This window comes from Carassius auratus, unplaced genomic scaffold, assembly GCF_003368295.1.
Source record: "Carassius auratus strain Wakin unplaced genomic scaffold, ASM336829v1 scaf_tig00215695, whole genome shotgun sequence".
NCBI lineage: Eukaryota > Metazoa > Chordata > Actinopteri > Cypriniformes > Cyprinidae > Carassius > Carassius auratus.
The window spans coordinates 157,935-402,390 of NW_020528200.1; the positions used below are offsets into that span (position 1 = coordinate 157,935).

A 244,456-nucleotide genomic window follows, 5' to 3' on the forward strand; every position below is an offset into this window, starting at 1 on the left:
TGACTTATAGTCCGGAAAATACGGTAGTCATTATTTAGTTTTTTGGCACACAAAAAGTATTCTTATTACACTAAGGTTGAATCACTGTAGTCACATAAACGGTTTTAAATATGTTTGTAGTACCTTTCTGGGCATTGAAAAAGAAAATGATCTTGCTAGCAATGCAGGCCTCATTGGGCCATCAGGTTTAATAAAAAAAAATATCTTAATGTGTGTTGTGAAGATGAACAAAGGTCTTAAGGGTGTGGAATGACGTGAGGATGAGTAATGACTGAATTTTCACTTTTGGGTGAACTGTTTTAATATGACCATATTGGTCATGTTTTGGTTAAAATGCCGTCTGTGTATTTCTTAGTGTCAATGTCCACGATGGGCAATATGTTTCAAGTAATTAAAAAAAAATACATACGGCAAAATGTCATGGCCATAAAAAATAAATAAATAAATAAATAAAAATAAACATAAACATTTTTTAAGAATTGCTGTATTTTTTACAGTGAACTACTTCAATGTGTGTATTTTCTATTTTAAAGGGAATGGTTCACTTTCAAATTAAATTTTGATAAGTTTTAGCTTACCTCAAGGGCATCCGAGATGTAGGTGTCTTTGTTTCTGCAGTAGTTCCCATTTTTATATTTTTAGGTCAAACTGTTCTTGTCTGTGACTCATATAATGGAGGTCTATGGTCACCACCTCAAAGAGCATGCACAGAGAAGTCGAAATTAAACAATTCCCCATCATAAGTACACATTGATGACCTAAGACACGAAGCGATGGAATAAGAATCCACTGTGGCAGCACGTCTTCAAGCCTCAGAGAGACAGAGATCTCTTCAAAATTGTTGGTGTTTTAGTAGCAAGTGTTGTGAGATGCCAACAGAAGTGGAGAGCATATGTTGTCACGAATGGAACAAGACGACAACGAGGACATTGACAGTATCGCATCACACACCTGCCTGACTGAAGTTCCTGAGTTTTCTCCGCTGTTGAGACGCAGCATTTTGCACGTTGTGTTTAGTTTGCCACGTATAAACTGGAGGCTAAAACATACCAAAATTTAATTTGAAAGTGAACTATCCTTTAAGATGTATGTTAAATGCCATCTACAATATATAAAAAATTCAGTATACAATATATTTTTTTATTATAGACCCTGCTGCCAGTATTTTACAGTAAACTGTCAGTCAGAAACACAAAAATGTGGAAGTTTCTTGATGGAAAAACCTGATGCATGTATTAATTCACCTTCCTCTTCTCATCTGTCATAATGCTTCTAATTTTAATCTTGTGAGAATTTGTGCACCACAGTTGTTAATTATCTCTTTCTCTTTTATGAACACTAAGGATTTGGACTGTTGGCTAAACGTCTGATGCATATAGGACACAAAAGGGGAAACAGTTCAGGAGTGTTGAAGTTGTCTTCGGATGTGTTGAATTCTACAAGATTTCCGCGAGACGTGTGTGTCGCATTCTTTAATGCTCTGTCCGTAAACAAAGATGCCGTGACACCAAACCCCTTTCACAAAAGAAGAAAACCTAGTGTTTATGTCACAAGGTGACGATCTTTAGGGGCGGAACCAAAATTCGGGAAGTGTTTCCGCCCGGACCGGAAGAACAGAACACAGGAACTTCCGGTAGCGCCGTAAGAGGGAAAATCATGGAATTCGATGCACCTGTGCCTAGTTAGGGACAGCGGTTGGTGATTGGAGGATACGCTGGACAAGGCAGTACTTAAGGCCAAGTTATTTCACAGTCTGGGAGCTCTTTCTGGTGTGTGTGAATCTCTCTCTCTCTCTCTCTCTCTCTCTCTCTCTCTCTCTCTCTCTCTCTCTCTCTCTCTCTCTCTCTCTCTCTCTCTCTCTCTCTCTCTCTCTCTCTCTCTCTCTGGAATTGTATGATTGTGAAGACATCGCGAACCTTAAAGGTTGAGAAGTGAACGGGTTATACGGCGAATTGAGACGACGTGAAAAAGGGGATTGGAAGCGGCATTGATGTGAGTACTAAGAGCAAGCCGAAAGTGCCCTGTATATTGACCTGGCGTTGTGTAGATCTCCCCAGGAGGAGGGTGGCCCTACCCCTAATATAGTGTGGTGGGAGAGCCGAAGGAATACTTATTGAAGTAGTCACAACGACGACATCACTAGCTAGGCCGCATATTCCATCGCCAGATCCGAACCAAGCGAAGTGAAGGAAGACGGGTGTCCTTTTCGTACACTGAGTGTGGTGGGTGAGTCTTTGTGCTGTGAAAACCTATAATTTTGACGTGGTGCTGTATATTTGCTGTGGGTTGCTGTGTATTGCCGTGTGTCCTGTCAGATAAACCCCCTCCTTCACGCACTCCGTCGCGGGAGGACAAGGAGACTGCTGGTTCTAGCCTAGTTCAGTACAGTATATGTTGTGAGCGTGCTTCAGATCTCCGGAGATAGCACGGTACGCTGTGTTCAGCCCAGAGGTGAGAGCCATTCAAAGCAAACTAACTGTGCTATTGTGCCCAAGTTGATACCTGTGGAGAGAAAAGGAGAGAGAGTGGGTAACACGAGGAGAGACCGAGGAAACCTGTACTTACGCCGCTGCCTGTGGAGAAAGAGAAAGCGAGTGAGCACCCAAGGAACGAACTGTGTGAACCAGTACTTACCGTGAGTTGTATTCAGCGAAGAGGAGGAAGAAGGAGGGCGCTATGGATACCTAAGACTCTGGCCGGGCCCCGAGTCCCACGCCCCGGATCCCCGTGGCCCCCTTGCTCCCTGACCTCTTCCCGGCCATAGCCCATCTGGAGGGCCGAGTCAGAGTTTAGTTTTAATTGCCCTTTCCCTATTCCCCAAGCTATTTTTAAATATTTAAATAAAGATTGTTTTATCACTTACTTGTTCTCGTGTTGTTTGGCCATTGGGTTGGCTTTGGGGACCTCCTCGAGGTGGAAGTTGAGAAGGGGTGTGGCTTAGTCAAAGCATAGCCGCCCCTGGGTGTGACATTTACAAAGATGAGCACTTCTCACGATCAACTAAATTGGCTGCCATGAATTCCAGAATTGCCAACAGTCTGAAGGTCTGGCCACACAAGTTGCCAATGTTTATTTATTTTCTGTCCCAAGTCGAGCATCATATTTTAAGTGTTCTTCACAGTATAAGGGTAATCCACATATACCAGTATTCCAAACGTAGAACATATCGGTCTGGAAGCAAATATTGGAGGTAGACCCTGGAGACTGTTCTTTGCAGTATTACACTGAACAATGATGGTAGAAGACACAGGGTCAAGGCAGAGAATATTTGGAGAAGTACTTAATCTTTAGTGATAGTCAGGAAGCCAACAGATACTAGTGCCTAGAATGCATCACCATCAGACCTGTATAAAACCAAATTAAAACTAAATCGGCAGGGAAATATGAATGATCAGTTTTCAGTGTTATCTGTCCTGCCTACACTGCCATGCCATTGAGTTAGTTCACCCAAACTTGAAATTAATGTTTTCATTTTCTCACTCATGACTTTTTGGAACATAAATAAAAACATATTCAGTGAAATCTGAGAAATTTCTGTCTTTTAACTGAATATCTATATTCCCAAAACTTTTTAAATGTTGATCATATAGCAATTTGCATTTGCATGTTATACAATAGAAAGAAAGAAAAGAAAGAAAGAAAGAACATTCTATACATACACTTGGTCGTAAAACCAATTCAAAAGCAGCATTTCTTCTGTTTTACAGTACTTAGTGTTTAACACAGCAAATAATAATTACTGCAAGACAACAAGCTGATTCAGTTTAAACCTAAAATATGTGATCAAGTAATTACTATGATTGTATTAAAATGTTGACAATAAAATTGTAAACTGAAAAATGACTTTAACTTAAAAAGTGACTGGAAATGAGTTCAGACGTTGGAAGGAAGAGGACAAGGGGTCGGCTTTACTGCTGACGTCTTTTATTAAATAAAACATAAAATAAAGACGGTGCCTCTCACACCCCAGCTAACAAATTTATGTTGTGAGAACGTTTTCCTAACGTTCCCTTTTGGTTGTGGAAACGTTATTTTGAATGTTGCAAATAACGTTGAAATGTCCAGTTTGTTTAATGTTCCAAGAACGTTTTTTTATGGTTAGTATAACGTTCCTACAACGTTCTTGAAACTTACATTTCATAAAAAATATAACGTTCTATGAACGTTTATTTAGAATGTTCCAAAAACGTTAAAATGTCCAGTTTGCTTAATGTTCCCAGAACGTTTTTTTATGGTTAGTATAACGTTCCTACAACGTTCTTGAAACTTACATTTCATAAAAAATATAACGTTCTATGAACGTTTATTTAGAATGTTCCAAAAACGTTGAAATGTCCAGTTTGCTTAATGTTCCCAGAACGTTTTTTATGGTTAGTATAACGTTCCTACAACGTTCTTGAAACTTACATTTCATAAAAAATATAACGTTCTATGAACGTTTATTTAGAATGTTCCAAAAACGTTGAAATGTCCAGTTTGCTTGATGTTCCCAGAATGTTTTTTTATGGTTAGTATAACGTTCCTACAACGTTCTTGAAACTTACATTTCATAAAAAATATAACGTTTTATGAACGTTTATTTAGAATGTTCCAAAAACGTTGAAATGTCCAGTTTGCTTAATGTTCCCAGAACGTTTTTTTATGGTTAGAATAACGTTCCTACAACGTTCTTGAAACTTACATTTCATAAAAAATATAACGTTCTATGAACGTTTATTTAGAATGTTCCAAAAACGTTGAAATGTCCAGTTTGCTTAATGTTCCCAGAACGTTTTTTTATGGTTAGTATAACGTTCCTACAACGTTCTTGAAACTTACATTTCATAAAAAATATAACGTTTTATGAACGTTTATTTAGAATGTTCCAAAAACGTTGAAATGTCCAGTTTGCTTAATGTTCCCAGAACGTTTTTTATGGTTAGTATAACGTTCCTACAACGTTCTTGAAACTTACATTTCTTAAAAAATATAACGTTCTATGAACATTTGTTTTGAACATTCCAATAACGTTAAAATGTCTAGTTTGCTTAACGTTGCTAGAACATTATTTTACAGTATGGTCAGCATAACGTTCCTGCAACCTAATTTTCATTTAAACACAATATTCTATTCACATTTATTTGGAAAATTCCAAGAACATTAAAATGTTGGAACTTCATTTTATGGTCAGCATAATGTGCCTACAATGTTCTTTCCACTTAAATTTTATTAAGAATAAAACATTGTATAAACTTTAATTTGAACATTACAAAGTGTAGCTTAATAAAATTTTATTTTCAGGTTAGCACTGTTGCAACATTCTCTTTCAGCATAATATTTATTAACACAACATCCCAGATCCAAGCAAGCATTCAATTACATGTGCATTTCAACAGGTATCTGAATTATTAAAGATAATCACTTTCACTTTCAACACATTGAACAGACTGGTGAAAATTTCATATCTTGTAAAAAAAAAAATGTAAGTCCCCTGTAGTCAAATATTTAATCTAATTTTTTTTGCTATAATTTGTCTTTAGCTTTGTGCTTGTGCGCTGGTATTGGCATGCTATAGGAAATTATTCTTAGATGTGATTGGTTATTGGATTGTGATGTAGCAATATTTAATGCCACAAAGACAAAAAAACAGCATAAAAACTTGATTTTCACTACAGAAGGACTTTAATATTTAGTTTAATATTTATGACAATAAACTATTGCTTCATAGCTAAATATAAACTATCATATGAACATTTTATTATTGAAAACTTCTATATGAATTTGTGTTTGGGGTGTGGGTGCTGAAAAACTGGCACTGTGGGAACTGTCCGGTCTCTCCGCGCTCCATCTGTAAAGTAAACAGATTAGCTGATGTTACAAACTGTGTTATTACAAAATTCCTATGAAATAATAAGTCTACTGCCTAGACTTTCAACGGAAAGACAAAAATGATGAAAGATTATAAAAAAATAAAAATAATTGTCTAAATGGGTGTGAACAACATGAGGGTGACACAGTTAAACTTTCTACTTGGACAATGCAGCCACACTGCTCAGTTTAAATATGCAGTAAAATCAGTGCTGTTAAATGTTATTACCGTACCAGCGTAATGTTATGCTAAACATATTTGATATTAGAATTAGGGATGGGTAACGATTTTTGAATATTCGATTAGTTGATTTAATGACCGATTATCGATTAGGCTGTGCGATTATTTTCTAAGGATGTGAACCGTGCCCGAGCCTCTCTTACCCCCAAAGCCTAGTTCGGGTGACTGTGATTGCTCTGTGCTGTGCTCGGACGCGGTTGGTTGGAAGAAGTGGGCCAGAACGCGGTTCATTTTAATTAGTGTGCTGTACACGTGCAGTGTGAGCAACCACGCCAGGGAACTACTGACACGTGCAGCATGATTAATTGAAAGGGGCAATTTTGGAGGGGCAAACGCCATAGAATTATAAAGCAATATGTTGTGAGAGGGTCTTCTGTCTCACCGCATCCCAAACGACTCAAAATAATGAAACACAAAGTTAACAGAATGATGCAGTCCACTAGTGTTCTCAAAAGACCCGGTACTTCGGTACCAAATCGGTACTAAACAATGTAAAAGTGACGGTACCAGGTTTCTTTAAGTACCCGTAGTCCCGAGGTCCCGTTCAAACCCGGTTCAGCGCTATGATTTCCGCGAAGCAGAAAACGAGGACGGAATCTCAAAATCCAGTCATGAAAATGAAACTTACATTTTAATATGGACAGTCATGGAATTTGTCGAAGTTAGCATAAATGAATCAAATCAAATCTCCATATGGACCAGTATCTGTAAATGTTAAAACGCAAATGTTGCTTGAAATATGAATCCGGGTTCTGCACGTCTCTGTGTGTATTAATGAATGGCAGAGACGTGCGGGTTTGTTTACTACATAGACTGAAGCGCATAATTTCAGCATCTGAGCTTCAGAGTTCTCTCTCCATCAAGAGATCTTTTCAGTTTCTCACACATGCAAAAGAGAGAGAGCGAGAGTCTTACCACGCTGAATCGACACGCTATATGTAAACTATTCTTTATTGTCTTTTCCTGTAAGTTAATAAAGAATTATTCATATTAATTTTTGAACAAGCAGAAGACATAACGGTTTCTCCAGTAGTGGGCGGAGCTAATGCGCAAATGGCAATTTCATTGGCTGGCACTGATCTAGTACCCTCCCCTGTTTTGATTTCAGCAAATCAGTTTGACCGAACGCAGACAACGTGATTAATATTCATGAACCCAGCAGCTCATCAAATCATAGTGCATTGTATATACATTAGTATGATAGTAGAATTACTACTAGTATTATCTTTTAATAATAATTAATATGATCTATTACTATTTTTTTTACAGAAACCATCAATGACCAAAAATATCATAAGCATCACCACCAGTCTTAAGTTCAGTTAAAATGAGAAATATGCATTCATTAGGCCTAAAAGTTAATTTTTACATAAAGGCATTGTGCTAGAAATATTACTATTATTTAGTAAAATGTATGTGATACTACTACTATTGTTGAAATAATTTATAAAACTATTTTTTTAAAGAAATAAATCACAATATTTCTTCCACGTTTTAATTTTACTAGAAAATCCCCTTTATTTACCAGAAATAAAATGGTAAATTAAAAGACAAATTAAATTTGGGTGAAACGTGTTTACTGTTTTTCATAATTATATAAATTGTAGAAAAACTTTAAACCAAATTGTAAATAAGTACAAAGAATGGCATTGGTTTTATTTTTAGTGCTAAAAAGTTTTTTTTTTTTTATTAGAATATTTTTGTGTTTTGCTTTGGTACCGATAACCATGGATTTTCACTGGTATCGGTACCGAATACTGAAATTTTGGTACCGTGACAACACTTCACTGTGCAGAGCGAGAAACTTCCTGTCTCCCACGTAATTCGTGATTACGAGCTAGCTGCATTAAAATGAATTGTTATTTGTTGAAGGACTAAAATGTAATATTCCACTGGTTAGATAACCATAAAATGTTTTTAAACCATTAAAAAATTTGACTCTTGTTATGTTGATTTTTACATATGAACATGTTATGTTTTTATGTTCACATAACACGTTACGTGACTATTCGCAAGTTTTTAATTATGGTAAGCTTGGAAATAATATGTAACGTTTCAATCTAGGCCTGTAGCTATCGAATATTTAAGTAATCGAGTATTCTACCAAAAATTCCATCGATTAATCGAGTAATCAGTTAAAATGCGTTTTTGCTTAATTAAAGTGCAATATTAATTATGCAAGAGAAAATACGACTCCTGGGCCTCTAAAATGAACAACTAAGTTTCCTTTTATAAAAAAAATATATTTTTATTTTTGAAATGCATAGAATGCAATGCATACATCAAAAATAAACATTTAATCACTACCCATTGTTTCTCTGTCTGTACTTGTCCTGTGAACAATGACAATAAAGTTATATATAAAGTTAAATTAAGTGCATTTAAGTGCCATTCAATTGGGGTTTTAAATAGATGCACATTAAACACATAAAACATTAATTTAATTAATCTTTTAATTATTGAAAATTAAGCAAACTTAACTTTTCAGTACTAACCCGCAATAACTTTAATAAACCAGACTTTTATTTTGACGGGTTGACATACCTTTACAGTTCTGTGTATGTGATGTGACGCTAGTTTTAATCAAATCAAATGGTCAAATGCTCATGAAGTGATTTTCAGTGCAGTTCTTGAGATGTTCTTCATGTGTTCACGTCCTTATTTAGAGAGACAGCAGACGCTGAAATCACCGCTAGCGTCATGCGCGCTTCCGTGTGTTTAATGAATGAAGACGCGCTTCTGCTCCATTCATTAACAGAGACACGCAGAACATGCAGGATTCATATTTAAATAGACTGTTCCGGCTTAATATTTACAGATACTAGTCCATATCATGATTTGATGTAAGTGCAATGACTTTTCGATTATTTCATTCAAAATTTGGCAAATTCCGTGCCATTCCGCGTTAAACTGTAAAATCTGTTTTTATGACTGGATTCCGTGATTCCCTCCATGTTTTCTGCATCGGGGAAATCATAGGGCTCTAGTTGTGGTATGCCAGCTCTATCTTGCAATGGACAAGCGCCACGACGTTCTCTTTACGTTTGCCCGTGCCCTCAAATCAAAACACTGCTGACTCCTTGTGTCTCCTTTCGCTTTGTGGGTGACGTAAATGCGTTGTGTCACATAAAAGAGGCTTCGAGGCAGAGGAATTTGCTTCGATCATTTTTTTAATCGAGTTACTCGAGGAATCGTTTCAGCCCTATTTTAATCGCAATAAGCTTTGAGCTTTGTTACTTTTTATTATAACACAAAGCCTCAGGCTTCTGTCAATTTTAAGATAAAATACAAACAATAAATGAATAACGTGAAGCATGAAAGGTGCCACATCCTTTTTTTAAATTACAGGTGTAATATATTCAATTTTACTTCATGCAATGTAACATGATTTCATTGTCGTAGTTTTGACTTAATTACTAAAATATTAATCTTTTTTTTTTATTTGAGAAGGATAAACTGATCAAAATTGCTCAACTCACGGTCTTGAGCTGGTCGCTTTGTAGGCTATTTAAAAAACAAACAAACTTGAATTTAACAAACATAAAATGTTCCAATCATATTTCTGAATTAAATTAATAAAGAATCGAAACGACCAGCCATGTAAGGCTCTATGTTAGTTCTCTTGTTTCAATTAAAAGCTCCCCCTCGGTTTGTCGGGCCCATATAAGTACTACCTACTTTTTTCATGGAAGGGGACAGAATCTGACAGGGTAACAGAGATGGACAGAGCAATGGCCCGGAGCGTGAAGCGCAGTCTACAGGCCAGCGGGAAAAGGGAGACATAATCAGAGGGTAGTGCTGCCAATAACTAGAACTGTGGACATGCTCATTTTTTTTTTATAAAAATATAAAATAGGTTATTGTTATAAATACATACATTACATTTAATATTCAAATCAGTGCCTTCATTCAGGCTGTTCACAACATGTTTTAACGCGTACCGTGTTTTATGATATTCTGTTTAACACGTAATGTGTTTTAAGCCTAATAATTATGTCTGAATTAATCTGTTCTAATCTTAATCTGTAAACTTCATTTAAAAATGCTATGAATGTTCATGCTCATTTTAAAAAACGAAATGTCATAGGCTCCTACAACCTTGTGAGCAATTGATAATAGACGGACTGTTATGTTATTAATTGCCATCATTCGGATTTATATTAATATGCTTTAGCAATCATACAACCATCAATTGGCTTGGGTTAGGATAGACCTTTCTCTAATATATTCAACAGTTTACCATCATATAGACTGAAAGCCTGAATAGTCTCTCTCCCTCTCTCTCTTTTTATGTGTGTGTGTTTATGCGTGTGGGGGGTGCATGCGCAGGAGGGAGGTGGGGGGTGCATGCGCAGGAGGGAGGGGGGGGGGGGGGCGATTATTGACCACTAATCGAATAATACAAAGCGATTATCGATTATTACTTTTTCTTGAAATTTACATTCCTAAAAGAATGCAAACTAAGTACATAATAAATATTATTTATTCAAATACATTGTGAATATGGAAACATTTTAATTTGTGTTGAATAAATACATTTAATTGAAATGATTTGTTGGGGAGTGAGAGGAACTAAAATAGCCTTTAGGCCTATTTCTGAATGAAATAATAAGTGACTTGTGTTTTTTTTCTCTCAAAAAATAAAAATAAAATAAAAATTATACGAGTAGCATATTTTAACTATGCAGCAAACCTTTTAAAATATTTGTATAAATTACTTTGTAATTTAATTTTGTCAAAATCCTTAACGGTTGGTTAACGGTTAACCAGTTAAAATGAACATCCCTAGATCAACTATTCAGTAATTTCTGCTGATTTCAGAAAAATGTTGCCAAGTAAATATTAAGTTGTCCTGAACTGTGTCCTACCTAGTGTGTCTTGAAAAGATCTGCTGAGTCTTCTTTTCAGGAAGTAGATCTGCCAGGATATCATAGCTTGAATGACTGATAATGTTCCTGAAGACAAAACATAAAATTAGAGAAATTTAACTCACAATTAAGTAACATTTATGGACAACTTATTTTTATAATCATGTGTTAAAACATGGCAATGTGTAATTACTTATATGAATTAAATGTATATTATCTATATATATTATATAAAATAAAAAGATATATATTGAATATTATAAAAAATTTGCCAATATCAAGATTTTTTCATATATCGCCAAGCCCTAATCTGAATCAAACATGACTGGTTCTTAGATGTCATGATGTCATTCTTGTTGGACTTTAGTTGGGGTTTGTTATTTTTCATCTGTGTATTAATGATTTGATTAATCTAATATGCAATTGGATTAGAAATATAGAACTTATAAAACAAAAGTATAGAATTGCTTCAGAAGACTTAACATTTGTGCTGCTGGTCATTTCTGGTCACCATTACATCTGCATTAATAGCAAATCATCAAAAAATAAAAACAAAACTACGATGTATTTAAATAACTGTTTTTAACGTGACAAATTTCATCTGGTACAACACTAAAGCCCATCAATTTGTTTAATGTGAATAGTACTTACCGGTACTTCATTTCAGACCCATATTATGCAGCCTTCCTGCTGCCAATACCACCACACCTTCACTCTCTGCCTTTGCACTGAAAACATTGATTTCAAAGTATGACAGCAATTTGTCAGTATGAATTTTAAATAAGACAACGTGAGGAGCAAATAACTGTAAAATGTTAACTAAGGTTAAACAACCATTATGAACGCTCTTCAGCCCCTTTGTTAAACATTCGGCGGATTTAGTAAACTTGATCAGCATCAGATGGGACATTCTAGATGAAACCTACAGATATTCAGTAACACTGAACACAAAGGATAAAGTGTTTTAATGCAGTGAATGTGTGTTCGCTTTACCTCGCTTCAGATCTGTGTAGGGAGTGACGGTTAGAGATCAGCGTCTCTCTAACGGTAACATTAGTTTGAAAATAACGTTACACTTTGCGGGACTCGTTTTACGCTGTGTTAATGTGATAAACCACAAAAATACTTCTTAATTTACCAATGACGAACTGTTGAGTATGACACTGCATATTTAACACTTAACACCGTTGATAACTTTGATATAACTTAATGGTGCGTTATCACCTTGCTCCTGTGCTAACCTTAGCTAGAGTTAAACACATTTTGATAATTAAGCTTGTTAATTTTCAGATAAAGTTGACTTTAGAGTGATTTAAATGGGATTAAAGAAGCTCGAAATGCTTAACGTTAACGTACCTGTATTTTTTACCATGACCGCGTCGTGTCTCGCGAATAACGTTAATCCTGCTGTGATCCCATCAGCGAGTGAGTGAGCCAGTGTGGATGAGCGGAGTGCACGTGACGTGACTGACTGAAAAATGCGCGCGGTTTTTGAAAAACACACGGATATTATTTTGTCGAGTAAAATAATTACTTTTTTGAAAACACGAATTATGTACATTATTCTTTTAAATATTTTGTGGTCAGCCATTTATACTTAAAAAGAATAGATTGTATGGTAGATTCAATAAATTAATATGTATTTTTTTAGCTTGAGTTCTGCTTAACCTAAATAGCTTTTGAGTTCAAATCACAAATTAAGATGAAATAATCTGTTACATTTTTGAGTTAAATTAATTAACTTCAATTGGCAAATTTCACTTTTACAGTGTATGCCATTCACGTAATACCCCGAAGTGACTTCAATAAATTCAAAAAGATGTATAATTAATAATTATAAATTACATTCAGGCGATTAGCCACCACATACTTTAAAAAGCATATTTAAAAGCAATCCAAAATCTTTTGTAGATAAATTGGTTTTTAGTGGGAATTGTCACGCACATGTTACGCGTCAGGTGAGCTCAGGTGTGTTAGTGGTTCCATTCGCAAGGTCCAATTGTATGACAAGAACAGTTTTAGTTAGATCGTCATCTGCTTGGAATAAATTGGACTTAAGAACAAGGTATATATCCAACATATGTAATTTTAAGAAGACTCTAAAACAGATTATTATTAATAGCATTACACCAGTTAATTTGTGACTTATATAGGTACTGACATTTTCAAATGTTGTATGTGTGTGAATGTGTATATGTGGATAAATGTATACATGTGGTTATGTTATATGTAAGTTATATGTATATTATATTTGTGTATTTTTAATTGTACACACGTTTCAGCACATTATGGGCCCCAGGAAGACTAGCAACCACATTGTGGAAGCTAATGGGGACCCAAATAAATAAACAAATAAACAAATACTCAAGGTTGTAGTTTCATATTTAAATACATTTATTTTTCTATCCTAATGTATTCCATTGTATTCTATTCATGTTTTATATAGCCTATAAGAAAGAAGTTTCTCTCAACATTATGATAACGTTCCTAATAACCTGAAAATATAAGGACATGCTGTTATCATAATATTTTAGGATAACACCATAACATTTAGCAATTAATTAATTTAGAAATTACATTAATAAAATTGAAAGCTCTAAGAATATTGTTCTAAAATTGTTTTCTCTCAACATTGAGAAAATTAATTGAGTACAAATAAAGTCTTAAAGATGTTCAGATATCATTGTGCTAAGAACATTATCTATCAACCTTACAAGTACAGATAACCTCCTAAAGACATTCAGAGAACGTTGTTATAAGAACGTTTTCTAGTGACCCTATAAGAATATTCATCAAGTACAGATAATGTCCTAAAGACGTTCCGAGAATGTTGTTCTAAGAATGTTTACTGTCAACCTTCTAAGAACATTCATCAAGTACAGATAACGTCCTAAAGACGTTCCGGGAACATTGGTCTAAGAACGTTTTCTAGAGACCTTATGAGAACATCCATCAAGTACAGATAACGTCCTAAAGACATTCCGAGAACATTGTTCTAAGCACGTTTTCTGTCAACCTTAGAAGAACATTCATCAAGGACAGATAACGTCCTAAAGACGTTCCAAGAATGTTGTTCTAAGAACGTTTTCTAGCGACCTTATAAGAACATTCATCAAGTACAAATAACGTCCTAAAGACGTTCCGAGAACGCTGTTCTAAGAACGTTTTCTGTCAACCTTAGAAGAACATTCGTCAAGGACAGATAACGTCCTAAAGACATTCCGAGAACGTTGTTCTAAGCACGTTTTCTGTCAACCTTAGAAGAACATTCATCAAGGACAGATAACGTCCTAAAGACGTTCCGGGAACATTGGTCTAAGAAAGTTTTCTGTCAACCTTAGAAGAACATCCATCAAGTACAGATAACGTCCAAAAGACGTTCCAAGAACGTTGTTCTAAGAACGTTTTCTAGCGACCTTATAAGAACATTCATCAAGTACAAATAACGTCCTAAAGACGTTCAGAGAACGTTGTTCTAAGAACGTTTTCTGTCAACCTTAGAAGAACATTCATCAAGTACAAATAACGTCCTAAAGACGTTACAAGAACGTTGTTCTAAGAACGTTTTCTAGCGACCTTATAAGAACATTCATCAAGTACAAATAACGTCCTAAAGACGTTCCGAGAACGCTGTTCTAAGAACGTTTTCTGTCAACCTTAGAAGAACATTCGTCAAGTACAGATAATGTCCTAAAGACGTTACGAGAACGTTGTTCTAAGAATGTTTACTGTCAACCTTCTAAGAACATTCATCAAGTACAGATAACGTCCTAAAGACGTTCCGGGAACATTGGTCTAAGAACGTTTTCTAGAGACCTTATGAGAACATCCATCAAGTACAGATAACGTCCTAAAGACATTCCGAGAACATTGTTCTAAGCACGTTTTCTGTCAACCTTAGAAGAACATTCATCAAGGACAGATAACGTCCTAAAGACGTTCCAAGAATGTTGTTCTAAGAACGTTTTCTAGCGACCTTATAAGAACATTCATCAAGTACAAATAACGTCCTAAAGACGTTCCGAGAACGCTGTTCTAAGAACGTTTTCTGTCAACCTTAGAAGAACATTCGTCAAGGACAGATAACGTCCTAAAGACATTCCGAGAACGTTGTTCTAAGCACGTTTTCTGTCAACCTTAGAAGAACATTCATCAAGGACAGATAACGTCCTAAAGACGTTCCGGGAACATTGGTCTAAGAAAGTTTTCTGTCAACCTTAGAAGAACATCCATCAAGTACAGATAACGTCCAAAAGACGTTCCAAGAACGTTGTTCTAAGAACGTTTTCTAGCGACCTTATAAGAACATTCATCAAGTACAAATAACGTCCTAAAGACGTTCAGAGAACGTTGTTCTAAGAACGTTTTCTGTCAACCTTAGAAGAACATTCATCAAGTACAAATAACGTCCTAAAGACGTTACAAGAACGTTGTTCTAAGAACGTTTTCTAGCGACCTTATAAGAACATTCATCAAGTACAAATAACGTCCTAAAGACGTTCTGAGAACGCTGTTCTAAGAACGTTTTCTGTCAACCTTAGAAGAACATTCGTCAAGGACAGATAACGTCCTAAAGACATTACGAGAACGTTGTTCTAAGCACGTTTTCTGTCAACCTTAGAAGAACATTCATCAAGGACAGATAACGTCCTAAAGACGTTCCGGGAACATTGGTCTAAGAACGTTTTCTGTCAACCTTAGAAGAACATTCATCAAGTACAGATAACATCCTAAAGACGTTACAAGAACGTTGTTCTAAGAACGTTTTCTAGCGACCTTATAAGAACATTCATCAAGTACAAATAACGTCCTAAAGACGTTCCGAGAACGCTATTCTAAGAACGTTTTCTGTCAACCTTAGAAGAACATTCGTCAAGGACAGATAACGTCCTAAAGACATTCCGAGAACGTTGTTCTAAGCACGTTTTCTGTCAACCTTAGAAGAACATTCATCAAGGACAGATAACGTCCTAAAGACGTTCCGGGAACATTGGTCTAAGAAAGTTTTCTGTCAACCTTAGAAGAACATCCATCAAGTACAGATAACGTCCAAAAGACGTTCCAAGAACGTTGTTCTAAGAACGTTTTCTAGCGACCTTAGAAGAACATTCATCAAGGACAGATAACGTCCTAAAGACGTTCCGGGAACATTGGTCTAAGAACGTTTTCTGTCAACCTTAGAAGAACATTCATCAAGTACAGATAACATCCTAAAGACGTTACAAGAACGTTGTTCTAAGAACGTTTTCTAGCGACCTTATAAGAACATCCATCAAGTACAAATAACGTCCTAAAGACGTTCCGGGAACATTGGTCTAAGAAAGTTTTCTGTCAACCTTAGAAGAACATCCATCAAGTACAGATAACGTCCAAAAGACGTTCCAAGAACGTTGTTCTAAGAACGTTTTCTAGCGACCTTATAAGAACATTCATCAAGTACAAATAACGTCCTAAAGACGTTCAGAGAACGTTGTTCTAAGAACGTTTTCTGTCAACCTTAGAAGAACATTCATCAAGTACAAATAACGTCCTAAAGACGTTACAAGAACGTTGTTCTAAGAACGTTTTCTAGCGACCTTATAAGAACATTCATCAAGTACAAATAACGTCCTAAAGACGTTCTGAGAACGCTGTTCTAAGAACGTTTTCTGTCAACCTTAGAAGAACATTCGTCAAGGACAGATAACGTCCTAAAGACATTACGAGAACGTTGTTCTAAGCACGTTTTCTGTCAACCTTAGAAGAACATTCATCAAGGACAGATAACGTCCTAAAGACGTTCCGGGAACATTGGTCTAAGAACGTTTTCTGTCAACCTTAGAAGAACATTCATCAAGTACAGATAACATCCTAAAGACGTTACAAGAACGTTGTTCTAAGAACGTTCTAGCGACCTTATAAGAACATTCATCAAGTACAAATAACGTCCTAAAGACGTTCCGAGAACGCTATTCTAAGAACGTTTTCTGTCAACCTTAGAAGAACATTCGTCAAGGACAGATAACGTCCTAAAGACATTCCGAGAACGTTGTTCTAAGCACGTTTTCTGTCAACCTTAGAAGAACATTCATCAAGGACAGATAACGTCCTAAAGACGTTCCGGGAACATTGGTCTAAGAAAGTTTTCTGTCAACCTTAGAAGAACATCCATCAAGTAGAGATAACGTCCAAAAGACGTTCCAAGAACGTTGTTCTAAGAACGTTTTCTAGCGACCTTAGAAGAACATTCATCAAGGACAGATAACGTCCTAAAGACGTTCCGGGAACATTGGTCTAAGAACGTTTTCTGTCAACCTTAGAAGAACATTCATCAAGTACAGATAACATCCTAAAGACGTTACAAGAACGTTGTTCTAAGAACGTTTTCTAGCGACCTTATAAGAACATCCATCAAGTACAAATAACGTCCTAAAGACGTTCCGAGAACACTGTTCTAAGAACGTTTTCTGTCAACCTTAGAAGAACATTCATCAAGGACAGATAACGTCCTAAAGACGTTCCGGGAACATTGGTCTAAGAACGTTTTCTGTCAACCTTAGAAGAACATTCATCAAGTACAGATAACGTCCCAAAGACGCTACAAGAACGTTGTTCTAAGAACGTTTTCTAGCGACCTTATAAGAACATTCATCAAGTACAAATAACATCCTAAAGACGTTCCGAGAACGCTGTTCTAAGAACGTTTTCTGTCAACCTTAGAAGAACATTCATCAAGTACAAATAACGTCCTAAAGATGTTCCAAGAACGTTGTTCTAAGAACGTTTTCTATTAACCTTACAAGAACATAACCAACGTTATAAGAATGTTCCAAAAACATTATTTTAATAACGTTTTGTACTAACATTTACACAACCTTTAAAGAACGTTAGTGAATGTTGTGGGAACGTTCCCTGTTAGCTGGGACACTAGACAGAAAATACAGTCCGGTAAGCAGAGCTTTGCGTTCACGCTCGTCAGCAGCGAGTCTCTCGTTCTACTCCTGATTCTCCTGGCATTAAATACTCTCTCCACGCCAATTACTGAAACATGAGACAGGTGGTGATTATTTCGTTCAGCTCACTCAGCGTTCATCTCCCAATTCTCTCTCCGGCTGCAGACTTCGCTAAACGGACCGAGCCATCCGGTTCTGGAACCGTAAAACCCGACAAGTTAACTTAACTCAAACTCTTTGAGTAAACAGATATCCTTAAGTTATGTAAACTCAAACTGTTTGAGGAAACCGATTGCCTTAAACCATTTAAGTTGAAAAAACTAACAGTTATGAATACTCTGAACTTAATTCAGTTGAGTTCACTGAAAGAAGATATACATTGCAATTAAGTGATTAAGTGATTAATTGAGTGATAACTGAGCTTTAGTGATGAACACCTGCTGTTAACAAACAGAATCACTGAAGAAAAGAGAGAAAGGAACTACAGCTGACTTCAGACACAGCCTCACTCAAACCTGACAAGTTTTGTTAAATCAAACCGTTTGAGGAAACCGATTGCCTTAAACCATTTAAGTTGAAAAAAAACGAACAGTTAAAAGTACTCTGAACTTAATTCAGTTGAGTTCACTGAAAGAAGATGTACATTGCAATTAAGTGATTAACTGAGTGATAATTGTTAATTATTGATGAACAGCTGCTGTTAACAAACAGAATCACTGAAGAAAAGAGAAACACAAGAACTACTACAACTGACTTCAGACACAGCCTTAGATGAAATCAACTGAAATAAAATACATGAAATCTCTCAAGATCTGATTAAACATCCCCACAAACAGCATCACCAGCTCCACTTATAAATAACCAGACTGACTTTATTTCTGTCAGACGTCTACAGAAGATCTTGTTGAGAATGAACTAAGGTTTAGATGTTGATTTATTGTTTCATTTGAAGTAACCATGTTAGAGATCAGTGTTTGTATTAGTCGTGCTCTTGACCCTTGATTTCAGTCTTAGTCTTTTCTCTGGCTGTGTTTCTAAAACACATTTGTTGTAACTCAAAAGCCCCCAAAAAATTCCATCAGGTGTTAACCTGTACCTAGGTGTAGATTGTTATACTTTATATTGGTGATTATATGTGTGGGGTTGTTTAATCAGATCTTGAGAGATTTCATGTATTTTATTTCAGTTGATTTCATCTAAGGCTGTGTCTGAAGTCAGTTGTAGTAGTTCTTGTGTTTCTCTTTTCTTCAGTGATTCTGTTTGTTAACAGCAGCTGTTCATCACTAATGTTCAATCAGCACTTATTTAATCACTTAATTACTTGAATGCAAAGTTTTAAAAACGTACATGGTTTAAATCAAGCCAATCTGTTTACTCAAACGGTTTGAGTTAAGTTAACTTGTCGGGTTTTACAGTGTATTGGGCTCGCCCAGTTGCTGTTGGACTCTTCTATTACCCCCATTTTAAGCAACGCGCCTAATTCAGCCTGAACTACCTCTTTCTTATACTCAGGCAAACAATATGGCCGGCTGCGAACTACCACCCCTGGCTCAGTCTCGACATGGTGCTGAATTATTTTTGTACGGCCGGGTAGGGGCGAAAACACGTCGGCAAATTCAGCCTGCAACCTTGTGATGTCAGTGAGCTGGGATGGCGAGAGTTGATCTCCCCCGGGGGCCAGGGTGAGGGATTGCGTTTTGATTGCTCCGTTCCTATCTGACCGTTTAACCTCATAATCGAGCTCTCTGACTTGTCGTGCGACCTCAAACGGCCCCTGCCACTTTGACATTACTTTGGAGCTTGACGTTGGGAGCCATAAAAGTACTTTCTCTCCCGGTGCAAATTCGTGGAGTTTAGCGCTCCTGTTGTACAGGCGGCTCTGACTGTCCTGGGATTGTAACAAATTCTCCCTTGATAGCCGCCCCAAAGTGTGGAGTTTAGTTCTCAAGTCCAGGACATACTGATTTTCGTTTTTTGCTTTTAGAGGGTCCCTCCTCCTAAGTTTCCCTCAGGACATCCAGCACCCCGCGGGGCTGTCGTCTGTAGAGAAGCTCGAAGGGGGAGAACCCCGTGGAGGCTTGTGGGACCTCTCGCACGAGGAACAACAAGGGCTCTAACCACTTATCCCAATTTTTGGCGTCTTCCCGGACGAACTTACGAATCATTGATTTAAGCATGCGATTAAAGCATTCGACCAGGCCGTCGGTCTGTGGGTGAGATATACGCTGGTCCAAATCGATTTAATGCCCAAAAATTCGTAAAGTTCACGTAACGTACGTAATCGAGCTCTCCTGGTCGGTCCAGGCGATGATGTCCGCAAGCGGCGTGGAGGATGGCCTTTGCATGGCGGCGGTCCTTCTTCCTTCCCGGGTTTGGCACCAGTGTAAATGAGTTCAGAGGTTGGAAGGAAGAGGACAAGGCAGAAAACATAGTCTGGTAAGCAGAACTTTGCATTCACGCTTGTCAGCAGCAGGTCTCTCTCGTTCTACTCCTGTTTCTCCTGGCGTAAAATACTCTCTCCACGCCAATTACTGAAACAAGAGACAGGTGGAGATTATTTCCGTTCAGCCCGCTCACTCACCGTTCGTTTCCCAATTCTCTCTCCGGCTGCAGACTTCGCTAAACCACGCCTCCGCCTCCACAGTGACCAAAACCTCACATTGTAATATAATTATAGAGGGAATTTTGCAAACTAGGAAGGAGAAGTTGCTAGCACATCACTTCCACAAGGGCGTCTTTACCATGCCTTTTCCTGACTACAAGCAGAGCCTGTCAGGAGGCTTCACCACTCCGGTAATGAAAATGGAGCATCTAATGGGCTATTTGTAACTCTCTTTATTTCCCTTATGTATGGATGATCTATTATCCATACATAATCTATCATCTTATTTCTCATATCCTTCCTTTCCTTCGTCAGGTTTTCTGAGCTATTAACTTTTGAAAATTATTTCTTGAACATTTCTCCTTTGTCTTTATTACTTACTATGGTTTCCTCCCCAATATTTAACACTGGATAATCATATTCTCTCCTAATTCCACTCATCTTTTTTTTTATCATATTCCATACATCCTCCACTGGAGTATTTTTCCCAATTTCATCACAAAACCTTCTCCAATACTCTTTCTTCACTTCCCTTATTATTTTCTAGTTTCTGCCTATGTTTTCTTATATATTATCATATTTTGCCAGTTGTGAGTTCTCTTCAGTTTTTTTAATGCCTTTCTTTTCCTTCTAACTGCTATTGAACTATTTTTCCCACTCTCTTTCCTTTACATTTTGGAATGCATTTACTTGCACGATTGTGAACTGCTGACAATATCTCTGTATATATCTTCACATTTCCTATTTCTTCATTGACCTTTATCAATTTTAATTGTGAATTTTTCCCAATCAGCTTTCACTTTCCTGTATTTCCTTCTTTAACATTTCTTACCTCATCATTTACAATAGAACTTGTAGGAAAATGATCACTCCCAATTTTACAATTCCTTAGAACCTACCAATAATTTTTTTCTCTCAGCAAATCTGAAACAAATGTTAAATCTATTGCAGATTCCCTACCAGTATTTACATCCCAATGCATGTAACTCCACTCATTTCTGCAGACCAAGTTTTTTTCTTTCTATCACCTCTTCAGTGATTGATCCATTTGTATCTGTTAATAATCCTCCACATAGAGTTTTATGAGCATTAAAATCACCACACCATATTACTCTTTCTCAACTTAGTCCTTTTATTTCTTCCATATTGTTTTGTACTATTCTTTTACATGGATTATAAAAGTTTATTAAAACAAAATTCTTTATTCCAGACCATATTTATACAACTATATACTTCATTTTCACCCCTTTCTTCACAACTCTAGTTGTAGAAATATGGTCTGGAATTAAGAATTTTGTAATAATAAACTCATCCCCGAGCCAATATGTTGACAAAACTTGTACCAGTATTTTTACAATGTGGCACAAAAATGCTGCCTAATAGGCTACTGAATGAAAACACAATTTTGGCCCAAAAACAAAAAAACAATATAAATTAATAAAAAACAAACAAACAAAAAAGTAATTGCTGCAAAAAATGAATTTGATGAATCTGACTTGCCATCTCCTCATTGGACGTGCTTTCAGATTGAAATGCATCTTTAAGATTACATAATGAAAGAGTTTTTGATTAAATTATTTTGTTTTAAAATAGTAATTTAAAACACAACAAGCATTCCATAGATATTCTATAGAAAATCATCATATAAATATATTTATCATGTCAGTGAACTGTTCCTGCTCAAGACCAAGAGGACAGAAAGCGCATCCTGTTTATTTTCCTTATTTTACAAAAGCATAAGGTTTTGTTGATATTGTGAGTGCACACAAATACAATTAAACCCTTTGCAATGATGTATACAAGGACGGGGGATATGGAAAAAATATATCACATATTTTTTTATTTTTTTTAGAAATATCATGATTCTCAAGTTTATCACAATTCTTTGTCATGTTGGTTTTACTATTTTGCAAGTTGTCTTAGCATTACAGCCAAACTAATTTCCCTATTATTAAAACAAAGCCTTTCAAGGTAACAAAATAGAAAATGAATGACAGATATTTAGGCTAAAGAGGACAAAGATTTTTATCTTCATTCTTATTTTTTTTAATAACAAAGATAAAAGAATGACAAAGATATACATTATAACTACACGTAATATACAAATAAAACAAACTTTATTTCCAGGTGCAATAGGTGTATTTAGCAGGTGCTTTCAATAAAATAAATGAACAAATATAAAAATAAAACACTATATAAACTCATTCCTAAAGCAACCATATTAAATTTATTTGTCTCTGTGTTTTGTTGTTTTATTCACAAGTAATTGTTCACTCAAAAATAAATACAATTCGGTCAGCTGTCTGTTAATTCTGTCATAGTGTTTTATTTTTATACCACCATTTACTCTCTCAAAATTGGTTTTAAAACGTAAATGTTTCTTTCTTATTCTGAACATAAATGCTATTTTGAGGAATGGGGAAAACCAAACAGTTGCTGGTTGACAGACACATCCAGAGTATTTTTTGCTACAATCAAATTCAATGTGGACCAGCTGTAACGGAGTCAGAGGCTTTTGGATCCATGTGCAGAAACTTTTTTTAAAGAAATGGTCATATAGGCAGAAATCAGGAACAGCAACAGGTATGTTAAGGCTGGTTCACACGGCAGGATAATTGGCCGATTTTAGCCCCGATTCAGCCCTTCCGACAATCTTAGGATGCTCCGATTATCGTAAAATAATCTGATCAAATATTCCTGCCGTGTGTGGTGTGTTAAGACAGCTCTCCTCTGCTCGGAAGAATGTCGGGACCGCTCCGATCTCAAATCGGGGATATCCAACATGCTGGATTTATTTGGCCCGATTTCTTCTCGTGTGTGGTGTCCCCCGAGGACAAACAATCACGCAGCCTGTGGACTGTGGCGTGTAGCCAATCAGAAAGCGAGGTGACGAGGCGGTGAGGAAGTACCAGGAAACAAAATCAAAACAGCCGGCGTATATAACAAATATAACAAATACAAATAAAGTCGATGGGCATAACTACATCCACAACTGCAGTCCACCAGAGTACATGGAAACGAATATATGAACGTTTATTTCAACGGTTATTAATCTGTGTAGTACGTAACAACATTTCTATGAGATAAAACAACAACTTATCTCCATTTCATGATATAGCAAGTATAGTCCATGCTCACGTTGTCTCCACCTCTTTGACCATTTCTTGTTTTTCTTATGTTTTTTTTCCGTTAAAAACAAAGCACAAACTATGGCCACTGCATCCTCTTCGTCCGCCATGATTGTTTACTCTAAAGTCACGTTTGATCTCGAGGGATTTTGCGAGATTTCCCGTCTGACCTGGGAATGCTCGGGAGTCAAATCGGTTCGTGTGTGATGTGTTGATATTGCCGTGTGGCTGCACACCACACACGGAACGACCAAAACTGTTTGACCCGTGATTTTTTTATCGCCGTGTGTGGGGTCTCTCAGGTTTGGAAAATCGGCCGACAATTTTAAAATCGTCCCGTGTGAACCAGGCCTTAGGGATATCAAGAATCATAAATGGTAACGAGCAGAGATCAGGGCAGGCAGGCAGCAGAGAATCAGAGTCAGTTTAAACAATCCAAGATCATACACAGGGAGAACAAACACTAGGGAAACCGCTAAACAAGACTTCACAGTAAGTGAGAGTGATTGTGCTGCTTTTATGTGTGTGTAAATGAGGTGCAGTTGTGGCAAGGAAATTGGCTGATGAATGAGGTGCAGGTGTGTCAAGGTAATTGTGATGCAGTGACTCATGGGGAATGTAGTTCGGGTGTGGTGCAACAGTATGAGGGGTGCTAATTAGGGCTGGGACAACGCGTTGAGGTCATCTGCATTGATCTTTTTTTTTTTGGCGGCTGTCAAAGCCTTATTTGATCGCTCTGCCTGACAGGGCGTGTACGAGAGAGAGCCCCGGCTGCGCGCGCACACTCACAGTCTTCAAACAACACGAGCGCTTCTTGCTTTCTCTCTCCCTTATGCATTTTAATGTAGTTTCATAACAAGGTTCGGGAGAAGCACGTCAGATACTTAACCTAATTAGCACAAGTGGAACCACTCAAGATAATCAACCTTAGGGTATAAATACAGCTGAATCAGCCTACCTGTCTCCATTGACGGTTTATCAGCATGCCGGTTCGCTTCGTCTGTCACCTTACCACGGACCCATTTTTCGTACCAACGAAGAGAGCTTCACCGGGGATTTATAAGACCTGCTGATTTTGCCGGACCCGTGAAAATTACTGTTGCCTTTTCAGGACCATAATATGAAAAACAGTTAAGTAAATATCTTTAGAAACCACTTAGAAGCGAATAGCACATAACTGCTATTAACCCATTTGCTTGCAAGCATCACCTACGGCCCCAGTTTATTATCGTTTCACTTCCACAGCACGTTAAACTTCACTCTGACTTGATATGGATAAACCGTGCATCAATTGAAAGTCTTAAGACTCTGGCTTCGATATTTGACCAATATATTTCAATAAAACATCTTTTCAGTGACAGTTATTTAGTAAATTATATCAGGAATACGATTCCTATTCCTGAACGGTAAAACGTCGAAGTGTCAGCTCGTGGACAAACGTTGATAATGTATCTAGTCAGAAAGAATCATGAGCAAAAACATCTTATTTTGGGTATGTAATTTCTGTCTCCATGCAAAATGGGGGGTGACTGTCCATACAACAACGTGAAAACAGCCTTCCAAACGTATCCGCCCTGGAGACCGCCTAAGAGCCCGGAGGCCAAATGAGAGGAAAAGATGCTTTTCCAACAGTAACTGAATAATGTGGAAAAGGCTGGAGGAATTGTCAAATCAGGCAACCAATTGCTAAGCTGGTAACACAGTAGGCTACCCATTCATTTTTTTGCTTGCCCCATCAAATGTTACTAACCCTTTTTACTCTTCCTGCAGCCAATATCTACAGCAGCCAAAAGCAAGTAGCCTTTCCTGTACCTCCTCACTGCCGCAGCAGTGTCTGCACCCGCAGGAGCCTTTCCCGTATCTCCCCACTGCCGCAGCAGTGTCTGCTCCCGCAGGAGCCTTTCCTGTACCTCCTCACTGCAGTATCTGCTCACGCAGGAGCTTTTTCCGTATCTCCCCACTGCCGCAGCAGTGTCTGCTCCCGCAGGAGCCTTTCCTGTACCTCCTCACTGCCGCAGCAGTGTCTGCTCCCGCAGGAGCCTTTCCTGTACCTCCTCACTGCCGCAGCAGTGTCTGCTCCCGCAGGAGCCTTTCCTGTACCTCCTCACTGCCGCAGCAGTGTCCACTCCCGCAGGAGCCTTTTCTGCATCTCCCCACTGCCACAGCAGCGCCTGCTCCCAGGAGAATAAATAAATAAATAAATAAAAAAAATAAACCCGCATTTGGTCTTGCAGCGAGAACTGTCCCAGTAGAGCTCTTACGTTTTCTCTTTTGTCCAGTGAGCATTTGGTCTCTCAGCGGACACAGTGTGAGAAATCTCCCGATCAAGCTTTCATTTCCCTCTTTCCCATTTTCTCTTTCTGTCCAGCAAGCATTTGGTCTCACAGCGGAGGCAGCGAGAACTTTCCCGGTAGAGCACTTACCTTTTCTCTTCTATCCAGTGAGTATTGGTTCTCAAAGCGGACGCAGTGTGAGAAAATCTCCCGGTCAAGCTCTCATTTTCTCTCTTTCCTGTTTTTTCTTTCTGTCCAGCGAGCATTTGGTCTCACAGCGGACGCAGCGAGAACTTTCCCGGTAGAGCACTTACGTTTTCTCTTTCGTCCAGCGAGCATTGGGTCTCACAACGGACGCAGTGTGAGAAAATCTCCCGGTCAAGCTCTCATTTTCTCTCTTTCCTGTTTTCTCTTTCTGTCCAGCGAGCATTTGGTCTCACAGCGGACACAGCGAGAACTTTCCCGGTAGAGCACTTACGTTTTCTCTTTCGTCCAGCGAGCATTGGGTCTCACAACGGACGCAGTGTGAGAAAATCTCCCGGTCAAGCTCTCATTTCCCTCTTTCCTGTTCTCTCTTTCTGTCCAGCGAGCATTTGGTCTCACAGCTGACGCAGCGAGAACTTTCCCGGTAGAGCACTTACCTTTTCTCTTCCGTCCAGTGAGCATTGGGTCTCACAGCGGACGCAGTGTGAGAAAATCTCTCATTTTCCTCTTTCCTGTTTTCTCTTTCTGTCCAGCGAGCAATGGTCTCACAGCGGAGAAAGGCACAAACTCGCCTGATCAGTCGCTCCAAATTACAATTGCTCCCCGTTGCAGGCCAGCAGGGCCCGTCAGTCCAGGTACAGTGAGCCGGGTGTTTTTGGGGGGTACTCTAGGTTCGGGCCATTCCCGAGCTCGGAGACCCTTCCCCGGACAGCACGCCAAATATGCTTTATAATATTTCAGTTAATTATATGTAAGTGTGAACTCGTGAAATCAAAATCATTACAGACGATATAAAAAGGGCGAAACACCAAAGTTTCACGCGCGCTCGCGCACATACAGTCTTCAAACTACACGAGCGCTGTCTTGCTCGATCTCTCTCTCTCTCCCTCCCTCGTGCATTTTAACCAAAAACATTAGACACGATAGAAGAAGGGCGGAACGCCAAAGTTTCACGTGGAGCATTCTGAGATATTTTTTTTTTCTCCATGACAGGCTGCTGGCTCCCACTGTTAATTTTTATTTATTATATTTTTTGGAAAAGCACTCTCTGTATTAGCTTAAAGCCCTCAAGTTTGCATTGGTTACTGTATTCTTTCTACAAACTCTAAACAAGTATTTTGGGTGACCTTTTTTATTGAATGCTAGACATCAAGTTGTTGTTATTTTCATCTGAAAGAAGAACTTTTTTTCAGTAAGCTAGGCCCTATGTGTTCAGTAAGCTTGTTTCAGTGAGCTATGTGTTTTCAAGGCTTCAAGGTTTTATTGAACGCTATCTCTATACAAGTGCAAAGTAATGCATTCTTAGTCTTTTATATTGTAATTTTAAGAGCAATAGACATATACTGCAATGTTAAGGAATTCATGTTTTTTTTCAACATGTATAAATTGTTAGTAGTCAATTAATGGGGAGATAATCTAAATTGAATCGGTCTGAAAAAATTAATCGTTAGAGTAATCGATGCATCAAAAAAATTATTGCTAGATTAATCGTTTAAAAAATAATTGTTTATCCCAGCCCTAGTGCTAATGTCCAAGTGACATCTGGTGGTTGATGGGTGGAATGGTCCTGAGTGGAATGTTCTCTACTGAAGTTCATGGGCACTCCATCTAATGATTGTGACACCAGCAACTGTTTGGTTACCCAAATTCTTCGAAATATATTTTTTATTAATACAAGTTTGGGACAATGTGACTGAGTAAATAATGATAGAAATGAATTTTTAGGGTGATCTATCCCTAAATGACAGTAGGCTGCATGTTTAATAGGCCTACTTTAAGACCTGCACACATCTAATATACAGGGACGAATAAAGTTTTTTCTCAACTGTTTACTTTCATTTTAGACATAACCAACTGAGTCTACGTGTAAACCTTCTGTGTTTTGACAGTATTAGCACAAAAAAGATAACTTAGTTAAATAATCAGGTGCTGTTTGACAGGCTTTAGCACGTGCGGTTCGGGTGTATGCAGCGCCCAGAAGCAAAACATTTTTTTAAATGATGACATATTTTTAAGTTTCCACTGTCATTAAAAAAAATGCATTCTGGCAGCTTCATGTCCTGCAAAGCGCTCATTCTCTGGACAAACGATTGGATATGTGCCTAACAGTGCTCATTTATCTAGGTTAAATATTTAAATCAATACTATGAAATGCATGAAGTGTCTGGTGTTCATTCGTTCCTTTAAAAAAAAACATAATTTACATAACAAAAAATGTTCCAAACATATTTCTAAATTAACTTAATAAAGAAACAAAAATAAATATTACAACGTTGCCATTAAAAACCCAAACTTTTTTATTAGCAGTGTAATGGGGAAGAGAGAGAGAGAAAAAAGTCACAGTATCTAGTCAGACTTGGGCCAAAAATTCGCAGAAGCTGTTGGAGAAAGGCTGGGACCATGCAGGGCTCTATTTGTTTCATTGTTTCAATTAAAAGTTTCTCCCAGCTCAACATGCCCCCAAACTGCTCGGGGCCCATGTGCACCTGCATATCCTGCACACCCAGACTCTATGCCACTGGGGAGAGAGATGTGTACTTTAGAAACTGTTATCATGGTCATTACCACCTTAAAGCCTTCCTTGGGGCAATATAGGACAAAGCCAAATGATTATTAATGTACTTATTTACATGTGCGCTTATTCACATGTATGTTATTCAGATGCAAAGTAAAAAAAAAAAAACTTTTTTTTGCTATGTGATGCCACGCTGCCGCACAGTTTGAGCACAGCTCCGACACGTGACCATGATGTCTTTGTGCTAACATGTCATATCTTACGTCTGATGCCTCAATACTATGGGATTTTGGTCAGACGGGTGGCGAGTTTATACATGTTTGTTCTCCTATCAGTTGGCTTAGCAAGTAGCAAAAGTGCATAAATAACACCGCATAAGCACACTGTAGTGCAGAGGAGCTGATGCTGATGTTGATGTCACAGCCAGATCTGGAGACAGACGTGATGACTGATGATTCATGAGTGATGGGTTTTTAGTTTTAAAATAACAGATCTTATTTTAAATGTGTAATCAGTGATCATAACGTCTAAATATAAGTTACATGGTAAAGAGTGGATGAATGTTCTAACTTGATCCTGTCTTTTATCTTTAAAGTAGTCCAGATTGATATATCCTTGAAAGCTGCTGGATTTTGAGCTTTTGGGCTGGAAATCGCCAATCCAATCTGGCAACAATGGCTGCTTTGTTTTTTGCATCATTAATATAAAGGTCCAGTTTGGCCTGTTTAAGACAGTTTGAGTCCATTTGAGTGTTCTCAGACTCATCTGGTTGGCTTCTGCAGCTGATAACATGTGGCTCAGTGTACAACACTCAAGCATAGCAGCACGGTTCTGCAGAGAGTTTTTAAGTGTGAACTTTATTCTTGTCAAAGGCCAGTGTGAAATTAATTCACTTCCTGTGTAGGCATAGAACTAGTCATTGTTCTTAAGAACAGCTTATCTATGAAGAAGAACTATCATCAGTGAATAATGGAATCAGGGGGAATTTATGAAAATGTTAAACACAGAGATGTTCAGAAAACAACTAAACCTCAGAGTCACAGCCAGGATGAAGGAAAGGATCTAAAACACAGTAAGAAAATAAATTACTTTAAAGCACAAATGGTGTTATTAATAGTGTCGATAATGTGGAAGTTAATGGTTAAATAGTCAAGTCAAGTCACCTTTATTTATATAGCGATTTAAACAAAATACATTGCGTCAAAGCAACTGAACAACATTCATTAGGAAAACAGTGTGTCAATAATGCAAAGTGACAGTTAAAGGCAGTACAACTACAACAAATACAACTTTAAGTATTTATTCTAAGAAAAACATGTGACCCTGGACCACAAAACCAGTCTTAAGTCGGTTGCACTTTATTTTACAGTACGTGTACTGACATGTACTTATAGTGTACTTACAGTGTATTTATCTAAGAAAGTTCTGGTAATACAAGGTAACTACATGGGGTAGGGTTAGGTTTAGGGGTAGGTTCAGGGTTAGTACCTAGTTATTACATAGTTATTGTAATTACTATAATAAGTACATAGTATGTACATGAGGAACAGGACTGTAAAATAAAGTGCTACTCTTAAGTCTCTGGGGTATATTTTTAGCAATAGCCAAAAAAACAACAACATTGTTTTGGTCAAAAAAAAAAAATGTATGCCAAAAAATCTTTAGGATATTAGGTAAACATCATGTTCCATGAAGATATTTTGTAAATTTCCTACTGTAAATATATAAAAACGTTTTTGATTAGTAATATGCATTTCTAAGAACTTCATTTGGACAACTTTATAGGTGATTTTCTCAGTATATCGATTTTTTGGCTCCCTCAGATTCCAGATTTTCAAATAGTTGTATCTCAGACAAATATTGTAAAATTAAAATTGAAACTTAAGACTGGATTTGTGGTCAACGTTCCCACATTTATTTTAAATATATCAAAATATAATTATTTTCTTGCTAATTTGTCTAATAATGTTCTTATTTGGATCTTTTACCTTAAACCAACATTGTTACTGTATATATCAGGGATCGACAACCATTTCGGCATGATGTGACATTTTTTTTTTTTTTTTCTGGTTAACCACTGTGCCAACACCCATAGCCCATAGCAAGTTAATTCTCACACTTTAATAGTATTTATAGCTCCTAACAGGCTGTGTGACTATGAGAAGTTAACTCATTTCCACGATTGTTGTAGGTTGCCAAGCCCTGCTGTATAGCAATGTTTGTCTTATAAAAGATAATAAAAACTCTACAACATTATTTAAAGATAAAGACTGATTATTAATGTCTAGTAATATGATGGGTATTCATTAATATTTGTGTGTTTTGGTCAGTAGGAAGTAGATGTTTGGTGTTGATCACAGTGAGTCTGGCGCTCATTTGTGTTCTTCTGCTGGTCTTCATCATACTGCAGCAGACCACCATCACAGCAGAGAGAGACCTGATAAAGAGTTACAAGAGCACAGTTGAAGAGTTCAATCAAACTATCAACAGATACAAAAATCTGTGTGGTCCAGTTTGTTATTTCATAGCCAATGAGTTGAAGAGCTGGTCTGACAGCAGGCAGTACTGCAGGGATCATGGTGCTGATCTGGTCATTATCAACACTGAAGAGAAGCAGGTGAGTTTGTTTGTGTGTCTGTCAGTGAATGAGTGCAATTACATTCATTATTTTTTTTCACACACAGAGGTTCATATCTTCATATATGAAAGATGTTGACAGAGCGTGGATTGGTTTATCTGACAGAGAGCAGGAGGGCAACATGACATGGGTGAATAATTCAACACTGAATCAAGGGTAAGAACTAAAACATTCACGAGAATTAATTGTGGGTTGATTTGTTGGCAGGAACTGTTTGCACCTCTTGTGTAGTACATTGTAATGTAATAGTAACAACATATTCAGTGTGTATGATCATATCTATTAAACATTGTCCTCCAACCAAAAATGACCCTGTAGCCTAGGTTGTAACGATGAGCCTTATAAGTCGAATTACATAAATTTAAAATGGGATCAGATCAAACTGTGTGAGGAATTAGAGTGTTTAAAAAGATACATCCTCAGTCCAGCTTTTGGTCAAAGACCAAATTTATTATGAATTCACCAATTCATATAAAGACATACACACATTAAAATGGTTAAGAGGAATAAAATGGCTGAGACATCATGAAAACCTATTAGAACTCAAATACATAATAAATAAAATAATTAAAATAAATTGAGCAGGTTAAAACATGTTCTGTGTGACAGTGTCACAACGTCTGTCAAGACTCTTTCTCGTCACCGTCTTCAGCTGGTGTGGCCGTCTTCTGTGAGTGTTGTGTTTGTTTGGTGCCATGTGCTTTGTCCTGTCTCTTTTCTTACGCTGCCCATCTGGTTACCTCATTAGTGTTTTAGTTGCTACACCTGTGTTTCTCCCTTGCTCCCGGACTCATTTACCTTCACTCCGCACACCTGTCTCTCAACCACACATAGCTGTTGCTCATTTCTCGTCTCACACACCACTCTGTCTGGCTGTATTAATTGTCATTTGTATATGTCCTGGTTATTCGTGTGTGCATTACAGCTTGTTCCCTGTGATTTGTTTCTGTTTTGTTTTTGCCGTGTTGGCCTTTTGGTTTTGTTCTAATTAAAAGATTCTTCCCTGCATTTAGACCCAGACCCTGTTCTTTCCACAGTGACGTTCCCTCCGCACCGTAATATTTCTTTTGTTTAATAACGAAACCAACAAAAGAACAGAAGTCCAGATATACAAGTGTTTCTCATTAGTCCTTACACACATCTTCCTAATACCCTGGGCTTCCTTTAAAGACACATACAAAATCTTCTGACACCGTCCACTTTTAAGAATTTGCTATAACATTTTATGTTACAGGTTTAACTGTATCAAAACATTACCATGAACATATATTTACTCTGTGCATTAGAACAAGACTGTGTTTTAAAGAATCAGCTTAAGCTCTCTTAAACAATCAAATGTTCCATGATTTACAGACTTAATATGCATGCTGACTCACTAGTCATAATGTTTCTTACACTTACTAACATTTACTTTCACTTTACTTTAATGACTAACCTTGATATTGAACACTGTGTTAACCACAATTTTTACACTACTTGTAAGACATAATGCATTACAAATTAAGTTTCTCAGCTGGTTTACTCACTCAACCAGACCTTGTTACCCTCCACCCTTCACAAGTCTGTATAGGCAGTGAGTCATTTGTTCAAAGGGTGTCCTGATCATGTAGGAGCACTCTGTTGCACTTTGTCTCAATACTGTTGCTGGAGTCCTCCACTGTTTTTTTTTTTTCTCACTCCACTTGATGCATGTGGGGTCATTCTGTTGCTTTGTAAAGCTTATACTGGGTCTTTTTGCCGTAGGATGGCTTTTGCTGACTGGACTGCACGTTCTGCATGTCCATTTCTTGAGGGGTGATGTGGGCTTGATGTTAAATACATAAAGTCAAACTCATGGCTAAATGAGTAGTTGTTTTGCTCCTGAATTGGCTGCCATTATCCAAAACGATTACTTCTGGCATGCTGAATTGTGCAAATGTTGCTTTGAGCTTGATGACAACTTGTTCAGCTGTGGTGTTCGATAAGTGTAGGACTTCCAAGAATCTGTAATAATAGTCAGAGAGTACAATGTAGTTTTTACCTTTGTTCACATAAATCTAACCCCATGGTCTATCAGGTAAGGGAGTTGGGCTCAGAGGTTCTTTTCTCTGTGTTTTCCTGTGTTCGCAGCAGAATTCACATTTTTAGTTCAGATAGTCCTGGCCACCGTATGGATGTCTGTGCTCTCTCCCTACATTTGGTCAAGCCCAGGTGTCCTTCATGTATTCGCTCAGTAATTTATCCTTGAAGAAATTATAGCCTCAGACATTTCACACTTGAATGCATGAAAGTCTCTTGCCGAGGGATGCTTCACTCTCTGCAATTTCTCATCTTTTTGCATTGCATCTCAAATTTAATTTAATTTTTTCCTTTTTAAGCAGGAAGGCTGTCAAAGGCTGATCTGTTGGCTTCGCAATAAGGTGTCTGCTACAAAAATAGTTTCACCTGGAGCATACTCAGCTGTCACATTGAATCTCACTAGTCTGAGCAAATGTCTTTGGCATCTGATCGGTACATTGTCCAAATCTTTACAGTATATCAAAGGAACCAGCGGCTTGTGTCATGTAATAAGTTTGAAATGCCCCATTCCACTCGGATATTTGCTTAAATGTTCACATGCCCAGACTCTTGCAAGACACTCTTTCTCTATCTGTGCATACTTACATTCAGCATTAGTGAGGGTTCATGAACAGTATGCAACAGGTTCCCAGCAGTCTCCATGTTGCTGGAGTAGAAAGTTCAGCCAAGTATGGTGACCCATACTCAGAATATGTGCTCTGCATTTATCCCATCTGAAGTGCGCACACACACAATGCAGTGAACACACACACACACTGTGAACACACACCCGGAGCAGTGGGCAGCCATTTATGCTGCGGCGCCCGGGAAGCAGTTGGGGGTTCGATGCCTTGCTCAAGGGCACCTAAGTCGTGGTATCGAAGGTGGAGAGAAAACTGTACATTCACATGCACTCCCCCCACCTCCAATTCCTGCCGGCCCGAGACTCAGCTCACAACCTTTCGATTGCGAGTCCGAGTTGCTAACCGTTAGGCCACGACTTCCCCTCAGCTAGCACTCCTCCCAAGCCATAACTGCTTGCATCACCAGAAACAGCTGTTGGCTTCTTTCCATCATAAGATGACAATACTGGCAATGTCATGAGAGCTTCCTTTAGTTGTTGAAATGCTTGGTCCTGGGCTGAGTCCCAAGTTCATGCTGTTTCAGTTCTTAAAATGTTGTATAGTGGGCCTTCCAGTGTTGCCAAGTGGAATATAAAGTACAGACCAAAAGGTTGGCACACCTTCTCATTCAAAGAGTTTTCTTTATTTTCATGACTATGAAAATTGTAGAAAATTGTAGATTTAGCTCACACCTAAACCATCTCGATTGGGTTCAGGTCCGGTGACTGTGAAGGCCAGGTCATCTGGCGCAGCACCCCATCACTCTCCTTCTTGGTCAAATAGCCCTTGATGCCTTCAGTGTGATGCTACAATTTTCATAGTCATGAAAATAAAGAAAACTCTTTGAATGAGAAGGTGTGTCCAAACTTTTGGTCTGTACTGTATATCTGCCCATGTAGTTAATTAGGGGTGGTGAAAAAAATCGATTATTGATTAATCGCGAGTATGTTATGGACGAGTATGAATCGATTATTAAATTTTCAAAAATCGATTTTTTTATATATTTTTTTGCATTATTTTATTTTGTGAAAAAATGTATACCGGGAGTTGAACGTCACAATTTCCAGTTAGCAAGCAGCCAGAGCAGGTGTGTAAAATGGAAAAACCAGGAGAGAGGTGATACTGAAAGTGAAAGTATAGCCCTACACCAAGCACAAACGGTGAATCCTTTGCCCAATGTAAATGGTCCTTTGCCAAATGTCAGAGGTGTGAACAATGTTTGCAGGGGTCGGAGTGTTCATTGCGAAATTAGCAGGCGTGTTATTGTTGCGGGGACAAGGCGGGAGATTTTTTCTGCTCTAGACATATTTGTCTTCTGACCGCACCTCTCCGCATTTCGCGGGGACAGTATTGTAGTGGAGACTTTGTCTAATGCCACTGGGTATGTTAGACGAGGTCAAAGTATTCATAGGACAGTTAGGAGGCAAGGTGGAGAGTAGCAATGACACTGACAGTAGTCCGAGCTGTGCACACTCGGCGCGTGCGCGAGGTAGATCTGGCCTCGCTGCTCATAGCAGAAGCAGAGGCGATGTGACCAGGCGGCAAGGAAGTCGACTGGAAGTTGAAGTCGGGTGGGGGCTGCCATCTTGTAGCAGAACTTCACTTGCGTTAGCATTCCCATTGACTCCCATTAATTTTGGCGTCACTTTGACAGTGAATAACTTTACATCTGAGGCATTTAAAGACTCCGTTTGTCCATTATCTATTTCTAAAGATACATGACAATGTATAAAGGGCTCCATTACCTTCTATGTTACATTATGGCCCCGATTAAACAGTTTTTGTAAAAAATAGGCTAACGATTGCGTCATAACCACTCGACTCTCTGTCGCATTACCGTACAGACAAGAGGAGAAGCTCGCAGACAATTAACTTAATATGGCGTACTGGCGTTACATTTTAAAATACTATACAAAATAATTAATCAGAATACTTACTCCTGCTCACTCACGCCAAAGAACTCCCCGCTCAAGCTCGCCGTCTCTGCAAGATTATCGATGGCAGTTTGCACGCACAGCCACTTAAAAGATTTACATCTGTCAGACAGGTTGCTGACGTCGTCAAGCTTCGTTTGAGTCTGCGCGTCAGAAACGGAAGTGCTAAAAAACGCTAAAAACAGGCTTCACTTGTCTCAATTGAGTTCCAATGGGGTCGCTGTGTCCATTTCTTTTACTGTCTATGGATGTGACACAGGGCATAGATTTTGAACTAAAAAGGTCTTGTCTACTTGTGTTTGTGTGTCATATGAATAATATATATGTGCCCCATACATGGAATCAGAGTGCCTGCTGCATGTAGTAAACTGAAAATCCCAACCGCTACATGTATTCTGTTTGTTTCTACCATTTATTAGTAATGATTTACACAGTTTGTTTACTACTTACTGTTGTGAAATGGAAAATCAATAATCGCTAATCGAGAATCGTTAATAATCGAAAATCGACTGTAATAGAATCGGGACTTCAATAATTGTAATCGAATCGAATCGGGAAATCAGACAGATTAACCACCCCTATAGTTAATCATCCCCAGAACTCTCTTAAACTCTTAAATTATTTGGGGCTTTCAGTTCAGTGATAGCTTTGACTTTCTCTAGGTCTGCTCGGACTCCATTCTCGTTAACTACCTGTCCCTGGAAATATAGCTCACTTTGTCAGATCTTACATTTGTCTTTGTTTAACCTCAGGCCAATGGGGTCTTCCATTGTTTCCGCTTCAGTCATTTGTAATTTTCTTGCATGGACGCTCCATATATGATGACATCATCCAAGTACACTTGGACTCCTTCCAAGCCATACAATAGCTCTTTCATTTTCTGCTGAAAGATATTAGTTGCAATGCTGAAGCCAAAAGGAAGTCTTTTAAATAAGTACCTGGCAAATGGCGAGATGAAAGTTGTTAACTGGCTGCTCTCAGGATGCAGTGGTATCTGCAAAAAACCACTTGCAGCATCTAGCGATCTAATTTCTTTTGCACCTGCTAGTTTTGCGAGAATTTCATCTGTTGTTGGCAGCGTGAATCGTTCTCTTTTGATGTTTCCATTCAGTCTTTTCAGGTCTACACATATACAAACCTGTCCACTGGGTTTGATAACAGGCACTATAGGTGCACATCACTGTGTTGGTTTGGTGACTCTTTCAATCACACCACTTGCTTCCATCCTTTCTAGTTCTTCTTTTACTTTCTGAAGCAGTGGCATTTTCTGCAAAATCACAGTTTTCTGACAACTCGTACAGTGAACTAATAAATGTCTTCAGCTTTTTTGAACTGTGAAACTGTGCCTTCTCGTGTATGACGTTGGTCTGCTGCATGGAATAGTCATCGTACTTCTTCAAAACGGTCTTAAAATCATCTTCTTTTGTTCTTTCATTGAAAACGAATGATTTGTAAATATTTTCTGCCTTGATTCCCATCACGTAAATCAATGTACTCACTTGGATGGTTCCATCCTCTTCTGTGAGTTTGGCAGCCGTTTTGTATCTAACTAAATGCAGCCACCATGATGGCCATTCTCCCCGCTTATCGAATGTAGAGTTGTATGGCAGTTTGAAAAGTGGCATTTTCGGTAAGGTAGTTATCTTTTTACATGGCCACTTCTGACACCATGTCAAGAAAGGAGGCAGATGATGATTCTTTCATTAGTTTAATAACTAAACCAACAAAAGAACAGAGGTCCAGAAAAAAAGTATTATTCATTAGTCCTTATGTTACATTACATGCCTCTTCCTCTTACCCAGGCTTCCCTTAAAGACACATACACACTCTTCTGACAAGGTTGTTTGTGCAAACACCTTATTATGGCCTATATTTACATTTTAAAGTTTAGCGAAAGGGTCTATAAGGCAGTGGAGTGGGTAGAGAAAGGGGATGTAATGAGAGAAAATATGAAGAGTGGAACAGGTAGAATAGGAGATGTGAGAAAAGAGGAGAGCAGAAGGAAAGGGAGAAGGGATGAGTAGAGAGAGGAAGTCATTGATGTAATGGAAAGAGCAAGAGCAGAAACTGTGAGAAGACATGGACATAGAGGAAATGTACAACAGGGTGGAAGAGGTGGAAGGAGCGGTAGAAGGTGCAGATGAATTTCAGTTTAAATCAGAGTTACCCAAACTGACCATCTAAGAAGTCATGGCCTCTCCTTTAGAAAAGCTGGGGGGAAATTGACTATGTCAATACACTTATAAAGGGTTAAACTATGACTGTTGATTATTTCGATTTTTAGTCCTTCTGGGACAACTTCTATTATTTATTGTAAATGTCCAAATATTTTTCAGAATTTAAGTTTGAGATCATTCAGGTGGACAATTAAGATTCTTTTTTAATGGAAAAGGAGCATTGTTGACATGGTATTCCAAAAAAAAACATCACCAGCCACAAAGAAAGAGGCCATGGAGATGTTTTTATTATTATTATTATTATTTTATTTTTTATTTTTTTGGCTGAACTTAAGCAGTTCTGCAAAATAGAGTGGGCAGAGTGGGCAAAAACAAAGCTGTACAAAACTGATCTCAGGTTATAAAAAGCATTGCTTTGCAGATTTTGTTGCTACCAGACCACAACCAGAGGTGATCAAAGGTCACATGACCGTACAATATTATCATTATAACAATAATAATACCAAAACAATGACATATCAACCAAGGGGAAAAACAAAGGAATAAATAAATAAACATATGAAGCAATTCTCAATGTATAATTAAATAACATTAATTAATATTGCCTACGTACATAAATTCAACTAATAACCACAAAACATGTCCTATATATAAATAGATATCTTGCGTTTAAAGAAATGTACGAATATCAAAGTTCTCATTTAATCCTCTAGGCCAGGGGTTCTCAAAGTCTACTTTTAAAGGTCCACATCTGAATTTTCATCAGTGTCAAAGGACCAAAACTTTTGGTTATCACAAAACTTGTTTTTAATAAGCATGCATAACATTCATTACTTATCAGCACAAGTGCCTTTTGCTTTCAGAATACATTGATAACAACTGCAAATGTAGCAAAAATTTTTATTTAAGAGTCAGCATTAAATGGAACAAAACACAACAAGAAGTTGGCCAAAAGTAACAATGGTGCAAAATACAATGCAGTCTAACGTGAGAAATGGCGCTGTCTGTCTTCCATCAGATGCTTTAACTTGTGTCATAAAAGGTGTGATTGCTAGAGTCACTGGCCTAAATGTTCGTTAGTCAAGCTGCTGCAGTATGAGTTCTTCACAACATTCATGGATGAGAATGCTCTCTGTAGGTTAGGGAACTTTCATTTGTTTTTGTTTTTTACATCGTCACAGTCCGCTTCCCGTAAAGACACGTTTTCCTGCAATTTAATTAGTTCAGTCTGCAGAGATGCCATGTTTGACCATGGGAAGTAGTTCTTGGTTTCTTTTTAAAAAAAATAAACATTCTTGACCAGGAATGGAGATTGAATGCAGAGCAGTACTTGTCTGCCAACATTGAAGCCCTCAAAGCGCTTCCTGAAATTTTCAGCTAGATTCTCCAAAAAGGAAAGTTGGTGAAGTGGAGTGGGTAGAGAAAGGGGATGTAATGAGAGAAAATATGAAGGGTGGAACAGGTAGAAAGAGATGAGCAAATAGGAGAATGTGAGAAAAGAGGAGAGCAGAAGGAAAGGGAGAAGAGATGAGTAGAGAGAGGAAGTCATTGATGTAATGGAAAGAGCAAGACATGGGCAACATTCTTGACCAGGAATGGAGATTGAATGCAGAACAGTACTTATCTGCCAACACTGAAGCCCTCAAAGCGCTTCCTGAAAATTTCAGCTAGATTCTCCAAAAAGGAAAGTTGGTGATGATGGTGATTGCCATTACTCTGCTGGAGAAGAGTTGGAAAGTGTATATGTGGCCCTTCATCCTTCTTGAAGATCGTTCCCGGTTACTTAACTGTAACCTTGTTCTTTGAGAAAGTGGAATGAGATGCTGCGCTGCTCATCGCATTGGGAAATGTCTTATCCGTGACCAGTTGTGAATAATGTGTGTAACACATCGATAGAATTGTCCCGGTGGAAATATAGCCTCGGTTGATGACATCATCGGGGCGCGCCCGCAACACTGGGCTATGAATAGATAAGCCACAGGTGCATCAGCAGGACATTTTGTCTGAAGAGCAGTCCTGGGACACATTCAGCACGGCAACGCAGCATCTCGTTAGCTATACACTCTTTAACTATCTCTGCATCAGAGTATGGCTTCTGGTTTTTGCCTGGTAAACTACCCAGGTCACCCTAAAAGATGATTCTGTAGCTTTTTCTTGCTGTGTCAGAACTCTTACAAGCAACTTGTTTGTTGATTCATTAAAATACTTGAGCTGTCGTAGGTTTGCTGTCCTCGCCTCTGTATTTTGTGTATTTTGCCTTTCAAAATGTCTTTGTCAAACAGAACGGTTTTGTGTTGGATTTGGGCAAAATGAATGCATACCTCTCTGCCCAATCATATTTGACAACTCTATTTTCTTTGTCAACTTTTCTTTTCCTCGTAATGGACATCCTCAAACCAAACACTCACTGCGGTCAAGGTAAAGTGTCGCCCAATTACATCAAACGTCATACGCTCAATGAATGCCATGACAACAATGTCATGCATAAAAACCTTTAATAACTTGTCTTCGCTATAATTTCAGACCATCTCCAAAAACATATTAAAAACTACATAAATGATTTTCAAGTTTTGCATGTATTTATCTACTGTAGCATTCCCAACTGAACAGATGCACTTTACTCTCAAGTACTGATGATTACAAAGGGTTTAATCTTCAAAAAACACCATAAGAGCAGAATAAAACAAACAATGCTCCATCCTAGGTCTGTATGGACAGCATAAGGTTCATTGTCTCCTCCTAAAATCACCTGTTTTGGTGCCAAAGCCTTTGGACAGCTGGAGCCTATCAGGAGACCAACCTCACAATCCTGCAGAGGTGGAATTTTATCCACTATTGTAGAGAGATGCTTCCAATGTCGTGTCGTGTCATGTCGTACTGTGTCACAAGTAAGTATATGAGTACAGTGCACTGGAATGGAGTCCTTTGTGTAGGCTGGGAGCAGGATGAGGTCAATGGAGGGGCTGTACCCTCTTACTTTGAGACCTGACAGCCTTTCACTCGGCATGACAACATCCTTTGTGGTCATAGTTGTCAACTTTAGTCTCACAGGAAAGGAGACAGCTTGTAACTTGATGCTCAGCTCTCTGTCGATGAACACAGTATCACTCTGGGTGTCAAGCAGAGCATAAACAAGTTTTTTCAGAGCCTGGTTCCTCTCAGTTGATACCCACACTGGCACGATCACTGAAGAATTGGTGGATGGCTCATTATTCTCTACTTTGTGAGACGTAGATGTAGTTGTCTCTGTGTCACCTTGGTTCGAAACCGATGCAGAGTTGACTTTCTTTGTATAATTTTCATCATGTAGACACATTGGATGTCTACCTCTACAGGTGTCACAGGACAGATGGTAACCATAGCAGAGTTTGTTATCCTTCACATATTTCCGTTTTTCTTCTAATGATTTTTCCACAAATTTAGGACAGTTGTGAATCTAATGCTTGCTGTCCTTGCAGAAGAAACAAATTTTGAAATTCCCTTTAGTTGGCCTTTATTAGTTTTTCTGTGGCTGTTTGAATCTGAGGTACAAGGAGCACTGAAGGATAGGATTACAAGTAATCTCTGCTTCCATTTTCATGAAGATCACAAAATCTATAAACTTTGGAAAGTCATGAGTCTAAGTCAGTATCTGCGTGACCTGACGGTTCCAATGTGCTTCTGCCCAATCTGGTAATTTGTGTACAAGTTTCTGATTTTCATCACAATAATTTAATAGTTCAAGCCCTTTGACATGAGGCATAGCTAGATGACATGCATTAAAGAAGTTAGATAATTCTCTGAAACCTTTAGCATCCCTTGGATGAATCTTAGGCCATTTGGCTAGTTTTTCCCTGAATGCCTTTTGTAGATCAAATGGCTGTCCTTACCGTTGGTTCAGCTTGTTCCACACATCATTATAAGCCTCATTATCATTCCTGTAGAAGATACCACTAAGACACTTACGAGCTGGACTGCCAATGTACCTTTTTAAATAGTGCATTTTGTCAGCAGAAGTAATGGCCCTTACATCAATGAGCGACACAAATGCAGCCTTCCACTCAATGAACTGGATAGGATCACCGTTGAACACAGTTGGTTCTGTTGTAGGCATCCTGTTCAGAGCTATGCTATTTTGGACAGCTTGAGCGAGATAAGATACATCAGATTTTAAAGGTGAGGATTTTGCTGTAATGTCAGTAGGATGCATTGCTGTGATGTTGGTAGGACACTGAATAGGAAATGGAACCACATTTAAATCTGAAGAATGAATGCTGTCTTCTTCTTCCCTTGTATCAAGAAGCGCTACCATTTTGCTCTCACCAAAGTCTGTTTTTAGCTCTTTCTTGTGTTGCGAGTCAGGACCTTCCATTGTTCTTACAGCTGAATGAATCTTTTGTCCTTTTTAAGGGCCTCACTTTCTTTATATACATGCATATTTTCCATGGGTTTCCATCAGAGTGGTGAAGCACGTCCTCTTCCATTCCATTCTAAGGGGCGTCCATGTGCTGATCTGGTTCTTTATTTTCAGAAGCATCCATTTTCTTTAAAGAAGTGCCAACGAATTAGATCATCACACAAAATCCTTTGGTCATTAAACACCTTTTAGATGTGTGGTGGGACTGATGAGGTGAAGCTGTTGTTTTTTTCTACGTAGGAAAAGCACTTACTCTCCAGAGTAAGAGCCAGCTCTCACTGTAGCATTCCCAGCTGAACAGATACACTTTACTCTTAGAAACTGATGTTTAATCTTCAAAAAACACTGTAGACATCTAAATTATAAATAAATGTCCAAAACAAATCTATACACAAACAGATACACAGTTGCAATCTGATTGGCCTACATCATAAATTGTGTGAAAGAATTTAGCAAGTGAAATGGACATCACTGATATTCGAAACTTGCATATATGCTAACAACCAGCTAAGCGTTAGTTAATAGCTTCCAAAGAGATTGCTAACATAAACACTTCAAAGTATTTCAAAGTTTACCAAACAGCATGAAATTAAAACGGTACCTTGTGCCCTTCATCAGCCAGGAGCTAAGAGATAGGGAGAAACCTTGTAAGCTTATACCTGTAGAGCATGCACCCAAAAGTTCATTCTTCTTTTCTGGTAACGTAAATCAGAATGACGCTTCACATACGAAAAAGTGCGCCAATGTACACACACCACACTACTTCAATTCCTTTTTTACACTTAAAAATATAAGCATGTGTCAAGAAACACTCTTGAAAATCAAACAGGAACACAATGTCCACATTAAGCACTATGCGAAAATCACCAGACAACCAATACATAACCAAATAAATAGACATTTGGCTCGACTTAATAATAAAGTGTTTTCTTGACTATTCCATGGCAACACCTCCATCTAAGGCTGGAAGTAAAGGTGTCGACTCACTTCAATGATTATCACTTTGATAAGCAAATATTATTTTGCTGAATAATTTTGACATTCTTCTTTGGTAATTAAATTGTTGAAACATTGCATCTCCAAAGAACCCTAACATGTCTACTAAGTAAAGAGTAACTGCTGGATTTGTTAAGTTTTAGAGGGGTTGTACTCATTTATGTTGTGCACTGTAAATCCAAAAGGCCTCACACTGTAAAATAAATTTGTTGATATCACCTCAACGTGGACACCTCGATGCCTATGTACTGAAGAGTAGAAACTGAGTGTCTTGAATCTGAAAAGTCCTGTGCTACCAGAATGTTTGGATCACAATGTCTAATTGCACATCAACGTTCAGAAATGCGAATTTTCAGAGGTCTGCTAGTCTTACCAATATAACATAAACCACAGGGCAATGGAACAGGTAAATTACATAAGCCATCTTACATGAAATAGTGCCTCAAATTTGTGATTTTACACATGTGAGGATGTGTAAAGTTTGATGTCATATATTTGAAAGTATGCTACTTTGTGTATTGTTGATTTATAAATTGCTTATTACACTCCTTTTTTTCTTTGTTTGATAATTGGGTCATGATTTGATTTGGGGTCCTGATACTAATTTGACGAATTTGTTCAGGTTTTGGATGGAAGGTGAGCCGAATAACCACGGTGGTGTAGATGAGGACTGTATAGAAATGAGACTTTCGAAAGACAAACTGAATAACTGGAACGATCTGCCATGCTCAATTCAAAGAAAAGGGATTTGTGAGAAATAGGGTCTTATGTTTTTACTTGTGTTATTTTATGGCATCAACCTTATTGTGATTGTATAATTCATTTTTAAGTTTCCTGTTTTTTATAACATGATGTGTTGTGAAACGCATCTGATGTGTTCATGTTATGCTAAATCACAAGCAGCTCTATATTAATATGATCTTATTCTAGTTGTTATCATGTCTCATTTGTTGATCTGAAGTGTTAAGGGGACAATGAAAATAAACTACATTACAAACTACTAACTACATATTGAGTGTCTGTAAAACTGCTTTTGAATTCAATTGCTTTTCTGTTTGAATACAATTTTCAATAACCATCACTAGGATAGTGAACTTGACAATGTGGCTTTCTTTATTTGGGTGCTTCTCAATAGTCAGACTGATGCTTCCTTGTTTCTTCGCTCCTCTGTCCTCGAGCTTGTGACCCAGAAACTGATCAAAGTTATCCATCTTGATGTACATCTCAATTCTCTAATTACACCACGAGGAAGTGAGGGAGGATGCAAAAAATATCTGATGCATATTAATTCACCTCCCCTTCTCATCTGTCAATTTATATTTTTATTTACCTTTGCAGTTTAAATAAAACATTCACGTCATAAATTCAACAGAGCATTTTACTTCATTAATATTTAACATGAATGTCTTTAATAACCAAACTTTAATATAAGGGCAGATCCCCTGAGTCCTGCTTCAAGAAAACCAAGAAACTCAAGAAAATCCCAGTGTACAGTTATATTTTTCTTCTATTCCTCCATCCTAATTTTCTTTCCTTGCTTCCTTCCCTCACATTCTAAGGGGGTGGAGCTAATAGACAAGGAAAATAAGCATGAAATGGAAATGAGGATGCATAAATAAGAAATCAGAAGCATCCTTGTTTGTATCTGCTGTTTTGTTTTATGGGGAGACTTCCTCCAGTCCAGCAGGGCACAGCCGAGAGCAGGTTTATCAGACTGAAGTATCAGAGAGGAAGAGAAACATGAGACCAATGCTGAATCTGAAAGCTCTAAAACGTTCCCTTCGGAGGCAGCATGCCAAGACAGGAAGGTATCAAGGCACGCCCGAATCCATATTCTGCTTTACTTCCCGTCTCCAGAGGTACCTTCTTCTGATCAAATTTTGAAGGCAGCATGGACTTTTGATGTTATTTCTAGCGAGAAATCAGTATTATAGTAATACAATTTTAGTATAGCTTTTATCAAAATCCGTTCTGTTTTGTTGTAGATCATTAAACCGTTATGTCTGAAATCACTTTTATGAGGTGCCCTGATGCAAAAACACTGCCTGCAAATTCATTGCCTTATATGGCAGCGCTGCAACAAGTCAGCTGCGTAGGCTTTTTGGTCACAGCCCAAGTGTCTTTCTGCAACCCCTCATACCCCCCCCCCCCCCAAAAAGGAAGAAACCACCCTGATAGCAAACCACCACTGAATCAATGTAAAAAATAAAAATAAAAAACTGTAAAGAAATTTCAACAAACCACCATTATTGTGACCAGTGTTTGCTTTAGTTGGGCTCTCGACTCTTTGTACTTTAATATTATATTTTCATTGTCTCTTATAACAATGTGTGTATTGCATTTGTTGACACAAGGAAACTAGGATACATTGGGATCAGGTGATGGTGATGGCAATCATTGTGAGGTTATTTAAATAATTGCTTCAAGTGTGTTGTGTAAATAATGTGTGATACTACAGTGTGAAATTTAAGCAGTAATACAGCTCATACTTCTATGAATTAACAGAAAGTACTAAAAATTACTTGTTAAATTGGTGAATCAATCAATGGGACTGTCCTCCCGTTTTTCCATATATTCCCGGAAAGAGGTGTGTTTCTCAAAACAACAACAACAACAATTATTTAAAAGTAAAAAAGGGTAACTATGTTAACAAATAATATGTTTTATGTCTTTATATATATGCTTGATATGTTTCATGTAATCAATGTTTTAATATAATCTTTTTAGCAGATAAAGCTATTAATATGTGTGTAAGATATGTGAAGTTAAGTGTTGAATAAAAGCTTGTTTTATTTGAAATATCTGGGTGTGAATGAAATGTGATTTTCAGTGTCATACGCATGATTAAGAAACTTTATAGATATATTAACAAAATCTGGCAAGTATGGTCCCCACGATAAATTGAAGCATCATGTTCATTTATGCAAAACGCTGATTGGGACAATAGCTTCTGGGATGGACCAGATCAGCTCGCTTCTGAAGCTCCTATGTCTCAAGGCAAACCTCCATTCACCACAAGACCTTTTACCAAAAGACGTCATCCAAATGACAGATCTGCAACCAATCAGGAACACGGTGATTCCTCTCTGCTGTAGACAAGCCAACAAGGAAAACCCCTCTCAACTCAAATGCAAGTAAACAAGGTCTCCTTACTAGCTGGATTTGAATTTGGTCCAGAATTGATTTTAAGCAGTTAATGTAAGCCAATCTCTGCTTTTGTGATTTTATGGTTGTTGGCCCAGATCCGGGCCACACAGTGACTTTTCCCTTGGCCCAAGTACCACAAAGAATGACGGCCCGGAAGTGGCCCAGGACTGGAATAAAGACTCAGGCCACACATGGGCCATAACTGGCCCGAATCTCAGCCAGTTAATCAGCCTTAGCTGGCCCTGATCTGGGCCAAAACAGATTTTATTATTGGGGCCAGTTCTCAGCCTTAAGTAAACCAGAATCCCCAAATCTGAGCCACACCTGAGCCTTATATAGCCCAGACCCAACCCAGACAGCAAGCAGTGTCGGCCCAGATCTGGTCCGAGTGGATTTCACACGGATCTGGGCCAACACTACATTGCTGTCTGGGAATTTTAATTTCATATTATTACCTTGTATATTACTATGATCACAATTATTCATTTTGTGACATGCTTTAATGTACACAAACTATGCCAATAAAGTACATTAAACTGAATAGAAAATCAGACTTAAAACCCACACATCATGTAACTGTGCAATAAAAAAACTTATTGCATTGGTTTTTCTATTTATTTTTATAAAGAACAAATCAACCAATAAAGAGTGAGTGTATAAAGTATACTGTCTATAAGAGAAACGTAACAGACTCATGTAACTTAATCATAATAATTTATTACAGATGTGACAGAGCAGTACCATAGTAGTCCAAATGAAGATGCATTGCAGTTAGGGTTGCCACCCATCCCTTAAAATACGGAAATCGTGACGTATTTGAAAATAAAATATATTTGAATCAATACGGGACGGGGTTTGTCCTGTATTTTCGGAGTTGTCTTAAATGCAGCATCTCATGCAAATCATCCCACCCGCATTCTATAATAAGACTCGTCCTATTCAGCCCCTGATTGATTAATACTCACTGCCATCGTTGGATTGATTGGTTTGTTTCAGGTTCACGGCCAATCAGAGCCAGAGGAGGGCGGGTCTCTTGGCAGAGAGTCAATTTGAAAGAATGGCGAAGGCTGCTCCAGATTCCACCTCCGTCCAGCACTGAAACGAAAGCGGTTGCAAAAGTACCGACGAGAGTGGGAGGAATCGAATATTTGGCTGGAAAGTGTCGGCGGAAATGAGTATCAAGCCAAATGCACAATTTATCGGCGAGTGTTCTCTGTTGCGCACGGTGGCTTGTTAGATATGCGACAGCATGCCTAGGGAAAACAACATTCATACACTTTACAATATGGTTAATTTATTAAACATCAGTGTATTAACTAACATGAACTAATGATGAGTAAGTTATACATTTGTTACAGTATTTATTAATCTTTGTTAATGTTAGTTAATAGAAATAAAGCTGTTCATTGTTTGTTCATGATAGTTCACAGCGCACTAACTAATATTAACAAGATTTTAATAAAGTATTATTAAATGTGGAAATGAACAAAGATGAACAATTGCTGTATAAATGCAGTTCATTATTGGTTAATGTTAATGAATATAGTCAACTAATGAACCTTATTTTCAAGTGTTACCAATTTGTTTATTACGGTTAAGGTGTACAGTAAGACACATACCTAAGCATTATTTTAATAAGAGACAAGATAGATATATTTAATAATAAAAAATACAGTGCCTATGTAAAGCAAATAAACAACTTAAATAATTTAAATGATTGCATTCTTCAATAGGCTACTGTAGAATTAACAATACACTATATAAAATAGATTACCAATAATAATAATAAAAAAATTGTGTGTTTTACATGAATTTAGAAATGTTTGTTGATCGATTATTTAATATGTGGTTTCACTGTTTGTATGGTGTCACTGTCCGCAAACAATGACAAATATTTTATATTTTATATTTTAAAATTATAATTAAGTGCAGTTTAATGAACTTGACTGATTTGCTTAATTTTTAAATGATAATGTTTCATTTTGTTTGACAATTTACTAAATTTTAACAATACTACACTTGTACATTAAAATGTTTGTGATCATTTAACCATTATCATGCAATATTGTATTTATCTTGTTTATCATGGGTCACATAATATGCTGCCAGATCTTAGCCTGATATGGGGCCACATATCACTGGACTTATCTGGGCCACACTCCTCCCACCAACAATCGACCCTCATGCTGTTTGCCAGATCCCCACCGTGCCGTCATTGCCACACATGGCCCAGCTCTGGCTGAAAGGGTACATGCCATTGCCGACAGAAGGCCAGCAGTGCCACTTTGAGGCCACACATGGGCCAAGTCCGTTGGCTATGTGGGAAGTACTAGAACTTTGGGACTTCCTAAGAATTTATACTCTCATCCTTTGAACTGTGTGTGTGTGTGTGTGTTTTCATTAGTTTTAGTTCCATGTAATATATATTAGCAAAAATTTACAACAGTGCAGTCTGTGCATTAGTGGTTCATTTAGAGCCCCAGTCTGCGCAGTGGTGCTTCATATGGAGCCTGAGTTTGTATAGTAGACACACACAAGTATAATGGCTGTATCATACACCTGGTGCAGTGCAATGCCAGACACAACACAAGTGCTTATTGCTTGTAGATTCAGCTCTATGCAGTTTCTTTTTCATGTCCAGTGCCATGTTGTTTAAATAGCAAATTCACTTGTGCCCATCTGTTCACCCATGCGCGTATTGGTCTGAAAACAAAGTGTGTTCAAACACATTGCAATTTTGAGGTAACTGAAAACGGTAGCACCATTGACTAACTAAAACCTGATCTAAAGTCAATGGTGCAGTATTTATATTTATTTATTTAATATTTAAAGGGTGTATTAGTAATATGTGCCTATAGGTGGGTCCACAAAGTGCATTCAGTACTGACCACTGTACTAAATACAGATAAATCTACTAACTTGAAGATCTAAATAACTAAATAATTGCTATGCTATGCTAAATAGATGCTATATTAGTCTATCCTGGTTAAAAGATAAAAGATGGTTTTATACTGCCAAGGGCATGGTAACTCGTACCAAGGGGCGTGTTGAGCTGGAAACTGCTTACGTCATCTGCCACCGCTTACGTCACTTGCCACCGCAAACATCTAATAGGAAAAATCACCTGCAGTAGCCACCGTTCAACCTGAAGAGGGCAGCACTCAGACGTTTTTACACCATATACTGTAGAATTAAAACACTTTATACTGAAATGTCAAAAAAGTTACTGGAATCAATGAACAGCACTAATAAACTCCATTCTTACAAATCCTTAACTAAAAAAAAGTGGGTTTAGGGGTTTAGTTACTCTTTAAGTAAATAAAAAATATAGGCTACCACAGACTGTATTTAAATGTATTGTGCCCAAGATTTAATGACTTTGTTTCAAGATATTTGAAAACATTTTAACATGCTGCTATGTACATGCGCATTCAGTTGATCAGCAATTTCTAGCCATGCAGCCTTTCTCTCTGGTTTTATGACAGCAAGACTTTATGGCTATTAGTAGAACAGTAAAACATTACAATATAAAATTGCTCTTTAAAGCATTAAAAACACTAACTTATAAGTTAAATCACTAAATTAATAATGAAAATAAATAATATGAAACAGACTATATTTTATATGATAAGAGGAATACACTTTTACACTTTATACTTTCACACTTTAAACTCATTTGAGCTAGTTATTAGGGCTGCATTAGCTAGCTTATATTTGATTTACAGTTACTGCAATCATAAAAATACACTTATATGTAGAATTAAAATTCTGCGTGTCACATTTAATGTCCAACAACAAATATGTTTTTAGTGGAATTCATATTTTATCCATAATTATTAGGCTTTATTCTATTGCGTTCCACCTGTGTAGCATGCAGTACTCGTTCACTCGCATAAGTCTTGCCCACTCCTGACAGAAAAATGTATATATTTGCATGACTTTCTAACATACCTGTGACATGTCAGTTATGCAATGAGGAAAACACAATGTCTCAAATGCATTAAAACGGCACAAATCTTTGCTGTTTGCCATGGTGGATCAATTGGATCCATGATCGACATTAAGGTGCACATCAAATTATCCTGACTCATTGAACCTGGATCGAATTAGTGAGATTGCGTGAACTTAAATTGTCGTTTATAAAACCGCTTTAGTCCCAACTGATTTGTTAGGTTATTTTAATCCCCGCTATTCTTAGCAACTTTTATGAAACAGCCCCCAGGCTTGTTTCAGCTAGTCTAACGTACTCTCAACTTTTTTTTTCTTCAAAATAAGTCAGACTTAATTAAATAAGCCTGGCTTATGAGAAACACTTGTTTTATGAAATAGGCCCCAGTTCAAATTCAACTCCAGTTATTTATTTACACCATCTCAGTTAGAATTGCACAACTGTGAAAATGAATATCCTGTCGACACCCATGTGTGTTTAATAACTGTAAACAGGACGTCGACGTCCCACAATCTGTATTTGCTATCATCATCCTCTCTGTCTCTTAATGACACAGTGGTGCAGATTAAAAACATAATTTATTCCTATAATAAGAAGTTCTGGTCACTTGTCATCAATACATAGTCTGCGTTAGGTATCTTTCAGGGTGTTTAAATCCATTTTTTATGGGCACAGGTTCCTCTTGTTGGAAATTGTGGCTGCTAACATGATCACAGGAATAACTCCACATTGTTTTGACAACATGGGGTTGAATATACCAATATATATATATATATATATATATATATATATATATATATATATATATATATATATATATATATATATTGGTACAGTTGGATGAGTCTACAGAGAGTTTTAGAAGGAGAATGAAAGTCTAGAATTTTCTGAGCCTGAACTAATGAAACCACTTCCTGTGTAGGGTTTGCACTATTTAAAAACACGCTACACATTATAAAGATCACACTCATCTGTGCACACATACTGTACTCTACTGTAAGTAAGAGAAAATAATGGAATCAGGGAACTTTTATGTATGCAGAAATGTTACAAACAGATCTAGCCCTCGAACACAGATTCAGTTTCAGGATGAAGGAAAATCGCGAAAGCAGAGTAAGCAGAAAGTTTCATTTGAAGTAAAGGCGGAATTTCAGATGGTTTAGCTAATGTTTGTTAATGTTTGAGGGGATGAGAAACACACACACACAAAATTTTTTTTTTAACTTGGAAACCATTATTTTTTCTGTTACATTTTCAGCATTTGTTTTTATTTATTTTTTAATTTTTTGGTTCTCATATTTTTAACATTTACAGTACTTTTTATGTTTACAAAGAGCATACTCTTCAATAAGGCTCATAATATATCTACCAACCAAGGTAGATTACATACAAAGGTTGATTTGAGATGTAACATCTAATAATATTGAGTAAATTACTATTAATTGATATTTGTGTGTTTTGGTCCTGTTCGTCAGTAGGAAGTAGATGTTTGGTGTTGATCACAGTGAGTCTGGCGCTCATTTGTGTTCTTCTGCTGGTCTTCACCATACTGCAGCAGACCACCATCACAGCAGAGAGAGACCTGATAAAGAGTTACAAGAGCACAGTTGAAGAGTTCAATCAAACTATCAGCAGCTTACAGGACAAATACACTGATGAAAAAGACCAACTGCAGAACAACTTCAACTCTTTGAATGTGAAGCTCGAGACCAGAGTCAATAATCTCACGACTGAGAAAAGCCGGTTGCTGATCAACTTGGACTCTTTGAAACGGGAGTTAGAAAGCAGAATCACATCTTTAAATGATGAGCTGGGGAAAGAACAATCTAAAAAGAGTCAGTAGAAATCTTGTTTCATTTCTTTACATCTCTTTGTCTTCATACTAAGAGTTTAAAAATATTCTTTTGGTTAGGAAATCTGTGTGGTCCAGTTTGTTATTTCATAGCCAATGAGTTGAAGAGCTGGTCTGACAGCAGGCAGTACTGCAGGGATCATGGTGCTGATCTGGTCATTATCAACACTGAAGAGAAGCAGGTGAGTTTGTGTGAGTGTATGAAACTGAATGAGAGGAATCACACTTATTCCTGTTCTTATTCACACACAGAGACTCATATCTTCATTAGTCAGTGAAAGAGTGTGGATCGGTTTGTCTGACATAGAGAACGAGGGCAACATGACATGGGTGGATAGTTCAACAGTGAATCAAACGTAAGTGCTAAAACACCTAAAGAAAACCACTGTGGATATGATTGTTTTTTTTATGATAGTTTTCAAAAATTAGAGAACCTCTAAAAAAATTAAGACATAACTCTCCCAGAAACACCACAATCATTAGATTTTTAGCAAAATAAAACCTTCGCTTTTGTTTGCCCTCACTTCTGCTGTAGCTACTGTACTAAGTTTATTTTGATATATGTTATTCAGATTTTGGTTTGATGGAGAGCCAAATAATGCAGGTGGAAATGAAGACTGTATTGAACTGATGCCTTCAGAGCCCACCCTGAACTGGAATGATCTGCCATGCTCAGCGAACAGAAAAGGGATTTGTGAGAAATAGGGTTCATCCCATACTGTTGTGTTTTTAACTGCATTGTTTTATGAAATCAATGACAGACTGTGATCGGCTATGTTTCTGACTGAGGTCTTTTAAAACAGTTCACTTATTTAAATTTATATAAAATGCTTTCATGTCATCAATTTCGTTTTTTTTGGTTTTCTTTAACATACAAGTTTAAAGTGTCTCAGATTACCCTAATTCATCCTATTATTCTGATACTGATGTCTGAATAAAATGGTCAATAACACATACCTTGTAGTTTTAAAATAAGCCTGAAGGACTTGATTTGGTGGACCAGGTATGTTTAATTTAGGTTGAATTGACTCAGGGCTGAGTTTGGCTGTGTTTACACTTGGCATCAACATGCAACCTGTATCCAGATGTTGTCCACATACACACTGAAAAACACAAGTGTTAACGCACTTCTGATCGCAATGTTATCCGATCTGTGTGTTGTGGTCCAGAGGTAGTCGAGGACGGATATCAGTGTAATGTAAATGCAATCCAACCATATGCATTCGTAGGTCAACATCACGCAAAACGCCACCCCCTCTCTTGTGAACTGTCAGAAAAGAAAAAAGATGGAGAACATCAGTGCTGAGACTAGTATACTTTTGTTTGATTTGTAAAATGTCCCGAGACTAAAAATACTTAAAAAAAAAAAAAAAAAAACACTTCAGGTTTACTTTGCATTGAACCATTCTCTGGAGACTTATCTAAATATTGTGCAGGTAAGACAGTTCCGATCGGTTATCCAGATAGAAAAGTCAGTTGATGTCTGCAAGTTCTTATTGTTCTTATTATTCCTGTTTCACAATGAACACCTTTAAAAATAATATAGCTAATTCAATTAATAAAGAATCACTGTTATTTTTAAAGGAAATCAGTTGAGCCAGTGTTTACACACAATTAGTAATTGATCGAAATGTACATACATTTCAGAATGTGCTGCATACTTGGGAATAATCACGTTGGATCTAAAATAAACTGCTCTCAAATGATGACACCCCCCCCCCCCCCCACAAAAAAAAAAGAAAAAGAAAAAGAAAGAATGAAAGAAAAAGATCTATTGGCTCAACTTACCCCCATTTATGAGTAAATTTGGTCTAGGGAGAGGGTAAGTTGGGGCCACAAGAAGATAAACTGTGCCACTGATTATGCTGAACATTTTCACTTCATGCTATATCAAAGGAAAATACAATAGAAATGATTTCTTTAAATCTATGTGTGAGCTATGTGATGGATTGATCATCTAAACAAGGAGTTTCCAAACCTGCGGCTGAAGATGCTGGGTTGGATTTCAACTCCCCTCAACCCTAATAAGAATTAACTAAAAAGGTTAGGATAATAGAATGGATGGATGACTTAAGAGTTGTATTTAAAGAGACAGTCCACAACACAACACTTATATTTTTTTAATTTAAAAATTCAGAACAAAAAATTGAACAATTAAAAAAGGGACTGCATTTAACCTCACAGAACCAGGCTTGTTGACTTATGTAATTGTGTAATTATATATGTTCTCTAATTGACTGTGATCTATTTTCATGAAGTGGGTGGAGTAATATACACAGGGGTGCAATCATTAATAAAATGGCCGCTGCTCTCTTGTGCAGGTGTGCAGGCTAAATGCCAGATAATGTCTGAGTTGTAAGTCTTTTAATCCTTTGTCATGTATTACCGTTTACCTAGCTCTAATTGAGATGGCAGCGCTAACAGGGCTATTGGTCAACATCCTAATTATAAATGTTCCAGGGAAATACAACTTCATTAAAACTTAAATGGCCAATTTACATAAACAAGGCCTATTTATTATTATTTTATTTTTTTTATAAAATCAAGTTTAAAACAATTAACAAAATGCAAAATTCTCATCTAAAATTAATTAAATATAACATAGAAAAATTTGATATTTCTGCAAGAGCAGACAGTGAGGTTCGGGTTTGTTCTGATCAGAGCTTGTGAGCGGAGAGCACATTTCTGAATATTCTGCTCCGCTCACTCATTCTGTGGCGTCGCTCGCTCAACCCAGAATGGCCTGCTGGTTCGATAATATGTGGAATAAGGGCAGTCTCCGATTAATTTTTTTCTAGTCGACTAGTAGTTGTGCATCAAGCCATTCGTGGAAAATCGTCCCTTTATATTAATTTAATTGCTTAAATAGGCTATAGCCTACAGGATATTAAGCGTTATGACCGCACACATTAAGCTTGTCACAAAGAACTGGTCAAATTAGCAAGGAGACATTTAATTGTTAAGTAATAAACTGGTGTTTTCTGTGCCACTGCAAAGATGAAGTTGACGATGCGGACTCGCCATGAACGCCAGAGAGAAATGCACATTTCATATGGATTTACATAATCAGAGAGTAGCCCATTTATTTTGGTTTAAAAATTTTCATTTAAAAGTAGACATTTCAAGTTTTCTTAATATATAGCCTATATTTCTCAAATCTGTGAGACACAAGCCGAGTTTCAGCGGCCTCCAGATCACATGCAATGCAAGTGATCGTGTCGGCTCCTTATTACATAGTCTGCTATATATTTGCTTCTTATTTATTGAATACGGGCAAATGATTGATAAAACATTGATCAAAATTAAGATACAATTTATACAAAACGAAAATCTTTTAAAAAGAGTTATCTATAAAACAAAACTTAATCAAGTCGTCAAAACCATGTTTTACCAAAAACAGCGCCGTTGCTCCCCAGTCTTCACCTTTTCTCTTGCCGCCTCCATCTACCTGCAGATTGAGCTTGTGCGTCATCTTCACGCCCGTTATTCAGCCAGTAAAGTGTATTTCAAAATTGTGTATAGGACTATATAAAATACAAAGGTTTAATTGGCATCTTTATTTCAAACGACCCGACTGACCACAACCTGAATATCCTTAAAAATATTTTTGGATGACTCGCAACCGCGGGTTACCACCCGCTCATTTTGGATCAACCTGTGCATCACTGATAGAAGCCAACATATGCGTGCTGAATATAAATTGCTGCATCAGTGGATGCTCATATCCAAACACATGAAAGAAAGAAACAAGACAGGATAGAACAAACACTCCCCAAACATGCAGATCTATTGCCAAAACATATGTGTTGCAGCTTCTTCAAAGAGCCATGATCACAGCATGTATTACTATCTTGCCTGGGTTATGGGGCACCATTTGTAAAGCGGCTCACGCTGAAAATAACAGCAACATTTTGTCACATTTAGCTTCAAACAAGGTTTAAAAAACTGGTATGAATTTTTGACGGTCAATTTTTTAGCACATTTACAACAATATTTGTCAACTTAGAGATATTTTAAATAGTTGAATATAAATATTAAATGTTGCACCTAAATGTTAAATCTAAATGCTAAATCTAAATGTAAAATCTAAATGTCAAATCTAAATCTAAATGTTAAATATAAATTTGAATCTAAATGTTAAATATAAATGTTAAATATAAATCTACATATAAATGTTAAATATAAATCTAAATGATAAATCTAAATGATAAATCTAAATGTTAAATATAAATCTAAATGTTGAATCTAAATGTTTCGGTTGAAACTAAATATTTAGCTAATATGCAAATTCAAAATGCCAATAACCAGAAGTGCCAAAATAAAAGCTTGATGAGGTCAGTGTGTGTTTAATGCATCGTGTCAAATAAGTAACAAATAAAAACCATCTCATCCGAGGAAATTGACTCTTGGACATGGATTATCGTGATAATGACTACCTAAATTAATAAACACGTTTGGAGAAACTGTATTTGAAGAGTAGGTTAGTGTCACTTAAACGCCAACAAGAGCCTATGCTCTCTGCTAACGCCGATTCGTTGGACATTTTGAATGACAGTAGCGTCAATAGTTACTGTACCCAGAGCCGGATTAACACAAAGGCAAACTAGGCACTTGCCTAGGGCCCGATTGGCGGGATGGGGCCCAGACAGAGGGACAAAATAAATAAATACAATTAAAATAAAATGTACAAATGTCCTATCTACAATTTATATCAATATTTATTAATTAACTAAAGATAGTGACGATGTTTATCTTAACCATAGACTGTTACATTACGTCACATTAACGCCAGCCCATGACTGTATTTATATATATAGAGTTAGTCCGAGGAGACGTCAGCAGCGGTCAGAGCGGGACAACAAAGCTAGCAGGAAGGTGTGTTTTGAGTAGGCTAACATTCAAGATGCTTTCGGGTGCGGCGAAACATAAAAAGAAAAAAAAATGAAGAGAAACAAAAGAAGAGACAGCGGGGGACAGAAGTTTCAGTCGGGCAGCCGTCCGACAGCTGTGAACCTGTTCGAGTCAGCAGAGCCAGAGGCCGAGCCAGGCCCGGAGACACGGCCCGAAAACGCGTTGGAAGATGCAATGCAATGCATTGTTCATAGAGCTCATTAATTGTAGCGGTGCCGGTAACGCGAAAGTACATCAATATAATGCACGAGCGCGAATCTCTCTGTTCGCACACAGATTTCCTTTTTCTCTGTCACAAAACCAGACATGCTTGCTCAGATACACTCTGCTATCGCCCGGAGAGAGTTCGCGCACTTAAAACATGTCTCCTCTCACTCAAACTGCGTCCTGTGCACTCACAACTCTATCTACGCTCGTGTGCTAGATATTAATTATTTTCGCACGTTTTTATTTCTAGCCTTTTACCGCTTGCAGTGTGAACGCTCTGATCCGTTAAAATGGGCTCGGAAAAAAGGCGCATCACAGACAATGTGTGAACCTGGAGTTAGGCATATGCCCAGTTCTGTTCTGTTTTGTTGCATTCTGATTTTATGATTTTATGAATATTTCTATTACACTGCAAAAAATTTACATACAAAAATAAGAAAATAAAACCTAAATTAAGAAAAAAACACTAAAATCAAGCAAAATTATCTGCCAATGGGGTGAGAAAATTCTACTTGATAAGACATCTTGAAACAAGACAAAAAAACTTGTGATAAAAAAGTTCTTAAAACAAGAAAAAAATTAAGTAAATTTAGATATTTTAACTTGATTCAAGCAGTACAAATATCTTGAAACCAATGCAAAAATAGTAAAATCTAGTATTTTTTTCATGTTTTATTTGTGGTTAGTTTTAAATACTCTTGGTAAAAATATCTTGATTTAAGAATACGCATAGACATTTTAAGAGTGTCAGGCTTATTTTGAGGGAAAGGTTTGGTTTAAAATATCTTGATTTAAGAATATATACACATTTTAAGAGTGTCAGGCTTATTTTGAGGGAAAGGTTTGGTTTAAAATATCTTGATTTAAGAATATATACACATTTTAAGAGTGTCAGGCTTATTTTGAGGGAAGGTTTGGTTTTAAATAAGTATTTAAAGTCTTAAAACAAGACTAACTAATGTGAACGTCCCCTCAATCTTGACTATTTCTAAAAATAAGCTATGAAATGGAGATACAATTAATAAATCTGGTACAACAAACATGCTCTTAATATTTCTTTATTAACTCCAACTGCAAAAGGAAAGCAAATGATTGTTCAAAAATTACAGCAATGCATCATATCACAGCAATTGGTAAGCCTATTAAAACAAAGCTTGGTAGCTTAGTCAAGGTTACACAGATACATCACTGAGAAAGTGAATATATATATATATATATATATATATATATATATATATATATATATATATATATATATATATATATATATATATATAAAATAAAAAAAGAGACCAAGAAAAACTGAATTTTTATTTTGTTTTAGACTTTAAGCAACTTCTGTCTATAAGAAGAACCTGATGAACACAACTGCTAATTAGTAAGACATACGTCTGACTTTTTCACTACTCGCCAATGAACTTTTTCCACTCCAAAGTGGCTTTTTTGTAGGAAGAAGTTGCATCACGCCCATGTATTGCATCTGAAATTACCTCTGTCTGAAGCACAGACAGTAAAGTTGCAACACACTTTGGGTACACAAGATGAAGTGCATAATAGTATGCCATTAGGTAGAGCACACCTTCGTGGAGGTCTTCTTGTGGAAAGATTGTCACAGGTGTAGTCCCAATGGCCAACATGCAGTTGTCCTCTGACACAATCAGGACAGGACTGAAGAGTGGTCTCCCCTTGAGGAAAGAATCTGGGTTTTCTGTTGGCTAGAAATACAAACACAAAAATGACCGAGCAGTACATCTTGATATAAATGAAGACACCTCTATTTCTCTTGGTCTTGTAGAAATATAAACAAGGTTGTATGTCTTACCTCAAGGATGTGTAGCATTGCTTCACTTGGATGTCCCATCTTTTTTGGTGGGGCTACAGGTGATGGGAACATCTCTGGAAGAGCCTTCATCAAGGCTATGGAGCGTTTCACTATTGAGGAGAACAAATAGTCTTTTATGATTTACTGTAATTAGTGAGTTGAGCATGCATTAAAGGGATAGTTCACCCAAAAAAACATTCTTCAAAGTATCTTCTTTTGTGTTCATCAGAAGAAATAAACTAATACGGGTTTGGAACAACTAGAGGGAGAGTAAATGATGTAGAATTTTTATTTTTTGGCGAACTATGCCTTTAAGACTTTCCTTTAACCTCCTGATCTTGATATAGTTTTATAACAATTGTGCATTAAAAAGGATAAAAACTTAAAAGTACTCAAAAGGATTATTAAACTTTAACTTATTTAATGAAGTTAAACTTTTCATATCAATCTGTTAATGATTTCAAATACACTACCAATTAAATGTTTTAGAAATGTGAGATTTTTTAAAATGTTTTCTTTTATAAGTATCTTCGTCTCACCAAGCTTGCATGTATTTGTTCCAAACTACAGCAAAAAAAGTGATATTGTGAAATATTATACTATGTGAATAGATAATAATAATCATCAGAAATGTTTGTTCATTATCAAATCATCATACTAGAATGATTTATAAAGGATCATGTGACACTGAAGACTGGAGTAATGATGATAAATTCAGCTTTGATCACAGGAATAAATTACACTTTACTATATAGTCACTTATAAAATGGCTGTAGTTTGGATTAAATAAATGCAGCCTTGGTGAACAGAAAGAGACATATTTTAAAATGTAAATGTTCTAAAACATTTGAATGGTAGTGTATGACACTGACAATCAAGTTAAACAACTATTGTTAGATTTTTCACATTTTAATTCAAGTAGTAAAGGCAGGTAGTTTACCTCCATCTAGAGTCATTGGTGGCTTCAAAACCTTTTTGTAAACCCCATAGAATTGAGCTTTGCTGCAGAAGCTCTCCCAACGGGCCTTTAGTTTTGGGATGAATCTGGGATTTCCTTTGTCAAGAATTCGGCCCAGTTCATCCATTACCTGGAATAATCCCACATATACACATTTGTAAAAATAATTGAAGTCACTAGGAACTGAAATATATTATCAGATTTATTACTTACATGTTGTAGTTCTCTGAAACAGGGGTACGCTTGCAGTATCTTTGAAGGTCTGTCCTGATCCTTGAAACAGTCTGAGTTGATGAAGGCTCTCCGAGCATCAAACTCAAGGTCAAGTAGTTGAGCAACTGCCTCTTTATTAGGCTTTGGTCTTTTATAGATCTCTTGGAGAGTATGGTAATGTCTGGCCTGGCTTTGTTGACTATCAGTGTCAGAATGGTCTTCATCTCTTCTATTGTCAGTCTGACTGAATGGTAAATCTTGGTCAGCTGTTCCTGAAAATAAACCAGTATAAACACAGCAAGCAATTTTGCATTTAAAAGACGTTTAATAGCCGCCCAAACACAACCCAGACGTCTAGGCTAAAACAAGGTAAGATTTGGGCTGTCAGTGAAAATTTAATAGACATCTACCCTAACAATAGCCCAAGAATAGAACAGTCATCTAGAACATAAACATGTCAAAGAATTGAAACCAAACACTTTTTTTAAGCACTTGTTGACTTTCCTTACATGATGGAATATCATGTTATTTTGGCTAATATAACATGTAATCAAATTCAGGGTACATTTTTTTTTAAGCATATTATGAATATGTGGTACACTTACCAGCAAGTGGTTTTGTGCTCACAGATGGTGGTGTGCTGCTTTCTCTTGTTTCCAACATTACAGCTGAAGCACTGCTGCTTTCTGCTGAATCTAATGTGCAAGAGCTTGAATCACCATCGTAGTCAAAATCCAAGCGCCTTTTCTTTTTTCTTTGTGGTGTTGGACCCTGTTTCTTTTTTGGAGTTCTTATGTTTTGGAGTCTCTTCATTAATTGCTTGAAGATGGAATCCTGTTTGACGATGTTACAGGTTGTAGACCCCGACAAATATAAAATGTTTTATTTCTCAATGCTTTTATTATCAGTTCTTAAGGACCTCCTAAATATAGACGGTTTCATCGGGCGCACGCACCTGGACCTAAGTTAACTTCCGGTCTGTGTTGTGTATATCGGTCTGGCTGCAGTGCCTTATACAGACACAGTTAAAGTCAAGGTGATGAGTAGACTGAAGGTGGGCTGAGGTGGTTGTGCTGTGGGATGTGTTTCCCATAAATGTATTAATTCTTGGAGAATCGCCACAATTTAAAAACTGATCGATTTTCAAAAAGGCTTCGTTGAATAAAAATGAGTAACGTTACGTACTACACGTTTAATAATAATAATTCCTTACATTTATATATTTAAATATCAAAGCGAGGCACAGGTGTTTTTATATCGCTGTATTTCTGAAGGAAGACTTGCATGTTATATGCCTGATAAAGCAGCGTGTGAGCGCAGCTCTGCTTTGTTTACAGCTGTTACTGGGGAAACCTCTATTTCTCGCACTTTATGTCTATGCTTTAAAACATCTCCTGCTGGCAAAGAATGAATTTGCATTTTCATTAAGTCTGCCTGATCCACGCAGCAAACATATTTTGTTTGTTATCAAAAAATATCTACTCTAGAGGGACTTGGATGTTGTTATTGATTCTATTTGGAAGACTACCGGAATTTAAGTTAGGTTCATAAAAGCGCGCATGCGCAATAACACTTGTTTATGTTGTTGCCGTTGAAACCGTCTATACAACCAAAACATTGCACAAATGTCCTCAAATGTAATTTTTGAATCCCAAGCCCTTAAACACTTACCCAAATATGTTTGCAGTTCACAGAGTCATCTCGAAGCATGGGATAATATTCAACCAGTCGCTTTGCCATTGCAAGCATGTCATTTTTTGATGGGTACATGAAGTCAGTGCTTGATGCTCTCATGATAGACACCATGTTGGTCACTGTGTTCCTCACAAGTCGACAACGAAGTTCTTTTGAAAGGTTGCAATCTCTTTCTTGCCCAACTCGCTGCAGATCAAAATACTCTTTTCTAACATGTTCTAGCTCACTGTCAGTGTAAACAACATATTCAGGGTTGGGCAACTTTAAGGTTCTTGGAGGATGACCACTTGGCTCAAAGATACTGTGCCTTGTAGTCACTGGGATTTCAGACAGAGTTTGAGTAGGAGTCAGACCAGTGTCTTCCTGCTCCTTGTTTTGATTGAGGCATCCTGCCTCCTGTCCCTGCTGAATTCAGATGAAAGCTATTACAATTTATATAAACAAACCTGTTAACAGAACACCCATGAATAATAATACTACAATAAACTCTTCTTAATCATAGCACTGCATTTCAGGTCACATGGCCCTTCAGTCGTGACTTATTCACAAAACAGCACAGCCTCTCGTACCTTATTGCTTACTTAAGATATTTAGTGTGACTGTTTGTGAATGACCTAAACATTGTTGTATGTAATAGAGCCCGACCGATATGGTTTTTTGGGGGCCGATGCCGATGCCGATATTAACTCGAAAAGAGCCGATTTATAAGCCGATATTTTGATTTTGAAAATAAACTGGATATTAGACCCATTTCCTATATACTGCACTTACACAACATTCAATAGCAAAATATCTGCCTGTTCTATGTATGTGGGCTGTATAAACCATTTTCCAGAAGAGATTATGTAAAAAAAAAAAAAAGCCTTAGATTATAGTCTCAATGACTAAACAATTGCACATCAAAAGTATATATTTTTTAATGATAAAAAAAACAGCCTGATTTTAAACATTTAACACTTTTACTTTCTTCCAGTTGAAGCTGGTTTTAACAGTCTGTGTGTGTTCTGTAAATAAATTATAATACTAAAGTTAAAGTATTTGCAGAAGTAGTCCCACACTTTGCTGCTACAGCATGCCCTTTTTCAGCCATCTGTAGGGCAGAAAGAGACAGAGAAAGAATAAGCATGTGTATTAATAATATCACCATGTATCATTACTCGTGTCATCATTAGAATTAGAATTATAATAAACAGGGATCTCCTACATAGGCAAAAATGAGAAATATATATATATATTATTTGTCAACCAATAGGTATTACCTATTACCTACTTCTATTTAACAATATTACAACATTTTCCTGTTATGTCTTTAAAGCTGCTTTGAAACAATCTGTAAAAAATAAAAATAAATAAAATAAAAAAAGCGCTTGTTCAGCTCACATTTATTTACATGTCCTATCTGGTTAATCATTTCTGACGCATCTAGTCGAAGTTGAATGGTTAACGTTAGTGTCATGAACACACCGCTGTCAATTTTGAGAAGAACCACCTTCAATCAAGTTAATAGCAAGCATTTAAGGGGCCTGCTAAAAAGGAAGCTATATTAGCGTTAGAATAACATAAGGCTGTAGCTATCGAATATTTTAGTAATCGAGTCTATGATAGGCTTTTGTACATTCTGCTGAACAACAGTCTTTAACTGGACTTTTATTTTGACGGGTTGGCGTACATTTACAGTTCTGTGTATGTGATGTGATGCTGCTTTTACTTAAATCAAACGGTCAAATGCTCATGAAGTGACTGTCAGAGCAGTTCTGGAGATGTTGTTCATGTGTTCACGTGATTATTTAGTGAGACAGCAGACGCTGAATTCACCGCGAGCTTAATGCGCTTACGTGTGTTTAATGAATGAAGAGGCGCTTCTGCGCCATTCATTAACAGAGACACGCAGAACATGCAGGATTCATATTTAAAAAGACTATTCCGGCTTAATACTTACAGATATTCATCCATATCGTGATTTGATGTAAGTGCAATGACCTATTTTTAATGAATTCATTCAATAACATAACAGCTGTTGTTTTTTCGAGGCACGCTGAACATAACTTCTAGTCATTGCCCCCCTGCCACAGTTACCCGGTCATTATGTGGGAAACACTGCAGATATATTTAGAATAAGTTAAACGATAACGTTATAGTTTGACCTCTTATTAACGTTCGCACTCTTCCACTGATAAACATGGTATTAGCTCTGTGGCTAATCTAATATAGCAATGCATTAAGCGGCTGTAAGTGATGTTACAGAATATTTATAAGTGATAATGATAGGACCGTTAGCTAGAACTACCACATCATTGTATATACAGTGTATGAACTAAATCATTTCACATGAAGAACGACAGAATCACCGTCAAAACAGAAAAAAAAATCTCCGTGGCTGGCTTGGCTGATCGCTTTCTTCGCTAGTGGATTTCTGGCGCTGTTGTCAACTCTGGAGCTGCAGAGCTCCCTCTGGTGGGTAAACTATGCAACACTCATAACATGAGTAAAGCATGAGACTGTTTCTCATCATTCATCGGCCGTTATAAACGCCGATGCCGATTTAAATGCAATAAGCTCATATCGGCCGATAATATCGGCCGGCCGATATATCGGTCGGGCTCTAGTATGTAACCTTTATTTTTTTCAGACACTAATATTTAATTAAAATGAATACTGTGGTTTGGAAAAATGGAGAAAAGTTCTACCTCTTTGTCTCTATGAAACGTCTCCCATATGGTTTTCCGTCGTAAAAAGTTTTCTGGTCCCGGGAAAAGATCACGAATGTCATCACGTGACAAAGTTGGTAATACTGCTGCGCTGATGTTTGCATCTAGGATGTTTTAAAAACATATTCAATAAGGATGATATAGATCAATTTTGTCCATATGCAGAGTAATGTAAAAAAATATATATTTAAGACAGTTCATTATATCATGCATCCATCTGTATTTTATGTCTGCAGGTAATGGCAGTTTAAGCACCTCAGTGGTAAACACTGTATAAACCAGAAAGTCTATCATTAAGATCTGGTTTCTCTCACAATTCACAGATGTGTGAATTACAGATGCTAAGTTATCTAAAGGTGTGAGCGACGTTTCTTTTATTTTAATGATTTTTGGACAAACACACTGTCTGTTGCTTTGACTAAATGACCATAAATAACGTTGAAAATATGTCCACATTTGAACTACTGTATTTTTTAACCTTATACGGAGGTTCCATGAACGTCTATATCGGGTGTGCAGAACAAGTAAAAAAAGACGTCATAAAAATTTTTCAATCTGGCTCCTCAGTGGACGTCTTTTGGACATACATTTGCTTAGTGGGTTACTATTTAATTAATAGCAAAATGACAGTTTGAATATATGAACATATTTGTGACTGGCACACTATAAAGCATTTTTAGTGAAGAATCTATAACATGCCTAATAATTCTTACATGTGCACTGAACTGAGCGAACATAGTAGTCTGAAGCAACATTATTAAAACCTAACATACCTTGTAAAGTTGACTGTGTCACTGAATCAAGCTGCTCCATAAATGTCACCTGAATGAAAATTAAAAAGTTCAAACGACTATTTGCTACCTTTAACGTTTACTTTACTTGGTTATGACATCAAATATGAAAGAGAAGCAAATTAATGTAACGTTATTTAACCAGTGTTCCTTTTCTATTTACCAATTTCAAACTCACTATTTGTACACGCTAAGTATCAGAACGTATATATTTCGTTCTTACATTCATACAAAACTAAATGATTTGATTAACAAATAAAAAAAATAAAAGAATGTTCTTACCTTCAAGCGTATATAATTTAGAAAACCGCGAAACTGGTTTAAGTGGTAACGGTCGTTCGGTCCAGTGACGTAATTTAAGGGCGGTTCCATTACGCTCGCTCCATCCGTAGGGTTTAAAAGTATAGGCATATAAAACCTGTTAAATTATAATCATTTTAACATTTCAAAATATTACATATTTAAATTGTGTGTTTTTTCTTCTTAATATACATTCCCTGAGTACAACATTTAAAAACTCTCAAGGAATAATGCTTTATGATTTCACCTATTTTATATCCAATGGAATATTCCGCTGCCTTGATTGGTTTAAAAGTTTGAATCGCTTCATTTCTCCTGATTGCTTTCGGCGGGACAGGAACATATGGGCATTGAGTAAAATATGATTTATTAAACTAAATGTTCAGATTTATCCACTTAAAATGATTTGGCGTTGTGTTATTTGCTGCCTCTTTGTGGCATTGTCGTTAAGAGCTCTGCTGAGTCACATAAACACCGTGCATAGTTCCAGCCCGGATTTCCACGTGATCTGTGGGATTGATGGTTGCGCTCAGGAATATCGAGTCTACAACTCATTTTACTATCATGTCAAACGGAGGCATTCTTCGCATTTTATCAGTCACAAATCGAGGTCAAGTGGAAGCCAAAATTCAGCTCAAGCTAAAGGGAACAATTGCCGTGCGTGTGCATCTGCAGATATTGGAATCCAAGTGGAAGAGAGACTTTTCGAGAATTTCGGTATCCCACTTCAGCCAGAATTTCTGCCAAATGAACATGTGTCAAGCATACCAGGAAATACCAACGACGAGGACAATTTTAACTTTACCGGTGGCCAAGCACCAGACATAGCCGATTCCGCCAGCTCTGTTGATGGCGCTGCGTCTACACCGTTGACTGAACCTGAACAAGAGGCAATGCACGTAAGTTGGCACAATTTTACACACAAAACCTGACATTCATGGGTAATGTGTATCAGCAATAGGGGTGTGCGGACGATTAAAATTTCTCCACGATCTTATGAAAAAAAAAATATCGTAGTATCGTACTATCAGTTGAAGTTCTGGCTACGTAACGTTAGTGACATTCACAGCACATTTTAACGCAGAGATGGTTACACCACCTTAAATATTTCATTCGCGTGCTGATGCACTGTTCTAACATTTGCTTTTGTCTGTCAAAGGCTGTCAAAAAGTTAGCTTTTACGTATTATTGTGTTATACAGTTGGTTATGTCTAAAATGAAAGCTAACATATGAGAAAATAGAATGCGTGTAATGCCTGTATATTAGATGCGATCAGGTCTTAAAGGGACAGTTGCCTAATAGTAAACTTTCTGCCGCTTGTTCTTAAAGGGATAACGTTTGTTCATCCAAAAATGAAAATGCTGTCCTTATTCACGTACTCTAATGTTGCTCCAAATCTGTTTTCATTTATCTCTTGTGCTGAACACACAAAAGATAATTTAAAGAAAGTGGCTAACCAAACATTTGATGGTCCCCAATGACTTTCATTGAAGGAAAAAATATATACTATGGAAGTCACTTGGGGACCAGCAACTGTTTAGCTCGCCACTTTCTTCGAAATAACTTATTTTCAGCAGAAGAAACTAACTTATTTGGGTTTAAAACACCTTTGAGAGTAAATTATGGCAATCTTCATTTTGGGATGAACTGTCCATTTAATTTTAAGATGACACAAAGAGAATATCACTCGCTTCTCTTGACCGAGAACTTTAATAGTAGCTTTAATAATAATCAATGTATAATTTAAGCATTGAAGTTGATGTAGGCTTTTTTGTTTGTTTTTTCATGTAATTTCTTTCATGAATGCTACTGTTCAATACACCTTATACAAATGAAATAAATGGTGCTTTATTTTTTTAGCATATATATGTGTGTGTGTGTGTGTGTGTGTGTGCGTGTGTATTGTAGGGATGGGTACCGAAACCCAGTATTAAACTGGCCCCGGGGCTAAATTATGAAAGACCGTAGTATCAGTAAGATCTGACGGTACCGGTTCTGCTTTCGGTACTGGAGGAAAAAAATAATGTACTATGTATTTTTGCTTAATGTTGTCGTGCACATTTAATCTCGCCAAACATTTCTAATGTGCGATGATGCGATCGTATTAAGACGTTTGTCTGTGAGATCTGCAAGAACTCGCATGCGCGCCGCGGAGGCTGTCTGTCACAGTCACACACACACACACACAAGAACGAGCGCGGTACACGCCTAACAGTACGAAAACTCCCGCTTAATACAAAGAGTGACGATGGCGGAGAGAGCAAAACATTCCAAAGTGTGGTTATACTTCACTAGAGTTAATGCTAACAACCCTCGTTGTCATAAGTGCAAAACAATATTTGCATGTAAGGGCGGAAACACAAGCAATCTGTCAAAGCATCTTTCAAAAGTGCATTATTTGTATCGACTGCCTAGCTAGCTCATCTCTGGTTGTTGCCCCATCTACGTCAGGTATGTATGCTAAAATCATGTTGAATCCTGTTCTTCACGTCATTTAAAATAAATGTAAAATCTCAGTGGTTTGCTAACCTTACGTAGAAATTCTGTTGATTTCTTTTGGGGAAAATGAGAATGAAATCAACATATCTTCTACTTGATTTTAAAATTCCAAATAGGGAAAAATGCACTTAACTTAAATGCACAGCACCTCAAGTTAGTTTACAAAATGGCCAATTGCCACATTTTGCAACCTTTTCATTATTTATATATATATATATATATATATATATATATATATATATATATATATATATATATATATATATATATATATATATATATATATAAATAAAAAATATTATTATTATTTTTTTTTTTTTAAGCTGCAACAAATATGAACCAACTCCTAACACCTCTGGTCCAAGACAAGCCCATTATTAATTTTACATAAAACAAATAAAGAAATGTTAATTCTGTTCTCAACTTGTTCTTAAAAAAACACACACACAACACAAAGTACCGATAAGATTACCGTTAAAGTACCGGACCGTTAAGCAGTATCGGTAAGAGTAGTAATACCGTTAAAACCTTAACGATACCCATCCCTAGTGTATTGTAAAGGTTTTTTTTTTTTTTTTATCTTCACCACTTTGGCCTAAATGTCTGCCATAAATATTTGTTGCATTGTAAGGCTTTGTTTTTAAAATAGGGACATTAGTTTAGCTGTAATGCTCAGTCACTTGAAAAAAAAAAGTAAAACCAACGTGAAAAAGAATCGTGATAAAATCATGAATCTATACTTTTATCGAGGGAAAAAAAAAAGTGATATTATATTTTTGCCCTATCGCCCACCCCTAATCATCATATGCACACACATAGCCAGCAATTGGACAGAAGCCTAATATAGTACAACTGTTTTGGTCCTGGGAGAAAATTTTTTTTTTTTTCCATATTAACGGACACATTGCTTTGTTTTTTGTTGTTATTTACGTTAGTTACATATATCTTAAGGTATGTTTATACGTCACTTTTTTTCTATTGAAATCAAAAAACTTTGTTTCAGTTATTGATGTTCATTTACAAGATAATGGCAAGCATTTGAAAACTGGTTTCTCAATTTATGAGTAAATTAAAGCCTGTTGATAAACATAACTTGTTGATAATTTGACTTTTTGTTCTACAGCATAAACTGCGCACACTCACATCCCAAACTTTACGATCAAGTTATTTTTTTTAAAACGTATCAACATGACCACTTTATTTTTTTTATATATATATATATATATATATATATATATATATATATATATATAAAAATAAAAAATGTGGGTACATGTAAAAAAAAAAACGTCAAGGTTCTCAAGTCATGTTTACCACAGGCTTATTTTTCTCTTATTAAAAAGCTCATAAGAAAATCTCGAGGGAACAAGGGGATGGCTTTTTGACACCATACTTGCAACCCTCTGTTCTGCATATTCAAAGAATCCAGGAATCACAAAAATACAAGCATATCTAATTTAACTTAATTGTCATTGGAGTTTAATGCTGTCTCTGTTTAATAATCTCCTCCTGGCTTGATGATTGATGGAGAAAAAATTTAATGGGCACTGTTGCACTTTATATTGCATTATTTTAGGTTATTTATAAATGCATATTAAATTAAAAAGTCTTTTAAATGTTTTTCATTTCCAGCATGAAGAAAGTGATGAGCCTGAAGTTGATAAACTGAGAAAGCATGCTTCTGCATTTGTACTGACTTCAAGAGTGAAACACTGCCTTTCCCAGGTAGGACACTGGAGTGAATTGTGAAATTACAGAAATAAACATGAGTTCTTACATTTTTTTTCTCAGCGAGCTGTCAGTGACATCATTTCCGGGGTGCAGCAGTATCAAGCCTCACTGTTGGACTGCCTTCGGAGCCAAATTACAGATGTTATTCACAGACAATCAGGAGTCACTGATCAATTGATGAGTGAAGTTCTGGACATTTTTAATAATTTTGAAGACCCTTTTGAAACAGTTTCCACCACATATATGCAAGATTCAAATATAAAAAAGCAGTTCAAGGTAGTTGAAGCCGAAGAAATTGAAATTTCCCAGACTGCATCCTTTAGGAGAAGAGGAGCCTCACAAGCTCTAACAATAAGAAAAATATGCTTTTACTATATTCCTTTGGTGCGAAGTTTGGAACAACTACTTTCACATCCAATGATTGTAGCAATGTTTGACAATGGACCAAACCAAATGGATTTGGATGGATTTGTCAATGACATTATTGATGGGGATATTTTGAAGTCCCATCCACTGTTCTCTGTGAGACCCAATGCTCTGCAGCTATCCTGTATACTGATGAGATAGAACTGTGCAATCCTCTGGGGTCGTATGCCTCAAAAAACAAACTGTTAATGGTGTACTACACTTTGGGCAATATAAATCCTAAACACAGGTCTAAGTTAGCAGCCATCCGTCTACTTGCCATTGCAAAATCAAGTGATATCTCTCAGTGTGGTGTAGATGTGATTTTGCAGAGAATACAAGAGGATTTGAATTTGTTGTATAATGGAGTGAACATCAAAACTGCCCACGGGGAGCGAACACTGTATGGTGCAGTAGTTTCTTTCTGTGGCGATACCCTAGCTCAGCATGAGCTAACGGGCTTTAAAGAGGGAGTTGGATTTGCATTCCGAAAATTCCGTTTTGAGGATATGCAAGTTCACTTTGATGCAGAAAACTTTGTCAAAAGGTCTTTAGATAGACATGTCAGACAGTGTAATGAAATTGAGAGGGCAGCCACAGACTTTCTGAGAAGCAGTTTGAAAACCACTTATGGAATTAATAGGAAAAGCAAACTAATTGATTTCCCAGCCTTTGATCTCATCAGGCAAACACCTCAGGATATTATGCATGTGATATTAGAAGGTGTGGCACCACTGGAAGTTAAAACTGTACTTAAACATCTTGTGCTATCAGGGCAGCTGGAACTGGACACATTTAACAGTGCTATTCTAGGATACCCATACTCCACTGATGTCCGAGATAAACCTTGCCCTATTACTGTCACAACATTATCATCGAATGAAAACGGACTAAAGCAATCAGCTGGGCAAATGCTTGTCTTATTGAAGATTCTGCCATTCGTGTTGGACAGCTGTGAAAGAAACGAGTACTTTCAAGTGATTATTGAGTTAATAGAGATTGTTCAGATCTTATTTGCACCAGTTATTGCGTTGACCACTGCAGAAAAGCTTAAGTTGCTTATTAAGCAACATTTGAGCAATGTTAAACGGTTATTTCCTGAGAACAATATAACACCAAAGCAACATTATTTGATACATATTCCTGAACAGATTAAAGATTTAGGTCCAATGGTCAGACACATGTGTATGCGATTTGAATCAAAACACTGTTTTTTCAAACAGTGGTCTTCCAAGTTAAATTTTAAGAATGTTTGCAAGTCCTTGGTTAAACACAATCAGATGTTTGAGAGTTGTCAAAATGTCAGTCGTGAGAATCACCCAATTTTTTCAAAAGACATTCTATTGGGTCCTGTATCTGAAGTGGAAAATATGAAGTATGTGCAGGATAAAATGAGAGCTTTTTTGGGTGTAGAAAACGTGCATCATGTGGTGTCTGCAAAATGGCTTGAGCTAAGTGGCAACCGGTATGTGCACCAGAAATCAGTGATTGTAATCAATGTTAATGAAGGCGTTCCTGTATTTGGGCTCATAAAGGACATGTACATTGTAAATTATTCCTTGTATTGCTTTGAATGTCAAGTTTATAATACAGTGGGTTTCAGTCGTGAGTTTGCTTCTTACGAAATTGAGGTCCCAAACCTTGCTCAAGCCACTGAGATAGTGGATTCAGATAAAATTGTAGATTATACATCATATTACGCACTCAGTTTTAAGAACCGTACTTACATTCCTCTGAAGTATTATCTCGGAGATGTGTGTGAGATTTACAAGTGCACCACTAACTGCTAATTTAATGGAAAACAAATAAAAGTAAAGGGAAAGCACAGTCAGTTTCCTCTCTCCTTGGTTTCTTTTTTTTTTCTTTACCTGACTGTACTGATCTAAAAGATAAGACATTTTGCTAAAAAAAATATATGTCCAGTACCTTGTGTGTACTTGGTTATTGTTAAAGGATTAGTTCACCCTGAAAATGAGAATTTCCTAAACCTTTACTCACCCAAATGCCATCGATTGTTTCTGTCTTCAGTGGAAAATCAATTAATTTTGAGGAAAACGTTTTAGGATTATTCTCCACACAATGAACTTGAATTGCAACCAAAATTTTGAAGTTCAAATCAATGCAGAATCAATCCATCGCTCATTTTCTTATATCTCCTGGGATTGAGGAAAGACATTTGGAGCACTTTAAAGTCCTTTAAAAACTGCATTGATGTGGACTTCAACATTTTGGTTACCATTAAAATCTATTGTGTAGAGAAAATCCTAAAACGTTTTCCTCAAACTTAATTTATTTTCCACTGAAGAAAGAAAGACATGAACATCTTGGATGTCATTGGGGTGAGTAAATTCAGGAAATTTTCATTTTGGGGTGAACTAATTTTTTAAAATGAAGTTACTGGATGCTGTTTGGTGTACAAGATGTTGTCTATAAATTGACAGTTGTCCGCACCAAATAAAATGGTATGTTTCTCTGATTTGCAACTTCTTGTTTATCATTTTGTTCAAACTAAATCTTTAATTCACTGAATTGGTTCTATTACTCTTTCTCCTCTCTCGTGTGTGTGTGTGTGGTGAGCGCACTGGCTTCGCATAATCTAAGTGAATGCTGCACACTGGTGGTGGTTGAGGAGCGATCCCCTGATATGATTGTAAAGCGCTTTGGGTGTACTGTAGTACATATGAAAGCGCTATATAAATTCCTCAATAAGGAATTTATCTAAAAATAAGAAACGTTGTGCTCTTAAAATAAGAAAGTATGGCTTGAAATTTCTGATTCTAGGATAGACTGTCAAAATATACCATGTACTTTAAAAAGATACTTAATTCATAAAAATAAATCCCTAGAATTGGCATTTTTTTCTAAGTAAGAAAATTGAAGTTAGATTTTCTCAAATCAAGCAAAATAATCTTTGGCTTTTAGTTCTAGGCTAGTTAATTTATCTTAGAAGAAAAAAAACAAGAATTCTAGTTTTATTTTAAGATTTTTTGACTTGGCAAGATTTCATTTTTTGCAGTGTAAGCACTGGAGAGGTTGCAAATATTTTCAATCAAGATACTATTACAGATATTTTACATATTTTCTTTTAAATAAAGGTGCTCTTGCTTTTATTTGAGGATGCTTAGCATCCCCTAAGGACCAGGCCTAGAGAGAGTTTTTTCTACTGCATGAGAAAAATGATGTGTGGTGTGAGAACAGTGCCAGTTGCACTGAGTTGCAATGAGTCTGAATGCGTGAGAGCTGACCACACTGTAGTTTCACTTCCTCCTGCTTCTGACAGTTGTTCTTATTTTCTTCTTTTCTTTTGTGTGTGTGTGTGTGCATTCATCAAGTTTTTGGCCACACAGAATTTGAGATGAGACAATTTGCCATTACATTTCTGTCCTATTTTAATGTCAGTAAATTACAATAACAAACTTGTTAAAACTACAAATGACTTTCTTCTTGCGTCAGAACAAGGCTGCATCTCATTGCTAGTTTTACTTGATCTTAGTGCTGCGTTTGACACCATAGATCATGACATACTCATAGATCCATTACAAAACTAAACAGGTATTCAAGGGCAGGATCTAAGATGTTTTAGATCCTACCTGTCTGATTGCTACCATTTTGTTTATTTAAATGGGGAGTCATCTCATTTATCACCAGTAAAATATGGAGTGCCACAAGGATCCGTCCTAGGTCCCCTTCTATTTTCAATATACATGTTGCCCCTTGGTAATATTATTAGAAAATTCAGGATTAGTTTCCACTGTTATGCTGATGATACTCAGCAATATATCTCAACGAGACCAGATGAAACCTCTAAATTATCTAAGCTAAGACAGAGATGTTAATTATTGGACCAAATACAGTACACAGAATCTAGTAGACTATAGTTTGCAACTAGACGAATATAGTGTTACTTCCTCTACAGTAAAAAATCTGGGTGTTATATTAGACAGCAACTTGTCTTTTGAAAACCACATTTCCCATGTTTCAAAAACTGCATTCTTCCATCTTAGAAACATTGCCAAACTACAAACATGATACCTGTTTCTGATGCAGAAAAGCTAGTTCGTGCATTCATGACCTCTATACTGGACTATTGTAATGCACTTCTAGGTGGTTGTCCTGCATCTTCAATAAACAAGCTACAGGTAGTCCAAAATGCAGCAGCTAGAGTCCTCACCAGGTCAAGAAAATATTATCATATTTCCCCAATTTTACAGTCTCTGCACTGGCTACCCATTAAGTTCCGTTTCAGTTACAAATTATAATTACTTACCTATAAGGGCCTAAATGGTTTAGCTCCTGTGTACCTAACTATTCTTCTATCATGTTGCAATACATCATGCTCCCCAAGGCCACTGTGACGATCGTGCACCAGAGAAACACAAGGAGAGGGAGAGATCCAATTGCAGGTACGTTTTATTAACAAAAAAGGGTAATCCAAAACAAACAGTCCAAGGAGACCAACAAAACAGAAGAGGGAACCGGAAGGAACGGAAAGGGAACTCGGAGGACGAGATAGCAAGGGTAAGTCTCGGGAGACGAGAACATTGGTAACACGAAGGATAAGGACTCCATACAAACAACAGGGAAAGACAGGTATTAATAAGGAGACTAATGACAATAGATTTCCTGCACCTGTGTGATTAACTGGAGTGCAATTACTGTGAAGACACGACCAGACTAGAGGAATTATAGTGCCTATGGTGAAGTGCCTAAGGAGAAGTGAGCTCACTAGTGGACACCCAGGAAAACAGAGACTGACAGCATGACATTACCCCCTCCTCCACGGAGCAGCTGCCAGATGCTCCACCTGAAACCAAGGGAAAACCAACAGATAAAGATGCTAGGAGGGAGATGGAGCGGCGGAGGACTAGGGGGAGGGACGGAGGGCCAGAAAACATAGTACACTGAGACAGGAGAACCAGGTAGAATGGGAAAACAGAGACAGGAGAACCAGGTAGAATGAAGAAACAGAGACAAAACAACCAGGTAAAATGGGGAAACAGAGACAAAACAACCAGGTAAAATGGGGAGACAGAGACAAGACAACCAGGTAAAATGGAAAGACAGAGACAAGAGAAGTGTAACACAAAACAAGGAGTCCAGGAGGGTGGTGGACCAGCAGAGGATCAGGGGGAAGGATTAGTGGTGGAAATTATGATTCTTTCTAGTGATTCGTTCATTTTCAGTTCGTTCACCAAAATGATTCGTTCAGAATCGTTCACTGATTCGTTCAGTGACCATTTCTTCGTATTACACAAAATAAGCCAGCAGATAGCAAAAAGTGTATTGTGTTGTTATGTCTTAAGTCAACGAACGTATTCACTTGTTACAAAAACTGATCTGGCTTTATTAAAATGTGTGTATAATCGCATTCAATATATAAAGTCTAATTAAGTTGTTCAAATGAACAAAGCACAAGGTTTTCTTGCCTAAATAGCATTTTAATTGTTTGGTCAGACAGTTTGTTTATTATATATTCACATTCATCAATCGTGGATTAAACGTGGAGTTGCTAAATATCAAAACAAGCGTATGTGCACAATACAGTACTTATAACTGCGCTTTGCATTTTTGCAAGATTGACATGCTAAATGGCAGACTGACCCGGTTTACTCTCATTTCGTTCACGAACGAGATAAGCTATGTACCAGTTCATTTCATTCACGAACGACATGTATCCATTCATTCAGCTCGTTCACGAATGACATGTGTGCCAGTTCAGTCATTTCATTCACGAACGAGATTTACTAAATCATTCAACTAATGCATGAACGACATGTGCTTTGCCGATTGAGAAACGTGATTGGTAAACTGTTTGCCAGAATATACCCTGACCATCAGGTCAGTCATTTCATTCACGAACGAGATGTATCATTCAACTCGTGCACGAACGACATGTGTGCCAGTTCAGTCATTTCATTCACGAACGCTATGTATCAGCTCATTCAACTCATTCACGAACGACATGGGTACCAGTTCAGTAATTTCGTTCACGAACGATAAGATCTCTAGATCTAGTTCAGACTCATATGAAACTTGTTCATTGAAGGGCGTATTCGTTCACTACATTCAACAAATCAAATACTCTGTCACATCTCATACTCGAAGGCTATTGGCTCGAGGTTGAGTAATTCTTTGACAGGATGAAACAGTTGTTACCCGGTGCACTGAGCTGGCAATGCGCTGCTTATAGCGCCGCGCTGCTGTGGAGGGAGGAACTTCACTGAATGAGAAATATGAGTCAGTGGATTACGTGAACGAGAACGATTCGTTCACCTAAAAGATTCGTTCAAAAAGAACGATTCGTTCACGAATGACACATCACTAGGAAGGATGGACGGCCAGGTCCAAAGAAGGAAACAGACAGAAAAACAAAAGAAAACAAAAACACAAAAACATAAGTCTGAAAAAAAAAACTGTTTTAAAAATGAATTTTGCATGTTATTATCCTCCTTGAACTTTGTAAAAAAAAAATTAAACAAACTGTATAAGCTATTTGTTATGCTGCTGAAATGTTTTTGATCCTGTAACACATATTTTATTTTGTGAACAATGCCTTATTTTTATTTATTTATTTTTTTCATTGTCAAATCTGCATTTTGTTGATGCCTTGCCCAGTTTTCTTATGCTGTTGTCTCCACAAGAGTTTGTAATACACACTATAAAATAAATAAATAAACACACAATGCCCTGAAGTATATGTGTGTTCATTCAAAGAAAGGTTATCCTATGAATTAATTAGAGAAGAGACCATTTTGCTGAGCACTGTGTGTCTTTCCTATGGAAAAGTGAATGCTAACTCTCAACATGCCTTTAGGTCGCAAAGGTTAATCTGATCTGCCTGAGGTGTCCTGGTTGCCATGATAACCAGGGGCTTGGTGTCATTCCAAGACATGCTGGCACCCAGTATTATATGTTAAAGGAACACTCCGACTTTTTGGGACTTTAGCTTATTCACAGTATCCCCCAGAGTTAGATAAGTCCATACATACCTTTTTTATTTCTGTGCGTTCTGTAAGTGTTATTCGACGCACCCACCGCTAGCCTAGCTTAGCACAAAGACTGGATGTAAATGGATAATGGTAGCATAGTAATCCCAATAATTGCAAAATAATGCAAACATTTTCCTATTTAAATGTTGTGATCTGTATAGTCACAGCGTGTACAAATAACAAGGCTATATAAGACAGAGACCATTTTTTATCGTATAAATACTGGGAACTATATTCTCACTAGGCGTAGGAGCACAGCTAACGTTACTTGGGTGGAGTGGCTACTTGGGCGGAGTGATTAGTGCAGCACACAAGACGCCTTGTTGATGGTTCCGTACACAAAACAAAAGTGACTAACTAGCTAGACGTGACTCGTGATCATGGCTGACTTTGAGGAATTGTCAGACTCAGAGGAATTTTACTGTGTATCAAACCAAGATCCAGAACCATATAGTTTTGAGCCAGCATACACAGGCGAGGAGTTACATACTTTGGAAGCTGTAAGACAAGATGTCGAAGCGATAATCAGAACGAACACAGACTGGTGCTGTAATTGTGGAACATGCCAACCTATGCCGACAGAAACCGAGTGCCTTTGTTGTAATGAATGGGACCGGGTATTGCCATCAATGTCAAGGCTTGATGACAATCAAAATATTTGCGTCACTACCACGGAAGATTTCTCTGCCCTAATACACCCGGCAGTTGTTGTTTTTTCCCATTGTGACAAGATCAACTGGAAGAAATGCCCCATGCCGAGTGAACCTAATGGTCATTTATCCACCAAGTAAGTGATTTTGTTATTATGATCACGAGCAGTGTTCATGACAACACAATAATAACAATAAAGGGGATACACGGAGCCCCTATTCACGTACTGTAATAGTGTCACTACTAAGGTTATATTACATTAGCATGGCACTGTTACAGTATGGCTAATGTTAGTCATCTCAAAACATAACGGAACACTTACCACAGCAACAGGTGATCCAATTTGTCCTGTCTTTATTATCGATGGGATGGCTGTATCCTTTAGCACATATTTCATGGTCCGTGTGGCAACTTGCATTTTTTCAAAATAGTCGTCTACAGTAAAATGTTCAGAGCAAACAAAATACTTTGTGATGGTGTTTACAGGTGCGTTTGGAACTATATCCAGGACAAGGAGCCATCGATTCATCAGGTCAGCGTTTTTGGTTGGAATTCTATGAAACATCATAGTATTACCTGGTCTCCCCTGTTTATTGTCACAGCTCTTTACAATACAGCGAACACCCATGATTGTACACCATAAATTTACTATCTAGTGATTGCTGACTCTTTTACTCCAACTCTGAGCGAACACTCTGCTCCTCACCACGGCGCTTCTTGTGTGCTTCGCTAATCACTCCGCCCAATTAGCCACTCCGCCCAAGTAACGTTAGCTGTGTTCCTACGCCTAGTGAGAATATAGTTCCCAGTATTTATACGATTAAAAATGGGCTCTGTCTCATATAGCCTTGTCATTTGTACACCCTGTGACTATACAGATCACAACATGTAAATAGGAAAATGTTTGCATTATTTTGTCACTTATTGGGATTACTATGCTAACAGTATCCATTTACATCCAGTCTTTGTGCTAAGCTAGGCTAGCGGTGGGTGCATCAAATAACACTTACAGAACGCACATAAATGAAAAAGGTATGTATGGACTTGTCTAACTCTGGCGGATGCTGTGAATAAGCTAAAGTTACAAAAAGTCGGAGTGTTTCTTTAATCTAATAAATAATTGATTTGTCAAATCAAATGAAAAAATATGTGTCTGATTGGTCCAGATGCTTTAACTCTTATACTGAGTTTGAAAAATCTACAGCAGAGCTATGGAGAACTGCCGAAGGTGAAGCTCTAACATGACTACATTACTTACTATTTTTTGTCTCTCTTCCACTGCTAAATTCCGATATCATCCATGTTCAGAGTGCTTTTCCTGTTGAAGTATGGGACTGGGTCAGATAAAGCCAAAGGTCACAAATGAATGAATGAATGAATGAATGAATTAATTAATATAAAATAAATAAAGTAATGAAACACAACACAGTCTTCATTTGAGGTTCTTTTGATACTTTAAATAGTATTGAAGTTTATCTACATTGTTTAATACTACAAAACATGCTGTAAAAAAACCTTTGACACTCAAAACTCAAATAAGCACTGGAGAGGTTGCAAATATTTTCAATCAAGATACTATTACAGATATTTTACATATTTTCTTTTAAATAAAGGTGCTCTTGCTTTTATTTGAGGATGCTTAGCATCCCCTAAGGACCAGGCCTAGAGAGAGTTTTTTCTACTGCATGAGAAAAATGATGTGTGGTGTGAGAACAGTGCCAGTTGCACTGAGTTGCAATGAGTCTGAATGCGTGAGAGCTGACCACACTGTAGTTTCACTTCCTCCTGCTTCTGACAGTTGTTCTTATTTTCTTCTTTTCTTTTGTGTGTGTGTGTGTGTGTGTGCATTCATCAAGTTTTTGGCCACACAGAATTTGAGATGAGACAACTTGCCATTACATTTCTGTCCTATTTTAATGTCAGTAAATTACAATAACAAACTTGTTAAAACTACAAATGACTTTCTTCTTGCGTCAGAACAAGGCTGCATCTCATTGCTAGTTTTACTTGATCTTAGTGCTGCGTTTGACACCATAGATCATGACATACTCATAGATCCATTACAAAACTAAACAGGTATTCAAGGGCAGGATCTAAGATGTTTTAGATCCTACCTGTCTGATTGCTACCATTTTGTTTATTTAAATGGGGAGTCATCTCATTTATCACCAGTAAAATATGGAGTGCCACAAGGATCCGTCCTAGGTCCCCTTCTATTTTCAATATACATGTTGCCCCTTGGTAATATTATTAGAAAATTCAGGATTAGTTTCCACTGTTATGCTGATGATACTCAGCAATATATCTCAACGAGACCAGATGAAACCTCTAAATTATCTAAGCTAAGACAGAGATGTTAATTATTGGACCAAATACAGTACACAGAATCTAGTAGACTATAGTTTGCAACTAGACGAATATAGTGTTACTTCCTCTACAGTAAAAAATCTGGGTGTTATATTAGACAGCAACTTGTCTTTTGAAAACCACATTTCCCATGTTTCAAAAACTGCATTCTTCCATCTTAGAAACATTGCCAAACTACAAACATGATACCTGTTTCTGATGCAGAAAAGCTAGTTCGTGCATTCATGACCTCTATACTGGACTATTGTAATGCACTTCTAGGTGGTTGTCCTGCATCTTCAATAAACAAGCTACAGGTAGTCCAAAATGCAGCAGCTAGAGTCCTTACCAGGTCAAGAAAATATGATCATATTTCCCCAATTTTACAGTCTCTGCACTGGCTACCCATTAAGTTCCGTTTCAGTTACAAATTATAATTACTTACCTATAAGGGCCTAAATGGTTTAGCTCCTGTGTACCTAACTATTCTTCTATCATGTTGCAATACATCATGCTCCCCAAGGCCACTGTGACGATCGTGCACCAGAGAAACACAAGGAGAGGGAGAGATCCAATTGCAGGTACGTTTTATTAACAAAAAAGGGTAATCCAAAACAAACAGTCCAAGGAGACCAACAAAACAGAAAGAGGGAACCGGAAGGAACGGAAAGGGAACTCGGAGGACGAGATAGCAAGGGTAAGTCTCGGGAGACGAGAACATTGGTAACACGAAGGATAAGGACTCCATACAAACAACAGGGAAAGACAGGTATTAATAAGGAGACTAATGACAATAGATTTCCTGCACCTGTGTGATTAACTGGAGTGCAATTACTGTGAAGACACGACCAGACTAGAGGAATTATAGTGCCTATGGTGAAGTGCCTAAGGAGAAGTGAGCTCACTAGTGGACACCCAGGAAAACAGAGACTGACAGCATGACATTACCCCCTCCTCCACGGAGCAGCTGCCAGATGCTCCACCTGAAACCAAGGGAAAACCAACAGATAAAGATGCTAGGAGGGAGATGGAGCGGCGGAGGACTAGGGGGAGGGACGGAGGGCCAGAAAACATAGTACACTGAGACAGGAGAACCAGGTAGAATGGGAAAACAGAGACAGGAGAACCAGGTAGAATGAAGAAACAGAGACAAAACAACCAGGTAAAATGGGGAAACAGAGACAAAACAACCAGGTAAAATGGGGAGACAGAGACAAGACAACCAGGTAAAATGGAAAGACAGAGACAAGAGAAGTGTAACACAAAACAAGGAGTCCAGGAGGGTGGTGGACCAGCAGAGGATCAGGGGGAAGGATTAGTGGTGGAAATTATGATTCTTTCTAGTGATTCGTTCATTTTCAGTTCGTTCACCAAAATGATTCGTTCAGAATCGTTCACTGATTCGTTCAGTGACCATTTCTTCGTATTACACAAAATAAGCCAGCAGATAGCAAAAAGTGTATTGTGTTGTTATGTCTTAAGTCAACGAACGTATTCACTTGTTACAAAAACTGATCTGGCTTTATTAAAATGTGTGTATAATCGCATTCAATATATAAAGTCTAATTAAGTTGTTCAAATGAACAAAGCACAAGGTTTTCTTGCCTAAATAGCATTTTAATTGTTTGGTCTGACAGTTTGTTTATTATATATTCACATTCATCAATCGTGGATTAAACGTGGAGTTCCTAAATATCAAAACAAGCGTATGTGCACAATACAGTACTTATAACTGCGCTTTGCATTTTTGCAAGATTGACATGCTAAATGGCAGACTGACCCGGTTTACTCTCATTCATTTCGTTCACGAACGAGATAAGCTATGTACCAGTTCATTTCATTCACGAACGACATGTATCCATTCATTCAGCTCGTTCACGAATGACATGTGTGCCAGTTCAGTCATTTCATTCACGAACGAGATTTACTAAATCATTCAACTAATGCACGAACGACATGTGCTTTGCCGATTGAGAAACGTGATTGGTAAACTGTTTGCCAGAATATACCCTGACCATCAGGTCAGTCATTTCATTCACGAACGAGATGTATCATTCAACTCGTGCACGAACGACATGTGTGCCAGTTCAGTCATTTCATTCACGAACGCTATGTATCAGCTCCTTCAACTCATTCACGAACGAAATGGGTACCAGTTCAGTAATTTCGTTCACGAACGATAAGATCTCTAGATCTAGTTCAGACTCATATGAAACTTGTTCATTGAAGGGCGTATTCGTTCACTACATTCAACAAATCAAATACTCTGTCACATCTCATACTCAAAGGCTATTGGCTCGAGGTTGAGTAATTCTTTGACAGGATGAAACAGTTGTTACCCGGTGCACTGAGCTGCGCATGCGCTGCTTATAGCGCCGCGCTGCTGTGGAGGGAGGAACTTCACTGAATGAGAAATATGAGTCAGTGGATTACGTGAACGAGAACGATTCGTTCACCTAAAAGATTCGTTCAAAAAGAACGATTCGTTCACGAACGACACATCACTAGGAAGGATGGACGGCCAGGTCCAAAGAAGGAAACAGACAGAAAAACAAAAGAAAACAAAAACACAAAAACATAAGTCTGAAAAAAAAAACTGTTTTAAAAATGAATTTTGTATGTTATTATCCTCCTTGAACCTTGTAAAAAAAATTTAAACAAACTGTAGAAGCTATTTGTTATGCTGCTGAAATGTTTTTGATCCTGTAACACATATTTTATTTTGTGAACAATGCCTTATTTTTATTTATTTATTTTTTTCATTGTCAAATCTGCATTTTGTTGATGCCTTGCCCAGTTTTCTTATGCTGTTGTCTCCACAAGAGTTTGTAATACACACTATAAAATAAATAAATAAACACACAATGCCCTGAAGTATATGTGTGTTCATTCAAAGAAAGGTTATCCTATGAATTAATTAGAGAAGAGACCATTTTGCTGAGCACTGTGTGTCTTTCCTATGGAAAAGTGAATGCTAACTCTCAACATGCCTTTAGGTCGCAAAGGTTAATCTGATCTGCCTGAGGTGTCCTGGTTGCCATGATAACCAGGGGCTTGGTGTCATTCCAAGACATGCTGGCACCCAGTATTATATGTTAAAGGAACACTCCGACTTTTTGGGACTTTAGCTTATTCACAGTATCCCCCAGAGTTAGATAAGTCCATACATACCTTTTTTATTTCTGTGCGTTCTGTAAGTGTTATTCGACGCACCCACCGCTAGCCTAGCTTAGCACAAAGACTGGATGTAAATGGATAATGGTAGCATAGTAATCCCAATAATTGCAAAATAATGCAAACATTTTCCTATTTAAATGTTGTGATCTGTATAGTCACAGCGTGTACAAATAACAAGGCTATATAAGACAGAGACCATTTTTTATCGTATAAATACTGGGAACTATATTCTCACTAGTCGTAGGAGCACAGCTAACGTTACTTGGGTGGAGTGGCTACTTGGGCGGAGTGATTAGTGCAGCACACAAGACGCCTTGTTGATGGTTCCGTACACAAAACAAAAGTGACTAACTAGCTAGACGTGACTCGTGATCATGGCTGACTTTGAGGAATTGTCAGACTCAGAGGAATTTTACTGTGTATCAAACCAAGATCCAGAACCATATAGTTTTGAGCCAGCATACACAGGCGAGGAGTTACATACTTTGGAAGCTGTAAGACAAGATGTCGAAGCGATAATCAGAACGAACACAGACTGGTGCTGTAATTGTGGAACATGCCAACCTATGCCGACAGAAACCGAGTGCCTTTGTTGTAATGAATGGGACCGGGTATTGCCATCAATGTCAAGGCTTGATGACAATCAAAATATTTGCGTCACTACCACGGAAGATTTCTCTGCCCTAATACACCCGGCAGTTGTTGTTTTTTCCCATTGTGACAAGATCAACTGGAAGAAATGCCCCATGCCGAGTGAACCTAATGGTCAGCTGTCCACCAAGTAAGTGATTTTGTTATTATGATGACGAGCAGTGTTCATGACAACACAATAATAACAATAAAGGGGATACACGGAGCCCCTATTCACGTACTGTAATAGTGTCACTACTAAGGTTATATTACATTAGCATGGCACTGTTACAGTATGGCTAATGTTAGTCATCTCAAAACATAACGGAACACTTACTGCAGCAACAGGTGATCCAATTTGTCCTGTCTTTATTATCGATGGGATGGCTGTATCCTTTAGCACATATTTCATGGTCCGTGTGGCAACTTGCATTTTTTCAAAATAGTCGTCTACAGTAAAATGTTCAGAGCAAACAAAATACTTTGTGATGGTGTTTACAGGTGTGTTTGGAACTATATCCAGGACAAGGAGCCATCGATTCATCAGGTCAGCGTTTTTGGTTGGAATTCTATAAAAACATCATAGTATTACCTGGTCTCCCCTGTTTATTGTCGCAGCTCTTTACAATACAGCGAACACCCATGATTGTACACCATAAATTTACTATCTAGTGATTGCTGACTCTTTTACTCCAACTCTGAGCGAACACTCTGCTCCTCACCACGGCGCTTCTCTTGTGCTGCGCTAATCACTCCGCCCAAGTAGCCACTCCGCCCAAGTAACGTTAGCTGTGCTCCTACGCCTAGTGAGAATATAGTTCCCAGTATTTATACGATTAAAAATGGGCTCTGTCTCATATAGCCTTGTCATTTGTACACCCTGTGACTATACAGATCACAACATGTAAATAGGAAAATGTTTCCATTATTTTGTCACTTATTGGGATTGCTATGCTAACAGTATCCATTTACATCCAGTCTTTGTGCTAAGCTAGGCTAGCGGTGGGTGCATCAAATAACACTTACAGAACGCACATAAATTAAAAAGGTATGTATGGACTTATCTAACTCTGGGGGATACTGTGAATAAGCTAAAGTCCCAAAAAGTCGGAGTGTTTCTTTAATATAATAAATAATTGATTTGTCAAATCAAATGAAAAAATATGTGTCTGATTGGTCCAGATGCTTTAACTCTTATACTGAGTTTGAAAAATCTACAGCAGAGCTATGGAGAACTGCCGAAAGTGGAGCTCTGACATGACTACATTACTTACTATTTTTTGTCTCTCTTCCACTGCTAAATTCCGATATCATCCATGTTCAGAGTGCTTTTCCTGTTGAAGTATGGGACTGGGTCAGATAAAGCCAAAGGTCACAAATGAATGAATGAATGAATTAATTAATTAATTAATATAAAATAAATAAAGTAATGAAACACAACACAGTCTTCATTTGAGGTTCTTTTGATACTTTAAATAGTATTGAAGTTTAGCTACATTGTTTAATACTACAAAACATGCTGTAAAAAAACCTTTGACACTCAAAACTCAAATAAGCACTGGAGAGGTTGCAAATATTTTCAATCAAGATACTATTATTACAGATATGTTACATATTTTCTTTTAAAAAAAGGTGCCCTTGCTTTTATTTGAGGATGCTTAGCATCCCCTAAGGACCAGGCCTAGAGAGAGTTTTTTCTACTGCATGAGAAAAAGGATGTGTGGTGTGAGAACAGTGCCAGTTGCACTGAGTTGCAATGAGTCTGAATGCGTGAGAGCTGACCACACTGTAGTTTCACTTCCTCCTGCTTCTGACAGTTGTGCTTATTTTCTTCTTTTCTTTTGTGTGTGTGTGTGCATTCATCAAGTTTTTGGCCACACAGAATTTGAGATGAGACAACTTGCCATTACATTTCCGTCCTATTTTTAATGTCAGTAAATTACAATAACAAACTTGTTAAAACTACAAATGACTTTCTTCTTGCGTCAGATCAAGGCTGCATCTCATTGCTAGTTTTACTTGATCTTAGTGCTGCGTTTGACACCATAGATCATGACATACTCATAGATCCATTACAAAACTAAACAGGTATTCAAGGGCAGGATCTAAGATGTTTTAGATCCTACCTGTCTGATTGCTACCATTTTGTTTATTTAAATGGGGATTCATCTCATTTATCACCAGTAACATATGGAGTGCCACAAGGATCCGTCCTAGGTCCCCTTCTATTTTCAATATACATGTTGCCCCTTGGTAATATTATTAGAAAATTCAGGATTAGTTTCCACTGTTATGCTGATGATACTCAGCAATATATCTCAATGAGACCAGATGAAACCTCTAAATTATCTAAGCTAAGACAGAGATGTTAATTATTGGACCAAATACAGTACACAGAATCTAGTAGACTACAGTTTGCAACTAGACGAATATAGTGTTACTTCCTCTACAGTAAAAAATCTGGGTGTTATATTAGACAGCAACTTGTCTTTTGAAAACCACATTTCCCATGTTTCAAAAACTGCATTCTTCCATCTTAGAAACATTGCCAAGCTACAAACATGATACCTGTTTCTGATGCAGAAAAGCTAGTTCATGCATTCATGACCTCTATACTGGATTATTGTAATGCACTTCTAGGTGGTTGTCCTGCATCTTCAATAAACAAGCTACAGGTAGTCCAAAATGCAGCAGCTAGAGTCCTTACCAGGTCAAGAAAATAAGATCATATTTCCCCAATTTTACAGTCTCTGCACTGGCTACCCATTAAGTTCCGTATCAGTTACAAATTATAATTACTTACATATAAGGCCCTAAATGGTTTAGCTCCGGTTTACCTAACTATTCTTCTATCATGTTGCAATCCATCATGCTCCCCAAGGCCACTGTGATGATCGTGCACCAGAGAAACACAAGGGGCCCTATTTTAACGATCTGAAACGCAAGTGTCAAAGCGCGAAGCGCAAGTAACTTTGTGGGCGGGTCTCGGCGCTGTTGCTATTTTCCTGGCGGGATAAATGGCTCTTGCGCCCGGCGCAAATCTAAAGTGGGTTGGTCTGAAGTAGCTTCATTATTCATAGGTGTGGTTTGGGCGTAACGTGAAATAAACCAATCAGAGCGTCATCCAACATTCCCTTTAAAAGCAGGTGCGCAAGTTCCATTATGGATTGCTATTATTATGGCGTATTTACCAGGCGCACGCCAGGAGCGGTTCACAGCCGAGGAGACTGATGTTCTTGTAAGAGCAGTGAAAGACAGAGAAGTTGTGTTGTATTGGGATGGGAGAAACCCACCCAAAATACACCACAATGATTTCCGTCATCTCATGTGTTAATATTTTTTTTAGTGTAACAATTTATGATTTGCAAAAATAACTGTTGCATCTGTGTAGATTACATGAGCAAAGTGTATGCGCGTTGTGCACGCTATACATTATGGTCAAGAATGCGCCCTTAAAATAGCATAATGAACAACGCGCAACACGCCACTGACTTTAGACTAGGTTTTTTCTGGTCAGTGGCGCAATTGTTTAATGGAACAGCAAAATAGCACCAGGGATTGTTTGCGCCGGAACACGCCTCCTTTTTTTGCGCTGAACCGCCCAGGGAGCGCAAGTTCATTCACTAGTTTAGCGACGTGCTTCTGTGGAGGGAAAAGCGCGCTTTGCGCGGGTGCAAAATAGGAATGACACATGCGTCGGTGTACAAAGTCAATTGCGCTGGGTGCAAGATAGGGCCCAAGGAGAGGGAGAGATCCAATTGCAGGTACGTTTTATTAACAAAAAAGGGTAATCCAAAACAAACAGTCCAAGGAGACCAAAAAAACAGAAGAGGGAACCGGAAGGAACGGAAAGGGAACTCGGAGGACGAGATAGCAAGGGTAAGTTTCGGGAGACGAGAACATTGGTAACACGAAGGATAAGGACTCCATACAAACAACAGGGAAAGACAGGTATTAATAAGAAGACTAATGACAATAGATTTCATGCACCTGTGCGATTAACTGGAGTGCAATTACTGTGAAGACACGACCAGACTAGAGGAATTATAGTGCCTATGGTGAAGTGCCTAAGGAGAAGTGAGCTCACTAGTGGACACCCAGGAAAACAGAGACTGACAGCATGACATTACCCCCTCCTCCACGGAGCAGCTGCCAGATGCTCCACCTGAAACCAAGGGAAAACCAACAGATAAAGATGCTAGGAGGGAGATGGAGCGGCGGAGGACTAGGGGGAGGGACGGAGGGCCAGAAAACATAGTACACTGAGACAGGAGAACCAGGTAGAATGGGAAAACAGAGACAGGAGAACCAGGTAGAATGGAGAAACAGAGACAAAACAACCAGGTAAAATGGGGAAAGGGAGACAAAACAACCAGGTAGAATGAAGAAACAGAGACAAAACAACCAGGTAAAATGGGGAAACATAGACAAAACAACCAGGTAAAATGGGGAGACAGAGACAAGACAACCAGGTAAAATGGAAAGACAGAGACAAGAGAAGTGTAACACAAAACAAGGAGTCCAGGAGGGTGGTGGACCAGCAGAGGATCAGGGGGAAGGATGGACGGCCAGGTCAATCAATCAATCAATCACCTTTATTTATATAGTGCTTTAAACAAAATACATTGCGCCAAAGCACTGAACAACATTCATTTGGAAAACAGTGTCTCAATAATGCAAAATGATAGTTAAAGGCAGTTCATCATTGAATTCATTGATGTCATCTCTGTTCAGTTGAAATAGTGTCTGTTTTAATTTGCAATCAAGTCAACGATATCGCTGTAGATGAAGTGAAGTGACCCCAACTAAGCAAGCCAGAGGCGACAGCGGCAAGGAACCGAAACTCCATCGGTGACAGAATGGAGAAAAAAACCTTGGGAGAAACCAGGCTCAGTTGGGGGGCCAGTTCTCCTCTGACCAGACGAAACCAGTAGTTCAATTCCAGGCTGCAGCAAAGTCAGATTGTGCAGAAGAATCATCTGTTTCCTGTGGTCTTGTCCTGGTGCTCCTCTGAGACAAGGTCTTTACAGGGGATCTGTATCTGGGGCTCTAGTTGTCCTGGTCTCCGCTGTCTTTCAGGTCAGTAGAGGTCCTTTCTAGGTGCTGATCCACCATCTGGTCTGGATACGTACTGGATCCGGGTGACTGCAGTGACCCTCTGATCTGGACACAGACTGGATCTGGTGGCCACGGTGACCTCGGAACAAGAGAGAAACAGACAAATATTAGCGTAGATGCCATTCTTCTAATGATGTAGAAAGTACGGTGTTATGTGAAGTGTTCCGGTTCCAGTTTACCTAATTAATGCAGCCTAAAAATCCTTTAACGGATTTGGATATTAAAAGCATATTAGTATGTTATGTGTATGCTAGGTTAAAGAGATGGGTCTTTAATCTAGATTTAAACTGCAAGAGTGTGTCTGCCTCCCGAACAATGTTAGGTAGGTTATTCCAGAGTTTAGGCGCCAAATAGGAAAAGGATCTGCCGCCCGCAGTTGATTTTGATATTCTAGGTATTATCAAATTGCCTGAGTTTTGAGAACGTAGCGGACGTAGAGGAGTATAATGTAAAAGGAGCTCATTCAAATACTGAGGTGCTAAACCGTTCAGGGCTTTATAAGTAATAAGCAATATTTTAAAATCTATACGATGTTTGATAGGGAGCCAGTGCAGTGTGGACAGGACCGGGCTAATATGGTCATACTTCCTGGTTCTAGTAAGAACTCTTGCTGCTGCATTTTGGACTAGCTGTAGTTTGTTTACCAAGCGTGCAGAACAACCACCCAATAAAGCATTACAGTAGTCTAACCTTGAAGTCATAAATGCATGGATTAATATTTCTGCATTTGACATTGAGAGCATAGGCCGTAATTTAGATATATTTTTGAGATGGAAAAATGCAGTTTTACAAATGCTAGAAACGTGGCTTTCTAAGGAAAGATTGCGATCAAGTAGCACACCTAGGTTCCTAACTGATGACGAAGAATTGACAGAGCAACCATCAAGTCTTAGACAGTGTTCTAGGTTATTACAAGTAGAGTTTTTAGGCCCTATGATTAACACCTCTGTTTTTTCTGAATTTAGCAGTAAGAAATTACTCGTCATCCAATTTTTTATATCGACTATGCATTCCATTAGTTTTTCAAATTGGTGTGTTTCACCGGGCTGCGAGGAAATATAGAGCTGCGTATCATCAGCATAACAGTGAAAGCTAACACCATGTTTCCTGATGATATCTCCCAAGGGTAACATATAAAGCGTGAAGAGTAGCGGCCCTAGAACTGAGCCTTGAGGTACTCCATACTGCACTTGTGATCGATATGATACATCTTCATTCTCTGCTACGGACTGATGGCGGTCATATAAGTACGATTTAAACCATGCTAATGCACTTCCACTGATGCCAACAAAGTGTTCAAGTCTATGCAAAAGAATGTTGTGGTCAATTGTGTCAAACGCAGCACTAAGATCCAATAAAACTAATAGAGAGATACACCCACGATCAGATGATAAGAGCAGATCATTTGTAACTCTAAGGAGAGCAGTTTCAGTACTATGATACGGTCTAAATCCTGACTGGAAATCCTCACATATACAATTTTTCTCTAAGAAGGAATATAATTGTGAGGATACCACCTTTTCTAGTATCTTGGACAGAAAAGGGAGATTCGAGATTGGTCTATAATTAACTAGTTCTCTGGGGTCAAGTTGTGGCTTTTTTATGAGAGGCTTAATAACAGCCAGTTTGAAGGTTTTGGGGACATGTCCTAATAACAATGAGGAATTAATAATAGTCAGAAGAGGACCTATGACTTCTGGAAGCACCTCTTTTAAGAGCTTAGATGGTATAGGGTCTAACATACATGTTGTAAGTTTAGATGATTTAACAAGTTTATACAATTCTTCCTCTCCTATAGTAGAGAATGAGTGGAACTGTTCCTCAGGGGGTCTATAGTGCACTGTCTGATGCGAAACTGTAGCTGACGGCTGAATGGTTGCAATTTTATCTCTAATAGTATCGATTTTAGAAGTAAAGTAGTTCATAAAGTCATTACTGCTGTGGTGTTGGGAAATGTCAACACTTGTTGAGGCTTTATTTTTCGTTAATTTAGCCACTGTATTGAATAAATACCTGGGGTTATGTTTGTTTTCTTCTAAAAGAGAAGAAAAGTAATCAGATCTAGCAGTTTTTAATGCTTTTCGGTAGGATATGCTACTTTCCCGCCAAGCAATACGAAATACCTCTAGTTTTGTTTTCCTCCAGCTGCGCTCCATTTTTCGGGCTGCTCTCTTTAGGGTGCGAGTATGCTCATTATACCATGGTGTCAAACTGTTTTCCTTAACCTTTCTTAAGCGTAAAGGAGCAACTGTATTTAAAGTGCTAGAAAAGAGAGAGTCCATAGTTTCTGTTACATCATCAAGTTGTTCTGAGGTTTTGGATATGCTAAGGAATTCGGATACATCAGGAAGATAACTTAAAAAGCTGTCTTTTGTGGTAGAAGTGATGGTTCTTCGATACTTGTAACAAGAAGTAGAATTTACAATTTTGGCTATATGAAGTTTACACAGAACTAAATAATGATCTGAGATATCATCACTTGGCTGAATAATTTCAACACTATCAACATCAATTCCATGTGACAGTATTAAATCTAGAGTATGATTTCGACAATGAGTAGGTTCTGAAACGTGTTGTCTAACACCAATAGAGTTCAGAATGTCTATAAATGCTGATCCCAATACATCTTTTTCATTATCGACATGGATATTAAAATCACCAACTATTAAGACTTTATCTGCAGCCAGAACTAACTCGGATGTAAAATCACCAAACTCTTTAATAAAGTCTGTATGGTGCCCTGGTGGCCTGTATACAGTAGCCAGTACAAACATAACAGGGGATTTATCATTAACATTGGTTTCTCTGGATAATGTTATATGAAGCACCATTACTTCAAACGAGTTATACTTGAAGCCTGCCCTCTGAGAAATCCTGAAAACGTTATTATAAATTGAAGCAACACCTCCCCCTTTGCCTTTTAGACGCGGCTCGTGTTTATAACAATAATCTTGGGGGGTGGACTCATTTAAAATAATGTAATCATCAGGTTTTAGCCAGGTTTCTGTCAAGCAGAGCACATCTATATTATGATCAGTTATCATATTATTTACAAAAAGTGTTTTCGTAGAAATGGATCTGATATTCAATAAGCCAATCTTTATCATTTGTTTATCCATATTGCATTTGTTTTTTATTTGTTGAACCTCAATTAAATTGTTAACCTTAACTTGGTTTGGACGTTTTTTGTATTTTCTAGTTCGTGGAACAGACACAGTCTCTATAGTGTGATATCTAGGTGAAAGAGTCTCTATGTGCTGAGAATTAACTGACCTCTGTGACGGGAGGCAGCTAGCAGACGGTCGGTTTAGCCAGTCTGTCTGCTTCCTGACCTGGGCCCCAGTTAGTCAAGTATAAACACTAAGACTATTTGCCATATTTCTAGACAGAAGAGTGGCGCCACCCCAGGAGGGATGAAGACCATCTCTTTTAAACAGGTCAGGTCTGCCCCAAAAGCTCGTCCAATTGTCTATATAACCTATGTTATTCTGTGGGCACCACTTAGACATCCAGCCATTGAGTGATGACAATCTGCTATGCATCTCATCACCACGGTAAGCAGGGAGGGGACCAGAGCATATTACAGTGTCTGACATCGTGCTTGCAAGTTCACACACCTCTTTAAAGTTATTTTTAGTGATCTCCGACTGGCGAAGTCGAACATCATTAGCGCCGGCATGAATAACAATCTTACTGTATTTACGTTTAGCATTAGCCAGCACTTTTAAATTTGCCAAGATGTCAGGCGCTCTGGCTCCCGGTAAACATTTGACTATGGTGGCTGGTGTCTCTATATTCACGTTCCGTACAATAGAATCGCCAATAACTAGAGCACTTTCATCAGGTTTCTCAGTGGGTGCATCACTGAGTGGGGAGAACCTGTTTAATGTTTTGATCGGAACAGAAGAGCGGTGTTTTGACCCACGACTACGCTGCCTCACCGTCACCCAGTTGCCCTGCTGCAGGGGCTCTGCTGGAACCGGACAATGTACAGGAATCCCTGAGCTAGACGCATCCAAAGCCATATCTAGAGCCCTAACATTCTTACTGTCCTCAATTAAAGTTTGGATGCGTGTCTCTAATTCTGAAATCTTCTCTGTCAGCCTAACTGTTTCCCTGCATTTATCACATGTGAATCCCTCATCAGCGACAGAGATAGATAAACTGTACATGTGGCAAGAGGTGCAAATAACAATTGTAGGAGAAGCCATTACTCACCGTGCTTGATGAAATATTCTTACTGCGGTTGTTTGATGAACTTGTGGAAAACTGCAGCGTGAGAGAGGAGAGGAGAGGAGAAAAGAAAACGCTAATGACAAGCTAACGAGTGCTAACGCTTTGCAGGTGTACTGCAGTCACGGAAGAGTGAACGATCAAAGTTAATCTGATAAGATTGATCGGTAATATCAGAAATATGGTGTGAATTAAGTTATATTTTACAATTAAAAAAACAAACAAACAGACAGTGATAGTAAGAAAGATTATAGAGAAAAAATATAAAATAAAAACAGCTACATGGAGCTATGATTAGCTACAGAAGGCCAACAGGAAGTAGAGAAAACACTGTCCAACCAACAGTGTTCCAAAGAAGGTCCAAAGAAGGAAACAAACAGAAAAACAAAAGAAAACAAAAACATAAGTCTGAAAAAAAAACTGTTTTAAAAATGAATTTTGTATGTTATTATCCTCCTTGAACCTTGTAAAAAAATGTAAACAAACTGTAAAAGCTATTTGTTGTGCTGCTGAAATGTTTTTGATCCTGTAACACATATTTTATTTTGTGAACAATGCCTTATTTTTTTTTATTTATTTTTTTCATTGTCAAATCTGCATTTTGTTGATGCCTTGCCCAGTTTTCTTATGCTGTTGTCTCCACGAGAGTTTGTAATACACACTATAAAATAAATAAATAAACACACAATGCCCTGAAGTATATGTGTGTTCATTCAAAGAAAGGTTATCCTATGAATTAATTAGAGAAGAGACCATTTTGCCGAGCACTGTGTGTCTTTCCTATGGAAAAGTGAATGCTAACTCTCAACATGCCTTTAGGTCGCAAAGGTTAATCTGATCTGCCTGAGGTGTCCTGGTTGCCATGATAACCAGGGGCTTGGTGTCATTCCAAGACATGCTGGCACCCAGTATTATATGTTAAAGGAACACTCCGACTTTTTGGGACTTTAGCTTATTCACAGTATCCCCCAGAGTTAGATAAGTCCATACATACCTTTTTTATTTCTGTGCGTTCTGTAAGTGTTATTCGACGCACCCACCGCTAGCCTAGCTTAGCACAAAGACTGGATGTAAATGGATAATGGTAGCATAGTAATCCCAATAATTGCAAAATAATGCAAACATTTTCCTATTTACATGTTGTGATCTGTATAGTCACAGCGTGTACAAATAACAAGGCTATATAAGACAGAGACCATTTTTTATCGTGTAAATACTGGGAACTATATTCTCACTAGGTGTAGGAGCACAGCTAACGTTACTTGGGCGGAGTGGCTACTTGGGCGGAGTGATTAGTGCAGCACACGAGACGCCTTGTTGATGGTTCCGTACACAAAACAAAAGTGACTAACTAGCTAGACGTGACTCGTGATCATGGCTGACTTTGAGGAATTGTCAGACTCAGAGGAATTTTACTGTGTATCAAACCAAGATCCAGAACCATATAGTTTTGAGCCAGCATACACAGACGAGGAGTTACATACTTTGGAAGCTGTAAGACAAGATGTCGAAGCGATAATCAGAACGAACACAGACTGGTGCTGTAATTGTGGAACATGCCAACCTATGCCGACAGAAACCGAGTGCCTTTGTTGTAATGAATGGGACCGGGTATTGCCATCAATGTCAAGGCTTGATGACAATCAAAATATTTGCGTCACTACCACGGAAGATTTCTCTGCCCTAATACACCCGGCAGTTGTTGTTTTTTCCCATTGTGACAAGATCAACTGGAAGAAATGCCCCATGCCGAGTGAACCTAATGGTCAGCTGTCCACCAAGTAAGTGATTTTGTTATTATGATCACGAGCAGTGTTCATGACAACACAATAATAACAATAAAGGGGATACACGGAGCCCCTATTCACATATTGTAATAGTGTCACTACTAAGGTTATATTACATTAGCATGGCACTGTTACAGTATGGCTAATGTTAGTCATCTCAAAACATAACGGAACACTTACTGCAGCAACAGGTGATCCAATTTTTCCTGTCTTTATTATCGATGGGATGGCTGTATCCTTTAGCACATATTTCATGGTCCGTGTGGCAACTTGCATTTTTTCAAAATAGTCGTCTACAGTAAAATGTTCAGAGCAAACAAAATACTTTGTGATGGTGTTTACAGGTGCGTTTGGAACTATATCCAGGACAAGGAGCCATCGATTCATCAGGTCAGCGTTTTTGGTTGGAATTCTATAAAAACATCATAGTAATACCTGGTCTCCCCTGTTTATTGTCGCAGCTCTTTACAATACAGCGAACACCCATGATTGTACACCATAAATTTACTATCTAGTGATTGCTGACTCTTTTACTCCAACTCTGAGCGAACACTCTGCTCCTCACCACGGCGCTTCTCTTGTGCTGCGCTAATCACTCCGCCCAAGTAGCCACTCCGCCCAAGTAACGTTAGCTGTGCTCCTACGCCTAGTGAGAATATAGTTCCCAGTATTTATAAGATTAAAAATGGGCTCTGTCTCATATAGCCTTGTCATTTGTACACCCTGTGACTATACAGATCACAACATGTAAATAGGAAAATGTTTGCATTATTTTGTCACTTATTGGAATTACTATGCTAACAGTATCCATTTACATCCAGTCTTTGTGCTAAGCTATGCTAGCGGTGGGTGCATCAAATAACACTTACAGAACGCACATAAATGAAAAAGGTATGTATGGACTTATCTAACTCTGGGGGATACTGTGAATAAGCTAAAGTCCCAAAAAGTCGGAGTGTTTCTTTAATATAATAAATAATTGATTTGTCAAATCAAATGAAAAAAATATGTGTCTGATTGGTCCAGATGCTTTAACTCTTATACTGAGTTTGAAAAATCTACAGCAGAGCTATGGAGAACTGCCGAAGGTGGAGCTCTAACATGACTACATTACTTACTATTTTTTGTCTCTCTTCCACTGCTAAATTCCGATATCATCCATGTTCAGAGTGCTTTTCCTGTTGAAGTATGGGACTGGGTCAGATAAAGCCAAAGGTCACAAATGAATGAATGAATGAATTAATTAATTAATATAAAATAAATAAAGTAATGAAACACAACACAGTCTTCATTTGAGGTTCCTTTGATACTTTAAATAGTATTGAAGTTTAGCTACATTGTTTAATACTACAAAACATGCTGTAAAAAAACCTTTGACACTCAAAACTCAAATAAGCACTGGAGAGGTTGCAAATATTTTCAATCAAGATACTATTATTACAGATATGTTACATATTTTCTTTTAAATAAAGGTGCTCTTGCTTTTATTTGAGGATGCTTAGCATCCCCTAAGAACCAGGCCTAGAGAGAGTTTTTTTCTACTGCATGAGAATAAGGATGTGTGGTTTGAGAACAGTGCCAGTTGCACTGAGTTGCAATGAGTCTGAATGCGTGAGAGCTGACCACACTAAAGTTTCGCTTCCTCCTGCCTCTGACAGTTGTGCTTATTTTATTTTATTTTGTGTGTGTGTGGATTCATCAAGTTTTTGGCCACACATAATTTGAGATGAGACAACTTGCCACTACATTTCCGTCCTATTTTTAATGTCAGTAAATTACAATAACAAACTTGTTAAAACTACAAATGACTTTCTTCTTGCGTCAGATCAAGGCTGCATCTCATTGCTAGTTTTACTTGATCTCAATACTGCGTTCGACACCATAGATCATGGCATACTCATAGATCGATTACAAAACTAAACAGGTATTCAAGGGCAGGATCTAATATGTTTTACATCCTACCTGTCTGATCGCTACCATTTTGTTTATTTAAATGGGGAGTCATCTCATTTATCACCAGTAAAATATGGAGTGCTACAAGGATCCGTCCTAGTTCCCCTTTCTATTTTCAATATACCTTTTGCCCCTTGGTAATATTATTAGACAATTCTGGATTAGTTTCCACTGTTATGCTGATGATACTCAGCAAATTATATCTCAAAGAGACCAGATGAAACCTCTAAATTATCTAAGCTAAGACAGAGACATTAATTATTGGACCAAATACAGTACACAGAATCTAGTAGACTACAGTTTGCAGCTAGACGGATATACTGTTACTTCCTCTACAGTAAAAAATCTGTGTGTTATATTAGACAGCAACTTGTCTTTTGAAAACCACATTTCCCATGTTACAAAAACTGCATTCTTCCATCTTAGAAACATTGCCAAGCTACGGAACATGATACCTGTTTCTGATGCAGAAAAGCTAGTTCATGCATTCATGACCTCTATACTGGACTATTGTAATGCACTTCTAGGTGGTTGTCCTGCATCTTCAATAAACAAGCTACAGGTAGTCCAAAATGCAGCAGCTAGAGTCCTTACCAGATCAAGAAAATATTATCATATTACCCCAATTTTACAGTCTCTGCACTGGCTACCTATTAAGTACCGTATCAGTTACAAATTATCATTACTTACCTATAAGGCCCTAAATGGTTTAGCTCCTGTGTACCTAACTATTCTTCTATCATGTTGCAATCCATCATGCTCCCCAAGGACACTTTGACGATCGTGCACCAGAGAAACACAAGGAGAGGGAGAGATCCAATTGCAGGTACGTTTTATTAACAAAAAAGGGTATTCCAAAACAAACAGTCCAAGGAGACCAACAAAACAGAAGAGGGAACCGAAAGGAACGGAACGGGAACTCGGAGGACGAGATAACAAGGGTAATTCTTGGGAGACGAGAACATAGGCAACACGAAGGGTAAGGACTCCATACAAACAACAGGGAAAGACAGGTATTAATAAGGAGACTAATGACAATAGATTACCTGAACCTGTGCGATTAACTGGAGTGCAATTACTGTGAAGACAGGACCAGACTAGAGGAATTATAGTGACTATAGCCCTATTCGGACGGGACTAGTTTTACAGGGGGTCGTTAGAGAAATCTGCGTTTCACAGACGTACTCGGTGATTTTAATCCCGTCCGAATCTGCCACGTCTGTGTTTTTCTCACACAACCTCTGTGATAATTCCAGAGCAAATTACCTACTGTTTTTCAGCAAACTCATTGATCCTCTGAGAAAACTAATCCCGTCCGAATGCGAATGTCTGTGATTGCCGGTGATATTTTATTTCACAACGCGTTTCCTTGTGTGTTTTGGCCAACGTGAATTACTGTAAATGCTGTTACCGCGCGGATGTTTGATATATTTGCTTAGCGGCAAATATATATTAATAAAAACAAATTATACAAATAATAAAATCAAGAGCAAGATCGCGTAAACTGTTAATACCGGCTATTGTAATATCAGCATCAGGTAAGATTACTCACGTTCATTTATGTACTCAGTTACATAATGTTTTAATTACATTTAATAAAAAAAGGAAAACACGTTAAACTAAAGGAACCACACATTAACATGGTTTTGCTATACTAGCCATTTAGTATTTATTGTGTAATAATACTAAGGCAATCATTCTGAATGAATGCAATGCACGCATACAGAGCGCGTGATCTCTGTGACGCCCAGATGCACAAATCAGACCCTCCCACCTCTGTAATAAACACGGAGATACTAGTCCCGTCCGAATTGGTACATGAAAATCACAGACGTCAGGTGGTAAGAATCGAAACTCAAACGTAGTTTAGAAAACTAGTCCCGTCCGAATAGTGCTTATGGTGAAGTGCCTAAGGAGAAGTGAGCTCACTAGTGGACACCCAGGAAAACAGAGACTGACAGCGTGACAGCCACAAAACGCTGGACTTTTGGTAGTTCCTAGGAAAGTAAAGTCTACTAAAGGAGGTAGAGCTTTTTCACATTTGGCTCCCAAACTCTGGAATAGCCTTCTTAATAATCTTCGGGGTTCAGACACACTCTCTTTGTTTAAATCTAGACTAAAAACACATCTCTTTCACCAAGCATTCGAATAATGCATATCATAAATTGTGAATCTAGTTGCATCTGATCAAATGCGCATTCTTATTCTTTAGCTTGGGTTAAACTAATTAATTTTACTTTGTTGGAACAGCAGCTATGCTAATGATGTCTCTATTTGTTTCTCTGTTTAGCTCCAGTCTGGATCCAGAACACCTGAGACGAGATGATGCTGACCCCCTCAGAGGAACCCAGATAATGCTAACCCTAAATAAACAAACATAACTAACAAATATTGCTACAGTGTGATTGCATCATATAATAATTGCTCTTAATAATTTTCATCGTCTGGCTGACTACGTCTTGTATTAATTTTTCTGAAAAATCCTGTCATATGCACATAAACTGGGAGTCACCACTGATAAGCTAATACTAAACATTGTAGAAAATTAATTTTTGTAAAGTTGCTTTGTAATGATTTGTATCGTAAAAAGCGCTATACAAATAAACTTGCATTGTGTGTCTTTCCTATGGAAAAGTGAATGAGAGGGCTAACTCTCAACATGCCTTTAGGTCGTAAAGGTTAATCTGATCTGCCTGAGGTGTCCTGGTCGCCATGGTAACCAGGGGCCTGGTGTCATTCCAAGACATGCTGGCACCCAGTATTATATGTTAATCTAATAAATAATTTATTTGTCAAATCAAATGAAAAATGATGTGTCTGATTGGTCCAGACGCTTTAACTGTTATACTAAGTTTGAACAATCTACAGCAGAGCTATGGAGAACTGCCATAGGTGGAGCTCTAACTTGACTTCATTACGTTCTTTTTTTTGTCTCTCTTCCACTGCTAAATTCAGATATCATCCATGTTCAGAGTGCTTGTCCTGTTGAAGTGTGGGACTGGGTCAAAGAAAGCCAAAAGGTCAAAAAGGAATTCATTAGTTAATATAAATAAAGTAACGCAACACAACACAGTCTTCATTTGAGGTTCTTTTGATACTTTAAATTGTATTGAAGTTTAGCTACATTGTTTAATACTACAAAACATGTTGTAAATAAAACCTTTGACACTCTCCTTAGCACAAACTCAAATAAGCACTGGAGAGGTTGCAAATATTTTCAATCAAGATACTATTATTACAGATATGTTACAGATTTTTTTTTTAAATGAAGGTGCTCTTGCTTTTATTTGAGGATGCTTAGCATCCCCTAAGAACCAGGCCTAGAGAGAGTTTTTTTTCTACTGCATGAGAAAAAGGATGTGTGGTGTGAGAACAGTGTCAGTTGCACTGAGTTGCAATGAGTCTTAATGCATGAGAGCTGACCACACTGTAGTTTCGCTTCCTCCTGCTTCTGACAGTTGTGCTTATTTTCTTCTTTTCTTTTGTGTGTGTGTGTGTGTGTGTGCATTCATCAAGTTTTTAGACACACAGAATTTGAGATGAGATGACTTGCCACTACTTTTCCTGCTTATTTTTAATGTCAGTTAATTAAAAAACTTTCTTCTTGTGTCAGATCAAGGCTGCATCTCATTGCTAGTTTTACTTGATCTTAGTGCTGCTTTTGACACCATAGATCATGACATACTCATAGATCCATTACAAAACTAAACAGGTATTCAAGGGCAGGATCTAAGATGTTTTAGATCCTACTTGTCTGATCACTACCATTTTGTTTATTTAAATGGGGAGTCATCTCATTTATCACCAGTAAAATATGGAGTGCCACAAGGATCAGTCCTAGGTCCCCTTCTATTTTCAATATACATGTTGCCCCTTGGTAATATTATTAGAAAATTCGGGATTAGTTTCCACTGTTATGCTGATGATACTCAGCAATATATCTCAACGAGACCAGATGAAACCTCTAAATTATCTAAGCTAACAGAGTGTGTTAAAAATTAAAAAGATTGGATGACCAATAATTTTCAATCTAGACAGGGATATTAATTATTGAACCGAAAAACAGTACACAGAATCTAGTAGACTACAGTTTGCAACTAGACGGATGTACTGTTACTTCCTCTACAGTCAAAAATCTGGGTGTTATATTAGACAGCAACTTGTCCTTAGAAAACCATATTTCCCATGTTACAAAAACTGCATTCTTCCATCTTAGAAACATTGCCAAGCTACGAAACATTATACCTGTTTCTGATGCAGAAAAGCTAGTTCATGCATTCGTGACCTCTATACTGGATTATTGTAATGCACTTCTAGGTGGTTGTCCTGCATCTTCAATAAACAAGCTACAGGTAGTCCAAATAGCAACAGCTATCCTTACCAGGTCAAGAAAATATGATCATATTACCCCAATTTTACAGTCTCTGCACTGGCTACCTATTAAGTTCCGTATCAGTTACAAATTATCATTACTTACCTATAAGGCCCTAAATGGTTTAGCTCCTGTGTGCCTAACTATTCTTCTATCATGTTGCAATCCATCATGCTCCCGAAGGCCACAAAACGATGGACTTTTGGTAGTTCCTAGGATAGCAAAGTCCACTAAAGGAGATAGTGTTTTTTCACATTTGGTTCCCAAACTCTGGAATAGCCTTCCTAATAATGTTCGGGGTTCAGACACACTCTCTTTGTTTAAATCTAGACTAAAAACACATCTCTTTCACCAAGCATTTGAATAATGCATATCATAAATTGTGAATGCAGTTGCATCTGATCAAATGCACATTCTTATTCTTTAGCTTGGGTTAAACTAATTAATTGTACTTGGTTGGAACAGCAGCTATGCTAATGATGTCTCTATTTGTTTCTCTGTTTAGCTCCAGTATGGATCCAGAACACCTGAGAAGAGATGATACTGACCCCCTCAGAGGAACCCAGATAATGCTAACCCTGAATAAACAAACAGAACTAACAAATATTGCTACAAGTGTGATTGCATCATATAATATTTGCTGTTAATAATTTTCATCATCTGGCTGACTACGTCTTGTAATAATTTTTTCGAAAAATCTTGTCATATGCACATAAACTGGGAGTCACCACTGATAAGGTACTACTAAACATTGTAGAAAAGTAATTTTCTGTAAAGTTGCTTTGTAATGATTTGTATCGTAAAAAGTGCTATACAAATAAACTTGAATTGAATTTAATTAATTATGTCTCTATTTGTTTCTAGGATTTACAAAAGCTCCAGTCTGGATCCAAAACACATGAGATGATGATAACCATAAAACAACATACAGTACAGAACTAACAAATGCACATAAACTAATAGTAACCATGTAGAAGCTACTACTAAATATTGTAGAAACTTAATTTTCTGTAAAGTTGCTTTGCAATGATTTGTATCATAAAGCACTATACAAAAAAACTTGAATTGAATTGAACAAACAATGGACAATGAGTAAAGTCTGAAATATCTTACAAGACATTTTCACAAGGCTGTTTCATAACTCGTTTTGAGTTCATACAATAAGTGAAACAAGAAATTACCCCACTGATTCTTGAGACATGGGACAGAACAGAATTGTAGCTGCTACAAGGTTTAAAAATAAAAATTTTAATTGTAAATATTATGAGGGATCAATAACAGAACATATTTAACACAGTTAACCTCTTCAATTTAGTTTTATCATTACTATATGAAATCTGACACTTATTGGCTTCTCACTACATCTAAAACAGTGTCTTCACAGAGAAGGGTTCAGTTATTCATATGCTTTTAATGGATACAAAGGTTTTTTTTTATATACGTATATAATAAAAAACAATATTTAATAATATCAAAGCTAGGTTGTTTTTTAATGACATATGTTTCATAAGATGGTCCCACTTTATATTAGGTGGCCTTAACTACTATGTACTTACATAAAGAAATTAGTACAATGTACTTATTGTGTTCATATTGTATTGTAAAACACTTTTGCTGCTATTGAGGTGAGATGGGGTAAGGTTAGGGAGAGGGTTGGAGGTATGGGTAAGTTTAAGGGTGGGTTAAGGTGTAAAGTATGGGTCAACAGTGTAATTATAAATTTAATTACAGAAATTAAATACAGATGTAATTACATGTCGTTTTTTTAAATATAAGTACAATGTTAAAACATGTATGTACACAATAAGTACATTGTACTAAATTATTAATTAAAATGTAAGTACATAGTAGTTAAGGCCACTTAATATTAAGTGGGTCCCATAAGATTTTAAAGTTGTGTCCCCATTTTTCATCAACACTGTCAGACTGTCACAATACATTGTTGAAGAACACTCACAAACAAAAAAATTAAGGTTAACAGTATTTTATAGATTCACACAATAGGTAAATTCCACACAAGGGTATATTCCACATAAAGAAAGGCTGGAGAAACACTTAACAATGAGGAGATCTTTAATTTTTAAATGTAAAAGGTTTTAAGCAAAACAAAAATTCTATGTGGTTGAGGCCAAAAATGAAATTACTGGTAAATAAACAGTTTATATGTATGTATGTAGGCTAAAACTATGGTTGAATTTATGGTTTATGACTAAGGTATCAATGTAAGTTATGTATATTTAATTTTTTTTTTAAATATTCAACCATAGTTTTAGCCTACGCTATCACTGCACAGATGAATGTTATATACCGGATATACATGAGATCAGTGAATGGATTTTGGTTAAAGAAGTAATGGTATCAAACACTGAGTATTAGAGTGAAGAGAGTTAACAGAAGAAACATTAAGCATACACATTAACCATTTCATAACCATCCACAAATTAATAACTCTTTATGCTACTTATCTCTACTGGCAGCAAATTTTGCTCCTCCTGCAGCAACAGCAGCACCTCCAATGATTAAAGCTGCAGGTAGTGCCACTCCACCAGTAGCAGTGGCCAGTGCTATACCTCCAACTGCTGCTCCTGCACCAAATACAGCTGTTCCCACTAAGGTTGCCTTCTTCATTTGTATATTTCTCTGAGCTTCCTTGTACATCTCGTTTGTGTAATGCATTCCTCCTTGCTTAATCACCATTTTGTCTATCTTCTTCAGCAGTTCAGCGAGCTGTGATTCATTATTTTCATCTTTGTTACTGAAAACATGATATCTATCTGCACATTTTCCGACTAGCTCCGTAATCGTGTCTGTGCCCATAATGTTCTTTATAGGGTTTTCAATCAGATCAGCTCTAGTAAAAAGAATGATGGTGTAATGAGCAGCTTCTTCTCCAAAGTTCTCTTGAATCCATTTCACTGCATTTCTCTGTTCCTTTGTGAATCTCTCGTCCAGTCTTATGACCAGCAGAAACACATGAGGACCAGGAGCAGATTTGTAGATACACTTCTCAATTTCATCCTTCAATTGTTTTTCACTGAGTGATGTATCAAACAGTCCTGGAGTGTCAACCACTAAGATTTTCCTGTCTTGCACATACAGCTCTTCTCTTTGGCATGTTTTTGTGACAGATTCAAAAGATTGTTTTTCTTCAAACACCTTTTTTCTCAGGATGGTGTTTCCTGTTGCGCTCTTTCCAGCTCCAGTTTTACCCAGCATCACAATCCTGAGATTTGAGATGACTAGAGAAATTAAAGATACATATAAACATGGTAAATAAAACAAATGATTATGCAAAACAACAGATTAAACTAAGTAGTAACTCTGTATGGACAATTCTACTGCTGCAACTCAGGTTGTATCTGTATACATTTTACATAAAGCGTAGCTCTACCACATGTGTATTTACTTGTGTTGGCACAGACACCAAAGCATACAGACTGATGTATTAAAAAGCCTCATATTTACATCAGGGGTCTCCACCCCTACTCCCTGCTCCTCTTGTGCAGAGTTCAGCTTCAACTCATTTCAAACAAAACTGCCTATAATTATCAAGTATCCCTGCACACTTTGATTAGCAAAACTGAAATTTGGCAATTAACACCATTAGTGTTGAAATTGAGGTAGTCTAATAGTAGTTATAAAAGTCTAATAATTGGTTTTAAGGTTGTGCTATTAAAAAGGTTGTGGATAAAAAGCTTTTAACTAAAAAAAAATCACACATCAGTAATACATTCTGGGTGCCACAATAGTACAAAACTCATACAAACTCCCAGTTTGCATTGTTGCAATAATAAATTGGCAGTGGCTATTTGCAATAAAGGCTATTTACACTAAGTGCAAATAACAATAGATGCTATTTACACTAAGTGAAAATAGCATATTTTCTTAGTGATAGATGCTATGTACACCAAGTGCAAATAGCTTTAGATTATTTAGAAATTTTACTACTTGTTGCAAATAGTGGCAACCTCAGTATTATAGTACATTGTAAAACAGTATGCAATATTAACTTATTGAGTGTAAATTTGAATTCAAATTAATGAATGGGTGCCACCTTATTGGGACAATAAAGCCCACTGTATGTCTATCCTTACCCTTCCCAATACTTTATTTTCGACTTTTTGATTATATTCTTAATTTTCAGTGTAAATAAATGCTTTTCTGATTTGATTTGAAATTTGGAAAGGGAAAAAAAAAAGTTTTCCAAAAGGCAGATTTGAACACCGATCAATCATGACAAAGTAAACACGTCACATGTTTTACGATCTTCACCACTGGAGCTGCTGGTTATGGTTGTCTTTTGTAGTGCTGACTAGCCAAATGACGTTGGTGGGTGGAGTTAACCTTATGAAAAATACGTTTATTCAAGTGTGCTATTAGTATACTTATTTTAAATAAAAATAGGAAAGTATGCCTTTAGTGTACTTTTTATGTACTTCAGAAATGGGCTTTAAGTACTCCTCAAAAATATACTTAAAATGACATTTAAGTATACTTGACTTATATTTACAAAAATTCTAAATATATTTGAGCTATACTCCTAGAATCTGTGTTTTCATTATTATAAGGTAGAGGGCGCTAGTACACATCTTCTGCACAGAATTTCCAAAAAAACACAAGTGAAAAAGAAAAAAGAAACAACAGATACTAACACATGTAATCTAACGCGATCATCTGACATGCAGCAGCATCAAAACTGTAACGTTATTGTCAAACGCGAAGAGAGAGGACTCAAACGCAGAGGATAAGTGAAACAGTTTATATGGTACAACCATGAATCCAAAAATAATCCAATGTGTGATGACACACACACGAACAACAGAGTGGAAAACAGGTAAGGAAACAGACACACAGTACTGTCACAAAGTCAACACGAAATCTACTGACAACAAGGGACAGACACAGCAGGGAATATAAGGGAAAATGGGAACAAGCGACAGGTGAGGGCAATCAGCTTGTGATCTGCACACACCAGCGCCAATGTATCAGCGCTGATTGCCCAGGTAACGAGCTGCAGACAATGACAGGACACAGATAACAGGGAAGCCGATGAAACACCCTGAACCGTCACAGTTATGGAATAAAATGTCAACCGATGAAGAATTAATAATTACATTAAATTACAGTGGTTTTGTGATGTTTAGTGACTCCATCTACATTTTGATTAACATTCTAAATCCAATTCATAGTCTTTTTTCACCTTTTTTGTTCAAAATGTTGTTTCTTTCTTTATTTTTAACTTATCCACACAAAAGTGTTTTAAAAAAAGAATCCATGAAGCTGGAATAAAATGTTTTTGTTTACAAGCAGATACCTTGTTCTTTCTTTGGATGTTTTGAATGTTCAGATATTCATACAACAAAACATATATGAATTGAAACCTAAATAGGGACATACTTAAAGTATTCTTTATTAAGTTCACTTAAAGAAGACTTAGGAGTATACCTGCAGTATAAAACTAGTAGTTTACTGAGACTATACTTTAAAGTGTACAAAGTATTTAATTAGTAAACTATCAGTATACCTATAAGTTCACTTTTACCATAATTGCAGTACAAACTACAAACATAGAGGTAAACTGGACCCACTTTATATTAAGTGGCCTTAACTACTATGTACTTACATTTTAATTAATAATTTAGTACAATGTACTTATTATGTACATACATGTTTTTACATTGTACTTATATTAAAAAAAAACTAGATGTAATTACATCTGTATTTAATTTCTGAAATTACATTTATAATTACACTGTTGACCCATACTTTACACCTTAACCCACCCTTAAACTTACCCATACCTCCAACCCTCTCCCTAACCTTACCCCTATCCCACCTCAATAGCAGCAAAAGTGTTTTACAATACAATATGAACACAATAAGTACATTGAACTTATTTTTTTTATGTAAGTACATAGTAGTAAAGGCCACCTAATATAAAGTGGGACCCAAAGTATACATAAATACACTTGGAGTATACTACTTTTTGGTAACCCATACTTGGAATTCGTGCTATGCATTTAACCCATCCAAGTGCACACAAACAGCAGTGAGAAGTGAACATACACACGGAGCAGTGGGCAGCTATATCCAGCGCCCGGGGAGTAAATGTGGATACAGTACCTTGCTCAAGGGCACTTCAGCCATGTTCATTCACTCCCCCCCACCTATAACTCCTGCCAGTACCAAGATTCAAAACGGCAATCTTCTGGTAACTAGTCCAACTCTCTAACCATAAGGCCACAGCTGCCCATGAGATTAAAAAACACACATTTTGTTTAAGAATCAAATATCACTTGTCTTTACTGCCTAGTTGAAAATTCTTGCAAAAACAGGGCTAGGTAAGTAATGTCTCAAACTTTAAATAAATCATAAAAGCTAATTTGGCTCTAAATAAAATTGTTACAGGATGAAGCACTGAGAGACCACTACCATAAATTACCCAGAGTGCCTGTGGTGTGTACTATTTTATTGGTTTGATGCTTCCTTTAAACTGTAAAATTAGAAAAAATTGGAGTTCAGGATTTGACTGTGTTCTCCTATTTGAGGGTATCTGGTGTAGATAAAGTGTCATATGTTTCATGACAGGTAGCAACAGAGCTAAAGGAATTCCTACAATTAATTTTATTGAAAATAGCGTGCTTTTACTTGAGACTAAAATTCACAAGAGATGTGTTTATGAAGTTTGAGTTAGGGAGACATGACTCGTGAAAGGGGCATTCACAAAATTGTCAGAAAATGTTATTTATTCCACTATATACCACTACACATTTCATTTTTATGTTCAGATACATTTATAACATAGAAGTCCACCAGATTTGTCTCTAAATTTAACACATTTTAGATAAATCATGGCAACAACAATACCTGTACAAGCAATTATGTGCTGGAACTTATATTTCAATTTATCATGACTTATATTTTGATTCATTTTAGGCTGTTAATTGAAATTCCGCCTAGTCCACCGCGGCTTCCTGTTTTAAGAGGAAGTAGGTCATATTAGTTTAGTTTAGTGTTCGATGCAAGGTGCTCCATGCCACAAAACATTACATTAAATATCTAAACATGCAACGCGATTGTGTGAGAAATGTTAACAGAATGAAACTGTAGAACGTGATTATTAATTGTAAGGGTTATGATGAAGAAAGAGAAGTGCTAAGAGAAGAAGTATGGAAGAATGAAGGAAAAAGAGTTCAAATTAAAGAATATATTAGACTCAGATATAGGAAATAGTATGTTAAATGTGTTGTTTCAGTTTCTGAATAACACAGGTTAAATGAAGAGAAGGTAGGGTAACCATATATAGTGAAGTAGAAGATGCGGGTAAGATACTGATATAGTGTGGGTAGAAGGGAAAGTATATCTTAAGGTTAAATAAGGATACAGCAGGATATTGGGAGTTAAAGGGAATTGAGGTGGAACCTGGACGAGCTGAACACAGAGCATTTTTTATAGGATGGTGGCGGGGTAGAAAATGTTAAGAGATATAATAAATGTTTCTGATCCAAGCTACCTGATGATGGCAGTAATGCACTATTAAGTTTGGTTGCCAATAAAATAAAAAAGAAAAGAAGAGAAGAAAGAAGGTGCTCCATGCAGTTCCTATCAATCAAGTAATCTTACCTTTCCCAGCCCATTAAGATGTAATGTATGCAAGTAATTGTTTTTATCATGATGTGAGGTTGTAATCTTTATTTTTATTTTAAATATAATTGTGTAAAATTTTGTTAGTGTAGTACCCAGTTGCTTTATACTTCAGCATGTTTGCCATTTTCTCCTCATGTCTTAGGTGTTTATTTGTGTTGATATGTAACTTTATCGCATTGTTGGTTATTTTTTTATCTTATGAATGCTTATATATTGGATGTTGATTTTCCTGTTTATTTTGTGAAATTTACATTTGTGTACTTTCTTTTCTTTGTAGTTTTATACTTAATTAAACTTCAGAAACTGACTCATCGTCTTTGTGGAGTTTACAGTGAAAGTGTTTAGCAGTTGGATAGCTGGTTAAAACATCCAGTGAGGCTAGTGACAGTAAAAAGACAACACAGTGAATTGGAAAAGATGGATGTTTTGGTTATGCTTTTCTATTGTCTGTATCATCCACACCACAAGGTTGTGCTGTTTCTACGTTTATTTAGCTTTGATACAGATGATACAAAAGAGCATAGGCAGCATTTGGTGATATGGAGAGACACGGAGGAGACTGTTGACAAAGGAATTTTTGAATAAAGTTGTTATTTTTGCTTTCTTGTTTACAAAAAGTGTTCCTGATGCTTAATATAACCCAGATTGCACGTCTGATGCTAGATGGAGTATTCTGACGATAACATACCTTTTATGGACCTTAACACTGTTATTTACTTGGCAGTCTATAGGACAGTCACAGGCCTCCCGGGTTTTATCCAAAATATCTTATATCTTGTGTTCCAATATCGAACAGAGCTTTTACGGGTTTGGAAGAACATGGGGGAAATTGATAAATGACAAAACTTTTATTTTAGGGTGGAGTAACCCTTTAAGACCTCCATACCCGAAAGTGGACACCCCAGCTTCTAACGCCCTCGTGAGAGGCAGCTTCATGTAAAAGAGTACTATGGCTCTAAAACTCAGTTTCAAGACCTCCTCTTGTTGAATGGCATGAATGATTTAGCAACAGAAAAGTTAGGGCAATCACTCTTCATTCGTACATTCAGAGATCATAAGCTTGCACTGTCAATGGATGATGATAGGCTTCTTCACTTAATGGACAAAGAGTTCTATTAGGATGAATGATGAATGATGTCATGCTTAAGGGACCAGACCTCAATAACAGCCTACTGGAAGTGCTGTTGAGATTTAGGGAGATGTAAGGAGCCTGTGGTTATTACTGCTGACATTCAACATATGTTTCACTGTTTTAATTAGAAAGAATCACAGATATTTCCTGCATTTTGTTAGGGAAACAGGTTAATTAAGCTCAAAGGGAATCATTTAAGATTTTAAAGGGAATTTGAACCGAATCACTGTTTCACGGCTGATCACTGAGGCACCCTGGGATTTACTGAACGAGCCATTTAACATCAAATCTGCACTGGATATTGATATCCAAACTACAGTGAAAACACTATTAATTAGCACAGTAACAAGATCGGCAGTTTAAGACATTAACTTGTAAGCACAAAACACAAGATACTTCTCTTTTCAATATGAATAAGGCTTTATTAGATAAATCTAAGACATATAAGCTAATCTAACACATAAGCACACGCACTCACACATTCACACAAGTTGCAGGAAGATAGAAAGTTAGGAAAGGACAGGAGTTTAAGAGAACGGAAATGTGGAATCCCAAGTTTACAGCAATACGTGAAATTGCATAGACATGAACAGCCCTCAATCACTTAATTAACCCTCACATTGAGTTCCTCAGTGAGGTTAAAATTATATTAGATACACCATTAAAGGTCAGAGTCTGGAGGTAAAGTTACTTGTGTCGCCTGTGTAACAGGGTTCCCTTTGTTGTTGTTGAAAGGGGGTTTCCCGATGTCGCTGATTGGCTGGAAGTTCAGTAGTCGCTGATGTGACGTCTTGGGAAGCCTTTTGTTGGGCGTTGGCTGATGATGCGGAATTGTGTGGACTGGTTGAAGTTGAACGAGCACTCGATGTCAGACTCGGAAACACGGTCTTACAAAACTTAACTCAGAACACGAAACTCTCAAATGTAAAAGAAAAGAAACTAAAGTTAAAGAACAGAAGTTTGACAAGACTCGGTGGTGTTTCTTCTCATCATGGCTAAGTAGCAGCAGGTGTGCAGGCCGTAGCATGCTGGAACCGCACTCAAAGAATGCTTACAGTGATAACTAGGAGCAAAAGCTAGGAAGCGAAGCTAGAAGCTAAAAGCTAAAATGCTAAAAGCAGGCATGACTAATAGCAAAAGCTAAGAAGCAAAGCTAAAAGCTAAGCGCATGATTTGATGGTGTCCTGAGTATTTAAACTGGCCTTTTGGCCACTCCTTAAATGTTGTCTTGACCAATTAGATATCGTCTTTGCTCGGGGTATCATAAATCATATGTTATCTTTTCAAGCATGTGGTCCGAATTTTCCTGTTCTTGCAGGGTCTAATTTTGATGATGAATGATTCCTATAACAAGAATATGATACATTTGACAAATAAATGATGGTCAGGACTGTTTCAAGCTAACAGATTCAAACACATGCATGCTAAACATGAATATGTATCCTTAAGCTATCCAATAGTTATTAAAAGACATACACAATAAGTACACAATTATAAACATGATAGTCAGATCTGCGGGTTACATATAAGTGAATATGGAGTTAAGCAATGGACTGATATTCATCTTTTCATTAAAAGACTGTTCTTGTGCCATTATCTGACAAAATATGTTCTGTGGGGACCAGAGGTTAAAAGGTCCCTTTAGAAATTTCAGTCTGGTTCTGTTAGGTGGGGGGGGGGGGGGGGTTCTGCAAAACCTAAAGATATGGCATACTTATTCATGTTTTCCTACTTCAAAGGTTCAGTCAAGGGAGCTGTGTGTATTTGCTTATGCATCTGTGAAAGCTGTATCAGCTGTAGCTTATCTGAGATCCACATCTAACAATGGTTAAACAGACCTTGGTTTTGTGTTTGGAAAGACAAAGTTGCCAGCACAGCCAGATCTTACTGTTTCAACATTGAAACTGTGCACAGCAGTGCTTGCAGTGAAGATTGCGGACATGGATGTAAAAGAAATAGGCCTGCAGTTCAAGAGCATCCAGTTCTTCGCTGATAGTAAGGTTGTTCTTAGATATATTCACATTCAAACAAGACACTTTTACATAGACGTGAATAACAGAGTTCCAACGTATTCTTCAGTCATTTACTCATTGTCAGTGGAATTATGCTTTATCAGATGCCAATACTGCAGACCATGGATCTAGATCTGTAGCAGTTGATCTTCTCAATAGCACGTTTGACTTTCAGTGCTAGACTTCCTTTTGAACTGTCCACTCTTACATTCCTTGTCAAGTCAAGTCAAGTCACCTTTATGCATATAGCGCTTCAAACAAAATACATTGATTCAAAGCAACTGAACAACATTCATTAGGAAAACAGTGTGTCAATAATGCAAAATGACAGTTAAAGGCAGTTCATCATTGAATTCAGTGATGTCATCTCTGTTCAGTTTAAATAGTGTCTGTGCATTCATTTGCAATCAAGTCAACGATATCGCTGTAAATGAAGTGACCCCAACTAAGCAAGCCAGAGGCGACAGCATCAAGGAACCAAAACTCCATCGGTGACAGAATGGAGAAAAAAACCTTGGGAGAAACCAGGCTCAGAAATCTTGTCTCAAGAAAACTATGACCTTGTTGATTCTGCATTAGTCAAGAGATACGTCCACAAGTGATTTCATGTCTAACAGCAATACCAAATCAATGCATGACTCCTAAATGCTTTGAAAGCTTTTCCAGCTTAAACAAGTTATCAGAGTGATTCTATGTTTAAGCCACATTTCAAAATCATTTTCCCATTCAACAAAAGAGCTAGGATGTAGAGGATGGCATATTTGCATTAAGAATCCCACAAATGAGGACTTAAAGATTTCTATCTTAAAGATTGTTTAAAATGCAGTGTATGGTGAAGAAATAAGTGTTATAAAAGCAGGATGCAATTTCACCTAAAGCCAGTATATGTAAACTTAATCCTATTCTCAATGACAAATGTCTTCTGCTTGTTGGAGGCCATATTACTCAGGCAGATCTTAAAGTGGAATAATGTATTCCTGTGATTATCCCAGGGAAACATCATGTAGCGACCTTACTTGTTTGACATTATCAACAAGCAGTCAAGCATCAAGGAAGACATTTTACAGAGGGAGCAATACGAACAGCCGGGTATTTGCTCATGGGTGGCAAAAATGCATTAGAAGTCTACTCATGGGTGGCAAAAATGCATTAGAAGTCTACTCATGGGTGGCAAAAATGCATTAGAAGTCTACTCAACAAGTGTGTGACATGTAGAAAGCTTCGTCTTCCTACAGAGTTCCAACAAATTGCAGACCTGTCTGCATAAAGATTTCAAGGGGCTCCACTTTTCACATATGTAGGAGTTGATGTGTTTGACAAGAGCAGTGCAGATTGAAGTCCTGGAGACGTTGAGTGCCAGTGGATTTATTATCACCTTGTGAAGGTTTTTTGCTATAAGGGGTCCTGCTAAGCAAATACACTCAGATTGTGAAACAAATTTCCTTGGAGCAGTACGGAGCTCAAGATAAACAATGTAACTACAAATCTAAATGTAGAGAAGTACCTACAGCAGCACAATTTCATGTGGGTGTTCAATCCTCATATGGGTGGTGCATGGGAGGGAATGGTGTGTATAGCTCATCGTATTCTTGATTACATGCTGCTTGAAAAAAAGACTTTCCATCTCACACAAGAAGTTCTTGTAACCCTAATGGCCGAAGTTTCCACAATCATGAATGCATGCCCCTCTAGTGCCAGTACCTCCAGATTTTGAAACTCTTTTAATACTTACCCCTGCTACTTACCCCAGTTTTCTGACCCAGAAAACTAGTTCCATTTCTCCTCCACCAGGCAAGTTTACACAAATATATCTTTTCAAGGCTGAGTGGAAGAGAGTTCAAAATCTTGCAGGAATATGTTGAACAAGGTGGCATCATGAATATCTTTCCACTCTTCAGAATAGGCAGACGTGACAAGACAAGAAGCCTTGTCTCAAGGAAGGAGACATTGTATTGATGATAGATAGCCAAGCAAAGTGAAATCAGTGGCCTATGGCTATTGTTGCTAAAATCATTACCTATCAAAGATAGCCTTGTAAGGAAAGGAGAAGTGAAGCTGTTTAGAGAAGGTGTGCAGTAAACCTTCTTTTGTCCAATTTCAGAAGTGGTTTTGCTTTAGGAAAGGACGTGTCCCATAGTCAGAATGTGTGCTTTGCATTTCACCCATTCAATTGCACACACTCAGCAGTAGTGAAAACCATAAACACACACACACACACACACACACACACACTGTGAACACACAGCTAAAGCAATAGCCAGCCTAATAAACAACATCCATATAGAATAAATCCAAAGAAACGAGTCTTTATGAGATCTGAGGTAACCTATTTGTTAGAGCATGGTTTTGCAACTCGCAGTCAGAGTCCATGGAGTTCACCATGTATTTTAGTGCCGAAGTCTGACTCTACATTCAGATTCTGCACTAACTTTTGTAAAGTTAATGCTGTGACCAAACCAGACTCTTTACCTCTTCCAAGGATGGAAGATTGTTTTGACAAAGTTGGTGCTGCTCATTATGTTACTAAGTTAGATCTTACTTGCAGGTTCCGTTAACTTGTTGTGCCTCTGAAATATCTGCATTTGTCACACCTGATTCATTCTTGCAATACTCTGTCATGGCTTTTGGTATGCGAAATGCACCAGCTACGTTCCAGAGGCTCATGAACAGAGTTTTCTCAGAAGTGACCAATGTTTAGGTATATTTGGATGATGTTGTGATCTACTCTAACACTTGGGAGGAACATCTTGCAAAGTTAAATGTTGTTTTTGAACGGTTGAGCAGGGCGTGTGTTGTGTGTTGGCCAAGGACAAGTAAGACCTGTAGCTGCCATTGTTGAGTTTCCCAAGCCCACTAACAAATGGGAGTTGCACTGCTTTTTGGGAATGAGTGGGTACTATCGAAGCTTCTGCAAGAATTTTGCTGCTATTGTTTCTCCTCTCACTGATCTTTTGTGTGGATCCAGGAAGTTTGTGTGGACTCCAGAGTGCATGGATGCATTCAATGCTGCAAAAGATCTCTGTACTGCACCTGTTCTCTCTGCTTCTAATTTTTCAGAGCCCTTCAAACTACAGGTTGATGCCAGTGCTGCAGTAGCCGGGGCAGTCTTGATACAGGAGGATGGAGCAGGAGTTGACCATCCTGTATCGTTTGTCTCAAAGAAATTCACTAAGTGTCAACTAAATTACAGTGTAATTGAGAAGGAAGCATTAGCTCACTAGCCCTTCAACATTTTCAGGTTTATCTGGGTGGATGTGATGTCCCCATTTTGGTTTATACAGACCATAAACCCATTGGTGTTTTAACTCTCATGTCTAACACTAATCAATGTTTAATGCGGTGGTCTTTAATTGTGCAGGAATACCATCTTGACATCTGGCACAAGAAAGGAGTTGACAACGTCATTGCTGATGCCTTGTCCAGAGCTCATTCCTTGGACAATTAAAAATGTTTTGATTAGTGCGTTGATCTATAACCAGTGGGTGGTTATAGTCTTTGGTGGTGGGGGTGTTATGTCCAGAGCCGTAAGTTTCTGTGTTCAAGCTGTTTGATTTCTCTCCCTTCCTGCCTCTTCATAGGAGAAATGGTTTCCACCTGGTTCAGCTAATCAATGCCCTGCTGTGATTGGATGCTGGGAGTATTTAAGCTGCAAACACCATCAGAGCCTTGTTGGTGGTGGCTTGACTATGCAGCAGCAGCAGCTTTGGGGTCCCATCTTCAACCCCAGACCAGATATTTTGTTGAAACCAGTGGATAACTGTGTATTTCTACCTTATATCATGTGCGCTACTTATTGAAGTAGTTCTTTCTTTTTAGTCTATTACACTTGGTGATTGAGATTAAAAAGGCAGAAGTGAGTGTTATCTCTAATAATTATTTGTTGTATGACTTAATTAATATGTTTTTCTCTTGGTTTATTTGAGGTTTGCTTGTTAAAGTTATTTCTTTATTTATGGGGTTAGTAGGAAGGTGGGTGCCATTTATTTTGAATTTGACCTTTTTCTCCTGTTTATGTTGGTAAGGGAGATAGTTTATCTTGCTGTACTTTTCTTTTTCTTTTCTTTTAGTGTAAGTAGTTTGGTTAATAAGGAGTAAGATTGATTATGTTTGTTGTTTTGGCAATGACCCCTTCTGATTTGGATACCCCTCTTTTTGCCTAAATTGTAAATAAACTATTTTCTTTAATGAGATAACTATGTGGTTATTATGAAACGACTCTGGGTCTGGAGACGGGGTGGCTTCATGCTGCTGCACATTCATTTCACCACCATCTATTTTTGCTGTTTCATTCCTCCCTGTGAAGATGAGATGACATGCTCAGAATTACATGAAACTCAAAACACATATCAGTATTAATGATAGATAGACACTGGCAAAAGCTCATAAAAGGGCATGGAGGATGCACTCTACAACGCGACCTTCTGTCAAAAGTGTGTGTGTGTGGGGGGGGGGGGTAGTTTTAGCCACAGACACCAAACTCGTTACATATTTTTTTTCTTATCAAGACAGACAACTGTCTAATTTACAGTCATAAGCTACGAACAACATAAAGTTGGCTATTTTGGTTTAAATGTGAATCTTTGGAAAAATCTGCCTGCAAATTAATTCATACTCCTCTAAGAAGAAATAAGTAGTTCACACCAAACTTTGTCAACATGATGCCAATATACTGAAGATGTTAAATTGTGAATGGGTTTAGGAAACCTTCAATGGTGTGGCCATAGCGATTTATTAAAATAACAAAAAAATACAACAGTTATTTTCCTATATCTTTGCAATTCTTTATTTTAATTCTTCATAATTTTGTAGTAAAAGTAATTCTTAGGAAACACAGCAAGTTTTATATCTTTATCATACTCAAGGGCCACCAGAAAATTAAAACTATCACAAACCTAACTAAAAGGTGTAGACTTTAATACCAATGATGACCATCTGATGGAGACATAAGATTACTAATTCTCTGTGTATGAAAGAATGGAAAACAATTCACAGAAATGCACTGTACTCTCAGTATTTTTTTATAATTATTGTAAAAATGTGTATATAGCATTTAAATCATTTATAAAAAAATAAAAAATAAACTTTTTAAAGAAAAATAATATGTATTTTAAAAAGTAAATATGAATTTTACTGGTAATATAGATTTATATAGTTATTTCACAAATATTTATTGATCAGTGAAAAGTGTTGGCAACAATTTTTAATGAGCTCTTTTTGGTTTACATTAGTCAAGGCATTAGCTAAAATGAAATAACAATGAACAATCTATTTTTCAGATCATTTATTAATATTTTTTTAATTAATGTTCATTGTAAATTACAGTACATAAAACTAATCTTAAAATAAAACTTTAAATATTTTATTAACAAGTAATGTATTCTAATATTTTCAACTAAGGTTTAATTAACATTTATAAATTCTATAAATTTATAATTCATGTTAACTAATATAGTTAAATAATGTAGTCTTTAACATTAGTTCAAGCGAAGTAGCTTCCGGCTTTGCTACCATTCGGACGTTCTAGCGTACTGCTCTGCGCTTTGCTTCTTATTTCTGTACTTTTCTCTGATTTTTCTAAGATTTTTACTTCAGCAGATCAGCACAGTGCTCAAACAACAGATTTTTGGCACAAACGCTACTAAACTAAAAACATTGGGACTGGAATAATACTACAAAAAGAAGACTTTGTCTCCCACTGCGAACAGCTTACATTCCGGAGACAGAAAACAACTGCCTACATTCAAACAGAAGAGAGAGAAAATGCCTCCTGTTGGATCTACTTGTTGCATAAACTGCTGCAAACTTCTACAAAGGATTGTGATTCTTCAAACAAAGTTACTTTCGGGACTTCCAAAACAGACGGAACACTTAGCAGACCGTCGTCATGGACCCCCTCAGCAAACAGCCGGTGAGTCCCATGAATCTTCTGAATCTCAACAGTTTATACCAAGTGTAGAGGAACAAGACGAAAATGATCGCCACACAAACAGGGAGCGAGACCCAAAGGAACACGAGATATCAGATTGTCACGACTTTCTCGTATTGCTGCCATAGCTTCCTCTACCCCAGATTTGACTATGACAAGGCTTGTGAATACTGGCATTCTACCACCCCCTATACATCTGGAGAACAGATTTGAAGCATTAATAAATGTGGGTGAGAAATCCCCAAATGTGATTAAACATGGATCTGATCAGCCAGCAGCTAACATTGCTACTAACAGCTGCTCAAGGTCGAGCAGACAGCGGCATTCAGCTCAGAGCACAGCCGAGTCCAGGACTCTGATAGTGGGTGACTCTGTTATCAGAAACATCCGTAGAAGGACTACAACAACATGCTGCCTTCCTCAAGCAACGGTCTCTGATGTGAACAAGGAACTTCAGAACATTCTGATGAAGCACAAGACTGCAAATCAAATCATTATCCATGTGGGGAAGAATGATATTCGGAAAGAGCAGTCAGAACTCCTTAAGAAGGACTTCATTGAACTCTTTGAAACACTTCAAAGACTCAAAGTTCAGTCGTTCATCAGTGGACCACTCCCAGCAAGAGGAACAAATAGGTTTTCACGGTTGCTTGGGCTGAACACATGGCTACAAAGATCTTGTAATATAAAAGGAGTAAATTTCATCGACAACTTCAATCTTTTCTGGGGCCATAGACAATTGTTTAAACCGGATGGCCTCCACCCAAACAATCTTGGTGCAAGATTTTTTAAGGACAATATCTACTTCTCCCTTCGTCATCCTTCAGCAGAGTGTGTCAATCCATTCAGCACACACACACACCGGGTCCGAGTCATCATGTGGTTGACATATCCCACAAGGACACTGATAACACCATGCAGCCAAAACAATCACTGCTGATAGACACTATCCCTGCTGAGCCCTGCCAACAGAGCTCCTCACAGACTGACTGTGATGTATCAAAACAGCTACAAGATTCACCACCTAAGTACGACTTTCTGGAAAACAGCCGGGGAAGCCAGGACAACACATCACAGCCACCGGAAACACCAGAGACACAGCCCATCTCACCAGACACATTATCCCTCTCTCCAGCATCTCCACTTCTGTGCTTCTCACAGAAAATGGAGGAATTGGTGTATGTTGGGACTAAACTCTCCCACTCATTCGCTGCTAGCCCGCAGATATCAACAAAAAAACGGCGGGTCCCCCAACCACCAAAGCCTGTGGTCCCTGTTCCTATGAGAGCTCTCTGACCGCTGCCACAACGCCAGGGTCCAAACCCTCTATCTGCTGAAGGTGAACCAAAAACAACTGATAGCAGCTCTCAGTGATATGTGTCGGGTCCCTGCTATAATAGCAGCAACATTCACAAATGCTTACTGAACAAGTGGAAACCCAGTGTGCCTGTAGCTTTCTCTATTTCAGTTTTATCACGTGATAGAAAGTCTAAGGCCTTTTCAAGCCGAAGGGCAAACTCATCTAATAAGCGGCCTATTTTCCACCAAACTAAGATTGATGTAAAGACACAAAGCACTGCCATCAAGTTATCACTTTTAAACATTTGCTCACTAAAAAATAAATCATTTCTAATCAATGACTTTATAACCACAAACAATCTGGAATTTATGTTTCTAAATGAAACATGGCTAGAAGACAGCTGCAGTGCAACAATCCTAAATGAAGCAGCCCCTCCTAACTTCACTTACATGAGTGTTTGCAGGACTGCTAGGAGAGGTGGGGGTGTAGCTGCTATATTTAAAGATGTCTATCAATGCAAGCAAGTGTCATTTGGTCAGTACTTGTCTTTCGAATAACTAGGGATTGTGCTGAAAGATGCCCCACGCATTCTGTTTATTATTATTTACAGGCCTCCAAAATACTCTCCAGCCTTTGTTGAAGAGGTCACAGAAATGTTATCAATAATTTCCTCAGAGTTTGACTGTTTTGCGATTGCAGGGGATTTTAATATTCACATAGATAATGCAGAAAACAAAACTACAAAAGAAATGATAATGGTTCTAAACACTTTTGACCTGATTCAGCATGTGCATGGACCCACACACAAAGGTGGACACACTCTGGATCTAATCATCAGTAGGGGTCTAAACATTTCATCCATTGTTATTAAGGACGTAGCACTATCTGATCACTTCTGTATTTTCGTTGATATATTGATCTCTGCTACCACTGAATCTAGATCTGTCTCTGTCAGAAGGAGATGCATAAACGAGAACACAAGTGTACTGTTTATGGAGGCTATATCTTTAACACCAAGCATTTCTGCAGACTTGATATTCTCCTTGATTCCTTCAACTCAAAAGTTAAGAATGTTATTGATGATATTGCACCAATAATAGTCAGTATGAAAACAATCAGACAGAAATCAGTTTGGAGAAGATCAACAGCAGTTCAAACTATGAAAATACAATGCTGTGGAAGTAAAATAATGACATATGTCTTTAAATTATCTGCTGAATTTTAACCACTGAATTTGTGGAAGCGAATTTGGAAAGTGAAATAAAATGGACCGAAATTTGCCTGTCAAATATTATACATCGTATTTTTAAACCGATTGAATATTTTGTAAGTGAATTCTGGAACGTGAATATGAATTATTGATTTTTTAATTATGAAAAGGTGTGTGAAATATTTTTAATAGAAATATTCACAGCTTAAACGAACAACTATGTTAAATTTCACGACCTAAAAATGCAAGCCCTGGAAATACAAGGCATTAAAATGCAAATACTGTTAATGCAATGCATATTCTTTTCAGTTAGTGCTATTCAGCATGCTTTTTTGTTTAAAAGACATTTGTCATTATTTTACTTCCATACAATGCAGAAAAGCAGAGCAGATGTGGAGGAAGACGAAACTTGAAATTCACTATATCATCTATTAAGACATCCTTCATGCTTTTAATGTGAAACTAGCCACAGCTAGACAGAACTTCTTCTCAAACCTTATAAACAGTAACTTAATTATCACTCGTACTCTTTTTGCCAATGCTGAGAGACTGACAAACCCCCAAAGTCAGATTCCCAGTGATATGCTATCAGACAGCAAATGCAATGAGTTTGCTTCTTTCTTTTCTGAGAAGATCATAAATATCAGGAAGGTGATTAGCACATCCTCAAGTAATGCAGAGGTCAGACAGATTCGGCCAAAATATCAAAAAGATACTATGTATATTTTTGAAACAATTGATAGCAAAATTCTGGAAGACATAGTGCAGCAACTAAAATCGTCAACCTGTTGTCTTGGCACACTTCCCACATCTTTTTTCAAAAGTGTGCTTGCCTGCTTAAAAGCAGATCTCTTAGAATTGGTGAATGCCTCACTTCTTTCTGGGACATTTCCAAACTTCCTAAAAACTGCAGTTGTAAAGCCCCTCCTGAAAAAGACCAATCTTGATAACACAATTTTGAGCAATTTTAGACCAATATCTAATCTTCCTTTTATAGGCAAAATTATAGAAAAGGTAGTGTTTAATCAGCTGAACAAATACTTACTCAAATGGATACCTGGACAATTTTCAATCTGGTTTCCGACCGCATCACAGCACAGAGACAGCACTCATTAAGATAATAAATGATATTCGCTTAAATTGTGACTCTGGCAAAATATCAGTGCTGGTATTGCTAGATCTCAGTGCTGCGTTTGACACTGTCGATCATAACATACTATCAGAGAGACTGGAAAACTGGGTCTGGCTTTCTGGGATGCTACTCAAATGGTTCAGATCATACTTAGAAGGGAGAGGCTATTATGTGAGTATAGGAGATCATAAGTCTAAGTGGACGTCCATGACATGCGCAGTCCCACAAGGGTCAAATCTTGCACCGCTCTTGTTTAGCCTGTATATGCTTCCACTAAGTCAAATAATGAGAAAGAACCAAATTGCCTATCACAGCTATGCTGATGATACCCAGATTTACCTAGCCTTATCTCCAAATGACTACAGCCACATTGACTCCCTCTGCCAATGCATTGATGAAATTAATAGTTGGATGTGCCAGAAATATCCTCAGTTAAACAAGGAAGAAACTGAAGTCATTGCATTTGGAAACAAAGATGAAGTGTTCAAGGTGAATGCTTAACTTGACTCTAGGGGCCAAACAACTAAAAATCAAGTCAGGAATCTTGGTTTGATTCTGGAGACAGACCTTAGTTTCAGTAGTCATGTCAAAGCAGTAACTAAATCAGCATACTATCATTTAAAAAAACATTGCAAGAATTAGATGTTTTGGTTCCAGTCAAGACTTTTGAGAAACTTGTTCATGCCTTTATCACCAGCAGGGTGGACTATTGTAATGGACTCCTTACTGGCTTTCCCCAAAAGACCATTAGACAGCTGCAGCTCATCCAAAACGCTGCTGCCAGGATTCTGACTAGAACCAGAAAATCTAAGCATATCACACCAGTCCTCAGGTCCTTACACTGGCTTCCAGTTACATTTAGGATTGATTTTAAAGTACTTTTACTCGTATATAAGTCACTAAATGACCTAGGACCGAAATATATTTCAGATATGTTCACTGAATATAAACCTAACAGAGCACTCAGATCACTAGGATCAAGTCAGTTAGAAATACCAAGGGTTCACACAAAACAAGGGGAGTCCGCCTTTAGTTACTATGCCGCCCACAGTTGGAATCAGCTTCCAGAAGAGATCAGATGTGCTAAAACACTAGTCACATTTAAATCTAAACTCAAAACGCATCTTTTTAGCTGTGCATTTATTGAATGAGCACTGTGCAATGTCCGAATTGATTGCACTATATTTTCACTGTTTTATTTTATTTTATTTTTTTATGTAAAATCATTTTCTAACTGTTTTTAAATGTTTTAATCATTTTAAAAGTTTTAAAATTGCTTGTTTTATTTTTGTCATTATTTTTCTTCATGATTATTTTACTTTCTTTTATGTAAAGCACTTTGAATTACCATTGTGTACGAAATGTGCTATATAAATAAACTTGCCTTGCCTTTCCTTGCCTTGCCTAAGTATGAACAACAACTCTAATCAGTCATACCTACCTTTAAACCGAGTTCAGACTGCATGATTTTCAAAGTAATCGGGTCACTGTTCTTTTCACACTGCATGACTATCTTGGCCAGCATTCAGTCACTGCTGTGTTCACACTGCACAATGGGTCGGCGACAGAAGGTTTCACACTGCATGACTTTACAATAGGAAGAATCGGCGACAGCTCTGTCTGGCAAGCAAACTGTGTTTCACAACCAAACACATGAGATGTGACAAGGAAACAACCCGATATCACACGTGCAAGACCGGAGTTTTTTACGTGAGACTAGGATAGCTCAGATGAAACGTCAAACAGACACGGTGCTCCGGCTAAATGTATACAAATTTATCTTCCATTTCATCGGTCCAAATAGACAGAGAAAAAACATTTTTCTGAAATGAAGCCATACTTGCTGATATTGTGGTCTACTCATCCCCAAACTACCCGCTGCTCTGTATCTTGCTCTCTCATTGGCTGTCGGTCATTGCCAATGTAGTTTTCAGTCAGAACACTTTTCAGACAGCATGATTTTGAATCGCCGACAGGTCCAGATATTTAGCATGCCAAACCGTCGGCGATTCTCTCAGATTGCGTCTTTGCTCATTCACACTGCATGATTGTCACTCGTGTGAACGAGCTCAGATTTGCCTGTGATTTCGGGTATTTGTCGGCGATTTCTCAAAACCTGTCGGCGAGCCAAAAACTGGGCTAAAATCGTGCAGTCTGAACGCGGCTTTAATTTTCAAGTGATCCTGAAGACCTCAATTAGTTGCTTCAGGTGTGTTTGATTAGGGTTGGAGCTAAACTTTGCAAGAAAGTCGATTGCCATTAACAGGGTTGCACACCCCTGTGCTAGAGGGCTACAGTTTTCCTGATGCCACCGGGGAGGTGTTTGCACTGGCAGCATGGGCCCACCATCGCTGCTTGCATCTATATTCTTTATTTATATTTTGAGTTTATCATAATTGTGTTCAGTTATATTAGTATAGTATGCAGTTGCTTTATGCTTCAGCATGTTTAGCATTTTCTCCTCATTTCTAAAGTGTTTAGCTATGTTGATATTGAAGTGTATTGCACTGTTGGTTATTTTTTGCCTTATGAATGCTTATTCATTTGTTGTTGATTTCCCAGTTTACTTTGTGAAATTTACATTTGTATACTTTATTTCCTTTGTAAAATGTACACTTTTCACGATTAAACCTCAGAAACTGAGCTTTCTTCTTTGTGGAGTTTATAGTGAAGGTGTTTAGTGGCTGGATAGCTGGATTAAAACATCAAGTGAGGCCAGTGACAAATACTTTATCACCTATACCATATTAAAGAATTTAAAAAGTATAGTATAATTACTATACTTAGTAATTCTATAATTACCTCTGGTGCTTATTTAAAATATGTTAAATGATATACCGCGAAAACAAATAAAAATAAATAAAAAATTGTCACTTACACAATGTGAATTTGTTAATGGTTTAAAATACAGATTTTACATTTTTGATTATGTGTAATTTTAATTATATTTGTAATGCATATAATATATTGTGCCTTAATCTTATGTACATCTGTCAAACTCTGGTCCTGGAAGGCCATCATCCTGGAGAATATAGCTTCTACTCCCATATGATTTGTTGACAGTCCTTCACATAGATGTCATTTGAATAAATTGTCACAATTCCTCAGTTTACATTTTTTGAAAATCTGGCCCACAGTCCAAGATCTCTGCAAATGGAGTATTTATTGAACTTGACTGAATTATTTCTTTTCAATTAATGAACTGCCATGGGTGTTAAATTATAATAGTGTTCCCTGTTACATAATCTTCTAAAAGCAAAAAGAGTGAAGTTATTAAGGAGCACAAACATTGAATCAAAGATGTATAACAACCATGTCTTCAAGCATCAAGGTAGCCTGTGTAGTTGATTTAAGTCTGTATATAATTTCATTTGGTGTCCTGGTGAACCTTAGCAAGCTTAAGAATCATGTTAAATATTTCATAATACCTAGTCATCACTTTGAAAAGTTACAAATCCTATTTTGTTAGCAACAAATGCTGGAAATGCTGTTGTCTTGATCTCAGCTCAGCTGTTGAAATGCGAGTAGAGCACGTCTAGAGAATATGAATTTCTTTTTAAAAAAAGTGCCACATTTTTAGAATGCTGTGTCACGTGCAAAACATTGCAAAAGATGGTCAAACACATCTGCCTAGCCTATCACTGAAAATTTTAAATAGAGCACAGCTGAATAGATAAATAAGTATATATCAAAAAATATAAATGTATATGCTCAATTCCACACCTTGTGGAGTTTAACAGGGTTAAATTTGATTATAATTACAAAGTTTCTTTTCACTTATATGCTGATGATGATACTGTGGGAACGGAAAAAGGCCAGTGATGTGAGTGTTAATAAATGTCACCTGCACGCTATGGTTTCAAGTCCCATGGAGAAGCTCCTCAAGGATGAAAGGAAGAGTAGTAACAATGCAAGATGAGAGAGAATCAAACCTGGAACAATTTAATTGTTTTTTTTTATGTTGTGTGCCAGTCATCTGTGAGAGGCTTTACTTTTTTAAATGTTTATTTTATCAATAAAATTATGTTTATCAATAAAATTACGCCGCTGACACCACATGTGAGCGCAAATGCATATGACCGTCACCTGTATTCCAGACTGGTCACATGTCTCACGGAGGTAAAGGCTCATCTCAGTTTTACCAGTAAACATCTTGATGATCCCCAAGACTTTTGGGAGAATACTCTGTGGACTGACGAGACAAAAGTTGAAATTTTTGTAAGGTGTTTATCCCATTATGTCTGGCGTAAAAGTAACACTGCATTTCAGTAAAATATGGTATAGGTGTGATGGTCTGGGGCAGTTTTGCTGCTTCAGGGCCTGGGAGACTTGCTGTGATAAATGGATCCATGAATTCTGCTGTTTACCAAAAAATTCTGATGGCTGAAGAAAAACTAAATGAAGACTTTGGAGTGGCCTAGTCAAAGTCCTGACCTGAATCCTGTTGAGATGCTGTGGAATGACCTTAAAAATGCGGTTCATGCTCGAAAACCCTCCAATGTGGCTGAATTACAACAATTCTGCATAGACAGCCAACCATATCACCCTGGAGCCCAAGACCGGTTGCCCACTGAAGCTAAGCAGGGCTGAGCCTGGTCAGTACCTTGATTGGAGACCTCCTGAGAAAACTAGGTTGCTGCTGGAAGAGGTGCTTGTGAGGCCAGCAGGGGGTGCTCACCCTGTGGTCTGTGTGGGTCCTAGCACCCCAGTGTAGTGATGGGGACACTATACTGTCAACAAGCACCGTCCTTCGGATGAGATGTTAAACCGAGGTCCTGACTCTCTGTGGTCATTAAAAATCCCAATGGCCCCCTAAATTCACCCACTGGCCTCTGACCATCATGGCCTCCTAACAGTCCCCATATCTGCTGATTGGCTTCATCACTCTGTCTCCTCTCCACCAGTGAGCTGGTGTGTGGTGGGCATTCTGGCGCACTATGGTTGCCGTCGCATCATCCAGGTGGATGCTGCACACTGGTGGTGGATGAGGAGATACCCCTGACTATGTAAGCGCTTTGAGTGCCTTGAAAAGCGCTATATAAATGTAATGAATTATTATTATTATTATTAATATTATAGATGAGTGGACCAAAATTCCTCCACAGCGCTGTAACAGACTCATTGCAAGTTATCGCAAATGCTTGATTGCAGTTGTGGCTGCTATGGGTGGCCCAACCAGTTATTATGTTTAGGGAACAAGTCCTTCTTCACACAGGACCGTGTAGTTTTGATTTTGTTTTTCCATAATGATAAAAACCTTCATTTAAAAACTGCATGTTGTGTTAACTTCTGTTATCTTTTACTAATATTTAAATTAGTTTGATGATCTGAAACATTAAAGTGTGACAAAAATGCAAAAAAAAAAAGAAAAGTAAAGAAATCAGCACAGCTGTACATATATATATATATATATATATATATATATATATATATATATATATATATATATATATATATATATATATATATATATATATATATATATATATATATATATATATATATATATATTGCTACAAGTACTGCATTAGGCTAATGTAGACTTATCACAGCATTTACATATTATTTATCTTTTGGTGGTTTGATTGCTATTGTGCACATTTAAGTCGGTTTGGATAAAAGTGTCTACTGAATGATTAAATGTGGACATTAGTTTACTTTAATATTTATAGAATTGCAGACATTTTTAGGCATATTGAGACATTTAATGTTGTACATAATCCCATGTATTAATAAAAAGGAAGTGTTTCAATAAAGCTATGAAGTAGGCTACTGTATTGTTTCTATCTTATTGCTAAATATATATTTTATATATATATATATTTTATATATATATATATATATATATATATATATATATATATATATATATATATATATATATATATATCAATATATGGCTATACATAGTCCATGTATATATTGCAGAATATTGAAAAATATAAGATATAACAAAATATATTTTTCTTCCAATATATTCACATGTATTTTTGTTTCACAAAGGCTAGCCAAGCAGCCTTTCTATTTTAATTTTATGACAGCTGTACCTTTCATGGTTATTAGTAGAACATTAAAACAGAACAATCTAAAGCATTTAAAAAATTTAAAAACACTAAATTAAAAGTTAAAATCACGGAATTAAAAATGAAAATAAATAATAGAAATCAGAAAAAAATTTGGCCAGTTTACATTTGATTTACAGTTACTGCTATCATAAAAACACGTGTATATAGGATTAAAATTCTAGATGTGTCACATTTAATGTCCAACCACAAATATTTTAGCAGAATGCATATTTTATATAAAATTATTGCACTATTATACAATTGGGTTCCATCAGCAGCACTTGTTAAATCGCGTAAGCCTTGTCCACTCCTGACAGCAAAATGGATAAATTTGCATGACTTTCTAACATTTACAGAAGAAAAATATACTGGTGACGTGTCAGTTATGCACTGTGGAAAACACAATGTCTCTAATGCATTAAACAGCACAAATACTTACTGTTTGCCATGGTGGATCAATTTGAATTTAAAATTAAGGGCTGCTGAAGAGTTAGCCTGCACATCAAATTATCTTGACTCATTGCACCTGAATCCAATTAATGTGACTGCTTGAGCTTAAATTGTCATTTATGAAACCACTTTAGTCCAGATTGATTTTTTAGGTTATTTCAAGTCAGGTTTTGGACTTTAATCCTCACTTTTCTTAGCGTCTTTTATGGAACAGCCCCCATGTCTTTGTAAAGAATCAACTCAAAAGAGAGATTCATTTTTGAATGGAGCACCGCTCATGCCACAGACAAAAAGAGATGGTGTGATTGGAATAAATTATGCGTTTCTTAACATGTAGGCTTGCATTAAAACAATGTGAGGAACATCGATCAGCATAACAAATAACAAGTAAATTTTTTTCTTTAGAAATATAGTTGAGTTAAAAGTAAAAATACCTACCTTAAAATGTACTCTTACGTACTTTTCGTAAAAAAAAAATAATAAAAAAAAATACTTAAGTAAATATAACAAAGTAAATGTACTGCATTACTACCCATCTCTGATTAGTATCTTTTTTTAACTTACCTTTATGAGCATCTGCCATTTTTTTTTTATAAAAAATTGCCCCTCAGACTGTCCCTCTTCTCTCTGTTTCCTCTTCCCTCTGTCTGAATGAAGTGAGTGAAAATGAAAGTGCTTTATATAGGAGTAGGCTTGATCACGAAGAGGAAGAAAAGGGCAATGAGAATTGGCATATGGCATTTGCAAGGTACTCCCCATCATACGGGTATAAAAGAGAGCAGCTTGAATACTCATTCATATTTGTTCTTCTGAGCCGAAAACACGTGTCTGTATTTCAAACTCCATTTATCTCTACCAAGAAGCTTCATTGGATTCTTATGGTGCATTTCAGTGGCTCTCTCTCCCATATATCTCCCATATATAAGTCGCTTTGGATAAAAGCGTCTGCTAAATGCATATAAACTTCTAAGAGAGAGAGTGCATGAAGAACAGCAAGAAACTCTTAGGGACAATTTTCATTAAAATGGCAAAAGCTCATCAAGGTGAGTAAAAAAGCTCTACTTTACCCACATATACATCTTACAAACAATACTAATAATAATAGTAATAATAATAATAATAATAATAATAATAATAATAATAATAATAATAATAATAATAATAATAATAATTTGACAGTAGGTACAGTACTGTCATTTAAATCTGTCAGATTAAGCAGAATAATTTCCTTTCAACATTTTATTAAAAGGAAATAATGCAAGACACATGATTCCAATCATCGTTAGATATGCAGAAAATTATTTAATCAAAGTGACAAAAAAATGCATTTACAATGTAGGTACTACTGAAGTTACTGAACATAAAAATGTTTTTAGAAAACAGATTTCAGTACTATAATTTGTTGCGCTTGAATCATTGAATCAGACAGACAGAACAACCGACCGACAGATAGATAGATAGATAGATAGATAGATAGATAGATAGATAGATAGATAGATAGATAGATAGATAGATAGATAGATAGATAGTGTCCTGATCAGGTTTTTGTGCCACTGAGTCCCTATCCAATACTTATGTTTTCCTAGTGATTGGTTGCACAGTTTCTAAGAGACGGGCTCAAATGTAAAATATGATATGTATAATATGTATAAAAAATAAAAATAACAATGACTAAAGGACCTATGGAAAGACTAAAAAAGAGAGAAAGACTTTGATCTAAATATGCTGTAAGAATGGTGGACAAGTATATGTGGTCACAAATATAATTATGGGATTACTAATACAAGCTTTCTGTATTTTATATATACAATAAGCAAAAAAAATTGCAATATAAAAAAAAATGGAGGTAAAGTTAGAAAGAATGAAGATCCCAAATGCCAGTATGTCAGTCAAGTGTGTCTGTCAGGCAAGATATCCCATAATGTATTATGACAAAGATGTCTCAGATAGTCTGACAGCAAATACAAGTAAATGGCAAATAAATGACCTTATTATGAAATTATTATTACTAAAGTGTTCATCAAATATGTTAAAAACTACTCAAAATTAGTAGATCCTTTATGTAGATAGCTCAAAACACTTTTTACAGTGTGTGTTTTTTATGCTTCTTAATGTGGCATGACAGATCACTGTATTAGCCTCAGATGAACACGGAAACTTGAATGTGTGTGTGACCTCATTGGTTCTTGTTTTGTCACGCACACACATTTGAGTGTCTTTTTTTCCTTGTAATGGGGATTGACAAACCTACTGAAAGGTAAATACCACCACCTACTGCATCAGAAAATGGCTGACCTAAAATGCTGATCAAGTTTAGAATATCCAATACTGATCAGTTAAAAAAAATAAAAATAAATGCTGGCTTGGCCCCAATCCCTGCCCTTGATATCGGCGCGGGTCATCCTAATTAATTTATTTATATGTAAGCTTATTTGATCATAGAGACCATTGGTTCCAATGGTCCTACGATCTACTTTTGGGAAATGCAGCCCAATGCTTGATTATGTAATGAATTAAAGGTCCAATGAAATGCCTTACTGAGGACCTATAATGAAAAAATCACCTTTTCAAGGTGTTTGAACACAGTTGTGTGGTCACAGTTGTGTGGCCGTTCCTAACTGATGACGAAGAATTGACAGAGCAGCCATCCAGTCTTAGACAGCGTTTTTAGGTTATTACATGCAGAGTTTTTAGGTCCTATAATTAACACCTCTGTTTACATGCTAATCATGTTATCAAGATGCTAGCGACATGCTAGCAACATGCTAATTATGCTAGAAACATACTAGCAACATGCTAGCAACATGATAATCATGCTAGCAACATGTTAATCATGCTTGAAACATGCTAGTAATATGCTAGTCGCATGCTAATAATGCTAGAAAAATGCTAGTGACATACTAGCAAACATGTTAATCATGCTAGAAACATGTTAGCAACATGCTAACAGAATGTTAATATGCTAGAAACATGCTAGCAACATGATAATCATGTTAGAAACATGGTAACAACATGTTAATCATTCTATCAACATATTAATCATGCTAGAAACATGCTAGCAACATGATAATTATGATAGCAACATGTTAACGAAATGGTAATCATGCTAGAAACATGCTAGCAAAATGTTAATCATGCTAGAAACATGCTAGCAACATGTTAACATGCAACATGCTAGTCACATGCTAGTCATGTTAGAAAAATGCTAGTGACATGTTAGCAACATGTTAATCGTGTTTGAACAGAGTTTTTAGGTCTTATAATTAACACTTCTGTTTACATGCTAATCATGTTATCAAGATGCTAGCGACATGCTAGCAACATGCTAATTATGCTAGAAACATACTAGCAACATGATAATCATGCTAGCAACATGTTAATCATGCTTGAAACATGCTAGCAACATGCTAGTCGCATGCTAATAATGCTAGAAAAATGCTAGTGACATACTAGCAAACATGCTAATAATGCTAGAAACATGCTAGTAAAATGCTAACATCATGATATTATGCTAGAAACTTGCTGGCAACATGATAATCATGTTAGAAACATGGTAACAACATGTTTATCATTCTATCAACATGTCAATCATGCTTGAAAAATGCCAGTAACATGCTAGTCACATGGTAATCATGCTAGAAACATGCTAGCAACATGATAATTATGATAGCAACATGCTAACGAAATGCTAATCATGCTAGAAACATGCTAGCAAAATGTTAATCATGTTAGAAACATGCTAGCAAAATGTTAATCTTGCTAGCAACATGCTAGTCACATGCTAATCATGTTTGAAACATGCTAGCGACATGCTAATCGTGTTTGAGCAGAGTTTTTAGGTCTTATAATTAACACTTCTGTTTACATGCTAATCATGTTATCAATATCAAAAATGCTGCTGGTGGCTGGCAATGATATATATATATATATATATATATATATATATATGTATATATATATATAGAGTTCTATTTTTCTCTATAGTTCTATTTTAATAAAATAATAAATAAATAAATAAAAAAAAAAAATATATATATATATATATATATATATATATATATATATATATATATATATATATATATATATATATATATATATATATATATATATATATATGTGTGTGTGTGTGTGTGTGTGTGTGTGTGTGTGTGTGTTTATCATCAAAATTTCTGCTGGTGGTTTGCAAGAAAATATATATATAGTTTTATTTTGTATGTTTACAAATGTTTAAATATGCCCTTTTATCATCTCCAGTCATGCCAGACCTCACGGACATCAGCAAAAAAGTAGAAGAAGCCGAGCATGTGGCTCCAGTCCAAGTTGGTGTGTAATTTTGTTTCTAGTCATTGCCATTAGGGCTGTTCCATTTAAGGAAAAAAATATGATTATGGAGTTTAATAGTGTTATGGCGTTTTAGGGCTTTGTCATACTTTTTTGTGTGTGCTTCATTCATTAAATAATTAATCAATGAAGGCCAAGTCCACTGCAGTAATTTGTGAAACGCGTTTGTTGAATCACCATTAGGTGGCGCAAAGGGGTGGTTGATACCATTGCTCTAACATCTGAAACTGAAACATTTTCACTTTTACATGAAGATAAAATGAAATAAATTACTTGGACTGAAAACAGTTCTGAGGTTTGTGTGTGTGTGTGTGTGTGTTTATTTTAAAAAGTGATATTTTGTATGTGCACATATTGATATAACAAAAGAAAAAAAAAAAAAATATATATATATATATATATATATATATATATATATATATATATATTATCATCAAAAATGCTGCTGGTGGCTGGCAAGAAAAAAAAAAAAAAAAAAAAAAAAAAAAAATATATATATATATATATATATATATATATATATATATATATATATATATATATATATATATATATATATATAGTCTTATTTTGCATGTTTACAAATGTTTAAATATGCCCTTTTATCATCTCCAGTCATGCCAGACCTCACGGACATCAGCAAAAAAGTAGAAGAAGCCGAGCATGTGGTTCCAGTCCAAGCAGGTGTGTCTTTTTGTTTCAAGTCATTGCCATTAGGGCTGTTCCAATTATGAAATTTGACTGACGATAAAATTTATGAATTGTCTAATGAAAAAATTATGATTATGGCGATTAATAGTATTATGGCGTTTTAGGGCTTTGTCATACTTTTTTGTATGTGCTTCATTCATTAAATAATTAATCAATGAAGGCCAAGTCCACTGCAGTAAATTGTGAAATGCGTTTGTGAAATCACCATTAGGTGGCGCAAAGGGGTGGTTGATACCATTGCTCTCACTTGTACATGAAGATAAAATGAAATAAATTACTACTAATAATAATGATAATATAGCATTATAATATTTAACTAATTATTAATAATATAAATGCATAACGTTCTAACTTTTTCTATTCAGTACAAGCCAATACTTTATATTATTAAACATTTAAAGATATGTGTATGTCATAAAACTGTGAATGAGAAAATTATGAGTGAATATGCCTAGTCGATTGCTTTTACATTTATTTTGTCACCATTGTGACCAGTGGCGCCATTATGGGGGGTGCAGAATATGCCTGTCTTATGGCCTTACAATGCTAGGGACTTAAGTGTTTTTCTTTTTTCTTTTTTACATAAAAGACAGTGTTAACTAATTATATTTTTGTAAAATACATTTAAAATTTGTGAATTATGTAAGGTGAGAAGCTCTGCATTTCAGACTGAGCCCAATGGGCCCTGACTTATTTTACCCCTAGGGCAGGGCTAGTGACCATCAACATGCTAGCAACATGTTAATCATGCTAGAAACATGCTAGCAACATGCTAGTCGCATGCTAATCATGCTAGAAACATGCTAGCAACTTGCTAGCAAAATGCTAATAATGCTAGAAACATGCTAGTGACATGCTAATCATATTATAAACATTCTATTGACCTGTTAATCATGCTAGAAACATGCTAGAATCATGCTAGCAAAATGCTAATCATGTTTGAAACATGCTAGCGACATGCTAGCAACATGTTAATCGTGTTTGAGCAGAGTTTTTAGGTCTTATAATTAACACTTCTGTTTACATGCTAATCATGTTATCAATATCAAAAATGCTGCTGGTGGCTGGCAATGATATATATATATATATATATATATATATATATATATATATAGAGTTCTATTTTTCTCTATAGTTCTATTTTAATAAAATAATAAATAAATAAATAAAAATATATATATATGTGTGTGTGTGTGTGTGTGTGTGTGTGTGTGTGTGTGTTTATCATCAAAATTTCTGCTGGTGGTTTGCAAGAAAATATATATATAGTTTTATTTTGTATGTTTACAAATGTTTAAATATGCCCTTTTATCATCTCCAGTCATGCCAGACCTCACGGACATCAGCAAAAAAGTAGAAGCAGCCGAGCATGTGGCTCCAGTCCAAGTTGGTGTGTAATTTTGTTTCTAGTCATTGCCATTAGGGCTGTTCCATTTAAGGAAAAAAATATGATTATGGAGTTTAATAGTGTTATGGCGTTTTAGGGCTTTGTCATACTTTTTTGTGTGTGCTTCATTCATTAAATAATTAATCAATGAAGGCCAAGTCCACTGCAGTAATTTGTGAAACGCGTTTGTTGAATCACCATTAGGTGGCGCAAAGGGGTGGTTGATACCATTGCTCTAACATCTGAAACTGAAACATTTTCACTTTTACATGAAGATAAAATGAAATAAATTACTTGGACTGAAAACAGTTCTGAGGTTTGTGTGTGTGTGTGTGTGTGTGCTTATTTTAAAAAGTGATATTTTGTATGTGCACATATTGATATAACAAAAGAAAAAAAAAAAAAAAAAAAAAATATATATATATATATATATATATATATATATATATATATATATATATATATATATATATATATATATATATTATCATCAAAAATGCTGCTGGTGGCTGGCAAGAAAAAAAAAAAAAAAAATATATATATATATATATATATATATATATATACATATATATATATATATATATATATATATATATAGTCTTATTTTGCATGTTTACAAATGTTTAAATATGCCCTTTTATCATCTCCAGTCATGCCAGACCTCACGGACATCAGCAAAAAAGTAGAAGAAGCCGAGCATGTGGTTCCAGTCCAAGCAGGTGTGTCTTTTTGTTTCAAGTCATTGCCATTAGGGCTGTTCCAATTATGAAATTTGACTGACGATAAAATTTATGAATTGTCTAATGAAAAAATTATGATTATGGCGATTAATAGTATTATGGCGTTTTAGGGCTTTGTCATACTTTTTTGTATGTGCTTCATTCATTAAATAATTAATCAATGAAGGCCAAGTCCACTGCAGTAAATTGTGAAATGCGTTTGTGAAATCACCATTAGGTGGCGCAAAGGGGTGGTTGATACCATTGCTCTCACTTGTACATGAAGATAAAATGAAATAAATTACTACTAATAATAATGATAATATAGCATTATAATATTTAACTAATTATTAATAATATAAATGCATAACGTTCTAACTTTTTCTATTCAGTACAAGCCAATACTTTATATTATTAAACATTTAAAGATATGTGTATGTCATAAAACTGTGAATGAGAAAATTATGAGTGAATATGCCTAGTCGATTGCTTTTACATTTATTTTGTCACCATTGTGACCAGTGGCGCCATTATGGGGGGTGCAGAATATGCCTGTCTTATGGCCTTACAATGCTAGGGACTTAAGTGTTTTTCTTTTTTCTTTTTTACATAAAAGACAGTGTTAACTAATTATATTTTTGTAAAATACATTTAAAATTTGTGAATTATGTAAGGTGAGAAGCTCTGCATTTCAGACTGAGCCCAATGGGCCCTGACTTATTTTACCCCTAGGGCAGGGCTAGTGACCATCAACATGCTAGCAACATGTTAATCATGCTAGAAACATGCTAGCAACATGCTAGTCGCATGCTAATCATGCTAGAAACATGCTAGCAACTTGCTAGCAAAATGCTAATAATGCTAGAAACATGCTAGTGACATGCTAATCATATTATAAACATTCTATTGACCTGTTAATCATGCTAGAAACATGCTAGAATCATGCTAGCAAAATGCTAATCATGTTATCAACATGCTATCGACATGCTAGCAACATTCTAATAATGTTAGCAACATGTTAACTATGTTAGAAACACTAGCAACATGCTAGCTACATGATAATCATGCTTGAAACAAGCTTCTAACTTCTATCTATCTATCTATCTATCTATCTATTATATATATATATAAAACTTTCTTACTAATCTATCTGTCACGGCATGGTAGGACGTGCAGAGGAAGAAACAGTTTTAGGGATTTGTCATATTTTTTTTTTGTGTGTGCTTAATTTATTAAACAATTAATCATAAAATAAATAAAACATTAGAAAAGGTTGTTTACAGTGAATGAGAAAATTATGAGTGATATGCCTAGTCTATTGCTGTGACCAGCAGCGCCATTATGGGGGGTGCAGAATATGCCTGCCATATGGGCTTACAATGCTAGAGCCTTAAGTGTTTTTGTTTTTGTTTTTTTCATAAAAGACAGTGTTAACTAATAATATTGTTGTAAAATACATTTAAAATGTGTGAATTATAGGAGGTAAGAAGCTCTGCATTTCAGCCCGAGTCCAATGGGCCCTGACTTATTTATACCCCTAGGGCTGGGTTAGCAACTATCAACATGCTAGCAACATGCTAATCATGCTAGAAACATGCTAGTAACATGCCAGTCGCATGCTAATTATGTTAGAAACATGCTAGCGACATGGTAAACATGATAGAAACATGCTAGTCGCATGTTAATCATGCTAGAAAAATGCTAGCGACATGCTAGCAACATGCTAATCATGTAATAAAAATGCTAGCGACATGCTAATCATGCTAGCTAATCCATCAATCTAACTTTTAACTTCTTTAAACTTCTTCAAACTTTCTGGTCAGGCTTTCTCAAGCCAACTTAAAGTTTGTCTCAACAAACTTTTTTTCTAGTTTACAGTAGTGATGTTTCAGACTGATTGTATGAATGCATTTGCTTACTGGATCATTGGACTGAAAACCTTTCTGAGGTTTGTGTGTGTGTTTATTTTAAAAAGTGATATTTTGTATTTTGTATGAGCACATATTGATACAACTTATATATATATATATATATATATATATATATATATATATATATATATATATATATATATATATATATATATATATAGTGGGCTCCAAGGGTGAAATTAGGTTTTAGTTGCCACTAAACAAAACCACAAGAAAGGCAGATGGAGAGTTAACCAAACAGAGGCGTTTATTCAGCCAAGAAATATTGAGGGTCCAAAAAGAAATCTAAATGGAAACTTAAGTTCTTCCCAGTCTGGGGTATCTTCGTTGTTGGTGTTCACTATGTCCGTTCCACACAGGGACACCTTAAAATGGGAGACAAAGCATAAAAAAGGCAGGTCAGTAAGCAACATGTGACAATTCACCCACTTTGCTCTTCAGCCAGTTGTCTTCGGTTACTCTTTCGCTTGTATAGACCATCCAGAGGCTTTAGCACCTTCTCCTTGGGCCACTCTCTCCAAACTGAGGCAGAGATCCTATCTTTATGATGACCTCCATTAGATAATCATTGACTGCAGCTGTGGGTCGTTCCATATCTGAAGGGTGAGCAGGTGGAAGTACTCATGATTGATGACTTTTCCTAGCCGGGGCCTGCTCCTCTGGTTTGGGGTTTCTCCTTCCCACATTGGCTTGCCACACATTCCCCCCCTCAGCTCCAGGCTATTACCAGGAGCGACCGACCAAAGACACTCCTCCCTCCGTGACAGGGCATCCACATTTCCTAGCAACTTTCCGCCCCGATGCTCGACTCTGAAGCAGAAGTCCTGTAGATCCAGGAACCAACGTGTGACACGAGCATTAGAGTCCCTTGCAGTAGACATCCATTTCAGAGGAGCATGGTCTGTAATAAGGGTGAATTCTCTACCCAGCAGGTAATATCTCAGCTTTTTGAGAGCCCACCTGATGGCCAAACATTCTTTCTCAACTGTGGAATAATTGCGTTCATGTTTGAGTAACTTACGGCTGATGAACGTAATGGGATGTTCCTCTCCATTTCTTTGCTGTGAAAGGACTGCTCCCAAGCCCGTCTCTGAGGCATCAGTTTGGACAATGAAAGGTTGTTGGAAGTCTGGAGTTATCAACACTGGGTTCTCACCTAGGGCCTGCTTAAGAGAGGAAAAGGCCTGTTCTACTTCAGTAGACCAGACGACATGGTGAGGTAGGTGGTTTTTGGTCAAGTCATGCAATGGAGCTGCCAGTGTTGCAAAGTTTGGGATAACCTGACGGTAATATCCAACCAGACCCAGGAATGTTTTTACCTGTTTCTTTGTTACCGGTTTTGGCCACTTGGAGATGGTGTCGGTCTTTTTCCTCTGCGGTCGAACATCACCACGTCCAATGGTGAACCCAAGATATTCTGCCTCTTCCAATCCTAATTTGCATTTGGTTGGGTTGGCCGTAAGGCCTGCCTCCCGGAGGGCGCTCAATACAGCTTGCAATCTGCTCAGGTCGGAAGACCAGTCAGCACTGTGAACAACAATGTCGTCTAGGTAGGCAGCAGCATACTCCTGATGGGGCCGAAGGATCTTATCCATCATTCTTTGGAAGGTTGGCGGTGCCCCGTGGACCCCAAACGGCAGAACCCGGTATTGAAATAACCCATCAGGAGTAGAAAATGCCGTTTTTTCCTTGGCCTGGTCAGTTAAGGGGACCTGCCAGTACCCCTTAGTCAGGTCCAGGGTGGATACAAAGCGGGCTGGCCCCAGGCGCTCAATGAGCTCATCCACTCTGGGCATTGGATAAGCATCAAATTGGGAAATTTCCTTCAATTTTCTAAAATCATTACAAAATCTTACAATGCCATCAGGCTTGGGGACTAAAACAATAAGGCTCGACCACTCAATGTTGGATTCTTCAATGATGTTCAGGGCCAGCATCTTCCTTACTTCCTCACGAATAGCCTCCCTCTGAGCTTCTGGGATGCGATAGGGCTTCAGTCTCACTTTCGTTCCAGGTTCTGTGGCTATGTCATGGTAGACCACTGTGGTTCGTCCTGGTAGTAGGGAGAATACATCTGAATATTGGCTTATTGAAGGTCTTGTTTCTGGGTTGGGCTCAGGTATGCTCCCATTTCCACTTCCACAGGTTCCTGGGAGCAAACTTGGGATGACAGTGTGGACAGCAAACATTGCTCTGGCTCATACCATTTCTTGAGTAAATTTATGTGATAAATCTGGTGGACCCGGCGCCGACCGAGCTGCCTAATTTTATAGTTCACCGGGCCCACCCATTCAACAACCTCATACGGCCCATGCCACTTGGCAAGAAACTTGCATTCCTGTGTAGGAAGCAACACAATCACCTTTTCTCCTGGTTGAAACTCTCTCAGCTGAGCCCCTCTGTTGTAGACTCGTGCCTGGGCCTCTTGTGCCTGTTTCATGTGCTCTCGAACAATTGGCCATACCGGAGTCATCCGTTGGTGCATCTCTTCCACATGTTCCACTACAGAGCGATGTGGCAACGGTTGATTCTCCCAGACCTCTTTGGCAATATCCATCATCCCTCTTGGCCTTCGCCAATAGAGGAGTTCGAATGGGGAAACATATACATACATATATATATACATATATACATATACATATACATACACATATATATATGCATATATACATATACATACATATATATATATATATATATATATATATATATATATATATATATATATATATATATATATATATATATATATATATATATATATGCCCTTTTATCATCTCCAGTCATGCCAGACCTCACGGACATCAACAAAAAAGTAGAAGAAGCCGAGCATGTGGCTCTAGTTCAAGCAGGTGTGTCTTTTTTTTTTCAAGTCATTGCCATTAGGGCTATTCCATTCATGAAATTTGACCGACAATTAATTTATGAATTGTCTAAGGAAAAACATTATGATTATGGAGATTAATAGTGTTATGGCGTTTTAGGGCTTTGTCATACTTTTTTGTGTGTGCTTCATTCATTAAATAATTAATCAATGAAGGCCAAGTCCCCTGCAGTAAATTGTGAAACGCGTTTGTGAAATCATCATTAAGTGGCGCAAAGGGGTGTTTGATACCATTGCTCTAACAGGTGAAACAGAAATATTTTCACTTGCACATGAAGATAAAATGAAATAAATTACTACTAATAATAATGATAATATGGCATTATAATTTTTAACTAATTATTAATAATATAAATGCATAATGTTCTTACTTGTTCTATTCAGTGTTCGGAGGACAATATCTGTCTGAGATACAACTATTAGAAAATGAGGGAGCAAAACATTTAAAGATGTGTATATGTCATAAAATAAATAAAACAGTAGAAAAGGTTGTTTACGGTGAATGAGAAAATTATGAGTGATATGCCTAGTCTATTGCTTTTACAAATATTTTGTCACCATTATGACGAGCGGCGCCATTATGGGGGGTGCAGAATATGCCTGCCTTAGGGGCTTACAATGCTACTGACTTAAGTGTTTTTTTTTTTTTTACATAAAAGACAGTGTTAAATAATAATATTGCTGTAAATTAAATTTATAATGTATGAATTATAGAAGGTGAGAAGCTCTGCATTTCAGCCTGAGCCCAATGGGCCCTGACTTATTTATACCCCTAGGGCTGGGCTTTGGGCCAATTTTCACGTCATAGCTCAGACGCGGGTAAGGCATCTAACCTGTTTTAGGCTACTCCTTAGTTTAAAATTTTAGACACCCATCAATTACGACAATGAAAAAGTTTTACCATGCTAGTGTTAAGAACATGAGACCATGCCACCGCGATTGTCAAGATTGGCTTGGATTGTTTAGTATCCTAGTCAGCGGCAGCAGTGAGCGTGTCTTCAGTGCAGCTGGAAGAATTTTGGTAAAAAGAGGAATGGCTACTTAAATTCTAAACCATAATGAGCCTTTAATATAACCTATTCCCTCTTCAAGCGCATGCAATAGGCTAATAAAGCTTGCTGTGAAGGCCCAAATATCCATGAATGTGTCAGGGGGAAATGGTAGGGAGATATTTGAACTATTAATTAATAATCTAGTGTTTTCTGAGTCAGTCATTTAGAGAGAAATTCATCTTTACGGATTACATAGCCTGAAAGAGTTATTGTTTTCAATTTTATTTAATTTTAAAGTAAGTATTCACTGCTAAGATCAAGATGGCTGCTCAGTCATTATTTTAACTTTAATTTAACCTATAACCACTTTGCCATTAAAAACAAAACTGAACTATTTCAATGGCTGCAACAGCTGCTGTGTAATGGGGAATCCGGGCATCCGGCCCCGATCCAGAAACACCCCTCCGTCAAGTCCACAGGCTCCTAAACAGTCAAGCCTGCTGGCCATTCCATTGTCACATCCGCCGGCCAATTCACTCCCAAGTCCTCAGCTGACAGCAGCAGTCTCCTTCACCATCACAGAGTCGGCTCCAGCCCCTGAGTCAAGTCAACTCACCTTTATTTATATAGTGTTTTTAACAATACAGATTGTCAAAGCAACTTTACAGTATCAAATAGGAAAATAGAGTGTAAATAATGCAAAAGGACAATAGTAAACACTAAATTTTCAGTTAAAGGCAGTTCATCATTGAATTCAGTGATGTCATCACAGCTCAGTTCAGTTTAAATAGTATCAGTGCAATTAAGTCAATGATATCGCTGTAAATTAAGTGTCCCAAGCTAAGCAAGCCAGAGGCGACAATAGCAAGGAACCAAAACTCTGTTAGTGACAGAATGTAGAAAAAACCACGGGCTCAGACAGGGTCCAGTAGGAAGATGGTAGGCCACCAAGTGTCATCAAATTTGATTTATTGACCCTCATTAAAATCTGTTCATGTACCCATATAAACAGACATCTGTTTATCCACCCCAGTGATCCAAAGGAATTTTTGAGGACTCCCTTATTGTTTGTGAAATTTGTTTGTGTGTTTGTGTGTGTGTGTGTGTGTGTGTGTGTGGGCCATTGAAAACAGTTCAAAAACTATGTGCTTTAAATTGTGAAATGGTTTATTGGTTGTTAAACGGGATCAATGGAAGTTTTTATTAAAGTTTTTTCACACACATTTGAAAGAAAACAGTAAAACAAGTCAAGCCAAACATTTAAGCACTGTTAAACAATTTTAGGTAAAGGTAGAGTTTGACAAAGTTAAATAAAAGGAAAAAGAGTTGAGCATCTTACCCTGATCTAAAAAAAAAAAAAAAAATCTGACTGTTAAGCAACAGCATACGGTCTTTGTCAAAATTTTATCATGGATGGTGGTTCATGAGATCCTCCCAGTCAGAGGTGCATAACTTGCTGATTAACCACCATAATATGTTGCAGTGTTTAAAAAAAAAAAAAAAAAACTAGCTAGTTACCACTGTTTCCCAAACACAGTCGCATCTCTGTAATATGAACCACATTAGTTCAACAACATAGGGCCATTGTTAATGATGTCACACGCATGTGGCGGAGGAATAACTTCTATTTAACCAATTAGGCAGCTCTAAGATTGTGCTGTATTTAACATGGCACCTGTTGACTAATTTATGATATTTTGTTCCCTGTCATATTGCTTTATTTGTGTAACGATAGATCACAGGAGACGAGAGATCCAATAGCAGTGTGTTTTAATGGGTAATCCAAAATCAATATCAAAAACAGGCCAGAGGTCGTAACCATTAAATCAGTCGAGAAACAAGGAAAACCAAGAAACAAGAAACAAGAAACACAAGGGAATGCGAGAAAACCAGGTACAGAAAACAAGGACTCCATGAAACAGAATGAAAACAGACCAGTATATATGGACAGCTGATGATGATGAAAGTGAAGACAGCTGAGTGCAATTAACCGTGATGAAGGGACAAGGCTTTGTGGGAAATGTAGTGCCTGCAGTGGGGCGCCTATGGGGAAGTGAGACCACTAGTGGACACCCAGGGAAACACAGACCAGACACCATGACAATTTGATGTTTGTCACTGTGGGTACCCTCTTATGTCATTCTCTTAGGTATTTGTGCACATGCTCACTCTTCAAAAACGGTGCTTTTAGAGGAAGCGCAAACATACATAGATGAAAATGCATTTATATTTAGAGAGAATGGGATGTACAGTATAGATTACACAGCATGTTAACTTGGCAATTGGACCCCAGAGCATATTTATTTAAGCCCGTATTCCTTTCTAACAAGAAACTATGCTTCTAACCACAGGTCTAGAGCTGTAGTTCCAACTATGTATGTTTCAGTGCTGTTTGCGAATGTTCATTTGAACTATGGTTTTCTTTGTTATTTAAAGACTGTGTTAGTATAGGCGGGTACGCAACGGGCGTACATGTTGATTATTAAACACAGGGATGCACAGCAGCACACAAACATGGCAAATATAAAAAAAATTAAGGATTTCAATGCATAAGAATGTTTTGTTGGCCAATTAAATATAACATCTATAACATCAAATATATAACATCAAATGGATATTAATATCCAAAGTATAGTGAAAACACTATTAATTGGCACAGTAACAAGATCGGCAGTATAAGACATTCACTTGTAAGCACAAAACACGTGATACTTTTCTTTTCAATATGAATAAAACTTTATTAGCCTCTTAACCTGCGCCCCTATTTTTGAGCATTTTCTGAAAAACGACATACCCAAATAAAAATGTCTGTAGCTCTTGAACCCTATGGTGTAAATTTATAAATCTGGTATTGTCTGAAACTAGACACTTAAACCTTTATTACTCTGAAGTCATAATAACTAAGAATTAGTATAGTAATAGAGTAAAACAAGGTAAAACGTACATGAAAGTGACTCACGATACGTTTGAATCAAATTCACTAAGGGAAAATGGATGGGACTTTGATGCCAAAGGCCTAAACATACCATAAAGATAAATCTGAATGTCTGACCATGTTTTGATACAAATTTGAAGATAATACTCCCAAAAAATTTAGTTTCTGTAAGCTTTTATTTGTAAGAAAGTCTAGGCGTCCTTTCAAAAAAGCTATTTGGGGACTCCAAATGGACACCTTATAATCAAAGCTGAAATAAAAAAAAAACATTTTTGTTAAAAACCTGCAGAAAGTACATTTTTATGTTATTTTATTTAAATATAAGCTTTGGAAAAGTAATTTAGATCTTTTATTTCAAGAAAAGTCTAAGAATCCTTTCAAAAAGGCTATTTAGAGACTCCATATGGCACTACATACTACAAACACTACATATGAATATCAGTTCAGAACTCATCTACACAGGAAACCACACACAAAAACAAAACTATTTCAGAACATTTGAACATTTTAATGTAACTCTTTATTTTGAATAATTATAATAATGAAAACAGATTTGATCAGTTATCATTTTAGAGCAAATAAACAAAACATGTAAAATACCAATTTATTTATTTTACATTTTGTAATAGTATTTTTTTTTTCTCTGCTAATTATTATGCATATCAAGTCACTGAAAAACTAAAAGCAACTATTTACAGTATTTACAGTGTAGGAAGACACTCAAGGCAGTCACCAAAAAGCTTTGTTCTCTGACCAACCGGATACGAAAGTCACTGAAACACAGGTAAGGGACAAAGAGTGTGTGATCTTCCCTCAAAACAGCCAGTAAAAGGTCGAACCCCACAATGTTACTAGGTCCCCGACCCGGGTTCAATTCGGTAATCAATCCTGGGATGTGGTTGTTTTCACACAGAAGGCGACCCGACAATGTTCCGGAAATATTGCGGGTCCGACGTGCAGTGTGAAAGGGGCTTCGCTGACAAACACCCGTGTGGTGCGCGACAGAGCGCTCTGTGTACTCCAAGTGCGTTTAGGCGAAAGTGCAGAAAACACAGTAAACATTTCAAGAGGGTCTGGCTGCAGACCAAGGGGCAAGGAACTCGACCGGAAGTTGAAGTCGGGTGGGGGCTTCCATCTTTTAGCAGAACTTCACTTGCGTTAGCACTCCCATTGACTCCCATTCATTTTGGCGTCACTTTGACAGCGAATAACTTTACATCTGAGGCGTTTAAAGACTCTGCTTGTCCATTATTTATTTCTAAAGATACACGACAATATATAAAGGGCTCCATTACCTTCTATGTTACATTATGGCCCCGTATAAACAGTTTTTGTAAAAAATAGGCTAACGATTGCGTCATAACCACTCGGCTCTCTGTCGCATTACCGTACAGACAGGAGGAGAAGCTCGCAGGCAATTAACTTAATATGGCATACTGGCGTTACATTTTAAAATACTATACAAAATAATTAATCAGAATACTTACTCCTGCTCACTCACGACAAAGAACTCCCCGCTCAAGCTCGCCGTCTCTGCAAGATTAACGATGACAGTTTTCACGCACAGCCACTAGAACATTTACATCTGTCAGACAGGTTGCTGACGTCGTCAAGCTTCGTTTGAGTCTGCGCGTCAGAAACGGAAGTGCTAAAAAACGCTAAAACTGGGCTTCATTCGTCTCAATTGAGTTCCAATGGGGTCGCTGTGTCCATTTCTTTTACTGTCTATGCTGCAGACATATGGGCGAGTGGAGCTCCACTCAAGAGCGGAAATACGTCACCTCCACTAGCGACGCCGCCGCCATGTTGGACCGGGCCATACTTTCCGTGGAATTACGTCGCCTCCACTAATGATGCGGCCGCCATGTTGGACCGGGCAACACTTTCCGTAGAATTACGTCACCTCCATGGCGGCGAGTGGAGCTCCATTCAAGAGCGAAAATACGTCAACTCCACCAAACTTTCGTTTTATATTATTACTTGTTATATACATGTATAAGGGGTGCTTTGCAAGTTATGTCACCTCTTTGTACGTAATGTTCATATGTTCTGTACTTTTATCGTTGTTACTTTTACCTAGTAGAAATAATAAAAATAATAATATACTAATCTTTCACGGTTTATGACACGACAGCAATTTTTTTTTTATTTCCCCTCAGCAATTTGCACTACCGACATCCACAATCCATATTTTTAGGGCTTCTGCCTTTTGTTCATGTTTGTTTTACCAATGTACAACTGACAATGTAACATTCCATACATTTTAGAAAGTTAACCCTATGTTTGTAATATTTAGCAGTGAAAAAATTATGAAATATTAAATAAATTATTAAAATAATACCTCAACCAGAATTTGTGTGTTGAATTTTGTATTTTAATCGAAATAATAACATATACAAAATAACCACAGTAACATAATGAAGAATAACTTCCACAATTTAGAAGTTTTAATGGTTTTTGAGTAATAATAATAATAATTAACACATCTTACACTACACTAAAAACAAATTAACTGCAAGTGACCATAATTGTTACAGTAAAAACACAATGTGTGCGCACGCACGCACACTTGACTCTTCAAGACCTCCATCGTCTGTGAAGCAATCCCAGCTACAGTAGCCAGGGTGATCATTTGAGGAGTAAAACCCCAAAAGCACTCCCTGTTGTCCATTTTCCTGGTGACCAGCCCCACAGTCTTTGTGAAGCTGGCTGCGCTGTAGGTGACTGCACCTAGAGATGATGTAAGGCTTTCTGTACTTTAGATAGTGATAGTGTTTCTTTAAATATCTTCACTGCACCGGTTAAGTACCATTTTCATGTTTCAGTCAAAAGTTTCATGTTAGGGAAATGGAAGAGAGTGAGATTACTTAGCCTAATTATTATAGCCACAAAAACAAGAGGGTCAACCACACTTACTGAAGTCACCATCAAGCCAGTTGAGTGTGGCTCCTGTTAAATATGCTCCTGACTGACAGTGTTGTTAAATCTCTGGCATGAACAATTACGTCAGATGGGTCAAGTTTAATTACAATACTGACATTTCATTATCATTAAAGTTAAAGCAATTTACTTGTTGCTGAAGGTGCCTGGTCCACCACAGTTGTGCTTTGTTGTTCTGATGCATCTGATTGCTGGGCTGGGGACACAAAGAAGACATGAGCACAGCAAAACTGGAACAAAACTATGTCTGTGTACTGACGTTTTGTAAATTCAACACAGAATAGTACTGCATCATTCTCCTATGACAGTCCCAAAGCAGACAAGGTGATGGTGCTCAGAAGTTCCAGTCTCTATTTGTGGAGGTGTTATCAAGGATGGATAACACTTGATATACATTTGATCTGAAACAAAAAAAAAGTCAAACAATAGAATAACAGAACAACAAAATAGAGAAAAATATGTACATGTTAATGTCACATGTAAAAAGACTTTGACTTCTAGGGTGGCAACATAAATTTAAAATGTAAAGAGTGCTGCATCTTCCATGCCAATCCTATCCCTGGAAGTGAATGAAAAATTAAATATGAAAACAACCACCTCATATGACCTTTTTAACATTATATAACAAATGCTAAAGGCATACACATACAAAACAATCGTGTCCTTTCATTATTTACTACATTATTTTACCACAAGCCACCAAAAACTAAGTTACACCTATGCTATCCATCATGTACTGAAGGTAAAAATTTAAAGAGCAAACAATTAACAAATAAGTTTTTCAGAAATGTATTATCCAAACTGTACTTCCCCAGTCAACTGAAAAGAAAGTATGTTCTTCAAGAATTTAGTGAAGAAGAGGCAAAGAAAATAAGGAAGTGTTATTTTACTTATCCAGTTTTCCTAAAGCCAAAGAAGTAACATTTAAAATCCTAAAGGACATTTATCCATCTAATAACTTCCTACAAGAAAGATTTAATTGGGAGAACAAGTCATGCAGGTTCTGTGAGAAAGATATTGAAACTGTAGATCATATGTTTTTCCAATGTGAATCTGTACAGACTTTTTGGCTGGAATTTCAAAACTGACTTCATTTCAAACAGATATCAATACACCCTTTGACTGTGATCTCAGTTAAGGTTGGAGTATTGTTGAAGGAAAAGATCCTAGACTTTTTGATAAATAACTTAATTACTTTGTGCAAATACTAGATTCGTAGATGTACATTTTTTAAAGGTTAAACCTCACTTCAGCGGATGGAAGAATGAACTAAAGATATTTGCATAGTCTCTTCATTACAGGATTGACATTGACATTGCTCGCGATATAAATCTATAAATCCATAGTGTTTATTAATCCTTTTGTGAGTAATTTCACGTAAGCCCTGTGCGTTTTTATTACACTGCACGTTACAACAGCGTCAGTTCACCATTTTAGCGATGTAGAGATAAAATTACCTGATTTTAAGTTTGAAGTACTCCCGGCGACGCCATCTTGATGTTTTCAAGTGGAGGTGACGTACTTCCGGTTTGAGAGTGGAGCTCCACTCGCCCATGGTCTGCAGCCAGACCCTTCTCAAACATTTGCGCACGCTTCTTCTTCTTCTTCTTCTTCTTCTTCTTCTAGTGTTTAATGGCGGTTTGGCAGACCAACATAAATGGTGCATTTCCGCCACCTACTGATCTGGAGTGTGGAGTGTACTTGGCTTTGGAAGGAAATATAAAAAATAAAAATAATAATAATAATAATAAAAAATTAAAAAAAAAAAAAAAATTAAATTCTTTTTACTATTCCTGTTTTATTTAGATATTTAAATAATAATTCATGAATTCTTGATTGTCTTGTCCCATTTCCTAGTAATACTTCAATAATACTTATTGAAATTGTATCAACTCCCATCCTTCCTAACTCTTGACTTAACTGTTGTCTCTCCCTTTCATATGCAGCACATTCTAAAAGAATATGCTGCACTGTTTCTAACTCCCCGCAATTATCACAGTTTCCTGTATCATGCTTCCCTATTTTATAAAGACTATAATTTAATGCAGTGTGACCAATTCTTAACCTTGTGATAATGACATCTTTTTTCCTATTTCCATATCTTTTCCTCTCATTTCCAACCCGTTCCTGAATTTGATAAAGATGACTTCCTTTAGAGTCATTATTTTGCCATTTTTTACTAATTTCAATTGCTATTAATCTCTTGATTTCTGATTTACTTAATGATACATTAATTTCTATTTGTGGATGCTTTAATGCTTTCTTTGCCAACTTGTCTACCTCCTCATTACCATCCACACCCACATGTGCTGGCACCCAGAGGAAGAACACCAATACCCCTAACTGCCTTGCTCTAAATAAACCTTGCAAAACTTCAAATATTAAATCTTGCCGAGATTCTAATTTTCCACTCATAAGACTAGTGAGGGCAGCCATTGAATCCGCACATCACAGTTCTTGATGGTTGAACTTCTTCAATCCACTGTAGTGCTAATATGATAGCTAGTAATTCAGTAGTAAATACTGACACATGATCCGATAATCTTTTTGCAATTTTTATATTAAATGTAGGAATGAATACTGCTGCTGCTGTTCTACAAGACTCTGGTTCCTTTGACCCATCTGTAAATACCTGTAATACTGAATAATATTCTCGATTTACATACGGTTTAACTACTAACTTAGTTGGTATGCTTATTTGATTATTTATTTCTTTATGTATTTGTAAGTCAATTAATGGCATAGGATACATCCAAGGGGGAATTGCTGGTATTGGAACAGAAGGGGCTATTAAATATTCTTTCAATCCCAAGCTATTTGCCTCCTTCCCTACTACCCAACCAAAGCTTGCTATTTCTTTGTATTCATACTCCCAACATTCCTTCAAAAGTATTTTTACTGGATGACTTTCCAGATGTCCACATACACCAGACCAGTATCTCATCTTCAATTAAAGTCTGTGTTGTTCCAACGATAATTCTCCTAATTCAACTTGTAATGATACTACCGGAGAAGATCTAAATGCTCCACAACAAATTCGCAATGCCTGACTTTGTATTACTTGTATTTTTTTAAGTAAAGTTTTATTCGCAGAACTGTATACCATACTTCCATAGTCTATATTTGATCTAATCACTTCATAATACATTCTTTTCAGTGACTGGCAACTTTCTCCCCAATCCGTACCTGATAAGCATCTTAAGACATTTATTCCTTTTTTACACTTTTCTATCATTTTCTGAATATGAACTCCAAAGTTTAATTTATAATCCATCCACATACCCAGGAATCTCATTACTTTGACTTGTTCCAGCTGATTACCATACATTTTAATATTTAACATAGGATTATTTTTCTTATTTGAAAAACAAATTACTTGTGTTTTACCACAGAAAATCGAAAACCCCAGCTATTTGCCCATTTCTCCACCTCCTTCACTGCTTTTTGCATTTTATTCTCTACAAATAGCCTATTACGCCCCCTTTTCCACAATGCCCCGTCGTCTGCATACAATGATCTTCCTATTCCAGTCTCAATATTACTAAATATATCATTAATCATTAAGTTGAAAAGAATAGGGCTGCTCACACTTCCCTGGGGAGTTCCATTCTCAATTGAGAGAATCCTAGAATATGCAGACCCTACTCTAACTTGAATCGTTCTTCCAAACAAAAAACTTGAAATCCAGTTATACATCTTTCCCTCAATTCCCAAACTTTCCAGTTTCATTAACAGCCCTTCTTTCCACAACATATCATAAGCCTTTTCAACATCGAAAAAGACTCCCACCAACATTTCTTTATTAACTTGAGCTTTTCGAATTTCCGCCTCCAAACTCAGAATTGAATCCATTGTATTTCGCCTTTTTCTAAATCCGCTTTGACATGCTGACAACATACTTTTACTCTCCATTTCATACGTCAACCTATTCATAACCATCCGTTCCACAAGTTTGCATAAATTGGATGTCAATGCAATTGGTCTATAACTAACTGGCTGGGAATGATCTTTTCCAGGTTTAGCGATTGGCACTATTACTCCATGTTTCCAACTCACAGGAATATTCCCTGAATCCCAAATTTTATTAAAAAGTCTTAAAATTATATTCAATGATCCATCTGACAATTGCTTAATCATCTCATAACAGATTTCATCCTTTCCTGGGGAAGTATGTTTAACCCCTACAAGTGCTCTCTTTAACTCATATAAAGTAAATGTTGAGTCTACGCTACTGCCTGACGGAATCTTCTTTTCATATATATGCTCATTCTCTTTCACTTTCTGTTCCCTATACTTCTTCATATTATCTGTAATATTATCATTACTATGCACCTTTACAAATGCTTCCACTAACATCTCTGCTTTATCACTATCTTTTATTGTATTTTCCCATTTCCTACTAAAATTGGAATATTAATATTTCTCTGGATCCCTCCCATCTTCCTAATCATGTTCCAAACCTCATTTATTTCAATGTCTTCCCCTATGCTATTGCAATATTCTCTCCAGAACATTATTTTTGCTATTCTTATTTCTCTCCTAACCATAGCCTGAGCTCTCTTAAAAATAATGTAATCAGTAAACAATACAGATTTTCTGGCTTTCTTCATTGCTTTATTTCTTTCCCTCACTACCTTACTACATTTTTCATTCCACCACGGGACTGCTTTTCTACTAGTTATAGTTTTCTTTTTTCCTATTACATCCTCTGCCGTATTTCTTAACACTTTAATTACTTTCATACTTAACTCTTCTATTTCTTCAATTTCTCCCATTTCGTTCATATTGTTATTACACAGTTCTTTAAAAAGCTCCCAATTAGCTCCCTTAAATTTCCATCTTGGCATTCTCTCCACCACAGTTAGTACAATATCCACACCAATTTGACACCATATTGGAAAATGATCACTTCCCATTGAACTTTGCTTGCTTACACTCCATTCACATTTTCTAGCTAGATCTTCTGAAACTAGAGTAATATCTAATGCTGAATTACACCCGTTACTCACATCTATTCTTGTTATATTTCCATTATTAATACATACTAACTGTCCCCAATCTAGCATTTCTTCCACTATTAACCCATTGTAATCTGTTTTAACACTCCCCCATAATGTATTATGTGCGTTAAAATCACCACACCATACTACCTTCTGATTAGTATTACCTCTTATTTTTTCCATTGCATTCTTACATAGCTTTTCACATGGATTATAAAAAATAATTATTTTTATACTTTGATTCCCTTCCCATACTTCCATCATCAACACCTCTTGATCCTCACTCACTTCTACATTCCTGTATCCCACCCCTTGTTTTATAAATGTTGCTACCCCACCCCCATTACAATTTTTCCTATCTTTCCTAATTAATTGATACCCTTGCAAAACAAAATTTAACTGAGGTTTAAGCCATGTCTCCTGTATACATATAATATCTGGTCTTTTATCAAGATCAGAGATGAATTTTTTAAACTCTTGTCCATTAGCAATTAAGCTTCTCGCATTCCACTGAAATATTAAAAGCACCATTATGAACCACCACATCCTGCTTGCGTATTTGTTAACTGCATCTTTAATTTTTCACTAATCATTTCCACAGAAATTCCCTCAATCTCTAGATATTTTTCAGCTGCTTTTATTATTATTCTGATTCTTTCAGTCCGGCTTTCTGTTTGCGCACAACAGTTCACCACTTCAGCTATAAAGGTTACAAATGCCACATTATCCTTAATCCCAAAGTTCTCTTTAGTTTTTCCCTGAGCCGTTTCCATCTTTTGTTGAGGAATTCCTTTACCTTTATCCCCTGATTCCAAAGTATTTCCTACTTTCTTCACCGCCTCCGAATATGACAATCCTTCCTTTATTCTTACATTTTGCACTTGGGCTGCATTTTTCCTCACCTCACATCCTCCATATCCCGCACTATGCTCCCCTCCACAATTACAACACTTGGGATCAACTCCTTGCTCGCATTTGCCATATTCATGCTCTCCACCGCATCTCGCACACCTTTGTTTACCTCTGCATACAGCCGCTACATGTCCAAATTTTTGGCATTTGTAACATCTTAGTGGAGGGGGTACGATTTGCGCACGCTGATTCTTCAAACTGATTACGTAACGGTGCAAACTGTGAATCGCTGTAAACGTCCTTATGGTTGGCTAACACTTCCATCGATCAAAACTGTGCTGGCTAGGCATTGGCTAGCTTACAATAGCCAAACATGAGGTGTGGCGATTGGCACCTCGCTAAACCAGTCAGTGACCCCTGGAGTGTTCTGGGCTATAACATCGCCTGTGATTGAAGGAGAGAGACGAGGGAGGGTTCATTTTACTCGGAAGAGACCATTCTATGAGAAACAAAAACTTGAATACGATTTAGAAATGATATTTCTTTGAAAATGGACGCTATCGACAACTATAACTCAAATCGCGCATGTAAACAAAGGAGGGTCTTTCGTTTTTTCCCCTATTTTTTCGTTGTTTTGGATTAAAAAGTGGGATGCATCTTGAAGAGTGGGCGCTTACCTTGAAATGTGTGCTGGTGTTTCTTGGAATAGTCAGAGCTGACCAGAACTATAGGCGATGAAACGTAAGTACTGCCGTGCACTTTGTACATGTTTAAATGACCGGTCCTTCAGCATTTATGTTAACCCTTTCCTCTCTGCTGTATTGATTTAAAAAACAAGTTCAGAACGTGGATATTGAGTGTTTTAGCTTTCAAATGATATATAGTTTATGATATTTAATTGAATATTTATCTAAAACAAAGGTTATTAAATTAACAGCCACCCCCTGCCACGCCCTGTCGGCATGTGGCGGGCTGTAGATAAATCTAAGAAATATAAACTAATCTAACACATAAGCACACGCACTCACACATTCATGCAAGTTGCAGGAATATAGAAAGTTAGGAAAGAATGAGTTTAAGAGAATGAAAATGTGAAATCCCAAGTTTACAGCAATACGTGAAATTTCATAGACATGAACAACCATCAATGGCTTAATTAACTCTCGCATTGAGTTCCTCAATGAGCTTACAATTATATTAGATAGCTACACCCATTTGGATCAGCATCTGGAGTTAAGTTGTTGCCTGTGTAAAGGGGGTTTGTTGTCATAGAAAAGGGGGTTTCCCGAGGTTACTGATTGGCTGGAAATTCAGTAGTCAGTAAAGTGATGTCTTGAGAAGCCCGTGGTTGGGCGTCGTTTGACGATGCGGAGTTGTGGGCTGGTTGTAGTTTTAGGCTCACACTCGAGGTTGGACTCGGAGGCACAGCATTACAAAACTTTACTCAGAACAAGAAATTCTCAATAGAAAAGAAAAGAATCTAAAGTACAAGAACAGAAGTAAAGTTTGACGAGACTAGGTGGTGTTTCTTCTCATCGTGGCTAAGTAGCTGCAGGCATGCAGACCGAAGCACGCTGGAGCAGCTCTCAAAGAACCTTAAAAGTGATGACTAAAAGCATAGCTAATAGCAAAAGCTAAATGCTGGGATGACTAAAAGCCTTTTGTCCACACCTTAAATGTTGTCTTGATCAATTAAATATTGTCTTTGCTCAGGGTATTGTGATGTTTGTCGTAACCATTCATAAATCATGTTATCTTATCAATCATGTGGTCCGAATTTCCGCGCTCTTGCAGGGTATAGTTTTGGACATGATGCCTATAATAAGAATATGATACATTTTACAAATAACTGGTCAGAAATGTTTCAAGCAAGAAGATTCAAACACACAAATACTAATCATGAATATGAATTCTCAAGCTATTCAATAGTTATTAAATAAAAAGACAATAAGTGATTAGAAACATGATAGTCAAATGTGTGAGTTTCATATATGATATGGAGTCAAGCAATGGACTGATATTCCTATATAAGTCTTTTACTGAGCTCATTTTGGTGCATCTACCTCTGTAAAAGACTGTAAAAGTTTTTGTGCCATTCTCTGACATAAGAACGTTCTGTGGAGACCAGTGGTTAAAAGAAATTCAGTCTTCTAAATTTCTAGGTGGGGGAAGTCTATCCAAGGATCTTGTGATCATGATTACCATCATGGGTTTACATGTGATGGTCAAGCTGTGTATTTCTTTGACCATGAATCTGGATTTGACGATCTCTATTCTGAACTGAAATTGTCAATAATTGTTCTAATGGTGTTAATGTTGAAAGCTGTTCAGTGAAAGATTTGGTTGGTTAGATTGCTTCAGACTGGCGGGCACACAGATTTTAATCTAATTTGAAATCGAATCTTTAATTTGTCTGGTTCAGGTCTGATACACTACAAGATGCAAATATTTTGTCTCGCACAGCGCAATGAAACGAAAGAAGGTTTGAAGATGGGAAGCAGAATCAGCGATGCATGATGATTTTAAATTTCATTGCATCAACACATCTCAAAAAAGTTGGGACAAGGCCATGTTTACCATTGTGTGGCATCCCCTCTTCTTTTATAACAGTCTGCAAACGTCTGGGGACTGAGGAGACAAGTTCCTCAAGTTAAGGAATTGGAATGTTGTCCCATTGTTGTCTAATACAGGCTTCTACTTGCTCAACTGTCTTAGGTCTTCTTTGTTGCATCTTCCTCTTTATGATGTGCCAAATGTATTTAATGGGTGAAAGATCTGGACTGCAGGCTGGTTATTTCAGTACCCGTATCCTTCTTCTGCGCAGCCATGATGTTGTAATTGATGGAGTATGTGGTCTGGCATTGTCATATTGAAAAATGCAAGGTCTTCCCTGAAAGAGACAACATCTGGATGGGGGCATAAGTTGTTCTAGAACTTGGATATACCTTTCAGCATTGATGGTGTCTTTCCAGATGTGTAAGCTGCCCATGCCACATGAACTCATGCAACCCCATACCATCAGAGATGCAGGCTTCTTAACTGAGCGCTGATAACAACTTGGGTTGTCCTTGTCCTCTTTAGTCCAGATGACATGGCATCCCAGTTTTCCAAAAATAAATTTAAATTTTGATTCATCTGACCACAGAACAGTTTTTCACTTTGTCACAGTCCATTTTAAATTAGCCTTGGCCTAGAGAAAACACCCACTTCTGGATTATGTTTAGATATGGCTTCTTTTTTGACCAATAGAGTTTTAGCTGGCTACGGCGAATAGCATGGTGGATTGTGTTCACCGACAATGTTTTCTGGAAGTATTCCTGAGCCCATGTTGTAATTTCCATTACAGAAGCATTCCTGTTTGTGATGCAGTGCCATCTAAGGGCCCGAAGATCACAGGCATCCAGTATGGTTTTCCGGCCTTTACCCTTACGAACTGAGATTGTTCCAGATTCTCTGAATCTTTCGATGACATTATGCACTGTAGATGATGATAAATTCAAACCCTTTGCAATTTTTCTCTAAGAAACTACTTGCTGATATTGCTCCACTCAGCATCGCCACAGCATTGGGGGAATTGGTGATCCTCTGCCCATCTTGACTTCTGAGAGACACTGCCACTCTAAGAGGCTCTTTTTATACCCAATCATGTTGCCAATTGACCTAATAAGTTGCAAATTGGTCCTCCAGCTGTTCCTAATATGTACATTTAAATTGCCCAGCCTTTTATTGCTACCTGTGCCAACTTTTTTGGAATGTGTAGCTCTCATGAAATCCATTTTCAAAATGTCATTTCAAAATGTCTCAGTTTCACCATTTGATATGTTATTTATATTCGATTTTGAATAAAATATAAGTTTATGAGATTTTTAAAGGATTCCATTCCTATTTTACTCACAATTTGTACAGTGTCCCAACTTTTTTTGTTTGTATTTTTTTGAGAGTATCTGTACTTTACTTGAGTTTTTATATTTTCAGGCAACTTTTACTTTTACTCCACTACACTTCCAAATTAAAAATGTATACTTTTACTCCAATACATTTCTCCAAAGCATAATCGTTACTTACAAAAAAATAATCAGAAGTCAGAAGAAGATGGTGGTGTCATGGTCAGATGCAGTGACTACTTAGGGTCCCAAAACTGTGTTTTTATGTCTGTTAGTCTCATTTCCTCGTCTTTGAACAGTCTGACCATATCGAAAAATCATCAGATAAATGCCCGGAAACACATCTATGATCACCAGAGCCTTTTGGAAATTGGGAGAGTGTACAAAAAACAGCTTTCGCCATAGACTACTGAGAAGTCAAGTGGCCTCTGTCTGCTGTTGAAGTCGAACCCCAAGACCGTGGCCTCACCTACTGTCGCTACCCACACAAAATGGCTATGTCGGCGGTGTGATAGGGGACACAAGCATGGCAAACGTGGAGGCACACAAGTTAGGTTAACCCTCTGGAGTCGATCCCCACGTCTGCGCATGATGAGGCATATTCTCCCGATAACCCTAAAAATAACTTAAATTACACCTTCAGTTTTGATCATACAGATCGCACAGAGCAATACATCAATCAAATCTGTAAAGGGTCTACTTTTATTTGTATACAGACATAATAACAACAAAACTTTGTGCATTTAAAAAATAAAGATAACAAACAATGTGTGTTGTCTGCAGCCTTGGTCTTCGTTTGATCATTTAGAAACGCGTCATTAAAACTGTAACTCAGTGAATACTCAACAAAGTGACATGAGAGATATATCTATAGAAAGCTTGACATGTCTTCTTTTAAACTAAACAAGTGCTACCGAAAAAAAGAATATTCTGTGATAAAGTAATCCAAGTGAAAACAAGACAAACAACACAATGTCAGTTTTTCACGTCTCCTTTCATTATATGTAATGTGACCACGCCCACGCGCTGAATGCGCTGTTGAGATTATAATGTTTCACGTGAAGCTCGAAGTTTGTAAACGCCCATACAGAAAACAAAGCAGCGAGACTGTTCTTCAAGTTTTTTTTCTTTTATTTTACTGTTTGCTTCGTGCTGAGAGGAATAAGACATAATTCACCCCAAAATCATGCACTGAGGATTACCTAAGGATTTGAGATTTCCTCAGAAAAAAGATTGAAGCTCTTTATTCAGCAGAAATCATAAACATGAGTAAGTCTCTTTTTATTTATTTATATACTTGTATTAGGTTTCACATAATGTGTAAATATTTTACTAGTTTTTCCAAACTATAATTCCTGACTAAATGTATAATCAAGTGAAAGATAATGAAATTTCAATAACAATATACACTATACCATTCAAATACTTGATGTAAATAATATAAATAACTTTATAACTTTTTATAAATAAATACATTTGTAACAAATGTAACAATGCTGTTCTTTCAATTTATCAAGAAAAAAAAAATAACTGAAAAAAATATTCTCGGCTCTTTTCAACATTAACAATAATAACAATAATAATAATAACAATGATAATAATAATAATAATAATAACAATACTTTTTTTTTTTCTTTGTGTGTGTGTGTGTGTGTGTGTGTGTGTGTAGAAAATCAGTGTGTGACTGGAGTAATGATGCAAAAATTTTTAAACAATGTATTGTTTTCTGTGAGTGAGTAAACAAGATGATATTCACATAATTTAGAAAGAAAAATTCTAGGCTACAAGCACCAGTTCTCAAAAGAGCTATTGCTCATTGTGAATGTTAATGCATTAACTAATGAGGTCTTATTGTAAAGTGATATCTATTCTTTAGCACATTAATCTGTATAAAACTTTTAACTTTATATATTTTTCTTTATTGCGTTATTGTATTTAAATGTTCATTTATTTTTGTTATAGAAAGGTTGTTTAACCTGTTATACTGTATTATGACCCCTTTTGAAACAAAATTTCAATACCATGACAATACCGTATACCATGTGTAACTCAGTACAAACTTCATATTCATCGGGAAGAAGGAGACGGGAACACAAAACAGCGCGGCAGTCTGCAGTGCACAAAAAAACTAACAAACACAAATTAAATCCAGGCTTGGTCCTCTCTCGTCCTTCACTGTCGCCTCATGTTTTATATCTTTTCATCTCCACCGTGGGACACAAGACCGGTGGGTTGAGCAGCAAAAATACTGGCGATCATCTACTACAGCTCTCTCAGGGGAAAAAGACTGCGGCCGAACATGCTCTTGCATTTCATACTCTTGCAGCTCAGACTTCATGGGTCGATGACATGCTTAAAATACTGTTTAGAAGAGGATTAAGTCATGAACTACAGTCTTAGCTGGCCTGCTGTGATGATGGGAGAAATGGAGAACTTAAATCAATAATAATAATAATTTCCTACATTTATATAGTGCTTTTCTAGGCACTCAAAGCGCTTTACATTGTCAGGGGGTATCTCCTCATCCACCACCAGTGTGCAGCATCCACCTGCATGATGCGACGCCAGCCATATTCCGCCAGAACGCACACCACACACCAGTTTACTGGTGGAGAGAAGACAGACTGATGAAGCCAATCAATGGATATGGGGATTGTTAGGAGGCCATGATGGTCAGAGGCCAATGGGTGAATTTAGCCAGGATGCCGAGGTCACACCTTTACTCTTTCTTGAAAGACATCCTATGATTTTTAATGACCACAGAGAGTCAGGACCTCAGTTTAACGTCTCATCCGAAGGACGGTGCTTGGTGACAGTATAATGTCCCCATCACTACGCTGGGGTGCTAGGACCCACACAGACCACAGGGTGAGCATCCCCTACTGGCTTCACTAGCACCTTTTCCAGCAGCAACCTAGTTTTCCAAAGGGGTCTCCCATCCAGGTACTGACCAGGCTCAGCCCTGCTTAGCTTCATTGGGCAACCGGTCTTGTGCTCCAGGGTGATATGGCTCAGTATTTTGAGCTCGCCATCCAGATTGACAACCTCAAGAGATCGTGAATACCAAACACTCATACCACTTACCGAGTCCCCGTACCCACTGCCACTGAGGAGACTGAACCCATGCAAGTTAATTATTATCACCTATCAGCTGAAGAGAGAAACTGTAGACTATCCCAACATCTCTGTTTATACTGTGGTCAGTTGAGTTATCTATGAATCTCCTTTCCTTCACGGCCGCACTCTGAGTGTCAGGCATCGGAGTGTTTAAGTGTTGATGCACTTAGATCTTTGTGTTACGCTACCGGTTACTATCACTGTAGTCATTTTATACATTAGTGATATTCTGATCTTTTCAGATACCCTTGAAGAACGCTTCTGGCATGTCAGAGCTGTACTCAAATGACTCATCTACCTCAAACTATATGCTAAAATGTAGAAGTGTGAGTTTCTCAGAACTTCCATTAAATTCCTGGAGAATGTCATTAGTCTGGAAGGAGTCACCATGGATGAAAATAAGGTCAAGTCAGTTCTCAGTTGGCCACAACCTTCCACCCTAAAATAACTTTAATGCTTTCTTGGTTTCTCTAAGTTTTACCAACGTTTCATTAGGAACTTCAGTTCTGTTGCCAACCCTGTAATGCCCATGGTTAAGAGGGGAGCTAACCACCTCAATTGGTCCAGCAAAGCCACTCAGGCTTTTGAACAGCTTAAGCAGCAATATGTCACTGCCCCCATTCTACATCATCCTAACTATCCACAAACTTCCTACTTCCCTACAGACAGCTGAAGATCTCTGCAACCAGGTATTACGATTCTATGGGCTACCAGAGCATATAGTATCGGATGGAGGTCACCAGTTTACTTTACGGGTCTGGTCATCCTACTTCAGGATGCTTGATGTAAATGTGAGCCTAACATCTGGTTATCATCCTCAATCAAATAATCAAAACAAAAGATTAAACAAAGGCAAGGCAAGGCAAGTTTATTTATAAATTTATAAAGATCACATTTCATACACAATGCAAAGTAAAATAGTCATTAAGAAAAATAATACAAAAATAAAAACAAGCAATTTTATGGATCTAATGAATTAAAATGGAAAAATGAATTTAAAACAGTTAAAAATAAAAAATGATTTTACATAAAAAACAGTGAATACGTAAAATACAGTGCAATCAGTTCGGACATCGCACAGTGCTCATTCAATAAATGCATAGTTAAACAGATGGGTTTTGAGTCTAGATTTAAATGTGACTAGTGTTTTAGCACATCTGATCTCTTCTGGAAGCTGATTCCAACTGCGGACGGCATAGTAACTAAAGGCAGACTCCCCTTTGTGTGAACCCTTGGTATTTTCAACTGACTTGAGTGCTCTGTTAGGTTGATATTCAGTGAACAAATCTGAAATATATTTCGGTCCTAGGTCATTGAGTGATTTATAGAGGAGTAAAAGTACTTTAAAATCAATCCTAAATGTAACTGGAAGCCAGTGTAAGGACCTGAGGACTGGTGTGATATGCTCAGATTTTCTGGTTCCAGTCAGAATCCTGGCAGCAGTGTTCTGGATGAGCTACAGCTGTCTAAATTTCTTTTTGGCAAGGCTGGTGAGGAGCCCATTACAATTGTCCACCCTGCTGGTGATGAAGGAATGAATAAGTTTCTCCAAGTCTTGACTGGAAACAAAACTTCTAATTCTTGCAATGATTTTTAGATGATAGTATGCTGATTTAGTTACTGCTTTGACATGACTACTGAAACTAAGGTCTGTCTCCAGAATCACACCAAGATTCCTGACCTGATTTTTAGTTGTTTGACCCCTAGAGTCAAGGTATGGTATGCATTGCACATCCAACTATTAATTTCACCAATACATTGGCAAAGGGAGTCAATGGGGCTGTAGTCATTTGGAGATAAGGCTAGGTAGATCTGGGTATCATCAGCTTAGCTGTGATAGGGAATTTGGTTCTTTCTCATTATTTGACTTAGTGGGAGCATATACAGGCTAAACAAGAGCAGTGTAAGAATTGACCCTTGTGGGACTCCGCATGTCATGGATGTCCACTTAGACTTATGCTCTCCTAGACTCACATAATAGCCTCTCCCTTATAAGTATGACCTGAACCATTTGAGTACCATCACAGAAAGCCTGACCCAATTTTCCAATCTCTCTAGTAGTATGTTATGATCGACAGTGTCGAACGCAGCACTGAGATCTAGCAATACCTTCACTGATATTTTGCCAGAGTCAGAATTTAAATGAATTTCATTTATCTTAATGAGTGCTGTCTCTGTGCTGTGATGCGGTCAGAAATCAGATTGAAAATTGTCCAGGTATCCATTTGAGTTTAAGTATTTGTTCAGCTGACTTTTCGATAATTTTGCCTATAAAAGGTAGATTAGATATTGGTCTATAATTGCTCAAAATGGTGTTATTAGTCTCTCAACAGTGGCAAAAAGAGTACAAATGTTGTTTAAGTTACTGTTAAGGTTGTGATGAGTGGGGCAGGGCCGAGAGCCGTGGGAACAGGAGCGAGGAAATGGGTGACACCTGCTCAACCCACCGGTCTCGAGTCCCACAGAGGAGATGGAAGGATATAAAACAGGAGCGACGACAGTGACGGACGAGAGAGGACCAGTCCTGGGTTTTAGTTGTGTTTTGTTTTTATTTGTGTGCGTCAGTCGTCCGTGAGGGGCTGATGAACTGTTTTTTGTTTATTTTTTATTATTAAAGACTTATTTGATTGTCCGCCTGTTCCCGCCTCCTTCTTCCCGTGATCATCAAGTTTCAAAGGTTTGAGAATAAATTTTGTCTAGCTATGGCTAGTTTCATATTAAAAGCATGAAGGCTGTCTTTATAGATGCTATAGTGAATTTCCAGTTTCGAAGAAACAAAGAATTCACTCGTTTCCTGCGATCTTACTGCAGTCAACATCAGAATGTTTGGAGCCACTACCTTAATTCACTGCATCCTTGGATTTCATCCACCCCTATTCCCCTGGTCTGGAGAACCAACTAATGTCCCGGCAGTCGATGACTGGTTACTCAGAAGTGAGGAAACCTGGAATCAGGCTCACACTCACCTCCTGCACGCCATACGTTGACAAAGAAAACATGCTGATCGTCACCATCGTCCTGGTCCAGAATCTTCAAGAATCGGCTTAAATCCCATCACTTCCATCTTTATTTGACCCTCTAACTTTAACACTCACTATTCTAATTCTATTATTTAAAAAATCTAACTATCTTTCTGATCTTTTTGTTTTCTATTTTCTTTTCATTTCTTTGGCGGCGCGATCACATCGCGAGGCTCAGCGTCTTGGTTAGCGTACCTGGTTATTTCACTCGTGTTCGCGCGATTCAGTTATGCGAACTACATCTATACTAAACAGTCACTTTTGGACATCAACAAACGGTGTTCCAACATAGTTTTAGATTATCCTTTCGACTTCAGCGAACTCCCGCCGGAGCTACTGAGATCACCGCGGACAAGCGGATCACTCGTACCGACCGGAAGTTCTCGGCGTCGGCGTCGAGACCGTAAACAAAGACGGGGAAAGCGTGGAGGGCTGCGTGCTAAGCTAAGGCTAAATCCACATCGACCAGCTCTGCCCAGCATCTTCCTTGCCAATGTACGGTCTCTGATGAACAAGATGGATGAACTAAAGATCTGGACCCTCACACAGAAATGGCTTATGGACTGTAATGTTATGTTTTTCACTGAAACATGGCTCTGCAACGATGTCCCAAGCAGCGTGGTACATATGGATGGACGCTCTTTATTCAGGGCTGACAGAGTAGCAGCAACCTCTGGTAAAAACAAAGGTGGTGGAGTATGCATTTATGTTAACAAATCATGGTGTAAAGACTCTGTCATTGTTGATACCTACTGCTCTGCTGATCTGGAGTTCCTGATTATCAAGTGCAGGCCATTCTATCTACCACGTGAGTTTACTTGCATTGTTGCAGCTGCAGTTTATGTACCTCCGGACACTAATGCTAACGTGGCTATGAAAGAACTTTGTGCTGCTATTAGCAAATTACAAACCCTGCACCCGGATGGAGCCTTTATTGTTGCTGGGGACTTCAATCACTGCACTTTAAGATCTGTTCTCCCCAAATTTCATCAAAATGTCTCCTGCACTACAAGGGGACATAAAACACTGGACCACGTTTATACTAATGTGACTGATGCCTACAAAGTCACACCCCTCCCCCATCTGGGTCAGTCAGACCACCTCTCTTTGTTCCTGCTCCCCAAGTATACCCCGGTCATCAAATGTGTGAAACCTACAATAAGGACTGTTAAAATCTGGCTGGAAGGTGCAGACTCAACATCAGTTCCAGCACACAGACTGGAGTGAGTTTGCTGCCCAGGCCACCACAAACTCTCAGATTAACATTGACACTTACACAAACTCTGTCCTGGAGCACATCAACAGATGTGTAAGCAGAGTGACCACACTCAAAAAAATAAAAATTTTCCCCAATCAGAAGCCCTGGATGAACAGAGAGGTTCGCCTCCTGCTCAAAGCAAGAGATGCAGCCTTCAGGTCTGGAGACCAGGAGGCTTACAGCTCAGCCAGAGCCAACCTGAGGAAGGGTATCTGCCAGGCCAAACTCACACATAAACAGAGGATTGAAGAACACTTCAATTCTTTAGACCCCCGGCGTATGTGGCAAGGCATACAATCTATCACAGATTACAAACCACCTAACTCTGTGCCCCCCTCCAGCTCTGCCTCCCTCCCAGACGAGCTCAATCACTTTTATGCTCGTTTTGATAAAAATAATAAGGAGATCTCACTCAAAACTGAGCATCAACCCAGTGAACTGCCTCTCACACTCTCCACATCAGATGTTTACTCCACTTTGCGTAAAGTGAATGGATGGAAAGCAGCTGGCCCTGACGGAATACCTGGTCGTGTGCTTAAAGCCTGTGCGGAGCAGCTGGCTGAGGTCTTCACGGACATTTTCAATCTGTCCCTGGCCCAAGCAACTGTCCCCACTTGCTTCAAAACCTCCACCATCGTGCCTGTACCGAAGCACTCCACTGCCTCGGTCCCTAACGACTTCCGTCCTGTTGCACTCACCCCCATCATTGCCAAGTGCTTTGAGAAACTGGTCGCATCCCACTTAAAATCCTGTCTCCCTGCTACATTAGACCCATTCCAATTTGCCTATCGCAACAATAGGTCAACAGAGGACGCCATCTCAACGGCACTTCACTCTGCCCTCACCCACCTGGACAGTCAGAACACACATGTGAGATTGCTGTTCATAGATTTCAGTTCTGCATTTAATACGGTAATCCCCTCCAAGCTGTTCTCCAAACTCGGCCATCTTGGAATCAGCACACCCATCTGCAACTGGGTTCTAGATTTTCTGACTAACAGACCTCAGTCTGTTAAGTTAGATAACCTCTCCTCCTCCATCATAACCCTGAACACTGGAGTGCCACAAGGCTGCGTACTTAGGCCTCTCCTGTACTCCCTATTCACCCATGACTGTGTTCCTGTTTATGGCTCCAACACCATAATCAAATTCGCAGATGACACCACGGTGGTAGGTCTGATCAAGGATGACGACGAGTCAGCCTACAGGGATGAGGTGCAGCACCTGGCTGAGTGGTGTGCCACCAACAATCTGGAACTAAACACCCAGAAGACTAAGGAGATCATTGTGGACTTCAGACGGACTAGGAATCATGCACACACACCCATCTACATCAACGGAGCTGCAGTGGAACGTGTGTCGAGTTTCAAGTTCCTTGGCATCCACATCTCAGATGACCTCACCTGGTCCCTAAACACCTCCACCCTGGTCAAAAAGGCTCAGCAGCGCCTTTATTTCTTACGGAGCCTTAAAAAAGTTCACCTCAGTCCTAGGATCCTTTCTGAATTCTACCGCTGTACCATTGAGAGCATACTCACAAACTGCATCTCAGTGTGGTACAGCAATATCTCTGCATCTGACCGCAAAGCACTCCAGCGGGTGGTGAAAACTGCTCAACGGATCACCGGCACCCAGTTAACATCCATCGAGAACATTTATCAGAAGGGCTGTCTGGGCAGGGCAAGAAACATCATCAAGGATGCCTCTCACCCTAACCATGGACTTTTCACCCTACTTCCATCCGGCAGGCGTTACAGAAGCCTACGCTCTCGAACTAGTAGGCTCAGGAAGAGCTTCTTTCCTGAGGCTGTGACACTCCTGAACGCCACACCACCAATCTAACCTGCACCCGCTCTTCTACTGCACTGGTCACAGTACTTTACATACATGTATTGCACTACTCATATTTTGCACAGACTGCACATGGTTAAATCCATTACACTATAAACTGTCTAAGTTGTTACTGTACAACCACAGTAAACTATTCTACAAAAGTATAATTGCACTACTGTTATTTTGCATATAATTGTTAAACAATACTTTTTGCACACTCATTCAACTGTATTTATTATTACTGTTCTCAAGTTCCTGCTTTTCATAATGTATATATAATCCTTCTTTGCTCTGTTCATAATGTACATACAATCCCTACATTGCATTCATATTTATATTCTGTATATACTCTGATCAATATTGTATATAGCAACTCCACTGTACATTCTGTATATCATAAGCTTTACTTACTCTGCACTTTTATGTATATATAACACTATATTCTTGCACTTCTGGTTAGATGCTAACTGCATTTCATTAGCTCTGTACTTGTACTCTGCATAATGACAATAAAGTTGAATCTAATCTAATCTAATCTAATTTATTAAGCAAATGTGTGTGGGTGTGTGTGTGTGTGTGTGTGTTTGTAAAGACCTCTAACACTAGCTTGCTCTATTCTTTTTTATTCTATATGTTTTCTTTTTATTTATTATATTATTTAACACTAGCACTACCGGAATTCTATAACTACTACAACTGCCAATAGCGGTCATTTTGACTGTTCATACCAGACAGCAGTGAATGTCATTTTTGTCATGTTATATTTACTTCAAAGCTTCTATGGTCATGTCTTATGAAAAAATGTGGGGTAATTTAAGCATACATAATATAATATGTTCGTGATATTATTGTGTAAGAGCTACTAGACCTCCCACAAAAGTGCATGCCACAATTTGCTTTCCGCAATTTGCATCCGGCAAGCTGGAGATCAAAGTTTTTCACCGCAGTTAAAATGTTGTTTTTGAAAGTCAAAATGTCAACAAATATAAAATGAAGCAGAATATTTCGTTAGATAAAAACATATTGTGAATTTTGGAAATGATTACTTCTGTCTTTATTCAATACATTTTGACTTTTGGAGTTTACAATGCTTTAGCATTATCGGAAATGTTTGGACCACACGAATCGGAAACAATTTTATGCAGCCTCTAATGAAATCTAGAATGAATAAATAGTTCTGTTATATTAGGACAGATAATAAACTCTGAATCACTCTCAGAATCAGTGTCAGACGAACTGTCAAGAGACCAAGAGACATCGCTCTCTGCTCCTCCATCAGACTCTGCATCATCAATGTTCTCAAGCAAGGATAAAACCTCAGTGACAGTCATTTTCTTTCTTGTTGCCATTTTGACGGTAAAGCTAAGTTTTAGCTTAGCAAAAGCATACAAAACTGCCAGAGAAAGGTTGCTAGGCAACAGCTACGCACATCTTTAACGGCTGGAAAAAGCGCTGAGGAGATACAACGCCTGTAATATGTGAGGTCAAATTGACCGCTATGGCCATTCAAGGTAGAAATACTCAGAACTCTTTTGTGTTTTGTAATTTTAATAAAATAACAATGTTAAAATAAAATTTACATTAATTTAAGAAAAGTCATGGAACTGTAGTTATATGGGATTTATTTCAACAAAGTTATTACATTGCAAATCTTTAAAACGGTCAAAATGACTGCCTTGGTAGTTCTAGTGTTAAAAGCCCATGCTACGTGTACTGAGACTTGTTATAGCACTTATATATCATTGCTTTTTTTGTAGTTTTTGATTGCTTCCACTGTCCTCATTTGTAAGTCGCTTTGGATAAAACTTTCTGCTAAGTCAGTGGGTATGGCTATCGAGACTTATGTCTTCAGCTGCCCTGCAAGAAACTCAGACAAACCGCACCTGTTTATTTCCGGCTTGCCCTGCCTAATTATTATCGTATTTCTCCTTCATTCCATGTATCTCTCCTCAAACCTGCTGGCTGTCCGAATGAGGAGGGAGAGGAAGTGTCCAGTGACCAGGGTCCCCTGCCCATCATTTTTGATAGGGAGGAGGCATTACCAAGTTTGAGAACTGCTTAACTCCTGGTGGTGGGAGAGAATTCTCCAATATTTAGTCAATTGGGAGGGGTACGTTCTGGAGGAGCATTCCTGGGTTAATGCAGATGACATTCTCGAACCCAACCTTGTGGAAGAGTTCCAACGCACCCATCCGGATATTCCGGCCCCCAGACCATTCTGTCCATCAGAGGGATCCTTCACCAAAATATTGACTCTTACACTCTCACACTACATTTCCCATCAGCCCCGTATTTAGCACTGATCACCCAGCCCAGCTGTAGCCCATTAGCTAGCCTATATAAGCAGTCTGTTCCTGTTGTGACCCTATCGGTACCTCGTGTTTGACTCTCTGCTGCCTGCCCTAACTTTAAGCCTGTTTACTGATGACGACTGTTTGCTGGTTGCCTGTTTGACCATGATTCTAATAAAGCCTGCTTATGGATCCCACTTAGAGTGATGCCTTGTTACAGTATGTATGTCTATACAATCCAAAAACTATAGTTATGATCATATACATGGCTATATTTGTGACATTAGGCTAGTAACATTATAACTCATATGACTTATATAGTATTGCGGTCTATGTTATGGAACATAAAAAAACATCCTGGCATCTTGAGCTGTGAATTAAAGATGCTGTGAATGAAAGTTCATTATGTTTCACTTGATTATACATTTAGTCAGGAATTATATTTTGGAAAATGATTACAAGTTATGTGAAAAGTAATAAAAGTAGGTCAATAAAAAAAGGCTTACTCCTGTTTATTATATCTGCTGGATAATGCCAGCGTTTTTTTTTTTTTTTTTCTAAGGTAATCCGATGCTTATTCCTCTCAGCACGGCTTCCTGGGGTGAATTCTGTCTTATTCCTACACGAAGCAAACAGTAAAATGTAAAAACATGAGGTACAGTCTCGCTGCTTTGTTTGCTGTGATGTGGGCATTTACACGCCACATGTTTCATGTGGATGATAATAATATCTATAGTGCACTCAGCGCATGTCACATGCATGATCTGTTTTGTTTTTATTTTTGTGTTTCCACGTTTTTTTAAATTAATTAGCTCCACACCTGTTTCAGTTTAAATTACTTAAGTCTGTCTGTCTGTTGCCCAAAGTGCTTTACAAGGTACACATAGAAAGTCCATCAACATTAAAAGAATAATACAGTCCAAAAAAAAAAATGTTACATGGAAAATGCATGGAGAAACAAACGCGACTTAGCATAGTTGTAATTTTTTTGTTATTTTGGTGCTATTATGCACAGCATAGTGAACGACAACTGCATTTATGTTCATTGCATTCTTGTGAGTTTTATCTAACGGCTTCTTGTATGTTCTCTTCTCTCCAAATTTGAATGAGGCACCTCACCTCTTCAGTGTCCCACAATGTTCCCCTGCCACTCATGGTTCTCATGTGGTGAGGAAACACCTGCTGTTGTGGAGTGTGCATTACATAATAGTTTACTAGCATGCGTGTGGATCTGAAGGCATTTGCGTGTGGATCAGCAAGGCGAAAAATTAGTGCCAAAAGTCACGTGACAGTTTTTCTTACTTGTAGAATTTTGTTTTGTACTTGAAGGATATTTTTTTTAAATTTAAGGATTTTTTTTGTACTTGAAAGATTTTAGTTTGTAGTTGGAGGATATTTTTGTCATTGAAGAAATAAATTTCTTTGTATATGTAAAACGTACTGTATTTGTTTGATAACTAGGCCTACGTTTTTTATTTGCAGAAAAAAATGCATTAGTTTGTGTGTGATGTTTTGTATTTGCAAACCACACTGAGTTTGTTTGTGAATCGTTGGGTGTGAGTAAAACACATTTTGTGTGTGTGTGAAGTTTTGGCATGATTCTCACTCGATATACAATAGTCTAGGTGGGAAAATATCAATGCGTGATTAATTTCTTGAGTATCTGAAAAATGTTAAAATACTGTAGCTTAATTTTTGCAATTTGACGTAAATAAAAGAAGCAAGACCGAACCACAGAACTAATTTGTTTATCCATTTTAAGATCATTGTCAATTTGGGTGCCCAGATTTTTAACACTCGATCTCATATTTGGTTCGAACTTTTTTTATTACGTCTAAAGGACTGCCTTAGCAGATGCTGCCCAAATAGAATGATTTATGTGTTAGATTCATTACACGCATAGAGTCTTCATTCATTTTCAGATGTAGAAAATTTAAGGGCATCCACTTCGTGAGGACTTGAAGACAGGACGTCAGGGTTTCCAAAGCCTTTGCATTTCCTTTTTTTAATTGGCACGTATATTTGTGTGTCATCAGAGTAACAGTGAAACTCTATCCCATGTTTCGCAGAAATATTGCATAAAGGTATCATATATATAAAAAAATAAATATGGTGCTAAAATGGGTGTTGAGTGGGAGTGTTCTATAAGGGAAATCAGAATAGAGTGGTTAATAGTATCAAATGCTGCTGATAGATCGAGAAGTATTAGAACCACAGAATCGCCAGAGTCGACTGAAAGATAGAGCTATTTCGGTGGTGTGCTGAGATCTAAATCCTGACTGAAATGTATTGAGAATAGAATTAATACTCAAAAAGTCAAGCAATTGTATAGAGACCACATTTTCAAAAATTCCAATAGCAAATTGGAAATAGGTCTAAAAATAGAAAGTAAAGCTGGATCTAAATACACTTTATTTTTTTAGGTCTGACTGTTGCAACTGTTTTAACTGATTCCAGTTCCAGTGCTAAGACTTTTTTTTTTATATATATAAAAGACAGGAAACTAAGTCCAAGCAAACTGAAGGTGTAGTAGTCTTTGATAATTTGGCTATTTTATAGAGTTGGGTCCGAGTCCACCTTTGTTGAGTAAGAGTCAAGACCAAGTCCACAAACATCGACTCCAAGTCCGAGTCCAAAAGGGGCCGAGTTGGACTCAAGTCCGAGTTCTTAAAGGCCGAGTCCGAGTCGAGTCCGCCCGAGTCCAGAAAGTAATTAAATTAAAAAAGATTATAAATTGGTATTGTACATTTTTACATTCTATTAATATTTTAACCTTTCAACCCATTAAACCAATGGCAATATAAAAATGTAATAAAAAAAATACCACTGTTACATCTAGTCATTGCCATTGAACATTTTTATTTTATGTCAACAGAACTAGTTTCCTATCAAAAAAGGTTTCAAAGGTTTTATTGTATTACAAGTGCATGAAAATACAAATGAACCTATTTTATTATTGTATCACACTATATTGTCCTCCAGTTAAGGATGACATTTCAGTTATTTAATGCCTCTCCCCCACATTTGACAGAGGTAAAGTGCAGCCAATGAGGAGATCCTTAATGATGACATTATGAATTTCTTGTTGTCTTGGAGAACTTGCATCATAAAGTTGCATTGCTTGTTTGGTCAGTTCTGGTCTTGCAAATCCTGCAATGCTGAGCTGTGCAGCATCTGTTGGTTGCTGCTGCTGTCTTTGGTAGTCGGTTGCATCGGTTTTCGGATCACCAGTACACTGAACCGAAAACCGTTTCTTTCGGAGGCGTCCGATTTGAGAACCGATGAACCGATGATACTGCGCATGCGTGTAATTTTTCAAGTATCTTGTTAAACATCGGAAAGTGTGATAAAACTATAAACATATATATATATATATATATATATATATATATATATATATATATATATATATATATATATATATATATATATATATATATACGTTTTGTTTTTTAAGATAGGGGCTACATGTTTCTAATCTGTATATTGTAGATTATGTATGGGCCAAAGGGGTTTTCAGGGAAGTTGGACAATAGGCTAATTAAGACTCTAAAGACTCCATATTTAATATGAATAAGGGATGATTTAGGAAATATCTGTACTGTATATATAGTTAATGATGACAGATTCACAAACTGAGTTTGTAGTAAACGGAACATGGACACGAGTAGAGCAGCTGATGATACTGAACTGCAGCCGGTGTCCTGACATTTTATCTTACCCTGTCAGATTTTCCTACCCGGGTTTTGAGCGATTCTCTTTCTCGAGTCAAGAACCGGTTGTATCAGTTTTCAGATCATCAGTAAACTGAACCGAAAACCGTTTCTTTCGGACGCGTCCGATTCGAGAACCGAGGAGCTGATGATACTGCGCATTCGTAATTCAGCATGAAGCCGACTGACTCACAGCGCGTCTGAACCGAACTGATTCTTTTGGTGATTGATTCTGAACTGATTTTGTGCTAATGTAATGAGTGCGGGTAAACCGAGAATTTGAATGAAGGGCAATCTGACGAAACGTAAGTTCATTTAATAACAAATACATCGCAATGGATTATGTATCAGGTGAACTGTTTTTTTTTTTTTTCAACCGGTTTATTGAATCAAACCGTCCGAAAGAACCGGTTCGCGGAAAAGAATCGAACTTCCCATCACTAATCCACACTGATATCCAGTGAGTGGTGCATGTGTTTCGTCTGCAAGCGTGAGACTTCTGCCTGCCGGTGTGGTGCAGTAAAATGACAGAAGGGGAGACATTCATTAATTTATCATTTAAATTTTATGCTGGTTTTATTGTTACACATGACGTGGACTCGACTGTACTCAGAATATTTTCCGAGTCCAAAATGTTCAAGTCCATGTCAAGTCCGAGTACAAATTCACCCGAGTGCGTGACAAGTCCGAGTTCATTCAAAATTGGACTCGAGTCCGGACTCGAGTCCGAGTCCAAGTTCGAGTACCCCAACTCTACTATTTTAGTAACAAAGTTGCCAACTAATTTTTTCACATAGGTCTGAGGATATCTCTGTAAAGGTTTGATTAGGGGGTTTAAGAACAACATTGATACTAGCAAAAAGAACAGAAAAAGAACAACATGCTGGCTTTTGGCAATAACATAAAAAACAATTTATGCCTAGCTACTCTTACAGCTTTCTGATAATTAGCCAATGAATCATTTAAGATTTCGTAAGAAATCGGAAGCTTATCCTATTTCCATTTTCTTACAGCCCTCCTACAGATCTGATGAACAGCATGAATGCTACTGTTATTAATCTATGGATGAGGGCTTGGTTTCATGGGTCTAGATATCAGAGGAGCAACAGAGTCCATAACTAAAATAACTATTTTGTTATAGTCCTTCGTCGTGCGCCTTCCGTTGCACACAACACCTGTGACAGAATAGCAGACCCACAAAAGTGAGTATAGTTTTGCTCCACTCACGAACCAGAGACCAGCCAGCCGTCATCCCGCTGCATGGGGTTACTGCCTGAGCCCTCTACAGATGGAGAGCCCAAGCCTGCTGTGACTGAGCCGATCATCGCCATGGAGCCTGAGCCTCTAGCAGCATCTGACAAAGTGCGTGAGCTGGCAACATTGTCCTTTCCCAGCCCAGCCCACACTCCTGCTGATGAGGGTGAGCTGCTACTGTTCACTGGACTACATGATGAGGAACTAATGGACTGTTTTAAAATGGATCTAATAGACTGGTTTTGGGAGGCATTACCCAGTTCTCCGCCCAGCCTTGAATCTCCTGCGTCTCTGCTGGTTCTGCCCAACACCTGTTCTCCAGTGTTGCCTCCCTACCTCCCTCTCCCATATTCTCTTAAACAAGAACGTTCCCCAGCCCCATCTCCGCTGGTGCCTGTCAGCCACTCAGCTCACCCTCAGCAAGCCATGTCTGGTGGGCCGGCTGTGCTTCAGGACCTCCTGTCACCAGCTATCTCAGGGTTGGCGGATCCTCTGTCTCTGCTTCCAGCCTTCGAGACCCAGACTCCACCTCGGCCCTCTGACCCATCGGCTCCACGTTGGCTCCTGGCTCCTTATCCCACCATCTTCACTGAGCTCCATCGCCTCGCTGGCTCTGCCTTGGTCAGTTGTCGACCATCAGCTGCCTCAGGACTCCACTCCTCTGGCTCTGACAGGCTCCTACTTCCCTCTGGCTCTGCAAACGTCCTCAGTCACTCCAGCTATTCAGCATTCTTCTGGAGCCCAACCTCTGCCTCGGTCACCTTAGCCTTCAGCTCCGCCTTGTGCCTCGGGATCCTCATTGTCACCCTGGCTCTTCTTCTGCTGGGCTCCTCATCCATCTCCTCATCCTTCTCCACCAAGGCTTCCCCCGCCGTTGACTAGGGATGTCACGGTTCGGTTCACCCCACACGGTTCATGCTCACAGGTGAGACCTGAACAACACGTTAATATGTGTTTAAACTAAACTCATTTAAGCTTTGCCTGTTTAAACATTTAAGAGCCAAAGGACATGAGCTTGCGCGTGCAGTGAGACGATCCACTCATCCAAAGTGTGCAAACCCGCACCTCAGATCACGCACAAATAGTAAGCTCTCTTTGAAGTATTGTGTTTAAATGGACAAATTCAGACAAAAGGTAAGTATGCTATAGCAGATATAGCTGCCTGAATGTAGGCCTACTGTATCAGTGCACTGGATCAGTGCATTCTCTTAAAGTCTTTATATTAAGCAAACAGCAACAACAAAGAAACCACTCAGTGCTCTTGATTAAAAAGCTTTTGTAACTCTAATAAAGAATAATATTTAATTTATACAGTCCATTATTTAATGCTGTTTTACATTTGATTACTTTATTCAATTTCTGTACATCTTTAAACGTACAATTATGTCACTAATTGCTTCTAGTGACTTTAAAATATGCTTAAAGTGTACTATCAATGTATTGACATGCAATTAATGTTAACTAAATTACACTTGAATGTCAGTTAACAATACACTTAAGTGTGAATTAAATATAATGTTTTTGACCACATAAATGCATATTATTTGTAATTAATTTCAAATATATTACAATTTAATATTACATTAATTGCATTTAGTTTAACTTTTGAGTGATATTGTTCAACCACTTAAGTGGGACTTAAGTATATTTTATATGTGATTTGAAATATGGAAAATATATACTTCTGAATAAGCAATTAATGTGAACTAAAATATATTTCAATGTCATATTTCTGGCAATAAAGTTGAAATTTAGTATATTAAATAATAACCTCTTAAAAACCTAGTTACACTTAAAGCAAAAACATAAAATGGTAACCCCTCTACATTTGACAAAATCTCTAAAACAAATACACAAAAATGCTTTTTGCTACACTACACTTCAACTCACTTATTACAAAGTGTCTGGAGAACAATGCTGATTTCACCATAATGGAAAACATCATTCTGTAAGATGTGTAAACCTGTTTCCTCAAAAATGTCCACAAGGTCAAAATTTACTGGTATTACTAGTAATTTGGTCGCCATTACAGAGGATTACTAACACACATTTAATACAAAAAACAAAAACAAAACGATAATTATCAATCCATGTACAACAAATTAGACCTTATTGTGAAACGTTACCAAAGTGGGTTACTTGTACCCCTGGTTTCACAGACAAGGCTAAGACCAGCCCCAGACTAAAATGTAATTCTGAGCTGTTTCAAGTGATAGAAACTTGCACTGACTGATCTTTAAAAATACCAGTGCCTTTGTTTTGTCTCAAGATGCACACCAGTAATGTTTTAAGGCATGTCAAGGAAAATGACTTAAATGCCCTTACTGAACTATGATCCTGGCTTAGTTTAAGCCCTGTTTGTGAAACCAGGCCATTAGTTCTCAAACCTTTACTAGCACCAACATTAAATGGGACTGAAAGGTTTCTTCTAATATCTTACTCCAGCATTAGTGAATGCAAGTTTTACTAAACTAATTTAAAAAAAACTCCAAATGAACTTGCTGGGACGTGCTGTCTGTCAATGTCCCAGAGGCTATCCATCGGAAGTGAACTTCATGTCAGGAAGCTGCACACCATCTCTCCACAGTCATATGAACGTAAAAATTATCAAAAGAGGCAGGAAAGTCCAAAAAATTCCCTGATGAAAGAAACAACAATTGTTATAAATCATATCCAGCCATTATAAATGGTTCAGTTGAGTGAAAGCAATAGACACAGTTGCAGTCTAAAGTTTATATACACCTTGCAGTATCAACAAAATGTTAATAATTTAAGCAGTAGGACGCATACGCATACATACACATACACACACACACACACACACACACACACACACACACACATATATCTATCTATCTATCTATCTATCTATCTATCTATATATATATATATATATATATATATATATATATATATATATATATATATATATATATATATATATATATATTATACACATATGCATTATATATATACATTATATATACATTGTATCAGAGCCGCCGATTGATTGTCGGCAGCCGTGACCGATTGGCCGGTGATAAGGTTTCCAGGTGCTCCTCGTGCGTTTCCAGGGCGATGCTGATGAGGCCTCGGGACACGCGTCACAATATATATATATATATATATATATATATATATATATATATATATATATATTTATGTGTAAATCTTTTTCTGAAATAGCATTTAGCCTACAATTTAATGTATTTCAGCAGGCACATGGATGAATTTAACCTGCAGTTACAGATGCATAAATAGGCTTAATGTTTTGTTTTTAACATAAAACATTGAATACTGATATTTAAAATAATTTAAAACACAATGTGAAATTAAAACCACCAGTAGGTGACAGCATGTGAATGTGAGTGCATCAAGCACATTTTCTCAAATAGCCATCAGTTTTGTCTCACCGATGTGTCACATTTGACGGCTGCAGTTGGGGAAAATTAAAGAAAAACACTGTAGTTAAAATATTTAATATTCACAGATGAAAGTTTATTACTTGAAGTTATGTGCGTAACCCTATCGAATTCAAGCAGGATAAATGTCAAGCCTATAAGCTTGTGCTTATATTTTCTCTATGCTACCGTACTACACCATATTTTATATTTGACATACTTAATAGGTGTGCAGGATTAGTAATATAATATGAATTTTGTGTAATATTATTCTAAAGAAATTGTAGTTTACTTTGCATCAGGGCATTAAAAGTGGTAGCCTATTTTAGTGAGCAGGGCTACATGGATTAATATGCAAAATGTCAGTATTCTCATATATTAGGCCTATATTTTAATTTAGATTTTAAAATTCCTTTAATATAACAGAATGCCTTTTTGTCACGCACTACTTTGTTATTTGTTACCTGTTCTCTATTTTGACAGATAACGTCTTGGGAAAAAGATATTTGTCTGTACACTGATTAAGAAACTGATGCATGTTTTATAAATTATTTCCTTTATGTTAGTAAAACGTGAGGCACTGTATAATTTCGCTTCCATTACTTAGGCCTAATTAAAACAAGAAACAAATAAATCAAACCTGCACGATTTAGCTAAATCATTGAAACTCTAAAGAATGGACTGATTATCAAAATGTCCTCAAGTTTAAACTTAAGTTCTCTCATTATAATCAACAAAATGCACGCAATGTAAAAAAGAGCTTCATTAATTGACAATTGAGTGAATTTAGAGGGAGCCTTTTTTACTTGCAGCTGCATTTAAATGCAGGTGTGTATCATATTCCTTAAAGTATCAGAGTGCAAGATTTGTGCGACATGTGCTATGTGCTACTTATTTGTCTACAAATTTTATCTTCATTACAAATGTTGTTTGGTTTTATTTTGGATAACTGGGTGTAAAAAAATATTTACTTTGTAATGCATTTGAAAAATGTGAATTATTATTCATATTCAAGTGTTTGTGTGAAAATTATTAATTCCCATGCATGACAGGGAGGCGCCCTCTCGATCACTTGAATTTTTTCCTGATAATGAAATAACTTAAAGTTGGGGTGTTTCACATACAGTACATGAAAAATATATCTACAGAAAGCTTGAAATGTCTACTTTCAAATGAATCAATTCAAAACGAAAGCATTATGTAATTTGTGAAGGTGCATTTCTCTTTAAAGGTTTGTCCATGTGGAGAGAGTCAGCACTTCATCTTGCAGCCGGCAAGAAAACATTTGTTAATTAATAAATAATTAAAATGTCTCCTTTATCACAATTATTAAGCTACTTCTGCCTGTGCTTTGTGGCAAACTTAATGCATATACTTGAGTTTATATATAGCCTATGAAACTGTTCATAAATGCATACTTTAATGATTACTGGACTCTGTTTGGGATTTAGAAAATGTAAAGATGTGGTTCAATATATTGGTAAAGAATAGGCTACATTCTGTGAGAATTTATATTTCACACTCCATATAAAAATATTTTATGGACCCAACAAATATATATATATATATATATATATATATATATTAGGGGTGTAACGATACGCGTATTCGTATTGAACCGTTCGGTACGACGCTTTCGGTTCGGTACGCGGTACGCATTATGTATACCGAACGGTTCGTTGGAGTAATTAATTATATTTGAAAAAAAAAAAAAAGAGAGAGAAAGAAATATAATGATATGCGTTCAACAAGGTAGCCCAATAACCCAAACAACGTAACAGGCAACGCCCCTGACACTCCCGAAGAAGAAAAAAACACCATCTTATATGTTTATGTTAGGCTACTCAGCAGGCGCTCGCTCACTCAGTACGCGCTGAAGGCTCGTTGCAAAATAGCCAATGCGTTTAACAGACTAGAAATGAGAAGATCCTCCAATAACCAACAGGTCTGGTGTTTGGGTGCACTTTGGATTCCCTTTAAGCTATAATGGTGATGGCAAGAGAGTGGTGGATAAAAAAACAACGGTATGTCGCATCTGCAACATGACAGGGTACACCAGCGGGATTACAAAAAAAAACAAAAAAAAAAAAACAGCGGGAATATCTGGGATATATGCGTCAGTACTATCTGGGAAAAGACGAAAAAAAGGAGAAACATGCACGCAGCAAACTATCCCTGCAGCATTTAGACACTATAGCTTAAGGGAATCCAACCCAAACACCAGACCTGTTGGTTATTTTAGGATCTTATATTTCTGGTCTGTTAAATGCATTAGACATTTTGCAACGAGCCTTCAGCGCGTGCTGAGTGAGCGAGCGCCTTAGGGGCCGTTCACATATCGCGCCTAAAAACGCATGGAAAACGCTAAGCGCGTCTTTCTCCTGAGGCGTCTGTCTTTGCTAAGCAACAATGACGTGCTCTCTCCATGAGACGCGGAAATTTCAGCGAAGGATAAATGGATTTGCAGCTCTAAAAATCGCTTGCAGTAGCTCTGCTACTGAATTTATTTCAAAATTGCAATCCATATACAACTATGATCAGCTGTTCCTTCATCTTGGCTGAGCTCTCAACGTTGTTACGGGAAAGGATGAAGCTGATTGGTTGGTTCTTGACACATGACCCGCTGTGCGCTTGCGGCATTCTGAAAAGTTGAGATGTTTTTACATTTTGCTGTATCTAAAACGTATCGAACCGAACCGAACCGAACCGTGACATCAGTGTATCGTATCGAACCGAACCGTGAATTTTGTGAACCGTTACACCCCTAATATATATATATATATATATATATATATATATATATTTTTAGTTAATTCAACTTCTTCTGAAATTAATTTCTAATAACTAATAAACAACATGGTGCTACACAATAGTCAACATTTGAAGTGGATTAAAACCTTTCTTCATAGTTTTCCTAAAACCAAAATGGCCTAAACTTGGTTTGCAAGTTTGAAACCCTCATAAGACACTGTCTATATGAAAGACCAAGAGATTCAAACATTTATTTCAACCCCCCAAGCTATATAGAACTAGTAAAGTCAAGTCAAGTTTATCTGTCACATTTATTTATATAGTGCTTTAAACAAAAAAAAAAGATTGCGTCAAAGCAACTGAACAACATAAGGAAAACAATGTGTCAATAATGCAAAATGACAGTTAAAGGGATTCATCATTGAATTCAGTGATGTCATCATCTCAGTTCAGTTTAAATAGTATCAGTGCAATAATTTGCAATCATGTCAATGATATCACTGTAAATTAAGTGTCCCCAACTAAGCAAGCCAGAGGTGACAGCGGCAAGGAACCCAAACTTCATAGGTGACAGAATGGAAAAAAAACCTCGGGAAAAACCAGGCTCAGTCGGGGGTCAGTATTCTCTGACCAGACGACACTAGCAGTTCAATTCCAGGCTGAAGCAAAGTCAGATTGTGCAAAAGAATCATCTGTTTCCTGTGGTCTTGTCCCAGTGGTCATCTGAGGCAAGGTCTTTACAGGGGATCTGTATCTGGGGCTCTAGTTGTCCTGGTCTCCGCTGTCTTTCAGGGCAGTAGAGGGCCTTTCTAGGTGCCGATCCACCATCTTGTCTGGATACGTACTGGATCCGGGGTGACTGCAGTGACCCTCTGACTTGGATACAGACTGGATCCGGAGGCTACGGTGACCTCGGAATAGGAGAGAAACAGACTAATATTAGTTTAGATGCCACTCTTCTTATGATGTAGCAAGTACATCAGGTATTATGGAAAGTGTTCTTGGTTCTGGTTTACCTAATTAATGCAGCCTTAAAATCCTTTTAACAGATTTGGATATTAGAAGCATATTAGTGTGTTATGTGTAAGCCAAAGAGATGGGTCTTTAATCTAGATTTAAACTGCAAGAGTGTGTCTGCCTCCCGATCAATGTTAGGTAGGTTATTCCAGAGTTTAGTCGCCAAATAGGAAAATAATCTGCTGCCCGCAGTTGATTTTGACATTCTAGGTATTATCAAATTGCCTGAGTTTTGAGAACGCAACGGACATGGATGATTATAATGTAACACGAGATCATTCAAATATTGAGGTTATAAATCATTCAGGGCTTTATAAGGGCTATAAGTAATAAGCAAGGTCTGATTTTTGGCTGTGGGGAATGGTGTGTTGTCATGTTACTGGGTTAAAACATGCCTGCACTCACAGCAGCCCTACTCTTTTTATTCATTATTTTCTCGCAGCTTATTGTTTTTTATTATTATCAGACCATAATAATAACAAATTATCAATTGATAATTAATCATTATTTTTAAGAAAAGCATTGTTATTTGTGATCGTAGGCATTTGAGGAAGGCTTTATGACCAAGCAGAATCCTCCGCCAGCTGCTTCCGATTCATCAGCGAGTGACTCGCACTAACTGACCCAAAATCAGTTTGAGGCGAAACAACACAAAATTTAGGAAGGCAGGAAAACGTCTCGGTTACGTATGTAACCCTCATTCCCTGAAGCAGGGAATGGAGACGTTACGTCAGAAAGAGACTGATGAATGGGATCTCGCCTGATCGTGGGTATTTAAGGAGCAGCATGAGCAACTCGCATTCAAGTCTTTGCTGAGGAGCCGAGCCAGTGACCCGGCCATTCAGCAGAACAGTGATGTGGCAAGGGGACGTATCGTCTCCGTTCTCTCCTTCAGGGAACGAGGGTTACAGTCGGCCATGTTCTAGAGACTGACGAATGGGTTCCCTTACAAAACATTACATGTCTTCCAGTAACCCGTGTGAGTGATAGTTCCCTGTCGTGAGGCCAGCACGAGTGAAGTCAAGTCAAGTCACCTTTATTTATATAACGCTTTAAACAAAATACATTGCATCAAAGCAACTGAACAACATTCATTAGCAAAACAGTGTGTCAACAATGCAAAATGACAGTTAAAGGCAGTTCCTCACTGAACTCAGTGATGTCATTTCTGTTCAGTTTAAATAGTGTCTGTGCATTTATTTGCAATCAAGTCAACGATATCGCTGTAGATGAAGTGATTTCAACTAAGCAAGCCAGAGGCGACAGCGGCAAGGAACCGAAACTCCACCGGTGACAGAATGGAGAAAAAAACCTTGGGAGAAACCAGGCTCAGTTGGGGGGTCAGTTCTCCTCTGACCAGACGAAACCAGTAGTTCAATTCCAGGTTGCAGCAAAGTCAGATTGTGCAGAAGAATCATCTATTTCCTGTGGTCTTGTCCTGATGGTCATCTGAGACAAGGTCTTTACAGGGGATCTGTATCTGGGGGTCTAGTTGTCCTGGTCTCCGCTGTCTTTCAGGGATGTAGAGGTCCTTTCTAGGTGCTGATCCACCATCTGGTCTGGATACGTACTGGATCTGGGTGACTGCAGTAGGGCTGCACCGATCAGGATCGGCCGATCATTATGCGCATCTAGTCAGTAATGCTCGGTTCTCTAATCAGCGGTAAATTCAATCAGGTGCGTGAATCCGCGCAAATCCATGTTCATTTTCAGCGTTTATTTGCGCATCTTCTCAGTTAACAATGGTTCTGTGTAGTAACAGCTGCTCTATGTGAAATCACGCACCTGATGGAATTTACCAATGACTAGAGAACCGGCTTTACTGACGAGATGCGCATTAACGATCGGCCAATAGTGATCGGCACAGCCCTAGACTGAAGTGACCCTATGATCTGGATACAGACTGGATCTGGTGGCTACGGTGACCTCGGAATAAAATAGAAACAGACTTATATTAGAGTAGATGCTGTTCTTCTAATGAGGGAAGTGTTCCCGGTTCTGGTTTACCAAATTAATGCAGCCTAAAAATCCTTTAACGGATTTGGATATTAAAAGCATATTGGTATGTTATGTGTAAGCCAGGTTAAAGAGATGGGTCTTTAATCTAGATTTAAACTGCAAGAGTGTGTCTGCCTCCCGCACAATATTAGGTAGGTTATTCCAGAGTTAAGGTGCCAAATAGGAAAAGGATCTGCCACCCGCAGTTGATTTTGATATTCTAGGTATTATCAAATTGCCTGAGTTTTGAGAACGCAACGGACATGGATGATTATAATGTAACACGAGATCATTCAAATATTGAGGTTATAAATCATTCAGGGCTTTATAAGGGCTATAAGTAATAAGCAAGGTCTGATTTTTGGCTGTGGGGAATGGTGTGTTGTCATGTTACTGGGTTAAAACATGCCTGCACTCACAGCAGCCCTACTCTTTTTATTCATTATTTTCTCGCAGCTTATTGTTTTTTATTATTATCAGACCATAATAATAACAAATTATCAATTGATATTGAGTCTTGAGAACGTAGCGGATGTAGAGGATTTTAATGTAAAAGGAGCTCATTCAAATACTGAGGTGCTAAACCATTCAGGGCTTTATAAGTAATAAGCAATATTTTTAAAACTATACGATGTTTGATAGGGAGCCAGTGCAGTGTTGACAGGACCGGGCTAATATGGTCATACTTCCTGGTTCTAGTAAGAACTCTTGCTGCTGCATTTTGGACTAGCTGTAGTTTGTTCACTAAGCGTGCAGAAAAATCACCCAATAAAGCATTACAATAATCTAACCTTGAGGTCATAAATGCATGGATTAACATTCCTGCATTTGACATTGAGAGCATAGGCCGTAATTTAGATATATTTTTGAGATGGAAAAATACAGTTTTACAAAAGCTAGAAATGTGGCTTTCTAAGGAAAGGTTAGGTTCCTAACTGATGACGAAAAATTGACAGAGCAGCCATCAAGTCTTAGACAGTGTTCTAGGTTATTACGTGCAGAGTTTTTAGGTCCTATAATTAAAAAATCCAATAGTTTTTCAAATTGGTGTGTTTCACCGGGCCATGAAGAAATATAGAGCTGAGTATCATCAGCATAACAGTGAAAGCTAACAACATGTTTCCTGGTGATATCTCCCAAGGGTAACATATATAAAGTGTGAAGAGTAGCGGCCCTAGTACTGAGCCTTGAGGTACTCCATACTGCACTTGTGATCAATATGATACATCTTCATTCACTGCTACGAAATGATGGTGGTCATATAAGTACGATTGAAACCATGGTAATGCACTTCCATTAATGCCAACAAAGAGTTCAATCTATGCAAAAGATTTTTGTTGCCACCTTTTCTAGTATCTTGGACAGAAAAGGGAGATTCAAGATTGGTCTATAATTAACTAGTTCTTTGGGGTCCAGTTGTTGGTTTTTTATGAGAGGCTTAATAACAGCCAGTTTGAAGGTTTTGGGGACATATCCTAATGACAATGAGGAATTAATAATAGTCAGAAGAGGATCTATGACTTCTGGAAGCACCTCTTTTACTAGCTTAGATGGTATAGGGTCTAACATACATGTTGTTGGTTTAGATGAATTAACAAGTTTATACAATTCTTCCTCTCCTATAGTAGAGAATGAATGGAACTGTTCCTCAGGGGGTCTATAGTGCACTGTCTGATGCGATACTGTAGCTGACTGCTGAATGGTTACAATTTTATCTCTAATAGTATCGATTTTAGAAGTAAAGAACTTCATAAAGTCATTACTGCTGTGATGTTGGGAAATGTCATCACTTGTTGAGGCTTTATTTTTCGTTAATTTAGCCACTGTGTTGAATAAATACCTGGGGTTATGTTTGTTTTCTTCTAAAAGATAAGAAAAGTAATCGGATCTAGCAGTTTTTAATGCTTTTCTGTAGGATAGGTTACTTTCCCGCCAAGTAATACTAAATACCTCTAGTTTTTTAGATCTGGCAAGCCCGGTCCCCACCAATCACCAACGCTCACAGTCAACTGATTACTAACCAGCCGCACCTGCCACACATCACGGAACCAATCAAGATCACTATAAAAGCACTCACCCACAGCTCAGTTCCCCATCAAGCCTCCAACAGGAACGTCCTCCTCAAAGTTGTCTCGAAGCTCCTGCAAGCCAGACGTAACGGATACTCGCCTTAGTGTTACGCTAACCTGTGTTCTTGTTCTGCTGTTCCCAGCACCGTGGATTACCGTGCAACGTCAAGTGATTCGACGGTCGCTGTAGTCTCCTGTGATTACCCCGAGCTGGTACTGTCTTTGGCTTATAAGAAGGAAGAGTACTTTAATGAGCGATCCGTGACTGTGGCTTTGACATCTGTGTTCCAATCAAACTCACCTGTGTGATTCCCCGCTTCATGTGAATTCCATACAAGCCTGCACTAGAAAATCTAAGCTTCACCGTGCACTAAGAAACGGAAAACACTGAGCATTTGAAACCTTATATCAATAAACACAGTTCTGAATTCACCTTTACATCTGTGTCCCAAATCCTACCTGACAGAAGGCTTGACCGATACAACAACAAGTATGAATTCAGCGCAGCCGGAGGACATCGTTCCACTAGTCCCACTCCCGCGTTGGTGTACATGGCAAGGTCGATATCCTGACCAGTGCCCTTCTCTGGTAGAGAGGAAGACTGCAATGGGTTTCTGCTACAATGTTCACTTGCACTCGAGCAGAATGCACACCAGTACGCTATGGAAAGATCAAAGATCTTGTTCATCATACAGCAACTGTCTGGACCAGCGCTGAGATGGGCCAAAGCACTTCTGGTCCCAAGAATCCACAATTACCTCCTCCTTGCAGAATTTAATCTGCCATTTCAAGGAAGTGTTTGGACATCGACGAGGACTAAATCCCGCTCTTCGACTCCAGCTCGCCATATATGATGACAATCTGGGATTTGAAAAATTCATGCAGCAAGCCCTTCGTGTTCACCTAAGATCACAGTCTTGCTATCGAGAAGCAAACCAAGCAAATAATTTTCCTCGCTCAAGCATGCCAAAGAAAACTTCTGAATCACCCCCAGAAAAGATGCAAGGGGATTACCAACGACTATCTCTAGAGGAATGAAATCAATGCAAAGAACAGAGACTATGCCTGTACTGCGGGGGAGGAGACCATTTCATACGTACCTGTCCATCTCGTCCTCCACGGTTAGTGGTGAGTTCGGTCCATCCTCAATCCTCTGTTTCGACACCACTAACCATCTCTGTGACTTTGAAGTTTAAAGGCCTCAATGTCAAAGGCTAACACCATTGTTGATTCCAGATCAGCTGGAAATTTAGTTTCAGGGAAGTTGGTTAAGACCCATCGTCTCCAAAGTACAAGAACTTCAGCTTCCTACTCCATCTACGCAGTCACCGGAGACGTAATAAACAAGGGGTACGAAACATATCAGATTGCACCCATTATTCTCTGTGAGGATCCTGAACATCAGGAATTATTCTCCCCATTTATACTTACCAATAGCCTTGCAGAACTGATGCTAGGCTGCCCTTGGCTAATTCAGCACCAGCCTTTTATAGACTGGACGACAGGTAAAATACTTAAGTGGGGTTGTAACTGTCAAAACACCCAAGTAAGTCATCCCATGTCCAATGCTGATAATCAGTCTGTCACGATGCCAGTTAAGTCCACGTCCATTGAAAGTCCTAAGGAGAACCAGTCTGTCAATGTCCCACCTTGTTATGCCTCATTTGGAGATTTTTTTCAACCCCCTAGCAGCCTCCAAGCTTCCACCACACCACCCATGGGATTGCGCTATTGCGCTATAGACCATCCCGAAGTGGTGAATTTATTCCCTATCCATCCCTGAACAAAAGGCTATGAAAGAATATGTGGAGGAAGCCCTAAAACAAGGTTACATCCGGCCATCCACCTCTCCAGCAGTGGCCAGTTTCTTCTTTGTTCCTAAGAAGGATGGAGGATTGAGACCATGCATCGACTACATAGCCCTAAATATAAAATAACAGTAAAGTTCAGCGATCCTCTTCCATTAATCCCATCTTCCCTGAACAGCTCTGGGATGCCTGTATCTTCTCAAAACTGGATTTACGGAGCGCATACAACCTGGTCAGAATAAGAGAGGGAGATGAGTGGAAAACATCTTTCATCACCCCTGCTAGACACTACGAATATTTGGTGATGCCGTATGGCCTAGTAAACGCCCCCTCATCTTCCAAAGTTTCATGGACTAAGTTCTCTGTGAGTACCTGAACCAGTTTGCTCTTGTATTTATAAATGACATCCTCATTTATTCACCAAATGAAAAGGATCACTAGTATCATGTCTCTGAGTACTCCAACGTCTCAGAGAATTCTCCCTTTATGTTAAAGCTGAGAAGTGTGTCTTCCATCAACCGTTCATCGAGTTCCTAGGTTACACGATCAACAAGGAAGGGCTGAGAATGGATGATAAAAAGACCCAAGCTGTTACATCATGGCCAACACCCGAGACCATCAAGGAGCTAGAAAGTTTTTGGGGTTTCGCTAACTTTTACCACAACTTTTTAATTAACCAGTACAGTATGATTACTGCCCCCTTACCTCTCTCTTAAAGGGGAAACTCAAAATTCTCAGATGGACCCACGAAGCTGAACAAGCTTTCCAGACGCTCAAAGATGCTTTTACCACAGCCCCCCTGTTGCAGCACCCAGATCCCGAGGAAAAGTTCATTGTTTAGGTGGACGCCTCTACAACTGGCATCGGCACCATCCTTTCCCAATACTCAGAGAGCACCACTAAACCTATTCCTTGTGCCTTCTTCTCTAGGAAGCGGTCTTGCGGAGAGAAATTACAAGATAGGCAACCGAGAACTCCTAGCCGTTAAACTGGTTTTAGAAGAGTGGAGACACTGACTGGAGGGGGCCCTACAGCCATATCTTGTGCTAACAGATCATAACAATCTACAATATCTGAAGGAAGCCAAGAGACTTAACCCTCATCAAGCCAGATGGACTTTATTCTGCACAAGATTTCACTTCCAGATCACCTATCGTCCAGGATCAAAGAACACCCGAGCGTATACTCTGTCTCGTCTCTATGCCCCTGAAGATACCCCTGATGAACCAGAGCCCATCTTACCTACCATGCTGTTCATGAATCCTATTCAGTGGGACTTAGATGAAATGCTCAGAGAACAAGCTCTACAACAACCCATTCCACCTGCATGCCCACATGGGAAAAATTTCATATCCGAAGATCATCACAAGGCTCTGATCTCCCAAGTACATTCCTCAGTGGGAACAGGTCACCCTGCCGTAAATAAAACAATCGCTTCTTTGCAGCGCAAGTACTGGTTGCCAGGAATGCACAAGGACATACAGGAATTAATCTGGGGATGCGTTCTCTGTGCCATGACCAAAGTCCCAGCAGCTACCCACAGGACAGTTAGTATCTTTACCTATTGCCCATCGCCCTTGGTCTTACATTGGAGTAGTTTTTGTCACAGACCTCCCTGTTTCAGATGAAAAGACATGCATTTTAGTAGCCATTGACAGATTTAAGGCATGCAAACTAATTCCCTTACGAGCTCTTCCCACAGCCTTTGAGACTGCTGAACTCCTGTTCAAACATGTGTTTCGGAACTTTGGGATCCCAGAAGACATCGTGTCTGACAGAGGACCACAGTTCATTTCCCGGGTATGGCTAGCTTTCTTCTCACTACTCAATGTCACTGTCAGTCTCACTTCCGGTTATCATACTCAGGCAAATGGACAAACTGAGCACAAAATTCAGGTTCTCAGTCGCTTCGTACAAACTTTCTGCCATCAAAACCAAAACCTGTGGAACCGTTACCTCACCTGGGCCGAATAAGCCCAAAACCCACTCCGTCAATCATCCACTAATCTTACCCCATTTTAATGTATCCTAGGCTATCAACCTCCGCTGTTTCCTTGGTCAGGTGAGCCTTCGGAAGTCCTTGCTGCCAATACCTGGTTTGAAAATAGTGAGAAGGTTTGGGACCAGGCCCATCAGCATCTCCAACAAGCCGTGAATCGTCAACAAAGTTTTGCGGATACTCATCGAAGGCCGAACCCCACGTACCAACCTGGTCAATTGGTATGGCTATCTACCTGAGATATCCGTCTGAGACAACCCTGCAAAAAACTCAGCCCTAAGTTCATTGGACCTTTCCCTGTGGACTGACAAATTGACCCTGTCACATATCGTCTACGCCTCCCTGCACAATATCGTATACACCCCACCTTTCACGTTTCCCTGCTAAAACTCCATCATTCTCCTGTCTCTGTTCCCTCCAAAGACCCAGTCCCTGACGACGAACCCCCATTGCCACCCATTGACGCTGAACCCATCTACACGGTACGAGAGATACTGGACTCCCAATGTCGTGGTGGGCGACTGGAGTATCTTGTAGACTGGGAGGACTATGGACCAGAGGAAAGATGTTGGCTACCTCGTCAAGATATCCTCGAACCCAACATCCTCACAGACTTTCATAACCAGAATCCCGAAAAACGCGCTCTACAACCCAGAGATAGACCCCTCAACCTCCTCAAAGTTGTCTCCAAGCTCCTGCAAGCCAAACGTAACGTATACTTGCCTTAGGGTTAAGCTAACCTGTGTTCTTGTTGTGCTGTTCCCAAGACTGTGGATCACCATGCAATGTCAAGTGATTTGACGGTCGCTGTAGTCGCTGTAGTCGCTGTGTTTTGGCATATAAGAAGGAAGATTAATTTTAATGAGCAATCCTTGACTGTTGCTTTGAAATTTGTGTTCCAGTCAAACTCAAACCTGTGTGATTCCCCGCTCCATGTGAATATCAGACAAGCCTGCACTAGAAGATCTAAGCTTCACCGTGCACTAAGGAACTGAAAACACTGAGCACTTGAAACCATATATTAATAAACACAGTTCTGAATTCACCTTTACATCTGTGTCCCGAGTCCTACCTAAAAATTACAATATTGACAGTACTGCAGAAGTGATTATGGGGATTGATTATCTCAGCAAAGGAGAAGTGCTCACTAACACCGATTTAGACAGATTTGTGAATAATATTTGAGAGAAATAGGCCTTTTTGTGTACATAGAAAAACTCTTAGATGTTTGAGTTCAGCTCATAAAAAATGGGGCCAAAAACAAAAGTGTTGCGTTAATATTTTTGTTCAGTGTATATTCCATGTGTTTATGTCTAGACCTTTGGTGTAGTGTTTTCCTTGTTCATATTGTATCTGTTAGTTCCAGTGTGTTAGCCTCACCCTTGTAGCTATCTTGTTCTATGATGACCCTTGTGTGTACCCTAGACAACTAACCACACCCTGTTGTTACCTTGCTAAGCTTGTTAACCCCTGTGTGTATGAATAGTCCTAGTGTTTCATTTTTTCACTTTTTAGTTGATGTTTGTGCATTGTATGTGTTTCCCTTGTTTCCCATATGTGTGTGGGTGTTTTCTGTTTGTTAATTATATGACTTCTTGCACTTAGATCCTTGCCTTTGTCTGCTCTTTCTGCATGTTACATTGGGGCTCCCAAGAGCATCCCCTAGGGTTGGTAATTTGAAGCAATGTTTTTGTTCCCTCGATCAGTAAATGGGGGTTACAATAATAACCAATAATTTTAAGTATTATTTATCCATCATATATAGTTTTGTTTTGCATGTGTTTACATATGTCCTTTTATCTTTTTCAGACAAGTCAGATCTCAGGATTGTGATGATGGGGAAAACTGGAGTAGGAAAAAGTTCATCAGGGAACACCATCCTGGGGAAAATAAAGTTTGAACAAAAAGATTCTTTTGAATCAGTTTCTAAGAAATGCGTACAACACCAGCAGATGGTGGAAGGTAGAAAACTCTTAGTGATTGACACTCCAGGACTGTTTGATACATCACTCAGTGAAAATGAACTGCAGGAAGAAATAGTACGTTGTATGCAGATGTCTGTTCCTGGTCCTCATGTATTTCTGCTGGTCATCAGACTGGATGTGAGATTCACAGAGGAAGAGAAAAAAGCAGTGAAATGGATTCAGGAGAATTTTGGAGAAAAAGCCGCTAATTACACCATTGTTCTGTTTACTAGAGGGGATCAGATAGATTCACCTATAAATACATTTCTGACAGAAAATAAACAGATTGAAGAACTAGTTCGTGAGTGCAAAGGTCGTTATCATGTTTTTTATAACACAGATAGAAAAAATCAATCACAGGTCACTGAACTGCTGGAGAAGATAGACAGAATGGTGATGGAGAATGGAGGAGTGCATTACACAAATGAGATGTACAATGAAACTCAGAGGAAAATAAAGGAAGAAAGTAATGGAAAACCTAACAGGGATGCAAGAGAGAAGAAAAATGGGGAAAATGAGGAAAACATGAAAAAAGATGGAAAGAAGGTTGAGGAAGCTGGACATGTGGCTTCAGTCCTAGCAGGTATGTCACTTTGCTTCAAGTCATTTGGCTGAGGTTTAATTGTCTAAGACAGTCGTTCCCAGTCCTGGGGTCTCATTATAAAATTCTCTGTAGATTTCATCAAAAAATTTTGTACGTAGGCACAAAAGCTAGTTTTTGCATATGGCCCAAAGTTGTCAGATTTATAAAACCATGGGTACGCCAGAACCTGCGCAAAAAAGTATCTACAAATTCCAGTCAGGGTAAGATTGTGCATACGCGCATCTCCACCTGAACTCCTCCCCGAAATCACCATATATGGAGCTTATAATGCCTAATTTTAACACTCTAAAAATACATTAATTTGTGAGAGGTAAAAAAAAATATGAGTCATGTATAAGTTGCTGTAAAAATGTTCGTTGTGTAGGAAGGAAGACGGAAGGGTCGGCTGTTACTACTGACTGTTTTTATTTCAACAAAAATAATAACAAAACAAAAGGACACGGAAAATAACAACTGACAACATAAATTCCGTGGTCCAGGAGTGTAGAAGCCAGCAGTCCTTCTCTCTCTTCCCCGCTCCTGTTTCTCCTGGTGTTTTATACTCTCCACGCCAATTACTGCAAGCAGAGACAGGTGTTCGTTATTTGCGCTTAACCCACTCACTCACCACGCGTCTCCTGACGCTGCAGGCCTAATAATGCTATAGGCCAATGTACCAAAAGGATATTTTTAGATCACTTCACTTTACAACAAATTTATGAGAGTAATAATTACAATAATAATTAATAAATGAGTCTAATGGATAAATATATTTTTGTTGTATATAATAAATTATATATATATATAATAAAGCTTAAGCTATGAACAAACAAAAAATAAATTAATAATAGTATAAAGGAAACATAAGGTAAGGTTGTGGTCTCTCATTCAGGAGAAAACGTTTTTGATCAAGATTACTGTCAGGGATCTGGCAAGCCCGGTCCCCACCAATCACCAACGCTCACAGTGACCTGATTACTAACCAGCCCGCACCTGCCACACATCACAGAACCAATCAAGATCACTTTAAAAGCACTCACCCGCAGCTCAGTTCCCCATCAAGCCTCCAACAGGAACATCCTCCTCAAAGTTGTGTCCAAGCTCCTGCAAGCCAGACGTAACGGATACTCGCCTTAGTGTTAGGCTAAACTGTGTTCTTGTTCTGCTGTTCCCAGGACCGTGGATCACCGTGCAACGTCAAGTGATTCGATGGTCGCTGTAGTCTCCTGTGATTACCCCGAGCTGGTACTGTCTTTGGCTTATAAGAAGGAAGAGTACTTTAATGAGCAATCCTTGACTGTGGCTTTGACATCTGTGTTCCAATCAAACTCACCTGTGTGATTCCCCGCTTCATGTGAATTCCATACAAGCCTGCACTAGAAGATCTAAGCTTCACTAAGGAACTGAAAACACTGAGCACTTGGAACCTTATATCAATAAACACAGTTCTGAATTCACCTTTACATCTGTGTCCCGAGTCCTACCTGACAGAAGGCTTGACCGATACAACAACAAGGATGAATTCAGCGCAGCCGGAGGACATCGCCGCTTCCACTAGTCCCACTCCCACGTTGGTGTACATGGCAAGGTCGATATCCTGACCAGTGCCCTTCTCTGGTATGGAGGAAGATTGCAATGGGTTTCTGCTAAAATGTTCACTTGCACTCGAGCGGCACGCACACCAGTACACTACGGAAAGATCAAAGATCTCGTTCATCATACAGCAACTGTCTGGACCAGCGCTGAGATGGGCCGAAGTAGAGCCCTGCAAGGGCCTCAAATCTATGCCCTAGCCCGACCAGTGTCCGACAGCTCATCAGAATTATCAGCCCGAGTCCGACACGAGCCTGTGTTTTTATTTATTTATTTTATTACACAGCGGAAGCCTGCCCTATTTGCAACAATTAAAAAGTGGGTCAGTTTTGTATTGTGTTTCTTTTCATTTCTTTATCAAGTTAATTTAGAAAAATGTTGTGAGCATTTTTTTTTTTTTTAATGACGATTACCGTTAAACAGCCGAGCCGACAGCGAGTAGCCTAAAACATATTTAATCAATTAAGCCTCTCAAATTAATGCTAATACTTTACTTGGCTACAATAAAATCCATAGATATAAAACACTTCAAGCATATCATACAGACAGTTTAATAAATGCTTATTTATTAAACCACACAGTGAGTAAAAAAAAAAAAAAAAAATTGAAATACTGAAGCAGGCTCACAACAGCTTTCGCAAACGAAATGAGAAATAGCCTACAATCTAAACAAATTTAATTAAAAACAAACTTGCAGGTTATCTTGTCTCAAAAATGCACCACAGAACATGTCCATTCTTTTTTCCATTAGTTTCCAACAGTTAAATGAAAATAAAGTCCAGTCAAATGAAAAGTTAGAACAGTCTTTTACAGAGCATCGTGGAGAAAAAGAATAGCATCCAGAGTGGAAGGTTTTAACCCAGTCCTCCTCTCCTCTATCACTCTTCCTGCTGCGCTGAAGACACGTTCGCTGCTGCTGCTGACGGGACACTAAACACAGAGCAAGCCAGTCTTGACAGTTGCGGCAGCAGGGTCTCCTGCTGTTTACATTTACATTACTTTAGAGGCCTATAATAGCTACTACTACAATAAGTGGATATAAGTGAAGTATAATCGTGGGTCGCGCTGACGGAAAAGCGTGCGTGCGTGAGACTGTCATGTCAGTATGTCAGTTTAATTAAAACGGGTTGAATTATCATATTATGAAAGTTATGAGGTTTTGAAATGTCTTTCTATGTTTGTTTTTCTATCGTCGATGTCAACTTCTCTTTTTTTTTTTATTAATGTCTAAAAATATAAATAGAAGGATTACCCAAAAAAGGCCCGAGGCCCGGCCCGCATGTGAGCTATAACGTGAAAATTGGCCTGAAGCCAGGCCCTATGGGCGTAAATAAGTCGGGGCCCGTCGGGCTCGGGCTGAAATACAGGGCTTTAGGCCGAAGCACTCTGGTTCCAAGAATCCACAATTAACTCCTCCTTACAGAATTTCATCTGCCATTTCAAGGAAGTGTTTGGACGTCGACGAGGACTAAATCCCGCTCTCCGACTCCAGCTCGCCATATATGATGACTATCTGGGATTTGAAAAATTTATGCAGCAAGCCCTTGGTGTTCACCTAAGATCACAGTCTTGCTATAGAGAAGCAAACCAAGCAAATAATGTTCCTCGCTCAAGCATGCCAAAGAAAACCACCTGAACCACCCCCAGAAAAGATGCCAGTGGATTACCAACGACTATCTCCAGAGGAATGAAATCGGCGCAAATAACAGAGACTATGCCTGTACTGCGGGGGAGGAGACCATTTCATACGTACCTGTCCATCTCGTCATCCACGGTTAGTGGTGAGTTCGGTCCATCCTCAATCCTCTGTTTCGACACCACTAACCATCTCTGTGACTTTGAAGTTTAGAGGCCTCGATGTCAAAGGCTAACACCATTGTTGATTCCAGATCAGCTGGAAATTTAGTTTCAGGGAAGTTGGTTAAGACCCATCGTCTCCAAAGTACAAGAACTTCAGCTTCCTATTCCATCTACGCAGTCACCGGAGCAGTAATAAACAAGGGGTACGTAACATATCAGATTGCACCCATTATTCTCTGTGAGGAACCTGAACATCAGGAATTATTCTCCCCATTTATACTTACCAATAGCCGTCCAGAACTGATACTAGGCTGCCCTTGGCTAATTCAGCACCAGCCTTTTATAGACTGGACGACAGGTAAAATACTTAAGTTGGGTTGTAACTGTCAAAACGCCCAAGTAAGTCATCCCATGTCCAATGCTGATAATCAGTCTGTCACGATGCCAGTTAATTCCACGTCCATTGAAAGTCCTAAGGAGAACCAGTCTGTCAATGTCCCACCTTTTTATGCCTCATTTGCAGATGTTTTCAACCCCCTAGCAGCCTCCAAGCTTCCGCCACACCACCCATGGGATTGTGCTATTAATATGGTTCCAGAAAAGACCATCCCGAAGTGGTGAATTTATTCCCTATCCATCCCTGAACAAGAGGCTATGAAAGAATATGTGGAGGAAGCCCTAAAACAAGGTTACATCCAGCCATCCACCTCTCCAGCAGTGGCCAGTTTCTTCTTTGTTCCTAAGAAGGATGGAGGATTGAGACCATGCATCGACTACAGAGCCCTAAATATAAAATAACAGTAAAGTTCAGCTATCCTCTTCCATTAATCCCATCTTCCCTGAACAGCACTGGGATGCCCGTATCTTCACAAAACTGGATTTACGGAGCGCATACAACCTGGTCAGCATAAGAGAGGGAGATGAATGGAAAACGTCTTTCATCACCCCTGCTGGACACTACGAATATTTGGTGATGCCGTATGGCCTAGTAAATGCCCCCTCCATCTTCCAAAGTTTCATGGACTAAGTTCTCTGTGAGTACCTGAACCAGTTTGCTCTTGTATATATAGATGACATCCTCATTTATTCACCAAATGAAAAGGATCACCAGTATCATGTCTCTGAGTACTCCAACGTCTCAGAGAATTCTCCCTTTATGTTAAAGCTGAGAAGTGTGTCTTCCATCAACCGTCCATCGAGTTCCTAGGTTACACGATCAACAAGGAAGGGCTGAGAATGGATGATAAAAAGACCCAAGCTTTTACATCATGGCCAACACCCGAGACCATCGAGGAGCTAGAAAGTTTTTGGGGATTCGCTAACTTTTACCGCAGATTAATTATGATTACTGCCCCCTTACCACTTTCTTAAAAGGGAAACTCAAAATTCTGAGATGGACCCACGAAGCTGAACAAGCCTTCCAGACGCTCAAGGATGCTTTTACCACAGCACCCCTGTTGCAGCACCCAGATCCCGAGAAAAATTAAATTGTTAAGGTGGACGCCTCTACAACTGGCGTCGGCACCATCCTTTCCCAATAATCAGAGAGCACCACTAAACCTATGCCTTATGCCTTCTTCTCTAGGAAGCTGTCCCCTGCGGAGAGAAATTACGACATAGGCAACCGAGAACTCCTAGGCGTTAAACTGGCATTAGAAGAGTGGAGACACTGGCTGGAGGGGGCCCAACAGCCATATCTTGTGCTAACAGATCATAAAAATCTACAATATCTGAAGGAAGCCAAGAGACTTAACCCTCATCAAGCCAGGTGGACTTTATTCTGCACAAGATTTCTCTCCGAGATCACCTATCGTCCAGGATCAAAGAACACCCGAGCGTATACTCTGTCTCGTCTCTATGCCCCTGAAGATACCCCTGATGAACCAGAGCCCATCTTACCTACCAAGCTGATCGTGAATCCTATTCAGTGGGACTTAGATGAAATGCTCAGAGAACAAGCTCTACAACAACCCATTCCACCTGCATGCCCACATGGGAAAACTTTCATATCTGAAGATCATCACAAGGCTCTGATCTCCCAAGTACATTCCTCAGTGGGAACAGGTCACCCTGCCGTAAATAAAACTCTCGCTTCTTTGCAGCGCAAGTACTGGTTGCCAGGAATGCACAAGGACATACAGGAATTCATCTGGGGATGCATGCTCTGTGCAATGACCAAAGTCCCAGCAGCTACCCACAGGACAGTTAGTATCTTTACTTATTCCCCATCGCCCTTGGTCTTACATTGGAGTAGATTTTGTCACAGACCTCCCTGTTTCAGATGACAAGACATGCATTTTAGTAGCCATTGACAGATTTAAGGCATGCAAACTAATTCCCTTACGAGCTCTTCCCACAGCCTTTGAGACCGCTGAACTCCTGTTCAAACATGTGTTTCGGATCTTTGGGATCCCAGAAGACATCGTGTCTGACAGAGGACCACAGTTCATTTCCCGGCTATGGCTAGCTTTCTTCTCATTACTCAATGTCACTGTCAGTCTCACTTCCGGTTATCATACTCAGGCAAATGGACAAACTGAACGCAAAATTCAGGATCTCAGTCGCTTCGCACAAACTTTCTGCCATCAAAACCAAAACCTGTGGAACCGTTACCTCACCTAGGCCGAATAAGCCCAAAACTCACTCCGTCAATCATCCACTAATCTTACCCCATTTCAATGTATCCTAGGCTATCAACCTCCGCTGTTTCCTTGGTCAGGTGAGCCTTCGGAAGTCCTTGCTGCCAATACCTGGTTTGAAAATAGTGAGAAGGTTTGGGACCAGGCCCATCAGCATCTCCAACAAGCCGTGAATCGTCAACAAAGTTTTGCGGATACTCATCGAAGGCCGAACCCCACGTACCAACCTGGTCAATTGGTATGGCTATCTACCTGAGATATCCGTCTGAGACAACCCTGCAAAAAACTCAGCCCTAAGTTCATTGGACCTTTCCCTGTGGACTGACAAATTGACCCTGTCACATATCGTCTACGCCTCCCTGCACAATATCGTATACACCCCACCTTTCACGTTTCCCTGCTAAAACTCCATCATTCTCCTGTCTCTGTTCCCTCCAAAGACCCAGTCCCTGACGACGAACCCCCATTGCCACCCATTGACGCTGAACCCATCTACACGGTACGAGAGATACTGGACTCCCAATGTCGTGGTGGGCGACTGGAGTATCTTGTAGACTGGGAGGACTATGGACCAGAGGAAAGATGTTGGCTACCTCGTCAAGATATCCTCGAACCCAACATCCTCACAGACTTTCATAACCAGAATCCCGAAAAACGCGCTCTACAACCCAGAGATAGACCCCTCAACCTCCTCAAAGTTGTCTCCAAGCTCCTGCAAGCCAAACGTAACGTATACTTGCCTTAGGGTTAAGCTAACCTGTGTTCTTGTTGTGCTGTTCCCAAGACTGTGGATCACCATGCAATGTCAAGTGATTTGACGGTCGCTGTAGTCTCCTGTGATTACCCCAAGCTGGTACTGTCTTTGGCTTATAAGAAGGAAGATTAATTTTAATGAGCAATCCTTGACTGTTGCTTTGAAATTTGTGTTCCAGTCAAACTCAAACCTGTGTGATTCCCCGCTCCATGTGAATATCAGACAAGCCTGCACTAGAAGATCTAAGCTTCACCGTGCACTAAGGAACTGAAAACACTGAGCACTTGAAACCATATATTAATAAACACAGTTCTGAATTCACCTTTACATCTGTGTCCCGAGTCCTACCTAAAAATTACAATATTGACAGTACTGCAGAAGTGATTATGGGGATTGATTATCTCAGCAAAGGAGAAGTGCTCACTAACACCGATTTAGACAGATTTGTGAATAATATTTGAGAGAAATAGGCCTTTTTGTGTACATAGAAAAACTCTTAGATGTTTGAGTTCAGCTCATAAAAAATGGGGCCAAAAACAAAAGTGTTGCGTTAATATTTTTGTTCAGTGTATATTCCATGTGTTTATGTCTAGACCTTTGGTGTAGTGTTTTCCTTGTTCATATTGTATCTGTTAGTTCCAGTGTGTTAGCCTCACCCTTGTAGCTATCTTGTTCTATGATGACCCTTGTGTGTACCCTAGACAACTAACCACACCCTGTTGTTACCTTGCTAAGCTTGTTAACCCCTGTGTGTATGAATAGTCCTAGTGTTTCATTTTTTCACTTTTTAGTTGATGTTTGTGCATTGTATGTGTTTCCCTTGTTTCCCATATGTGTGTGGGTGTTTTCTGTTTGTTAATTATATGACTTCTTGCACTTAGATCCTTGCCTTTGTCTGCTCTTTCTGCATGTTACATTGGGGCTCCCAAGAGCATCCCCTAGGGTTGGTAATTTGAAGCAATGTTTTTGTTCCCTCGATCAGTAAATGGGGGTTACAATAATAACCAATAATTTTAAGTATTATTTATCCATCATATATAGTTTTGTTTTGCATGTGTTTACATATGTCCTTTTATCTTTTTCAGACAAGTCAGATCTCAGGATTGTGATGATGGGGAAAACTGGAGTAGGAAAAAGTTCATCAGGGAACACCATCCTGGGGAAAATAAAGTTTGAACAAAAAGATTCTTTTGAATCAGTTTCTAAGAAATGCGTACAACACCAGCAGATGGTGGAAGGTAGAAAACTCTTAGTGATTGACACTCCAGGACTGTTTGATACATCACTCAGTGAAAATGAACTGCAGGAAGAAATAGTACGTTGTATGCAGATGTCTGTTCCTGGTCCTCATGTATTTCTGCTGGTCATCAGACTGGATGTGAGATTCACAGAGGAAGAGAAAAAAGCAGTGAAATGGATTCAGGAGAATTTTGGAGAAAAAGCCGCTAATTACACCATTGTTCTGTTTACTAGAGGGGATCAGATAGATTCACCTATAAATACATTTCTGACAGAAAATAAACAGATTGAAGAACTAGTTCGTGAGTGCAAAGGTCGTTATCATGTTTTTTATAACACAGATAGAAAAAATCAATCACAGGTCACTGAACTGCTGGAGAAGATAGACAGAATGGTGATGGAGAATGGAGGAGAGCATTACACAAATGAGATGTACAATGAAACTCAGAGGAAAATAAAGGAAGAAAGTAATGGAAAACCTAACAGGGATGCAAGAGAGAAGAAAAATGGGGAAAATGAGGAAAACATGAAAAAAGATGGAAAGAAGGTTGAGGAAGCTGGACATGTGGCTTCAGTCCTAGCAGGTATGTCACTTTGCTTCAAGTCATTTGGCTGAGGTTTAATTGTCTAAGACAGTCGTTCCCAGTCCTGGGGTCTCATTATAAAATTCTCTGTAGATTTCATCAAAAAATTTTGTACGTAGGCACAAAAGCTAGTTTTTGCATATGGCCCAAAGTTGTCAGATTTATAAAACCATGGGTACGCCAGAACCTGCGCAAAAAAGTATCTACAAATTCCAGTCAGGGTAAGATTGTGCATACGCGCATCTCCACCTGAACTCCTCCCCGAAATCACCATATATGGAGCTTATAATGCCTAATTTTAACACTCTAAAAATACATTAATTTGTGAGAGGTAAAAAAAAATATGAGTCATGTATAAGTTGCTGTAAAAATGTTCGTTGTGTAGGAAGGAAGACGGAAGGGTCGGCTGTTACTACTGACTGTTTTTATTTCAACAAAAATAATAACAAAACAAAAGGACACGGAAAATAACAACTGACAACATAAATTCCGTGGTCCAGGAGTGTAGAAGCCAGCAGTCCTTCTCTCTCTTCCCCGCTCCTGTTTCTCCTGGTGTTTTATACTCTCCACGCCAATTACTGCAAGCAGAGACAGGTGTTCGTTATTTGCGCTTAACCCACTCACTCACCACGCGTCTCCTGACGCTGCAGGCCTAATAATGCTATAGGCCAATGTACCAAAAGGATATTTTTAGATCACTTCACTTTACAACAAATTTATGAGAGTAATAATTACAATAATAATTAATAAATGAGTCTAATGGATAAATATATTTTTGTTGTATATAATAAATTATATATATATATAATAAAGCTTAAGCTATGAACAAACAAAAAATAAATTAATAATAGTATAAAGGAAACATAAGGTAAGGTTGTGGTCTCTCATTCAGGAGAAAACGTTTTTGATCAAGATTACTGTCAGGGATCTGGCAAGCCCGGTCCCCACCAATCACCAACGCTCACAGTGACCTGATTACTAACCAGCCCGCACCTGCCACACATCACAGAACCAATCAAGATCACTTTAAAAGCACTCACCCGCAGCTCAGTTCCCCATCAAGCCTCCAACAGGAACATCCTCCTCAAAGTTGTGTCCAAGCTCCTGCAAGCCAGACGTAACGGATACTCGCCTTAGTGTTAGGCTAAACTGTGTTCTTGTTCTGCTGTTCCCAGGACCGTGGATCACCGTGCAACGTCAAGTGATTCGATGGTCGCTGTAGTCTCCTGTGATTACCCCGAGCTGGTACTGTCTTTGGCTTATAAGAAGGAAGAGTACTTTAATGAGCAATCCTTGACTGTGGCTTTGACATCTGTGTTCCAATCAAACTCACCTGTGTGATTCCCCGCTTCATGTGAATTCCATACAAGCCTGCACTAGAAGATCTAAGCTTCACTAAGGAACTGAAAACACTGAGCACTTGGAACCTTATATCAATAAACACAGTTCTGAATTCACCTTTACATCTGTGTCCCGAGTCCTACCTGACAGAAGGCTTGACCGATACAACAACAAGGATGAATTCAGCGCAGCCGGAGGACATCGCCGCTTCCACTAGTCCCACTCCCACGTTGGTGTACATGGCAAGGTCGATATCCTGACCAGTGCCCTTCTCTGGTATGGAGGAAGATTGCAATGGGTTTCTGCTAAAATGTTCACTTGCACTCGAGCGGCACGCACACCAGTACACTACGGAAAGATCAAAGATCTCGTTCATCATACAGCAACTGTCTGGACCAGCGCTGAGATGGGCCGAAGTAGAGCCCTGCAAGGGCCTCAAATCTATGCCCTAGCCCGACCAGTGTCCGACAGCTCATCAGAATTATCAGCCCGAGTCCGACACGAGCCTGTGTTTTTATTTATTTATTTTATTACACAGCGGAAGCCTGCCCTATTTGCAACAATTGAAAAGTGGGTCAGTTTTGTATTGTGTTTCTTTTCATTTCTTTATCAAGTTAATTTAGAAAAATGTTGTGAGCATTTTTTTTTTTTTAATGACGATTACCGTTAAACAGCCGAGCCGACAGCGAGTAGCCTAAAACATATTTAATCAATTAAGCCTCTCAAATTAATGCTAATACTTTACTTGGCTACAATAAAATCCATAGATATAAAACACTTCAAGCATATCATACAGACAGTTTAATAAATGCTTATTTATTAAACCACACAGTGAGTAAAAAAAAAAAAAAAAAATTGAAATACTGAAGCAGGCTCACAACAGCTTTCGCAAACGAAATGAGAAATAGCCTACAATCTAAACAAATTTAATTAAAAACAAACTTGCAGGTTATCTTGTCTCAAAAATGCACCACAGAACATGTCCATTCTTTTTTCCATTAGTTTCCAACAGTTAAATGAAAATAAAGTCCAGTCAAATGAAAAGTTAGAACAGTCTTTTACAGAGCATCGTGGAGAAAAAGAATAGCATCCAGAGTGGAAGGTTTTAACCCAGTCCTCCTCTCCTCTATCACTCTTCCTGCTGCGCTGAAGACACGTTCGCTGCTGCTGACGGGACACTAAACACAGAGCAAGCCAGTCTTGACAGTTGCGGCAGCAGGGTCTCCTGCTGTTTACATTTACATTACTTTAGAGGCCTATAATAGCTACTACTACAATAAGTGGATATAAGTGAAGTATAATCGTGGGTCGCGCTGACGGAAAAGCGTGCGTGCGTGAGACTGTCATGTCAGTATGTCAGTTTAATTAAAACGGGTTGAATTATCATATTATGAAAGTTATGAGGTTTTGAAATGTCTTTCTATGTTTGTTTTTCTATCGTCGATGTCAACTTCTCTTTTTTTTTTTATTAATGTCTAAAAATATAAATAGAAGGATTACCCAAAAAAGGCCCGAGGCCCGGCCCGCATGTGAGCTATAACGTGAAAATTGGCCTGAAGCCAGGCCCTATGGGCGTAAATAAGTCGGGGCCCGTCGGGCTCGGGCTGAAATACAGGGCTTTAGGCCGAAGCACTCTGGTTCCAAGAATCCACAATTAACTCCTCCTTACAGAATTTCATCTGCCATTTCAAGGAAGTGTTTGGACGTCGACGAGGACTAAATCCCGCTCTCCGACTCCAGCTCGCCATATATGATGACAATCTGGGATTTGAAAAATTTATGCAGCAAGCCCTTGGTGTTCACCTAAGATCACAGTCTTGCTATAGAGAAGCAAACCAAGCAAATAATGTTCCTCGCTCAAGCATGCCAAAGAAAACCACCTGAACCACCCCCAGAAAAGATGCCAGTGGATTACCAACGACTATCTCCAGAGGAATGAAATCGGCGCAAATAACAGAGACTATGCCTGTACTGCGGGGGAGGAGACCATTTCATACGTACCTGTCCATCTCGTCATCCACGGTTAGTGGTGAGTTCGGTCCATCCTCAATCCTCTGTTTCGACACCACTAACCATCTCTGTGACTTTGAAGTTTAGAGGCCTCGATGTCAAAGGCTAACACCATTGTTGATTCCAGATCAGCTGGAAATTTAGTTTCAGGGAAGTTGGTTAAGACCCATCGTCTCCAAAGTACAAGAACTTCAGCTTCCTATTCCATCTACGCAGTCACCGGAGCAGTAATAAACAAGGGGTACGTAACATATCAGATTGCACCCATTATTCTCTGTGAGGAACCTGAACATCAGGAATTATTCTCCCCATTTATACTTACCAATAGCCGTGCAGAACTGATACTAGGCTGCCCTTGGCTAATTCAGCACCAGCCTTTTATAAACTGGACGACAGGTAAAATACTTAAGTTGGGTTGTAACTGTCAAAACGCCCAAGTAAGTCATCCCATGTCCAATGCTGATAATCAGTCTGTCACGATGCCAGTTAATTCCACGTCCATTGAAAGTCCTAAGGAGAACCAGTCTGTCAATGTCCCACCTTTTTATGCCTCATTTGCAGATGTTTTCAACCCCCTAGCAGCCTCCAAGCTTCCGCCACACCACCCATGGGATTGTGCTATTAATATGGTTCCAGAAAAGACCATCCCGAAGTGGTGAATTTATTCCCTATCCATCCCTGAACAAGAGGCTATGAAAGAATATGTGGAGGAAGCCCTAAAACAAGGTTACATCCAGCCATCCACCTCTCCAGCAGTGGCCAGTTTCTTCTTTGTTCCTAAGAAGGATGGAGGATTGAGACCATGCATCGACTACAGAGCCCTAAATATAAAATAACAGTAAAGTTCAGCTATCCTCTTCCATTAATCCCATCTTCCCTGAACAGCACTGGGATGCCCGTATCTTCACAAAACTGGATTTACGGAGCGCATACAACCTGGTCAGCATAAGAGAGGGAGATGAATGGAAAACGTCTTTCATCACCCCTGCTGGACACTACGAATATTTGGTGATGCCGTATGGCCTAGTAAATGCCCCCTCCATCTTCCAAAGTTTCATGGACTAAGTTCTCTGTGAGTACCTGAACCAGTTTGCTCTTGTATATATAGATGACATCCTCATTTATTCACCAAATGAAAAGGATCACCAGTATCATGTCTCTGAGTACTCCAACGTCTCAGAGAATTCTCCCTTTATGTTAAAGCTGAGAAGTGTGTCTTCCATCAACCGTCCATCGAGTTCCTAGGTTACACGATCAACAAGGAAGGGCTGAGAATGGATGATAAAAAGACCCAAGCTTTTACATCATGGCCAACACCCGAGACCATCGAGGAGCTAGAAAGTTTTTGGGGATTCGCTAACTTTTACCGCAGATTAATTATGATTACTGCCCCCTTACCACTTTCTTAAAAGGGAAACTCAAAATTCTGAGATGGACCCACGAAGCTGAACAAGCCTTCCAGACGCTCAAGGATGCTTTTACCACAGCACCCCTGTTGCAGCACCCAGATCCCGAGAAAAATTAAATTGTTAAGGTGGACGCCTCTACAACTGGCGTCGGCACCATCCTTTCCCAATAATCAGAGAGCACCACTAAACCTATGCCTTATGCCTTCTTCTCTAGGAAGCTGTCCCCTGCGGAGAGAAATTACGACATAGGCAACCGAGAACTCCTAGGCGTTAAACTGGCATTAGAAGAGTGGAGACACTGGCTGGAGGGGGCCCAACAGCCATATCTTGTGCTAACAGATCATAAAAATCTACAATATCTGAAGGAAGCCAAGAGACTTAACCCTCATCAAGCCAGGTGGACTTTATTCTGCACAAGATTTCTCTCCGAGATCACCTATCGTCCAGGATCAAAGAACACCCGAGCGTATACTCTGTCTCGTCTCTATGCCCCTGAAGATACCCCTGATGAACCAGAGCCCATCTTACCCACCAAGCTGATCGTGAATCCTATTCAGTGGGACTTAGATGAAATGCTCAGAGAACAAGCTCTACAACAACCCATTCCACCTGCATGCCCACATGGGAAAACTTTCATATCTGAAGATCATCACAAGGCTCTGATCTCCCAAGTACATTCCTCAGTGGGAACAGGTCACCCTGCCGTAAATAAAACTCTCGCTTCTTTGCAGCGCAAGTACTGGTTGCCAGGAATGCACAAGGACATACAGGAATTCATCTGGGGATGCGTGCTCTGTGCAATGACCAAAGTCCCAGCAGCTACCCACAGGACAGTTAGTATCTTTACTTATTCCCCATCGCCCTTGGTCTTACATTGGAGTAGATTTTGTCACAGACCTCCCTGTTTCAGATGACAAGACATGCATTTTAGTAGCCATTGACAGATTTAAGGCATGCAAACTAATTCCCTTACGAGCTCTTCCCACAGCCTTTGAGACCGCTGAACTCCTGTTCAAACATGTGTTTCGGATCTTTGGGATCCCAGAAGACATCGTGTCTGACAGAGGACCACAGTTCATTTCCCGGCTATGGCTAGCTTTCTTCTCATTACTCAATGTCACTGTCAGTCTCACTTCCGGTTATCATACTCAGGCAAATGGACAAACTGAACGCAAAATTCAGGATCTCAGTCGCTTCGCACAAACTTTCTGCCATCAAAACCAAAACCTGTGGAACCGTTACCTCACCTAGGCCGAATAAGCCCAAAACTCACTCCGTCAATCATCCACTAATCTTACCCCATTTCAATGTATCCTAGGCTATCAACCTCCGCTGTTTCCTTGGTCAGGTGAGCCTTCGGAAGTCCTTGCTGCCAATACCTGGTTTGAAAATAGTGAGAAGGTTTGGGACCAGGCCCATCAGCATCTCCAACAAGCCGTGAATCGTCAACAAAGTTTTGCGGATACTCATCGAAGGCCGAACCCCACGTACCAACCTGGTCAATTGGTATGGCTATCTACCTGAGATATCCGTCTGAGACAACCCTGCAAAAAACTCAGCCCTAAGTTCATTGGACCTTTCCCTGTGGACTGACAAATTGACCCTGTCACATATCGTCTACGCCTCCCTGCACAATATCGTATACACCCCACCTTTCACGTTTCCCTGCTAAAACTCCATCATTCTCCTGTCTCTGTTCCCTCCAAAGACCCAGTCCCTGACGACGAACCCCCATTGCCACCCATTGACGCTGAACCCATCTACACGGTACGAGAGATACTGGACTCCCAATGTCGTGGTGGGCGACTGGAGTATCTTGTAGACTGGGAGGACTATGGACCAGAGGAAAGATGTTGGCTACCTCGTCAAGATATCCTCGAACCCAACATCCTCACAGACTTTCATAACCAGAATCCCGAAAAACGCGCTCTACAACCCAGAGATAGACCCCTCAACCTCCTCAAAGTTGTCTCCAAGCTCCTGCAAGCCAAACGTAACGTATACTTGCCTTAGGGTTAAGCTAACCTGTGTTCTTGTTGTGCTGTTCCCAAGACTGTGGATCACCATGCAATGTCAAGTGATTTGACGGTCGCTGTAGTCTCCTGTGATTACCCCAAGCTGGTACTGTCTTTGGCTTATAAGAAGGAAGATTAATTTTAATGAGCAATCCTTGACTGTTGCTTTGAAATTTGTGTTCCAGTCAAACTCAAACCTGTGTGATTCCCCGCTCCATGTGAATATCAGACAAGCCTGCACTAGAAGATCTAAGCTTCACCGTGCACTAAGGAACTGAAAACATTGAGCACTTGAAACCATATATTAATAAACACAGTTCTGAATTCACCTTTACATCTGTGTCCCGAGTCCTACCTAAAAATTACAATATTGACAGTACTGCAGAAGTGATTATGGGGATTGATTATCTCAGCAAAGGAGAAGTGCTCACTAACACCGATTTAGACAGATTTGTGAATAATATTTGAGAGAAATAGGCCTTTTTGTGTACATAGAAAAACTCTTAGATGTTTGAGTTCAGCTCATAAAAATGGGGCCAAAAACAAAAGTGTTGCGTTAATATTTTTGTTCAGTGTATATTCCATGTGTTTATGTCTAGACCTTTGGTGTAGTGTTTTCCTTGTTCATATTGTATCTGTTAGTTCCAGTGTGTTAGCCTCACCCTTGTAGCTATCTTGTTCTATGATGACCCTTGTGTGTACCCTAGACAACTAACCACACCCTGTTGTTACCTTGCTAAGCTTGTTAACCCCTGTGTGTATGAATAGTCCTAGTGTTTCATTTTTTCACTTTTTAGTTGATGTTTGTGCATTGTATGTGTTTCCCTTGTTTCCCATATGTGTGTGGGTGTTTTCTGTTTGTTAATTATATGACTTCTTGCACTTAGATCCTTGCCTTTGTCTGCTCTTTCTGCATGTTACATTGGGGCTCCCAAGAGCATCCCCTAGGGTTGGTAATTTGAAGCAATGTTTTTGTTCCCTCGATCAGTAAATGGGGGTTACAATAATAACCAATAATTTTAAGTATTATTTATCCATCATATATAGTTTTGTTTTGCATGTGTTTACATATGTCCTTTTATCTTTTTCAGACAAGTCAGATCTCAGGATTGTGATGATGGGGAAAACTGGAGTAGGAAAAAGTTCATCAGGGAACACCATCCTGGGGAAAATAAAGTTTGAACAAAAAGATTCTTTTGAATCAGTTTCTAAGAAATGCGTACAACACCAGCAGATGGTGGAAGGTAGAAAACTCTTAGTGATTGACACTCCAGGACTGTTTGATACATCACTCAGTGAAAATGAACTGCAGGAAGAAATAGTACGTTGTATGCAGATGTCTGTTCCTGGTCCTCATGTATTTCTGCTGGTCATCAGACTGGATGTGAGATTCACAGAGGAAGAGAAAAAAGCAGTGAAATGGATTCAGGAGAATTTTGGAGAAAAAGCCGCTAATTACACCATTGTTCTGTTTACTAGAGGGGATCAGATAGATTCACCTATAAATACATTTCTGACAGAAAATAAACAGATTGAAGAACTAGTTCGTGAGTGCAAAGGTCGTTATCATGTTTTTTATAACACAGATAGAAAAAATCAATCACAGGTCACTGAACTGCTGGAGAAGATAGACAGAATGGTGATGGAGAATGGAGGAGAGCATTACACAAATGAGATGTACAATGAAACTCAGAGGAAAATAAAGGAAGAAAGTAATGGAAAACCTAACAGGGATGCAAGAGAGAAGAAAAATGGGGAAAATGAGGAAAACATGAAAAAAGATGGAAAGAAGGTTGAGGAAGCTGGACATGTGGCTTCAGTCCTAGCAGGTATGTCACTTTGCTTCAAGTCATTTGGCTGAGGTTTAATTGTCTAAGACAGTCGTTCCCAGTCCTGGGGTCTCATTATAAAATTCTCTGTAGATTTCATCAAAAAATTTTGTACGTAGGCACAAAAGCTAGTTTTTGCATATGGCCCAAAGTTGTCAGATTTATAAAACCATGGGTACGCCAAAACCTGCGCAAAAAAGTATCTACAAATTCCAGTCAGGGTAAGATTGTGCATACGCGCATCTCCACCTGAACTCCTCCCCGAAATCACCATATATGGAGCTTATAATGCCTAATTTTAACACTCTAAAAATACATTAATTTGTGAGAGGTAAAAAAAAATATGAGTCATGTATAAGTTGCTGTAAAAATGTTCGTTGTGTAGGAAGGAAGACGGAAGGGTCGGCTGTTACTACTGACTGTTTTTATTTCAACAAAAATAATAACAAAACAAAAGGACACGGAAAATAACAACTGACAACATAAATTCCGTGGTCCAGGAGTGTAGAAGCCAGCAGTCCTTCTCTCTCTTCCCCGCTCCTGTTTCTCCTGGTGTTTTATACTCTCCACGCCAATTACTGCAAGCAGAGACAGGTGTTCGTTATTTGCGCTTAACCCACTCACTCACCACGCGTCTCCTGACGCTGCAGGCCTAATAATGCTATAGGCCAATGTACCAAAAGGATATTTTTAGATCACTTCACTTTACAACAAATTTATGAGAGTAATAATTACAATAATAATTAATAAATGAGTCTAATGGATAAATATATTTTTGTTGTATATAATAAATTATATATATATATAATAAAGCTTAAGCTATGAACAAACAAAAAATAAATTAATAATAGTATAAAGGAAACATAAGGTAAGGTTGTGGTCTCTCATTCAGGAGAAAACGTTTTTGATCAAGATTACTGTCAGGGATCTGGCAAGCCCGGTCCCCACCAATCACCAACGCTCACAGTGACCTGATTACTAACCAGCCCGCACCTGCCACACATCACAGAACCAATCAAGATCACTTTAAAAGCACTCACCCGCAGCTCAGTTCCCCATCAAGCCTCCAACAGGAACATCCTCCTCAAAGTTGTGTCCAAGCTCCTGCAAGCCAGACGTAACGGATACTCGCCTTAGTGTTAGGCTAAACTGTGTTCTTGTTCTGCTGTTCCCAGGACCGTGGATCACCGTGCAACGTCAAGTGATTCGATGGTCGCTGTAGTCTCCTGTGATTACCCCGAGCTGGTACTGTCTTTGGCTTATAAGAAGGAAGAGTACTTTAATGAGCAATCCTTGACTGTGGCTTTGACATCTGTGTTCCAATCAAACTCACCTGTGTGATTCCCCGCTTCATGTGAATTCCATACAAGCCTGCACTAGAAGATCTAAGCTTCACTAAGGAACTGAAAACACTGAGCACTTGGAACCTTATATCAATAAACACAGTTCTGAATTCACCTTTACATCTGTGTCCCGAGTCCTACCTGACAGAAGGCTTGACCGATACAACAACAAGGATGAATTCAGCGCAGCCGGAGGACATCGCCGCTTCCACTAGTCCCACTCCCACGTTGGTGTACATGGCAAGGTCGATATCCTGACCAGTGCCCTTCTCTGGTATGGAGGAAGATTGCAATGGGTTTCTGCTAAAATGTTCACTTGCACTCGAGCGGCACGCACACCAGTACACTACGGAAAGATCAAAGATCTCGTTCATCATACAGCAACTGTCTGGACCAGCGCTGAGATGGGCCGAAGTAGAGCCCTGCAAGGGCCTCAAATCTATGCCCTAGCCCGACCAGTGTCCGACAGCTCATCAGAATTATCAGCCCGAGTCCGACACGAGCCTGTGTTTTTATTTATTTATTTTATTACACAGCGGAAGCCTGCCCTATTTGCAACAATTAAAAAGTGGGTCAGTTTTGTATTGTGTTTCTTTTCATTTCTTTATCAAGTTAATTTAGAAAAATGTTGTGAGCATTTTTTTTTTTTTTAATGACGATTACCGTTAAACAGCCGAACCGACAGCGAGTAGCCTAAAACATATTTAATCAATTAAGCCTCTCAAATTAATGCTAATACTTTACTTGGCTACAATAAAATCCATAGATATAAAACACTTCAAGCATATCATACAGACAGTTTAATAAATGCTCATTTATTAAACCACACAGTGAGTAAAAAAAAAAAAAAAAAATTGAAATACTGAAGCAGGCTCACAACAGCTTTCGCAAACGAAATGAGAAATAGCCTACAATCTAAACAAATTTAATTAAAAACAAACTTGCAGGTTATCTTGTCTCAAAAATGCACCACAGAACATGTCCATTCTTTTTTCCATTAGTTTCCAACAGTTAAATGAAAATAAAGTCCAGTCAAATGAAAAGTTAGAACAGTCTTTTACAGAGCATCGTGGAGAAAAAGAATAGCATCCAGAGTGGAAGGTTTTAACCCAGTCCTCCTCTCCTCTATCACTCTTCCTGCTGCGCTGAAGACACGTTCGCTGCTGCTGACGGGACACTAAACACAGAGCAAGCCAGTCTTGACAGTTGCGGCAGCAGGGTCTCCTGCTGTTTACATTTACATTACTTTAGAGGCCTATAATAGCTACTACTACAATAAGTGGATATAAGTGAAGTATAATCGTGGGTCGCGCTGACGGAAAAGCGTGCGTGCGTGAGACTGTCATGTCAGTATGTCAGTTTAATTAAAACGGGTTGAATTATCATATTATGAAAGTTATGAGGTTTTGAAATGTCTTTCTATGTTTGTTTTTCTATCGTCGATGTCAACTTCTCTTTTTTTTTTTATTAATGTCTAAAAATATAAATAGAAGGATTACCCAAAAAAGGCCCGAGGCCCGGCCCGCATGTGAGCTATAACGTGAAAATTGGCTTGAAGCCAGGCCCTATGGGCGTAAATAAGTCGGGGCCCGTCGGGCTCGGGCTGAAATACAGGGCTTTAGGCCGAAGCACTCTGGTTCCAAGAATCCACAATTAACTCCTCCTTACAGAATTTCATCTGCCATTTCAAGGAAGTGTTTGGACGTCGACGAGGACTAAATCCCGCTCTCCGACTCCAGCTCGCCATATATGATGACAATCTGGGATTTGAAAAATTTATGCAGCAAGCCCTTGGTGTTCACCTAAGATCACAGTCTTGCTATAGAGAAGCAAACCAAGCAAATAATGTTCCTCGCTCAAGCATGCCAAAGAAAACCACCTGAACCACCCCCAGAAAAGATGCCAGTGGATTACCAACGACTATCTCCAGAGGAATGAAATCGGCGCAAATAACAGAGACTATGCCTGTACTGCGGGGGAGGAGACCATTTCATACGTACCTGTCCATCTCGTCATCCACGGTTAGTGGTGAGTTCGGTCCATCCTCAATCCTCTGTTTCGACACCACTAACCATCTCTGTGACTTTGAAGTTTAGAGGCCTCGATGTCAAAGGCTAACACCATTGTTGATTCCAGATCAGCTGGAAATTTAGTTTCAGGGAAGTTGGTTAAGACCCATCGTCTCCAAAGTACAAGAACTTCAGCTTCCTATTCCATCTACGCAGTCACCGGAGCAGTAATAAACAAGGGGTACGTAACATATCAGATTGCACCCATTATTCTCTGTGAGGAACCTGAACATCAGGAATTATTCTCCCCATTTATACTTACCAATAGCCGTGCAGAACTGATACTAGGCTGCCCTTGGCTAATTCAGCACCAGCCTTTTATAAACTGGACGACAGGTAAAATACTTAAGTTGGGTTGTAACTGTCAAAACGCCCAAGTAAGTCATCCCATGTCCAATGCTGATAATCAGTCTGTCACGATGCCAGTTAATTCCACGTCCATTGAAAGTCCTAAGGAGAACCAGTCTGTCAATGTCCCACCTTTTTATGCCTCATTTGCAGATGTTTTCAACCCCCTAGCAGCCTCCAAGCTTCCGCCACACCACCCATGGGATTGTGCTATTAATATGGTTCCAGAAAAGACCATCCCGAAGTGGTGAATTTATTCCCTATCCATCCCTGAACAAGAGGCTATGAAAGAATATGTGGAGGAAGCCCTAAAACAAGGTTACATCCAGCCATCCACCTCTCCAGCAGTGGCCAGTTTCTTCTTTGTTCCTAAGAAGGATGGAGGATTGAGACCATGCATCGACTACAGAGCCCTAAATATAAAATAACAGTAAAGTTCAGCTATCCTCTTCCATTAATCCCATCTTCCCTGAACAGCACTGGGATGCCCGTATCTTCACAAAACTGGATTTACGGAGCGCATACAACCTGGTCAGCATAAGAGAGGGAGATGAATGGAAAACGTCTTTCATCACCCCTGCTGGACACTACGAATATTTGGTGATGCCGTATGGCCTAGTAAACGCCCCCTCCATCTTCCAAAGTTTCATGGACTAAGTTCTCTGTGAGTACCTGAACCAGTTTGCTCTTGTATATATAGATGACATCCTCATTTATTCACCAAATGAAAAGGATCACCAGTATCATGTCTCTGAGTACTCCAACGTCTCAGAGAATTCTCCCTTTATGTTAAAGCTGAGAAGTGTGTCTTCCATCAACCGTCCATCGAGTTCCTAGGTTACACGATCAACAAGGAAGGGCTGAGAATGGATGATAAAAAGACCCAAGCTTTTACATCATGGCCAACACCCGAGACCATCGAGGAGCTAGAAAGTTTTTGGGGATTCGCTAACTTTTACCGCAGATTAATTATGATTACTGCCCCCTTACCACTTTCTTAAAAGGGAAACTCAAAATTCTGAGATGGACCCACGAAGCTGAACAAGCCTTCCAGACGCTCAAGGATGCTTTTACCACAGCACCCCTGTTGCAGCACCCATATCCCGAGAAAAATTAAATAGTTAAGGTGGACGCCTCTACAACTGGCGTCGGCACCATCCTTTCCCAATAATCAGAGAGCACCACTAAACCTATGCCTTATGCCTTCTTCTCTAGGAAGCTGTCCCCTGCGGAGAGAAATTACGACATAGGCAACCGAGAACTCCTTGGCGTTAAACTGGCATTAGAAGAGTGAAGACACTGGCTGGAGGGGGCCCAACAGCCATATCTTGTGCTAACAGATCATAAAAATCTACAATATCTGAAGGAAGCCAAGAGACTTAACCCTCATCAAGCCAGGTGGACTTTATTCTGCACAAGATTTCTCTCCGAGATCACCTATCGTCCAGGATCAAAGAACACCCGAGCGTATACTCTGTCTCGTCTCTATGCCCCTGAAGATACCCCTGATGAACCAGAGCCCATCTTACCTACCAAGCTGATCGTGAATCCTATTCAGTGGGACTTAGATGAAATGCTCAGAGAACAAGCTCTACAACAACCCATTCCACCTGCATGCCCACATGGGAAAACTTTCATATCTGAAGATCATCACAAGGCTCTGATCTCCCAAGTACATTCCTCAGTGGGAACAGGTCACCCTGCCGTAAATAAAACTCTCGCTTCTTTGCAGCGCAAGTACTGGTTGCCAGGAATGCACAAGGACATACAGGAATTCATCTGGGGATGCGTGCTCTGTGCCATGACCAAAGTCCCAGCAGCTACCCACAGGACAGTTAGTATCTTTACTTATTCCCCATCGCCCTTGGTCTTACATTGGAGTAGATTTTGTCACAGACCTCCCTGTTTCAGATGACAAGACATGCATTTTAGTAGCCATTGACAGATTTAAGGCATGCAAACTAATTCCCTTACGAGCTCTTCCCACAGCCTTTGAGACCGCTGAACTCCTGTTCAAACATGTGTTTCGGATCTTTGGGATCCCAGAAGACATCGTGTCTGACAGAGGACCACAGTTCATTTCCCGGCTATGGCTAGCTTTCTTCTCATTACTCAATGTCACTGTCAGTCTCACTTCCGGTTATCATACTCAGGCAAATGGACAAACTGAACGCAAAATTCAGGATCTCAGTCGCTTCGCACAAACTTTCTGCCATCAAAACCAAAACCTGTGGAACCGTTACCTCACCTAGGCCGAATAAGCCCAAAACTCACTCCGTCAATCATCCACTAATCTTACCCCATTTCAATGTATCCTAGGCTATCAACCTCCGCTGTTTCCTTGGTCAGGTGAGCCTTTCGGAAGTCCTTGCTGCCAATACCTGGTTTGAAAATAGTGAGAAGGTTTGGGACCAGGCCCATCAGCATCTCCAACAAGCCGTGAATCGTCAACAACGCTTTGCGGATACTCATCGAAGGCCTAACCCCACGTACCAACCTGGTCAATTGGTATGGCTATCTACCTGAAATATGCATCTGAGACAACCCTGCAAAAAACTCAGCCCTAAGTTCATTGGACCTTTCCCTGTGGACTGACAAATTGACCCTGTCACATATCGTCTACGCCTCCCTGCACAATATCGGATACACCCCACCTTTCACGTTTCCCTGCTAAAACTCCATCATGCTCCTGTCTCTGTTCCCTCCAAAGACCCAGTCCCTGACGACGAACCCCCGTTGCCACCCATTGACGCTGAACCCATCTACACGGTACGAGAGATACTGGACTCCCAATGTCGTGGTGGGCGACTGGAGTATCTTGTAGACTGGGAGGACTATGGACCAGAGGAAAGATGTTGGCTACCTCGTCAAGATATCCTCGAACCCAACATCCTCACAGACTTTCATAACCAGAATCCCGAAAAACGCGCTCTACAACCCAGAGATAGACCCCCACGGCGTCAGAGAGTTAGGTCCGCTGGCGCGGACCCTGGAGGGGGGGGTAGTGTCAGGGATCTGGCAATCCCGGTCCCCACTAATCACCAACGCTCACAGTCACTTGATTACTAACCAGCCGCACCTGCCACACATCACGGAACCAATCAAGATCATTATAAAAGCACTTACCCGCACTTCAGTTCCCTGTCAAGCCTCCAACAGGAACGACCTCCTCAAAGTTGTCTCCAAGCTCCTGCAAGCCAAACATAACGTATACTCGCCTTAGGGTTAAGCTAACCTGTGTTCTTGTTGTGCTGTTCCCAAGACCGTGGATCACCATGCAATGTCAAGTGATTTGACGGTCGCTGTAGTCTCCTGTGATTACCCCAAGCTGGTACTGTTTTTGGCTTATAAGAAGGAAGATTAATTTTAATGAGCAATCCTTGACTGTTGCTTTGAAATTTGTGTTCCAGTCAAACTCAAACCTGTGTGATTCCCCACTCCATGTGAATATCAGACAAGCCTGCACTAGAAGATCTAAGCTTCACAGTGCACTAAGGAACTGAAAACACTGAGCACTTGAAACCATATATTAATAAACACAGTTCTGAATTCACCTTTACATCTGTGTCCCGAGTCCTACCTAAGAATTACAATATTGACAGTACTGCAGAAGTGATTATGGGGATTGATTATCTCAGCAAAGGAGAAGTGCTCACTAACACCGATTTAGACAGATTTGTGAATAATATTTGAGAGAAATAGGCCTTTTTGTGTACATAGAAAAACTCTTAGATGTTTGAGTTAACTCATAAAAAATGGGGCCAAAAACAAAAGTGTTGCGTTAATATTTTTGTTCAGTGTATATTCCATGTGTTTATGTCTAGACCTTTGGTGTAGTGTTTCCCTTGTTCATATTGTATCTGTTAGTTCCAGTGTGTTAGCCTCACCCTTGTAGCTATCTTGTTCTATGATGACCCTTGTGTGTACCCTAGACAACTAACCACACCCTGTTGTTACCTTGCTAAGCTTGTTAACCCCTGTGTGTATGAATAGTCCTAGTGTTTCATTTTTTCACTTTTTAGTTGATGTTTGTGCATTGTATGTGTTTCCCTTGTTTCCCATATGTGTGTGGGTGTTTTCTGTTTGTTAATTATATGACTTCTTGCACTTAGATCCTTGCCTTTGTCTGCTCTTTCTGCATGTTACATTGGGGCTCCCAAGAGCATCCCCTAGGGTTGGTAATTTGAAGCAATGTTTTTGTTCCCTCGATCAGTAAATGGGGGTTACAATAATAACCAATAATTTTAAGTATTATTTATCCATCATATATAGTTTTGTTTTGCATGTGTTTACATATGTCCTTTTATCTTTTTCAGACAAGTCAGATCTCAGGATTGTGATGATGGGGAAAACTGGAGTAGGAAAAAGTTCATCAGGGAACACCATCCTGGGGAAAATAAAGTTTGAACAAAAAGATTCTTTTGAATCAGTTTCTAAGAAATGCGTACAACACCAGCAGATGGTGGAAGGTAGAAAACTCTTAGTGATTGACACTCCAGGACTGTTTGATACATCACTCAGTGAAAATGAACTGCAGGAAGAAATAGTACGTTGTATGCAGATGTCTGTTCCTGGTCCTCATGTATTTCTGCTGGTCATCAGACTGGATGTGAGATTCACAGAGGAAGAGAAAAAAGCAGTGAAATGGATTCAGGAGAATTTTGGAGAAAAAGCCGCTAATTACACCATTGTTCTGTTTACTAGAGGGGATCAGATAGATTCACCTATAAATACATTTCTGACAGAAAATAAACAGATTGAAGAACTAGTTCGTGAGTGCAAAGGTCGTTATCATGTTTTTTATAACACAGATAGAAAAAATCAATCACAGGTCACTGAACTGCTGGAGAAGATAGACAGAATGGTGATGGAGAATGGAGGAGAGCATTACACAAATGAGATGTACAATGAAACTCAGAGGAAAATAAAGGAAGAAAGTAATGGAAAACCTAACAGGGATGCAAGAGAGAAGAAAAATGGGGAAAATGAGGAAAACATGAAAAAAGATGGAAAGAAGGTTGAGGAAGCTGGACATGTGGCTTCAGTCCTAGCAGGTATGTCACTTTGCTTCAAGTCATTGTTATTATGGCTGTCACAGTTATGAAATTTGGCTGAGGTTTAATTGTCTAAGACAGTCGTTCCCAGTCCGGGGTCTCATTATAAAATTCTCTGTAGATTTCATCAAAAAATTTTGTACGTAGGCACAAAAGCTAGTTTTTGCATATGGCCCAAAGTTGTCAGATTTATAAAACCATGCGTACGCCAGAACCTGCGCAAAAAAGTATCTACAAATTCCAGTCAGGGTAAGATTGTGCATACGCGCATCTCCACCTGAACTCCTCCTCGAAATCACCATATATGGAGCTTATAATGCCTAATTTTAACACTCTAAAAATACATTAATTTGTGAGAGGTAAAAAAAAATATGAGTCATGTATAAGTTGCTGTAAAAATGTTCGTTGTGTAGGAAGGAAGACGGAAGGGTCGGCTGTTACTACTGACTGTTTTTATTTCAACAAAAATAATAACAAAACAAAAGGACACGGAAAATAACAACTGACAACATAAATTCCGTGGTCCAGGAGTGTAGAAGCCAGCAGTCCTTCTCTCTCTTCCCCGCTCCTGTTTCTCCTGGTGTTTTATACTCTCCACGCCAATTACTGCAAGCAGAGACAGGTGTTCGTTATTTGCGCTTAACCCACTCACTCACCACGCGTCTCCTGACGCTGCAGGCCTAATAATGCTATAGGCCAATGTACCAAAAGGATATTTTTAGATCACTTCACTTTACAACAAATTTATGAGAGTAATAATTACAATAATAATTAATAAATGAGTCTAATGGATAAATATATTTTTGTTGTATATAATAAATTATATATATATAATAAAGCTTAAGCTATGAACAAACAAAAAATAAATTAATAATAGTATAAAGGAAACATAAGGTAAGGTTGTGGTCTCTCATTCAGGAGAAAACGTTTTTGATCAAGATTACTGTCAGGGATCTGGCAAGCCCGGTCCCCACCAATCACCAACGCTCACAGTGACCTGATTACTAACCAGCCCGCACCTGCCACACATCACAGAACCAATCAAGATCACTTTAAAAGCACTCACCCGCAGCTCAGTTCCCCATCAAGCCTCCAACAGGAACATCCTCCTCAAAGTTGTGTCCAAGCTCCTGCAAGCCAGACGTAACGGATACTCGCCTTAGTGTTAGGCTAAACTGTGTTCTTGTTCTGCTGTTCCCAGGACCGTGGATCACCGTGCAACGTCAAGTGATTCGATGGTCGCTGTAGTCTCCTGTGATTACCCCGAGCTGGTACTGTCTTTGGCTTATAAGAAGGAAGAGTACTTTAATGAGCAATCCTTGACTGTGGCTTTGACATCTGTGTTCCAATCAAACTCACCTGTGTGATTCCCCGCTTCATGTGAATTCCATACAAGCCTGCACTAGAAGATCTAAGCTTCACTAAGGAACTGAAAACACTGAGCACTTGGAACCTTATATCAATAAACACAGTTCTGAATTCACCTTTACATCTGTGTCCCGAGTCCTACCTGACAGAAGGCTTGACCGATACAACAACAAGGATGAATTCAGCGCAGCCGGAGGACATCGCCGCTTCCACTAGTCCCACTCCCACGTTGGTGTACATGGCAAGGTCGATATCCTGACCAGTGCCCTTCTCTGGTATGGAGGAAGATTGCAATGGGTTTCTGCTAAAATGTTCACTTGCACTCGAGCGGCACGCACACCAGTACACTACGGAAAGATCAAAGATCTCGTTCATCATACAGCAACTGTCTGGACCAGCGCTGAGATGGGCCGAAGTAGAGCCCTGCAAGGGCCTCAAATCTATGCCCTAGCCCGAACAGTGTCCGACAGCTCATCAGAATTATCAGCCCGAGTCCGACACGAGCCTGTGTTTTTATTTATTTATTTTATTACACAGCGGAAGCCTGCCCTATTTGCAACAATTAAAAAGTGGGTCAGTTTTGTGTTGTGTTTCTTTTCATTTCTTTATCAAGTTAATTTAGAAAAATGTTGTGAGCATTTGTTTTTTTTTAATGACGATTAACGTTAAACAGCCGAGCCGACAGCGAGTAGCCTAAAACATATTTAATCAATTAAGCCTCTCAAATTAATGCTAATACTTTACTTGGCTACAATAAAATCCATAGATATAAAACACTTCAAGCATATCATACAGACAGTTTAATAAATGCTTATTTATTAAACCACAGTGAGTAAAAAAAAAAAAAAAATTGAAATACTGAAGCAGGCTCACAACAGCTTTCGCAAACGAAATGAGAAATAGCCTACAATCTAAACAAATTTAATTAAAAACAAACTTGCAGGTTATCTTGTCTCAAAAATGCACCACAGAACATGTCCATTCTTTTTTCCATTAGTTTCCAACAGTTAAATGAAAATAAAGTCCAGTCAAATGAAACGTTAGAACAGTCTTTTACAGAGCATCGTGGAGAAAAAGAATAGCATCCAGAGTGGAAGGTTTTAACCCAGTCCTCCTCTCCTCTATCACTCTTCCTGCTGCGCTGAAGACACGTTCGCTGCTGCTGCTGACGGGACACTAAACACAGAGCAAGCCAGTCTTGACAGTTGCGGTAGCAGGGTCTCCTGCTGTTTACATTTACATTACTTTAGAGGCCTATAATAGCTACTACTACAATAAGTGGACATAAGTGAAGTATAATCGTGGGTCGCGCTGACGGAAAAGCGTGCGTACGTGAGACTGTCATGTCAGTATGTCAGTTTAATTATAACGGGTTGAATTATCATATTATGAAAGTTATGAGGTTATAAAATGTCTTTCTATGTTTGTTTTTCTATTGTCGACGTCAACTTCTCATTTTTTTTTTTTTTTATTAATGTCTAAAAATATAAATAGAAGGATTACCCAAAAAAGGCCCGAGGCCCGGCCCGCATGTGAGCTATAACGTGAAAATTGGCCTGAAGCCAGGCCCTATGGGCGTAAATAAGTCGGGGCCGTCGGGCTCAGGCTGAAATACAGGGCTTTAGGCCGAAGCACTCTGGTTCCAAGAATCCACAATTACCACCTCCTTACAGAATTTCATCTGCCATTTCAAGGAAGTGTTTGGACGTCGACGAGGACTAAATCCCGCTCTCCGACTCCAGCTCGCCATATATGATGACAATCTGGGATTTGAAAAATTTATGCAGCAAGCCCTTGGTGTTCACCTAAGATCACAGTCTTGCTATCGAGAAGCAAACCAAGCAAATAATGTTCCTCGCTCAAGCATGCCAAAGAAAACCACCTGAACCACCCCCAGAAAAGATGCAAGTGGATTACCAACGACTATTTCCAGAGGAATGAAATCGGCGCAAATAACAGAGACTATGCCTGTACTGCGGGGGAGGAGACCATTTCATACGTACCTGTCCATCTCGTCCTCCACGGTTAGTGGTGAGTTCTGTCCATCCTCAATCCTCTGTTTCGACACCACTAACCATCTCTGTGACTTTGAAGTTTAGAGGCCTCGATGTCAAAGGCTAACACCATTGTTGATTCCAGATCAGCTGGAAATTTAGTTTCAGGGAAGTTGGTTAAGACCCATCGTCTCCAAAGTACAAGAACTTCAGCTTCCTATTCCATCTACGCAGTCACCGGAGAAGTAATAAACAGGGGGTACATAACATATCAGATTGCACCCATTATTCTCTGTGAGGAACCTGAACATCAGGAATTATTCTCCCCATTTATACTTACCAATAGCCGTGCAGAACTGATACTAGGCTGCCCTTGGCTAATTCAGCACCAGCCTTTTATAGACTGGACGACAGGTAAAATACTTAAGTTGGGTTGTAGCTGTCAAAACGCCCAAGTAAGTCATCCCATGTCCAATGCTGATAATCAGTCTGTCACGATGCCAGTTAATTCCACGTCCATTGAAAGTCCTAAGGAGAACGAGTCTGTCAATGTCCCACCTTTTTATGCCTCATTTGCAGATGTTTTCAACCCCCTAGCAGCCTCCAAGCTTCCGCCACACCACCCATGGGATTGTGCTATTAATATGGTTCCAGAAAAGACCATCCCGAAGTGGTGAATTTATTCCCTATCCATCCCTGAACAAGAGGCTATGAAAGAATATGTGGAGGAAGCCCTAAAACAAGGTTACATCCAGCCATCCACCTCTCCAGCAGTGGCCAGTTTCTTCTTTGTTCCTAAGAAGGATGGAGGATTGAGACCATGCATCGACTACAGAGCCCTAAATATAAAATAACAGTAAAGTTCAGCTATCCTCTTCCATTAATCCCATCTTCCCTGAACAGCACTGGGATGCCCGTATCTTCACAAAACTGGATTTACGGAGCGCATACAACCTGGTCAGCATAAGAGAGGGAGATGAATGGAAAACATCTTTCATCATCCCTGCTGGACACTACGAATATTTGGTGATGCCGTATGGCCTAGTAAACGCCCCCTCCATCTTCCAAAGTTTCATGGACTAAGTTCTCTGTGAGTACCTGAACCAGTTTGCTCTTGTATATATAGATGACATCCTCATTTATTCACTAAATGAAAAGGATCACCAGTATCATGTCTCTGAGTACTCCAACGTCTCAGATAATTCTCCCTTTATGTTAAAGCTGAGAAGTGTGTCTTCCATCAACCGTCCATCGAGTTCCTAGGTTACACGATCAACAAGTAAGGGCTGAGAATGGATGATAAAAAGACCCAAGCTTTTACATCATGGCCAACACCCGAGACCATCGAGGAGCTAGAAAGTTTTTGGGGTTTCGCTAACTTTTACCGCAGATTAATTAACCATTACAGTATGATTACTGCCCCCTTACCACTTTCTTAAAAGGGAAACTCAAAATTCTCAGATGGACCCACGAAGCTGAACAAGCCTTCCAGACGCTCAAGGATGCTTTTACCACAGCACCCCTGTTGCAGCACCCATATCCCGAGAAAAATTAAATTGTTAAGGTGGATGCCTCTACAACTGGCGTCGGCACCATCCTTTCCCAATAATCAGAGAGCACCACTAAACCTATGCCTTATGCCTTCTTCTCTAGGAAGCTGTCCCCTGCGGAGAGAAATTACGACATAGGCAACCGAGAACTCCTAGGCGTTAAACTGGCATTAGAAGAGTGGAGACACTGGCTGGAGGGGGCCCAACAGCCATATCTTGTGCTAACAGATCATAAAAATCTACAATATCTGAAGGAAGCCAAGAGACTTAACCCTCATCAAGAAGATTTCTCTTCCAGATCACCTATCGTCCAGGATCAAAGAACACCCGAGCGTATACTCTGTCTCATCTCTATGCCCCTGAAAATACCCCTGATGAACCAGAGCCCATCTTACCTACCAAGCTGTTCGTGAATCCTATTCAGTGGGACTTAGATGAAATGCTCAGAGAACAAGCTCTACAACAACCCATTCCACCTGCATGCCCACATGGGAAAACTTTCATATCCGAAGATCATCACAAGGCTCTGATCTCCCAAGTACATTCCTCAGTGGGAACAGGTCACCCTGCCGTAAATAAAACAATCGCTTCTTTGCAGCGCAAGTACTGGTTGCCAGGAATGCACAAGGACATACAGGAATTCATCTGGGGATGCGTGCTCTGTGCCATGACCAAAGTCCCAGCAGCTACCCACAGGACAGTTAGTATCTTTACTTATTCCCCATCGCCCTTGGTCTTACATTGGAGTAGATTTTGTCACAGACCTCCCTGTTTCAGATGACAAGACATGCATTTTAGTAGCCATTGACAGATTTAAGGCATGCAAACTAATTCCCTTACGAGCTCTTCCCACAGCCTTTGAGACTGCTGAACTCCTGTTCAAACATGTGTTTCGGAACTTTGGGATCCCAGAAGACATCGTGTCTGACCGAGGACCACAGTTCATTTCCCGGGTATGGCTAGCTTTCTTCCCACTACTCAATGTCACTGTCAGTCTCACTTCCGGTTATCATACTCAGGCAAATGGACAAACTGAGCGCAAAATTCAGGATCTCAGTCGCTTCGTACAATCTTTCTGCCATCAAAACCAAAACCTGTGGAACCGTTACCTCATCTGGGCTGAATAAGCCCAAAACTCACTCCGTCAATCATCCACTAATCTTACCCCATTTCAATGTATCCTAGGCTATCAACCTCCGCTGTTTCCTTGGTCAGGTGAGCCTTCGGAAGTCCTTGCTGTCAATACCTGGTTTGAAAACAGTGAGAAGGTTTGGGACCAGGCCCATCAGCATCTCCAACAAGCCGTGAATCGTCAACAACGCTTTGCGGATACTCATCGAAGGCTGAACCCCACGTACCAACCCGGTCAATTGGTATGGCTATCTACCCGAGATATCCGTCTGAGACAACCCTGCAAAAAACCCAGCCCTAAGTTCATTGGACCTTTCCCTGTGGAATGACAAATTGACCCTGTCACATATCGTCTACTCCTCCCTGCACAATATCGGATCCACACCACCTTTCACGTTTCCCTGCTAAAACTCCATCATGCTCCTGTCTCTGTTCCCTCCACAGACCCAGTCCCTGACGACGAAACCCCGTTGCCACCCATTGACGCTGAACCCATCTACACGGTACAAGAGATACTGAACTCCCGATGTCGTGGTGGGCGACTGGAGTATCTTGTAGACTGGGAGGACTATGGACCAGAGGAAAGATGTTGGCTACCCCGTCAAGATATCCTCGAACCCAACATGCTCACAGACTTTCATAACCAGAATCCCAAAAAACCCGCTCCACAACCCAGAGGTAGACCCCCACGGCATCAGAGAGTTAGATCCGCTGGCGCGGACCCTGGTGGGGGGGTAGTGTCAGGGATCTGGCAAGCCCGGTCCCCACTAATCACCAACGCTCACAATCACCTGATTACTAACCAGCCACACCTGCCACACATCACGGAACCAATCAAGATCATTATAAAAGCACTCACCCACACTTCAGTTCCCTGTCAAGCCTCCAACAGGAACGACCTCCTCAAAGTTGTCTTCAAGCTCCTGCAAGCCAAACGTAACATATACTCGCCTTAGTGTTAGAAAATAAAAGAAATAGGCCTTTTTGTGTACATAGAAAAACTCTTAGATGTTTGAGTTCAGCTCATAAAAAATGGGGCCTAAAACAAAAGTGTTTCGTTAATATTTTTGTTCAGTGTACATTCCATGTGTTTATTTCTAGACCTTTGGTGTAGTGTTTTCCCTGTTCATATTGTATCTGTTAGTTCCCGTATTTTAATCTCACCCTTGTAGCTATCTTGTTCTATGGTGACCCTTGTGTGTACCCTAGACAACTAACCACACCCTGTTGTTACCTAGCTAAGCTTGTTAATCCCTGTGTGTATGAATAGTCCTAGTGTTTAATTCGTTCAATTTTTAGTTGATGTTTGTGCATTGTATGTGTTTCCCTTGTTTCCAATATGTGTGTGGGTGTTTTTCTGTTTGTTAATTATATAACTTCTTGCACTTAGATCCTTGCCTTTGTCTGCTCTTTCTGCATATTACATTGGGGCTCCCAAGAGCATCCCCTAGGGTTGGTAATTTGAAACAATGTCTTTGTTCCCTCCATCAGGAAATGGGGGGTTACAATAATAACCAATAATTTTTAGTATTATTTATCTATCATATATAGTTTAGTTTTTCATGTGTTTACATATGTCCTTTTATCTTTTTCAGACGAGTCAGATCTCAGGATTGTGATGATGGGGAAAACTGGAGCAGGAAAAAGTGCATCAGGGAACACCATCCTGGGGCAAATAAAGTTTAAACAAAAAGATTCTTTTAAATCAGTTTCTAAGAAATGCGTACAACACGAGCAGATGGTGGAAGGTAGAAAACTCTTAGTGATTGACACTCCAGGACTGTTTGATACATCACTCATTGAAAAAGAACTGCAGGAAGAAATAGTACGTTGTGTGCAGATGTCTGGTCCTGGTCCTCATGTATTTCTGCTGGTCATCAGACTGGATGTGAGATTCACAGATGAAGAGAAAAAAGCAGTGAAATGGATTCAGGAGAATTTTGGAGAAAATGCCGCTAAATACACCATTGTTCTGTTCACTAGAGGAGATCAGATAGATTCACCTATAAATACATTTCTGACAGAAAATAAACAGATTGAAGAACTAGTTCGTGAGTGCAAAGGTCGTTATCATGTTTTTTATAACACAGATAGAAAAAATCAATCACAGGTCACTGAACTGCTGGAGAAGATAGACAGAATGGTGATGGAGAATGGAGGAGAGCATTACAGAAATGAGATGTACAATGAAACTCAGAGTAAAATAAAGGAAGAAAATAATGGAAAACCTAACAGTGATGCAAGAGAGAAGAAAAATGGGGAAAATGAGGAAAACATGAAAAAAGATGGAAAGAAGGTTGAGGAAGCTGGACATGTGGCTTCAGTCCTAGCAGGTATGTCATTTTACTTCAAGTGATTGTTATTATGGCTGTCACAGTTATGAAATTTGGCTCATGATTAATTGTCTAAGACAGTCGTTCCCAGTCCTGGGGTCTCATTATAAAACTCTCTGTAGATGTCATCAAAAAAAATTGTAAAAAAAAAATGGCACAAAAGCTAGATTTTGCGTATGGCACAAAGTTGTCAGATTTATAAAACCATGCGTACGCCAGAACCTGCACAAAAATTTCTTTATAAATTCCAGTCAGGGTAAGATTGTGCATACATGCATCTCCACCTCAACTCCTCCCCGAAATCACCATATATGGAGCTTAGAATTCCTAATTTTACCATGCATAATGTGAATTCCCATGCACGTGACATCATGTTTAACCCAGGGACAGTAGGGAAATAGTATCCTTGCTATGTTGTAGAATAAATATGTTGTTACCTTTATTTTACCAGGAAATATTTCCATTGAGATTCTGAAAAAACATAAACAGACATTTAACCAAACAAATACACATTTTGACAATTTAACATCTCAACATGATCACTAGCAGCACTCAGTAACAGCACTTGTGCATTTAGTACTCAAATAGTCCTTTATCCTTATTTTAAATTGTGACATTGTTGGTAAATAAGCAAATTTTAGCTGATTCTGCAATTTATTCCGGGAAATAGGTGCAAAAACTTCACAGGCATTTTCACTGAAGACAGTTCGCGTTTGTTGGATATCATAAATGATTTGCCAATATGATCTAAGATTACATTTCCTGGTAGTGACTTTAGGAGTCAGAAGAGAACATAAGTAAAGAGGCAGTTTAAAAAGTATGGCCTTAAAAGGAAAAATATTGCAGTGCTCCTGCCTGCGATTGTGCAGAGATGGCCAACCAACACTCATACAAGCTGCAACGATGAGTACGAAAATTGGAATTAGTTACAAATCTTAGTGCTGCATGATATACTGAATCCAGCACTTTCAAAGAAGTTTTATTTGCATGCATGTATAAAATATCTCCATAATCCAGCATTGACATAAATGTTGCCTTTGATTCTATAATAGAAACTTTACTTTTAGTTTGTTTTGTAGACCCTTTATATGATGTTTGAAGGACAATTTTTTTTCTAAAAGGAAACCAAGATATTTATAGACTGATACTCATTCAATTACTTTATCATCTAGTGTAGCAATTTGACAAGCATCATCTGTTTTCCTATATTTAGAAAAGCACATAATTTTAGTTTTATCAGAGTTTTGTACAAGTCTCAATTTCTAAAGATTACAAAATCAGATTCCAGATCCTCTATAGCACTTGTCAAGGTTGGTGCAGAACAATGCAAAACAGTATTGTCTGCATAAAAATTATACTTTGCATTTGTTACATTTTGACAAAGTCATTTATATGAATAGTAAATAAAATGGGACCCAAAATGGACACCATTTTGCATTGTTCTTTAACACTTAGCTAAGTGTTGCTTTAAAATGCCACTCCCTGCTGCCAGCAGGTGGCACTACCTTCAAAAATGGGCATGTTGATTTGTTCAGGAGAGGATTCTTATTAAATTCGTTCAATTTGGGGCAGATTAGACACTATATGCCTGAATTACAGTAACTTCCTGTTTCACTGCATTAAGATGATGCTTTAGCATTTAGCTAAGTGCTGCTAGCATGTTTTCATATGTTATTTAGCATGTTGACAGTATATTTAGCACTTGTTGATGCTTTTTAATACGTCGCTAGGAGTCCATAACGGTGTTACACATGATACTTCATGTTGCCAGTAGATTGCGCTATGGCTATAACCAAATATGGGCTTGTTGATGTGTTCAGTACAGGACTCTTGTCAAACGTGTGAAGTTTGGGGCAGATCGGACGTTGTTAGCCTGAGTTACAGCAACTTCCTTATTCAATGCAATAGTTGCATGCTTTAACACTTAGCTAAGTGTTGCTAGCATGGTTTATTTTGCTTTTAGAATTTTGCCAGCCTATTTAACACTTTTTGACACTTTTTAATTTGTCCCTAGGAGTCATAACAGTGTTAACCTTGTCACTTCCTGTTGCCAGCAGGTGGTGCTATGACTATAACCAAATTTGATCGTGAGTGTTTGTTCAGGACAGAACACCTATCACACGTGTGAAATCTGGGGAAGATCGGACATTGCTTGCCTAAGTTACAGCAACTTCCTTTTTCACTGCATTAGTAGCATGCTTTAGCAATTAGCTAAGTGTTGCTAGCATGTATTAGTATGCATCTAAAATGTTGCCAGCCTATTTAACACTTGTTGATGCTTTTTATTATTTTACAAGGAGCCCATAACAGTGTTAAACATGCCACTTCCTGTGGCAATTACCTTGGACATTGCTTGCCTGAGTTACAGCAACTTCTTGTTTCAAGGCAAAACATCAAATTTTGTCAGGCCGCCAGGGACACACACCTTGACGAAAACTCATAACCTTTGCAATCTAACATTATATAGGTCTTATGATGACCCTCACTAAATTTGAAGACAATTAGATTAAAACTGTAGGAGGAGTTTGTCAAAGTAAGAGGCATGGAAATGGCAAAAACTGCACAAAAATCGAACAGGAAATTCAAAATAACTTACTTCCTGTTGGGTTTTGGATTTTGTACCAAGAGACTTTTTTTTTGTAGATAATAGTGTGCCACAAGTGTGTACCAATTTTCGTGCATGTATGTGAAATGTAGCTCGAGGCGCACTTCGTTGAAATATAACAGGTGGCGCTATTGAGCCATTTTGCCAAACCCACTTCTGAAACCTATATCAGATGTAAATTATCACCAGTCCTGATGCTTGTGCAAAGTTTCGTGAGTTTTGGAGCATGTTTAGGCTCTCAAAAATGCGATTCATTTCGGAGAAGAAGAAGAAGAAGAAACGGAGCAATTCCAATAGGGTCCTCGCACTGCAGTGCTCGGGCCCTAATTAAAGCTGCAATAAGCGGTGGACGGGCCCTCGCACCCGGGCTTACCTACGGCGAGTAAATTTAGTAAAAAGGTGAACGGTGAGAAATATGCATTTGAAGTCATAAATATAAGTGGAATATGTCAAAGTATTTTATATGTGCCAATATTCCAGTTGCCAGCAGGTGGCACTATCATTATAATGGAATATTAGCCTTCAGATGTGTTCATGCCAGGACTCGAAACTTATCGAACATGTGAAGTGAAGATCGGACATTTTATGCCTGAGTTACAACAACGTCTACTCCCCTGGCGAGACATCGAACTTCGTCACGGCGCCATGGACACGCCTTTTAACGGAAACTCAAGATCTTCACAACTTAACATCGCACAGGCCTTTAGATTAGACTGACCACAAAAAAGACATTGATGTCATAAAATTTCTAGGAGTAGTTCGTCGCAGTGTAAAATATCTCACTTCCTGTTGCCAATAGGTGGCGCTATGACTATAACTGAATATGGGCATGTCAATCTGTTCAGGTTCTAATCAAAGTCTAATCAAACATGTGAAGTTTGGGGCAGATTGGAGATCGTATGTCTGAGTTATAGCAACTTCATTTTTCATGGTGAATCATCGAAATTCACAGCCACAGACACGCCCTTCAACAAAAACTCAAGATCTTCGCAATTTAACATCGCAAACGCCTTTAAATTAGGCATACCAAATTTGGTGTTGATCTGAATAAATCTTTAGCAGGAGTTCGTTAAAATAAAGGAATGGAAATGACAAAAATGACAAAAAATTTGCTCAAAAAATAAAGAATAACCGACTTCCTGTTGGGTTTTGGATTTTGCTCCAAGAGACTTTTTTGTAGGTATTATAGAGGTACATGTGTATACCGATTTTCATACATGTACGTGAAATGTAGCTCGAGGCGCACACCATTGAACGTGTATAGGTGGCGCTGTTGAGCCATTATGCCACACCCACTTCTGAAACCCATATCAGACGAAAATTTTCACCATTTCTGAGGTGTGTGCAGTTTCATGACTTTTCGAGCATGTTTAGGCTCTCAAAAATGCGATTCTTTTTGGAGAAGTATAATAATAATAATTAAAGCTGCAAGCAGCGATGAAATGGCCCTCGCAACCCGGCTCACCGGCAGCAAGTGGCTTTAGTAAATAGGTAAACGGTGAGAAATATGCGTTTAATCTCATAAATATAAGTAGAATATATCAATGTTAATTCCATATATGTGCCAATCTTCATGTTGCCAGCAGGTGGCGCTATCATTATAATGGAATATTGGCCTTCAGATGTGTTCAGGGCAGGACTCTTATCGAACATGTGAAGTTTGTGGAAGATCGAACATTTTATGCCTGTTCATTTTATGAACATTTTAACTTCTCTTGCTGTGACGAGACATCAAATTTTTTCATGGTGCCATGGACACGTCCTTTAACAAAAACTCAAGTTCTCCACAATTTAACATTGCACAGACCTTTAGATTAGATTGACCACAAAAAATACATTAATGTCAAAAGATTTCTAGGAGTAGTTTGTCACAGCGTAAAACATGTGACTTCCTGTTGCCAGCAGGTGGCGCTATGACTATAACTGAATATGGGCATGTAGATCTGTTAAGTGCAGAAGTCTTATCTAACATGTGAAGTTTGGGGCAGATTGGACATTGTATGTCCGAGTTACAGCAACCTCCTTTTTCAAGGCGAAAAATCGAAATTTGTCAGGCCACCATGGACACGCCCTTTAATGAAATCTAAAGATCTTCGCAATTTAACATCGCAAAGAGCTTAATATTACACTGACCAGGTTTCGTGTTGATCTGAATAAATCTCTAGGAGGAGTTCGTTAAAGTACAACCCCTGAAAATGGCAAAAACAACGCCATTATTGCAGAGAAAATTATAAATAACTGACTTCCTGTTGGGATTTGGATTTCGTACCAAGAGAGTTTTTTGTAGATATTGGTGTGTTACATGTGTGTACCGATTTTTGTACATGTACGTGAAACATAGCTCGAGGCCCACTCCGTTGAATGCGTATAGGTGGCGCTATTGAGCCATTTTGCCTCACCCGATGGAATATTGGCCTTCAGATCTGTTCAGGCCAGGACTCTTATCACACATGTGAAGTTTGGGGAAGATCGGAATTTTTATGCCTGAGTTACAACATCTTTCATGCCCATGGCGAGACATCGAACTTTGTCATGGCGTCATGGACACGCCCTTTAACGAAAACTCAGAATCTTCACAACTTAACATCGCAAAGGCCTTTAGATTAGACTGACCACAAAAAAGACATTGATGTCAAAAATTTCTAGGAGTAGTTTGTTGCAGCGTAAAATATGTCACTTCCTGTAGCCAATAGGTGGCGCTATGACTATAACTGAATATGGGCGTGTCAATCTGTTTAGGTCAGGAGTCTTATCCAACATGTGAAGTTTGGGGCAGATTGGAGATTGTATGTCTGAGTTATAGCAACTTCCTGTTTCATGGCGAATCATCGAAATTCGCCAGGCCGCCACACACACGGCCTTCAACGAAAACTCAAAATCTTTGCAATTTAACATCGCAAAGGCCTTTAGATTAGGCATACCAAATTTGGTATTGATCTGAATAAACCTCTAGGAGGAGTTCGTTAAAATACAAAGCCTGGAAATGACAAAAATGACACAAAATTTGCTCATAATATTAAAAATAACTGACTTCCTGTTGGATTTAGAATTTTGGTCCAAGAGTCATTTTTGTAGGTATTGGTGTGTTACATGTGTGTGCCAATTATCGTGCATGTACGTGAAACATAGCTCGAGGCGCACACCGTTGAACGTCTAAAGGTTCCGCTGTCGAGCCATTTTGCCACACCCACTTCTAAAACCCATATCAGACGTAAATTTTCGCCAGGTATGAGGTGTGTGCAAAGTTTCATGACTTTTTGAGCATGTTTAGTCCCTCAAAAATGCAATTCATTTCGGAGAAGCGGAATAATAATAATAATAATAATTAAAGCTGCAAGCAGCGATGAACGGGCCCTCGCACCCGGGCTCACCGGCAGCGAGTGGCTTTAGTTAATAGGTGAACGGTGAGAAATATGCGTTTAAACTCATAAATATAAGTAGAATATATCAATGTTTATTCCATATATGTGCCAATCTTCCTGTTGCCAGCAGGTGGCGCTATCATTATAATGGAATATTGGCCTTCAGATGTGTTCAGGGCAGGACTTTTATCGAACATGTGAGGTTTGGGGAGGATTGGACATTTTATGCCTGAGTTACAACAACATCCTATTTCATGGCGAAACAATGAAATTTGTCAGGCCGCCATGGACACGCCCTTTAACAAAACCTCAAGATCTTCGCAATTTAAGATCGCAAAAGGCTTTAGATTACACTGACCAAGTTTGGTGTTGATCTGAATAAATATCTAGGAGGAGTTCGTTAAAGTACAACCCCTGAAAATGGCCAAAACAACACTAATTTTGCAGAGAATATTCCAAATAACTGACTTCCTGTTGGGATTCGGACTTCGTACCAAGAGACTTTTTCATAGATATTGGTGTGTTACATATGTGTACCGATTTTTGTACATGTACGTGAAACATAGCTCAAGGCGCACTCCGTTTAAAGTGTATACGCACTCCGTTGAAAGTGTATAGGTGGCGCTATTGAGCCGTTTTGCCAAACTCGATGGAATATTGGCCTTCAGATCTGTCCAGGCCAGGACCCTTATCACACAAGTGAAGTTTGGGCAAGATCGGACATTTTATGCCTGAGTTATAACATCTTTTATTCCCATGGCGAGACATTGAACTTCATCACGGCGCCATGGACACACCTTTTAACAAAAACTCAAGATCTTCACAACTAAACATCACACAGGTCTTTAGATTAGACTGACCACAAAAAAGACATTGATGTCATAAAATTTCTAGGAGTAGTATGTCGCAGTGTAAAATATGTAACTTCCTGTTGCCAAAAGGTGGCGCTATGACTATAACTGAATATTGGCATGTAGATCTGTTCAGGTCAAGAGTCTTATCCAACATGTGAAGTTTAGGGCAGATTGGACATTGTATGTCTGAGTTACAGCAACTTCCTTTTTCATGGCGAAACATCGAAATTTGTCAGGCCGCCATGGACCCGCCCTTTAACGAAACCTCAAGTCCTTCGCAATTTATTATCGCAAAGGGCTTTAGATTACACTGACCAAGTTTGGTGTTGATCTGAATAAATCTCTAGGAGGAGTTCGTTAAAGTACAACCCCTGAAAATGGCAAAAACAACAGCAATTTTGAAGGGAAAATTCAAAATAACCGACTTCCTGTTGGGATCCGGATTTCGTACCAAGAGACTTTTTTGTAGGTATTGGAGTGTTACATGTGTGTACCAATTTTTGTACATGTACGTGAAACATAGCTCGAGGCGCACTCCGTTGAAAGTGTATAGGTGGCGCTATAGAGCCATTCTGCCACACCCGGTGGAATATTGGCCTGAAGATCTGTTCAGGCCAGGACTCTTATCACACATGTGAAGTTTGGGGAAGATCGGACATCTTATGCCTGAGTTATAACATCTTTTATTCGCATGGCGAGACATCGAACTTCGTCGCGGCGCCATGAACAAGCCTTTTAACGAAAACTCAAGATCTTCACAACTGAACATCGCACAGGCCTTTAGATTAGACTGACCACAAAAAAGACATTGATGTCATAAAATTTCTAGGAGTAGTTCGTCGCAGCGTAAAATATGTCACTTCCTGTTGCCAATAGGTGGCGCTATGACTATAACTGAATATGGGCATGTCAATCTGTTCAGGTTCGGAGTCTCATCAAACATGTGAAGTTTGGGGCAGATTGGTCATTGTATGTGTGAGTTATAGCAACTTCATTTTTCATGGCGAATCATCGAAATTCGCCAGGCCGCCACGGACACGCCCTTCAACGAAAAGTCAGGATCTTCGCAATTTAACATCGCAAAGGCCTTTAGATTAGGCATACCAAATTTGGTGTTGATTTGAAGAACTCTCTAGGAGGAGTTCGTTAAAATACAACACATGGAAATGACCAAAATTACACAAAATATGCTCATAATATTAAAAATAACCGACTTCCTGTAGGGTTTAGAATTTCGCTCCAAGAGTCTTTTTTGTAGGTATTGGTGTGTTACATATGTGTGCCAATTTTCGTGCATGCACGTGAAACATAGCTGGAAGGCTGTTGATTTTCTTGGTATAGGTGGCGCTGTTGAGCCATTTTGCCACACCCTCTTCTGAATCCTATATCAGACGAAAATTTTCACCAGGTTTGACGCATGTGCAAAGTTTCATGACTTTTTGAGCATGTTAAAGCCCTCAAAAATGCGATTCATTCGGGAGAAGAAGAAGAAGAAGAATAATAATAATAAAAAACAAAGCAGATACAAGAGGGTCCTCACACCATCGGTGCTCGGGCCCTAATAATAATAAACGGAGCAATTCCAAGAGGTTCCTCGCGCCATCGGTGCTCGGGCCCTAATTAAAGCTGCAAGCAGCGATGAACGGGCCCTCGCACCCGGGCTCACCGCCATCGTGTTGCTTTAGTAAAAAGGTGAACGTTGAGAAATATGCATTTAATGTCCTAAAAATAAGTGGAATATATCAAAGTATATCCCATATATGTGCCAATCTTACCGTTGCCAGCAGGTGGCGCTATCATTATAATGGAATATTGGCCTTCAGATGTGTTCAGGCCAGGACTCTTATCAAACATGTGAAGTTTGGGGAAGATTGAACATTTTATGCTTGAGTTACAACAACTTCTCTTGCTGTGGCAAGACATCAAATTTTGTCATGGCGCCATGGAAACGCCCTTTAACAAAAACTCAAGATCTCCAAAAGTTAACATTGCACAGGCCTTTAGATTAGACTGACCACAAAATATATGTTAATCTCAAAAAAATTATAGGAGTAGTTTTTCGCAGCGTAAAACATGTGACTTCCTGTTGCCAATAGGTGGCGCTATGACTATAACTGAATGTGGGCATGTAGATCTGTTAAGGGCAGAAGTTTTATCTAACATGTGAAGTTTGGGGAAGATGAGACATTTTATGCCTGAGTTATAACATCTTTTATTCCCATGGCGAGACATCGAACTTCATGATAAAAAAGTTCGTCAAGACAAACTTTAAGTTGGCTTGAGAAAGCCTGGCCAGAAAGTTTAAAGTTTAAAATTAAATTTTAAGTTAAGTTAAAAAGTTTATTAATTGCTATGCAGTTGCTAGGGTACCCAGAGTGGTTGCTAAGGTGTTGCCATGCGGTTGCTAGGGTACCTTGAGTGGTTGCTAAGGTGTTGCTATGCGGTTGCTAGGGTACTTGGGATTGATGCTAGGGTGTTGCTATGTGGTTGCTAGGGTACCCGGAGTTGTAGCTAAGGTGCTGTTATGCGGTTGCTAGGGTACCCGGGATGGTTGCTAGGGTGTTGCTATGCGGTTGCTAGGGTACCCGGGGTGGTTGCTAGGGTGTTGCTATGCGGTTGCTAGGGTACCCTGAGTGGTTGCTAAGGTTTTGTTATGCGGTTGCTAGGGTATCTGGGATGGTTTCTAGGGTGTTGCTGCGGTTGCTAGAGTACCCAGAGTGGTTGCTAAGGTGTTGCTATGCCGTTGCTAGGGTACACTGAGTGGTTGCTAAGGTGTTGCTATGCGGTTGCTAGGGTCCCCCAGAGTGGTTGCTAAGGTGTTGCTATGCGGTTGCTAGGGTACCCTGAGTGGTTGCTAAGGTGTTGCTATGCGGTTGCTAGGGTATCTGGGATGGTTGCTAGGGTGTTGCTATGCCGTTGCTAGGGTACCCTGAATGGTTGCTAAGGTGTTGCTATGTGGTTGCTAGGGTACCCGGGGTGGTTGCTAAGATTTTGGTATGAGGTTGCTAGGATACCCTGGGTGGTTTCTAGGTTGGTTTGGATAGTTGCTAGAATGTTGCTATGAAGATAGATAGATAGATAGATAGATAGATAGATAGATGAGTTTGAATATAGATAGATAGATAGATAGATAGATAGGTTAGAAACTGTCAGATTATAGATAGATAGATAGATAGATAGATAGATAGATAGATAGATAGATAGATAGATAGTTGATAGATAGATAGATAAATAGACAGATAGATATATTAGAAGTATTAGATAGATAGATAGATAGATAGATAGATAGATAGATAGATAGATAGATAGATAGATAGATGAGTTTGAATAGATAGATAGATAGATAGATAGAAACAGATGATAGATAGATAGATAGATAGATAGATAGATAGATAGATAAAGTCAGATGATAGATAGATAGATAGATAGATAGATAGATAGATAGATAGATAGATAGATAGATAGATAGATAGATAGATAGAAACAGACATGATTGATAGATAGAAACAGATAGATAGATAGATAGATAGATAGATAGATAGATAGATAGATAGATAGATAGATAGATAGATAGATAGATAGATAGATAGATAGATGAGTTTGAATGGGTTAGTAATAGTACATAGAAGGTAAGTCTGATTGAGTCTAATGGGCTTCAGTGTGTTTAGATTTGAATTTTTGACAGTTGGAGTTCACGGAATGTTCAGATGAGCAGAGACTTTTCAATGCAAGTCTATGGGATTTTTATGATTTTTAATCTTAATTTTTATGAAAACCGTTATTCCGATCAGTTAGAAAAGATATAGCACACCCGGCGAGATCAGTCTGAAGAGCAGGGCCGAGTTTGGAGTCTGTAGAGTTAAAGCTCTAGGAGGAGTTAGAGTTGATAATTTTGTCTCAGAAGAATAATAATAACTAGAATTAAAAGTTAGTGAACTAACTTTGATGTTGGCTTGGCCATCTTGGCCATGGAGCAAAAGAGCCACAGTACTTGTGTGCCCAACATTGAGTTGCCCCGCTGCAAAATAAATACAAATAATAATGCCATAAAAAATACACCTGCAACAGTCTTTTTCCATGCTCCCTTGCTGTTTTCTTTTTTAATAAAAAGCCTGGGCTATGATAACAGCTATGACAGGGTTGTCTAGCTGGATGTGAAATAAGTAATGCCTATTTTTCTCGTGTATGTATTTCACAGTCCTGCCACCGTCGCGTTGTGGGCAACGACACACAAGATAACTGAAACAATGCATTTTAAATCAAGGAGATCATAAGTGTCATGAGTCCGGACCCGGTGGTCCTCCCTCTCACCACCAGAGGGCACCACTTCCTTTCTCCCGGACTCATCACCTTCACCCACTCACATATTCACTCTGTACACCTGTTGCATCCACTCACTCTGTACACCTGTGCACATACTCACTCACACAGCTGTTCCCTATTTGTTCACAAGTATATAGTTCAGTCTCACCCACCACTCTGCCTGGCTATAGTGTAATGTCTATGTGGATTACCTGTGTTTCTCGTGCTCGTGTTCCCTGTGATTCGTTTTGGTTTTGTTTTTGCCGTGTTGGCCTTTGAGTTCTTGTTATAATAAAGTGTCTCTTCCCTGCACTTGGACCCAGATCTTGTTCTTTCCACGGCGCCGTCTCTACTGCGCCGTGACAATAAGGGGTCCAAGCACAATGGTTTGTATAGATGATGCAGTTACACACTGTTTAAAATTGTTTAATTTGTACTGTATGTTCATTCTATTTATTTATTTGTGCTATTTACATAATGTTTATATTTTTTTTAAGTTTGTTTTTGTTAATGTAAAATAGCACTGCATAGTCTTCACTGTAAGATAAAATACACAATCAAACCAAAATGTATTCAGACACCTTCAACATTTCTCACATAATCACAGTTTATTTGCTGTAGTTTAGAAACTGGTAATAATATATGACAATAACTCAGAACAAATTCATCTTGATAATTTCGGATAACTTTGATAAAAAGATATGTAATGGAATCAACCAAAACTTCAGACTGTCAGTATGACAATATTTACACAACTATCAATACTTTGTTGAACAGTTACCAAGCAAGAAATGCTTCATTTGGTTCAGTCTGTGGTGTGAAAAGGTTGCATTAACAATTAAAGAAAGAAACACTTAAGCAAAACATGGGCAGGTCCTTAATTATTATTTTTTTTAAAATAAATTTCACTGGTAGCCTACTGTATGAAGAATTAGTGGGTATAATATTTCACAGATCACTATTTTGCCATACTCACTTACATAAATGAACTAGTGGCCTGCACCCACTAGTAAAACAATTCTATCTTTGGATTGACTTTGGATAAATTCTTGTACTACAAGGTAATTCAGTCAAGAGCAGTGAGTGATTTACTTTCATTTTCATACATTAAAGACTCTGACAGCAGAGCTAGTAAATTAGGCGCGGTCCCTTTAAGAGACAAACGCATCCATTATGATGATACACATCCGATTTTTTTTTTGTAAATCTTTACTTTCACTTAAGACATAACCACATACTTATTCGAACACACTTTCCAAAACGGGTATTTCGACATATTTTGTATGTATTTGTTGTCGGTACAAAAGCAAGGAGACTTTGAGACGCGTCTCTGCTTGCTCCCTGAACAACACCGCGCTGATGAATTGAGCTCTTTCGCTTTTCGCTCTTTTTTCTGTTTATTTAAACTGCGATTTGAATTTGTTCGTTCAGGTCCAGGAGGAAGTGAACGTCCTGAACGACAGCTCTGTTCAGTGTTGCTGTCCCTGTCCGCGATACGCGCGGCTCTCTCTCGTGCACACGCGCCATCAGCTGCTCAGTTCAGTTTCCCGCAGCGCGGGGCTGAAGCCAACTTGATGTGTTGAATGCTCGGAGCACGTTATAAAACGTATTCTTAAAATACACATTTCTGTTTTAATAAATGGTCATATTAAATCATAGCATAACACATAAGTAGGTACAAAAATAATCAGTGATGCATGCGACCCTTTTGGTCTCAGTGTAGCTCCCTGCTTTACCATGTTATGCAACGCTGAGCAATTGCTGCGACGTTAAGCCTGACAGAGAAATCTCACAAGCACATATAAACACTCATTTTCATATGTGTAATATATTCTTCTAATTGTTTTGTGCCGTTTCGCTGCAGTGTTTTAATGTGAAAGGCTGTAAATGTGTACTTCAAGTGTTCAGAGAAATACATCACGAGCTCACTGTGACGTTCAGCATGATGATTCAGTTAGAAGCTAAGACCAGCGTGACAGTGGCCAAAACTACTTTAAAACCATATAATATATTATTCTAATTGTTTTGTGCCGTTTCGCTGCAGTGTTTTAATGCGAAAGGCTGTAAATTCTCTGTGGACTTCAAGTGTTCAGAGAAATACATCGCCAGCTCGCGAGCAGTTGGCTGCCGCGAATATATAATGTTATTACTTTAAACAGTTCAGAAACATCTGAATTTAGCTCTTGGTGTGTTCTAACGTGTGGATTGCGTGCAATCGCGTTTTTAAAAGGTCTTAAATAAGAATGAATTCGCTAGTTTTCGGCTCCGTGTAGACAGCCTGGGCTGAGCAGCAGTATTTTTAACCAGTTTAAAAGTGAAACGAAACCCGACTCCGCCCCTAAATGTCATTGCAACTGTAGGGGCGCAATTTTTTTATTTTTTTTTTACATTTAAAAATTAATAAAAAAAAAACTTTAAGTCTGATCACTCTGAAAAGATATAGCACACACCACCCCTCTATCCCGCAGGTGTCTGCCGAGTTTGGGGCTTGTGGCTTTAAAGCCCTAGGAGGAGTAGCGTTCAGAATTTTTTTCTCAGAAGAATAATAATAATAAAAATAAAAATAAGTTTAAATAGCATAACAGTATGTTGGCTTGTTGCCAAGCCAACATAACTAGAATTAAAAGTTAGTGAACTAACTTTGATGTTGGCTTGGCCATCTTGGCCATGGAGCAAAAGAGCCAAAGTACTTGTGTGCCCAACATTGAGTTGCCCCGCTGCAAAATGAATACACATAATAATGCCATAAAAAAATACACCTGCAACAGTCTTTTTCCATGCTCCCTTGCTGTTTTCTTTTTTTAATAAAAAGCCTGGGCTATGATAACAGCTATGACAGGGTTGTCTAGCTGGATGTGAAATAAGTCATGCCTATTTTTCTCGTGTATGTATTTCACAGTCCTGCCACCGTCGCGTTGTGGGCAACGACACACAAGATTACTGAAACAATGCATTTTAAATCAAGGAGATCATAAGGGGTCCAAGCACAATGGTTTGTATAGATGATGCAGTTACACACTGTTTAAAATTGTTTAATTTGTACTGTATGTTCATTCTATTTATTTATTTGTGCTATTTACATAATGTTTACTTTTTTTAAGTTTGTTTTTGTTAATGTAAAATAGCACTGCATAGTCTTCACTGTAAGATAAAATACACAATCAAACCAAAATGTATTCAGACACCTTCAACATTTCTCACATAATCACAGTTTATTTGCTGTAGTTTAGAAACTGGTAATAATATATGACAATAACTCAGAACAAATTCATCTTGATAATTTCGGATAACTTTGATAAAAAGATATGTAATGGAATCAACCAAAACTTCAGACTGTCAGTATGACAATATTTACACAACTATCAATACTTTGTTGAACAGTTACCAAGCAAGAAATGCTTAATTTGGTTCAGTCTGTGGTGTGAAAAGGTTGCATTAACAATTAAAGAAAGAAACACTTAAGCAAAACATGGGCAGGTCCTTAATTATTATTTTTTTTAAATCAATTTCACTGGTAGCCTACTGTATGAAGAATTAGTGGGTATAATATTTCACAGATCACTATTTTGCCATACTCACTTACATAAATGAACTAGTGGCCTGCACCCATTAGTAAAACAATTCTATCTTATTTTGGATTGACTTTGGATAAATTCTTGTACTACAAGGTAATTCAGTCAAGAGCAGTGAGTGATTTACTTTCATTTTCATACATTAAAGACTCTGACAGCAGAGCTAGTAAATTAGGCGCGGTCCCTTTAAGAGACAAACGCATCCATTATGATGATACACATCCGATTTTTTTTTTGCAAATCTTTACTTTCACTTAAGACATAACCACATACTTATTCGAACACACTTTCCAACACGGGTATTTCGACATATTTTGTATGTATTTGTTGTCGGTACAAAAGCAAGAAGACTTTGAGACGCGTCTCTGCTTGCTCCCTGAACAACACCGCGCTGCTGAATTGAGCTCTTTCGCTTTTCGCTCTTTTTTCTGTTTATTTAAACTGCGATTTGAATTTGTTCGTTCAGGTCCAGGAGGAAGTGAACGTCCTGAACGAGAGCTCGGTTCAGTGTTGACGCGCGGCTCTCTCTCGTGCACACGCGCCATCAGCTGCTCAGTCCAGTTTCCCGCAGTGCGGGGCTGAAGCGCGAGTTTACTGTGACGTTCCGCCTGATGATTCAGTTAGAAACCAGCTAAGACCAGCGTGACAGTGGCCAAAACTACTTTAAAACCATTTAATATATTATTCAAATTGTTTTGTGCCGTTTCGCTGCAGTGTTTTAATGTGAAAGGCTGTAAATGTGTACTTCAAGTGTTCAGAGGAATACGTCGCGAGCTCGCGAGCAGTTGGCTGCCGCGAATATATAATGTTATTACTTTAAACAGTTCAGAAACATCTGAATTTAGCTCTTGGTGTGTTCTAACGTGTGGACTGCGTGCAATAGCGTTTTTAAAATGTCTTAAATAGGAATGAATTCGCTTGTTGTCGGCTCCGTGTAGACAGCCTGAGCTGAGCAGCAGTGATTCTTCTCTCGTCTGACTGCTCCCCTCCCCTAAATGTCATTGCAACTGTAGGGGCGCAATTTTTCTCAGACAATGTAAGTCTATGGGTAATGAATTTTGACATTTAAAAATTAATAAAAAAAAACTTTAAGTCTGATCAGTCTGAAAAGATATAGCACACACCACCGCTCTATCCCGCAGGTGTCTGCCGAGTTTGGGGCTTGTGGCTTTAAAGCCCTAGGAGGAGTAGCGTTTAGAATTCTGTCTCAGAAGAATAATAATAATAAAAAAATAAAAATGAGTTTAAATAGCATAACAGTATGTTGGCTTACAAGCCAACATAACTAGAATTAAAAGTTAGTGAACTAACTTTGATGTTGGCTTGGCCATCTTGGCCATGGAGCAAAAGAGCCAAAGTACTTGTGTGCCCAACATTGAGTTGCCCCGCTGCAAAATTAATACACATAATAATGCCATAAAAAAATACACCTGCAACAGTCTTTTTTCATGCTCCCTTGCTGTTTTCTTTTTTAATAAAAAGCCTGGGCTATGATAACAGCTATGACAGGGTTGTCTAGCTGGATGTGAAATAAGTCATGCCTATTTTTCTCGTGTATGTATTTCACAGTCCTGCCACCGTTGCGTTGTGGGCAACGACACACAAGATTACTGAAACAATGCATTTTAAATCAAGGAGATCATAAGGGGTCCAAGCACAATGGTTTGTATAGATGATGCAGTTACACACTGTTTAAAATTGTTTAATTTGTACTGTATGTTCATTCTATTTATTTATTTGTGCTATTTACATAATGTTTACTTTTTTTAAGTTTGTTTTTGTTAATGTAAAATAGCACTGCATAGTCTTCACTGTAAGATAAAATACACAATCAAACCAAAATGTATTCAGACACCTTCAACATTTCTCACATAATCACAGTTTATTTGCTGTAGTTTAGAAACTGGTAATAATATATGACAATAACTCAGAACAAATTCATCTTGATAATTTCGGATAACTTTGATAAAAAGATATGTAATGGAATCAACCAAAACTTCAGACTGTCAGTATGACAATATTTACACAACTATCAATACTTTGTTGAACAGTTACCAAGCAAGAAATGCTTAATTTGGTTCAGTCTGTGGTGTGAAAAGGTTGCATTAACAATTAAAGAAAGAAACACTTAAGCAAAACATGGGCAGGTCCTTAATTATTATTTTTTTAAATCAATTTCACTGGTAGCCTACTGTATGAAGAATTAGTGGGTATAATATTTCACAGATCACTATTTTGCCATACTCACTTACATAAATGAACTAGTGGCCTGCACCCACTAGTAAAACAATTCTATCTTATTTTTGGATTGACTTTGGATAAATTCTTGTACTACAAGGTAATTCAGTCAAGAGCAGTGAGTGATTTACTTTCATTTTCATACATTAAGACTCTGACAGCAGAGCTAGTAAATTAGGCGCGGTCCCTTTAAGAGACAAACGCATCCATTATGATGATACACATCCGATTTTTTTTTTTGCAAATCTTTACTTTCACTTAAGACATAACCACATACTTATTCGAACACACTTTCCAACACGGGTATTTCGACATATTTTGTATGTATTTGTTGTCGGTACAAAAGCAAGAAGACTTTGAGACGCGTCTCTGCTTGCTCCCTGAACAACACCGCGCTGCTGAATTGAGCTCTTTTGCTTTTCGCTCTTTTTTCTGTTTAATTTAAACTGCGATTTGAATTTGTTCGTTCAGGTCCAGGTGGAAGTGAACGTCCTGAACGACAGCTCTGTTCAGTGTTGCTGTCCCTGTCCGCGATACGCGCGGCTCTCTCTCGTGCACACGCGCCATCAGCTGCTCAGTTCAGTTTCCCGCAGCGCGGGGCTGAAGCCAACTTGATGTGTTGAATGCTCGGAGCACGTTATAAAACGTATTCTTAAAATACACATTTCTGTTTTAATAAATGGTCATATTAAATCATAGCATAACACATAAGTAGGTACAAAAATAATCAGTGATGCATGCGACCCTTTTGGTCTCAGTGTAGCTCCCTGCTTTACCATGTTATGCAACGCTGAGCAATTGCTGCGACGTTAAGCCTGACAGAGAAATCTCACAAGCACATATAAACACTCATTTTCATATGTGTAATATATTCTTCTAATTGTTTTGTGCCGTTTCGCTGCAGTGTTTTAATGTGAAAGGCTGTAAATGTGTACTTCAGTGTTCAGTCGCGAGCTCATCTGTGACGTTCAGCATGATGATTCAGTTAGAAACCAGCTAAGACCAGCGTGACAGTGGCCAAAACTACTTTAAAACCATATAATATATTATTCTAATTGTTTTGTGCCGTTTCGCCTGGCAGTGTTTTAATGCGAAAGGCTGTAAATTCTCTGTGGACTTCAAGTGTTCAGAGAAATACATCGCCAGCTCGCGGACATTTGGCTGCCGCGAATATATCATGTTATTACTTTAAACAGATCAGAAACATCTGAATTAGCTCTTGGTGTGTTTCTAACGTGTGGATTGCGTGCAATCGACGTTTTAAAAGGTCTTAAATTAGAATGAATTCGCTCGTTGTGAGCTCCGTGGAGACAGACTGAGCTGAGCAGCAGTGATTCTTCTCTCGTCTTCTGACTGCTCTCTGCCCAGAAATCAATTATTAATGAGCCTGACCCTGTAATAATCAGATATGTTGGTTTAGCTGTCAGTTTGAGGGAAATTGTATTATTTACTTGGTATTTTTTAACGGTTTAAAGTGAAACGAAACCGACTCCTCCTTTAATCTCGGTTATTGCAACTAGGGCGCAATTTTTCTCAGATAATGTAAGTCTATGGGTAATGTATTTTGACATTTAAAAATTAATAAAAAAAAAACTTTAAGTCTGATCAGTCTGAAAGATATACACACACCACCGCTCTATCCCGCAGGTTTTGCCGAGTTTGGGGGCTGTGGCTTAAAGCCCTAGGAGGAGAAGCGTTCAGAATTTCTGTCAGAAAAATAATAAGAAGAAAA

General features: G+C 38.5%; 6 protein-coding genes and 2 long non-coding RNA genes across 12 annotated transcripts; 4 read left to right on the plus strand and 4 right to left on the minus strand.

Annotated features, from left to right (window-relative positions):
- Positions 1-5,255: 5,255 nt before the first annotated feature.
- On the minus strand, positions 5,256-12,415 carry LOC113095383 (uncharacterized). Its single transcript, XR_003288334.1, has 4 exons — positions 12,313-12,415; positions 11,608-11,684; positions 10,957-11,043; positions 5,256-5,827 (listed from the first exon to the last, which is right to left on the minus strand). It is a non-coding gene; the product is annotated as an uncharacterized LOC113095383 (long non-coding RNA).
- Positions 12,416-29,522: 17,107 nt separating this feature from the next.
- LOC113095373 (CD209 antigen-like protein C) lies at positions 29,523-44,645 on the plus strand. Its single transcript, XM_026260891.1, has 4 exons — positions 29,523-29,682; positions 30,941-31,227; positions 31,295-31,404; positions 44,034-44,645. The coding sequence occupies exons 1-4, from the start codon at positions 29,580-29,582 to the stop codon at positions 44,170-44,172; spliced, it is 639 nt and encodes a 212-aa protein (XP_026116676.1). The 5' UTR covers positions 29,523-29,579; the 3' UTR covers positions 44,173-44,645.
- A 4,164-nt stretch (positions 44,646-48,809) lies between these two features.
- Positions 48,810-53,686, plus strand: LOC113095372 (CD209 antigen-like protein D). The gene is made up of 5 exons (XM_026260890.1): positions 48,810-48,877; positions 51,936-52,342; positions 52,420-52,541; positions 52,612-52,715; positions 52,932-53,686. The coding sequence occupies exons 1-5, from the start codon at positions 48,810-48,812 to the stop codon at positions 53,062-53,064; spliced, it is 834 nt and encodes a 277-aa protein (XP_026116675.1). The 3' UTR covers positions 53,065-53,686.
- A 5,170-nt stretch (positions 53,687-58,856) lies between these two features.
- LOC113095374 (uncharacterized) lies at positions 58,857-65,781 on the minus strand. 2 transcript variants are annotated; one of them, XM_026260893.1, is made up of 8 exons: positions 65,647-65,781; positions 64,853-64,977; positions 62,142-62,567; positions 61,076-61,304; positions 60,471-60,742; positions 60,240-60,387; positions 59,300-59,409; positions 58,857-59,192 (listed from the first exon to the last, which is right to left on the minus strand). In XM_026260893.1, the coding sequence occupies exons 1-8, from the start codon at positions 65,684-65,686 to the stop codon at positions 58,881-58,883; spliced, it is 1,662 nt and encodes a 553-aa protein (XP_026116678.1). In that variant the 5' UTR covers positions 65,687-65,781; the 3' UTR covers positions 58,857-58,880. The 2 variants fall into 2 exon arrangements, with proteins under 2 accessions (XP_026116678.1, XP_026116677.1); XM_026260892.1 differs by having other exon boundaries at positions 62,142-62,570; positions 65,647-65,779.
- Positions 65,782-65,950: 169 nt separating this feature from the next.
- LOC113095379 (uncharacterized) lies at positions 65,951-73,536 on the plus strand. 2 transcript variants are annotated; one of them, XM_026260897.1, is made up of 3 exons: positions 65,951-66,863; positions 70,097-70,189; positions 70,256-73,536. In XM_026260897.1, the coding sequence occupies exon 3, from the start codon at positions 70,810-70,812 to the stop codon at positions 72,388-72,390; it is 1,581 nt and encodes a 526-aa protein (XP_026116682.1). In that variant the 5' UTR covers positions 65,951-66,863; positions 70,097-70,189; positions 70,256-70,809; the 3' UTR covers positions 72,391-73,536. Both variants share the same exon structure in this region, with proteins under 2 accessions (XP_026116682.1, XP_026116683.1).
- A 30,123-nt stretch (positions 73,537-103,659) lies between these two features.
- On the minus strand, positions 103,660-129,383 carry LOC113095375 (GTPase IMAP family member 7-like). The gene is made up of 2 exons (XM_026260894.1): positions 129,295-129,383; positions 103,660-105,095 (listed from the first exon to the last, which is right to left on the minus strand). Exons 1-2 carry the CDS (start codon positions 129,311-129,313, stop codon positions 104,314-104,316), a joined length of 801 nt encoding a protein of 266 aa, XP_026116679.1. The 5' UTR covers positions 129,314-129,383; the 3' UTR covers positions 103,660-104,313.
- A 145-nt stretch (positions 129,384-129,528) lies between these two features.
- LOC113095380 (GTPase IMAP family member 8-like) lies at positions 129,529-227,092 on the plus strand. 2 transcript variants are annotated; one of them, XM_026260899.1, is made up of 10 exons: positions 129,529-129,773; positions 132,988-133,056; positions 133,690-133,758; positions 135,107-135,175; positions 135,826-135,894; positions 190,651-191,388; positions 199,260-199,997; positions 207,864-208,601; positions 216,678-217,415; positions 225,054-227,092. In XM_026260899.1, the coding sequence occupies exons 1-10, from the start codon at positions 129,713-129,715 to the stop codon at positions 225,812-225,814; spliced, it is 4,050 nt and encodes a 1,349-aa protein (XP_026116684.1). In that variant the 5' UTR covers positions 129,529-129,712; the 3' UTR covers positions 225,815-227,092. The 2 variants fall into 2 exon arrangements, with proteins under 2 accessions (XP_026116684.1, XP_026116685.1); XM_026260900.1 differs by lacking the exons at positions 129,529-129,773; positions 132,988-133,056; positions 133,690-133,758; positions 135,107-135,175; positions 135,826-135,894 and adding an exon at positions 153,661-154,169.
- On the minus strand, positions 141,702-149,095 carry LOC113095381 (uncharacterized). Of its 2 annotated transcripts, XR_003288333.1 has the most exons (4): positions 149,034-149,095; positions 147,707-147,977; positions 147,553-147,624; positions 141,702-141,716 (listed from the first exon to the last, which is right to left on the minus strand). It is a non-coding gene; the product is annotated as an uncharacterized LOC113095381 (long non-coding RNA). The 2 variants fall into 2 exon arrangements; XR_003288332.1 differs by lacking the exon at positions 141,702-141,716 and having other exon boundaries at positions 147,140-147,624.
- Positions 227,093-244,456: the final 17,364 nt, after the last annotated feature.

Bases quoted from the DNA above. Each gene is read 5' to 3' on its own strand.
- LOC113095373 (XM_026260891.1), top strand. From the start codon at position 29,580: ATGGAATCAGGGGGAATTTATGAAAATGTTAAACACAGAGATGTTCAG. The intron at 29,683-30,940 runs GTAAGAAAATAA...TGTTTTGGTCAG, and splicing joins AGGAAAGGATCTAAAACACA to TAGGAAGTAGATGTTTGGTG. The intron at 31,405-44,033 runs GTAAGAACTAAA...GAATTTGTTCAG, and splicing joins AATTCAACACTGAATCAAGG to GTTTTGGATGGAAGGTGAGC.
- LOC113095372 (XM_026260890.1), top strand. From the start codon at position 48,810: ATGCCATTGCCGACAGAAGGCCAGCAGTGCCACTTTGAGGCCACACAT. The intron at 48,878-51,935 runs GTGGGAAGTACT...AATAATATTGAG, and splicing joins GGGCCAAGTCCGTTGGCTAT to TAAATTACTATTAATTGATA. The intron at 52,716-52,931 runs GTAAGTGCTAAA...TATGTTATTCAG, and splicing joins AGTTCAACAGTGAATCAAAC to ATTTTGGTTTGATGGAGAGC.
- LOC113095374 (XM_026260892.1), bottom strand. From the start codon at position 65,686: ATGGAGCAGCTTGATTCAGTGACACAGTCAACTTTACAAG. The intron at 60,743-61,075 runs GTAAGTGTACCA...GTTTATTTTCAG, and splicing joins GAGCACAAAACCACTTGCTG to GAACAGCTGACCAAGATTTA. The intron at 59,410-60,239 runs GTAAACTACCTG...TCTCCTCAATAG, and splicing joins ACCAATGACTCTAGATGGAG to TGAAACGCTCCATAGCCTTG.
- LOC113095379 (XM_026260897.1), top strand. From the start codon at position 70,810: ATGGTGTACTACACTTTGGGCAATATAAATCCTAAACACAGGTCTAAG.
- LOC113095380 (XM_026260899.1), top strand. From the start codon at position 129,713: ATGAAGAACAGCAAGAAACTCTTAGGGACAATTTTCATTAAAATGGCA. The intron at 133,057-133,689 runs GTGTGTAATTTT...TATCATCTCCAG, and splicing joins TGTGGCTCCAGTCCAAGTTG to TCATGCCAGACCTCACGGAC. The intron at 191,389-199,259 runs GTATGTCACTTT...TATCTTTTTCAG, and splicing joins TGTGGCTTCAGTCCTAGCAG to ACAAGTCAGATCTCAGGATT.